Here is a 288,358-nt window from a genome sequence, read left to right as displayed (position 1 = left end):
TCTTGCTTTTGTAAATAACTCAAGAGGAGCCAATTGGAAAAATTCACACATGGATCTCGGCAGCGATCATTACATCATACACATAACCATACGCATACCGAGACATGAAACTAAAATTTTCAAATTCACTGATTGGGATCAGTTCAGGAAAATCGGGGCGAACAGAAGGAAATTGAGGTCATTAGATTCCGAGCAGGAGCCCCTTCAGACATAGGTCATCCAGCTCGGAGAGAACGTCAAGGAGGCCACTAAAGAAATCAGGACAGAGGAAAATATTGAGGTTATGGACAGCAGGCTGGCGCGTCTGATTGAGGCCAAACAGCCTATGTTACAGAGATGGAAAACGCAAAGACTTAACAGAAAGCTAAGGAAAAAAATAGCGCAATTAAACGGAGAAATCGATGATCACTCGAAGACCTCGTGAAGCAACAGTGGGATGAGATTTGTAACTCGGCTGTTGGTAGACTCAAACAAGCAGGTAGCTGGAACTTCCTCAAGCACTTGCTCAACGAGAATGAAACAAGGACAAGCAAGAGAACAGCTACAGCTAAGTTGGCTTATCAGGAAAGCCAAGATAAATTACAGAGGGATATCATGGATAGTCTCACAGCCAAATATCTCTCACTTAAACAACCAAACGAAGGAGACGAGAGTCCCGAATATACGGGAGGCATATATGAAGAACTTGACCGGGACTTCACTGATAGTGAAGTGAGGGCGGCTCTTCACAGTCTTAATGGTCCTGGACCTGACGGAATAACTAACAAGATATTAAGAAATCTAGATTATGAATCAATTTCTTATCTAACTGAACATTTCAATGAATGTTGGAGAAAAGGGCCAGAGGGCCCACGATGGCGCTGAAGGGCTTGGCCTGACAGTGCCAACGTGGGAGCCTCCGGACCTCATTACAATAAAAGTTTTCACACACACACACCGAGTTTTCGTGACACCGGTCCCACAATTCACACGCATACGCAATAGCGGGCGCACAAGCATCTCATAAACTGTCAGTTACGTGGCCGGAGAGGTGAGTTTAAGGGCATGTCGGATATATGCCAATCGCGGATTGGTTTTCTTACTATTCTTTGATGTGCTGTGTTCAATCGACGCCTGGCGTAACGGTAACTCCGAGGTATTTGTACTCAGTTACTCGACGCAGTGGTTGATCTTGTAATGTGTATGTGAATGAATGTCGTTCATGCTTATGTGTGATGGTCATACATACCGTCTTTTTCAGGTTTAGAGACATCTGCCACGTGCCACACCATTCGTTTAATTTTCGTAGAAAACTGTTTAGAAGTGTTTGATCTTAACTCATTTGGATTCCGTATAGATCACGCATTTTTTTTAATGTAGGTAGGACATTAGGCAAAATACCAAGATCCTGGTTACGCAACCCACCACCCCGTTTCAAAGGGGACGCTCATAGCATCCATCCATTCATCTGCGGCAGCGGCGGCACCGGCCGTGCCGGGGAGCGACAAAAAAGAACCAGAAAGTTCTCCTTTGCGCATAGCGTTCGCCGCATGCGTTTCCCGGTAAATATTATGGTTGCGTAAGCTGCAGTTGTCGGGAAGCAGCAACTGTGTGGCCGGTCGCCGTGCGCCGCGGCTGGGCCAGTCGATGCCGTTATCGTTGCGATGCCCCAATTTATAGCTAAATGAAAACACGCATGCAGCTGTGCTCAAATTTCGCATTAGGGAGTATCGTAATCGCCGATAATTTTTTACATACTTTTCCAACTAAACGTCTTCACAATTCCTAGAGCGTGAAGCTTAGAGAGATCAAGTTGTAGCCATATTAAAGGTGTTTAAATTATAGCTTGACACAAGCCTAGCTGCTTCTAGCCTGCTCAAGCTGCACCAAGCTGGCTAGTAGCCAACGTGTGTTTCCTGGGATGTCACACCATTACGTACTTTGCTTTGAACCAAACTAATGAAGGAATTGTTTTCCTTATTTCATTTACGGTACTGGCGTTTCCCAGCACGATGGTAGCCCGATTCCTTGCTCAGAATAGCTCTGCTCAGCAAATATCGAGCTAATGATGACAGTTTTTGTGAACATTTCGAAAGAGAATTGGTACATCAAGGTGCAGATGGCATTCGCTCGTTATGTAAAAAAAGTTTAATTACGAAAGTTATTAATTACTCTATTCAGCATTATGTACCAGCAAGAACGGTAGAAAAGATATCATGACCCTTGGGCAAGCAGGAAAATTATTTGCACCGAACAAAAATTAAAAAGAAAACTGCAAGGCATAATAAGAGAGCAACGACAACTTTTCGTGAACTATAAAATTATCTAGCCGCTAGGTTTAGTCACGCAAAGCTTCGTTATTTTATTACCACGCTTTAATATTATATTAACAAACGGATGCACAAAAGATAGGTCGTTTCTTTTTAGCCGTAACATTGGCATGAAAGAAATTAAGCTTCAAGGGATATCAACGAAGAATGAGAGATTACGGAATGCCTCAATTAGTTTCTTCATTTTTCATTCTTTTATTGCAACCTAAACACAATATTTCGCCAGCCCGCCATAGTATTGATGTTTTTACAGCGAGACTATAAGCAGTACGTTGACTTGAATGACACAGCTTAGTTTTCCATTCATAAGGAACAAAAGAAAAGAATACGATAAATAGAAACAATATGTCCACGCAAGCGTCATTGCTTTTTTGCACACTGATACATTCACTCCCTCAACTCGACACAGTTAAATCCCAGGTTTTCTCTTTCTTTGATTGCGATACTATTTATATGGGCACTCCAGGCGCATTTCTAGCGTTGGCGTCGCCGCGAAGTTTCCTATAAAGTCAACGGACAATAATATCGTCGCCGCCCGCCGTGTGCTGTATGTGCGAGTGAAAGCGTGCAAGGGTGAGCCGGCGATCGTCGCTTAATCTCGCGCACGCAAACGAGGGAAGTGGGGAGGAAGCGTGCCATCTTCCCTTGTGCGCAAGGATCCGGAGGAAGGTAGGGAGGGGAGCGCGTTCTACTCCGGGCGGCGCCCGCCCGGGACGCTATATCTTGGAAAGTCATCTGCAACGGGGACATAGTCCGGCCGCGCGCTGTTTTCGCGTTGATGCGAGACCTAGCACGAAGTTTAATTCGCTCGCTGCCGCTGCCGCGCTTCCTCCCTCCAGCATTCCGACAGCGAGTTTCCGCGGTCATCGATTAACATGTGTTCTTGTTTTCTTGTGCGCGCGTGACACTATGCTTGTTAACTTAGTTGGTATGCCTATGTTTATAAGTTTATACAGCCGGTAAAACTACTATCCTTACTTCGTGTCGCTAGTTGTCCACTAATTTGCTATTGCACTCGATGCTTCGCCTTTTGGACGAAACTGCGACATCTTTAAATATAAAATTAGCACTCCTTGGGAACAGCGCCCACCTTTAGGGGGGCTTCGTGCCTATCTTTCCGTCGAGATGGGTCTATAAGGGTTTTCCCATCAACATGGGTCACTACGTAGTCTATGGTCTAATGCAGGGGTCTCCAAACGTTTTGACCGGAAGACCGGATTGACGACCAGTGGCGGTGTTGAAGGGCGGAGAATAAGTGAGCATCGGAAAAAATAAATTCGTAATCGTAAGTAACGGTACTGTGCGTGGACGAAAAGCTTTATTCCAGGTAATCAACCTGCTTTTAAGTAATTACTTATTTTAATTTGCTGTGCACACCTTTTGGCATAACGTCCATAAAAGGAGCGTAAACATTAGGATGAGCATTTCGCTTTTAACGCCTAGTCTCCATGGGTATATGATCTGAAATCGTAGTGGTGAGCAAGCTTGTTCCCATTGCTCGCTAGCAATCACCTTTTTTCTTTCTTGTTCACAACGATTCTTTCTGTACCAAGCAGATCTGGAAGGCGGTTCCTGTCCGGACTTCTTGGAATAAAGTAATTTTGGTACAACTTTAACACAACACATGAACTTTTAAGCTGTGATCAAAACGGGATGACATCCGTGTATGGATGACTTGAATGAATATGACACTTGGCAAAAGACACTTGTGCTGTTCTTACAAGCCAAGCATGACGTTTTACCGCTTTGTGACCGATTCCTAGAAATCTGGAGTCATTGATTTTATTAAACCTAATGATGACAAATGCCTGCAGTTTTGTTTTATTTACATTAAAGATTTGTTTTATAGTCTACCTCATGGCGAATCATTGTACTGCATTGAACAAGCCATTGGCAACTATGGTGCCATTGGTTTCCACAATGAGACTGGTCGTTCATGCAATTATTTCATGGAGCTACTCATGTTTTATCTAACATCTACCTTTATTTTATGGGAGGATAGCCTTCACGAGCAAGCGGTATTCGGATCGGCTCTTGCATTTCCTGCCGGCTAAGTGAACTGTTTTTTGCCCATCTGGGTGCGACGCTGTCCGAAAGATTACAAGAGACGAAGTTGGTAGAAGCTTTTAAATATCCTGATATTTTTTTTTATTAATTGCTGCTCTGACCAGTTAGAGGCTGGGGTTCACGCTTCCTTGCCGAAAATTCTAGTGTATCAAACTGCTGAATGTGGCACATGAGCTACCGCAGAATGGTAACATCTTCGCTTGTCGCCTAACATGATCGCTTTTGTTGGCATTACGAGCCAGGAGCAGACGAACCCCCACTCTCATACCACTTGGAAAATTCTAAATTAGTGTGATTGTAAATAATAGTTTCAAGAATGCCCTAAAGATGTCGCGCCACCACCTGGTTGCCTCCAGTTCTGACGAACAAAGAATGAGGCGCTGGTTGACGCAGGATATCCCCCACTATTGCTGGTTGCTGCGGCTGAGCGAATATTGAGAGGCAGCCATAATGGTGGTCAATCCGCGGCCAGAGCCAATGAGTGCGGGAGTCGCATAATTATGCTGCTGTGTACGTACACCGACTCCCATAAGTTGAAGAAACAAATTTTTCTCCAGGCGAAAATGTGCGTGCGGTTTTCTCCGCACCTAACAAGCTGGATTAGCTGTGCAAGTTCACGAATCCAAAGACACAAAAAATCGTGGCAGCGAGAAGGACCAGAACAACAAGTTTATGGATTGTTATGAGTGTGTTTGTAATCGCATGCCCCTGCCATATGTGGTCGTAGTTATGTTGGGCAAACCGGCCATAGTCTGAACGATAGGTTGCGACAGCATTCTTACAATGTAAGAAAAACTTAGCCCGTGGTTTTCTTGCTATGCAAGACATGTAGCTGTCATCCGTTTGACAGCCACAGAGTTGTTGGCTAAAGCAATAATGAACAAGGGAAATTATCGAAGCAGAAGAGATCGAAAAGCTGCATGAAACGTGTGTAAGCATGTCATCTATGGCTCTAAAACCAAAAGAATCTTACATTCTGGGTGTGCCAACACATATTACTTAAGACTTATAGGTTGTTCAGCCTTTGTGTATCTTTTTCGGTTGTACGCACTGATTTACTCACATTACAATGATGTCGTTTGTATATAAAGTAGCAACAGGATCACAAGAATGAATTGTTGGTAGTAGCGTCTGTGTGTATGTACATGTGTCTTTTTCGTCCGTGACCAATTCGTGCTTTTTAACGTTCTTATGGATTACCAACGTACCCAAACCGCGGCCCTGGCGGTCTCTCTCCCTGCCTGCTGCTTTTCAAGAACGTAAGCGGGCAAACAGACTCAATGAGACTGGCTATTACCGTTACGCCAGCAGTAATAAATTGTTTTACGGATTAAATGTGGCACCTCTTAGAGTCAATGTGTGCTCTTGTGTGAAGCTGAAAAATACGTAATTTGCTCCCGTCGTGTTACTTCACCCTTTGTTCCTGATCAAAACAGTGCTTTAACGCAGCACCAATGTTACGACTAAGTGACACATGTTGTTAGAAGGAAGTACCATCTCGTGCCGTAAATACATATGTTATTAGAAGGAAGTACCTTCTCAGCATTGTTAGTTGAAACTTGTTGAAACCCTGCCAATATTTTGACATATAATTTCTTAAAAATTATGCCCATTCAGTTACGCTGGTGCGTTGCCATGAAGTTCCACATAAAGCCGAAGGGGCAATGTCCAAAATGTGAATGTGAACCGATAACTTTATTTTCCCGCCATCTTGGAACCGAACCTCAATTCGAACGTTATGAGAGATCCGTTCCAAACTGATCAAACAAACGAATCAGAAGGAACTGTGCACACTCCCTGATAAGGGCCGCCGTGGTACGCTCGTGATAAAAGGAGGACATATTTTTATTCTGAATTCCAGCAAATTTAAAATAAATTCTGGGGTATTACGTACCAAAAGCAAGATCTGATTATGAGGCATGCCGTAGTGGAGGGGCTCCGGAGTAATTTTGATCACCAGCGGTCCTTTAGCGTGCACCCAATGCACGGTACACGGGCGTTCATGCATTTCGCCCCCCCCCCCTTGAAATGCGGTTGCCGCGGCAGAGATTTCATCCCGCGACCTCATGCTCGCATAGCACAACGTAACCACAGCCAATGGCAAAATTTCTATCGGCTTGAACATTAAATATACAATAGCCTGCAAAATCTATAAACTATGTCTGCAATACAATGGACAGCCGAACGTCGTTATCGTTGCATTTTATTACTACGCCATATAGCTACTTCTTGTAATGTCAGCATCCAACGTGTAAATGCCTTTATTATATCCGATGTTCTTTAAAAGCATATATTCGTTACACGCTTTCAGCAAGAAATATTGTTTCCCTCTTGATATCCCATACTTCGTTATATCCCTATTACATCTAGTTAGATTATACACCCTATTACTGTTACATGGTTTCTAAATAAATCGAAGGACTAATGAGCCTCAAAGTGCTTGAGTGCTGATGCGGCATTTGTGCAATTTTTTTTTCACGGCGCACGCTGCTCTTTATGTTCTAGCGCACAGAACCCCATTATTTTTTACATCAATTTAAAAGACGATTTTGTGGCTACTGCTGCTTCGTTGTAACTGAACTTTCACACCCAAACTGCTTTTCTTTGCCTCGTCCACTAAAATGTTCGATCCCCATGCTTACCAGATTCCTTTGTAAGAAATTCACAAGTACCATCGTATACACACCTCGTGAGAAAATTGAGCTCCTGCCGAGATGTGGACTGATATTGCCACATGCTCGCATCTTGAAGTCTGCGCAACCAGCCCGATGCCAATAGTTTTATTCACTGATGACTAGGAAAGGAGGGCTTTATGTCAGACCTGATGAGAATAAAGTATCAGTGCAAGTGGCCATCATTGTACGTAAAGAGCATAATAAATAAACAAGCTTATGCAGCATACTGCACTGTAATTTGACACATTTTTAGCACCACAGGAGGGCACTCCGATAAAGTAAAGAAACTTCCGGACTCCCCATTGCGGTCTCCCCAAACGTGGGCTCCCCAAATGTGGTCCTCGGCAGACCACATTTCAGTGATTGGCAAAAATAATGTAACACTGCAGGACAGTAATTTGGCAATTGCATTTAATTACTTTTCTTTCTTTCTGCCTCTTCTACATCCTCTACAGATGATAGCCTAACTTTCACGAATTTCCACAACGAGCATACAATGTTCCTAAGCCTATGTCAGAAGTAATAGCTTCATTCACAAGGTTGAACAACATCGAAAGTCATGGTGGAATGGGCATCCAAGACACCAGTTAAACATGTTATTCATGCAATTTCCCATGTACTTACAAACATATTTTCAACATGTGCTTCTTGGTTTTCCCACGTGGCCATCATAATACACAACAAAGGGTGACTAATAACTTCTCTAACTATTAACTAATATCCATCTTCAGAAATCTTTGTTTTTATTTCTAACAAACTTTGCTGAGGTCCTCCAGACAAGAAGCTGCGATATACAGCTTGAATGTGCCTGAAGGCCCTCACATGGCAGCAGTAAGTCTCCTATCGGCAAACATACAACACATGAAACACTCATCTATTAGGATATACAATTACAATGTAGCAAATTGCAATCTTGGCCACATTTCTCCAATGGATGTGAGAAAATTAGTCTGACATACTTAATTTCTTTTACCAAGTACTGCAATATCATCAGCATCACAAACTTGCTTTTGTAAAAACAAATCTACCGAGCTGGTGCTTTCTGCACAAAGGCTTTTACTTCTGGAATTAGAGGAAAAAAATTTAGTACTGGGCTTATTGCTGCATTGCTCTAAAGCATTCTACTTCATAAATCATCAATTTCTTTGCAAGTTCAATCATTTTGATGATATTCGTGCAAATCTGTGTTGTTAATATCTTCACACCTGCAATGTAGCAAAGAATTTGTTAATGTTGCAAAACATTTATTATGCACTCAATTTTTTAGAATAGGTGTCTTATAGGAAAGCTGTTATAGCCATTCATACTTATTCTGTACATTAACAATAACATTTTTATTATTCATAGTTCTGCCAAATACATCTAAGCCGACAACACCAGCTTGTTTTTCTCTGGTCACGCGAGTACCGACTTGAATAGGGCAGTCGAGCAAACAAATATATGGCAGCATTCACATATGGACACTCAATAATCGTCTAAAAGCAAACGAGGAAAAGCAAAGGCTGCTTTATTTCACACGCTCAGTAAAGCTGTAGAACACCTGGTTGTCGAGAATGAAGGAGGACATGTAGAATTGCCGCAGTCTTTCCGGTTTTTATGGAATTTATTTCTCAATAAACAATCTCCTGTGATAAACACTTAGACTACTTCGCACAGAAGCTATTTAACACAACAGGTTGTATGCGCTGCCATTGCACGTCCTTTCACGTGCCCATAAATGATTTGCTTTATACCACCATTTTCCTCCACATTAAATTACCGCGCGCTCATTTGGGTTACAACGGCAGGCAACTTAAGAAAACTACATTTACAAAAAATTCTCGATGCAAATAGGCAACATGCTATATGGCTGCCGTACAGATCCACTGCTTAAAAAGTAAAATATAGTTAAATGTCAGCCGCTCCTCAGTTACAGGCTATGCATAACAATAAAATTTCAAGAAAACAAGAAAAATGTGTCTCGCTAACTGCGCTGGCTGAACTTATCGGAAATGTCACTCACTACCACACCCGAAATCCAGAGCCCTGGAACGTCGATGGATGCTGAACGAAATATGGCAAATAGTTGCTGTAAGATTACATTGCCAACATAAGCTGAATGTTATGTTTTTTTCAAACAAGGTATTGTCCATGTGGATACTGTTTCCCACAAGGAGATACATGCTTTCTTTCTATGAAAACCCACACTGTGAATTTTTTATTTAACATCATGTAATAAAAAAAATTTGACAGCACCGGCTTTTGTACAAAGATCTTACTAGATTTTGTTAAATTTTGTTACTACACTGTATAGCTGCTTCTTGTAATGTCATTCATTCCTTCACAACTTGTGATATTAATGTGAATGCACTTGGCTAATTTGAAGTTACATGTATGTTAATGTTAAAAATAATGCATTTTTCTGTAACAGTTTCTGCAACATTCTATCCCACTAAATTTCATCAATGAATGATGTACCTTGACTACTGCAATGAGCACTTATATATATATATATATATATATATATATACATATATATATATACGGCTATGTATAAATGAAAACGACGAAGTATGTTAATATTGTTTACACTAATAATAATATTATTATTATTATTATTTTCTTATACCCGGTTTTCATCTGATTATTTTTTTTTCTCCACACACAAAACGTTTACTTTTAAACTCACACGCCCAAATTGTTAACTCCCTTGTTATCATTATTATTTTTAGGCACCTAATTAAACCGCCCGATTCTTGGCCAACCCCCATTGTGGGTATGTGCCACGGCCACTCAGGACAACAACAACTTCCCCCCGTTATGGAAGTGGCCAGCCTGGCCGCAGATTAGAGATTATCTAAACGGGGAGTGAAGGGCTTCATCCGCGACACATGAACAATTTCGGCATTCCGGCGGCGCCGGTCAGTGACGGAGTGTACTGGGCGGACGAGATAGTTCACTGCAGATGTTTGCTGCACAACGGTGTATGGGCCAATGTAGCGTTGAAGGAACTTCTCACAGAGGCCTGGAGTGCGGACTGGAGTCCAAAGCAGGACTTGGTCTCCAGGGTGAAAACGTACGTCACGGTGTTTGTTGCTGCAGTGACGTTTGCGCTCAGCTTGGGTAGCTTCTGTGCTTTCCCACGCGATTTGACGGCAATGTGCAACTTAGGAGCTTGAAAAGCCGACTCGCAGTCGCTAGTCCATGTGAAAGAGGCACCGGTAACCGGTAGCTTGTGTAGAGGAGCTGATACTGCAGCGATGTTGCGTATAAATCGATGAAAATATGACGCCAAGCTGACGAAACTACGTAGATCTTTCTGTTGCTGGGGCGAGGAAACTGGAGAACACCACTAATCTTTTCGGGATCTGGCTGAATGCCATCTTTTGAGATGACGTGGCCCAATACTTTTATGCTCTTGCTTGCAAATTTGCATATTTTTGTATTGATCTGGAGACCAGCATTTGCAAGGCACTTGAGACCTTCGTCTAATCGATGAAGATGTTGGCTGAAGTCAGACGAAAAGATGACAATATCGTCCAGATAACAGAGGCAGGTCTTCCATTTTAAACCACAAAGTACGTTGTCTATCATGCGCTCAAATGTGGCAGGAGCGTTTCAAAGGTCAAAAGGCATCACGTTAAATTCATAAAGTCCGTCTGGTGTAGTGAATGCGGTCTTTTCTTTGTCAGTCTCGTTCATCGGAATTTGCCAATATCCTGATCGAAGATCAATGCTGGAGAAATACTCCGCCCTTTGTAGTGTGTCCAAAGCGTCGTTAATTCGATGTATTGGATATACGTCCTTGCGTGTGATCTTATTGAGAGCTCGATAATCGGCGCAAAAGCGAACGGAGCCATCTTTTTTCGTTGCCAGAACCACGGGAGAAGCCCGTGGGCTAGATGAAGGTCGTATTATCTACCGCGCAAGCATGTCAGCAACCTGTTGTTCAATGATCTTGCGTTCGGACGGCGATACACGATAGGCGCGTCGTCGTATTATAGCAGAACCATCTGTTTTGATGCGGTGTGTAGCCGCAGAGGTTTGGCTCAACACAGGAGAACACCTATCGAAACAAGCTTTGTGCTTTGCCAAGACCACCAGTAAGGCTTCGGACTGCGCGGCTGTTAGGTCAGAACCAAGAACGGCTGGAGGAGGGAAAGAATCATGCAAACCTGAAGTTGGTGCTGGCTATGAAGAAGGGCAAAGCGTGACTATAGAGATAGGTTGAGTGTCAGCGAGTGTTGCCACAGTCATCCCTTTGGGCAGCATTACTGGATCTGGGGTCGTGTTGCAAGCAGACAGAAGGGCACGGCCACGTGAAAACCGGACGAGACAGGAGGCAATGAGAATTCCGCGAGAAGTACAGCGGGAAGAAGGGGCGACTAGGGCGTCTCCGTCGGCGATCTGACTGTATGTTACGGCTACAACGTCTTCGTGACCAGGATGCAGGACGAAGTCTGCAGCGATGGCCAAGTTCACGCATGAAAGTGAAGAGTCTGTAGCAGGTGCAAGCGCTGTATCCGTGATATGGACAACTTCCTCTCTACATGAAATGACGGCTGAAGCAGAATGTAGGAAGTCCCAACCCAGTATAAGTTCATGGATACACGTTGGAAGGATGATAAACTCAATGTGGTGGTGTATGCCGTCGATGAGAACACGAGCAGTACACTGTCTGTCGGGGTGAATGAATGCATTATTAGCACCACGCAAAATAGGTTCAAGATAAGGCATTCTTACTTTGTGGAGCCGGGAACATAGATCACTACGAAGAACAGAAACGACGCCACCGGTATCGATGAGAGCTGACGCGGGAACACCTTCGACAGTTACAGAAAGCATATTGGCCGGGCGAACAGGAGGAATTTTTCAAGACCGATTAGAAGCAGTTTCCCCTCCAAAAACTGCAAGAGTTAGTTTTCCGAGTGCTGGTCGACAAGATGGGAAGTAGAGCGAAGCGGTGATGTAGAGCGCCGGTAAGGCAAAGAAGAACGACGTCTAGCCGAACGCCAAGAAGCACTGAACACTAGCACTGAGCACTATGGGGCAGATTGGGAGCAGCTGGAGGAGAACACTGTTGCGGGAATGAGTACGATCCGGGATAGTAGGCGTCTGGACGGCAAGTGTGGTCTCTCTCGTGCTTAGCATAGCCTCGTCTTTCATCCTGCTGGCGACGGCGGCAGAAGCGAGATATATGGCCGCGTATACCACAGTAAAAACAAACCGGAGGTGGACGCCACTGAGGGTAGGATAGTGCAGCAAGTGCTCTGGTTCCCATCGAAGCCAAATGGTCATAGGAAATGTCAATAGGCACGGAGGTCACGGTAGGGGTGGGTAGCGAAGCAACATCCAGGTAGGTAGGTGTGGGGCGCGCTACCAAAGCAAGAGGCGTCGTGAGTGTAGTCATCGCTGTCAACTCTTGCTTGACAACCTCGCGCAAGTTGAAGGTGGGGGTTGGGGCGCAGGCAGCAAATGGACGCCTTAGGTCTTGTATTTGAAGTTCTTCGCGGATGATGGTGCGGATAAGAGCACACAGATCTGGAGAATGGGGAACCTGAGGATCGCTGCTGTCATGTGGAAGACGAATAGACTGCAGCTCATCTAGGCGTTGACACGTGGAAGTGATGTCTTGGACAGAAGCCGGATTTTGCACGATTAAGGCGTTGAACGCGACAGACCCAATGCCTTTTAATATCTGGCGAACGCGTTCGGCTTCTGTCATGCTAGGGTTCGCACGGCGGCACAGAGCCAAGACATCCTCTATGTATGAGGTGTAAGACTCCTGTGGAAGTTAGAGGCGCGTGCCCAGCTTCTGTTTCGCGACTTCTGCTAGCCAGACCAGGAAGCGAAGATTTGCCGCAGCTTTGAGGTAAACGTGGACCAATCCGCGATGTCAGATTCGTGGTTGAAATAACACGACTTTGCAACACCGGTCAAGTAGAATGCGACGTGCCTCAATTTCTGGGTGTCCGTTCCACTTATTGCAAGAACTCACGCGGTCGTATTGGTCGATCCAATCGTCGACGTCATCACCGCGGAGTCCCGCAAAGACAGGGGGATCGCGCTGAGGGCTCGTCACAGTCCAAGAGGGCGCCACAAGCGGGTCGTCTGTGTGGTAGGGTTAGAGGTGCCGGAAAAGCCTGGGTTGGAAGTGTCCATCGTTGTAGGGGCAGCTGGGCACAGGCGGCGACCGGAACGTAGCTCCAGGGAGGACGGGAACGCGAGAGGATGTCGGGGTCTTGACGTACCTCCACTTTATTATACCGAGACCGACCAAGTTGTCCGGCGCTGTTTATTCCCAAAAAAGGCAAAGCCCCAGCTCATGCGCGAAGTAGAACAGGAAGATGATGATGGCTATGTACAAATGAAAACGACGAAGTACGTTAATAGTGCTTACAATATACACATATGAAAGCATTTATACTGACAGTTACACCATCACTGCGATGCCTTAATTGTGCTTACATTAGCAGTTTGCATAGAGAAAATTCGCATGGATGATAAGGTTGTAGCCTGCTGTACGCCACCAGGGACACACTTCAAGGCATTCATCAAAACAATTTTTTTTTCGTGCTCCTGATATCATGTAACAATGCTGAATAAACAAAATTGAAAATAAATCCACAACTTCTATGTGTTTTATTTACTGCATATCAAAGAAAGGAAGTAACTGCTGACAGCTGAACTGTGGTCAGCAGTGGAAAGATGGGGTTAGGGGGTACAATGTAACAGGGAGAGAAGTTAAGGGATGTTTACTAATATTGCACGAGCACTGACCACAAGCATCTCAATACATTGTAACAGCATGTGAGGAGCAGCGAGAACAATGACAGTATACGTGACCGCACAAAGCACACTCCAGGCATGTAAAGAAATGTCATCTGCTGCATTGTTCACATCTTAAGTATGCATACCCTACATACCAGTTATCTGTTCCCCAGTCCTGTTTACAAAAAGCCAGCATGAAGAAGAACACGTGGACGTTTTACCTGCGATGCGTTTTCCATTTTTGTTCAATATGTGCACATTTGCTAAGGAACTAAGATATGAACAACGGGGAGTATCAGCATGGTATCACCAAAATGCATGTCACTGATGTGACCTCAAAGAAAACGAAGGGAGGGCGTGTGCATTCCTGAAAGCAAAAGCATAGCAGATGATCCTCTCGCTGGCTAGGGTTTCGTGCACATGCACTGACATGCCATGCAGTCAATGCTTGTCGAATATTATTAAAAGCCTGCGAGGCTTAAATACATGTGTCACATAACCCTAAACAGCCTGACTGAGTGCGCCGCAGAAAGCACTCTTTTCAATTTGTCGTTCAGGCGATCAGGCTGCGACCAGCTGAGTAAATGGCATTGCCTGCCCGAGTCTTCTGCGCGTGATCACACATGTGCTTTATCAGCATACTCTCGTTCACACACGTGAAGAAGCAAATCTTGCATGAAAGTGACCTGGAGCGCGTGTGGGTTGCACGATGGTAGGACAAGGACTGGCTCTGTGCCGTTGTGAATGGGCAGATGTCACACTTGAACGGCTTTTCACCTGTGTGCAAACGCAGGTGACGATTGTAGGTTCCCACTTGAGTGAAAGCCGCGGAGCAGACGCTGCATTTGAAGGGCTTCTCTCCACTGTGCTTCCGTAGGTGAATGTTCAGCACACTTATGTAATGCGCAACATGTGGGCAGTAGGGGCACTGGTACACTCCTCTCTTCGAAGGTTTGTCCTTTCCGTCAGCAACATTTCGGTCACTCACAGGTAAGCTTGGCATGAATTGCATGGTTCCGTTACCGTTCGTTCCTGCCTCGCTGTCATCCTCCGAACTTGAATGAACAGGTGCTTTGCCGTGGTTCAGTCCACTATTTGTTTCTGAAACAGCGGTGTTTTATAATGAGAAATGCACCCCGCACCGTGGCCACACAAAAACCAATCCAAGGTTTAGCATCGCAACTTCTTAAACAAAGACAAAGCAAACAAGAGATTTGCGCCGGCATTCCATGGCTTTTCAGGAAAAATAATGAATGCCCTTATCTGTTGTTCGGTTTTGTACTTGTTCAAGAGGTTGCACTGTTATACCTTGAACCTTGCCCTAGAACCAACTAGCTCAATCTTTGAAAATGCAAAAAGAGAATTGCAGAAGTATTGCTCCCACTTTGCTGGCCCTTAATGCATGTTACTACATTATGGGTCAGTGTCCCCTCAGCCGGGGTTGGCTTCATCAATGCAAATATAAGGGGCCAATGGCGCAGAACCTATAGCTCAGCATGGCCATTGATACCTGCAGTTTTACTATCACTCTGAGCTTTTATAACTTATTTTAATTACTCATTGTTGACTTTAAGCAATTAAGAGTAACCAAACAAGGGATGTCTGCGGCTGGAGCTATAACGTTTCAACAAAGGGACTTGTATTTGTGGGAAAAACACATTTTGCTCGACAATGACAATGAAAATGCATTCGTAAAAGCAATGCCTATTCCTAGGCACAGTAAACGTGAACATTTATCATCATTGCACTGGATGAAGCAATGCACACTGTAGACATTGGCAATTTTCTCAATATACACACAGCTTTATTTGTGCAATATAAGACAACATCTTATATATTATCACTTCTTTTCACAGTTGATCAGAGACATGCAAGAATTAAACACTTGTGCTGATTGCACCAACAAAATGACAAGGGGAAAAAAAGACATGGGTGATTATTAAGATGCTGCAGTAGCAGTAGCAGCCTTGTAATTTATAAAGAATAACAACTTACGACATATACAAGGCTTTCAAAAAAAATATCTGCTAACGTTTAAATTTACAAGTACTTAGGTGTGAGCTCACAATATTTCTCAATGAGGAACAACAGCTTGGCATAACGTATTGGCAAAATGTGCTCTGTATGAGCACTATCAAACATTTGCAATTTGTCATCTGCACTTCATTGACTTGCACTAATTACAGCTTGGTATTTGACAAACGAACATTTGCTTTGGTAAAATTAGCAACATGCAGCAAGAATAACATAGCCAAAATAAAGGGATGCTCTCAAAAATATGTGACCAATTTGAGAAGCTATTAAGACTTCAAAAGTAGTGCAATAAAACGAATGACTGAACATGAAGTGGGAACTGCATTATAACAGCACAATAACATGATCAGAATAAATAATCACCATACATCTGCTAGGGTAAAAAAATTTTTTAGAACATGTTGCCTACATATTTTGGTGTTTATCTAAAGCAAATTATTTTCTTTTTCTATGATCACATTTTTCTAATTAATAGCTCACCTTTTTTGGGGGGTCCTACAAGTTAACTCATTTACTACAGTCAAATGCATCCAACCCAAAAATACCTTCACTAATCCGTTATCTATTACAAGCACATATTCGCTAGACATCTGATACAGGCGAGAAACAGCTACACTGTCATATCTGTGTCCATTATGTTGTGTAAAATTTGACTTTAGAGTTCTCTGCCTCCTTGAACTGTGTTTCTTTTTTTTCACTGCATCACCTTCACAACTAGACTTTTTCATCCTCCTTTGCTAACACACGCTACCATCTTTCCATCTGTCATAAAGGAGAACTTATCATTCTACAACTCATCGTCCAGTCGTTACTCGAGTCACAAGTTTCTTTGTTATCCTTCAGGTTGGCCCTATAGGTTAGTACTCGTATAAATACACTCATTCTATGCCCTCTTTCCCAAGGATATCGGTAAGCTGTCATGCATCATCTGAATTTGTCTGCTGTGACCTCCATTTATTCATCCGCAGGTCTTCTACTCATGATCTGGACTCCTCATGACTACTGGGCCTTCCTTGTTGCTTCAAGAGGCTGATTACGAATCTTAAATGCCTGTTCCCCTGTCAGGCTATTAATAAAAAATGCTTGGCATGTGCAAATATTCGAAACTTTCACATAACAAATCGAATAGTGACCTATTTGATATGGTTTTCGGATGGAATAGTGACTATTTGTGAATGCAAATATGTTTAAAATACTTTTCTAATATGTATTTCAAAATGTCAACTGCACCAAATTAAACTTAAGATTAAATAAAAGTACGGTAAAATTTCACCCCTGTAGGCACAGTATAGACATAAAACATGAGAAACTGCATAGTGGAGCAGATAACGTCGCTTAGGTAGCCATACTTTACATGCTATACAGCGACCATTCACACTCTCTCCAGAGTCCTGCGCACGTGAAGCAACCAGTTTTTTGTTCTGCATGCTCCATTTGTGCTTTTATTCAACGCTTCATAGACAGAAACTTGCCCAGTTTAAATATACTAGGATGTGAACATCGTTTTATATGAATTGTGATAAAATGACTGTTTATTATTCAAAAACTATTCGATTTTGCTTTTGGCACTATTCGATTCGTATTCAATTTGGTCTGAAAAATCACTATTCGCACACCTTTAAAAGATGCTAAACTCTATAGCTAGCGAATGTCGATGGTTCTATTGGTTCACACACTACACGGTTGTATCATAATGCAACCTGCAAATCCATATATTTATGACTGCAATAGAAAGTACAGTGTAACCTTTTTAAACAAAGTTGTATCCAATAAGCAAATACCTTCTTGTCAAACAGTGCAAAATGAGACAAAGGATGGCAAACAAGCTGGGACAAAGACAAGCACTATCGGCTTAGAATGAATTCCCAGGACGGCACCGGTTTCGAGATACACGCAGTCAAACTTGCACAAAGTTACGCTGTTGTTTCATTTACTTCTTTAGGGAAACGCTGTTTTATGCATTGAAGCACAAAGGTAACTGTAATGCCAATGCATTTTGTCGGACACTTTCTGAAAATTCATTCTAATTTGATATGCCCTGCATAACTCGCTAGCTACACTTAGCAGATTGAAATAAGTGCTGTAAAGTAATTAAAAAGTTCATCATAATTATGTGATTTATTCAATTAATCATTTTGATAGATGGGCTGCTTTATCGAGTAACTTTCATTAAGGGTCAAACTCATGCTTTCTGCCACAGGCAACTTTTAAATTTTTGGTGCAACTAAAATAACATCCTGTATGTTAGTATACAGACCTACATTTTGATTTGAGATAAACTTAAAAGAGGATTTTGTACTCATGGCTGCTTTAACTCAAATTTCGTAGCATGATTGTGTTTTTCTGCATTATCCACTTCCACATCATCCTCCATGCTTGGTACCTTGGCTCACCATTAATGCAAATTTCACCATCAGAGAAGCGAGCTGCTGCCAAGATTTCGACTGGTTTTTCCACTTGTCACTGTCTTGAATTTAGGACAAACCAGCCTAACCTATGACTCCAATTAAGTGACTGATGTGGTCCAGGATATGCGCCCTTGTCGCAAAATCTGATGAGAACGATGCAGCAGTGAATGCAAAATGTTGTCTTAATGGAATAATGCAGGTCACTGTGCAGCCCTTCAACATTTTATATATAATATACATATATATATAACCGCATGATAGCATCGGCGGACACTATGGTTTGCGGTGTGCCATGGTGCCCACATGCCAAAGTAGTGAGTAGGCGCATGCACACAGAGCATCCTCTTCAAACATGATCTGCTATGCTACACTGGCTTGTCCATTAAGCTGAAGCACTGAGCCGTGCTCCCACAAGAGTATCAGAAAACAGTGTGTATTTCCTTTCTTCTGAATGACTGTATATTCAGTTCGATATATCCCATGCTGCTTCTCCGCTTCCAATGCAAGTGTAACAAATCTGCACGTGCTTATGAACAAGTTTCGTATAGCTCCCATCTTGGCCTAACTCCCAGCTTGACCATCATCACGCACACAGTGGTTACAAAAAGCAGTTACAATGATAGATGCCCCTACTTTCGCAGGTGCGCTTTATGACATTAAAGTCCCTCCATGACGAGAGAGTGGTTTACAGCCAGACGGGGGCTTAAAGTGATTAGCAGTACTCAAACAAGGAATGTTGTTGAAGCCATCAATTCGAGAAGAGGTCTTGTTTTTGGTTGAGCAATACCTCTTGTCGAAACATTGGCATAAGTGACATTTTTTATTCTACCACTGTTAAATCACTTAAAAGTCCCTCCATGAAGTTTGCTGCCAGCCTGCTGTTGGAGGCGCATCAATCAAGGGCTTTTATGTGAGACAACTCTAATTGCTGTGTTGGTCAACGCTCACCCGAAATTAAGAGGGGCGGTATTCTCGAGTAATACCTTTAGAAGATAGTTTCGCCTTCACATGAAAAGGCAACTCTTTGCCAAGATAGCGAGCTTGGCACAGCACCATAAATGCTGACAGCTATATACGCAAACGCGTCTGGCGCCAAATCTCAAGAAAAGGAATCTACGTCCAAAAGTAATCGCCCCAGGTACTTCAAGAGTTGTACATAAAGAGCATAAGAAGGAAGCGAATTAATGCACTGTATTGCAACATAACATATCTTAAATATACAAAGTGCCCAAGCAGTCTGACTGAGTGTGATAGAAAAAGAAGGCGCTCCTTTGATTAGTCATTCAGGCTGCCGCCCCGTGACTGGGCGGCAGCGCCTTCCTCGGTCTTCTTCTCCACATGGGTGCGCATGTGCTTCAGCAACATGCCCTTGTTCACACACGCGGAAAAGCAAATCTCGCATGTAAATGGTTTGCAACGCGCGTGGGTCGCCCGATGGTAGGTCAATGCCTGGCTGTGCGCCGTCGAAAAGGGGCAGACATCACACTTGAATGGCTTTTCACCGGTGTGTGTGCGCACATGACGGTTGTAGGTTCCCGCTTGAGCGAAAGCCGCAGAGCAGAAGCTGCACTTGAAAGGCTTCTCTCCGCTGTGTTTACGCAGGTGAATGTTCAAAGCGCTCAGGTAATGTGAAATGTGTGGGCAGAGTGGACACTGGAACACCCCCCTTTTCGAAGGTTTTCCCTTTCCACCGGCAACATTTTGTTCGCTCACGGGGATGCTTGGCATGAATTGCTGGCTTTGGCTCCCATCTGTTGCCAGCTCGCTGTCGTCCTCCGAACTCGAATGAGCCTTGTCGTAACTCGGTCCACTTTTCGTTTCTGCAATAGCAGCGTTTTATCATGAGAAATGTGCACCACACTGTTTCAGAAAGAGATACAACAGAAGAAGCTTCGTCTTTGAAAACAACTGATTCTGGCTAGGTCTTAAATGTATGCCACTAAATTCTGGACCGATCTTGAAAATTCATGGGGATGAACCTCGATGTCACCAATACTATTAGCAATAATGACAACATTTACTGATGCTCTGTGTTACAAAAACAGTAGCTTGTAAAGCAAGAGTGGCAGCTGCCTACTAATTAAACTTTTCCAGCTTGCTTTTATGCCCTCTTGCAGCCCAGAAGGCGAAGCAAGGCATGCAATGTTTTAGCAAACTATCCATCAGTTTATCATCAAAAGAAAGATCATTCTTGGTGGAACGCTGGCATGTGGTACATGTTAGTACGGTAGCACATGCAGAAACTCTAGTATAGGCGATAGCAAGTCATGTTTTATTGGTATGTTAACCTTCGTTGTTTGCATGAACTCTGCAAGATGCATATACCTCTCATTTGGAATAAAGTACGCTAGCTGAAACTCCGCACTCGTCTTTGTCTAGCTGCTGTTCGCCTTTGTCCTCCTTCAAGGAGTTGCTCTGGAGAACCAACTAGCCCAATCATTGACTTCAGTAAGTTATGTCTACAATGCCTACTCTGGTGCAGTTAATTACTTAACTGTAAAGGAGCATTACATTGAATTCTAAAGGAGCCAATGATTCAACCAGTCTTGTGAACATTTCGTACGGTGAAATGGTGAAAATATAAATGCTTAAAAATCCATGACATCACACGTGACAACACAATAGCAGAGATTTTGGCGCAATGTTCAGAAAATGAATGAGTAGCACTCATTTCTGTGAGTTATACTCAACCTTGTTTCTGCGAAATCAATAAAAACCTAGTTCATAAGAAACACTCTAGCAGTCTAATATAAGACTTGTTGATAAAACTTCATAAATAAGACTTCATGCCACTTTGTCGTATTAATTCTAGTCATCTTGTCGCGATGAGCATTCAAACACACCATCGCAGGGCATAAAATCCACGTGCTATCAGCATAAATTAAAATGCAAATAAGCCAAAAAGCAATTACAATGCATCGCTGCACTGAAGGTATGCCTGTAGTGGTGGCACAATCCAGGCCATAGAGCATATGTTCGAGACTACAGCATGCTTACAAACCAACTACACAGTAACTGCATGTCACACTCTTATATAAATTGTAAGTAGCCAGTCATTTTCTCGCTAGTTTCTTTCTGTCTGTGTTTAAATTTATGTGGATGGTGCAACCAATAATTCAGCTTTTCCAATTTCATTTGCTGTTTGTTGTAAAAATATATACATATGTCTACATATATACATATGTGGGTAAAAGTCAAGCACATATGTGCTTGGCTTTTATCCACTGAAGTCGTGGGTACAGCACCTATCTTTTTGTCATCCCAATTGTTGCTGTTATGAATTCCTCACTGACAAACAACTTCCAAGACTGTTCTTGAGCTGTCGGTACAACAAAGCCTCTGCCACAAATAGAATATACAAAATATAGCCAAATATAGGGCCAAATATAGCCTGAGGGAAGCCAAATATAGCCTGAGGGAACAAATCATTAGGTGTAATGAGGTGAAACTGAAATAGACAATTTAGCAGTTCATACCTAAGTGAATCTTCATTTACTGGTAGCTCAACTACAAAAGCTAGCATAAAAAAGTAATTGTTTGAAAAACGCCACCCATAATTTAACTCTTTTGTACACACTTGATTCAATGCACAAAAATCATCATCTTGCACAATATGCAACTGACACAACAAAGCAGGCAATTATATTCATATGCAATCAAGCAAAATTAAGTGCCACATTGTTCATTAAATAAGGTGCATTCGAATCTGTGCAGGCAAGATGACCATTTTGCACAGTGCAAAAAGTCAGCCTATAGCGCTGCAATGCAAACCACCTCACAAGCCTGAAAAAAAGGAGAAACAAATAAAATGCTGTACCTAGGAGATGGACGTTAAGCAAGCAATAATAGAACAAAATGTTCACATACAATATATATCAATGTGTCACAGCTGTGAAGAAACAACAGATGCTCTATTTGACTACTTTTACTTCGCTGCCCAACACACGGCCCATCCTAAGTTTATGAAATTTGACCATGCTAAACCATGGCAAGATTCACCACACACACACACAAAAACTTATTGTATATGTTCCTAGGCCAACCCCAGTGCTTCCAACAGTAATTGTACAATTAAATTGCTTTGCTAGCCATTGGAAGGGCCCAGAAAGCTTTCTGAAGATATTAAAGAAGTCATTACAAGTCACCAGATAGCACAAGTAGTTGTGAGCATACCAGCCAAATATTAATCCACATGTGTAAACGCAAGACCAAGCACAATCTATGTTTGCCCCATTAAAATGTGCTATGTGCCTAGTCCCCACTGCTTCATTTACATATGAAATGGCATATACAAGCCAATTTAAATGAACAAGAGCAGCAGTGAGAAAAGCTAAGCAAGCATAAAGTACAAAGAATGTCGTCCTTCAAGTAAAGACGGTTGGCCAATCTTCAGTACAATATGCAACAATATTCTGGGCACTCCTTTGAACAGTGACCTGGAAAAGGAAAAATAAAATGCAATGTTATGCTATATTTATCAGCACTAACTGGCAGAGAAGGATACTACAAAACACTACCAGATCCTAAAAAAACATCAAAATTACAGAAAGAAAGAAAAGTATTTTCAGTCAACCTAAGATGCTTGGAAATACCTAGAATTCTACCTCAGCTAAAAAAAAAAAAAGTTTCAGTGCTTAATTCACCAACTTGTCTAATCTAACAAACCAATACAATTCTTAAACAGTGCAAAATTTCTGGACATCTTTAAGTGTCAAATGAGAGCAAGAGTGCCGCAGTATGTGTAATTTGATCCCCAGCTGAATCAAAGCATCCACACATGATTTCTTCAAGTGCAAAGCTATTGAATATTTTATTAACACCTTACAGAAGTCGAAGTATTGTTTGATCAGTATAACTAGTAATAATAAGTATATATGTACTGTATATTATTTAGTTTTTTCTGCTGTAACTGATACTAATCCCAACTGCTGGTAGCACAAGTTACCACCCAGTTTTTTCTGGACATTGCGTTTTTCCAATTATTGCTGATGAACACACCTGTCGTATGATACGTGAGCCTATACTGTTTGCCACAATCATACTAGAGCCCCATTTATTTCCTGTTACGAAGTCCCTCCGGCAGTTCTTTGAGTCCTCTGATTGTATATTTATACCCTACCTGTGATTTATTCATTGCACTGAAGAAATAAATGAAATTAAATGCAAGTTAATACAACACCTGCAACTGGACAGACACAGTCAGCATTTCAAATGTTTTGGCCAGGAAAAAAATATTCAGCAAACAGCTTCTCCCTCAAAATATGCACAGCAACCCTCCTAGCAACTTTTGTGTCACTGTAGAGTAGATAATCAGATGACAGATGAACCAGCTTTAGAGACAGGTAATACCAACTGTCACAGAACTGCCTACCATTAGGCAAAAACAGCCACTGGCTTCGCACAGAAAAATAATCACGATTTTAGTGAAGGCTTCCTTTGTGTTTTTACACAACTACTCAATGGTCCAAAAATAGCGGCTCCGGTTGTACATGACTTTTCTGGCTAATTCACTATCTTGTTTGCACTCAAGTTTCGCACCAAGGTGACACTAAGGCAACATGAGGGTAACTTAGAGCCACAAGCATGTCGAAAGAGAAGGCCACATGCTGGAATTACAAATTATTTTTTTTTAGGAATAAAGCACAAGAAATGAGGTCAAAAGAACACATAACAACAGGACGTATACCGACTGCCAGTTTTATTCCAAGAAACAGGAACCACTTATAACTGCATTCTCACATGATATCACATAGCAACAGCAATATTTTTTCTTCTAAACTCTCCAAGTCCCACTTGAAAACATTCCACTTAAGCACAAAGTAACAAAGTGATGATGGTGATGACTTGCTCAGAATTTTGTCTTTATTTTATATTTGTCTTCATAGACGTCCACTTTGTTACCTTCTAAACTACAGCCTTAAATAACCTTCTGCAATGGTGGAAGGTGAAAAAAGAATACAAGCCCTGATTTTTTAAAACAGCATCAGATCTCAATATAATCCTTCGCCCAGAAATGTAACTTTGATGCAGAAGGTAATGAATCATTATTAAGCTTTTCGGTATGTCTTCAGAAACTGCAAAAAACAGAAGCACATAAAACATGGACGAGGCATTGAAGTTAGCCAGAGCCCATTGAGGAATTTTACCAGGCCAATTAACTGGTTTTATTCGGTCACTAAAAAGATGCCAAGGCTCCAATATGCCAACGCTGTCATTGAGCCGACTAAATACTCTCTAAATGTGGCGAATTTTTCTCTAAGTTACCAACAATGCCCCGACAGCAGGAGCCACCAATCAAAAACAATTAAAGCCTTAGCACGCATCAATTACCGTTTCAGTATGTGACCTTCCCGAAAAAGATATTAATTTATCTAGGAGAGACTGTGATGCCTTACTGACCTGTCAGCCCAACGATTAGCAATGTCTTAAAGATTTTCCTTTCAGTCCCGGCCTTGCTTGTTGTGATGGGCTGTTATGTGTTCTCTATTCCTCATTTTCTTTTTACTTATTCATCTAAAGATGTCCAAGCAGCTCACTCAAGTTCTGTTACACTGATGGCTAACTAGAGTTTGTAGAGTGAAAAGTCTCTACAGTGGCACACGTACCTGACAGATTAGCACAAGTGGGTGCATGCACATAATGTTCACACCACCATGCAAAAAAAGCAAGCTCCCTGTCAGCAAGCAAGACACTAACACAATGTTTAGAACCAAAGCTTTCTCATTAGGCATGCTCCAAAAAGTTATTGTCTTCTTTTGTTCCATCAACCACGTGTGAATAATAGCAAGTGCGCAACTGCACTCTCAACAATGATAAAGTAGCCAATGATAATGCAAGTATCATATTAGGCTGCTCATGCTGCCAATCAACACACAAGAAAAGTTATTATTGCTTGCCCTGTGTTCTCTAATGCTCACAATTTTTGTGCTGTAAGCAATACGCACCTCCTCATGGCTATCAGTTGCAATACCATGCTTCAAATGTTTTCTACTACTAATTATTGACTGGTTCCACCTGTCATTCCACATACAAGTGTCCAATTCAGCATATCAGTTGCCAGAGGCACCACATTATGAATCACTCTACATAAATAAATTTACATCCCCGCAGCTTACAAAAGTGTTACTGCTCCTACTGGGAGGTACTCTCATCACACCCAAGTCAGACGAGCAAATTTAGTGACACTTCGAGCGAGCACACTTCTCCACGCTGAGTGTTACTTCAGCGACATAGTGCTAGTCGGCAAAGCGAAGCGTCATTCAGTATTCATGACAATGACGGTCTGTGAAGCCATAGGGGATGATATTTTTCTCTGCATTTTGAGTTTTAGAAATGGTTACCCTCTTATTATGACAAAAAATGCCTGTGTATAAGAACCTCTGCCATCAAACATATAAATACTGTAATTCCATTAACATGCCGATTTGTTCTGTGTCAATACAAGCAAGGTACATATACAAAATCCACAGGGTCAAAATGGTGGAATCCGTTGAAAATGAATATGTCAACCTTTTTTGGCTTCAATGATGTGACAAAGGCACTCATAACACTTGAAATCACGAGATAGTGGTCTTAGAGTTAGTGCAGACTCTGCTGTGCTAATTTATTCTGTAATTTATTCTAGAAGCACTGCTATCGAGGCTACGCACTTCAACGCAGCGACGAGAGTTCCTCGAACGCACTCGCTGGCAAGTGCACTCGCCAACAAGTGTCACTAAACATTTCCGCCAGACTGCCTGCGAGTGACACTAAACGGCGAAGTGCACTCACTCGAAGTATCAACTCACCCTCAGAAAATTAGGTCATCCGGTTCTGCTCAACCAGTGACATCCGAAAATGACCGTCCGAGAATGCATGCCTTGAAGTTTACAAATGGAAATCGTATCCACTACAGACAATGAAACGCCGACGTCAGAAGCGTGGACTGTATCACCGTGGCATCCAATCTGTCACACAAGCGCACCGGTGCTGTGATCTCTACAACACATACACACACGACAGAAGCAGCACTTCACTGCACGATCGCCTGATTTCTCGGTCGCCATGCTTGAAGCGAAGTGCGCCAGCACACTCCAAGTTCTGGGTAGCTACGCACGTAGAAGCACGCCTCGTGCACACAAATTTCAGAACTCATCACTGGTTCGTAGCATGAGCTATTGTCGACCGCAATGAAGAACATGTGCCCGAGAAGCAAACGTCGCATAATTGGTGGCAAATTGCAGGGTCTTCAAAGCCGTGCCTGAACAGAAGCCAGCAGCAAGAAGGGGATGCACTCGCGCGCAAACTATGCAAAGGTACGAAACAACATGGGTTCCGAAACAGCATTGAAGCAGTACACAGGTGTTTAGATAATACAGATGCAACGAACTACCGAACATTTAATGTGACACTGACGCAAGCGGCAGTATGTTTGACTTCACACTTAACGCATGCTTCCTCTCCAACGGTGCTTCAAGTCAATGCCGCTGTATGGCAGCAGCATTTAGAGGCGGTAAATTTGAACGAATAACTTGAACGATATGTAAGCAATAAATTGAACGATATGTAAGCATTTATTTATTTGCATGGTAGGGGCCAGAGCAAGTACAATTATAGTAGGAAACTCTATCGCAGAGCATGATTTGCGGATGTAGAAGAGCACTGCATCATTTGCTACCACGCTGCTTGGCCAAGGGTGCCGTGCGCAGTTAAAACCCATAAACGCGCCCATAAACAATATAAAAGTAGCGACATCTCTCTCCTCCTCCTACGCCGGCGCTCCTTCTCTCGGCTCCTCCCGGGCACCGACGGTGGCGGCACCTCGACCGGATACAGCTAGCAGACGCTCCCAACGTTCGCCCCTTTGCGCGTAGTGCGCTGCGCGCCTGAAGGATTTGGCTTTTGCGGTTATGACAGGAGAGGTTCATAAATGAGTTACTCCAATAACTGCAGGATCCACGTTGCACTGCTTCATCGAAGCTCCTTCCACTGCGATCACTTCGACTGTGGTGTCAACGGTGGAGGTGGTGTGCTCAAGCGAGCTAACGGAGTGTTTTTTCTCGAACGGCGCCTTTTGATCAGCTTCATTTGAACTTCAACGCCGTCAAGAGAAATCGGAACAACATACGCTTTGTATGTGGATATTTACCTTCTACTTTTTTAAAACACAAGCGTGGGGTCTAAGCTCGAACCGATTGTGGTGTACTACTTCCATCTGTCAAAGGCGCGTTTTCTCGTACTACAAAAAGGCTTGGTAATACATCGGGCCTTAATTTCTTGATGCCGTAATTCCGAAGGATTTGGCTTTCAAATTGGTCTTCGGTGAAGTGGTCTTAAGATGAATAAACTGAGATTTAGTATGGTACAAGGTATTGAGAAATGATACCAGGCGCAGAAGAAAAATATGACAGTTCACAAATAATTTGAAAAAGAACTGTTGATATGTCAGCCCGCCGTGTGCGTGGCCATAACAATTTTATCAACGTCGAACGTTGAAAATGGTCTGGGTGATTGCGCGCCCCTTCATTAGAGGTTTCTTTTACGAGATTTATCCGCATTAAAAATGTTTCAACCAGCTTAGATTTGTACAACTTTGAACCCAATATATTTTCGGCTGAGTTTAGCAGATGTCTGCATTCTGATTTATTATGCGCGCAGATATGGCGTACTCAAGATATTCGGGGCGAGCTCCACCACTGCAAAAGTTGGCACCATTGTCGGCGTGACGTGGCATGAGGGATCACGTGGACATAGCGGCCGCGTCGGCTGCTTCGGAAGCGCCGAAGCGAGCTGAAAACGAAAGTTTAAAGTCCCAGCTCCGCTGCAGTTCTGATTAAGTGGTGAGGCTTTACCGCCAATTGGGTGTCTGCTTGACAACATTTGAAAGTACTATAATAGGTTGGCTGTTTTTGGAGGCGTGCAGCATGGTAGGCTACTGTTCGGTGCCGCAGTGCCGGACGTACGCAACGGAGCCTGGTGTCAGGCTTATTCACACGTAGCCGTAGGACAAGGAGCTGCGTGAAGCTTGGCTCGCGAAACTTAGGACCGGCAGACAGCCATCGGCTACAACTCGGGTATGCAGCAAGCACAGACGTGAGGAAGATTTCTGCTACGGCGCCGGGACTGCGCGCTGTTCGGTGAGTAGCAGAAAACGCGCACTGAGACGCTCGCCTGCGCCCAGCTAATGTCATGACGGTTCGGTCTATGAACTTGTTGACGCTAAATACTGGCAAGTTCACTGGAACGGAAAGGGAGCGGTAAGACGCACATTAAAAGAAGGCATGACATATGGTCATGATTGTGTTATGAATTAATGCTCTGGATTACGAAAAAGAAGCAAAGGGAAATCGCGCGCTGAGAAGACCGATAAACATACAGTGCGACGCAACTTGAGAAATAATATTGATATGTTCAAGAATTTAGAAGACATAAAAAGATTGAATCGTCGCGACGGCACATCACATATGTCACCGTAGGCGTCGAAGTCTCTGTAACGAAATTATTTTTGAGCAGTTCTGATAGCGTTCACGCAGCAATAGTTGCTAGTGTACTGTTAAATTCTCACATGCTGTGGCCTAAAGCTCACAGCACAGTGCGAAAACGCGCTCACAGCGAAAGCAAAGCATTGTGCGCGGACATATGCATGCAGACGCGCAGTCGGTTGCCGCGAACACGTGCGATCGCTGCATTGAGGCTTCATTCTGTTATGCCCCATTTGGTTATACAGACAGCCCACTATAAGAACATATTTCACGTAGTTTACTCAGCGTCTGCCTACCTTTCACACAAGAAGCCGGTTCGGAAGACTCCATCGCGGCGACCGCGCGCAGTCGCGTTCACAGTACGTATTCGGTAAAGAGATAGCGTCTGTAAACGATTCTGTGCCTTCAGTTTGCACAAGATTATTATATCGACAGTCGAAGACTTCCCTCGTTATGAGAGTACTTACATAAATGTCCAGGAAAGCTACCGCGTGGTGTTTTTTATTGAGCACCGTAAGCGAAACCTATGAGGAGCGCGCCGCCTGATCCCTAGCACAACCCCACAAATACAATTACGCGCAGCAATGCGCGCTACTAAAAGCTAGACCTGCACCGCGAGTAGCACGAACAGCGGGGGCTGAAACGACGACAACCGTCGTTTTAGTCTAGAGTTCGTCAGCAGACTCCAACTAAAAAAAAAAAAAAAGAATACGTCTAGCATTTAGTAGCAATACGCGTCACCTGCACAGCAAGCAGCGTGGCCGAATTAACATATGAAGCGCAACTTAAGTGTCTGAGCCCAGCAACGGTTTCAACTACAGCGAAAGTGCGCCAAGCAATTTGCGTGACATCAATAAAGCCTGCCACCCGCCGTGGTTGTGCTCAGTGGCTATGGTGTTAGGCTGCTGAGCACGAGGTCGCGGGATCGCATCCCGGCCACGGCGGCCGCATTTCGATGGGGGCGAAATGCGAAAACACCCGTGTACAGACTTAGGTGCACATTGAAGAACCCCAGGTGGTCTAAATTTCCGGAGTCCTCCACTATGGCGTGCCTCATAACCAGAAAGTGGTTTTGGCACGTAAAACCCCATATATTAAAAAAAAAAATAAAGCCTGCCGAACCATAAGCGTAAACGGCGAGGCTCAGACAACATGAAGTACGGCTTTCGTGGCAGCAAGTGAACGTTTTCAACTACAACCATGCCGAACGTTATTTAGTACGAAGAAAGGCTGCAGACGCTCGCGCTTCTCGCCAAATCTTCCGAAAGAATACAAGTGACTTCTGATGAACGGCTATTTCCCTCACAAAAGCGCGGGTCCCGCGCATTTTCAAAGTTTGCCCGGCCGATCCTGTGCAGCCACATCTTTCGGCGAGCAGCGTTGCTTCTTCCGGATGGAACGACGAATCTTTCCCCCTTGCCTCCTCGGTTGTTGCACCCATAAGCACAACACAGGATAGGCATAGGCGTAAACGGCGCCAGCGCTAGCGAAACACCCTCCGCCAAAACTCCGCCGCCAGTTGATATCCGGTAATGGCGCCGACGACTGCTGCGGACCAAAAAAGCGCGCGCTATTACGTGACCACGGCGCCTCGACCAATAGGAGGGTCGACCAGGTCGACTCTCCAGAGGCGCCCCACGCCAACACCCGCCCCCACGCCACTCCGGCTGCGTTGCCGCATCTCTCCCTTCCTCTCCCCTCTTTTCATTCCCATTTCCCCCCTGTGCAGCTCGGTTGAGGTGTCCTCTACGGAGAGGCAGTTACTGCGCTGCACTTCATCCCATATTTTCAACCCCCTGCCATTATTAAGAATCTCCTCTCGGAGGCGCGGCAGGCGAGAGAGACAGCAGCAAAGTTCAGAGGAAGTCGCTACCTTATGCGCAGTAGGTCGTGGCCGTGCGCTTGGCGCTGGTGGAAGGAGGGAGGCGATGAGTGGGCGGGAGGAAATTATTAAAGCGGCCCTGGTGACGAACACTCTTGCGGATAGCAACGCGAAACCGCAAAATGCCATGTGTTCGTCCACTGAATGTTAAAGCAGCGCTTGTTACATGCGCAACTATTTAGAAACAATTAATGTATTAATAAAAAGAAAGTGGACGTACCCGTCGGGGGTGTAGCTCAGATGGTAGAGCGCTCGCTTAGCATGCGAGAGGTACGGGGATCGATACCCCGCACCTCCACTTTTTTTTTTTTTTTTTTTTTTTAAATCTTTGGGGTGTCAACAGTTTACAATTTAGTTACGTGTGGAACGCTAGGAGGATATCCTCCTAGGTCGGAAGAACGGGTTCAAAATTTTGCAAGTCCGAAGTGCAAGATTTTTGCTGCCATGATTAGCCACATATTACACCCACTGAACCTGACTGAAGCATGCTCTTGAAAACAAAACATTTATTTAATCGCTCAGTAGCATCTCTGCCACCCATAGGAGAGACTGAAAATAACTTTATTCAGCATGGCCCCTGTTCGGGGCGCCAGCTCCCTAAGGATCTTGTGATAGACGATTGGAGACCGTAGCTTGTTAGGTTCACTTTTATTCTTGGTGGCAAAGCGTCAAATGGCCCATTAGGCGAAAAAGCCATCATCTGTCGTCTGTAGCAGAGAAACGGCAGGTAAATTCCCATTGACTATAACGCTACGTCACGAGTGCACCTTGTGACGTAGCGACATATGTCGACCTATGTCATAAAAGCCGAGAACACCTATAAGCACATCTTATGAGTTGTGAATGTGAAAGCGTTAATATTCTGAAGTGTCTTCATAAAATAAATCTTATACTTTGGCTGATGGAAAATTGCTACCCAACTCATGCAATTAAGGGACCATTTGTATGAAATGATGCAAATGTAATGTGCTTTTATGCCAACATGTAAAAAAATGTTCCGTAGCAGACATGATCTCTCGTTTGTGACTCAATGCTCCTTGCTTTGTATGCGCTCAAGCAGTACAAGAGGCAAGAATAACCAACTTGGTGGGTCATGCACACAGAATGCACTGTGGTCTAGAGGCACAGAGCTGCAGGTGTATCTAGAGTTTATACGGTTCCCGCAGAGAGTTACGCGTTTCCACCATGCAATGCCACCATCCACCACCTCTGCGTACCGAAACCGGTTTGTAAAAAGCGTTGAATTAAATTATTTCGGAGGTGCCAACGCTTTCCAGTATTTATTTAGAGTTGGGAGTGTTTGTGCCTTCACTTGCTGAAAAAACAAAAATGAAATGACATTTCTTGTCAGTATTTGCTGAAAGGAGCGACGCGTTAAATGTGTAGGTGATGCAATGTAACAAGACCAAACAGATTGATTGATTGAAAACTTCATTATTCCACTGAGCTGGGGTGACCACCTCTTACCCTACATGCAGGTAGGTGGGGAGGATGAAGCAGTCAGCGTGCGTTGAGGACGGTGAGTCTTCACGGCCTCAATGGCCAGGCGGATTGCTCGACGCTGGTCGTCTTCGGCCTCACTCTGGAGCAAGGCCTCCCAGGCTTCTCTACTGTCAATTTTTTCCTTGGCCCCTGGGGAGCTAGCACACTCCCATATTACATGATCTAGCATGCCTTTCTCCTTACAAATTTTGCAAAGGGCATCATTATAGTCCCTCGTTTAAGTAGATCCAATATCGTGATCTATAATTGTTTCCCTGGAGGTGCCGCCTAATGCGAGTGTCCTCCGGAGAGAGAGACCGATGCAAAAGTGGAAAGATTCTTCCTTCGGCTTTGTAATGATCTACGATTACCCTGTACGTGACAATGTTATCTTTGATCCATGGAACTGGCTGCTCTAGAGTTGCCCAATGGTAGAGTACACGAGTGAGCACGTGAGTGGCTTCGTTGCCTGGGACTTCTTCCCAAATAAATGTTCTGTCCCTCCTAGGAGGGTTTTTGAGTAGAATTTGGAGGGCCTCTTCCCAAATTCTCCCTTTGCTAAAATTTCGGACAGCTAATTTGCTATTGCATATGACTCCCGCTTTTGTACCCGCACAAGCAAGCACTACTGCAACATCCTCGTCTGTACAGGCGTCCCTCGTGCATGCTATCTAAACACACCCATCGCCATCAACCACCGTCGATACTGCAGCCCTGTCTCTCCCGCAAGCGGCGTCCACGTATGCTACTTTATGTGCCGGTGTGTTTTTAAGTTTATTTACTAGAGCCTTAGCCCTGTCAGCTCTCCTCTCTTTGTTGTAGATAGGATGCATATTTTTAGGTAGGGGGGCAATTTGGAAGCATTTACGCACGTCCAACGGAATGTCCTTCTTGCCAATCGGGACACCCCCGTCGCACGGATTTCTACCCATTCCATGATTTTTCTCCCTGTTTTGGACTGGCCCAATCTTTCCAACTGAGACATTCATACAGCAGTGAGCTCAACTAGCATGTTGTGAACCCCCATTTCACGAAGGAAGTCTGTCGAGGTCGAGTCTGGAAGCCCTAGGGCTCTCTTAACGCTCTTCCTAATGATTGCATCTACTTTCTCCTTTTCTTGTTTAAACATAAGATACGATGTGGTATACACTTTTCAGCTGGTAATAATGGCAGGGGCCTCAAAGAGAAGGCTAAACCCCATGAGAGCGATTTTGTGTGCGACGGCGACGAGCGACAGCTTCAAGCGACGGATCGGGCCGTCGCTTGAACAGATCGCTCGGTTCTGTAAAAATTTGACGCTCATTGCCCGGAAATGCCACGAGTGACTATCCAATAGCGCGAAGCCGGAACTGGATGTATGTCAAATGCTACCGATTGTCGCACAGAATGAGCAAACAAGTGAATATTTATATGTGTAAGAATAAGAACCTAGTGCAAGACCATCAGAAATATTTTATGCTGCTTTTTACAGTAAAATAAATCAACTGAAATTAATAAAGCACGTGTTACACTAGTTTGGACGCATATTTGCTGCCCTCAAATATCGCCAACAACGGGGAGACGTCGCTCGCATGGGGTACAACTCAAGGTTTATAGATAGTATAAATGTTGGTAGGAGGTACCTGAAGCATAACTGCGAGTCGGCCTAGTTGGAACAGATTCATTTTTAAAAAACTTTTTGTGCGCGAACAAACAGGCACGAAGAAGAGGAGCGACACAAGGACAAGCACTTCTTTGTGCTGCTCCTCTTCTTCGTCCCTGTTTGCTTGCGCACAAGAAGTTTTTTAAAAAAGAGGGACCTGTATTGCGTTAGGCAGCGATCGAAAGTGGCCGTGTGACAGCAGTATTATATATCATAATATATGAATATGACTATTCTGAATATATGAATATTCAGAAAATATAGATATTAATTTATAAATATTCACTCATATCATATATATATATATATATAGTCACTCATATCATATATTCATACCCCTCTCACACGTCATTTTCGATCGCGATCGCTCACAATAGCATACATAGTCACACGTGTGGGTCTATCACGAGTGAGCCTGATCGGAATAGAAAATGCCCGCGTTTTGTTCCATATATTGAATAGATGACGAATATGAATGAATTCCTTTTCGAAAGTTGTGCTTCTTTTTCTTTGACTAAATGAACTGCTTTTCGTGTTTTTGGACACTTTTTGTTAAAGTTGTGCCTGTGTACTTGTTGCTCACTACTGTAAAGGGTCACAGAATGAAATAATTACCATTTGCAAAATCATACTTAATTTTTGCACAATAAAAGTGAATCAGCTTTCCACTCTCCTGTCCACAGATAATAATAGCAAACTGTTCAATACTCGCCCTGGCTATCTGTTAATAATACAGCGTCAGCTGCATACACTGGTAGCCATTGCTCAACCACTACTCAATTCTGTTAAGGCGAGAGGTTAAGCCGTAGTTTACTGCCAACTTCCTGTCCATTCCCCTTATAAAGACCAGAGAAAGTAGTTGCGACAATGGAAACTCCTGTTGCATTCCTTTCTTATGCCTTGCCTTCAATTTGAACTTTATCCTCCTTATAGATTACCTTTAGTAGTCCTATATTCACACCCTTGCCTCTAGGAGCATTCCACAAATTTTTTCTATTCACATTGTCACATGCAGCACTTATGCACCACATTTTTTCACGCAATGAGCACTGGCTCAATGTTGGCATGCATTAATTTCATCAATCCATTGTCGCATCATGTTCAGTTAAGAGAAGTAGTTTTATTAAGCCTTCTAATTACACTGCCTAACAAACAGTTTCTTACTACACAGCTCATCGATGCAGTCATGCATGTCAGATTGTGACCAAGAAAAGGAACTAAGGGAGTCTATCTTTTTTAGTTACAACCACATGAAGCCATGGAAAGCAGGCAAATGTGGGTCATTTATAGGGTAAACTAGCTGCCAGAAACAGCTCCAAGTAAACCAGCTTTGCCTGTGAGATGCTGAACAACTGGACATTCTGCGCACAAGGCAAAAACAAGTTCACATTCTCAAGTTAAATCTAGGGGCAGCCATACGCAGTCAATATGATAGTTGAACAGAGACGTTCACTAACCAGTGGGCGAGGACAACTTGGTGAACTACTGTAAACAGTCATGTCGCATTTACTGCAGCACATTTACCATCTACAACCTGCAGCTAGAGCTTTTGGTTAAAGCATGGTTTTCTTCAGAATTTGCCAGCAGAAGACTTCTCATACATACCGTCGTATTCGGCAGAATTTTCATGCTGTCGCAAGAACTGAGGTGGCACGAAACAAAAGGGATTGAGAAAGTGCTGTTTCTCATGTGCAGCCATGTCTCAATATTGGACTTTTCTGCTCTTCTACTAGGGTGTCAGCGCACAAGAGTGAGTGAGTGAATAAACTTTATTGTAGGTCTGGCGAGGACGCGAACTCGTCGCGCACCCGGCTAGTCCCACGTCAGGACCGGCAGGTCTAGCCCACCGGCCCGGTCGCGGGCACGCCGGACGGCCAGGATTTGCTTTTCTAGAGCGGGGCTACGCAAAAGCGAGTCCCACTCCTCCTTGATGAACTTGGGGTATGTCGACCCGCACTCCCAGAGCATGTGAGGTAGAGTGGAGGTCTGGCCGCAGGACGGGCAGGCGGCCAGACCTCCACACAAGACGGCGCACAAGATGGCGCACAAGACGGCGCCGTTCTTTCCAATATTGAGCAAAATGCAACACATTTATGCATTATTTACAGAGTAGCGCTAAAGCATAGTACCTCGGTATCCACATCTTTTCGACCACTTCTTCACATTTTGCACTTTGCCACCTAGCCAAAACTTTCCCTCGACGACCTCTCAGACAAGGCTTGACAATTTTGAATTGTGAAATATGACACGGCTAAAAGGACACACTTTAATATCTTTGCTTTATTTCTCAGTCTTCTTTCATCAGTTCTGAGAATGTTTCAGTGAAACTCTTTCAATATGCTTTCAACCATTTCCTCACAGCAGCACAGCGTGCTTTCTATCAGTGTTGGCAAGCCAATAGTAAACACTTTGGCTTTGACAGGCATCCATTTTGATCTCTTGTGCATGTGTACACAGAACTTTATAAGTGGTGCAATTCAAAATTGACATCAATGCCACCACATGGCAAAACACAATCTTCCCACAAACGTAAGTTCCAAACAGCCACAACATAAGTGACATCTGTGTCAGTGCATCTAAACACTAATGAGTGTAATGGACTCATTAAATTACAGAAACAGTGACCATTTCCTACTTTATAACTGCCTGGCACAGTAAAATATTGCACTACAATCGAAGGTGTCCTCACAGCACAGCTTCAAGTACCACACTTCTTCACATAAGCGGTTTTCTAGTATGTTTTCCAATAAACATTTTTTTGGTTAGCGGTCTCTAAAGGTACTTTTTGAAATCTTATGCAAATACACAACCACCCCACAAAAATGCTTGTTCTAAACTTGTGCCTTCTTTGCTATCCACACACACACGCAGTTGATGACTGTGGGAGTATGCCTTGCTGCCACCAAATACAGTCCCCCTTGTTTCAAGGAGTTGCAACACATCAAGCTATTCACTTCTTGTGCATCAGATGCATGTGGTTAAATAGAAAGCTCTTCTGTATGAAGGATCACAAGCACATTGGACACAGGCAGGGTAGAACACCCAAGTGTATGGAGGAGTGGTTATGAATTGCAAAAGTTCATGAAAACGGTCATGAAGATGCTGCTTGGTTTCGAACTGCTAATTGCAGATAGATAATGGAAATTTCCCACATGGTTGAGCCCTCAAGTGCCGTGAAAGGTTTGATTTCGTGGTGAAGCATGCTAAACAGACGTTGCACCTGAACGGTCTCTCACCAGTATGGACACGCATGTGTGTAGTCAAGTGTGAACTTCGTGCAACATAAGGGCAATATGGACAAGAATATGTGCATCTGTTACGGCGCAAGCGCTCGCTGGCTTCGCTTGTACTGGCACCCTCATCGGGCAGCGCAGCTGGCACTAAGTCCACAGATATGCCGTTGTCGTTCGCCTCTGCCATAGAGTCTCGGGAATTGTTGCACTCAATTTGAATGTCCGAGCGGAACAGTTGGTCCAGCAACTGGGGCAGCGGTGATGCTGTAGAAAACAAAATTAGAAACAAAATTAAGATCAGTATTGGTTGCTTCTTTAGATCATAATGCTATGACAATGTTTAGCTTTTTTTTATTTATCCAGGGATAAGCATCTAAGATGAGGGTCAGCTGCTTTAAGGTTATTACATGTACCATGCAATCACAAGAAAAAAAAAATAAGATACCTAAGCACTTCTACGAGTTGCGAATGCGAAAGCATTAATGTCTAATTGAACGTCGCTGAGCGGTCCTTCGAGTTATGAACTCCTTGCAGGCAATCAAGCGCATTGAGGTTTGGCCTTACTGAGGCCAAATCCTTTTCATTTCATTTCATTTTCAAATCATTTGCTTATGCTGTTTGCACTCGTTTCAGTTAGAATGCAGGCGAAAGTCTGTGCAGACAAGGAATGGATGAATAATGCAGGCTTCCAAGAGCGAGGGTGACCTGGTGTCGTGGTGATGTCCTCTCCCCTCATGCAACACCTGGTGCGCTATGGCAGCAGAAGGTGTACCCTTTCGTCCGCTTTGCTCCCTCGAGGCACACTCATTACGTGGCATCACAAGCAATGGCAATGGAAGCTTAGGTGCCATCTCGCCACTACAGATTGACAGATGCAAGGCTTTTTCACTCGACGAACCATCCGACACTTTCGCATCAAAAAGAAATGTTATGAAAAGCAAAACAGAAAGTCAGCACCATGTTAATTTTACTCCCTTCCGCAGAAAACCTAGGAAACAAGACATTTCTTTCAACATATGCTAAATAATAATTAAAACCTGTCAAAAAGTTAGCCCTTCACACAAGACTGATTTTGGTAGCATTTGTAGTACCAGTAGCACTTATAAATGGCGCTGCAATATAACAATCGTAAGAGCTCCATAAAGCAAGCTTGATTTTCATCATCCGTAATGTTGAACTCAGTACTAACAAGTGGTAAGTCGTCCTGTTTATGTAGAAGTTTGCAGTACTCCCAGTGCACATTTACGTAATCTAGGCAGATCCACATGTTGTTTGTCTTAGGCATTCATTTGCTTATATTATTGATCACGAACGAGTCGACTTTAGGTATTAAGTACTCAAAACTTCCCACTGCACTTTTAAGTAGAACAGCAGAGGAATTAACATAGTGCCTACAAGGAACTACAACATCAAGAAAAAGATCAGGAAATTGGTTTTTTTGTAATGAAGTCATTTATGTTATACCACAGGATATGGAGTGAGGAGTAGAGAGAACTACATCGCTCTGAACCAAAACAAATACTGCTCCCAGTCTGAGATTGCACCAAAACTGTTAAAAGATTGTAATAAGCATGGAAAAGGTTACACAGCTATGCTAGGTGCACTGCGACAATCAGTAATCAAGAAGATAGGCAGGTTAAGTACAGATGTGGTCCATCAGTCCAGGGTGCCATTTGCAAGAGAGAGAGAGATAAAACGAAGGCTGGGATGTTAACCAGTCAAGAGTCAAGTTGGCTACCCTGACTAGTTGGCCACCACTAATAATATCAGCACTGTTGTGAGCATAAGGTGCCTGTAACTGAAACATTTCACAATGCACAGAACACTACCAATGCATACTTTACAACAGAGCACCACAGCTGCATCAGTAAGATCACACTGACAAAGGTTGCAAAGATTGTGCAGGTCACCATGAACTGAATGAGCTTCAGTACAAAGAGACAATAACACAAGCTGCATGTACAACAGACTAGCAGGAACGGCACTCAATAAGGCCACATGAAACAAAACCAAAGCAAGCATCAATATATTAAACTGGACACTACAGCATTAAGTTTCCACATACCAAGGTTAGGCATTGCAATATTAGGCATAACATAATAAAGAAGGAGCAAATACGCATGGTTATACAAAGAGAAAGATATTCCTTTTTAAGTAACTGAGACTGCTAGAATGCTGCTAAGTGTCAATGAAAACAAGCACAACCAGATTCAAAAAGCCACATGACCACTTCGTCATTATTATTTGTTTGTTTGCACTTATTTCATACTTATTTAGGTCATGCTTTTGTTTTTGAACAGCCGGGGACCAGAGGTGGTGCTCAGCGATTGAAACTTCATACTCGGAGCGAGTGGCTGCTGGCACTTCTTTTGCACCGTGGGTGAGTGCCGAGGACAACGAGCCGATGCATTTTTGTATTACATGAAAACAACAGGATTTTCTTATGCATTCTGGCTGCATTTGGCTCACCAGCAGTCAGCCCAGTGCTCACCAGTGGTGAAAAAAGCATTGACTACCATGTGCTCCGAGTATCGAGTTTCAATTGCACAGCGCTGTACATTTACAGTACACTGCAAAAATAATTTTAGTCGTACGCTATTATTATGCTATGGAAAACAAGCACAAGTCAGTAAACAATTTTTCATTTTTTTTTAGATGCAGATACAAGGAAGGCAAGCTTCTATTGGGTGAAATTGCTATTTGCACTCTATGTGTCGACACTGTGACCTCTAGATGTCCACATGGTGCAGTCAATTCACCATGTTTAAAAGAACATTATAGAACAACACTGGTTCAGCTTAGACAGATGAAGCAATTTCAAAACTACATTTTCATTAAAGTAACTGGCAAGGGGTTGATCACTGGACAAAAAAAAAAAAAAAAAAAAAAAAAAACGATGGTCCACAAACTTTTTTTTAAACTTGCACTGAAACCTTTCTGCTTCGTTATTGATTTCAAAGTACTTTCTATTAGTTGGGTTGTTGTGGCACAGCAATAAATGTTCTTGGAACCTGCCAAATTCAGTATTCGCCTTTTTTAGGATACAATGCAGTCCTTTTTTAACGATGAATAACCAGACCCTAGCAGACGTCAAAACCTGTGCTATCACAGTGACGTAGTGCTGAAACTTCAATGCTGTGATGCCAGCTGACTTTCTTTTCGTGCACCTTTCTTTGTCTTACCGAGGATCTTTCTCATGGTAAGAGTAGTGTTTTTGGTACTGTAAAAGCATAATTTACACTAATACACATCAAATGACCTTTCTCTTTAGTTTCCCTTTTAAGGTAGAGCTGTCAAGCAGCAGCATGGTTTTTAGAAAAGTGGAGCGATTCCAGCCATCCCTTGAAAGAGTCCCAAGATCAACTTCATCATTGGTCCCCACCTGTCAAAGAAAACAAGAATACCTCAAGTGAAAAGTGATGCTTTGTTTATTATCAGCTTGAATGCCCAAAGGCATTTTTTTATATTGCATCGGATCACATTTCAGAATTTATTGCTTCAACAAGTGGTTGCAAGTTTTGATAAATATGAAATACAAAAGAAGGTCCTATAGTCAAAGACTGTTTTGGGACCTCCGGTCAACGTTAGATGATGAGAGGAATGACGATATGGCAGAAAAATAAAGCAAAACCATGGTATTAATGTACTACTCATATAAGAATAGGGCAAGTATAAGAGAGAACAACTTAAATGGAAATACACATAGAAATGAAAAAAAGAAGTAAAAAAAGAACATGTATCTACAGATGTATATCAAAAATGCACTACACACAAATAAGCACAAGAAAAATGCACTCGGATATATTCCAATACAAAGACACATTAAATGCTAAAATAATAATTGAACAAGAAATGCAAAAGGTATATAAAAGCTATGAGCAATATACGTGAGAATAAGCTAAGGTGCCAACTTAGAAGTTTTAAGAACAATGGTACAAAGTGAACAAAAAAAAAAAAACAAGAAATGGTACAGAAATCACAATCAAGAACATTTCATGATAACCTTTTATTTGTATGTGGTCTTACACTTCTTTTATAACTAAAGGCAAGCAGTTCCGCACTGAAATGTAAGAAAAATTAAATGTGAACTTACCATGACTAGGGTTCACTTTGGGCAGGAAAAACATTTTGTTAGATGCAAATCTTGTAATGTTAGCATTCAGTAAAGATGGTTCTGAAATTAGGTATAATGGGAGCCGATTGCCAATTAGCTTACAGGATGCCCAAATTATAGTCAATTATCTCAGGTACAGTGAGCATGCTAGTAGTTCTGAGTAGTTCTCTCGCAGGGCTGGGATGGCGAGTCAATTTTTTATTGCACCATTCTTGAACGTTTGGAATATCATAATATTGGAGTTCAGTTGAGACCCTAATGATTAAATGCAATTGGCAGAATTCAATGTCATCGATTCACCGGTATATAATATAAACTGTGAGTAATTAAGAGTTAGGCACATGGCTTATATAAATTAAAAAGAGGTCTAAGAATAGACCCTTCAGGCACACTAAATGAGAGGTTCTCATACATGAGACAGCATCGCACATGCTGACAATTTGAATTCGGCTAACTTACTCTCGAAAAGCAGAGGAGGAGGGCCACTAATTATGATTAACTAAAGCTTTCTTAAAGTGCATGAAATGGTCAGTTGTGTCCATTGCTTTAGTGACATCAAGAAATACTGAGTAAGCAAAATTACCCTCACCAATGATTTTCTTCAAAATATCAGTAAGGACACTAGAGCTAGGTCAGTTGAATATTTCTGCCAGAGTCCAATCTGATAAAAAGAAAAAACATTACATTTTGAAAGGTATAAACATATAACCACTAATTATTCTATTACATTACTGAAGGGAAAATGCAAATGACCAGGTTGTTCTTTAGTTATTAATGAACGGTCACCTTTTTTGAAAATCACAATAACCTTTCTGTTTTAGCTCAATAGGGAAAATGCCTGATTTCTTTTTTAATAAAAACAAAAAGAACACGTGAATTCACATGAGCTGTCATTTTTAAGTGGTAAGACTGCACGCCTTCAAGCCCCGCACCCATGGTTTTCAAAATTTGTATGACAAAACACTTCGTCAGGTGTCATTGCCAATATGAAAAATAAACAAGGAAGGCAAATAAAAGAAGCTGCAACATCGTGTGGTGGGGTTACGGACTGACTGAAAAAGAAATTCCTGAAGGCATCAGCAGTTTCTTTTGGATGACTAAAAAGCTTATCGTCATGTCTGATAAAAAGTATATGATGAACCTTTACATTTCTGTTTAAAAAGCAATTCACAATTTTCTGTTCTTTACTATATCTAATCCACATTCAATAATCCTATGTTCATAATACTGTTGTTTAGCTTTCAATTAAGCATTGAGAGCAAAACATTTTTACCTACACAGCAGGTGGTTCACGATTATATTGTGCTTAGTGTTACACTGACGAACGTGAGGACAGGACGCGGACATACGTAGCGCAAACTACCAAGTGTTCAATACTGTTAAAGAACGTGCTTATATACAAGGAGATATGGTGCGGGGGGGGGGGAGATATAAAATTATGTGACAAGGTGATGACATGTGATCATAGTTTGGGCCAGAAATACAACGTTCACTTGCACCCATTCGCCCTGGCAAACTCAACCTCAGCTTCGATAAGCATGATGAACGGCATGCTTATGCACATCTCGTCTTCTTTAGCTATCACAAGTGCCTCCCATATTTCTTGCTCCGTTTTTGTTTTTGATGTGCCAATGACTGTGGTGCTTTCTAGTAGCGGAGGGCATTTGCATTGTTTGCAGTGTGCAGCCAAGTTGCTAGGTGCTGTCAGAAGCTGGCATGTGCATTTGTGCTCCTGTAACCTATCATTTAGACAGTGTCCAGTTTGCCCAATGTACATGTTCCCGCAATCTAGTTGGATTTGGCAAACCACTGATGTAGCACATTCCACCTACTTTTTCACGTGCTTGGTCTGACAGACTATAGCACTTGCATTGCCCTCTTTGGATCCTACGTTCACCCTCTTGCACATGCCTTTTAGTTTTTGCGGAGCAGAGAACAGTACTTGAACATCATGGCATTGGGCTGTCTTTTTTATTCTATGTGACAACCCATGCATGTAAGGCAACACCGTGCGCTTTTTCAATTCGTCCATTGCGCTTATCGAAGCTGAGGTCGAGTTTGCCAGGGCGAACGGGTGCAAGTGAATGATGCATTTCTGGCCCAAAGTACGATCACATGTCGTCACCTTGTCACATCTTTTTATATCTCCCCCCCCTTCCCTGCGCCATATCTCCTTGTATGTAAGCACATTCTTCAACAGTATTAAACAGTTGGTAGTTTGCGCTATGTACGTCCGCATCCTGTCCCTCACATTCATCAGTGTAACACTAAGCACAATATAATCATGGACGTCCACCAGCTAGCCCCGTTCATTGCTTTAGTAAAAGCAGGTGAACATTAGAAAGTCCTCTTTAAAAAAAATTTTTTTTCCATGCACACATCAGACTCAATAATCCAGTAATCAGCCAGGGGATTTCAGAGGAAGCTATTACTTTTTGGATTTCCTTCTGTGCGATTCAAAGTGTGTGCATAGCTTCTTTTTTTTTGCAAGTGCTAGTATTACTCTCATATTCCTTTATTGTAGCAAAATAATAAAACTACACAGAAAATATGTAACAGCACTGGTAATCTGCAAATCCCCTTTGGATACCACATGCATAATTGTATATACCAAAATATCGCCTCGAAATCTGAATCACTAATCAAAATAATGATGCTTTAAGGGCTTCACATGCATAATCAAACCTTTTGCGCAATGCAACGGGGCTGAAGCAAGAAAACGAAACACGACACCTGATTACTAACTATCAGATGTTTTATTTTTCATGAAAGGTAGCATACATATAGCTGACTTGCATGCACAGTGATGCCTTTCCCAGTCTACCTGTGCCCTCGATTGTCAGCTATATTAAGCTAATCTCTTTTTTGCTGAGTGATATAGACAGTGTGCTGACACCTGAGCTGTTAGGGTAGAGGCTTGCGTGAGGTGGTCGTGGGTCATAACAGCGGTGTTTGCATAGCGCATGAAAGTAGGAAAGGAAGGACAGAGACGAGTAAAGAGTGCTAACTTCCAACTGATCTTTATTTGCAGACGAGCATAATATATATGTGCGACAAACAGGAAAACACACAGAAAAAAGGTCGCAGTTAACCCGAGAAATAATAGAAGCGGAGTACATTCACAATCTAGGTGAGCGCTGTGTAAGCACCCATTCCATTGCTCTGTCACGACCTGAGCGAGATTACCTGGCCAAGCACAGGGCAATCGTGGCCACATGAAGAGATCTGGCTTATCAATGATGTGCTGGTTCTGCATATCCCCACTTTTTCTGTGTGTTTTCCTGTTTCCAGCAGATATATGTTATGGTTGCCCGCAAATAAAGAGCAGTTGGAAGTTAGCACTCTTTACTCGTCTCTGTCCTTCCTTTCCTACTTTCGTGCGCTATGCAAGTACCGCCGTTACGACATGGGCCATGTGGGGCTATCTTGATGTTGCAGGCTTCAACGACCTCTCTTTTTCTTCGGTTTCAACATTTGAGCAGAATCACAGTCCCGTGGAAGATAGACTTGCACTTGCATGAGGCGCAATGTGTATTGAGGTGCCCCAGTGCTTGTATCTTTCCAGTGTAATAAGGGGAATCCCACGTGGCTAATGTGTCAATGCGCCGTCTATATCACTCAGCAAAAAAAGAGATTAGCTTAATCACTGACAATATAGGGCACAGGTAAACTTGGAAGGGCATCTCTGCACATGTGAATAGGCTGTATGTATGCCTCATTTTCTGAAAAATAAGACAGTCGATAATTTGCGCTCGTGTGTCGTGTTTTATTTTCTCGCTTCAGTCCTGTCCCTTCGTCACTCTGCGCAACAGTTTGAATTATGTCTAACTGACTAGCCCACTGCGAAATTTTCCTTCAGATGCATTTTAAATAGAAGTGGGGAAATATCAATGTTTATTAATATGAATAGCATCAAATATTGAAGAGTCAGACGTAGAGTCATATATTTACAGTAGAAATATTTGTTTTGGTATAATGTGGTACTACGCCCGTACTGAGCAGTACAAAAAAGACAGCGAGCAGGAACAAAGGATCACTTTTTTACAGAAGACCATCAATTGTCATTCAAAAGCTGCACAAACAGTCTCTCAACATTAACAGTGTGGTTGTAAGCAAACTTCCCAAGAGTGAATGGCTGCTGTATGAATAGCTTTCCTAAAGCATTAAATAAATGGTTGTGAAAAAAGAAAAGCTGCTGAAGGACTTGTGTGCCGTAAACATGTGTAAATGACCCACTGCGAAGAAAATATCACTGTTTGTAATGTAAAAGATAAAACTGCTACTTCCAAAAACACTAAATGATAGGCTACAAGCACAAATCATGGGTGTCATGTAGGTTTCTGCCACGAAGTCAAAAACAAAGCTTGCATTATCCATTTTGTATCTGCAGCGCTTCAAAAACTTTTGTCGTAGTTTCCCTTCTGATAATTTGCAATACTTTGTTTACCAGACAAAAAACAGTAGCAAGACGTTAGCAGTAGGTTGTTACAAAACATCTGGTTAGTTTCCAGTATTCGAAAATACCAAATAGTGCTTTCTCGAGCACGAATACGAGTAGTTTGTGTGTTACACGCCTGTAACACTGGATGTTTTAATGCCATTCGAATCAAACGGCATTAGTGTTGAATCACATTACTCGGCTGCTATGTAGAAATATTTAATACCATTAGAATTGAATGATTTCCACAGACAAATGAGTTCGAGAAATTTATTCGGCTTCACACTCGAAGCGAATGTATACTCTCCACCCAAGAGAGAAGGTAAAATCTGACATTGAGCATTCGTAATTTGAGAAGCGTTCATCTAAAAACATAATTAATTTTGCATGTTTTAAGGCCTCTGTCATTTTAACGAAGGAAAAGCTGTATGGCAGGCTGTCACGAAATGTTTTTTACTCTCCCTTCAGTGGCGTCTTGGCGCTGTCGCTTTACTAGTCGGCCATAATTTAAAAAGTCGGGCAGCTGTGTGCACGTGTTTCCGGTGTCTCGAATGGCATTAACAGGACGAGAGCACTGGGGCCAGGTGCAGTGGAGCTCGCAGTGCAAAATACACAGCAACTAACTGCTTCACCTGCTGCTACTGAGCATTGTTGCTCTACGCTGCCTTGTCAATCATATTTGTTGTGTTAAATTTATCGGCTATGCCTACTAAGCTGGCTAAGCCTTGTCATGGCATATGGTGGCCAGACAAACACAACCATGTTTATTGTGACTAGATCTGCGATCCTTACGATTTGGGGCTGGATCTGAAAAAACTATATAAGAAATAGGTTTTATATGCATGTTATTTGCTTGAAGTGATGCCCAATACTTATTTTACAATAAATAAATTGCCTTTATAGACACTTTACACATACCTCCTACTTTTCTCTTTTTTTTTAATGATCGTCACTGATATCATGACTAAATGACTAACTTTTCTTGCATAGCACCACAACGGGTCGAGTGGTATTAGGTGCACTAGATCTCATTCGAATCTAATGATATTAAAAAATCCAGCGTGACAGGGGTATAATCAATTAGTGTTTGAAACTTCAGAATATGCTGCACCAAAACACATCAAATACAAAGACTATTCCAGAAGTCACGTCCTGTTATCATCTATGCAATTTTAACTGTATTTCAGTGTTATAGCACATGATGACATGATTCATAAGTTTGTACATGTTTCAAGATGACTGACAAGTGAGCGAATTGGCATGGTTTGATTTCTTGGGAATGCACACTACGAGAGCAAAACACACAACGAAGAGAGGAAGATGCCGAAGACAAGAACATGTTTATTGTGACTAGAACTGTGATCCTTACGATTTGGGGCTGGATCTAAAAAAAACTAGGACTAAATACCGCCGCAGTGACCAGCGGATGTGTAATTGATCACATACTCACAAGACGCTAATAAATTCTGAAACTGAAAGATTGCATTGCGTATGCATACATTGTTCTTTAGTTGTCATCGCAGGCAGCAAAATATCTACAAAGCATCACAAGCACCACAACCTTTGCCTTAGGTCTAGTCACAATTAACATATGCAAACTTATAAATCTTGTAGTAATGCACTGTAATGATGAATTGCTATCGCATTGCCATAGATAATCACCAGAAATTAGGTGAAGCCACTGTAGCGCAAATAAGATAAACACAAAGAACAGAGGACAGGAGGCTATGCCGATGGTGTGCAGTCCTCTGTTCTTTAGATTTGTCTTATTTGCACTACAATGGCTTTAACAAATATCAACAAAATTTCACAAGTAATTAGAGATGCATTCTGCAATTTATTTTCTTTGTGTGCTTAGCGATTTCCTGTCATTTTGCTTCTTACTTCTGTTGTAGTCAGCGCTACTTTTGTATGGCTGCTGACTTGCAGACATTAATCATTGATTTCTTGTGGCAAGGTCATCAGGTCGGAGCCCAAAACACTGCAGCAATGAATACTCTGCGTCGCCTCCTGAGCAAATGACGATTGGCTGATGCCATGCTCTGCAGTTCATCTATAAATCAGCACCAAGTCGAAAGGATATAAACAAAGCCAGTAGTAAGAAGCGAAAGGCTGGAAAGTAAAGAGGGGGAAGAAATGGTTGCGTCACTCCGCGGCGTCACTCCGCGCCGCCACTCGGGTGGGCCACCTACACAAATGACAATGTGTACTAGAGCCGACATTTAAGAACATTTTCTTTACCTCCTCAAAAGGAAAGAGGGAGGATTTATTATAAGAGAAATGCCTGGTGTTCTAACTTACTGCTTATCCTCGTGTTCAGATAGGTGCCTTAACTTGAAGCCCATGCTTGACTTGATCTAGGCGAGCCTGACGTGAACACGCCAGGCGTCATCTAGTACAAGTCAAGCATAATATTGCAACAGCTAATGCATCACTGCTTCAAATTATGGTCAAAGCTCCAAACTTTTACCGAAAAGTTCATGAGCAATGATGATAGCTTCCTCAGAAGCTTGTCTTATCTATTTTGTTGCTGGAAGTATTTAATAATTTTGAACTAAATATCTTCATTACTTCCTGCGGTGCCAAGTCAATGGTCAGAATGCAAAGAGAAAACAACCCCAGATTTTCTAAAGCGGTTTCTAATCTCAAAAGTGCGTTTTGCCTAGAAAAGCAGTTTTGATGTTTCCAGATAGCTCACTACTAAGCTCTTTGATATGTCTTTAGAAGTAGCAACAAAACAGAAATGCATACATTCCCATTGGGATGAAATGGGTATGACGCAGCCAAACTCCCTTGAGCAATTTTACGAGGGCAATTTACTGGCTATATATCTCTAAAAAAGTAATCTAGACTCCAAAAGGGCAAAGTAGTTGTTATGGTGACCACAATATTACTAAATTTATCGAATTTCTCACTGAATTGCCAACACTGTTGCAGACATTCTACCTATAGCTTTTCCTGCCATCTGAGATCCCGTTTGTGGTTGTTAGGATAACATCTCTAAAGCCGTAGGAATGAGCGAGTTAAGCAAAAGCAAAGAACAGTTGGCTGAAAATTCACGCATGCCGAAGGCCATAATACAAAAAGGAGAAACAAATCTTATTCATACACGTGCACTGAAAGAAAGTGAAATCTGCTTGACCTTAGCTTCAATGTCTTCAGGTGACTTTTCGAACTTGATATTCCCATTGTAATGATGTCAATCGCCTTCTACCGTGATGGTTAGCAGTGTCCGGCCTCAGTTAAAGATTCTGATTGTGCTAAAGCTAAATGGCTGAAACTTTCCGCCAGGCTTTACAGAACCTAGGTCTTGAAACTGGTGCCACGATGACTGCCATGTGAACCAACTAATAAAGGAACAGTGGCACGGCTTGGTTGCTTCATCTGGCGAATTCGTGTAGCTCCACGATGGCAATGGTAAATTAAACAAGCCTATCATCGGTGCCCGAGTACATGAGAAATTGCATCATTTAGTGACACTCTCAAAATAAAATACCTACGATCGTTTCCTGATAGACAGTGTCCATGGGATCACTCCGATACGGAGTTTGTTACTTCGAATGTTCGAAAGCCACTCCCAACATCAGTTTTTAAGGAATTCAAGGAGCAAACTTATTTTTAAGGAGTTTTAAGGGCCCTTCGATCTCGTTTTCTAAATTAAACTGTTATTAAGGGTTTCAAAGAGATGCACGAACCCTACAATCGAGTGTAGGTTCGCATGTTCATGGAAGCGCCGTCCACAGATGCGTTGAGAATGTATTGTGGTCTCGCGTTTTTTCACTGAAACCACCGTGCATTATCGAGCTCACACGAAGCGATATTACTCTTCACACGCCATGGGCACAGTGTGCTGCAATCTGACATCTGCAGGCGCTACAGTGATGGATGGTACTGCCTGCTTACCTCGCAGACGAAGGGATGACAAGTTTTTCTGCCATTTAGGAATATCACCCGCGGAACATAGTCGATGCCGTTCTTATGCTTCTGCCATAGCTTTGCCTCAATCAACTGTACCCATACACTACGATTGTAGGACGACAAGGACGCAGGCGAGCTTCTCTGTTGTCCTGCTTCGTCCGTGGTCTATGCGTAAATGTACGAAAACTGCTAGCTGCGGCCGACCCGCTCACCTCTGCGCGAAATCGCCCCGGGTCCCTCGACGGCAGTATGCTACCAAGCTCAGCCATACAGTGGCTAGAACTGCGCTAGCGCTCCAGCTGTAGCCACTGTACCGGTGCGTACAACCCTAGAATTTCCTCAAAGGTTTCCCCAAGCGCCGTGGCTTCTCGTTCACGTTTTAGCTGCTTTCCGACAGCGACATATTTGAGTCCTACGATGTTGATGTTCATCGGGCTATCCCATTTAGAACGAATCGCTTTCCAAAACACAGGCGCGCGCACGCGCGCGCACACACACACACACACAAATAAGGCAGCGTTCGCCTCGCGTCATGCCTCGTGCAGAGGGTGGGTATGGGTTGGTTGTAATAAAGGCGCGACAGCGACAAGCGATGCGATGGCTTTCGCGTTCGCTCGTCGCCTGCAAGTCGTACACGTTGCCTCCTACAGCTTGCGCAAAAATGCCAATCGCGACCGAGAAATCCGATCCCGATTGGGCTCGATCGCGATTGAAAGTGCGCCCATACTAGGCCCACTTCCATAAAACAAACGCAACAATAGTATTTCAACTTTCTTATTAATTTACTTTTGTTTTGTGCACATTTGCGTGTGATTTGGCTATGCCGCGCTTAGCGACCTGTTCCGAGTGGGACAGCCCGATCGACATCCCAGCAGTATCTCTCAAATTCAAATCGCTGTCTGTGGAGGACGGTGTGCTAGGCAGAGGTGCTTGTGATGCTAGTGCTGGCTGCCCCTGACAGGCTGATTAGTTTTATGCGTTTATATAGTGACCGAGAAAGAAAACTAAGACAAGCTTTGATCCTGCTTCACATTAGCTACCTGCGCCCATGAGGTGTTCTGTGCGGCGCCCTTGGGTGCTCGCTGCACCGGGAACAGTTGCTCGAGGCAGGCGATGTGGTCATGTAATATGCAAAACCATAGCCGCCTGTGTGTGCTGTGGCAAAAACTTCAGAATAGCACCTAACGGGGTACTGTTCCGAACTGAAAAGAAAAGCTGTCCTTGTCACGCGTCATCTATGAGGTAAGGCAGCTTCACCGTAGCATTTGCAGACTCATTGCATTCCTCCCGTGACACCACAATACGCCCATGGAGCGTAAAGCTCGATAGTAATGGCGGTTTGAGTGAAAAGCAGATTATTGTTGGGGGACAAGATAGGCCTCAAAGGGTGTAAACTTTCTAAAGAGTGTTTAAATCTCCTCCACCAATCTTCAAATCGCTGCTTACTAATCTGCTGCGGACATGTTTACTTTCCCCCCGCTCTCCCTAACCCGAGGGCTACAAGGAGGCCAAATCAGGATGCCTAAATCGACCGCTCGGCAGATGTCTTCACAGTCTAATAAAACATACTAGCTTTGCCGCAGCAAGCACATGCTTCTTCTTCCTTCTTATATTTCGCTTTATAAGTGTGTGTTCTAAGGCATTTCTATTTTGCTTAGAACAGTAATGAGCTTCCTTTTGAGTTGTCATAAATTGTTTCTTTCCTGATTTCGTTTTTTCCTCTTAAGTAGTTACTCATAGTAGGTTTCTTTTCAATTGCCGCCACCCATATGATTATCTCAGCCTCTCTGAATTTCCGCTTGACATTCTTTGTTGCCATGTTGTTCACCATACAGATCGCATACTTGCTGGTAAGCTTCCTAGTTCTTTTCCTCCACTGTAAATCAATGTTTTTCGTATACAAATACCTGAAAACACACCCAGCCCATTTACTTTCTTCCATATTCCTCAGTCGCTCTTCATAATAAATTTTACTGTGAGCTTCTCTCACTTCAAAGCTTGTCCAGCCCATATCACCCTGCGCAGCTTCACTTGTAGTCTTCCTGTGAGCGCCCAATGCTAGGCATCCCACTGACCTTTGGTTGCCATCGAGTCCTGATTGTGGCCCTGATTTCAAGCAAACTCCATTTCCAAATGTAAGTCCTGGAACCGTTACACCTTGTCACATACCACGGAACACTTAGTACCTATTGTATCCCCATAGCACACTCCATTTCATTATGGCCGCATTTCTGTTCCCCTTTGCTGTTGTTTTTTCCTGCATTTCCCTATTTCTATTGTCTTCATTTATCCATATACCAAGGTATTTATACTCCTTTACCCGAGGTATTTCCTGGCCCTGAATTGACAGTGTCTGTTCACTCTTTTAATTGAATACCACAGCACCTGATGTTTTAATGCTAAATTTGAGGCCTCAATTCTTGCCTTCCTGTCCACAGATATTAGCCAGACGTTGCATATCACTTTGCTTGTTAGCTAGCAACACAATGTCGTTCGTATAAAATAAACCTGGAAGCTGCTGCTCTACTACTGTACCGACCTGTTTGTATGTGAAATTAAACCCGATATTACTTCCAGCGCCCTCTTTATCCTCACCATGTACATCATAAACAACAGTGAGGATAAAGGGCACCCCCTACCTCAGTCCCTTGTTGATATCAACTTTCTCCTTGCTCCTCATCCCTTTCCATTCAATGCAAACAATATTTTTAGATAAATATCTCTCAAAAGCTGTATACAATCATTGCCCAAGCCTTCGCTTTCCAGAATATCCCACAAAATGTTGCAGTCTATGTTGTCATATGCTCCTGTAATGTCTAAAAAGGCCACATATAACGGTCTCCTTTTTACTCTTGATATTTCAATACACTGAGTAAGGACAAATATGTTATCATCCTGACACCTACCTAATCTGAAGCCATCCTGAAGTCCTCCCTAACATGCCATTATTCTCTGCCCATGATAGCAGTTTTAATTTACTTGCTTGCATCGCTAACCTGTATATTACCGATGTAATGGTCAACAGTCTATATCAGTGAACTGGCGCCCCCTCGTGCAGGCAGTGGTTACTCAAAGCTCTAGAGCAATCTAAAGCACAAAAAATTCGGCAGACAGCACTACTTATTTTCTATGCAATGACAGTGACGGTAATGACTTTAGTGATGGCAGCAACCTGTCTTGCAGTGATGATGCGCTGTGTCCTAGGTCAGGTAAGGTGATGTCTCCTTTTGAGAATTTTGTCAGTGCCAACGATAGCGTTGAGCTCTGCAGGTCGCTGAGCGGCAACAACTGGTACAGTTATTGCAATGCTGAAGTAGCCTGTCAATTCCGACATACTTCAAGCATCACAAAATATTTGGATCCATTCATTTTGCTGCCGTTTATTATTTCGGCTCAGCGTTTTGGATAATTGGACCAAAACTAGTGCTCCCGCCAGGTTTGAATAAAGCGTCGACTAGTAAACTGTTTAGGGTGCTCCGAGGCTAGTAAATTTTTCTAATATTTTTGAGCATTTTATTATATCGTAATATTGTTTTTCTATATTTGAGGTGTCGTGAGTTTCAATATATCAGATATAACAATGTAAATAAAAATTTGTGGTGACTATTTCACTAATGTTGCCACGTGTGCTTTTGAGGTGTCATGAGTTTCAATATATCAGATATAACAATGTAAATAAAAATTTGTGGAGACTATTTCACTAATGTTGCCACGTGTGCTTAAGATGATTATCAGATATGACTAAGGTATTTTCTTGCCAAATGTGACTTCATCTTGAAGTTAGACTGTACTGTAATTGATTATTTTGTTGTTGTTTTTTCTTTATTTCCTCTTGTGTGTTCTATGGCATACCGTGATAAATTTGTTGCTTTACTCGGAATTGTGCCCCATGTCACTCGCACTGTATAAGTGAATTTTTTTTTAAATAATCTTACATTACCCAGCAAGTTGGTGTTGGTCATGAATGCAAGACAAGTGAATGAACTGCGCTTCTACAACTGCAAGGGCATGTAAACATCAGCATGACTACATGTAAATATACAAATTAACCTTTTCCTACTTGCATTCCCATATACAGTGACAAAATAAAAAGAAAAAGAAGCTAGAAAGCTTTCTTCACACATTAACACTCCTTTCCTTTACACCGTAATAATTGTAAACTGCTTCACTGGCAGAAATGCTGTTTATCCCATTCAGGCAGCAACTTTGAGTGTTCAAAATTGAGTTTTGATGGAGTTATTGCGTCTTCAGCAATACAAACATGCAGCAGCACAACTGATTAAGAATTGTTAATTTCCTGTGAGTTTTGTTCAGTATACAAAAATGGACTCCATGCCTAAACTTGCAATAATACTTGGGTGCTGGAGCAGTACAGACTATTTCACATGCAATTTTACTTTAAGAACAGGTGAATTATATCAGAAATTGCAGCAATGAAAATTGTTTCAGCCAAAAGCAAAAAAATAATAGAATCCAGTACACACTGACTTGGCTGTTGTAGCAAAGTGCATGTGTTGAAAACATTTTCTCTGACATGCTTTTGTTTGTCTGACATGCCTAGTGCCTATTGATAAAATTTGAAGCACAGTTCCATTCACAACTGTCAGTGTCTTAAGATGCATATGAAGCGTTTTGAACATCGTTATTTTCACTGGTGCTTTGTCTTTTGAGGTGTCATCTTGGCATGTACAATTGTGCAAGAAGCACCCAAACGAGATTTGCAGGGTACCACTGCTTCAGCAATCCTTTCTTTTCAGTTTTATTGTTTTGGTGCAATGAAGTAATAAATTGTTTGATGGGAGCTGTTAAAGAGAACAATGTGCTAGAAATGTGATCTCATAGCTTTTCAGTTAAGATGTACTTGTTTTCGATCGCAGGTCGGGACCGATGACATAGCTTGTTTGGGCTGTTGCCAGCAGTGGCTGGAATCGCCCCACTAAAAAATCAAGGTGTAAAATCAAACTGCATGGCAGCCATATTACTATGCGTCGTTTTATTTTTGCTGGTGTCTCTATTTGTACTCGATTATCAGTGTTATCGAGTTGCTCAATGCAAAATGCACCTACTGTATTGACATCGTACAAACATTGCCACCAGAGAAGACCTGTTTATTCAAATTAAGCATGCTGTGCAAACAACGTTCTAGATTCTCAGTTATACACAAGCATCAGGGATTACTTGGGAATGTGTGATGACTTAAGGGCGCACGAAAACTAACTTTCTAGACCTACTAATCGAATATAAATCAAACGGTATCAGAAGCAAATCAAGGTGAATTGAATACCAATTACTTGTCAAATAGTCTTTTTTTAATAATGGTCAAATGTTTTTGCATTTAATAGAAACTAATGTTCACATCTGAATTCATATTCATAATGCTGGCAAGTGTCTGTCATTTTATTTCACGTTATGAAGCATTGTTCATCCAAAACACAAATTAAGCATTAGGAACAAATAAATAGTTTGCATACACAGAATTCTTCGGAGATAGCGAATTATCACTGAATACTCTGTAAAGTCTGCCTCCTTGAGCAATGTAGCCTGCTCCACTATAGTACTTTTGCTACAATTTTATGTTTAATTGCATATAGTTGACATTTTGAAATATTAGAAAGCTATTTGAAAGATAACTGTTTTTTTTAACGAATAGTAACCATTTCATTTGAAGACTGAATTAAATAGGACACTATTTGATTTGTTATTCGAAACTTTCAAATATTTACACAGCCCTTACGATAAGTGATGTATAAATAGCCGATCAACTTCATATGTGATATCAGACTCGACGACCATGCTTGCTGCTGCTGTTGCATTTCGAGTGTTGCTTTCTTTTCTAGGCACAAGCTCATTCTATGAAGAGTGAGATTCATAACTTACCCTTTTGGTGGTTGTTCAGTTCTTTGCCATTGGTACAATGTCACCTCTGGGCAATTGACCAAGTATGGCAACATAAGTGTTACAGCATTGTATGCAGGACACCTAATTTAGCATTTCTATGCAACAGAAATCAAGTCGAGAGAGTTTATTATTATTGTTTAGAAAGTAACACATGTAGGTATATATAGGCGCATCCTCATAACTCATGTAAGAGTTGTGACGGATGATCTTGTAGTAAACATCAAAAATAAATATGCAATGAGCAAACTTATGGCAAGAAAAACAAACAAAAGGAGGAGAACTACATTATTTGTGGATGCATTAGCTGAACATGTACTATATACAGCACCTTGTCTTCCGTGTAGCTGCATTAAAAAAAAATGTGTTTATTGTCTTTTGTTTCTTTTAAATCGAATGTTGTGATGGATTACTCAAATTCTGTTTGCAGTAAATGTATTTGTGGAGTGTGAGTGTTCATCAATACATGACCTAAGTGAGTATGTGATAATTGCAAATGGCACAAACAAGTGACAATTACCAAGTAACCATGTGTTGTTTTTAATGCAGATGTTCTTGCTTTGACATTTTGGCAGTGCCCTAGCAGTCCCAGTCACCTTGGATAGCTCTTCAGAATAGTGGCTAGCCAGGCTTGTTGGTACGAACACATTCTTTTGCAAACAGCGCGAATAACGGGACACAGAAAGAGGCACACGACACAGGCCCTGCACCATTATTCAGATGAAATGCAAAGTTAAACGATTAAAAAAACGACAGGCACCGGCAGATTTGATATATGATGTGCAGAACAATCTCCCTCAAGCTGTGCCCAGCTCGAGAGAGTATTACTTTAGGACTTCCTTGCCTAACTTTATCAAAAGTGACCCCAGTAAATTCTGGAATTGTATCAGCGAAAAGAAAAGACTGGTATCACGCATGTCAGTCGATAGAATCAACATAACGGATCAGAGAGCCATTGCCGAGCATTTCAATGAATATTTCCAGAGCGTGTTTAACACTCCCGTTTCAAACTGTGCATGTAACACAACAGTCTTTTCACATGCAGATGCGCCCTTCATTTCTTGTCCTGCTGTGGTATCTATGTTACTAAACTTGAAAACCAAAACTTCATGCGGTCCTGACAATATCTCAAACGTATTTCTACGACGATATGCTTTACATCTTGCTAAATTTTTGGTTATTATTCTTTGCACTTCTCTGCTGACTTCACAACTACCCAGTGATTGGAGGACAGCTTGAATTGTACCCATCTTTAAAAAGGGAGACTGCCTGACACTAGAAAATTACCGTCCTATTTCACTAACTTCGCCATGCTGTAAAATGTAAAATTATTGAACATATCATAGCTACTAGTATAACAAACTTCCTCGAGGAACGCTGCATATTGACCAAATATCAGCATGGATTTTGGAAAGGATTATCAACCGTAACTCAACTTGTCACATTATTTCATTCCCTGGCACTGACCCTCAATAGACACTGTAGGATAGATATGCTTTTCTTGGATTTTTGCAAAGCTTTCGATAAAGTTCCTCATAGTAAACTCATTTTCAAACTTCAAGCAATAGGCATTCCACATATACTTGTTTGGATTTCAGCCTACTTGAATAATCGCAAACAATGTGTTGACGTAGTGGGTCAACACTCGGGCTGTCTTCTGGTCACATCCAGTGTACCTCAGGGCAGCGTGTTAGGCCCTTTGCTCTTTATATTGTATATTAATAATATTGTTGATGTTGTTTGCCCTGCTGTAGAGATAAGATTGTTTGCTTGATCATTGTGTTTTGTTTAAAAAGATTAGTTCCACTAACGATTACAACGATCTCAACACTAGTCTGGAAAATATACATCAGTGTTGTGTAAAATGGGGAATGACCCTTAACACAAGCAAATGTGTCTGCCTTCCAGTGACTTGCCAAAAAAATCCGCTGTCATATACCTACATATTAGGGTCTGCATCACTACAAGAAGTAAGTTGCTATATATATCTCGGTGTAACACTCACTTCAAACCTGTCTTGGAACCTTCATATTGATAATGTTTGTTCATCTGCCTTCCGTAAGCTTTGTGTCCTTAAACGTAAACTTAAAACTGCTCCTACTAATGTTAAGCTCCTCTGCTATACTGCTCTGGTACAGCCAAGACTGGAATATGCATGCATTATATGAGATCCTCATACTAAGCAAAACATTGATTGTCTTGAACGTATTCAGAGAAAGGCCGTTAGGTTTATCTTTAATAACTTTTCAGCATTACACTCGCCTTCCGATTTGATGCGAGCAAATGGCATTCCCCTATTACAGGCACGGAGGCAAAAATTTAGATTAGAATTTCTTTACCAACTCTTGGAAAACAAACTAGCGCTAGGTGCATCAACATATTTGTCACCCTTAACTCACAGGCCCACCCGACACCACAATGAAAACGCTCTAACCCCATATTTTGCTCGCACAGACCTATTTTAAGTTTTCCTATTTCCCAAGAACCATTAGTGAATGGAACTGCCTTATCAAAGCAAGTGATCAAACTGTGAAATAACCTTTCTTAGCCTGTATTATTGTTGCTTTTTTTTTCGTTGCTGTTTCTTTTGTATTTATTTTGTATTTGTGTCGACCACCCTGCTTGGACCATGAGTCTGCAGTATTGTATAAAAAAAAAATAAGAATAAATAAGTTGAGTCTGCAGTATTGTATAAATAAAAAAATAAGAATAAATAAGTTGGTCTTTGTTTTCTTTGTTCTTTCTGAAAACCACACACATTAAACCCCACTGTATTATGCATTGCCTATTTTTGTGTTAAGCTACGCTGTAATATTTAGAAATTAATATGTCGATACTTTGTTTGATACTATTTCATGCGGCCCATAATCATACGGTCTGTGTATGCATATCCATTCTATATGCTGGCTGTTATTGTGCATTTTTGTATGGAGGCTTGGTCTGTTTATGGTGACTTGCTCAAGCTGTGTGACCCTTTGTCAGTGTGATTTCATTCATACAGCTAAGGATTGCATAACACAAGCTTATGGTGCTTTGTTGTGAAATATGCATTATTAGTGTTCTGTACGTTGTGAAATGTTTCAGTTATGGGCTCCTTTATGTTCACAGCAGTGCTGACTTTATTACTAGTTCCCTCAGCAATGCTGGAAAGTTTACAATGGCACCCTGTGGGCCACAGCTGTAATTAACCTGGCTCTAACAACTTATTGTCACAGTGCACCAAGCATAGATGTGTACTCTGTCTGCTTATGACATTCTCTGACTGAACAGTTCTCTTAAAATCAGATTGTGAATATTTTTATTATGAGCAATGCATTTTCGTGTTTTCACCTTACATTTTTTGCCAAGGTGGAACCATGAACAACTTTAGCTTAGCTACAAGGCGACAAACTATTTTTACTTAAAGGGCCCCTCACTAGGCCCCAAAGCAAATTTTGATTATATACTGGAAATTGTTACGTGTCCTCTAGGGAGTATTTTGCCACAAAAATTTTTCAAGTTGGCTCATTAATAACCGAGGTAGAAATATTTCAGTGCCGCGAACCCATGATTTCAGCAGGCGGGCTCCACTGCATAGCGAGACTCCTTCCCTACTCGCCCCGTCTAGCCTTCGCAAGCAAAATTCTGTCCCTGTGTCCTCCCATGCCGGACCTCGAGGATCGCGTGACATCACAAGCCCCGCCTTAACTTTATTTTTTCTCCTCGCTTTTTTTTTTCAGCGATGCGCTCTTCCACTGGCGGCGTTGCGCGCGAGCTGTTGTTTCGCGCAGTGCACGATTTTGCGCACTGTGCACAAGGAAACATGACCAGCGGTATAATTCAGTGCTACACGAATGCTGAGGCAAAACAAGCAGATCTCAGAGCATGATCACACGCTGGAACACGGTAGAAAATGGCATAGTTTTGGTTCATGTGCTGTGACTGCATGATCATGGGAACAAGCAGATGAAGCAGAAGTACATCTCTCTTGCTTCGGTGCGAAGTAAAGCAAAAAACATGCAGACATTCCGTTTTATTATTTCTCTAAATTTCAATTCGTGTGTCTAAGCAATAGATCATACAAATAACAGATGGAGCCTTGAATACTTCTCGAAGTCATGTGTCGCCACGAGCAACGTCACATTGCAGACTTGAGTACGTAGGTGCAGGGATGCGAGTATGTCATCCTCCGGCTTGGAACGCGGCGGCCGCGAGGAGAAGGAAAAACGGCGTTCGGTTTGAAATATTTGCTTGTGGAAAGAGGCGGTTAGGTAAGGCCTAGGTGTACTGGTGGCGGTGCCACAAGCATTTGGCACATCTTCAAAAGTGACCGATTCAAGCTGAAGAGATGTTGACACGAAATGAAGCTCAGAATGCTTTGCTTGTTCTGTAGCTAATTCTTGGAGGTTAAAAGGAAGTGATGTTGACGTAGAGCTCTTGGAGCAACTGCACGTGATGGTATCCATGCTACTAAGAGTGTCAGCTGGAGAGTTGTCAATGCCGCTGACATGGCGTATGTCACTTGAAAACTATATAATGGAGAGCTGGCACACCTCATTCGCATTGTAAATATAGTGATTCAGAGTGGTCAATTGAGTAGGTGAGAGGCTTGTAATCAGTGAAGACTGTGAACGAGCAGCCTTCAAGTAGGTTTCGGAAATGCCGCACGGTGAGAAATATGGCAAGCAACTCACAGTTGAAAACACTGTAGTGTGTTTGAGCGAGAGTGATGCGTTTTGAGGAAAAGGCAAGGGGCTGCCACCCCCTGTTCACCTTACAGCTCCGGCCACACAGCTGAAAGCATCAATAAAAAGCGACAACGGGTAGCTTGGGTTGGGATGAGACAGCATTATGGCATCGGCGAAAGCATGTCTGATGGAATTTAAAGCTTCACCTGCCGGGGTGTCCCAGAGTAGTGCAGTTGACGAGTGTTTGCCGCAGAGCAAATGCTAGAGGGGTGCCCGCAGCATATTTCTAGTTTAGTTTCTAATTAATCGGCACTAAGACTTTACCAAGGCTAGAAACTGACGTAGCTTAGTGATTGAAGGTGGCTTGGGGAATTTGACGACGGCTTGCACTTTGTGAGGACGAGGGCAGGTGCCATTGTTATCCAAACGGAAGCTGAGAAAATGAAGTGATGGTGTTCAGAACTCTCTCTTGATAGGGTAGATAATGATGCCATCTGCTGATAGGGACTCGAAAAGCTGATGGAGGTGCTGGAGATGCTCTATCATGGGATGAACTTGCCACAAGCAGATTGTCAACATAGGTGAACACAAACGGCAAACTATATGCGACCGAGTCGATGAGCCGCAGCGATGCCTGTGCAGTTTTTCGGAGACTGAATGGCATTCTCAAAAATTCAGAGGCCAAGTGGGGTGGTAATTGCTGTTTGCTGTTTTTGGAATGTCTTCTTCTGCGACAGGAACTTAGTGAAAGGCTCGCACCAGATCAATTTTGGAAAATTTTGTTTTGCCATCCAGTGATGACATGAAACCTTTGATGTTAGGCAGTGCACAACTGTCAGGAATCGTTTTTGCATTCAGGGATCGGTAGTGCCTGCATGGCCCCCAGTCGCCTGATTTGTTAGAGAACAGGTGGATGGAATGGAGACTGATGATGGCCATATGATTTCAAGTTCCAACACGTGTTCGAACTCTGCTCAGGCAATATTAAGTTTGTCCGAGGCAAGTCGTCATGGGCAAGCAAAAACAGGTGGGCCAGTTGTTAGCATGTGATGACGAACATCATGTTGCACTGGTTTTGTTCAATCAGATGGTGACATGAGGTTTGGGAACTTTTGAAGGAGACAAGCAAAAGGATTTCCAGCAACTGTTGTGGTTGGGGCGAATATAGGTGGGTCAGGAGAAACGGTGCCATGAAGAGAGAGCTACGTAGCAGTGTGTCCATGGTAGCTCACGAAGTCGGTGCCAACGAGAGTGCGGTGAACACCAGCGACGAGGAAAACCAAACGGAACACACAACACAGGCCAAGGTTCAGGGTGAGGGGCCACGATTTGTAAACAGGGATCCTGCTACCATTAACAGCTTGAAGGTAAGAGGTCAGCGGTGTCATTCAAGTCAGAATGTTGTGTAGGAATGATGCTGACTTTCATTCTGGTATCCACTAGGTACTGCTGGCCTCTGGTTCTGTCCATTATATGAAATAGGTGACTTCTGCTTTGGCCCTGACTGGTCGTCAGCATTAAAGGTCAGCTGGCTGGTTTCCCTTCCTGTGCAAGGGCAGTCTGAAGCAATGGTCATAAAAGCATACCTGTGGTGGCGCCTGAGACTAGGAGTGTTCTTCTCATGTACACCGTGATCTACTCGAGCTGTGGTACCTTCGGTGACAGGGTGGAATGTGATGATGCTTCGCAGCACAAACTAATTGTTCAAGGCCATTACAGAGGGCACCGATGGGAGAAGCCTTGTCACTGCTGATGAGTAGAAGCAAAAGAAATTCCACTTGAGTAAGTGAAGACGTAACACCTTGTCGCAGGCCAGTCTTGCTGCAGCTGACCTTGTTCATCCATTGCATGCTTGAGAGCAGCACAATAGCAGTGCACAATCGCCCCACCGCATGGTATTTTTTCATACTTCACAGGTTTTCTTTGGAACGTGGAAGGATGGACCACGTGAGATATATCATGTTGGAAACAATTTATTGAAAGGTTACTCAAGGTGCTCTACAACTTTGCATATCACACTTGGGGTCTGCAGCCAATACTTAAAAAGCTGGATAATTAAACATAACAATCCGTTAGTTAAGGGGAGAATAAAAAATAGCCAGAGTAACTATAGGCCAGTGCCAACATTATGTATTCAGTTCAGTTCGCGTCCGGAGTGCCTTTCATTTCTAAAATTTTGGCTCAAGTTATGTGGGACAACCTGTATATATACACTAAGTACGCGCGTCATGTCAGAGTTACTGCTTTATGTGTCAAGGCACATAAAGCAATATCCCTTTAGCGGGATATTGTTGCGGTGAAGTTTTTTTTTTTTAATTTATCATGGAAGCATAGAAATTGACAAGGAAGACTACTTGAAGCCACCATATCAGTATTCTAGTAGACAACCACGACAAGTGCATTTGACCGTTTATCGCACAGTGTAACACTTTTGGGAATTATTTCTTTCCCAAAGCAATAAAATTGTGGAAGAGACTACCAAATACTATTGTGAATTCCTCTAATGCTGATGTGTTTGTCTGCAAAGTTGAAATATTTTTTTAATTATGACTTGATCGATGATATTTGGAAGGCGGGACCCATGATGTATGTATCGCGCTATCCTCGGGCTCTGGCATGGGAGAACACAGGGAAAGAACTTCACCTGTGGAGGCTAGACGGGGCAAGTGGAGAGGGTGTCATGTGGGCAGTGATGCTCGCCTCGTGAAATCATGGGTTCGCAACACTGAAATATTTCCATCTTTGCTATTATTGAACCAATCTGAAAAATTGTTGCAGTAGAATTCTTGCACTAGAGGGCACGTAACAAATTCCTGCACATAACTGAAATTTTCTTGCAGTCAGAGAGGCGTTTTTTTTGGTATTGTAGAAGTGCAATTTACTAACGCAGCTAGAAACATCCTTCTGTTTATTGTCCATGTTAGTGCATCTGTTCAGCGTCCATTTCATGGTCATTGGGATTCTTAAAACATAATTTACACATGGCTCTGAAACATGTGAAGCTACTTGCCTAGAAAACGCTTATCAGACCAAAACTAGAATATGCATCACCCATCTGGAACCCATATCAAGGATATATATATATATATGTATATATATATATATAAAAACCTCGAACAACTTCCAAACTGTACAGCCAGATTCACTAACTTTTCCTATTAACACACCAAAGCCAAAAGCAACTTCTCAGTTTTTTTTTTCTTATCGTCGCATTGCAAGCCTGTTTTTCCCACAAGTTTTCCTACAGCTCACTGCATCAGACCCCTCACATTGTACGCTGCATGCATATACATCACAGCACACTGGCCATTCAGCCAAGACTTAAGCTAAAGTTTAGAAGTACGGAAGCACGGGCGAGTTTAGTGCCGACGTTCCCAAAGTACTACTTTTTAAGTGAAGCTTTCTTTGCCTCTTCCCTCAACTTTCCATTGCTGCTGCTGTCACTGTCTTGTACGCCACGTCAGGAGGTGGTTGAGAATGTGTATAATGTACACGGTAGGGATGGCAGGAGAGGTGTCTGGAGCCCTTTCGGGTGCGAATTTCGTGGACGTCACTACAATGCCCTCTCGAATTCCCCTGCCATCAACACAATGCCCTCTGGATGGTTGTAATTATGTGTTAGCCCCTTCCAAAAGCATTGCAGAAGTTTCAGTGCTTACTTTCACACTCATGTACAACAGCCCAGAGGGGAGATAGTATAGCAGAAAGAGGATAGAGAGAAAGCGTAAAGCCAATGCCCTGACAAAGCAAGTGAATAATATTTACTCTTTGCTCATGGCAGCTTGCATATCTGGGGTGATCGCGGGAGATGGGAACGGCACTGTAAGAAAGCATGCTTCACTTGGGGTCTCTTCAATAAAAGAAACGCTGCTACTAGACATGGCAAAAGTTTTGGACAAACTAAAAATTTTAGTAAGGTATGATGTGTCACATTTCTGCCATTTCTGAAAAACAAACACTGTGCAAGTTTGTAAATGCGGACAACTGATGCAGTGTGTGCAGATGAAAAGCTGCACTAAAGCGTTAGGACGACAACATGCAAGCGGCTTTCCAGCAAATCAGCACTTCAACCACGATGCGGTGCACCGATGCGAGGGAACGACAGTGTCAACTTTCTTGCAGGCTACGAACAATGGCGCACCATGGCATCTCGAGCAAACACACCTTGCTGTGCATTCTGTCTACTGTGTAGACAAACACGAGTGGTGCATGCAAGGTAACATTTAACATCGCATCATGACTGTCGTAGCCCACCAACATCACCGCCAAATATTGTCAGTGAATGCAAACAGCACAGAAAGCTTTGCTTACATTGATTTTCACAGTGCATAAGATCTGCGCAATTTCTTATACTTTAGTTTCTTTCGGTTTAACTTGGGCTGGTGACAGAATACAAAAGGGTTAGTATACAGTGCACCTAGCGTAACATACTACACAGTGCACGCACCTCCTTGAGTGTACCGTGCAGTACATGAGCCGAGACAATTTGTAAAAGGGTCGGCATACATAGTGAATCTACCATAGTCCAGTACATTTAGCGTAGACAGATTATGGGGCAATGAACAGATGCTGTATGATGTGTATGCCACATAATTTCTGTACTTATGCGTTTTGTTTCTTCATATATTTCCTTGTTCTCTTGAATTTTCACTATCCCCTCTCTTTAACACTATGTGATTGGTCAAAGAGCGCTAAAACCTCTGGAGTGTGTCGCCGGTCCAGAGTGCATATGTACAACCCGTCAATCTATCATAAAAATTACTCACTTATTTGAACTGCTTTGTGCTTTTGTTAGTAACATACTGTACTGACTATAGAAACTCAGTTAAGTTTAATAGCAATGTTCTGATTTCTAGGAGAGCTTGATGCTACTGAGTGCTGCTGTTATCGCTCAAGCGAGGAAATTGTAATTTGTTGTTGCGGCCGCAGCACCCTTTCTATAGTCAGTTTTCTTCCTGCCAGCATCAGACTGGAATGGTGTTCTCCACCAAGTTGCATCTGTAAGCTGTCTATCAATGTTTTTGTAAGGGCTAACAGAACTTGTATTTCAATAAGACAGCAATGTCACCCCATCCCTTATGTAACACCCCTAACATAGGGGTATTTAGGGAAATAAGCTAAACTGAACTGAACATCTCATATGCACTTTGACAACAGCAAAACAGAATGAGGTGTCTGCCTTCCTGGGAGCCTCTGAAGTCGGAAACACCTGGCGGCAAGCTGGTTGACGTCTTGACATCTGTGCGCACATACGTCACGGCAGACCTTGCACACTCATTTATCAAATATCTCCTGTAAACTTGTGATTTTGTGCGCACTGCTACGTGCTCATGTATGCTCAACACAACTCTAGTTTTCTGTCACTAAAGTGGGTAAAATCCGCCTACAGAGATATGTGTGACCGCTGGTGATATTGAACCTTTATCTTCCAGGACAGCAGCCCATGCTTCTCTCTTGCCAAAGTCACATGCCAGTTTCTCGCATTCTCCCTTCATGACTGCTATCGCTTTGAGACACCGTGTTAGACTGCACTGTCTTTCAGATCGGCCCATATTTTTCGTCAGGCAGATACCAACAAGAGAGAGAGAGAAGTTTAATGATACGAAATGCTGAGAGGTCGGCCTGAGGTGTATTCCTCTAGCCAGCTACTCGGCATTAGGGGAGGGGGAAGAGGGAAAGAAAGAGGTGCATGATGGGTGACGATGACTATGGGCACGTTGCAAGTGCTAGGCGGCGCCCCGTCTTTCCGACCCCTAGCGCCATCTGACGAATAGTTGCGCGAATGTGGTAGGATTACTCACGGCATCAGCAGCTCGCGCTGCGTGTTTGGCGCCCTGTCAAACGGTAGCGATGGCGCGAAACAGCGTGCCGATAATAATTTTAACCGGGTTTCGGGAATTACAAGATCTTCATAGCTTTTTTCGTGAAAAGAATTTAGAGAAAGGAAGTCGTCTATTTGAAGTGGGGCACGTCTACGACGTGAGGGAAGTGTTGAACTCGCACTGATCGGATGTGATTGCTAGGTTTATTCCGCAAACGAAAAATAACGCACCAGCGAGATGCGTGTAGCTCAGCGTGAGTTACTTCGTTATTTACGGACGGACGCATGAAATTATAGGCGACATTGATTCTTGAAGATCGGCGACAGCAGACCAATTCTAGCGGGGAGCTGCGATTACAGTGCTGGCATCGCAGGGAAGTGCAAGAACGCGGCGGTAGTTTCCCTGTACATACAGGACGCCAAATACGAATCCAATACATCTCATCCAAGAACGTGGGGCGTACGAACGACTCGTAAGACCTACCAGAGGTATTCTAACGTTGCTCTCCCCAAACAAAAAGAAGGGGATGAACTTACCAGTTGTGTTAGACTACCCTGGGAAAATATTTTCGCCCAAGTTACTGGAAGTGCGATACTTTTATGTTGCGATTTTTCAGTGCGTGCAAAGGAGGTTCCAATAAACCACGTTGTCAATAATTTTGGTGATCTCAACTGCCCCTTAGTTGATATGCTGGGCGCAGAAGTGAATGCCAGCTCAGCCGGCTTCACGCCCTAGCGCTGTTTGAATGGGAGAGGATTGGGAAATAGTTCCACAGCTTTACTGCGGTACAGTGTGGGAACAAACTACTTTGTTTGCTGCATATCCTGGTACGCACTGCAGGCAGTGGCGTAGCAACGGGGCCAGTGGGGGGGGGGGGGGCATATACGTCTGAAGACACACGGAAATTGTTGATATCCTCGCCTTCCTCGAATAAACCCGGCGGGGGGGGGGGGTGACAGAAGACCTATGGGCCCCGGGTGCCAGACGACCTAGCTACGCCATTGACTGCAGGTGTCCCGTTGCTGCCATCATTGCTGTAAAAGCAAAGAATTCAGCGTTATAACGCACTTGGCATAACGCCGGAACATCAAACAGCTTATGCCGTCGGACGAGTGCTATCCAGTGTTGACGCCGTTCTACTTCATAGGGTCGGCTTGGAAACCTGTAAAACTTTGTTCCTCGCGAGTTGGTGTACGTGCCTTGCAGCCCACTACTCAACGGCTCGGGTTGCACTTCGGCATTGCCCAAAAAAGGCAACAGCTACGCGCTAACAGTGCACAGACAGGCATTCCGAACGCAAGCGGGCCGGTCGTATCCTGCCGGTTCCGCGCTCGCCGCCGCGAGGGGCGCCCTAGTTGGCGCGGGAACTACGTTCGCAACCTGCCTATAGAAGGAAGATGTAGAACATATGGCAAGCAATTTGGCATGCTCAAAGTCTGCAATCCAGGCCCGTAATTTTTAAAAAGTTCAGTAATGCCTGGATGGCCTTGAAACTCGATTGAGCATCTGGCCAAGGGCATAAAATAACATCCTCCGACAACGGCGCGCTGTCGAGACGCGTAAGGTCGTTGTCCAACCTTTCACGCTCTTCCACGTACTTAGGGCAGTCACAAAGCACATGACCTATAGTCTCAGTCACATTGCACACCTCACAGTGTGGAGACTCGGTGCGTCGCATGAGGTGCACGTATCCGCGCGTAAACGCTACCCCCAGCCTTAGTCTGTGCAGAAAGATACCAACAAAGTGGGTACAGAGGCAGGCCCGTGACACAAATGTGATCTAAGCTGCGGTACGGAACACAGAGAGAGTGCCTATGCTGGCAGTGTAGCTTGCCTAATTTGGCAGCATGCTGACACAATGTTTCACGTTTATTTTTTCTGTCACCTCTAATAACGAACTAATCTGAAAAATCCAGTGCATAACTAAATATCCTATGGGGCCCTATAACGTCAGAAACGCGTGGGCTCACTTTCTACCAACCAGGTTGCTATGCCACCCTGAACACTGTACACGTACGAGTGTTTAATGCATTGGAATGCGGCTACCTCAGCTGCGTATCTGATGCTCGCTACCTCAGTCGTGCTTGGCAGAACGCCACAGTCCCCGTACATTTAAGGAGAATGCATGAATTTTTATTTTCAAACCACATGCTCAATTGAAGCGTCCGTCCTGCTTGTCGCTGTCCATTCGCTAAAGTCGAAGCTTATTCCGTGACTAAAAGGGGGGGGGGGGGGTAAGGAAGTTGCTTACACGAAGGGACGAGCTAGTTAACCTCTTCAAGCAACAACAACCCCTTCAGGCCTGCGTGCGCACAGATTTGAACCGCTTCCGTTCGACAGAGCAGGATCCGGAGTCGGCTAGCGGGCCAACAACTGGTAAAATTTCAGTTGAGCTAAGAGATCACCGCCAAATATGCCGTCAAACAACCCAGTTTCTGTCGTCTTCACGGCTTGCTTTAGTGTTAGTGTTACAACAGAACACCTAAAACCTAGCGCAACATAAATCAGAGCCTTGCGCGACTAGAACAACCAAGGCCAAACTGACCATTCGAAATCTCGCGCCGATACAGTAGTCGGCACGGAGGAAGGAAACTAAGGAGAGGCCCTGACGTCACTCTTTGTGAAGCAAAAGTGAAGCCGGAATTTGGCGTTGCTCATGGCGATGCTCCGCCTTTTGGGCCACCCTCCTCTCTTGTTTACATCTTTCGCGAAACCACGCCGCGCTGCGCGTGGTGTCGCGCGCGCTCGCGCAACATCTGGCAGAGCACGGTGCAGGTAACACAGCGCAACAAGACACGCTGACTAACGCAAACCCGCCCACTCAGCGCCTTTGCCACGGCCCGAAACCTACCAGAGCAACACGTGTGAGCGCTCAAAACCATAACAACGCCGCCATTGTGGCCCAAAAGGCGTGGCCATACAACAAAAAAAATAAAAAAGCAGCAAAAAAATGAGAACCTACTACGTCATTTCCGCCACACTTTTCTCCTAGCGCGCGGAGGGGGTAGGGCCTCTCCTTAGTTTCCTTCCTCCGTGGTAGTCGGTGTCCTATTTCACCATCACCATCATCCCTACGTAATAAACTTACGGAAAGCTCTTGGCACCGTTGTCAAAGAGAAATTTCTCTATACCGTAGCTGAAACATTTAAATGCTCCGCAATACACGCGCTTCGTACAGTTGAGAAGATAATTACTGATGATGGTAGGGACATAAAATAAAGGGGCAATAGGGGTGTTGACGCCGCGCCAACAGGGATGTACATTGCCTCCGAGATTTGGCGACGCGAAGTGCGCGCCACCAAATTTCAAAGGCTATAAGCCATTACTCCAACTGAAACAGAAGTTTCTGTAGGATTTTGTTTCTTCTTTGTTTATTCCTTTGTTTGATTTTTTAATCATCATTATTCAACAGTTAGGGTGCTCTATCAGAGCCCGCACTCTGATAGGGCACACAGCAAAGTCGCAGATCATAATTATCTATCATCAGCAGCGACTATCACGCAAGTGGCGCGAGGGCCGCGAGAAGCGGGTGTGTTAGGGAACATTTAAACGGCCGTAACAACGGCTACTACGGCAGTTCTTTATGACAACGGTGCGTGGCGCTTTCCGTGTGCGTTTGCCTCGGCAAGGTGTTGTCACCGCCGTGAGTGGAGCTTTCAAGCACTGAACAGCATTCCCAAGGCGTGTAAGTGTGGACTGTCAAACCCAGCAGTGATGTTTTCACAGCTGTCGCCGCGCGAGATTCGGAATGGTCGAGCTGTTTTTGTCGTCGCGCGAGGCTAAAACGTGTGCCTTATGTTGCCTCAGGTTGTAGGTATTCTGTACGAACACTGCAAGAAAAAAGGTGGCCCAATTAATTATCCATATTTCCTTTTTGTACATAGTACAAGAGCAGGGCACAAAGACGAGCAGAACTGGTCGTTCAGCGGCGACTGCTTAGCTCAATTGTAAATATTTGTGTACCATTTATCGGCCTGCTTCGGGTGTCGCGAACGTCTGGTATTAGCCCCCTGTATACCCTGGTATCTTCTCTGTCCAACGGAAATAAATCAACGCTCGACGTTCGCAGGCCTCGCGAAATTCACTGTAGTATGCGATGGTAAGAGGCGTGTTGTGTGGATATTACTTGCCTATAAAGCTGATATGAGTAGCTAGGCGTGCTGTTCCAACTGGCGAATAAGTTCAAAGGAAAGCTCGGTGGTATACGCTAGCTTTTACTTGTGTGGCACAAGCTGAAATACCGTTTATGACAGGGCAGGAACAGCTGATAAACGCATGGGCACCCCACAATGAAGTTGGATGGATGGATGTTATCAGCGTCCCCTTTGGAACGCGGTGGTGGGTTGCGCCACCAAGCTCACTGTTATACTGCCTAATGTCCTACCTAGGTTAAAAGAAAAAGAAAACCACGACGAACTCCCACAACCAAATTTTCTGGCGCCTTCGTTTTTTGTCGTATCTCTACTTCTCTTCCACCAATCTTCCAGTCGCCTCTTACTAATCTCTATTTGGACATGTTTACTTTTCCCCTGCTCTCGCTGAACCGAAGCGCTTCAAGGATGTGTTGCCTGTACATGCTGTGCCACCTAGCAGCAGCGGTGAGCACCTGCGAGTAGGCCCTCGCTGTCATTTCATCATTGTCCGTGGTGCGCTCAGGCCCTCCTGAAAGCCTGCTTTACCAATGGATTCATCGTGGCCGCTTGGCAGCTCCTTCGTGAGAAGTGTGAACAAAAAGAACAAGCGCAAATACTGCTGTGTGAAGGATTGTCACAACCACGAAGGGGATGTCTGCATGAAATTGCACTGCTTGCCTTCAAAACTGCGGGAGCAACCCGGTAGCTGAACTGGATCGTCGTGGTTCGTGTGGGTCTTGCGAATTTCTGTTAAACGAACTAAGATGTAAATGGAAAACAAGAAAAAAAAAAAAGCAGCGGCATCTGTAAAAAGCTTGTAATATTTATTTAGTTTCAGAGCCCGGAGGCACTACAGAAAGGAGTAGGGTAAACATAACAATTTGTGCAAACATTGGATTTAAGCAAAGGCATGTTGAATGGCGTTCTTGAAGTTAGTAGTGTCTGTGATGGCGGCGGTGGGAAGATGGTTCCATTCCGTGCTTGTTCGAGGAATGAAAGAATCGCTGTAAAGATTAGTCTTGCATGACTGCACACCTACTTTAAAGCAAAGGTCTGATCGAGATGAAACAGAAAACGACTGTGTGAGAAGCTGCTCTTTTAATACAGGGTTAAAGTGGAAAACATTATGAAATAGCGAAAGGCGAGCGCATTTTCTACGGGATGAAAGATCTGGCAAGTTTAGAGTATTTTTCATTGCTCTAATGCTGGAATGACGCACGTAATTTGATAAAATGAATCTAGCTGCACGGTTTTGGATTGATTCGAGGGCAAGTGTTAGAGTGGTTTCAATGGGATCCCACATGGCGCATGCGTATTCGAGCTTTGATTGTACCAATGTTCGGTAAAGAATTACTTTAAGGGATGAAGGCGCAGATGAAGAATTGACGCAGGTATCCAAGCATGCCGTTAGCATTATTACAGACGTACTCAATGTAGGTGTGCCATGAGAAGTTATTTGTGATATGAAGACAGAGTTACTTGTATGAGTCAACAGGTGTTAGCTGATTACTATTAAGAAAGTATAGGCGCGTGTCACTGCATTTTGAACGGCGGGAAATTTGCATAGCTTTACATTTGGTTGCGTTAAGTTGCATTAGCCATTTATTGCACCAGTGTGACACATTATTCATCTAGTTTGCAAGTTTGCTTGCATCAGCTGGATTAGTAATTTTGTGGTAAAGTACACAGTCGGCGAAGAGCTTAATAGAGGAAGAAGTAATGTAGTCGGGGAGGTCATTAATATAAACGAGGAAAAGCAATGGACTCAGCACTGATCCTTGCGGCACTCCCGATGTTACAGCAGAGGAACGAGAAGAGTAATCATTAGCTGTTACACACTGTGTTCTGTTAGTTAGGAAGCCTCTAATCCAAGATAAGACGTTATGATCAGTATTAAGTTAGCTGAGCTTAAGGATTAGTAAATTATGTGGGACCGTATCAAATGCCTTGGCAAAATCTAGGAAAATGCAGTCAGTATCAAAACCTAGGTCAGCATTAATGAACAGGTCATTGGTAAGCGATAATAGCTGCGTTTCACATGAAAAGTGCTTCCTAAAGCCGTCCTGACAAAGGTTAAAAAATGAATTGGTTTCTATGAAATTAACTAGGTGGGAATCTATGATATGTTCTAAGATTTTGCACGGAATACTGGTTAATAAGAGAGGGCAATAGTTCTTGGGTGAATGCGCAATACCTGACTTGTGAACAGGAACCACCTTCCCATCTTTCCAATCTTCGGGTAGAGTTGAGCACTGTAAGGGACTGTTCAAAAATTTTAGAGAGAATGATAGATGAATACACGGCAGTACATTTTAGAATTTTCATCATGCGATTTCATCAGGTCCTGCAGATGAAGATATTTTTAAGCCGTTAATTAGATTGGTTACACCGTCCCAATCTATTAAAATGGGATTCATAGGTGGGAAATTCCGAACCGCAATCAAAGTGTTACAAATAGGCGAGACTTTATGAAAAACTTATGTGAAAGCATTATTCAGCACAATGCAGCATTCAGACAGGAACAGCAATGTTGGAATGTTCTAAATATATTTGCCTGTTAGTTTTCCCGCCAACAATGCTCCAAAATTTACTAGGGTTATTGTGCAAGTACGAAGGAAGCGTAACAGTAAAGAAAACCTGCTTTGCTTCAGCAACCACCCGAACATAAGCAACGTTAGCAGCTTGATAATCTGACCAACGTATAACGAGGTTCAAACATTTTGCACATCGAAACAAGCGCTTCTTTTTGTTGCATAGGCGGCGTAATGTTGTATTGAACCACGGGGAACATTGGTCAGATTTAACAATTTTGGGTACGTAACGATCAATAAGCTACAGTAATTTGCTTTTATAAATCAACCAGTTTTCATTGACTCAGCGCTGATCAAACCCCACAATAAATTAATCAACAAAGCGTTCCATTTCTACTGAAATAGCCTGAACATCGGATCTAGAAAAATCACGGATATGCTTTACTTTTTTTTTATACAAACATGAGCTTGGATATCAAACTGCAACACTAAGTGATGACTTATTCCTGGCTGATAACTTATTGCAGAAACAAGGTCAGGTGAGGTAGTGAGGATCAAGCGTCAACTACATAAAAACGTGAGAACAGATCTCCGCTGTTTTAAATTAGTTTAAATAGATGTTTATCTCGTCTTGCTCCGAAACAAATGCGTGACTTTATCCTGCCATCTGCTAGCCGCCTGGTTAGCTCAGATGGTAGAGCGGCTGCCCCGGAAAGGCGGTTGTCCCGGGTTCAAGTCCCGAGCAAGGACGAATTTTCCTTCAACTACGAGGTTTCTCTTTCGAGGAACCCATATGGGTTTCCTTTGTAGCAAATGCTACGATTGGGTGGATGTCTCATTTTCCCTTGATTAAACACGCAGTGTTTGTGCCAAATCTAGCTTTGTAAGTGCTCCGTGCTGGCGCTTTGTACGCACTGTGCTTCCTGCTGCTGAGAAGCAACTGCTGGAACCGGGCTCATTCGTGCCGATGTTTTGTCGTGCTTAGAAAAACAAAACTAAGGTTGGAGCACACCGCAGCACACATCGAATATTCGAAAATTAGCATTTCTCTCGTGCACGCTAGCGCATATTTGTTTAGTCTCAACTGATTGCTCTCTAGTATGCTTCAGCAGCAATGCCCTCTCACATTCGAGTCCGAACGACAATACTAGAATATGCTCGGGGCACTTTGTCAATGGAGAAAAAAAGCATTTACTTGCTATTTCGCCAAAACCTCTACAATTGCGAGGTGCAGAGCACGCTCCAAGTAACGAAGCTACAAATGATCATTGAAAAACGTCCACGGCCGTATTTACTCACTTAAGTGGAATAAAATGATTTTTACCTTACTTTGAGTTTGACATCGTAAGCATGCTCGATTTGTCGTGAGAAGCACTTCGCGACCTGCAGTGGTTTCTTGTGGCTATGGTGTTGGGCTGCTAAGCACGAGGTCACAGGATCAAATCCCGGCCTCGGCAGCCGAATTTCAATGGGGGCGAAATGCAAATACATGTATGTACTTAGATTTAGGTCCATGTTAAAAAAACCCGAGGTGGTCCAAATTATTCTGGAGTCCCCCCACCACAGCGTGCCTCATAATCAGATCATACTTCTGGCACTTAAAACCCCATAATTTATTTTAAGCACCTCGCTGCAATATCCGTGCTGTTTACTTCTTTGACACGATATACATGGTTGTAGTCGTAAATTTGGCGTCCTTTCTCAAGCATCGGTGGTCCAAAATGGGCCTCGATATTTTCGATTGCCTTAAAACCACAATTTAAAATGACCGATGCGTTTCAAACTAGCCTCCGTAGCAGTGGCCGCCTCAGTGTTTGCGGAACTGACACAGTGGCGCTGATGGCTGAGCCGATTGCTGCGCCGCCTGACCATTGAAGGTGGCCCATTACGTGCAACCGCACTGTAAAAGGTACTGACACCTGCGCCAGCTAACTTAGGCATGCATCTGTAGGTATGATGTTGAAGCTGATAGGTACATGCCCCGCATTGGAACAGTGCTGCCCGAGTGCAAGAACACCATTTCTGTCATGCACTCTGCGGCTCTCGACTGGACCTTCGAGGTGACGTTTGTCAGCCGCGTGTCTCGCACACTTCAAGTAACACCCCTCCGTCGTATGGCTGTGGTGTACTTAATATGCAGCCCAGATGCATGTCACATAGGCGCACACAGTTGTCTGGCGCTGTTGCATAGTGGCTGCCTTGTTCGCTCGCATGTAGCGAGCCTTTCGCTGCGTGCTTCCTGCGCTTTCTTCACGAAACTTGTCACCCAGGGCCGCTCAACCATTACTATTTGCAGGCATGTTAAGATATACTCCAATGTACAAAACACTTGTTTTCGAGAAGTATCAGAGTACGAAATACTTAGAAAAGTATGTGTTCGACATGCTTTCAAAATAAAAGACACTGCACAAATGAAAGAATAGTCTACATGATTGCAGCACTTGCAAAGTGAAGGGCCAACTTAACAGCAACATTTGCTCTCCCTCGAAAAAGCTGCTTTTATGAGTTTGCATTAGACCTCCTGCCCTCTTTTTGAATATACTACTGCCTACACTGAAAGGTGCCTGATGGCGTAGCAGCATTTCGAATGGGGAAAGAAAATGCTGAAGGGAAGAGTACTTCAATATTGATATCACACCTAAGTACTCCCTGTTTCACTCAAATTAAGAGTGTAGTTGTGCTGCTACACTTTTCAGTGTTGTCCGCTGGCAGAAAAGTTGTGGAAGGAAAGTTACTGTTGTGTGCTTGACTTTTTTTTTTAATACGAGGGTAAATGCCTCGGGGCAATCAGGGGTATGGGATGCGGCCAAATAACGAAGAATAAACGAACGAAAAAAGATTTACGGATCTACTGAAGTCCACGAGGGATCGATAATGTGGTCCCTGCGTCCAAGCAGTGTAATCGCTGGGATTATGCGGCGAAACTCCCACTGCTGTGAGGGGCCATAGCCTCGTCGGTTTCACTGCAGGGCAAACCCACAGCAGGTGGTGGATGTTGGCTGCAGCATTTCGCAACTTGCAGACTGGACACCCAGGACGAGGATATAACTGGCGAAAGTGCGGCCACTTCCGAGTCGCAGCAGGAGTGAGGGCAACCCCGTCCCAGATCTTCCGAAGCGCAACCTCCTCTGCATGGGTCAGACCGCGGCAGGAGGGTTACTGCACATGGAGGTATGAGAGCATGTTTGTGGCGCCGGAGGTGCTCCTTTCTTATTGAAAGGAGGGTGGCATCATCTCGGTGAAGGACCTGAAGCAGTGCCGATGTATAGGTCGCTAGATGGGTCACAGAATCCGCACAGTTTTGGAAGCTCAGAAGGTCGTGTGGGATCCACTCGATAGATATTGGCTGCAGGATGCGTGCCGCCAGAAGGTGGATCTGTTGACATATTTCAGGGCTGCGAATGGTGCATCGCAGAAGCCATGCCACCTGGAGGGCATTAGTGCGGATGATGATGCGGGCCGTGAGGACCATGGGAAAAGCAGCCACAGAGCACAATGCTTCTCGAACAGCAAGGAGCTCGGCACAAAAGGAGGAAGGAGGCTCTTCAAGTTGAAACCGGGACATCTTGTTAAGGGCAGGTGCGCAAGGGCAGTAAAGTGCAGTGGTTGTTTCACAGTCCTGAATGCTTGTCCTGAATGCTTGCTGAAAGCACGATGAACCTAAGCGGCAGGTGGGCTTCTTGAGCTACAATTCGGTCATGAAGGGACGCTGCCACATGAGTTGATGTCGGGCAACGTATATCGGTTGGCTTGTTATCGCTCAGCTGTACAAAACTCCAGGGAGGCATAACTGGTGGTGGTAGAAGGGAGTAGAAGAAAGCGTAAGCCCCGAGAGCACACATTCTGTGTGAAAGGCTGGCCTTAAGCCTGCGAGCATCACGTCACTGCTGCACCAGCTCATCTAGTGTGTCCAGCTGTGCATTCTCTTGGAGAGCCACGATCGGGGTGATGCAGGGAAGGCAAGTGATGACCCTCATTGCCTCGCGATTAACAGCTTCAAGGCAATCCCATTGTGCCCTCGTGAAATGCTGGAATTGGGCACTACCGCCTTCAACTGTTGCGCAACATATGAGCGGGCGCCGCCCGTTTTAGGAGCAATGCACCTAATCAGACCCCACATCTGAATCGCCTGCTTTTTAGCACTGGAGAGCCAGGCATTTCTGGCTCCCGACTTGTGGACCGTCAGACCCAGAATTTTTGTAGATGACCATTGTTGAAGTGGGGTTCCAGATAGATGAAGAATGGGTGTTGCAGAGAGTTTACGCTGGCCCCAGCGATTGGCGACTGACATGCAATCAGATTTGCTGACAGAAAGCTTAAAGCCGACCGAAGAAGTGTAGTCGACGTAATATCTAAAGTTGATTGAAGGGCATGGCTTGAGTCTGCAGGTCACGATGCGTGCTCCAAACCGCGATTTCATTAGCGTACAAAAAGAACTTTATGTCGGGTACATCGTGTAAGCGCTGTGCAAGTGGGATGAAAGTAATGTTGAATAATGTGGGTGAGAATAACGATCGCTGGGGTACGCCGTGAAGAGGGACAAATGAGCCGATGGCATTGTCACTGAGGTGGATTGCAAAGTGTCGGTCTTCAAGGAAAGATTTGACAAAATTCCATACTCTAGCGGGAAAATGCAGCATGTCAATTGAAGCCAAGATGGCAGCATGACTGATGTTGTTATATGCCTTTTTCACGTCCATAGCGAGGACAGTATGGACAGTGTGGCTGCCAGTTGACGATAAAACTGGGGATGCGAAGATGGCCAGCCCATCTTCAGTACCTATGAATGGACGGAAGCCAATTTCAGCAGAGTGGTAGAAACCATGGTGCTTTAGCCGCCACGACAGTCGTGTAGCTAGCATTTTCTCTGCAAGCTTGCACAACGTTGACGTTGGGGAAATGGGTCGGAAGTTGCCAAGGTTGGTCGGCGGCTTACCTGGTTTTGGAATTGGGATCATAATAGCCGGTTTCCATCCTGAAGACAAGAAAAGAAAGAAGACAAGAAAAGAAAGGACCTACGCATTGAGGAATGAAGGAGAAAGGAAGCGTGCCGCCGCCGCTTTGAAGGAGCTTGAGCTCAAAAAACGGTGAGAGTGTGTCAAAATTCTCGGGACAGTTGAGGTTTCCTTACCAGCTGTTTAGAATCTCGCTTGCAACAAATTTCGGGCCTCATACCAATGAGCTTGCTATCAGTTCATAGAAATAGCTCATATTCAAAAATATTTGCTTCTGTATGTCATTTTTATTCGTATTTGAGAATGTTCGACTTGATCTGTAATGGGTCTTACTATATTTTTTCGAAGATGTTTTATTCGCTGTGCATTTTACTAACCCCTCCCTTCTGTTCTTTTTGAATAAAATGAATGCTACTCCTTACTATTGAAACTGCATTAAGTAGTTTTTTTTTTTTACTTGCTTACTAGAGACTGACAGCATCGGGTGACACGGTGTCAAGCCCGTCTTGACATAAAACAAAGTTCTGTCACTCGGAGAATTTTGCAACGAAACTCGGGGAGAAACTGGAAAACTCTGGGAATTTGGAAATGTCAACTTGGTAGACACCCTGTTCCAGTTTGTATTCATGCTGACATGCAATAAAAAATTGTTGGCCTCCCCCCCCTCCCTCTCGTCAGCGTTCTGTTTCAAGTGCTGTTTCCCTGAAGTTCAGTAAGGTACAGGTGCAAACAAAGGTAACTGGAACATGGGAGCTCTGGTAGAACTGCATCCCAATGCCCTCTAGTGGCTCATAGAAGCAAGGAATTGCGCATGCATGCCTGCCTGTGATAATACTTCAATCCAAGTGCCATCCAGCAGCCTTGAGGCTGCTAAAGGGTGTCAAGATGCAGTTCGGCCACAGCTCCCATGTTCCGATTACTTTTGTGTGCACCTGTATCAGCCAGTCCAAACGAACTAACTACTGCAACCGTCCTCGTGATGTGTGAATTGTACGTTTAGCTTCCAGTGCCCTGTATTCCCATCGCAGGAGGCACCTGGCTTCTCGTGCGCACCTCCTGGGAATATGCTGGCCACGCCCGAGTCTCCGCCCATGAGCAGCTCGATGGTGTTGCGGGAAGCCCAGCGCATCGTGCAGAATTTGGAGGAGCTGGCCACTACGCCATTGGTCGACACGCGCCAGATCACTCTTGTCAACTTCACCCTGCAGAGCCCCGAGCTCGAGACTAGTGGCGCACTTCGCTGCAAGCTGTTTCAGGAAGAGGAGGCTCGTGAGCATGCAGACACATCGTAAGTGACCCTTATGCCTCTCGTTTTGCTGCTGTTTGGGCGACTTTAAATAGGCACGAAACAAGCAACTAAATTATGACAGTAGGCTTTTGCAAAAACTAGGGTTCGGAGGCAGGAGGCTATACAAACACGAGTACAATCTTTTAACTCGATTTGATTAGCGAAAAGGGGGAAATATGATACACAGACGAGGTATGACATGCACCTGGTTGGTGCTTGGCAGCCACTGTAGCGACGACAGCTTTGTCTAATTTTCCACTTCTTCATAACAGACTTCAATTTTCTATTACTGAAATACTTTAGTGCTCCATCAATAGGATTATCACAGAAAGAGCTAGATCTATTGCGAGGTCCATGGCTGAAAACCTAGCCTTTGTTGGCTTGTGTTGGGCATAGATTGCGTAGATTTGGTCTTCAGTACATGTCACGGCTCTTACAATTCACATGCTAAGATTCTTCTTTGTGTGTTTTGATATTGTTGTGGCTAGGGTGGCATTCAGGGCATGGAATCCACCATGCCCATTCAACTGCTACTTCAGGTTGTAGAAAATGAAGGAAAAAAGGTTTATTTAGCTTAGATACACGGCTCCAGTCACACAGGAGCAAGTTAAACATCTTGGTTCACATCAGGACCCTCAGTCTTCACTCTCGAAAAGTCTCTGCTCTTAATCCCGTCGTCTTCCCTAGGCAAACAGACTAGGGAATCTGAAGACTGTCCAGCAGCAAATCACCATCGTTAACTCCGCTGCGATACCATGCCCGTGCTTCCCATAACGTGCATTAACTCCGCCTCGAAGAAAATTGTTTGGAATCTGTGGAAAGAAATCATTCGGCGACACCTGATTCGTTTGTCGTTGCCCCCTCGTTCTTCGCTCAGTCTGCAGGTGAAGGGTGGCCGAGTTCTTTTCATGGAACCCTGCAACAACCGGTTTACATGCTGTCTTGACCGTTGGAGTTGGAGAAGTATGGGAGAGGCCTTTGCCCTGCAGTGGGCGTAACCAGGCTGATGATATGATCCATTCGTTGCCGTGGTTCCCCCTCGTTCGTCCTTTTCTCGGGTTTCCAGGTAATGGTGGGGTGACCGCTTTTAGTCGTTGTCCACGTGGCATTGACATCTGTACAGGAGGTGCAGTGGTTTGACACGTGGCAAACATTCAGTAAACACCCTCGGTGGGGTTGAGATGTAACCATGTATATATATGTATGTGTATATGTGTATATATGTGTGTGTATATGTATATATATGTGTGTGTATATGTATATATATGTGTGTGTATATGTATATGTATGTGTGTGTATATGTATATATATGTGTGTGTATATGTATATATATGTGTGTGTATATGTATATATATGTGTGTGTATATGTATATATATGTGTGTGTATATGTATATATATGTGTGTGTATATGTATATATATGTGTGTGTATATGTATATATATGTGTGTGTATATGTATATATATATGTGTGTGTGTGTATATGTATATATATATGTGTGTGTGTGTATATATATATGTGTGTGTGTGTGTGTGTATATATATATGTGTGTGTGTGTGTGTGTATATATATATGTGTGTGTGTGTGTGTGTATATATATATGTGTGTGTGTATACGTATAGTGTATATACATGTAAATACCGTATTTATTCGAATCTAGGCCGATAGTTTTTTCCGAATAATCATATACAAAACTCTAGGGTCGGCTTAGATTCCAGGATTATAAAAAATCCCCCGTTTGTAACTGAAAATGATAAATATGGTCTATGGCTAGCGCCATAGCAGCCGCTACTAGCCGGGCCAGTAGCCAACTGAAGCAGACAAGTGATGTCATCGCTTTGACTTGTGTCATATTGGAGCTGGTTCTACGATATCAGTGTGCAGCGTGGCGTTATCGTAATGGCACACTATAGTGCTGCTTTCAACCGAAAAGTTGTGCTAGCTGCAGAGGCATAGTAAGCCAGGCGGAATCCGTCATTTTCATGTCGCGCCCGCAAGGATTGTGCATGGACAACATGCATAGCAGGCTTCCTACAGCACCTTCATCACCTCGTAATCGCTGTTGTCCGAGCTCTCATCGCTAAACACGAGCTCTACCGCAGCACCGAATGCAGCCATCTTGCAATGCAGCACAATGTTGTGCGTACCGACTGGATACCGATTTTGCTTGAAAATGGAAGTGATGCAAGCTATTTCTGCCCGAATCTGCGCCTCGGTGGCGGAGCAAGTGAGAACGATCCGGCATGGAGCGAGTTGATCCGAAACAACCAGCGGAAAGTGCGAACCCGCTCCAGATCGACCAGTGGCCAGGTATTCTTTCAACCTTGTAGCGTCCCCTTGTTGGGCTTGGTGATGGGTGGCCACCATTGCCACCGAACTTCCCAAGGATTGGATAGCAAACTCTTTTCCCCTCCTTCAAGATCACCCTTCGAAAAGAGGGTGCACTGAAGCAACATTTCAGTTTTCTTTAAAAACAAAACGACGAGACCTTCCCAAAGTACCACGTCCTTCACAGTGAAGGCGACACGACTGTTCGAAAATTGTCACCGTTTCTAGTATCAAAATGCCTTGTTAATACGATTCGACCCAACTACAAAGCCTTGACAGTGGCAAGCAGATACCTCCTCCTCGAGCTGACAGAGAAAGATCAACTTGGAAAACTCGCTGTATTCACCACTATCGCTGACATTAACGTGACAATTGCTGCACACCACTCATTCAACCGAGCAGGGGAGTAATATCGAAAGATTTCCTGAACATTAGTGATGAAGAGCTTCTTGAAGGATTCTAAGAACAAAACGTCATTAAGGTACAAATAGCACCCTGGCAAAATGACTAAGATCCCAACAGCACACGTGATACTTGCTATTGGTACGAGTATTGTGCGTAGTTCACTTGAAGCAGGTTATATGAAAATTAACACGAGACCATACATACCAAACCCGAGGCGGTGCTTCAAGTGCCAGAGGTTCGGCCACGCATCACTGTCATGTGGAGGCAAAGAATATGCGCGAAGTGCTGTGTCTACGACCATCCGTCTGAAAACTGTAATACTCCCCCACGCTGTGTAAACTGCAAAGGGGATCATCCAGCATTTTCACGATTATGTCCCAGTTTGATGAAGGTGATTGCCCTCGCAGTAAAATGATTTCATTTTTTTGAAGCAAGGAAGAGGCTTTCACTCTTGCCTAAAATAAGTTATGCCAATGTGGCATGGCAGGGGGCAGCACCACATCGGTCTCTGGAATCTACAGGGGTCACAGTAGGTGCTCACTTCGCAGCTCCAACCGCCCCCTTGGTGGCAGCACTAGCGGCTGTCACCATCATCCAAGACAGCTCTGCAGGCTACTGTTCCGTGGGCCCCAAGACTAAACCGAACGCCAAGGCCGGAGATGAGTGTCTCGGCGCCTGGTTCTCTACCATTCAGCGCCTCAGAGAAGGTGATGGAGGTTGACTCCAAAACCTTGGTGTCATCGATGCCAAAGGAATAGTGTTCTTCTGAGCGTTCTAAGAAGGACAAGCTTTTTGTAACTGCACCGAAAAAGGGACAGGTAACCTGAACGGTTGCAGTCCATCAAATGTGTATTGTTCCCTACTGTATGTCTCCTGTTTCCATGTTCACACACATCAGTACATTTTTCATTTCGCTACCATGGCTCTCATTGTACAGTGGAATTGTAAAGGTCTCGTACACAATATAGGTGACATCAGACATTATCAACATCTTTTTACCAGTTCCAATGTGTCTTCAGGAAACAAATCTTGGTCCAAAAATAGTCAAGTTCTCAAAGGTTTCACTTTTGTTCGAAGGGACTGCGAATATTCAGGCTATTTGTCAGGAGGAGTCTCTATAGTTGTGCAGGGTGGCACTCCTACCTGAAATGTCCAATTGAATGTATCCTTAGAGGCCGCAGCCGTCACCATTTTGTCTCTCAAAACCATCGCCATTTACTCACTGTATATTCCACCCCCCATCCATTTTACTAAACAATTGGAAAATTTAACAAATCACTTACCGGAGCCATTTGTTTTAGTAGGGGATTTTAATGCTCATTGTACTCTTTGGGGCAGCGTCAAAACTGACCAAAGAGGGCAGCCGGTTGAAGATTTTATTTTGTCCAATGATATCTGCCTTTTAAGTTCAGGTACACCGACCAACTTTTTACCAACCTCCCGCACTTTTAGTTGTTTAGATTTAGCTTTTTGCTCACCATCTCTTCTTTTTAATGATCTTAAATGGGAAGCCCTCGGTACTTCATATGGCAGTGATCATTTACCTGCACTCATCGCTCTTATCTCCACCAACCTTAGGCACTAGGTCACGCTGGTGGAAATTACAGCTTGCTGACTGGCCGGTTTTTATGGAGAATGCGAAACTGGAAGTGTCTTTTCACCAGAACTAAGCGTTCACAAGCTCAACAAAAGATTCACTGAGGTCATAATATCAGCGGCAGAAAATGCAACACTCCAGTAATCTGATATTGTGCACAAAAAGCTAAATCCCTGGTGGACAAACAAGTGTAATAAAGCTAAAAAACAAAATAAGGCCTGGGGAATCCTATGGAGGTACCCCACCTATAGCAACCTTTTAAACTTTGAACAGGCCAAAACACAATTTATTCAGACAGGCAGAGAAATCATCATGGCAAAAATACATACCTTCAGTTAATAGTACAGTCATATCAAAACAAATGTGAGACCAGGTGAGAAAATTTAAAGGAGAGTACTCATCATACACAATACCACTACTTACATGTCCAAGCACACAAACAGCACTACAAGACCAGGCCAACTTGTTAGGCGCACACTTTTACGTCTCCAGCTCGGCAAACTATTCAAATACATTCTTAAAATATAAAGCTTGGTGGAGAAACGGACTGCCCACCACTGGGGCTTCAAATGAATTGAACAATACCGTATTTATTTGAATCTAGGCCAATTTTTTTTTTTTTTTAAATAATCGTATTTAAAACTCTTGGGTCGGCTTAGATTCGAGGATTTTAATAAAACACGCCAGTTTTTAGTTGAAACTGCTAAATATAGTGCATAGCTAGCGCCATCTAGAAAAGTCTGTATCTCGGCCACTACTGGCCGTGCCAGTAACCAACCATACACAAGCGAGGTTGCCATTTTGACCTGTGTCCTGTCAGCCGTATAGGTGTGCAGCGTGGTGTTATCGCGATGGCACCAAGCAGGAGGTGCAGGCTACGAGAAGCACCGCGCAACTGTGATGCTGCGCTGCACAGCTGATGAACATAAACTCCCTCCTTATATGATATTTAAAAGGAAGACACTGCCTGCTCGAGAAACTTTCCCAAGAAATGTCATTGTGCGGGCAAATGAGAACGGATGGATGACGGGTGCGATGGTGGAAGAGTGGGTTAAGATTGTGTGGCGACGGCGTCCATTAGCCCTTTTGACAAAGAACTCTCTCCTTGTCGTCGACTCTTACCGTGGGCACTTGACTGACAACATGAAGGCTGCACTTGCCCAAGTGAACACGGACCTCGCTGTCATACCGGGCGGCATGACGGGCCAGTTGCAGCCACTTGATGTCTGCATCAACAAACCTTTCAAGGATCGTCTGCGGAAATTTTCTACCATGTAGCTAACAATTTAAAATATGAAATCTTCACAAGCACTTTTCCAGCGACGTGTTCACCCAGCATTCGTGTGCAACCCACTCATGGTTACAGTGTTTGTTTCTAGTTATGACGCATTCATGGGAGTGGCATGTTAGGTGATTTAGTACATCATGACGTTATGTAGTGGTAAGGCTCAACAGGAAAGAAAGATAATAGAAGCCTTTCATATTTACATGCTAGGTCTAGACAAGTGTAGGCTTGCGCTCTTGATAAAGAGGTTTGCTTTCTAGTGTAATCGTGTGTACGAAGTGTGATTACCTTGATTTGCGGTGCTACCACACATGCTTTTTGGTTGCCTGTCTAGCATCCTTCCTGTTCCCTTGTCTGTTTCTTCTTCACTTTTGTCTGGTTTCCTTCCTGTCTGCTGGCATTCCACTACATAATGGTTACGATGAGAAGGGTAAAACGCATTATTTCTCAAATTCCAGGACTGAAAACCTGCTGTCCTTTGCGGAAGAGCATCTGGGAGCCATTTCCTTGGGAACGAGCACGCCACTGGTGTTATCCCCAAGTGCCCCTGCCTTTGGGGCAAGTTTCACTGTTGACACGGTAGATGGAACAGGGCACGCAGTGTGTGCCATCCCAGCGAAGTCTCCTTGCCCGTCGCCATGTCCTGCAGATGTCCCTCCAACTGAGTGCGAAATGGCCGGTCCTGGGACACTCATCCCTGGTGGGTTGCCCAGTGGTTCGGGGGGCATGCCTTCAAGCCCAGGCCTTGTGACCCATGATGAAGCACTTGACCTCTGTAGGGCTGGGAAGGGTGCAGCTGAGGTATTGGCCGACGACGCACCGCACAAGACCTGTTCCTCTGCCACGAACAACGAAACCCACGTCTGGGCTTCAGACTGCGAGGCCGACAGTTCCTGCCACCACGTTGATGTGAAACTGGACGACGGCGACCTGGACAGTGAGCAGCTGCCTTCTTTCCTGTGGCTCCTTCCTTTCTGCGAGTTAGAACATAGCGAAAAGATCAGAACAAAGATGCACGCGCACACAGGACTAATGCTGCACTACCTGGCAAAATATTTTATTTTGAAAGACCATGCTTTTTAAATGTCATCCTTTCACTTTTGACAAGGTATGCATTTATCATTGAATGGAAGGCAAAACGTGTTCCTGTATCGAATAAATTGTGGGACACTGCTTCGCCACAAACATACTAAACTTAACACAAGGCCTTATCGATAGCAGGGAGCTGTCTCAGGATAACAGTTTTGGCATAGGTACATAAACTACCTATATAGAGCCACACTACATGTGAACCCAGGTATACCTGCCAATGAAATAAAAAAAGACGCTAAAATTACTAAAAGGGAAAGAGACTACATGATCAACGAAGAAGCAGTTGCAATAAATGAACATTCAACAATAAATGCATATGTTGTCAAAAGTGAAGGGATAACATTTATGAAAGCATGGGCTTTCCAAATAAAGTATTTCAATTGGTATTACAGTGCTGGCTCTGTGTGTACATGTCTTTGTCCTCTTTTCACGCTGTTCAAACTTGTAGTATGTCACATCAACTTGCTCTAACAGAAGTACTCTTTCCTTTGTTGGAGTTACCCTAAACTGCGAAAGCTTTCAGAGCACAGAATCTGAGAAATTTTTAATGAATTTACACTTAAGCGCACAGAGCCTGGGTATTGTGTGGGGGGGATGGGGGTTAACTACAGGATGTTAAAACTGAACTCTTATCAGAATAAGTAGTGGGAGGGCATAAATTAGAAATAAGGGAATACTTGACAAGTACTGATGGGCTGATTGGTGATCTGTGATTTTGGTGAAGCAGCACACTTAGACAAAGATGTTCGCACACATATGAATGATGAGGACATGCGCTGACATACGTCGTACTCGGATTCAGACATATATCAGCACCTGTGTATGTCCTCATCATTCATGTTTGTGAGAACGTTTTCTTTTTCAAAGTGTACTACTACACCAAAGAAAAAGGGGGGAGGGGGGAATACAGTGCATCGGTACTACAGGAGCTGTACATAGTATAGTAAAATCTCGTTCATACGCTTTGTGTAAAACCGCAGGAAGAAACTTGCTGGGAAAACGTAATACTGTCTTTAATATGTTCAGCAGACTTGACTGTAATTAATATCTATGTAATGTGAAGCATTGTAGGAAGTTGCAGCATGATACGTCAATGCACACCGACCTAGTGGGGCCCCGGGACTAGCATTGATTTTGTGGCTTCGGCAGGCTTACATTTGCGCTCCTTGAATTGGGTCTGCGTAAGCAGCTTCTTCAAGCGGAACGTTTTGACATGAAGTTTTGATGTGCCCACTCAGCGATAATTGCTGCGGAACGACAAGCTGATGAGCGTCGCGTTCGTGGGGCCCACGTGACCCGAGGTGTGCGTTGACTGCGATGGGAAACCGAAGTGAAATCAACCCGGTGGGCAATGCAGAAATATGATGCCACGATGCCGCCAGAGGGAGACATGATGCTCACTTTGCACTGCCTGCAGCTCGACGCATTTGAGGTGTTGCCTATTAAAAAATGTGCACTCTGCTTCTTATGCTACATGCCATGAAACATAGGTGAAGATGCCTACCGCATTGTTTGGCTGCAGTGGCAACATTTGATGACCCGTGGGATTTGCTGGTACCAAAATGGGAAAACTGAGTGCATGGTGGCATTTTCATGTGAAACGGGCGGTCAAGTATTGCGGCGTAGCTACCGTGGCATGTGCCTACTGCTCCCAAGCGCGCATGCCTCTCACCTTTTCTGGTTCACGTGAGATCTAGTGGCTGGAAAACATATATATTGTAGGATTGTAGCTTGGTCATATACTGAATGTTGGTGCTGAAAGATCATGTAAAAAAAAAAAGCAACACTGCAGCGGGTCATGTTTTGTGTTCTAACTGCAAACGTTGGTGCCAGGAAATCGTGTCAAATGAGATCATATTAACGAGATTCTATTGTATTAATACAAATTTTACTGCTATAATACAATAGTCAAACCAACTTATAACAATACTGGTTTTAACAGTATATCGAATATTACCAAGGAGCAGCTGATGCACCATTAATCTTTGTATCATCATCATCATCAGCCTAGTTACGCCCACTGCAGGGCAAAGGCCTCTCCCATACTTCTCCAACTACCCCGGTCATGTACTAATTGTGGCCATGTTGTCCCTGCAAACGTCCTAATGTCATCCGCCCACCTAACTCTCTGCCGCCCCCTGCTACGCTTCCCTTCCCTTGGAATCCAGTCCGTAACTCTTAGTGACCATCGGTTATCTTCCCTCCTCATTACATGTCCGGCCCATGCCCATTTCTTTTTCTTGATTTCAACTAAGATGTCGTTTACCCGCGTTTGTTGCCTCACCCAATCTGCTCTTTTCTTATCCCTTAACGTTACACCCATTATTCTTCTTTCCATAGCTCGTTGCGTCGTCCTCAATTTCAGCAGAAGCCTTTTCGTAAGCCTCCAGGTTTCTGCCCCATATGTGAGTACTGGTAACACACAGCTGTTGTACACTTTCCTTTTGAGGGATAGTGGCAACCTGCTGTTCATGATTTGAGAATGCCTGCCAAACGCACCCCAACCCATTCTTATTCTTCTGGTTATTTCAGTCTCATGATCCGGATGCGTGGTCACTACCTGCCCTAAGTAGATGTATTCCCTTACCACTTCCAGTGCTTCGCTACCTATCGTAAACTGCTGTTCTCTTCCGAGACTGTTAAACAATACTTTAGTTTTCTGTAGATAAATTTTCAGACCCACCCTTCTGCTTTGCCTCTCCAGGTCAGTGAGCATGCATTGCAATTGGTCTCCTGAGTTACTAAGCAAGGCAATATCATCAGCGAATCTCAAGTTGCTAAGGTATTCTCCATCAACTTTTATCCCCAATTCTTCCCACTCCAGGCCTCTGAATACCTCCTGTAAACATGCTGTGAATAGCATTGGAGATATCGTATCTCCCTGTCTGACGCCTTTCTTTATAGGGATTTTGTTGCTTTCTTTGTGGAGGACTACGGTGGCTGTGGAGCCGCTATAGATATCTTCCAGTATTTTTACATATGGCTCATCTACACCCTGATTCCGTAATGCATCCATGACTGCTGAGGTTTCGACTGAATCAAACGCTTTCTCGTAATCAATGAAAGCTATATATAAGGGTTGGTTATATTCTGTACATTTCTCTATCACTTGATTGATAGTGTGAATATGGTCTATTGTTGAGTAGCCTTTACGGAATCCTGCCTGGTCCTTTGGTTGACAGAAGTCTAAGGTGTTCCTGATTCTATTTGCGATTACCTTAGTAAATACTTTGTAGGCAACGGACAGTAAGCTGATCGGTCTATAATTTTTCAAGTCTTTGGCGTCCCCTTTCTTATGGATTAGGATTATGTTAGCGTTCTTCCAAGATTCCGGTACGCTCGAGGTTATGAGGCATTGCGTATACAGGGTGGCCAGTTTCTCTAGAACAATCTGACCACCATCCTTCAACAAATCTGCTGTTACCTGATCTTCCCCAGCTGCCTTCCCCCTTTGCATAGCTCCTAAGGCTTTCTTTACTTCTGGCGTTACCTGTGGGATTTCGAATTCCTCTAGGCTATTCGCTCTTCCACTATCGTCGTGGGTGCCACTGGTACTCTATAAATCTCTATAGAACTCCTCAGCCACTTGAACTATCTCATCCATATTAGTAACGATATTGCCGGCTTTGTCTCTTAACGCACACATCTGATTCTTGCCTATTCCTAGTTTCTTCTTCACTGTTTTTAGGCTTCCTCCGTTCCTGAGAGCCTGTTCAATTCTATCCATATTATAGTTCCTGATGTCCGCTGTCTTACGCTTGTTGATTAACTTAGAAAGTTCTGCCAGTTCTATTCTAGCTGTAGGATTAGAGGCTTTCATACATTGGCATTTCTTATCCTGTGCTAAAATAGACCATTTACTACATCGTTGCGTTTTCGCATATAACAATTAAATCTCGATACTTGCTGTTCTTGCCGAAAAAATAATGCAAATCCTCGAAGCAGGAAAGAAAAACGCGAGCTGTTGGCCACACCAGCCTTTGTGCCTCTCGCCCCGTGCGGCATGTCTTCGTCACAACGCATCGCATTGCTGGCCTTGCGCATCGCTCTCCCGTCAGTCTTCTACCCTCTTGCCGACGAAGGTGGGGTGCACAACATAAAGGTGGGTGTGGCAAGGCAGCTCGAGATTTCTTTCTACTCCGGGACTCCGCATTCCTTTTCTTTTCAGCGCAGAGGCCCATTAGCAAAATTTTAATTCTTATAGCCAATAATGCCGCATGGGAACATTGAATGTTTGTGTGTGTTCTATAGTAAACCGCTTACTACGCAGTGCAGCGGCTGCTTATTACATTCGAGGTCCTGCCTATGGTTCTTGAATCATAGGACCTCCTACTGTGTGTGAACTTTATAAATAGTTCATGCAATTTGTGCTTTTTTTTTTTTCATGTGACTGTTACAACAATCCAATTTTCTTGTTAGTAGAGTATTGTTACAAATGGGTTTGGCTGTACCATAGTGTTTGTGTCTAAACACGTGACTAAGAAAAAGATGAGCAGGGATGAGGCGAATATGGAAGGCCATAATGGCCGGTTACTTTTGGACTTAACAAATGCTTATAGTATCGTGTGTTGAAATTTGATAAATGATACAAGATAATCCCGTACAAATGTTACGGTACAATATTGCAAAGTAGTAATACAAAGCAGTACTGTATGATGGCACAAATGAAATGAAATCGAAATGAATACAGCAATAACATGAATTGTTCTAAAATATTGAATGAATTGAACATAATTTCATTGCTGCAAATTCATCCTCTGTCTAATTGAAATGAGTAATCGTTGCTTTCCTGTATAACCATCATATCACTTCGCTAAATTTCATGCCGACTGGTGAATTTGTGAGAAAATGTTCTTTTTTTTTTTGCACAGGTGTGTGAATGTTAGAAACTTCAAATATCGAGTTTGAGTATTCGACTCAATTTGAAAGACACTTACTATTCAAAATGTTCAAACCCCCCCAAAATTGCCATTGTCAGTTTTTGAGCTAGCTTTGCCTCAGTACAGCGGTGTTATGCGGTGAGGCATATTGGTCGTGCAGTAAAGCATACTAAAAGTAAGAGGGGATCGCTGTCACGAGACCCTTGCTGCTGCTTATGGCTACTCGATGCTATTAGCTCAAGCACCCACACTGTGTTGCCTCTTCACCAGCTTCCAGGTGAAAATGCCTGTCTGCTACTAATCTGGCTAAGTGCAGTTTCCAAATTACAAATTTGACCAAGTAGCAAGTTTGGCAATGTTTTTTTACCCTTGTTCTAAAGCAATTGAGTACCACCAGGATGCTTCAGTGGCAAACTGGATTAGAAAACCTGGCTTTAGAAGAAGCAAGGAAATTTTGAACACCAAGAAACCCAGATAAGTCCTCAACAACGAAAGTGCCTGATGAGGCTCCTTCTACGTCAGCAGTATGGAAAGATTTTGATAAGCTCATCAATCAGCAGCAATTTTCACTACCACAAGCACAGGTAAAAAGATAGGTGAATGATAAACTTTTGGGTGTTGCTGGCTGTTGGCTTGATTTGCTAAGAGATACCTGCCTATACCAGACATTATTGTGTCCAGTGAGCAGACCTTTTTGGTGTCTGAAGGAATTGTGACATGCAGGTGGGTGTCGCTGCTTTCTGAACATGTTGAGGAGCTTTCTTTTGTTCATATTAAATAACTGCAGTTGTGATGCTGTCTAGCCAAGTGTCGTGCTAGAGAATGTTGTTGACCAGAAAGCATAATTTTCCCGGGTGTTATTTGCTATACAATAGGCTTCATCTTTTTTTCTTTCATGGTTGGTGAAAAAAGTTGCTTTGTTTCAAAACCATATCTGTTATTCAAAAAAATATTCGTTTCAATTCTCGCTTGGTTTTCATTATTCAAATTTGCTTCGAAATTAAAAATTTTGTATTCGTACACCCTTACTTTTTTGACAAATTTCATGCTCTGAAATTTTGGTCATGCATTGGTTGGAAATTTTTTTTGCAAAAACCCTAAAGTCTTTCTTCTCAGTGATGCTCCTCCACAACTGGCCACTGTGAATTTATCTAGGCTAAGAAGTTTCAAGCCGCACTTGCTGTGTTTAATGTAATTCCTGCATTATTCCTGTACACAGTTCTCCCTGCTGAGCTTGTAAGGTAGCTTCTTGGCAAACACACCTAGTATGCAATGGTATGTGCTGGATTGCATGTAATAATTACCAAATTTATTTGATTAGAAGGCGGCTACGATTCAGGTAAGGGTGCAGTTTGGGGACTCGAGAAAAAAGAACTAAGTATGAACTCTAATAAAATAAACAAAGTAAAATAAGACTCCACTATTGGCCTACATAGAGTAGTCAACAGATTATTCGGGATCTGCGGGTATTGCCTGAAATGCCAAATAATAAAACTCCCGGAATAATCAACGTGAGTTATGTGCGAACTTTGCCTTGAGGCGTCACTTCGCAACTTCTAAGCCACATCATAAGGCGAAATTTGCACTGTCATTAAGTTGCATCTCTAAGTGAAATTCGCATGCAACCCACACCCTGCCTTTACCGTAAACTTCTTTTTAAAGTCTTTGTCCGGGATACGCACGCAAAAATATGGTACTGCCTCGCCTGTCAAGGCTTTTTGGTTCCTACAATTTCTGTTGCTACGGAAAATCTGGATCGCCGGAAATGTGGTGCTGGCACCACCATATTAAAATACTGCCTGAGTCTATCAGCCTCGCATAGGAGGTGAAGGGTGACTGCAAGGCTAAGGATTCTGAAAAAGAAAGACCTTGCCTTATATTCAAATAAATGCGGTATACACTAGCACTGCCTTTGTCATGGGCAGTGCTAGTGCATGTTATGTACGAGACGTAGAGAGGTTGACCTAATGGTTTATTAGGTCATAAGTACAACTTGCCTAGCATGGCATTGTGCTGGTTCCGCTAGCACGGGAGGGCGTTTTTCACCAACATGTCAGGCGATTGGTTCTCCCCAGCCACCATTGTGATGTATGCTGTGCCATCTAGCTGTGTTCATGCACACGACAGATTTGACTCATATAGATGTGACAGATCATGAAATGCCATTTGCTGGCTCTTCGTACCTTTGAAAAATGGGGCAACGAAAAGGAGGTAATCAAATGAAAGCAGGGATGTGCGGTTAGGTCAGTTCCCTGCCGTTGCTTCTTGATCCTCGTCCAATGCCTGCTTGCACTTCTGCATTGTCTGCTCACTCTTATGCTTTATGCATATCTTGTTTAGCTCTCATTTTACTGTTTAAAACTTCAGTTAGTGCGTCCTTCAAGCATTAACCCTCAAGATTGAAGTCTAAATGATAACGAAGTAGATAAGGACTGTAAAGTCAGTAATGGAACAGAAAAAAAGATGTTATTATTTCAGAGACAGGGAGACAGTAGTGTAGATTAGAGAGCAAATGGTTGAAGCTGATATTCTAGTTTACATTTAGAGGGAGAAATGGACAAGCAATGCATAGGACAGATAAGTAGTCATCTACTAGTTAAAGAATGGGTGTCGAAGGAAGGAAAGTGGTAGTGGGGTGGACGACAAGGCCTCAGGAAACTAGGTGGTGTGATGACATAAGGAAATTCGCAGGCCTAAGAGAGTGTCAGCTGGCACAAGATGAATATTTGGAGGTTGCTTGGAGAGGCCTTCATTTTCAATGAACAAGAACATAGGACTACATTAACCTTCACATTACTCACTGTACACTGCTTGGTGATAGGCTAGATTCTCCTTTAGTCTTTCCTCGTGGGGAATACAGTTGTATTGCCTGAAACGGTGAACTTAGAACTTCAAGGCAAGATTGAAATACATTTTATGTCCATGTTTTTGTTTCTTGTGACACAGAGCTGACACGAAGTGTTGTATTTGCCCAGGCTCTCCATCCGAGCCATTGGTGGCTCTTGGGGAGTCGTTTGTTGTCGCCAGAGAATCCCCGACGGCCGACACAGCGGCCTTGAATGGGTCGCCTGTTGACGTAGCCGAGACCACCTTTGCCATCCCAGCTGCTCCCCCAGCGGAGTTGGTAAAGAAACAGGCAAGTGTGAGTGCGCTGCTTGTCGACGATTGGAAAGATCCTTGGGGCACAAATAATTTTCTTGCTGGTAAGCTTGCACGCCTGGCATAGTGTGTCAATGGCTATGGTATTCTGCTGCTGATCCCCCAACCTCTTGAGCTGTGCACCGTGGTGAGGGCACAATGGAAAGACACTCATGTGCTGAGGTGCATGTTAAAGAACGCCGGATGGTCAACATCTTTTCTTTTTTTGGCACTCTTCTGCTACAGCGTTCATCATAACCTACTGTGCAGCCATGGCATGTTCAGCCCCGTAATTTAGGTTTTTTGAATATTGCTTGGTGTTGAGTGCAGCCTCGTCTGTGAAGAGAACGCACCGGGAGTGTGCTGTGTTACTGAAGCACTTGAGCTGGTCCTTGTGCGTTCTTACCCTGATCTCCTCTATGTGCTCAGCGAGTGTGTGGGCTCTCTGAAATGTGTAGGGGAACTTGACAATGACATGAAGTTTGTTTGTTCTCATGACCATAACACAGATAAGGACCTTAAAATGAAAAGCCATAGAACAGGGCTTGAAAGCTGTCGAGGCCCAGCAGCAGGCACTGCAAATAGCAGCGCAGCACTGGTGAACCAGCACTTGTTTAATTTCTACTAGATTTTACTTTCCTCTCATTTTTGTTTTTTTTGTTGTACTTGTAGTGGTCAGAATGTCCCCGCACTCCAACAGTGCCCTCTGGGTGGATGTTAAATAATTAGAACAGAATTAAATAGTGCTGATGGACTCTTGTACAACTGACCTTTAGGGCACGTGGGAACTTTTGGCATACCCTGTAAGTACATTAGCATGAGGTGCAAGATGTCTTGCAGGAGAACAAGCACTTTTATGAGGACTTAAAGGATCCCTGAAACACTTCTTGAACATAGTAAAAAAAAAAAAAAAAGATTGCCGATGTGTTTAGAGGCTGTTGTGAACATGTGAGCCAAATATTACTGCACTGCATGCCACAAAGAATTTACAACCTTGTGCCAAAATCGTCACTTACTCTCGCTTCGTGATGCCATCGTGCAGTGTCATCGCAAGCAGCTGAACCCACAAAAGCTATTGGCCGATTTCGTAGTCACGAGAACATTCTCGATAATACAATTACTGCTCATTTGAGTTAAATTCAAAATATTGCTATGAAGAGGAAGCGTGATACATACGTCTGCGATCTAAAAAAAATGGAAATTTCATCTTCTCACTGCTCGACGCTGTGTCAGCCCTGCGTGGTCTTCGAGATGAGTGATGTGCTGCGTTGAGTAGTCTACCGCAGCTGTCACAGGGTGCTGTGACTACAGCCCTTTCATCACCGTGATTTCTGGCTGGGGCTTTGCCCTCTTGGCTTCTCCCCTGTGCAGCTTCCAGCGCGCTAGCGGACGAAAAAGCAAGAAGGCTGGATATCAATACGATACGGCCACTCAGTCTATTATTTTAATTTTTTTTGCACAATATTTGTGCGACGATGTCGTTTAATGGTGAGGCAATCCCGTGATTAGTCATTAAAGCGTTTCAGGGCCCCTTTAAATCTAAGAAAGCTTTATACTTGTGCTGTGCGACCATGTCGTAGTTTAAGTCACATTGCGGGACAAGCTGAACCACCTACATCCCGGCACCCTCGGTTTCACATAGTACGTACACGAGTGGCGGTTCAGGATGTCTCTTAGGGAGTCCAGTCGGAGAACTCTTTACCCTGTTTACCCCAACACATACTCCAACTGGATGCCTCTTTCGTACGTATGTTCTCACTTGCACTGCGTTTTTGAGAGGGAGTCTCTGTAGTGGCTCAACAATCGCAGGCTGCAGCAGAATCGGATGATAAAGCCACGTGTGCACAAACGAACACACTAACGTGCCTGGTCTGATTGGCCGCATCTACCAACTGCTCTCGCAAACTATCGGCGCCATGGCTGGTTGGTTACAATTACTCATGCCTGGGGGGCTTCCTTATCGGGCCGCTTCCAGATGCATCTTTAAGATGCTCGCTTTCACATTTGTGCCAGGTTTCTTTCCAGGGAGTGTAATGGACAAGCTCCATGGCTACATCAGCCGACAATGACTCCTTTTGGGTGTGCAGGCACCCTCTGCCAAGGCAGACACCACCATGGTCATGGCAGCTAGCTGTTCTTTGCACCAGCAGTCTACCAAGGGTACAGCAGTGGTCCGCAAGAGCCTCCCATGTGAGTTGCCTTCCTCCTGCACCCCCAGCTTTACTTGACAGTAAAACGCTTTAGTGAATTGCTGAATTGCTAGAAACTGCTGAATCGGCTTTTTAAAACGCAGCTTTCTTTTGGCCCCCCCTTTCCCCACTTTGCGTGGATAGCTGGCTTGCCGAGCAAATCAGGCCGATGCTTAAAAAAGTAATAGTGAAATTAGCTGATCTCAAGGACCATGTAGCCAAAGCTTCTCTGATCCCATAGACGGTATAATCAAAGGTGTAACACGGCAAACCTACCCTGATATATCGCTGCAGGATATGTATTCTTGCAAAGGCTTTAATGTGGTTTCTAATCTGGGCTGGTCTTTAAGGATGTGCAACCTTACAGCACCCATAGCATTAAGCAAGAGAGCTAACCACTAAGTGTACACAGCAGCGCGGCTTAGGAGGCCTACCAGGAAGCTATTACTGGACTTTGATGGTCATCCTTCGATGCTTCCTGCCCATTTATTCTTCTTTCTTTCTTTTAATGATTAAAACATTGATTGCTTTCTCAGCAGCTAGATGTGTTTAGCTCCTGAGAGTTCTACATTAAATTCTATATTTTGTGTCAAGGCATCCAAAACATCAGTCAATCTGGTACATTACATCTATAGGGCAGGGCTAGTGGTGGCGCCATGAAGATGTCCAGTCATTCAGGCAAGACGATCAGCCAGCAACTTTGATGTGCCTGAACAGGCAGGGTGTCTCGACCTCATATGATACTTGGCGATGACCAGCTGGGCATCTTGCTAAACAGTCCAGTCAGAGAACTCCTTGGTCCGCAGTAAGGAAAGCTGGAGATGCTGCAATTCTCGCCAGAATTAAATATTTTCATATCCTGTGCATAGGATTGAACGCATTTTGTATCACCCGACAATGAAAAGGCTCTAAACTGCAACCTTGAGTCACTGAGGCCTGCCAGAACATTACACCCCAGATTATCTACCTGTGTCACTGGATGTAAATTCACGCAAAGGTGCCATCTTCTCAGTCGATCGCTTTCGAGGCTACGAGATACAATCGCTTTCGTGCTTCACACCGGATGTGTCGGCATCTAGAGTGATAGCGTGCACTGGAGGAACAATATTGCAGTAGTGGAACGCTGTAGCTTCGAGTCTTGTGATGGGTTATGTGAAATTTCGCTAAAGTGGTCATGTTTTCAAAAGTGATAGACTGGGAATACCGCTCCATTGCAGTGGCATCGTCAAAGGGGAATGCATGGGATGCACTTCATGCTTTGTTAAAGCAGGCTAATGGAATTTTGACCGTAAAGCTTCATTTTGCGATGCATTCCTTATCTGTGCTGGGTCATTTTGCAAGAACCCTCTGATTTCATTATTGTGGGGCTCAACTGTACATGCATTGTAAAAGAAATGGTGAGCTAGTAAATTTGGCTGTTGTTTCATTGTGTGGCGCCAGGGCTCCTGGGACAAAGACTGAAGAAAGTAGAAATGGGACATGCGCCTCACTCTCGACTAATATTTATTGGGAAAAAAAAGTTGCGAACTTTTTCATTTATGTATGTGCAGAGTGACATTTTGAAATGAATTGTGATCGTAACTGGACAAACATTCCCTGAGAGCAAATTCACAATCGACCAACAATTTCACATTCTTCACGCAATGGCCATTGTTTCAATGCGAGGGGCCACATTTCATTTTCTTAGGGACAACTGGAAACCCAAGACTACGGTTTGGGATTATTTCACATATACATACAGTATAGGGGCAATACTCTACTAAAACATTAACACAAAGTTGTAAAAATTGGAAATGGTTCCGGAGATCATTGAAATCGCAAAGATATAATCTCGCTGACCACGCACGTACTAAGCAGAGCCCTTAGAGAGTGGGGCCAGCAAGTGCTAACTTCGTGACAAATGCTCGGTATGCTAGGAGCATCCCTTTTGAGGATATTGAGGATGCAATAACTTTCTTGGGGCTTAGTTGGGATAGTCACTTTCACGCTACTCGCAACTGTACACGTTGGTAAGAATGTCCCTGGGACTTTGTCAAGACACTCCCATGTTTGATCCTAATGCAAGGTCAGAATCCCGCCATCTGAGGAGTTTAAAACTGGCTCTAATGTTGGTAGAGATCCTTAGTGAAAATTTACAGTACCACAAAATTCTGCTTTCACTTTTTGGTGATATTACAGCTGCACACAAAGTACGGAAACCTTTCAATAGTGCCTTTTTCCTGGCATGCTTGCAGTTGAGATTTGCAGGTATCGGGAGCCGGTTGCAAAGATATTTCAAAATTATATGAAAAATGTGTGAAGTTAGCATTACAGCAAAATAAAATTGTGACATCTGTTAATTTGAGACTATTGGAGTTCAAATTAATGAGGGTTTGCTTCATTCGCAGAGTAGTTTTTGTGCGTTTCTCTCTAAAACGTCTGCATTTTTGTCATACCTGTGTTATACCGAGACTATTTCCTGTTCATCTTTTCTTGTCTGTTTGCCTGCATGTTCTTAACAGGAGTTCTTTATCTGGTCTTGGACTGCAGTGACATCCTATGTCCTGCCACTTTCACATGGGTTTTTTAGCAAAAGCGATTTCTGTCCTCATCTTGTGCCCTGGTCTCGTAGCACCACGCCCTGCACCAGTGCAGCGTCCTGCAGGGCGGCTGTCGATGGCCACCAAACCCAGGGCAGTCCTCGGGCGACCCAGTGCTGCAACTAGGACAGCGGCAGACACCACGTTTGCCAGGAATGCGCAGGCACCAGCGAGACCATCGCTCGCCCCAAAAGGTGTCGAGCGACCAAAGGTGATTACTAATTGTTACCAACCAGTGGACATGCTGTTTGTCCTTCAGAGGCTTAGAGACCACCGACGGTCTTGGAGTGGGATAAACAAACAGAAAATGGAACTGCGCTTAATGATCCACAAATAATTGCTTAACATTGCCCCCTCACCCCCCTAACGAATAGGACTATGAATAGAACTACTGTATTGGATAAAATCTGGAGAGCAGCTGACAGTCCTGCAGATTTCAGTCGAATGCCCTCATTTTCATGGCGAAAAAGTATGCTGCTTTAAACAACTTTTGCGCATGATGTACCTCTTCACCCTGCACTATTTTCACCAAAGCAATGTTTCCTGTTGAAACTGCTTCAAAATACTTCAAACAACTTTTAGCCAGATAATTTACCATCGGCACCACCATTCTTCTCTGCCCAAGTGAAGATGAATACGAGTAAGATCTGTGCAAACCTTCTCAGCATTTGTTCATTCAAAACCATAGCCCAGATGGGCTTGCAGTAATTATATAATTTTCGCATCTTCTCTTGACAATCTAAAATGCGTCACTGTATTTACTTGAGTGTAACACAACTGTGATTGTAAAACGAGGGGTTTCATTCATCTGAAAAAAATAAAAATAAAACTGAATATAACGCGAGATGCATGGACAGAGAAATAGCACCTCTTACAAAGAATCTCAATTGGGAAGTGTTCTCTTCACTTACAATGTCTTAGGAGGAGGCAAAACTTTCCTTGGATGGTATTCTAGGGCGATCACTTTTGGAAGTAGCTTCACTTTTGCGAAATTTTGTGTAACCCGACAAGTGTCTATGGCATGGTGCCCAGGGTGCCGTTGGCTGTATACTTCGAAGGGTTCGGTGCCAGGATGAGCAAAATCTCTCGAAAGCAAAACTCTCTGAAAGTTATTGTCAGAGAATCAAGTAATCTTCTGTGCGGTTGAGCTCACTTAAGATTATGCACATATTAAAAGACAGCACAACCATTTCAGTCGGGGGCAGTACCAGGTCTCTACTATGTACACAAAGCCCGTTCATCCTGCCTTGCATTTAAAGAGCCTCCCATGGGTCCCGCCATCCACGAATTGCTGACTTGTTGACATCGAATTGCCAAGCCGCGGTGGAGCTTGCCAAGTCCCTGGCCATCAAAAATTGTTCATTTCTCAAAACGGGCATGTGAATGAGCCGAATCACTAACGTCGCATATGAATGGCATTGAAGCATGCAAGGCTGCAGGGTACTGTGCCACCATAACTGTAACGTCAGTCACAGCAAAAATGTTCTTGATTCGAACAACAAAAAAAAAAGTTGTGACTGGTTAACTTGGACCATAAATGGATGGGATCGAGGCTCAAGAGGTGCAGGTTGCCATTGCAACACGAAAAATTATGGGGTTTAGAATAAAGTGGTCAGTTCTGTAAATTATATTTGAGTGTGATCAGTGTACAGTTCAATGAACAAAAAACTTGCATTACGAAAAAAAAAACGTGCATTACAATAGAGTAAATATGGCACAGTAAAACCTCGTTAAACCGTGCCTGCTTAAATAGTAGTTTCGTTTTAAAAGTAGTAAAGTCAAATCTCTGACTCAGCAGCCATTGAACATAATGTGTGTTGTATCTGCATGTACATATCCATTAACACGTAGTGTTTCCACTTTTTATCGCGCAAACACGGCAGTGCGTCGTCTCCATCGGGTGGCCCGGCAGAACAAGCCTCAGAGATCAGGACAGGGGCCTCCAGACGCCATGTGCGTTGCGCATGAAGCCACATCATCATTTTGGCGACATGCCATAGAGCGTTGTGGTGTCATGTAAACAAGGACTTGCGTCATGCCGAAGCTCAGATAAAAAACACATCGGTTGCTCAGCATAGAAGAAAAATTAGACATAGTTTGTGTTATCGAACGTGACATGAAGAAGCTGGCGCTGGCACGCAACAGGGATCTACTGTTGACTACGGCGTGTGGCATTTGGAATGCGAAGAAGTTGCACGGCAACGCTGCTGCGACCGTGAAGAGATGTCTGCTACGAGGTTAGACTTTTCGCCATCATTGCCTCTGTTGCCGAAGTGTCAATTAGCGACAGGGATGAGGACGACACGGAAAGCAACAGCACAGGCGATTCAGGCTCAACAGTGGCAGAAGCTGCACGTTATGTCTGCCTCATGAATGCAGTCGTCGCGACGAGAACAGCACCCTGCAATGAAAAAGGCGCCCCGCGACTTCTGCAGCGCTACCACCTGCGTCAACAACAACAACGCCAACGCCAACAAGGAATCTGCCATGAGAGTGTTTGCCGAGAAGAGGGGGCTGGCTGAAAAGCTGGCTTCGCAGCTTCAGTAAATTTGAAGCCGCTGTTGTCACTGCTAGGCCGCCGCGGCATCGAACGAAAATAACTTTTTTTGCATGAAATGAATAAATACTGCAAGTTTTTTCCCCTTTCATCGCACTCTCTCAGAGTTCCGTTTTTGACAGATAAGTGGGTGGTCTCGTGCTATTTCGGTTAAGCAGTGCTACCGTTTCGTACATACCTTTTCTGAGCTCTGGTCAACTACGGTTTAATGAGGTTTCACTGTACTTGTCCAGTGATCTTATTGTTTTTGTAACGTCAGGGTGTCTACCAACCGGGAAAACCGGGAATTCTCAGGGATTTTGGGTAGTCTGGAAAAAGTCAGGGAAAACTCTGGGAATTTGGGCCTCTATTAGGGAAAATTAGCGGCAATTTTATTGAAAGGGTCCAAAGTCGCGGTAATGCTGGCTCGAGCAACAGACAGGAATCGTAATGAATCGTCTTTGACGCGCTGTCGTCGGCTGGAGGAGTTGCCAGCGTGCAGTCAACGACCGACTTTCCGGATTCCCGATAATTTGGACGGCTTCGCGGCACCGCCACGTAACCCATAGAGTCAACGTATCGGAACGTGTGAAATTTCGGACGCAAGGACTCTTCGCCGTCCGATTTTCCGGACGTTTTGCCGTGACCGCAGGTCCGAAACGGCAATAATCAAAGGCACCACCGCTGCCGTTTTGATTACTTCGCCACCTCGAACCGACACTCTCGCACGCAGATCCGCTGGCAGCCCACTACTGCGGCAACGCTAGGCCTAGCTGCTTCGACGTTCGCTATGAAGCTTCTTGCCGTTGGGTGCAGAGTTTTTTTATTGAAAGAATTAGCTGCTGTCAGCAATGGCATGGACTCCGCATTTGTGGTCCTCGCGATTGGCTTAGGAACTTGGAGAACACGGTGCGTTGCATAATGCCGGTTCCCGAAAGTTAGCTTCGCCTTTGTACAGAAATGTTACATGGTGAAGCATACGCAAAAGTATTGCAGTGAAGCATAACAAGCGTGGGAAGGGGTTATTGCCACGGAACGCAGTATGCATTCCTTAATTATACACGCGTGCACCCGGTATTTTCTGTCGCAGTACGAGCGCCGATATGCCTAATATGTGTACCGACAGGCCTTCAGAGCGTTTTCGAACGTGCCTGTCACGGTTTGAGCCCCTAAGGGCAGTAAATGACACGCATTTATTTTTTTCCAACTGGCCGATTTTTTGAACGTTTTCCCGACCCCTAGGGAGTTCTAAAAATTGGTCGTTGACTGTGCAACTGACCAAGATGCTTCAAATGGTCCTTGGGGCGAACGAATGGCAGGAGGACAAGAACAGAAATGATGTACGCATTGAGGAATAAACGGGAAAGGAAGCTTGCTGCCGCCGTTTTGAAGAAGTTTGAGCTCAAAAAAAATTTTGGCTGATGCTGAGATGCAGGTGTCCCTCATCCAAACCAAAATAAACTCTTTAAAGCAGTGAAACACAACGCTCGGGCGTCGTGCGCGGGCTGAGAGTATGTCAGGACAGTTGAGGTTGACATACGAGCTGTTCAGAGAGAATCTCAATTGTGAGAACATTCGGGCCTCATACCACTGAGCTTGCCATCAGTTGATAGAAATAACTCGTGTTCAAATATATTTGCTTCTATGTGCATCTCCTTTTTATTTGTATTTGTGAATGTCCGACTTCATTTGCATTTTTTTTCGAAGACACTTTATTTGCTATGCATTTTACTAACCCCTGCCTTCTATTCTCTTTTTGAATAATATAAAGACTACTCCTTGGTAGTCAAATTGGATTAAGTCTCTTTTTTTTTTTTCATGTGCTTACTAGAGAGTGACAGCATCAGGCGATATGGTTTCAGCCCGTCTTGACATAAAACATAGTTCTGCATCACTCAGGGAAATGTGCAAAGGCACTCGGGGAAAACCTGGATAACTCGGGGAATTTGGAAATGTCAACTTGGTAGACACCCTGAACATTGTGGGCAGTGTTTGAGCATTTTCATTGCTGGGGTGTGAGGGTCAGTCGTGAGCTGCTGGTGCCAAAGCTGTTGCTGTGCTTGTTTCTCACCTAGTCTATATGGCAATGAATCTTCACATTTTCAGCATTATAATCCCATTGCTTTGCTTTAGTGTACCTTTATACCCTGCTATTCTTGCTTTTATGTCCCTATAGAGCATTTACCGTCGTAAATCAATTATTTTTGTAGCATACCTACCTGTCGCCTCCTTTATAAGGTTGCTGTCATAGCACATTTTGGCTTCGTTAACCCTTGTCCCAGTAAACTTAATCAAGCAATAAAAAGAACACTACATACTATGGCTGCACACATGATGCAGTGCAAAAACTGCTATCTTGGTCATAGCAGCAGCAGTTGAACACTGCAGAGGAAGACTGAGTCAGCTTAAACTGAATCTTTCAAAACTTTGTCAGTTTTGGTATAATTGGTTGATTATTAGAAGAGAATCATCATCATCATCAGCCTATTCATGTCTATTGCAGGACGAAGGCCTTTTCCTGCGATCTCCAATTACCCCTGTCCTGCGCCAAGCGATTCTAAATAGCACCCGCAAATTTCCTAATTTCGTCACTCCATCTAGTCTTCTGCCGTCCTCTACTGCGCTTCCCTTCTCTTGAAGAAGGCAAGAGAATATGAGGTTTAAAGTATAACTTTCGTGGGAGAACTCCAGTTGCAGATCAGCCCAAATACGAGAAACTGCTTCAGAAAACTCCGAGCTCGTTTTTTTGACTCCTTCAAAATCCAGTGCGTTTCATTTTACTGAGATGGGATTAACTAGGCCTGAGCAGACGCTGTAATAATTCTTGTCACAATGAGCTGGCCAGAAAACTTAAAGCACTGGTGCCACCTGTCCTTCATTTTTGCAACTATGTTTTGGTTTACTAAGCCTCCTTTCACAGTATGATCTTTTTGGTACAGCTGAATCTCGATGATTTGAACTCAAAGGAGCCCAAAAAATGTTGGAATTAAAAGGACTTGTTTTTGAAGTATTCATGCACCATAGCTTGGTGCACGAACCGTGCAAGTCTTGAAATGTTGCAGCACGCAAGTACAGAGTGAGCGAGGACCACGAAACTGCCCACACTGGCCAATGCTTGCTTCCCGTTAACGGCAGAAAACGAAACTTCAAGGAGCGGGCTAAGCTGGCGCCGGGCTCTCTGGGCTGATGGCCCCAGGGCTGGTGCGCGCGGAGGCTGTGGAAAACGAGGAAGTTATGGGGGAATTGGCTAGGGGAAGTGGGAGGGAGTTACGGGGGAGTTACTGGGCCACAGAAGCAGCGGAGTTGCCGAGGCCAGGACTGGGCCTCCGCTGTTGCTCCCCTCTGCATGCTCGCACGTTTTTTCCTTTGTCTGCTGACAGATCGGCGCTGTTTACTTTCTTCGTCTTGCATTCTTAACCCGAATCATGTCTCTGCAAGATGACGAAGTCATTGCCACTGATCATAATTATCTTGGTGTGCTCCCTTCTGTTGTGGCGTTCAAAAGACAAGGAGAAAGGCCCTGGCTGTCGTCTTAGTGTCCTTGTATTCAGGGTCTGTCTTGTCATACAGAATTGGATGTGGCACACTTTCTCTAACGACCTTTCCATCGGGACGTCTCAGTTCAGACGCGTAGTTGTAAAAAGCAAGCGCGAACGAGACCAACCAAAGCAAGTGCGAGCGAGAGCTGACGTGAGCAGAGGATCGCGCGCAACAAGTGGTCCGGCTGAATCAGACACAGGTACGAATAGAGCGGTCCGGCGGGCCTGCATGGTGCCAGTTCCCAGCGTGTACGTCACTGTAGAAGCCACTCTTATTGGTCTATTCCGCTCATGGCTGGCTTGCTGCCGCGGCTGGCCATGAACAGTCGGCCCAGGACCGATTTGTCCTGCGGCGCGTGTTTTGCTGCTTGTGTAGCTGGGGCATCATCGCACGATGCAGAAACGGCGACATTGCCGTTTGAGAGAGCATAAAATTTCCGCCACTTTTTTTTCTCTTTCGTGCAAGGCGTTGAGGGCTTTCTCCTAAGCCTTTCCTCTATAGCAGAGTCAAAGCAATGCTGGTCGGAGGTGCGCCGTGTGATTTGGCACGCTGCTGAGAGCATTGCCGAAGCGCACTATGTTCAAATTAACCATCGCAAATGCTTGTGCGTTTGAATTACTGAGTGTTTTTGCCCATTGGAATACACATAACTTTGATGGGACTGCAGCATCAATTCGAATAAACCGAAAATACAAATGAAGCATGTTCGAATTATTGAGATTCAGTTGTATTGTAGGATGCAGCTACATGCAGCTACTAATTTTGGGCTACTAAAGCAGCTTAAGGGGAGACCCTACAGTGAAGTTCTAAAAAATTATTTTTGAGTAGATTTTAGTGAAACTTGAGGAAGTTGTGTATTTCCATGAACTGATAAAATACATAATTGTTTTCTTGCATAGCAAATCTTTTTACAACTAAATACAATGTTAGCCTGCTTGGAGAAGTGCTGTTTACTAAATTATGTATCGCATAATACTGTATATTTTATCTAAAAATGAGTAATCTGAGCATGCAGTGGTACAAGAATGAATGCTCTAGACTGATTTGAATCAGTTAAATTTTTAAATGTGGACCCATTGTAACACCCAGGACAACTTGTTACGTTTCAGATTTGTCATAATGTTCATATATATTATATGCCCACTGCAATCTCTATTTGTCTACCTTTCTGCCAAAAAAAATATTGTGATAGGATATGTAGAATCAGAGATATCATCACTCTGAACAGGCGACACTGCCAGAAATGCAGTTTTGAGAGAACATTCCACAACCTGTTTGTGATAAGAGCAGAGGCCTAATCAATGAAGGATGATACAAATATCCAATCAAGCAAGAGTAAATGCTCTGCACCAGTCTGGCCCAAATATCTTTATGCATCCCATTGCTCCCGTTTTTGGCTCTGAAGAGAAGGGTCTCCCCTTAACTTATTTTTCTTAGTTCTCCTACCTAACACATGGGAATGGAAAAGTCTCTTCATTTGGCATCTACTGAAACAATATTGATGAGGTTTGCTGCACTCTCAAGAAAGCCCGCCACGGTGGCTTGGCAGGTATAGTGTTACGCGGCCAAGCGTGAGGTCGTGGAATCAAATCCAGGCCATGGGGGCACATGAAAGATTCCTTGGGGGTCAAAATGAATCTGGAGTTCCCCACTACGGTGTGCCTTGTAATCAAATTGTGTTTTTGGCACATAAAGCTCCAGAATCGAATTTAATTGCACTCAAAATAAAGTTGTAGACTATCCAGCTGTTGGAATCGGCTTTCGTTGAGTCACCTTTTAAAACGGAAATTGCTGAAAACCAGGTAAAGAAGCACCACCGTTACAACTCCTAACAAGACAAGGCAGGATGTGACAGGCACACACAGGAAGGAAAGGGTGCCCACCTGATTGCATCACCATAGATATATTGTATGCTGAGCAAGAAATGAGTGTGTGTTTAGCTCTTTCTAGCTGCCGGAAACTGTCCCATATCTAGTACACCTATTTCATAAGATCTATCGCAACAAGCAATTAAAACATGATCTTCATATTTCAGACATCAACTTAATCAATCACTCACTCGGTTTGCAGTGGGACTGGGCTACAGGCTCAATTGATGCGCTCAAGAACCTGGAGTGCTTTTATTGTTTCAAGAGAGCAGAGGGAGCACATTGTGTGGAGGCTTCAATATGCGTCCTTAGAAATGTGCTACGAAAATATTGATGTTCCAGCTAGTAGTTTTCCCAAAAGCATTGTTAAGCTGGTGCTCTTGTGGTTGCTTAACGACTATGGTGTTCAGCTGCTAAGCACGAGGTCACGGGATCATATCCCGTCCATGGTGGCTGCATTTCGATGGGGGCGATATGCGAAAGCACCGCTGTGCTTAGATTTGGGTGCATGTTAAAGAACCCCAGGTAGCCCAATTTCCGGAGTCCTTCACTACGGCGTGACTCGCAATCAGATCATGGTTTCGGCATGTAAAACCGCAATTGGTGTTCTAGTTAATCCAATTTGGATTAACTGGAACACTAGTCTATATTTTGGCAGTCTTTCGCCGTGGATATCGTGGATACCAAGTTCTAGTCTTGGTAAGTTGTGTCTACTTAGAAGACGTCCTGTTCTACTTCACTTTCAAACTTCAACATGTTCTAAAGTGAATAACATAAGTTTCTTCTCGGTTAACTGGAAAAATCCTAATGGAAAATTTTCTAGCTGCAGATGTTTCCTGAGCTGTGTAGTTTTCGCGCAAAAATGCAGGGCCCTACTTATGTTTTTACTTGAGTGTTGCATGTAAGCAACAGCACATAATGTACACCTGTGTGTCTGTCACACAGCTGCAGACATTCCCAGGCAAGTTCAGAGCCCGTAGCAGCAGTCACTGTAACATTCTTTTTCTTAATGAGGAAAGCTGCCTTATCCTTGTTACCGTGATAACTGGCATGCACAAAGGAACCTAACTCAATGGTCAGAATGTGAAATGGCATAACTGCCCATTTTTTTTTTAAATTGGTATAACATCTCAAGATTGCGTTTTGCCTATAAAAGCAGCTTCGATGCACCCATATCAATCGCTAAGTAAGGGTGTGCAAATACTCGAATATCACCGAATTTTTCGGATATTCGGTTCAATAATTGGTGTTTTATTTTTTACAATGTTTAGTTAGAAATATACTGTTCGCTATTTGCACATCCCTGCTATTAACTCTTTGAGGGTCGATTGTTTTCGCCACGTGCGACCGCCTAGGGTCGATTTTTTTTTTATTCGCAGATTCCAATTCTTCTTAGGGACTTGTTTTGAAAAAATTTACTGTAATTTTTCTAGGGGACCGTCAAGTGAGAAAAAGATGTTTTGCGTTGGTATATACGTACTCTTCGTTCATGAAAAGCAAACAAAGTTATAAGAATTAAAAATTTGATGCATTGTTATACACATAGTTCAAGGCTTTGAACATGCGCACACGAGAATATTTCGCAACTCTCACCTGTTCCTGCTCTTACACTAATATTTACGTCCATAGCGTAATCGATCTGCGTAGGAGCGCGCACTGAAGAAAACTGTGGGGTTGTGTGCCCGTCAAAAAAAGCAAAATGTGTGACAAACTTCCGCTAATCTTCATCATATCACCAACCAGAGGCAATTAGTTTTTGCGAGTGTCCAAAAAAAAAAAAGCAACAAAAACGCATGCACGACTGCATCCTTCCTATGCGCACCCCTGTGAGCACTAAACGAGCGAGCAACAAGCGGTAGCCCTTTGAGCAATTAGTAACGAGATAGCCATCAGTTTTGCAAGCGAAAGAAGCCGAAACTGCCTGCGGAACAAAACCCAAACCGCCTCCCACCCGCGCGCATGCCAATGCACGAGTGGCAGTATATGGATGCGTGGGAGCGAACTAGTTCTAAAACAAACCATGCAACGAAAACCGACAGAGGGAGGCGCACGAAAGAAATTCGCTGTATTCCCACATAGTGGCAGCACATGATAGAAAAGAAAAAGTTAGGAAATTGGCGCGCTTTTTAAACTTACAGACGGCACCGTAAATATACGGCATCGACCATTTTTTGACTTGTTCACGGTGCCTTATATTTACGTCATTGAGCCTCAAAGAGTTAAGTTAGTCAGTACATCTGTAGAAACAACAAATACAGATATATCCCTCTTTGCATAAAATGTGGGCATGGCATTAAACTCTGCCACAGTTCCTTGAGGAATTTTACCAAGGCAATTTACTGGCTAATTAGTTGCCAGACAAGTCACTAATGAGTCATCAAGACTTCAGAAAGACAAAGTTGTCATTAAGGTGACTGAATGCTCTCTACTTTCTTGTCAAATTACCATTATGAACCTCATGCGATTAAGTTGTTCTCAACCACTTTTTCTAGCCTGGGTCTGCCTCTGGGGTGTCGAAACCTGCTCGAAGGGTGCCAATGCCATCTGCGCCCACCGTGACCCAGCGGCCAAAAGCCCAATTGGGGCCAGCTTTGCCCGAGCCACGTAGGCCACTCGAACCGTCTGCAGGAGCAGCTGCTGCTTCGAGGAGAAGCCTCCAGCCAGGTTGGCACCCAATTGGTCTCTTCATCTTGCGCGACCTCAGTTCAATCAAATATTGTCATGCATGGAAAGGCATGGAAAAAAGTGACTGTATGCGCCGTATTTATGCTGCAGCCAGAGTGGAAAATAGGCACTCGCTTGTGCCAAGTGTTCAGACACTTGATGTTTCTCGTGGTAGCTTGTCTTTTCAGCATCTGTCAATGTTACCATAATACTACTCCCAGCAGCAAAAGCACCATCCCGGTGCTGTTAAATATCTAAAATGTCTGGACAGTTGTAGGGCTTGAGCCATGCGACGTGGACAATGTCGCTGGTTGTCGCAGCGGAGGACGTAGTGGGTGTGGCTAGAATGATTTCATAGGTGACATCGGTCACTTGGCGGAGCACGCAATATTGTTCTATGTAACAGGAGAGTAGTCTTTCACGAACGTGAACTTTACGGGATGGTGACCAAAGCAACACGACGGCGCTGGGCGAAAAATGAACATCGGTGATGGAGGTCATACTGCTGCTTCTGGTTCTCTTGAGATACTTGCAATATATTTTCCTTAAGGACATGCTTTCTGGGATATATTGCGAACCCTTAATGTGTACACTGATAATTCAGACTTGTTTGATTATTTGCACAGCCGCTGACCCCATAGACTTAATTTTTAAGGATGACCGAAATTTTGTATACCTTACAGTGGGCCATGTGATACCTTGAACTCATACTGCAAGACTTGTACTAATTTAGCCACCAAGTCAAGCAGAAATAGCAGTGTATTTTGTTTTTGATATGTCACAGACATGGTTGTCGGCCATGTTGCCAGCACCTTCTCAATACTGAAACTAGCGAAGCCTAGTCAGTCCACTAGTTGCCAATTCTGCCCACACGTCAGGACAAGCCAAGTCGAGCCAATCAGTTGTGAAGGCAGCACTTGCAATTTGTTGCGAAAGTTCTGTGCATGCAACCCACGTTAATTGGGTGTTAAACGGCCACATGTTCCTAGGCAATTTCAAGCAGTGGCAAATTCCGCCAACTGCACCCTTGATGTCGGCACTGATGAGGGCAATGAGGCCGCTTTTGGCTTCCACTTATGGCTACCCGCAGGCTGCCAAAGCCAGCCTGAATGGCTTCGTTTTTCTCGAGTTGCTTCACCCACCGTGCGACGCACTTCCGCTGCGCGTTTGTTTTACTACCCGTGTGCTGCCAGAACCAGCCAGGACAATTTTGGTCTGGCTACTCTCTACAAGTTCTCTGGCTAGCATATGACAAAAAAGGGGTGATGAGTGCTCGCTGGTATCTTTGTGGGGACTTGACTGATTGCAATGCGGGCGCTTGAGGACCTTTACCTTGCTCAGCCAGCTTGCTGCGGTCACCTTCAGTCTTCATTACTTCTAGTGTTGTCACCTAAAGTTCTAACGCACCGTTCCACCTTGCGAGGCGGTCCGATATGAGTGGTGGCCAACCTTTTGAAGCTCTGCATCGTGTGTGTGTGAGTGTGTGTGGGTGTGGGTGTGTGGGTGTGTGGGTGCGTGTGTGCGCGGGTCCACCCATTCATCCCTTGAAACCTTCCTTTTGGTCATGAACAGTGCGCCGTGCTCTCATGCATGCATGCTATATCTGCATTGTGTTCCGTGCAAGTTGTGGACTCTCAGTCCCACACCATTTCAGTGCCACACATCTCCCTTTTCTGTAGTTAGCGAAGGTGTTGCAGCTAGCCAATGTGTGTTCCATCTCGTATATTTGGGTGGCAGCTTGAAACTCTTGTGTTCTAAATAGGCCGTTGTAAAAAGAATGCACTGGTTCAGTAATGGTCACAAGAACATAGCTTATTGCTCTCATGATCAACCAATCCTGTTCTTTGTGTGAAACTTTTGCTGGTAGCAGGCCGGGTGCATTCTTATGCGCCAGCTGCAGCCCCAGCTCCTTCAGCACAGGGCCAGACGAGAAGCACCATCAGTCAAAACAAACTTTCTGAAATCGAAGCACAAGCAGGTCAGCATGAAATTCGATGCGTATAAGACATACCTGGCATCCTGCTTTTTCGTGTCTAGTCATATGATGACAAAATGCCAACTCGTCGATGTTGAGGACGTACAAGCAGGCATCCTCGAGCGATTGCTTTCGGGGTACATGCAATTTGTCGTCTTGGCATTGTATGCATCGGAGGCCTTTTGTTTTGCTGTGCAAAGGAAAGTTGGCCTAGCGCGCCTCCTATGCTGAGACACGTGAAATCTTGTGAAACTGCATCGTATCCCCGAATGCGACTACTCTAACCTCATTATAACGAAGTTAGAGGGGGAGCTGAAATGACCTTTATATCTGTTACTCCGTTATATCCATTATTGCCATTTGCCGCAATATATGCCCGATTGGGTGCACAACTGGAATGGAAATAAGATGGCTTTGAGGCCTGCGAAACCGCTACACAGCCAGGCATGCGAGGAAATTTTAATAAAACAAAAAGATAATTGGTGAATGCAACTATCCACTTAGCAGCTGACGCGACAGTCTTTAAATAGCTGCCTTCATCACCATTGTGATGGCCTTTCGTGTCTGCTTTCCACTTGGCTCGTTGCAGTAGCACATGGCACACAATACACTGTGGCACTGTGCGATTGAGGAGGTGAGTGAACTTTGCCTCATTGGCTTGACTCGGCCAGCTTGTGGCCTCTGAGATTGCACTCAGTGTGATCTCTAAGGTCCCGCCCAGCTGCCAGCCCGTGGAGCGTGGAACAGTCGGGTACTTTTCGGTTTTGGAGACAAATGTAGTTTGTTATATTCATCGGCAACACAATTTCACTTGGTTATAATGATTTTAAATCTCTATTGGGATTTCAAGGGAAATTTCCTTCATTTTGTTACCGATTATTACGTTATATCCCATTTCGTTATAACGAGGTTCGAGTGTATGTATTCTCAACCCGACAACGTATAAATTACGCTAAGCACGTGCTCGGTGTAGTTGGCAATATGGCAGTGGCCTCGCCTGTCGCTGCCATGCTGGTCGCACGTTTATGTTTATCCCATGCCCAGCTGTCCCGGCGTTCGATTTTGCAAACTTTGGGCAGCTTCAGGTTGTGTTGGGATCCCAACTCGCATGACTTCCTATCGGGACTGGAACTAGCTGGCTGCCGTTGCACAAGCTTGCTGTAGCTTGGTGTGGCAGTTAAAAATTCCCACATCGAATACACTGTTGAGCAGTGCTGGTCCTTCTCACCAGAGCTTGGCTGTGCGCAAGCGTTACTTGTTACCTTATAGCATCTCTCTTGCTGCAGCACGTAGCTGGTGAAGCTAGGCGCACCCGTCGAGGTAACAATCTCGGAGGCCATGTCTAACTGCACCATGCCACGTATAAACGATGATGCTTGTACGCAGTGTGCTAAAAACCGATGCCTTCACTTCTCTCACTCACTGCTGCATGCCGCACTGGGTTGATGCAGCCGGACGTGACCTCCAAAATTGTGTGAAACTGGCATAAGCTGGCCAAGCCAAGCCAGTGCGCTCGCACAGTGGAGCTACAGCAGCCACTGGGCCAAGGGAGCAATGGATAGGAGTTTCGCTTTCCCGGGTCAAGCGAGTCTGCGCGCACATTCACATTTCTGACACTGTGCCAATCTCTGCTGGCCATATGCTTTGACAGGTTTGCAAAATCCTATGAAAGTGAAACTGGCTTTGAAAGTCATGGAGGTTACTCATGAATGTCTCTCGAGAATGCCGCCCCAGCTGTGTAGTCAGCGCACAGTGCTGTGTGCCCTGGGCTGCTCGAACATGGCTGACGTCGTTCACATCATAGCATGCTAGCTGTCGCATTCGACTGTGTTGCTGTTTCGCCGGTTTCACGACGGCATGAATGAGCCAAGTGGAAAGTGGAAGCAAGAAATCCCATTGGAACATAAGGACGCTATGGCTGTTGTGTCAAGTGTTGAAAAGTCGTTTGCTCCACATGCCGCAGGCTTTTGCTGTTTTGTTAAATTTTTATTGGATGTACAGCCGCATGGAGTTTCAGCAGGCCACAGAGCCATAGTCTTCGCATGTTTAAGGTTGTGTACACCATTGGGCATGTACTGCAGTAAAGGGAAATACAGTTGAGCCTAGATACATAGAAATTGAAGGGGATCACAAAAAGTTTGATATATAGGCAATTCAATATATACCAGCCCTATACATTTGCATCGTATCCTTGAGGGCATTTTACAGCTGTTCGATATGCGCAATAATTCGTTATATGTGGGTTCGATATATCTGTTTTTGACTGTAGTCGGTATAACGAAGTAATGTATACAGCAAAGTAATTTCAGCTTCCCCTTGAAATTCAGTATAACGAGGTTTGTGTGTACTTGCACACCCCCAATAGAAACACATGGGAATGCAGTGACATAAACATGCCTAAAAAAAAAAAAATGTCTGTATTTAAAATTACCAGCTCTGCTGCTGCTGTTTTACAAGCAGTGTTTACTATATTGCTTTGGGGCAAGCAATCGGAGGGGTTTGGTGTTTTACTCTACGTTGTGTGGTGCAGTGAAGCAACTCTCACGCTTGTTCATGTGGTCACACTTGCTCACACTGCAGTGAGTGGGGCGACCAGCGGGACGGCACGAGGCTCTGCGACCAGGCTTTCCACTGTTCCGGAGAAGGCGGCACGACAGAGTCTCCTCCCTGGTGAGATTTGCCTCTCCATGCTATTGCCACATGAGCGTGAAGAACCAAACACCAGCAAAAGTAGGTTATTTATCTGTTACTACTAGAACTAACCTTGGAAGTGTTAGCCAGCGCCACCACTCGCAAACCTTGGCAGTGGATGTAGAACATCCTTTCTGCCGCAGGCGTCACGAGCACGTGAGTACGTCACAAGTATGTTCTAATACTTTAACTAATTCCCTATCGTGGGAATTAATTGGAATTTTTTCTAGTTTTCTTAAAACACTGATTTTTTACTTCTTGCTGATTTGCGGCAGTGATATCTCTGCCTTCAAGGCAGGTAGAGCCATAATTTTTATTGTGGCTCGTAGCAGAGTGCAAAGCACACAATGGTAGGAACAGATTTTGGAACTTATGCTTTAAAATTTGTCAGTTATGCTTTAGATCAAACAATAGGGTACTCACATTCAGAACAGTGAAGATTGAATTGCTATAGAATTACTAATATTTGTTATAGTATCAAAAAATGTTTTCCTCCCGTTCTGTTCCTTATGCTTTCTAGTGCCTAGGCATGTGCCAATATTTACAGCAGTGTCCCCCCTTAAGGGGAGACGCGAGTCTTGAACCAAATAGTTCTTCTTTTTTATCCTTCTCGGTATGGTACTGAGACCTTTTACATTTGTGCGGTGTCATGTCCTTATCTCTAATTTGAGGTTCACATTTGTTTATATTTTAGGTTTGAATTTCTGTGGACCCAAAATTTCGTTATTTCGAAAATTGGCCTTCGCTGAAAAATTCACACTGGAAGAGTCGACAAGGCAGTTGGCAGGCACTGGCTTTAGTGGCAGTGTCTGTCTTGGCGGAGGTTAGGGGCAAATTATAATAGCCTGTTTTACAAAATTTTGGTCCAAAACTCTAGACAGTCTTGCTGCAAGAAAGACAAAGTGATTTCCTGATGTGTCATCATAAGTGGAGTAATTAGTTCATCTGTTCACTGTGCAGTCAGTGGTAGTCTGCTTTAGCATAAAAATTCAATCTCAGGCTTGAAGCACACGCACAATATAATTATTACCTGCATGCATTATGAGCAAACGAGCATTCTGAGTTTTTAGACATTGCTACTGGAATGCGGCAAGTCGAGTGTCTTGTCAAACATGGTAGCAAGTTCAACCAAGTGGGTAGCTTCTAGCAATATGTGCACATGGTGAGTGAAATGAAGGCATGTTGACCATGCAAGGGGATCAGTTCACCTGAAGCTCAATGTCTGCTGCTTTTTCTTGGCCACAACTCGACAGGACCATTAAACTTGTTAAAAGTAAAATAATGCCTTTGTGCCATTTATTCAGCACTTGGGACATGCAATGCAGGTGCCAGGCGGTCTGTGGCTGCCGTTCCAAGGGCCATGACCACAGCAAGCCAGCCAGTGGCTGCCCAGCCCAAGGCCAAGACTGGACTGCCTGTAGGTCCAGTTGTGCAGCCCTCCCAGTTGCCCCGCTCACGGCTCAGGCCACCCAGCAATCGAGGTAATTTGGAAGCGAGATTCCCGACCAGTTGGGGATAACCGGAATGGACAGTGGGGGTAGTGGCAGTGGCAGCCCCTTTTACTTTTTATTTCATCATCATCATCAGCCTGGCTACGCCCACCGCAGGGCAATGGCCTCTCCCATACTTCTCCAACTACACCGTCATCTGCTAATTGTGGCCATGCTGTGCCTGCAAACTTCTTAATCTCATCCGCCCACCTAACTTTCTGCCGCCCCCTGCTACGCTTCCCTTCCCTTGCAATCCAGTCCGTAACCCTTCATGACCATCGGTTATCTTCCCTCCTCGTTACATGCCCTGCCCATGCCCATTTCTTTTTCTTGATTTCAACTAAGATGTCATTAACTCGCATTTGTTCCCTCGCCCAATCTGCTCTTTTCTTATCCCTTAACGCTACACCTATCATTCTTCTTTCCATAGCTCGTTGCGTCATCCTCAATTTAAGTAGAACCCTTTTCGTAAGCCTCCAGGTCTCCACTTTTATTTATTGGGCGAAAAATCAATAATTGCCTTCTGCGTGTTTTTGTGAAGGCCACAGTTGCCATACTCTGTTTCATTGCACAGACACAATGCAGGGAATCCTCTTTGCCTTTTTTAAAACTGAAGACTCGTATGAAATCCACTGCTTTCATTACTTGTGCTATGGTGCTCACCTGCTGTTTGTCTGTCTTCGCAACTTGCCCCTTTGTCCACAGGCTGATCACCTACTTCTTTGGTAATAATTTCCTCATAAGTTAGGGCACCACACACTGATGCACTGCTGTCGACATTGACGTATTTGCTAAAACTGATATCTCACAGTGCGCCACACACTAATGCAGGAATGAGCTCCTCGGCTCCATTGTCTCTTTCTTGCAAAGCCATAGTGGTAGAAACAGTGTGCAATTCTAGCAGCCGTAACATGATCCCATGTGTGGACCAACATGTGCATTGCATTTAGCAGCATGACTATGTACTAGTTCTTTTTGTTACCCGCGCGCAACATCGTCCTTTTGAGCTTGTGGTGCCCGTAAAAATGCCAAGTTTCTGACGATGCCCTGATCCATTGGCTATAGGGCCGCAGTCATGTTGGCGGGAACGAAAACTAACCTTGCGGCTTTGGGTTCAACGCCAACTTTGGGAGCTGAACGGTTGTCCACGATGAGAACTTGGCTGCTGCTAAGTTCCATTCTTCTGTCGAAATTCAGAAGCCACTTTCTAAATAGCTTTCCCATCGTCCACGCCTTTCTGTTGGCAGCATATTCGGTCGGCAGAGTCGGGATGTTTTTCAAAAACCACGGTTTCTGCATTTTGCTGATGTAGAAAAGTAGGGCTTTTCCATCTGTCATACTTGCGGCAACCAACACAGTGCTCCACTCTTTGCTGCGCTAGCCACCAGCACAGCTGTCCACTTTGTAAATGATAGTCTTCTCTGGCTGCAGCTTGAAGAAGGATGCTGTCTCATCAGCGTTAAAAATATCACTTGGCAAGTAGCTGCCAGGATACTGCTGCAGGGCGCCGCTTCTCCACATCGTGCACATGTCAGCGTCCACATCCCTTGCCTCACTGGATAATGTGCGGAAGGTAAAGGTTATGTCGTTCCCTAAAACGGTGGAAGCAGCTTTCGGAGGGGACCAAGTTTTGGGTGTCCATGCGCTGGGTGAAATTGGTCACCTTTGTCATATGAGACCACTCCGAGTGATGCTTCGGCTCCTCATTTATTTCGCCCACATAATTGCGGCATTCTCAAGCTGTGTGTTCTTCACTGGGCATAGCTTTTTCCAGCTTCTGGCGATCTCTCCAGCTTTGCAAACATCTTCGATAGCCTCCCTATTGTGGATGTATGTAGAAAGCATACTCCCCAATATGCTTATCTTCTTTGCATTCTCAGATTCACAGGCCTTCCCTTCGTTCACTTGTAGCAGAATCTCAACTTTCATCTTGATAGTCTTCATGCAGTACTTGCCCTGCTGAGACATCTTGCACCTTTGAGGCAAGCTCAGAATTGGTGTGCAGAAACCTGGCAAAACACCACCACTAGCGGCACGGAGCTTCAATGCACGAAAGAACCAGTTCGCGCAGGTCCCACCTGCTCTATCACCAATGTCGATGCCCATCAGGCCTTTCCCTTCAGATCGGGCAGCCGGACGCAGTGAGCGCGACTAGCCAAATGCCCTAATGATTATAACGATTTGGCAGTTGTGCCATCGGTCGCTCAGCCACGAAAGCTTCTAGCGAAGGTTTCAAACGATTCTTGGCGGTGCGCGATTCGTATTATTGGTGGAAGCGCTAATTTTAAAATTAATAAGCGGCCTGCATTACACATACTCATATGAACTCTGGACCGGAATGTGATGACTGGTTCGAGTTATCTGAAATTTAGAATTAATGAGTGGGGAATTAACAACCTTTCAGGGTAGTACACTGGAATATAAAGCTAGGAGTTTTAGAAATACCAGTAAAAACTTAACTCTGCCATCTTATTCCCCAATTTAAGGTGAAAACTCTATTGAAATAACTGCATGAAAATATTGATCCTTTGGGACGTTGGCCGGGAAAATAAAAATATTTATTAATCCAAAAAGATGTGTTATGTGGAATTGTATGAACGAGATTAGACTATATTAGAAAAGAAACATTAATGTAAAGGTTGGCCAAATTTTGCACTGACACTGCAATGCTAGTATGTGTGTGTGACGTCGTGAATCTCAAAGTGTGTGCACATTTGGGGTGCGTTGAATCGGTAAAAGTTCCTGAAACGTGCTACGTTCAGTACTTGGCACCTTTCAAACACAACGTAGGTCCTCTCTGCTAATAACTAGGCCCGAGCAGACTCTGTCAAAATCCACGACGTTATGGCGAGCTGGTGTTGGAACTTAAGTTGGTGTTGGCACCCGTGCTTTTTCTTTTTTTTTTTTTTTTCTTTGTGTCTTTTCTGGCCTCTCGAGCCTCGTTTCGCAGTAAGAGGGGTACTTTTAGTGATGTTCGTAGTATATAGGTGAAATAATCCTTCAGATTAGTGTCTTAATGCTGCGGCTGCCTCGTGAAAGGCGTTGGTCGAGGGATGGATTGGTGGAAAAAGATGAATTTTTCTTCAGCTGCGATGCTTTCTTTTTTAGGAACCCGTGTATGGGTTTCCTTCATGCTAGATGCTACATCATGCTACAGTCCAGGTGCCTGACAATTTGTCCCTCTTAGAGGTGTTGCATCACCAGGTTTTTCTCACGTCTGGCTAGCTTATATCACACTGAGAAAATTAAGTTAAGCTGTGTTAGTTAGTTAATGTGGCTCACCAGGACTCCTCACATGGCACAAGTGGCATTCTTGGTATTGCATTATGATAGAAAAACTGAAGATGATTGGCAGCGTCTTCATGAAGTTCCCGCACCAGCTCACCGTGATGTCAAGCATTTTGATGGCGTCTGGTAAGGGCTGGTTATTTTTTATCACTAAAGATCAACTACATTGCATTCTCACTGAGCCAGCCAAAGACTGAACCTGGCAAGTTGTTGGAATTTTCACTGCGCTACAATGGCCAGAATACATAAAAAATGCTACCTTGAAATCTGATGTCGCGCTTACGTGCTGGAGTTCTGACTCGAAGTTCCAGAAACGGAAGCTTGGTTTTCGTCCTTGGCATACAGCTGCGCTAACGCAGATGAGGAAACAGGTTGGTAAAGCAATGAAGGGGGCTAGTTGGTGAACGTTCATGGTTGTGTTGCGCTCAGTTTTACAAACGCGATATTAAGGAAGGACAGGACATGGACGGACGTAGCGCTACGTCCGTCCACGTCCTGTCCTTCCTTAATATCGTGTTTGTAAAACTGAGCGCAACATAACCATGAGGAAACAGGGTTTGCAACAGGAGCATTCTTCGTGCTCGTCTGCGTAACTGCTGCTGAATGCCAAGTGTGGACTTTCACCAAGTGGCCTTTGTCTGCTCTCAAGTTTCATTTTCTATTCTAGTTATAAACCTCATACTGCGAAAATAATTTCTGAATGAATATCTTGCGAATAAAAACTGGTTTAATGTTTCTTCTTAGCGCCCTTTAATGCGTGCAACCAAATGCATATGAACAGGGAATATATTGTGCATAATCATATTGTAGATTAATTAATCAATCCTCGCAGTGTCGGGCAGCGTTTCTCGAGTGCCTAGACGGGCCTTCAGCCCAGCGTCCTGCCTGCTGCCAGTGCCAGAGTCTCCGGTGGCGGCCCGCCTTTCGTCGACTCCTGCCCGGTACGTTTTGAAATTAATCTTTTGGGGTGCGCTTGTTTGTTGACAACTTCATGCAAAGGATGACTGAAATTTCGGATACCTTAAGATATGCCATTCAATGATTCGGACTGTCTCCATGACAGCGTGCTAATTTGACTGCCCAGGTGAAAGGCAATGGCAACATCTGGCTTTGACATGTTACTGCAATATTTATGGACGATCCCTTTCAAGGATACACTTTCTCGATATTTTGTGCAAGTATAGCACCGGGAATAAGAGCAATAAGGGGAATAGAATAAGGGCAACACTGGACTTTAGTCAACCAAGGCAACAGGCTGGCTTCAGGAAGGGATACTCTACAATGGATCACATCCATGTCATTAATAAGGTAATTGAGAAATCTGCAGAGTACAATCGGCCTCTCTATATGGCTTTCATAGATTACGAAAAGGCATTTGATTCAGTAGAGATACCAGCAGTCATAGAGGCATTGCGTAATCAAGGAGTACAGACCGCTGACGTAAATACCCTGGAAGATATCTACAGAGATTCCACAGCACCTTAATGCTACACAAGTAGGAAGATACCTCTAAAGAAAGGGGTCAGACAAAGAGGCAACCTCTCCAATGCTATTTAATGCATGCTTGGAAGAAGTATTCAAGCTACTAAACTGGGAAGGCTTAGGAGTAAGGATCGACGGCGAATATTTCAGCAACCTTTGGTTTGCCGATGACATTCTATTCAGCAACACTGCAGATGAGTTATAACAAATGACTGAGGACCTTAACAGAGGTAGTGCAAGAGTGGGGCCGAAAATTAATATGCAGAAGACAAAGATAATGATCAATAGCCAGGCAAGAGAACAAGAGCCCAGGATCACCAGTCAGCCTCTAGAGTGTGAAGGATTATGTTTACCTAGGTCAATTAATCACAGGGAACCCAGAACATGAGAATTAAATTCACAGAAGAATTAAAAATGAGCTGGAACGCATACGGTAAACATTGTCAGCTTCTGACTGCAAGCTTACCATTACCATTAAAAAGGAAAGTGTATTATCTGTGCATTTTACCGGTGCCGACATATGGGGCAGAGACTTGAGAATGACAAAGAAACTTGATAACAAGTTAAGGGCCACGCAAAGAGTGATCTGCATGTCTGTTTTACTCTGCGACGTACCAAGAGGGTCATACTTCCGTTTCTTCTGCTTGTTCCGAAGTCGTGCAGCCGTGCGCACAGAACGAAACAGATCTTCCACCGCGATCCTGCACCTTAATTCTCTCACGCTTGCTTCAATGCTCACGATTGTGGCACTGACTTATTATGCTAGCTGGTGTTCTTGTTCAGAGCACACAAAATCATTCGCTGCGCGAAATGAGAAATGCAACAGCTCGCGTCCGAGGCCATCACCGGAAGTACACCGGAAGTACACAGCACAGCAAAAATGCAAGAGAAAAAAAAACATAAGGCGAGGCTCGTGACAAGGCATCACGTGATCCTCCTGCTTCGGTGTGGGAAAATGCAGGGAAGGGAGTATGCTTGAGGAGGCAAGATGGGAGCAAGTGGAGGGAAAGATGGCAGTGAAGCTCACCTCCTGAAATCATGGGTTTGCGGAACTTCAATTATTTCCATCTCAGCTATTACTGAACCAATTTCAGATCAACGGCAAATATCTCAGCAACCTTTGGTTTGCAGATGACATTGTCCTGTTCAGCAACACTAGGGAAGAGTTACACCAAATGCTTGAAGACCTTAACAGAAAGAGCGTAACAGTAGGGTTGAAGATTAATATTGTCGCAGTTCACAAAGCACAGGGGCTTATTGCAGCAAGTCGCAGTACCGCATTGTATGTACTCTAAAAGAACGTGCAGGATGCAGGTCAGCGCAAAAGAACATCTTTGTCTTCTCTTTATCGTGCTCGTACTCTCCAGCGGCCCGGTCGTCGTCTTTAACGCCGTCAGGCTGTAGTTGGCACAAACAGGGACGCGGCAATGGGGTATACTCAACAAACAGAGACGCGGTATGAGGTCTTGAGGTATACGAAATTTCAGTCATCCTTTACATAGTTTCTGGGCCACTGATGGTGCTGCAAAATAGTTTGAATAATCGAGGTTGTATGAATTACTAGTGTCTAAATAATTGGTCGGTGTCAGTTGGTAATTAGTTGCTGAGAAGAGGCTTCAGTTTTATCAGGAAAGCAGACTGCTGAAAAGTGGTTCGTGTCATCTAAATCATTGCTTCAGCATTGGCCAGGGCTCAAGGCTGGCCTGGCTCAAAAGAGCATTGACTACATTGAGTCAAGCCAGGTGTTTCTCACTGATAACTCCAGCCTTGCTGAACATGGCTAAGCTGGCATATGTCAGTAAATATTCATGAGATGTTGAAGGTGACAGCACCTTCACTCAAATTAAACATATTGCAGCATGCTGTGTGAACACGTTTGTCTTCACCTAAATTAAAGGTGTACTCGAATTTAGGTTTTCCTTTTTGTACTTAGAGGCAGAGCAGCATTGTTTTACAGCAAGCGCATACTTTCTGGAATAATCCTCATCAATTTTGATTATTCTAAAGTGCCTAGGACATGTCTTGCAATTGGCATTTATTTCCTCCAAAGTTCTGACATCTGTATTTAGGTGCTCCAAACTGCTTCACAAATTGCTTCAAATCTACGTTTGTCAGTGGCACCACCACGATCGTCAGTGCTTGTATGCTTAAAATGGCTGAACCTGGTGAGGGACCCTTTACAGGCAGCTAGCAAGCAAACTATGCAATTACCAGCTCTGCAGCTTTGCCAAGATCGGTGCAGTGGTATTACTACTAGTAACAAATTTAGCCAAAGTGAAATTTTGTTGCCGTTGGCCTTTAAGCTACCTAGGTTTTACTGTGTGGAACTACAGAATGTTTAGAATGTTTGTACTTGTGTCAACAAACTTGTTTTCATTTTGTGCAGGCCTAATGTTCCTCTGGCCAGCGGCAGTCCGGAACTGACACCCATCAGGAAGAAGCCGGATCACCACTGAAGTCAATTGTGCCCGAGCTTTAGAAATTTTTTTTAGATTGTAATTTATTGACAATGACTTTGTCTAGGAGATGATTTTAACTTTTAAAAACTCGCCCGAGCTTCCGTATTTCTAAGTGCATAATAAAGTTGTAACTTTTTGCCAGTGTTATACCGGGCGTTGCTGTGGACATTTCATGAACTGTTTTTTAGGATAAGCTCTGCAGGTAAAAGGGGTGCTTAAGAGATCACTAAGTTAGTCTGATAAAGTATTTTGCGAGGGCTCAAACTGTACTTATTGTGTGAAAAAGGGTTGGTAACTTATTAGTAGTCAAAGCACGGGGCAATAGTTCCCTTCGATTTTCTGCCTGAACAGGCATGATGTATTTGCGCGATCTGTTTTTGCATTTTGGGCAGTTTAATGCGGTTGCCATTCTTGGGGAACTCCTCAGTTTGCTATATATATGTATATATATAATGTGTGTTCCACATAACCGGTGACTCAAGTTTTCCAATAACTTTGGGTATGTGACCAAACGAACATCTTTAGCACTGTGTATGTAATGTTAGTATGTGACCATTCTGGGCCGATACTCTAGAATAGATTTGCTGGTGACACGGCATGCGGCTGTGGCTGCGTGTACGCAGACCGCGCAGATGCGCTGTCTTCGCGTGTGCTTGTTGCCACTGGAGGTCGCCCAAATGCCCGACCACGGGCATCATGAGATGTGCCTCTCACTGAGTGTATGCGTCTCGGGGTCCGTACACATGCGACAAAGGAAAGGCAAGCAGCCACAGAATATGTGCACAAGTGAGCGCTTCTGTGTGCATAGCACAGTGCCGCTAGATGACCTTCAGAGGAAACGTTTGTATTTGGTTTAGAGAAAGTCTATTCTTCACTTGGTGCAAATGAGGCAAATGCGACCAAGAAATCTGTTCCCGAAAGTGTTTTATCGGGATTAAAAGTGCCCCGTATGACACCTGTAGAAAATTCTGAGCGCTTGGCCCACAAGAACCTCATTGCATCCTTATTCTTATGGTGCTCGTGCTTTGTCGGCCAAAGTTCAGGCTGAGTTTCAACATATGCAACTAGCCTTCCATTATTGATAGCATCCATCGCCTGTGTGCAACATGGAACTAGCGGTGACCCTCAGCACCTCAGCCTGTGCATCTTCCTTCAAGATGCATAGGACAAAGCGCACATAGCCTCGCAGAAGAGTGATACATAACCAGGTGCGTATGATTAGCCCTGTGTGGTTGGGCCTTAATCTGTTTCACTCATCATTTCACTCAGCATTACGACCTGTGCATTAAGTGATTAGCCCTGTGTGGTTGGGCCTTAATCTATTTCGCTCATCATTTCACTCGGCATTAAGTCTGCGGTGCAGTTCATTTCACTGCTGAACCAGTTTTACTCACGAAACTTCACTGCCAACTGAAGTGAAACTTCACAACAAATAGTTGTAGCGAAGCAAGCATATTATTTCAGTTCAATAAAGAATTAGGCATTCGCCATTCCACTATAAGTTGGCGAGGGAAAAGGTATAAAATTACAAGCTAATAACTTTATTTTTGTATTTACCGCCTTATTTGGGTAACAGAAAAAGTTTGAAGTACGAATTATTTGCAGCCTCGCGGAGGAACAGTGGCTGGCGGTTATGAGCGCGTGGGTGGGGTTTAAGTTGCAGGCTTAAGTTGTGTCCGACTATAGTAGCGTTTTTTGAATTAGCTCTGGAAGTATTATACAGAAATCTATATTTGCGGAACCATCGCAGTTCTTTTAGACCCCTTGTTTACTGCTCTAACAAGTGCCTCAACAGACTCGTATATTGTTGTTTGAGAAGTTATGTAATGATGCATGGCTGCCAGTCGTGTACAACCACGTATGGTGCAGAAAGCTGCGATTCTACATGTACTGTACCCACCGCGGAAGCTTAGAAAAAGCTAAGTTAGGTGGCTCGAATGATAACTGTAGAAGAGTCATTCAGAACACATGGAATTGTCCTCCACTTCCGGTGGCGTTTCCTGTGCTTCTTATTTAAATAAAACGATGTTGATCCATTAATATTTTCATTTCATAAACAGTTAAATTTGTTAATTTTTACTTTTCCTACCTGTTTGGCTGTTGTCTTGACTCTCTCCCTTAGTAGTTCACTTAATTTCTCAGATCCTTGCGACTCTCGTTTCCAATTGGCAATTTTGCACGAAAAGAGCTGTACAATTAGGGAAAACCTGATGAGTTAACTGGTGACAGTCATATTGCCTACGAGTTCAAGGGTTATTGCAGGGTTTGATGACGGACGCTGTCTCGCATCATTTTATTTCCACCTTATCTAACCCATATCACGGGTATATGGTTACGAGGATCTGTCAGCGTCGCGCCGAGCCATCATTCGAGGAAATAGTGAAACAAAATGAAACGCAATTGGCATTTTCTCTGGCCGCAACTCGTTCCACGTGCAGACAGACCAGCTGACCACGAACTGAATCCCTTTCTTGGTCCCTGGATCTGTCTAAACGAAGAAGGTTGAACAAACAAAGCAACAACGATGCGCGTGACCGTTGAATAGATGGTGACAACTGAATGCCTCTAGAGTTTAACACTCAGGCACCGAATTGATGAGGAGGTGACATCGCGGCGTCAGCCCCATAATCGCGTCTGCCTTCATGGCGCGTCGAGGCCCGGCCGTCCGTGCCGATCATGACGTTTGGCTCGCATAGATACTTTCTCCCTCCGAGACACAGAGTTCTTTGGCTCATTCCGCTTGCTCAGGCGCACGTTTCGTCTTTAGGAGGACTCAAGAGCATGCCAAGCGAATGAGTGGGTGGTGCGAATGGGGTGCGATAACGCTATGGCGTTCCACTCTTGAAGGCGAAGCTTAAGTGTCCTCCAATTTTTTTTATCTTGGCTGTACTTTGTTGCGTATAACTTCGACAATAGCATTGCCTTAACTTGATGAAGTTGTGCTGTATACTTATACATCAAGTAGTAATATTTGTTGTATTATTAAAGTTGTAGCAAATGCCTATATTTAAATGCGCAGTGCTTATGCTACTGTGGGGTCAGGGACTCTTGTCAGGCACTAATTGCCTTTTGTCACTGCACCATCTTGAGATTTTATAATCTCAAGAAAAATATTCAAATAAAATTTTTGGTCGACCATGGCTCATCTTAAGTTGATGATGTATATGCCTGGTAATTATAAAACTAAGACGCACTTCCGGGTCTTCTTTATTAATGCAATATTAATTCACTATATATAATATATATATATATATATATATATATATATATATATATATATATATATATATATATATATATATATATATATATATAGAGAGAGAGAGAGAAAGGTCGGATGGTTCGCCCCCTCTACTCGAGCAATAGTTGGTACGCCACTGCCCTCGTAAGTCCGTAATTTTTATTTTCCTAATTGCGTGTTAAGAAATTCGTTCTCTAGAGGGCTTCTTGGCACACACGGCTAGATGGAACCACTGCATGCTTGCAGCGGTTATACGTGCAGTCATGTTTTCAGTGCGAGAGCATGTCTTGCTGCTGTTTCGTGAAGAAAAAAAAGGGGGGGGGGAGGGGGGACAGCCACCTCTGTTGATCACAACTTTCCGCGTCTGCTTGGTCCATGACAAACAACAGTGAAGAGAACTGGGCCGAAGAAGAGAGCGCCGCCATCAGGGCTTCGGTGGCTCGATTATGGCCTTGGCTGACGGCTCGGGCACATTCTCGTCCGTCATGACCGTCTCGTGCAGTCGGGTGTACGAGGGCCTCTTAAGTCTCAGCGGCGACATGGGCGCAATGGTGATGTTGAGTTCGTTGGCCCCCTTGGCGAGCGCCATCCTCACGCCGTACTGGTCCATGGTGTCCACCGGCACACCGTCCACCATGAGCAGCACGTCACCCGGGTACAGGAACTTGTTAGGCGTCACGACCTGAGCGTTGGTAACCTGCAGAGGAGGAGCAGGCGGTTACCGTTCCCAGGCGGGGACGAAGGAATTACGCTAAAAGAATGTTCTAAATGCGGTGTTATCTGCTGCAAATGCCTGTCAAGGAGTTGGAAATTCCCACTGGAGAATTCGGAGTAGAAAGACGATCGAATGTAGTAAACGGGATTTTCTCAGGCCGAGAAATATAAACTATTTTGGTATTTATGGAGGTCATAGGCGTCGACGGCGAAGTGCTTATTGAATGGTATTTAACAGCTAGTTGGTTCATAACCAGGAAGAGTATAGAACAGCTGAACTGAAAAAAAAAAAACAGAAGAACGTCATAACAGCAATGTCCTTTTCATTCTTAGTTTTCCTTTTTTTTTTTTCAGTTCAGCTATTCAAAACTAGTCTTGCTTATAGAAGGCTTTCTGATAACTGTTCCAGGTCTCACGCACTTTACACACATTACATACACAGAAAATTGTGTTTAAATTATACTGACATGACAATTCCAACTTTTCAAAATTTTTTTGACTGAATGGAAGCTCTGGCTACTAGAAAAGTGCTGGTATCCTAAATTATTTACCGTAACACAGAAGTGTTTGAATAGTGGAGTTTCCGAATTGGAGAGAATGCGGTGGTTCTAGAAAGACTACCTATGTTTATTGAACCGTAAATCGAGTAGGTTTCGCATTTCTAAGCGATGTTAAACTTGAACATTGCACGTAGCGCCTTTGGCGATTCCCCATGCACTACATATTAACTTGATGCATGGCGCTCCACTTCATGTGCTCAGAGACCGAGGTCGTACCTTCTTGCCCAAGGTGATCGACATAATGCGCGTCTGCTCTATGCAGCATCGGCTGGCCACCTCCTACCATCCACAGACTAACGGTCTGGCCGAGTGATGTAACCGAAGAGACATGCTTGCAAAATGCGTGTCAGCCGATCACTGTGCATTAATTCGTCCGGCCTCGACACTGCCGATCATTCCCCGTTCTACCTCTTGCACGGTCGAGCACCCGTGCTACAAATGGAAACGTTGCATCTCGGCTTACGTTGCAGCTCGGCCTCCCCCTTAAAAGCGGAAGCTTTAGCTTGGGTTCTGGTATCCAAGTACATGTAGAAGGAGGATTCGTTTTTCTCGGCAACCCCTGCACCAAATTTGACGAGGTTTGTTGCATTTGAAAGAAAAACTTACATTCTAGGGACTGCTGGTTTTGAATTTTTCATTTAGGCTGTCAATTCTTTATTGGCAAAAATCTCAAATTTTCAGATAACGAAACTATAAAGTTTGAAACTCTAACTCAACAACAAAAAATGATATCACAATTCTGTGAATTCCATCTAATGGGACATCTACAGCGGACAAAATTCATATGGAATACATAAATCTTAAAAGATTTAGTATTATGGAAATACGGCTTTTGCCGTTGTACACAACGTAACCAACTCACGTAATATCCAAACTGACATACCAAATTTGTCCGCTTTGACTGTTATAGTAGATGTCGTTTAAAGAACCGCGATATGTGTTCTTGATGCAGAGCTATTAGTTTGTAAGCATCGTGCTTCTATATTTTTCGAACTTTCTAATTTTTCAAAATATTTTACACAACATTAGACCCCAAATCGAAATTCCGAGAAAGTTGAATTCTAATTCAACTCTCTCTCTCTCTCAAATGCAACATATTTCATTAAAAGCGATCCAGGGGTTATCTCGGAAAAGCGTTTCTGCGTTTTACATGTATCTGAATAGATCGCGCCCGAGCTAAAGCTTCCCCTTAAACAATTTTTCGAGGGATCAAATACATGAATAGTAACTGCATTGTCATTGCCAAAGATGCTGCAAACGAATTCTTGAATGCTACGCACTGTCAAAACAAGTAAAATAATTAGTGTTTTTTTTTATAAGAGAATATACTCTTATGTGCCAAAAATTGTGCCCAAAGTAACTAATATCAATGGTTCCATGTATTTGTCTATTCAATAAAGAAAATATCACACGAGCTTTAAAACTATATCAGTTCAAAACCAGCAAAGCAATGCATGCCGCTGATATGAAAAATGTAAAGGCCATGAAATGAACAGGCCGAGGACAAATATGTTAGTGAAACTTTGTCATTCAAGAACCTTGTTTACATTCTTGCACACACGCAACGGCCAGTGAAAAATCTCAATGCCGCTGTCATTTGCGCCAATTAATTACGCAGGAGCAGCTGTCACTGGTCCTGTATCGTGAGTAATTACACCGAAATTATTGTGGCAACAGAGAGCACGTATAGAAAGCAGGAGCTCTGCAAAATATACGAGTCAAATGAAAGTGAGCCGATGGGAATATATGACAAATGGAGTACTTTATTTAAAAGTAGTCTCCATGAGCAATTAGACATTTGTCCCATTGACTAACGAGTCGCGTGATTCCCGTCTCGTAAAACTCCTTGGTTGTTGCTCCAAAAAGTCTGCAACACGTCATCGTCCGACAAGAATCTGGTTCCCTTGAGCTGTTTTTTTCAGTTGCCCCAAAATGTGGAAGTCGCAAGGCGACAGGTCTGAGTTGTATGGTGGATATTGCGGCGTTTTCTACTTGAACTTCGCCAGTTTTATATTAACCACATCAGCGACGCGGGGACGGGCATTGTCTTGGAACAAGATGACCCCATTCGTCAATTTTTCACGTCGTTTGTTCTTGATTGTGACACGTAGCCGATCCCGCATTTCACAATATCGGAAAGAATTGATAGCCTCTCAATATTTAGCAAATTCTATCAATAATGGCCCCTGAGGATCGAAAAAAGAAAAAAAACGTCAACATCTTTCCGGCGGAAATGACGGCCTTTGCTTTCTTGGGGGTGGCGAATTCGAATGTTTCCACTGTAACCTTTACCGTCGTGTTTCAGGCTCGTAATAGTGGCACCATGGTTCGTCCCCGCAATTCCAAACAAGAAGTCGTCACCCTCATTGTGATACCGGATCAGATAAGTCAAGGCAGCACCGAACTTCTCCGTCTTCTGGCGGTGGTTCAAGATCTTGGGCATACATTGCGCAAACAAAAGCCGATAACCGAGATGTTCATGAATTATGGCGTGAACGGAACCGTGACAGATGTTCACTCGCTGGGCCGGTTCATCGATGCTGATCCTCCGTTCTTGTCTCTTCAGCTCATCAACCTTTGCAATTTTGTTGAGGGTGATTACACGGTGGCTTCGGCCCGGTCTTGGATCGTTTTTGCAACTTTCACGTCCTTCTTTGAACTGTTTGCTCTAACTCTTCACAGTGGCCAATGAAATACAATGTTCAAGGTGCACGGAAGCCATACGGCAACAAATTTTTTTTAGGGAACACCTTCAGCTGTCAAAAATCTCACGGCACCACGCTGCTCAACTTCTGGAGCGTCCATTACGTTACGCAACCATGTTCAACCCAGTGTATGAGAGCATTAAAGGACATTTATCTTCACACCTGCGTGTCACTTTTGTAAATGAGAGATGCCTGTGTGCTACGCGTATGTCTCGCAGATAATGAACCGAACCATTATATCGCGGGGTGGGTAGACTCGCATTCATTTGACTCGCCCTCGTACATTAGAAATGTGAAGATGCAATGGAATATACAAAAGCGAAGATACAGATTGATAAATGGCAAAAAAAGTGTCACTGGAAACAAAGTTCGCTGCACGCATACACAAAACCTCGCAGCAAGATATTTAAATATACGTATAAGTCTCCAGTAAATCTACGTATCTAAGAAAAAGTTACTGTATATAATGCATCAAATAAGGCAAATAAACATGTTGCGTAAATCACAGATTCACGGAACCCTAGATCCCGTCCCCATTCCAACCGCTCCCCCCGATGTATCGCGCGCGACGGAAGGCGACGCACTTCCTCCCCGCTTTTCTCCTTTGCGCACACAAGGCTGAGCCATCGTCGTCGGTCCAACCATGCTACCTCCCCCCCCCCCCCCCCCCCCCCGCTTTCACTCGCACATACAGCATGCGGCGTGCGGTCCCGATGTTATCGCCCTTGCACTTTATACGGAACATGAGGGCGACAGCGACGGCAGGAATGCGCCGGTAGTGTCCGTATAATTGCTATCGCAATAATTACATAAGAGTATCCTGCAACTGAAGTGTGCCATGGCCCATTATTTTCCGCAAAAGAAGTAACAAAATCGAACTTTCACCATGCGACAATTCGCTGCGCCGCAACAATGCCTTTTTTTCTTTTGAGGGGCGGGGGCATGGAAATAATAAAAAAAAAAAACGCAAGGAAAGCATGTTGGTCATAATCGAACGCCTACTTTGGGCACATAATGTGGCTACCGAAGGAATATCGAAGAAAACGTGAGACGCTTGGTCCACAGAGAACCATAGGCATACTGCTCGGTATTCTACACCGGCGAGACAAAATTTTGCTGAGAGGTTGCGCTAGCGAACGCGTTGCAATTCGTCGAGTCCCCGCAGTGGTGGCGGCAAGCGACCACGCAGTGTTTCTTTTTCTCGTCTGGTATCCAGAAAGCGTCGTAAACTATGCCAGGCGAAAACCCGCTCGGCCAGAGGAAAACGAACGCGCATCAATGTGCGCCGCGCGGTGGTCGAGGCAACACGAGAGAAACGCATGCGCTCTGGCTGGCTCTGGCAGCACGCGGGTAGGGTAGCTAGAACAAAAAATTGAAGAGGCTCAATGTGTCCTCGTTAATAAAAGTCAAAGTAGAAAAAATAAATGAGAACGTAACTACCTTTGTTGGCTCTAGTGTCTTGACATGGATGCTTTGGAGCAGGTGGAAAAAGAAATGTTGATATTTTTTGTGTGAGATAGCGGCACAAATGAACCACCACCACGCTTCGCCTCATCGGACCTCGCTGGTGCTTTGTCAACTTGTCTGATAGTGTGTTGATTTGGCCTACATTGTTGTACGTTCCGATGTACGACTTTAGAAAAGTCAATGCACCTTTGGCGTCGTATGTTTATAACAACATTAAACCCACAATGTTCTGCAATTGAAGATCAAAAGCACAACTTTGGAAATGCCAATGCACCTTTTACATCAAAAGTTTATGAGAACTTTATACGCTAAAGTTTCGGAATTGGCATCCATGCACTCCGTAGATACCGCGGCCTCCGCGAGATGCCGCGGCAAGCCCGTTCGCCCTTGAAGCTTTGTGCTCGGATGGGGCTGCTTGCGTTATGTGACTCTCGGTGCATGGTGCTGTGACTTCGGGATGGAGGACGAACGACGGACTCGTTCCGTAGACGAAGAAGAAAGGAAAAACTTTATTCAATATTTACAGATAGTGGATGATAGCGTACAGTAAGAGCGCATCAGACCGACTGGGTGGGTGGAAGCGACTCTCTCTTCTCCCAATGGGCCGGCTCTCCCTCAAATCCCTTCGGCGACCCCTCGTCGGCAGGAACAAGTTTGGGCGAGTTCTCGTCGGCAGGAACCAGGCGGGGCAGAGTGATGACGTCGCCCGCGTCGAATTCTTGATTCGTCGCGGAGATGACTGGGCGCTTCTTGAAGTCATCTCCTGTGTCGAATTCTTGATTCGTCGCGGAGAAGTGGGAGCTCCCGTCGCCTTGTGGTAGTCACGTGGTGCATTTAGTATGGCAGCTCCCGTCGCCTCGTGGTTGTCACGTGGTGCCACGTGGTGCCACGTGGTTGCCACGTGGTGCACAACAATGGACGTTGTCGCGAAATCACGCCCGAGTTCGCTATGTTCGCGGTGAAATGTTTTTTTTTTTTTTGAGCGTGATAAAGACATTGTAGACAAAATTTAGAATGATTGCCGGCACCTGGGGTTGCTTTGGTCGGCGGTGCATGTAGAGTATGAAAATATTTCAGGGTGGGGGGGGGCTGAGCCCCATAAGCACCCCCCCCCCCCTGGCTACGCCCCTATGTGCAGCGGTGGCAAAGAGTAGACAACGAACATTAAGCTTTGAGTATATTGAATATTCTGCTTTCTTAAAGTACACCCATTTCACTTGGGAGCGAAATGTATCGCTTCGGACAGCCGCTTTGGTGAAGGCACTACCGTGTTTAACGGGACGTCAAAATGGGGCGTTTCCGTAGCAATTGCGAAATATTTTTTTCCCTTGTAATGCTTGCACCCAATAATTAACCTGTGCATGTAATTCAAGCGGTGGATTCAATATATGTATTAATAAACGTGACATGAGGGACGGTACAATAAATGAATGTTTAAGTACTATATAGTTATGATGGGTCTCTACAGTGTAAAAATGTTTACACCCTAAAGGGTGTTTACTTGTCACACGGGTTAAGGCCCTACCGTTAAAGCCTTACAAAAATACGTTTAATGAGTAGGATGAAATTGTTGGTGGGAACCAATGATGGCACCTTTTTGCCGAGCTTTTCTTGCAAGTACATGTTGACAGCTGTACCAGGCGACATAAAAAGTGCATTGAATAAAGTTTCATATCTATCCCTGTGAAATTTTCTTTTCGGATATTTCTGCGCGCCCAAGGCTGTCTGAATGATTACATAGTTTTCAACAACGTCTTTTGTCATCGCACGTCTGGTTGGAGCTCCGTTGTCGTCCTCTATAAATTTTTGTAAGGCCCTAACGGTAGTGGTGTTAACTGTGTGACAAGCAAACACCATTAAGGGTGTAAAGATTTTGACAGCGTATAACATGTACAGAGTCATTCACATCCCACCTTTACATGCTTTTTATGTAGCCTCCAGCACGCCGGTAAAAACAATGTCACTTTCTGGCCTTTATCGACAACTGATCGCAATTCGTGACTGAGGGGGCCGTTTTATCTGTGCTTCTGCACGCGCAAGTATATTTGTCTGTAAGTTTCATTACTGAATTCTTAATTCTTAACCAGTTTTCTTCAACGGTTCTTTCCCGAAACTACGGGAAATAAGCACCACAGTGACTTGTAGCTCAATGTTAATCGTTCGAAAATCCTCTCCGTTGTAGTTACGGATATATTTATATTGTTTAGAAGAACACGATGACATGCTGAATTGTGTGATTGAGTGGTGATTTAACATTGATAAAAAAAAGCTAGGCAGTAGATAACATGGAAACATCTAGGTAATACGAGATCGAGCATAGTTGCTGATGGCAATGCGACCCGAGTGGGCTGTTCGCCCATTTGCTTAAGTTTAATTGTAGCACACAAATCGTCAAAGACGGAACAGCGTGAAAAGCCGGTAGCACATCTATATAGAGAACTGGACCATAAAATTCCGGGAAAACTAAATTCGCTCTGAATGCGTAGTGATACATTTGGAACTCGGACAATAATATTCCTGATGCAATTGAGCAAGGCCGCTGTACCGTAAAGGTATTCCAAACTGTTTCTATTCCATTTCTGCAATCAGCCCTCCGCGATTCGTGAAATATTTTTAGGGCCACCCCAACTTCGAGTGTCTGTTACGCGGCGTCACAAAAACCGCGAAAACTTTCCACCTGATTGACTATACACAATGATTACGCATGATTAGACTGAACAAAAGAAAACTAATAATTTCCGATTCTACGCCCTTACCGTACTTAGCCTTGTGCTATTGGTCAAATGGCTACGGGCTACGCCCACTTCGCCTGTCTACCATGCGATGTCACAAAATCGCGAAAGCACACCGCATTGAAGTGACGTGTATGTATTAAAGATGCATTAATATACCGAAAAAAGCAGGGGCGCTATAACGTAAAGCTATTCGTCTTAGGCGACGTCACGAAAACCACGATAGCTCTCAATCTGACAAGACGTGTATACAATGATTATGCATGATTCGACCGAACAAAATACAAATAATAATTTGTGATTCGACTCCTTTTTGCCATTAACCATCTGCTACTGGCCAAAAGCTTTCAGGCTGCACCCAACTTTACGTGTACGTCACTCAACGTCACAAAACCGCGAAAGCTCATTGTGTCAAAGTGATGTGTCTGCGTTAAAGATGCATTATATGGCGAAAAAAACAGGTTTTGTTTTCTGAATTGCCGGAGAGTGCCCCGTTCCGAAAGGAATAAAAGATGGCTGCCGCCGATGGCTCAGACACTGGCTACTCGCACCTGCCGGAGAGCATGGGTTTATCTGCATATAATAAAACCTTTTGCGTGGCCATGTAAGGTTACCGAGCCTTCTCAGCACGTACGCGTATACGACATCGCTCTGCCAACTCTTCTTTGCTGAGGATCAGTTTAAGCGGCATTTTTAACTGTCCTTTGCACGCCGCCGCTATTTTAGACAAGCCACCTTAAGCTGAGTAAAGGAAAGCGGACCAATCACAGACGCCGGCAGCACCCTCTTCACCGGTTATCTATTTTCAGTGCGCTGGCTCGGCCTCATCGAAACCCTCTCCAGTTGAGCATGCTCCTCGCCTCTTTTCAGCCAATTAGATAAGAAAATCCGCTCCATGTACGCAACGTTATTCGTTTCGAAAGCAAACAAAAGTGACCTCCTATAAACGTGGAAAGCGTTTGATTGGGCTGTTCAGGCAACGCTGTGGGTCACCGCCCGATGCTTGCGTCGGCAGTTAAAAGCCGATCCACACGACGGACAAAGTCTGCGGGCCGATCGGTCACGTGATGCGACGTGACGGCCCGCCGCGGTCCGGTCCAGCGCAGAGCACATCCACACGGTGGACCGAGCAGACCAACCAGCTACACTCTCGGCCAGAGTGTTATCATTGTTATCATTCCAGCTCCAGTCCCACAAAGCCGGGAACTGCTCAACGAGGGATACAAAATGAAAAACCTCCTCGTCACTCCGAGAGGACACGGTGTTTAAAAATATATCTGCTGCACGCACGTGTAGGTGGAACGGCGGACATGAAACGACTGGCTTGACTGGCTTTTGCTGAGCCGAAAACTAGATTGGATTTGGCTGAAGACAGGCCGCCATTGGAATATGAACCTGGCAACGTTTAACGCTAGAACGTTATCTAGTGAGGCGAGTCTAGCAGTGCTATTGGAGGAATTAGAGGGCAGTAAATGGGATATAATAGGGCTCAGTGAAGTTAGGAGGCCAAAAGAAGCATATACAGTGCTAAAAAGCGGGCACGTCCTGTGCTACCGGGGCTTAGTGGAGAGACGAGAACTAGGAGTTGCATTCCTGAACAATAAAGATATAGCTGGTAACATACAGAAATTCTACAGCATTAACGAGAAGGTGGCAGGTTTTGTTGTGATACTTAATAAGAGGTACAAGTTGGAGGTCGTTCTACGCGCCTGCATCCAGTCATGATGACTAGCAAGTCGAAAGCGTCTATGAAGACGTGGAATCGGCGATGGGTAAAGTCAAAACAAAATACACTATACTGATGGGTGACTTCAATGCGAGGGAGGTCAAGAAGCAGGCTGGAGACAAGTCAGTGGGGGAATATGGCATAGGCTCTAGGAATAGCAGAGGAGAGTTATTAGTAGAATTTGCAGAACAGAATAATATGCGGATAATGAATACCTTTTTCCGCAAGCGGGTTAGCCGAAAGTGGACGTGGAGGAGCCCGAATGGTGAGACTAGAAATGAAATTGACTTCATACCCTGCGCGAACCCTGGCACCATACAAGATGTAGACGTGCTCGGCAAGGTGCGCTGCAGTGACCATAGGATGGTAAGAACTCGAATTAGCCTTGACTTGAGGAGGGAACGGAAGAAACTGGTACATAAGAAGCCAATCAATGAGTTAGCGGTAAGAGGGAAATTAGAGGAATTCCGGATTAACCTACAGAACAGGTATTCGGCTTTAATTGAAGCAGTGAACGACAATCTTATGGGCATCATTAAGGAGTGCGCAATAGGAGTAGGTGGTAACGCCGTTAAACAGGAAACCAGTAAGATATCGCAGCAGACGAAAGATCTGATCAAGAAACACCAATGTATGAAAGCCTCTAACCCTACAGCTAGAATAGAACTGGCAAAACTTTCTAAGTTAATCAACAAGCGTAAGACAGCGGACATAAGGAACTATAATATGGATAGAATTGAACAGGCTCTCAGGAACGGAGGAAGCCTAAAAGCAGTGAAGAAGAGACTAGGAATAGGCAAGAATCAGATGTGTGCGTTAAGAGACAAAGCCGGCAATATCGTTACTAATATGGATGAGATAGTTCAAGTGGCTGAAGAGTTTTATAGAGATTTATACAGTACCAGTAACACCCACGACGATAAGGTGAGAGAGAATCGTCTACAGGAACTTGAAATCCCACAAGTAACACCGCAAGAGGTAAAGAACGCCTTGGGAGCTATGTAAAGGGGGAAGGCAGCTGGGAAGGATCAGGTAACAGCAGATTTGTTGAAGGATGGTGGGAACACTGTCCTAGAAAGATTGGCCGCCCTATATACACAATGCCTCATGACCTCGAACGTACCGGAATCTTGGAAGAACGCCAACATAATCATAATCCATAAGAAAGGGGACGCCAAAGACTTGAAAAATTATAGACCGATCAGCTTACTGTCCGTTGCCTACAAAGTATTTACTAAGGTAATCGCAAATAGAATCAGGAAAACCTTAGACTTCTGTCAACCAAAGGACCAGGCAGGATTCCGTAAAGGCTACTCATCAATAGACCATCACACTATCAATCAGGTGATAGAGAAATGTGCGGAATATAACCAACCCTTATATATAGCCTTCATTGATTACGAAAAAGCATTTGGTTCAGTCTAAACCTCAGCAGTCATGAAGGCACTACGGAATCAGGGTGTAGATGAGCCATATGTAAAGATACTGGAAGATATCTATAGCGGTTCCACAGCCACCGTAATCCTCCACAAAGAAAGCAACAAAATCCCAATAAAGAAAGGCGTGAGACAGGGAGATACGATATCTCCAATGCTATTCACAGCATGTTTACAGGAGGTATTCAGGGACCTGGAGTGGTAAGAATTGCGGATAAAAGTTGACGGAGAATACCTTAGCAACTTGCGATTCGCTGATGATATTGCCTTGCTTAGTAACTCAGGAGACCAATTGCAATGCATGCTCACTGACCTGGAGAGGCAAAGCAGAAGGGTGGGTCTGAAAATTAATCTACAGAAAACTAAAGTAATGTTTAACAGTCGCGGAAGAGAACAGCAGTTTACGATAGGTAGCGAGGCACTGGAAGTGGTAAGGGAATACATCTACTTAGGGCAGGTAGTGACCACGGATCCGGATCATGAGACTGAAATAACCAGAAGAATAAGAATAGGCTGGGGTGCGTTTGGCAGGCATTCTCAAATCATGAACAGCAGGTTGCCACTATCCCTCAAGAGGAAATTGTATAACAGCTGTGTCTTACCAGTACTCACCTACGGGGCAGAAACCTGGAGGCTTACGAAAAGAGTTCTGCTGAAATTGAGGACGACGCAACCAGCTATGGAAAGAAGAATGATAGGTGTAACGTTAAGGGATAAGAAAAGAGCAGATTGGGTGAGGGAACAAACGCGGGTAAATGACATCTTTGTTGAAATCAAGAAAAAGAAATGGACATGGGCCGGACATGTAATGGGGAGGGAAGATAACCGATGGTCATTAAGGGTTACGGACTGGATTCCAAGGGAAGGGAAGCGTAGCAGGGGGCGGCAGAAAGTTAGGTGGGCGGATGACATTAAGACGTTTGCAGGGACAACATGGCCACAGTTAGTACATGACCGGGGTAGTTGGAGAAGTATGGGAGAGGCCTTTGCCCTGCAGTGGGCGTAACTAGGCTGATGATGACTCTGTTGCCGGACAACATTCTTTGCCTACGCCAAAATCGCTGCGGTTTGCATGCGGTCCGCCGCCAAAACTGAAGCGGGGAAAGCCTCGGCGATTTGTTGGACCGCGAGGGCCGCGGTCTTGCGCGGGCCAACGGCGGTACGCACGAGCTGGTGACGTCTTATCACGTGATGCGCGGACCGCGGTCCAAAAGAACAATTTGAAGTGCTATTCTCGACACACATGACGGCTGCACGGCCGCCATTATCTGCCATGTTGACTTTCTGATTGGTTGTGGAGAGCTCACGTGCCTTGAAATTTGTGCTAGGAAACGGAAGCTTTGCGAAATGTCATTTTGCGTTTTCGTCAAGATGACGAAACGTGACGTGGAGCTGCAAATTTTATGGACTAATACATTCTTTTGGTACTTGGCAGATATATTGTGATGTTAGCGCTTCAAAAAGAATGTGAGCGGTAGCGTGCAGAAGCCAGTGCAATGCATCTGCAATTGCGCGAACATGTGGTGGCGATCCAAGATGTGCGCCATGCCAGCTTGCTGATTGGCTGAAGGAATCTCTCGTGAGGAGCGTCACAGGAAGGGCTGTTTCGTAAACGTCATTTTGACGATGCGTGACGTTGCGCTGGGCCGCCATTGCTGAGATTTTCCGCCGTAATTTTTGGTGCGACGAGCCGCTCGAATTATGCTAATGAGCAGCCATATGCAATGACAGCCGAGAGGAATGCGTACCGCCATATTTTCCCCGTCGTTTGGCGCCACGAAAATCTTTTGTTCATAACGCGTGCTCATAGTATTTGCATCGCTTTCGGGTGGTGTGTGCATTTGTGTTTGGGCCATCATTTTTTAATAGCGTCCTCGATCACCTTGCCCTGGGGTTGCCCCGAAACCAGAATGGTGCGCCTTGCACCGCGGTGGTGGCGCACTGCGGAGGGTCAACATCGAGGACAAAACTGCACCCCGTGCAGGGTGCTCGCATGCAATGCCCCTGGCGCGCAAAACATGCGAACACGCGCGCGCGAACATTTTATTGTTTGCAGGTGCTGAGCATCCGCGGCAAGCGCTTGAACCTTGTCAAACTGCGTGCTCCGACATACCTGGTTGCAAGCAAACACCAATGGATTTTATCATTAATCCTGACGACCCGTTCAACGAACCCGTCCACTTTCGGCCGCTCTTCACCACATTGTTTTTGAACGAGGTCGATCAGCATGTCGTCTTCGCTGTCAGACGAACTTGAAAAAAGCTCATCGATTGCGGCAACTAGCAGCGCTTCCTTTCTCATTGCCGACATCTCCACTAGCTAACTCCGTCAACTCCGTTGCAACTGCAGCTATCGGGCCAGAGCGTCCGCGGTTCTGCAGTCGGCAGTGCGCGCGCGCGTCCCGCATTGCTTGCTGGGATTGCACCCCGGCGCACCGCCGATTTTCTCGGTGCGAGACGGGGCAACGGAAAACCGCTCCAACAGGGTGCGCTTCCGGTGATCGAGGATGGTCGGTGCGCACCGGTGCGGTTGATCGAGGATGAAAGTGCGCACCAAGGCGCCCCGGTGCGCACCGGTGCTGGTGATCGAGGACGCTATAAAAGAACGCGTTTACAGTGGCCTGTAACGCGTTTATACGAAATAATATTGGTTGAACATAGCAAACTTTCGGCACTGTTGTCCACTTTTCACTGCTGCATTTGTATTGTAATCAAGATTAATGCATTTTCGCACAATCAAAAGTTATGACAATGGCCTCTTTCTAATTTATAAGAAGAAATGTACGCAAGGCAGCGCCTTGAAGTTTCCTCCCGCGGTGCGAGTAACCAGCGAAATGAACAAGAGATGGCAGCGCCGGCGCTTGCGTTGCGCTAGTGGATATCTCTGGCGCGCGCAACGCTATCGGTGATATTCGGCCGTTTCTCAGCCAGCCGAGTCGGGCGGAGTCACTTGCGTTTCATGAGATAGCGATAACGTGGCCTAGAACGTGCGCACATCACCACTGGTAGGTCGCGTATGTTGTCTCAAGCAAGAAAACAAGCGCGTTGGCGCCAACATGCGATGAGTCATTCCATTTTCCGGGGACACGCATCCTAGCTATTGAAGCAGACGACGGCTTGTACGCAGCAGATGGCGGAAGCAAGAAGCGTTTTCGACGGAATAATCATACGCTTTGAGATAGCTGCTTTATTTTCACTGCGGAGGAAAACTTTTGCTGTACTGATAACGCTACATTCAGTGCCTTCATTTCAGTTTCTTAGGCGAAACGTCAAGTTGGCGTCACGTTACGTAAGCAAAACTGTTTGTGTTTGTTTGCGTCGCGCCTACGCCACGCACCGAAGAAAATGGCGGAATGTCCAGCAGAATAGCGCCCTTGGTCCGTCGTGCGGATCGGTCTTTACGGAAATTTGACGTCAGGAGATTGGAATAAAAACATATTCGAATAGTTTTACGTTACAGGGCCCCAGATTTTTTTTTTTTTTTTAGGAATTGCAGAAGGCAGCACTGTTCCGAAAAGAATAGTAGATGGTTGTCCGCTGATCTTTTGCCCTGGCTACTCAGAGCGGCTTGGGAGAATAGATTTATTTGCGTATAATACAAATACTTGCGTGGCAGTATAACATTGTCTAACGCTTTCGGAACGATTACGGCATTGCTACGCCGACTCTTTTTCGCTGAGGATCTGTCTTAACGGCATTTTGAACGTTCCGTTGCACGCCGCCGCGATTTTCGACCAGCTACTGCAAGCTAAGCAATGGGAAGCGGTCCAATCGCAGACGACGGCACAACTCTGCTCACTCGGTTGTCTACTTTCCTTGCGTTATGCCGGCTCAACCGAGCACCTCTCCACTTTTGTGTGGTATTCGCCTGTCGTCAGCCAATTAGATAAGAAAAACATGCCAAGTTATATAATGTTATTCGTTTTGAAAGCAAACGAAGGTTAGCTCCTATAAATAACGAATGCGTTTGGTCTAGCTGTTCAAACAACGTTGCGAATCGCTGCGCAGTGCTTACGTCGGCAGGTACGTTAATTTGACGCCAGGACATTAGCATAAAAAGAGATTGCAATAGTTTTACGTTATAGGGCCCCACTCATGGTGAAAAGTAGATGTATTTCGCGGTCGCTAAATAGCTCATCATTCAGGTACGGCCATACGTGATTCCACAGCGCTTCTGTGATGAGTCGAAATTCTGACTTTTTGACGCTGTTATCTCTGTTGGGTATTCTTTTGAGCACATTTAATTATATGTGGTTGCGTTCAGTGCATATCCACATGTCCTCTTTCATTGTGTCCTTAGTAAAGTACAAGAATGCGTGTGCACTCTGCTACGTTTTCTTACTTGGAATACAGACACACACACAAAAAAACCCTACAAAGCTTATTCGAATTACGTCGCTACAGAATAATGTTCTGCCCAGGCGATAAATGACATTTGCTTAAGAAACAAAGGCAATCCATTGATAAATACACTAATCACAAATACTAACTTCTTCGCGACATACTTTACAGTGATTGTTAATAATGAAAAGCTGAAGAAAATTGTCATAAAAGTCTATGGCCGCGTTCTTACATTGCGAAATGGCCGTGCAGCTAAAAATAACTGATGCCAATTGCTTCGCTTAATTTACCTGGTTGCTTACGTGGAACTATAAAGTGCGGCTCGCTGTGCAACCTCCCCCCGCCCCCCCCCCCCTGCGGTGTCGATTGAGGCTTCGCCTGATAAAGCGGTCCGCGCCCCTTCAGTCGCGAGCGTACGCCAATCGCAATTAGATCGTGGGAGAGCATGCTTACGTCCCCTTTCTGCGTCACCGCTAGCCACGCTTTGCAGTGACGCGTGCGTAATCAGCTGTCTGTCCGACGCGTGCGTAATCAGCTGGCGTAGGGCCCAACTCCGACGCGGCCTATTCAAATACATGTAAAACGCAAAAACGTTTTGCTGAGATAACCCTTGGGCCGATTTTAATGAAATTTGTTGCATTTGAGAGAGAAAGTTAAATTCTAGTGACTGTTGGAAGCAGAAATTCGATTCAGGCCCTGAATTTCGTTAGAACGTTTTCAAAAATTCGAAAGCTTGAAAAAAAAAAATAGAAGCACGAAGTTTAGAGATTCATAGCTCTGCATCAAGAACAGATATCGCGGTTCTGTAAACGGCATCCATTAGATCTTTCAAAGCGGACAAATTCGATTAGTCATTTTATATCTTACGTGAATTTGTTACGTTCTTTGCAAGGGCGCTGCAAAAGCTGTATTTGCATATTACTAAATTTTTTGAAATTCATGTGCAACATATTAATTTTGTCCGCTTTTGATCTGCTATTAGATTCAATTCACAGAATTGTATTATCATTTTTGTTGCTGAGTTACAGAGTTGTAAACTTGATAGCTTTGTTTTCTGAATATATTCGATTTCTGTGAATTTTTAATAAAAAATTGACGGCATAAACCGAAAATTTGAAATCAGCACTCTCTAGATATTAAGTTTTTCTTTTAAATGCAACAAACCTCGTCAAATTTGGTGCAGTGGTTGCCGAGAAAAATTAGTTTTCCTTTTACATGATTTTAGATAAGAGCACCCGAGCTAAAGCTTTCTCTTAAATGGGATAGAATAGGGCTCAGTGAGATTAGGAAGACAAATGAAGCATATACAGTGCTAAAAAGCGGGCGCGTCCTGTGCTACCGGGGCTTAGTGGAGAGACGAGAACTAGGAGTTGCATTCTTGATCAATAAATATATAGCTGGTAACATACAGGAATTCTACAGCATTAACGAGAAGGTGGCAGGTCTTGTTGTGAAACTTAATAATTGGTACAAGTTGAAGGTCGTTCTACGCGCCTGCATCCAGTCATGATGACTAGCAAGTCGAAAGCGTCTATGAAAACGTGGAATCGGCGATGGGTAAAGTCAAAACAAAATACACTATACTGATGGGTGACTTCAATGTCACCCATCACCCATCAATGTCACCCAGTGGAAAAATGTAGCATAGGATCTAGGAATAGCAGGGGAGAGTTATTAGTAGACTTTGCAGAACGGAATAACTTGCGGATAATGAATACCTTCTTCCGCAAGCGGGGTAGTCGAAAGTGGACGTGGAGGAGCCCGAATGACGAGACAAGAAATGAAATAGACGTCCTACTCTGCGCTAAACCTGACATCATACAAGGTGTGGACGTGCTCGGTAAGGTGCGCTGCAGTGACCATAGGATGGTAAGAACTTGAATTAGCCTAGACTTGAGGAGAGAACGAAAGAAACTGGTACATAAGCAGCCGATCAATGAGTTAGCGATAAGAGGGAAAATAGAGGAATTCTGGATCAAGCTACAGAACAGGTATTCGGCTTTAACTCAGGAAGAGGACCTTAGTAAAGCAATGAAGGGGGCTAGTTGGTGAACGTTCATGGTTATATTGCGCTCAGTTTTACAAACACGATATTAAAGAAGGACAGGACGTGGACGGACGTAGCGCAAACTACCAACTGACGGCAGTTGACAACTACCAACTGACAGTTGGTATTTTGCGCTACGTCCGTCCACGTCCTGTCCTTTAATATCGTGTTTGTAAAACTGAGCTCAACATAACCATGAAGGACCTTAGTGTTGAAGCAATGAACGACAATCTTATGGGCATTATTAAGGAGTGTGCAATACAAGTCGGTGATAACTCCGTTAGACAGGATACCAGTAAGCTATCGCAGGAGACGAAATATGTGATCAAGAAACGCCAATGTATGAAAGCCTCTAACCCTACAGCTAGAATAGAACTGGCAGAGCTTTCCAATTTAATCAACAAGCGTAAGACAGCTGACATAAGGAAGTATATTATGGATAGAATTGAACATGCTCTCAGGAACGGAGGAAGCCTAAAAGCAGTGAAGAAGAGACTAGGAATAGGCAAGAATCAGATGTACGCGTTAAGAGACAAAGCCGGCAATATCATTACTAATATGGATGAGATCATTCAAGTGGCTGAGGAGTTCTATAGAGATTTATACAGCACCAGTGGCACCCACGACGATAATGGAAGAGAGAATATTCTAGAGTAATTTGACATCCTATAAGTAACGCCGGAAGAAGTAAAGAAAGCCTTGGGAGCTATGCAAAGGGGGAAGTCAGCTGGGCAGTATCAGGTAACAGCAGATTTGTTGAAGGATGGTGGGCAGATTGTTCTCGAAAAACTGGCCACCCTGTATACGCAATGCCTCATGACCTCGAGCGTACTGGAATCTTGGAAGAACGCCTACATAACCCTAATCCTTAAGAAAGGAGACGCCAAAGACTTGAAAAATTATAGACCGATCAGCTTACTGTTCGTTGCCTACAAAGTATTTACTAAGGTAATCGCAAATAGAATCAGAAACGCCTTAGACTTCAGTCAGCCAAAGGACCAGGCAGGATTTCGTAAAGGCTACTCAACAGTAGACCATGTTCATACTATCAATCATGTGATAGAGAAATGTGCGGAATATAACTAACCCTTATATATAGTCCTCATTCATTACGAGAAAGCGTTTGATTCAGTCGAAACCTCAGCAGTCATGGAGGCATTGCGTAATCAGGGTGTAGACGAGCCGTATGTAAAAATACTGAAAGATATCTATAGCGGCTCCACAGCCACCGTAGTCCTCCATAAAGAAAGCAACAAAATCCCTATAAAGAAAGGCGTCAGGCAGGGAGATACGATCTCTCCGATGCTATTCACAGCGTGTTTACAGGAGGTATTCAGAGACCTGGATTGGGAAGAATTGGGGATAAGAGTTAATCGAGAATACCTTAGTAACTTGTGATTCGCTGATGATTTTGCCGTGCTTAGTAACTCAGGGGACCAATTTCAATGCATGCTCACTGACCTGGACAGGCAAAGCAGAAAGGCAGGTCTAAAAATTAATCTGCAGAAAACTAAAGTAATGTTTAACAGTCTCGGAAGAGAACAGCAGTTTACGATAGGTATCGAGGCACTGGAAGTGGTAAGGGAATACATGTACTTAAGGCAGGTAGTGACAGCGGATCCGGATCATGAGACTGAAATAATCAGAAGACTATGAATGGGGCTGGGGTGCGTTCGGCAGGCATTCTCAGATCATGAACAGCAGGTTGCCATTATCCCTCAAGAGAAAAGTGTGTGACAGCTGTTTCTTACCAGTACTCACCTACGGCGCAGAAACCTGGAGGCTTACGAAAAGGGTTTTGCTTAAACTGAGGACGACGCAACGAGCTATGAAAAGAAGAATGATGGGTGTAACATTAAGGGGGGGATAAGAAGAGAGCAGATTGGATGAGGGAACAAACACGAGTTAATGACGTCTTAGTTGAAATCAAGAAAAAAAATGTGCATGGGCAGGGCATGTAATGAGGAGGAAAGATAACCGATGGTTATGAAGAGTTACGGACTGGATTTCAAGAGAAAGGACGCGTAGCAGGGGGCGGCAGAAAGTTAGGTTGACGGATGAGATTAAGAAGTTTGCAGGGACAACATGGCCACAATTAGCACATGACGGGGGTAGTTGGAGAAGTATGGGAGAGACCTTTGCCCTGCCTTGGGCGTAGCCAGGCTGATGTTGATGTTGATGATGATGATGATGATGATGATGATGAAGTGTCATATTTAAAACCATAGATTATGTTTCTGACAAACTTGAGTTGAACATGAATCTAAAATTACTAGGAGAATGGTGTGCTAAGTGGTATGTGAGTATTAATTTAGAAAAAAGAACACTACAAGTCTGCCTTACTAATAAAAAAAAACAATCTGGCGTTTTCCTATGACATAAATAGTAACACGGTCAAACAAGTAGAGGAATATAAGAATTTACGAATTGCGATTACGTCTAGACTTAAATGGGCCGCGCACATTGATAACGTATGCTCTTCAGCTCGTCGACAATTAGGCTTCCTTAAACACAAATTAAGAAGATCATCAAACCAACTAAGAAGCAAGGCGTACAAAGACATAGTAAGACCTGTAGAGTACGCAAGTATTCTGTGGGACCCATACATAACGGCAGATATAATATATAGAAAAAATTCAAAGATTAGCGGCTTGTGTTATATATAACCGCTATAAACGCCGGGACTCTCTGTCTGCTATGTTGCAGGAAGCAAAGCTGGAATGCTTAAAAGAACGCAGAAGAATTGGTAAAATTAAGTTTCTTAACAGCTTATATTTTTCGAAACTAGGCACTGATCCCCAAAAATACATAACTAAGTAATCATTTCAAAAATCTCGTCATAGGCATCAACACTTTATTGAACCTAATTTTGCTCGTGCAAATGTTTATAAGCATTCATTTTTACCCAATACAATCGCAGATTGGAATGCACTGCCACAGGATTCTCTCCTCCTTACCCCTGATGAGTGACTTGGACCGCCAGAACGCAGTGTCTGTGATGTGCTATGTTGTTAACGTTGCGCATTGCTTCTCTTTTATGGCTTTTTCTTACGCGTGCAATATCTCGTTCAGTTTTCTATAAGCGTGCATCGTAATTTTTAGTGTCTTTTTGTAAATACGTGTGCTTTCTTTTTCAAGGTCGCATATTTTTGTAATTCATGTATTCTGCCTCTCCTGCTTGGGCCGCATTCTGTCCGCAGTATGTGATAAATAAAAATAAAATAAGTCATCGTCGACATTTTGCACTCTTGCTCTAACAAGCACAAGCTCACTGCCTCCTACCATCCTCAGGCCTATGGCCTGACTGAGCGACTGAACCGGAGTCTATTAAAGTTGTTTAATAGACTCAGGATTAATGCAACTAAAACGAAGGCGATCATATTCTGTGCAAACAACAAAAAGGTTTCCTCGTCCCATCAGCTTAGTGATGAACACCAGCCTGTTGCCATTGTCAGTGACCACAAAACTCTAGGAATATATTTTTCTTCAACTTTGAAATGGGATACTCACATCGCATTTCTTTGTCGAAAGTTATCGGCAGTTACAGGGGTACTATCGCGCTGTCGTAGTATTCTTCCACTACAAGCAAAGCTTCAAATTTACTACGCTCTGTTTTACTCACACATAAACTACTGCAACCTGGTTTGGGCTACCACAACAAAAACTAATATAAATAAGATTGTCACCATACTAAAAAGAATTATACGGCAAATTTCAAATCTTGAACGCACAGATACCACGAAAGAAGCATTTCTAGAGCATAATTTACTTCGCGCGGATAAAATGTATGAATTTCGGTTATTGCAGTTGTTTAATTTTTCATCAACTAAAATCGTTAATTACCTCTCTTCTCTGGCATCGTTACAACGTTACTCGTCGACTGTTAAAACGCGCTGCACTGATATGTGGGCGATACCACACTTTCGTACGAATTACAAACTTCAGTCACTTGCTCACAATGTTCCCCTAATACTTAACAAGCACCAAAATACTGCTGGATATAGTAGAAGGCAGCTTCGAACATATGTTGTGCAATTGTAACTAAATAAAAGATCCAGCGTATTGTGAGTGACCATTTGGTTTGATATCGTGTTTCTGGCCTATTATGTATTGTTATGTACCGAGTGTTTGCGATTGCTTATGTATCGTGTTGTAAGACATATTGTTTTTTTTTTCATTATGTGTTTTCATGCCTACTGATTGCGTACAGTGCATTTTGAAATTGTTATTTGAGAATGAACTTCAACTTTGTGTCTTTTCGTTACCTGTTCTCAACTTTGTTTCTTTCTTTCAATACTTAATTTGCTGTTCTTTGGCGTATCTTGCAAAACTGATTTCTTAAACTGAAATCGTGTTTGATTCCATTGCTTGCGATTATACCTGTTTTTTTTTTTATGTGACTTGTCCGCTATGCCTTGCAACGGCTTCCTGCGCCTTTTGTCAAGCTGCTCTAGCAGCTTTTAGCCAGGAAGCCGTCCAGATGCTTCTGGGAAATAAAATTGAATTGAATTGAATTGAAAAAATCACCAACAGGCTAAGTACGTCATGTCAGACCACCGCGACTGGGACATTAAGCAGCGCTACGTCACGTTCGCTTACAATTCTTCACGCCACGAAGCAGCCGGTTATTCGATCGTGGCCCTTCATTGCCCTTGGACCGCTTCACTTCCCTCTGCTAGTTCCTCGAGGAGCGAGTGTGCCTGCGACGCCACTGCCCACGCCGATCACGCGAGGCAGCTAGCCCGTACTAGTCTGTCGGCATCAAAAAAAAAAAAAAAAAAGAAAAAGAAATCGAAAGCGCGTTTACAAGCAGCGACACCATGACACATTTTTACCAGGTTCCCTTGTGCTACTTTGGTCCCCTTCTCGTCCAGTGGGGCTCTCGGTAAAACTCTTTCCTTGCTATAAGGGCCCTTACAGCGTCCTGTGTCAAGTAACCGATGTCCCCTATGAGATAGTCCCCGTCAGCTCTACCATGTCATCTGGTCTAAGCTCACCTGATGTTCAGTTCACAAGACTAAAACCTTACTGCGCTCGTCCTGATGATCATGTTTGACGCACTATAGGACGATGCTTTTTCTGCCGGCGCTGATGGTGCTTTTTCTGCGGTGCTGACATGACGCACAAGAGGCAATGTATTTGGCCACCGTTGTGGATAGGCCAGGCCAGAAGCAGCAGGTCTTTATGTGGTCGTAAGTCTTGTGGAAGCCTGAGTGGCCAGCCGACACGTCGTCGTGAAGTGCCTCTAATACCCGCAGGCGAAGGCAGCGAGGTAGAACTGGGAACCACCGGTGACCTGTTGGGTGGTAAACGTAGCGGTGTAGCATGCAACCTTGAAGGCGGAATTGTCGAAGTTGGCGTCGCAAGCGGCTGTTGGCTGGTTCGGCGAACCCACTAAGGCGATCCATGAGAGTTCGACAGTAGGAGTCGGCCCGCTGAAGCGAGACGAAATCAGACTGTGATGAAAGCGTAACTTGGTCCAGGGGCGTTATCGAGAGCTGGTGTGAGGCAGGCGTAGCATCGGAACGACTTGGTGGGGAAGACGACGGCGCGTTACCGAGAGAGAGCGAGAGTGGGCAGCGATACAATGCGTCTGCATCATGATAATTTTTTCTATAGTAGTCATATTTCTGCAAGCGGAGTATACAGCGTCCTAAGCGTCCTGACATGTTTTTCATTGATGACAGCCAAGACAGAGCATGATGGTCGGTGACGATGGTGAAGTGGCGGCCGTAAAGGTAGGGGCGAAATTTCTGAATCGACCAAACGATAGCCAGGTACTCTTGCTCTGTAATGGTATAGTTCCGCTCAGCTGGAGAAAGTGTTCGGCTGGTATGCTATGACTTGCTCTTTAGAGGCTGCATTATGTTGCAGAAGTACTGCGCCAATACCTTGTGCGCTTGCGTCAGTTGGGGTATGGTGGGGGCTCGATTATCGAAGTGGCGAAGCACTGGTCTGGAAGTAAGATGTCGCTTAAGAGCTTGAAAAGCCGACTCGCAGTCGCTAGTCCATGTGAAAGAGGCACCGGTAACCGGTAACTTGTGTAGAGGAGCTGCTATTGCTGCGAAGTTATGTATAAATCGACGAAAATATGACGCCACGCCGAGGAAACTAGGTAGATCTTTCTGTTGCTGGGGGCGAGGAAGCTGGATAACGGCACTAATCTTTTCGGGGTCTGGCTGGATGCCATATTTTGAGATGACGTGACCCAATACTTTTATAGTCTTGCTTGCAAATTTGCATTTTTTGTATTGATCTGGAGGCCAGCATTTGCAAGGCACTTGAGAACTTCGTCAGTGGCGATCGCACTCGCCCACGCGGAGCGTTCGCAAAGGGACTCGGTCGTGGTCACGGACTCCCAGGAGACATGTCGCATGTTTCTCAAGGGGGCACGTGACTGCGGCTAGCCTCGCGATAATTCCCAAATCCTTCAACCACCATCATCGCCTACTCTGGTGCCCGGGCCACGCGGGGGTACAGGGGAACAAAAAGGCTAACGCGTTAGCTCGAGGGTTCACTAACCGAGCGACGGCGTCCTCTTCTAACCCCAACCACCCGCACTATCCCTCACAAAATTCCACCAATTTAAATGCCAAAGACATCCTTGCTCATCAGCGTGGAGTCCGCAGAAAATACCCGCCGCCCCACCCACAATTAACGGGGAAGAGGCCGCCGATTGGCGTAAAATACAGACCGGGGTGTTCCCCCATTTAAAATTGCTAAACGCCATGTATCCCACTCGTTATAGGGCCAACTGTCCTTGGTGCGGTGGCATACCTACCCTAATACACATAGACTGGGAGTGCACTAAGCACCCTCATAGGCCAAATACCAGTAGGACAATGGAGCAGTGGGAGGCACAGCTCGCCCGCTCCGACCTGGCAGGACAAAAGTCTTTAATTAGCCAGGTCAGGCAGGCGGCAGAGGCCAGTGGGGCCCTGAACTGAGAGGCTCCGACCACCCCTCCTTCAAATCTTTACAATTGCAATAAAGTTTCTCTCTCTCTCTCGTCTAATTGATGAAGATGTTGGCTGAAGTCAGACGAAAAGATGACAATATCGTCCAGATAACAGAGGCATGTCTTCCATTTTAAACCACAAAGTACGTTGTCTATCATGCGCTGAAATGTGACAGGAGCGTTACAAAGGCCAAAAGGCATCACGTTAAATTCATAAAGTCCGTCTGGTGTAGCGAATGCAGTCTTTTCTTTGTCAGTCTCGTTCATCAGAATTTGCCAATAGCCTGATCGAAGATCAAGGCTGGAGAAATACTCCGCCCCTTGTAGTGTGTCCAAAGCGTCGTCAATTCGAGGTATTGGATATACGTCCTTGTGTGTGATCTTATTGAGCGCTCGATAATCGACGCAAAAGCGAACGGAGCTATCTTTTTTCTTTACCAGGACCACGGGAGAAGCCCACGGGCTAGATGAAGGTCGTATTATCTTCCGCGCAAGCATGTCAGCAACCTGTTGTTCAATGACCTCTCTTTCGGACAGCGATACACGATAGGGGCGTCGTCGTATTATAGCGGAACCATCGGTTTCGATGCGGTGTGTAGCGCAGGAGTTTGGCTCAACGCAGGGGAACAGCTATCGAAACAGGCTTTGTGCTTTGCCAAGACCACCATTAAGGCTTCGGACTGCGCGGCTGTTAGGTCAGAACCAAGAACGGCTGGAGGAGGGAAAGAATCATCCAAACCTGAAGTTGGTGCTGGCGATGAAGACGGGCAAAGCGTGACTATAGAGATAGGTTGAGTGTCAGCGAGTGTTGCCACAGTCATCCCTTTGGGCAGCATTACTGGATCTGGGGTCGTGTTGCAAGCAGACAGAAGGGCACGGCCACGTGAAAACCGGACAAGACAGGTGGCAATGAGAATTCCGCGAGAAGTACAGCAGGAAAAAGGGGCGACTAGGGCGTCTCTGTCTGCGATCTGACTGGATGTTACGGCTACAACGTCTTCGTGACCAGGACGCAGGACGTAGTCTGCAGCGATGGCCAAATTCACGCATGAGAGTGAAGAGTACGTAACAGGTGCAAGCGCTGTATCCATGATATGGACAACTTTCTCTCTACATGAAATGATGGCTGAAGCAGAATGTAGGAAGTCCCAACCCAGTATAAGTTCATGGATACATGTTGGAAGGATGAGAAACTCAATATGGTGGCGTATGCCGTCGATGAGAACACGAGCAGTACACTGTCTGTCGGGGTGAATGAATGCATTATTAGCACCACGCAAAATAGGTCCAAGATAAGGCGTTTTTACTTTGCGGAGCCGGGAACACAGATCACTGCGAAGAACAGAAACGGCGGCACCGGTATCGATGAGAGCTAACGCGGGATAACCTTCGACAGTTACAGAAAGCATGTTGGCCGGGCGAACAGGAGGAAATTTTGAAGACCGATAAGAAGCAGTTTCCCCTCCAAAAACTGCAAGTTAGTTTTCCGAGTGCTGGTCGACAAGATGGGAAGTGGGGCGAAGCGGTGATGTAGAGCGCCGTTGAGGCGACGGAAAACGACGTCTCGCGGAACGGGAACAATCAGGCAGATTGGGAGCAGCTGGAGGAGACGGAGAATGCTGTTGAGGGAACGAGTACGATTCGGTATAGTAGGCGTCTGACCGGCGAGTGCGGTCTCTCTCGTGCTCAGCATAGCCTCGTCTTTCATCCTGCTGACGACGGCAGCAGAAGCGAGATATATGGCCGCGTATACCACAGTAAAAACAAACCGGACGAGGTGGACGCCACTGAGGGTACGATGGCGCAGCAAGTGCTCTGGTTCCCATCGAAGCCAAATGGTCATAGGAAACGTCAGTAGGCACGGAGGTCACGGTAGGGGTGGGTAGCGAAGCAACGTCCGCGTAGGTAGGTGTGGGGCGCGCTACCAAAGCAAGATGCGTCGTGGGTGTAGTCATCGCTGTCAACTCTTGCTTTACGACCTCGCGCAAGTAGAAGGTGGGGGTTGGGGCGCAGGCAGCAGGTGGACGCCTTAGGTCTTGTATTTGAAGTTCTTCGCGGATGATGGTGCGGATAAGAGCACGCAGATCTGGAGAATGGGGAACCTGAGGATCGCTGCTGTCATGTGGATGACGAATAGACTGCAGCTCGTCTAGGCGTTGACACGTTGAAGTGATGTCTTGGACAGAAGTCGGATTTTGCACGATTAAGGCGTTTAACGCGATAGACCCGATGCCTTTTATGTGGCGAACGCGTTCGGCTTCCGTCATGCTAGGATTCGCACGGCGGCACAGAGCCAAGACATCCTCTATGTATGAGGTGTAAGACTCTTGTGGAAGTTGGCGGCGCGTTCCCAGCTTCTGTTTGGCGACTTCTGCACGGCCAGACGAGGAAGCGAAGATTTGCCGCAGCTTGGAGGTAAACGTAGACCAATCCGCGATGTCGGATTCGTGGCTGAAATTCCACGTCTTTGCAACACCGGTCAAGTAGAAGGGGACGTGCCTCAATTTCTGGGTGTCGTTCCACTTATTGTAAGAACTCACGTGGTCGTAGTGGTCAATCCAATCGTCGACGTCATCATCGCGGAGTCCCGCAAAGACAGGGGGATCGCGCTGAGGGCTTGTCACAGTCCAAGAAGGCGCCGCAGGCGGGTTCGTCTGTGTGGTAGGGTTGGAGGCGCCGGAACGGCCGGGGTTGGAAGTGTCCATTGTTGTAGGGGTAGCTGGGCGCAGGCGGCGACCGGAACGGAGCTCCAGGGAGGACGGGAACGCGAGTGGACGTCGGGGTCTTGACGTACCTCCACCACTTTATAATACCGAGACCGATCAAGTTGTCCAGCGCTGTTTATTCCAAAAAAGGCAACGCCCCAGCTCACGCGCGATGAAGTAGAAGAACAGGGAAGATGATGATGGCAATGTACAAATGAAAACGACGAAGTACGTTAATAGTGCTTACAATACGTCTTGATATGTGACTTATGCAACGTAACAATAACACAACAGCCATATACTGGTGGCAAAGTAATGCTCTATCGCTCTTCTGCGCACTACCTCTATCTCACTCTGAGAGCCCTGTACTTAAAAAAAAAACAAAAACAAAATCTCAGCGTCCCTAAAGGATGTAGGTATATAAAAGTGCTAGGGCCGGCCAACCACTGGCCCAGTGTTAAAAGACTTCTATGGTGGAAAAGTGCTGGTATTTACCTTCTGATCATCATACCTTGCTGGTGAAGCAGCGCACTGACACGGACACAGAGAAGACGCACAAGACGACACAGCAGCAACTGTCGTCTTGTGTGTCTTCTCTGTGTCCGTGTCAGTGCGCTGCTTCACCAGCAAGGTATGATGATCAATCACCAACTAGCCCAACTTTCCACATTACGTACCTTCTGGATGACGTGGCAGTGTACTAGCGCCTTCTTCTGCTCGTTCCACGCCTTGGCCTCGAAGGCCGTGAAGCCGTAGTTTCCGCTGCCTCCGCACGTGGTATGGATGGCCCTGAGCTGGATGGTGTCCTTGCCCGCAGCCTTGAGCACTTGGTCCATGTCACGGCGCGACTCGAGCATCCGGAAGGCACTCGAAGAGAGCACTGTCAGCACCAGCTGGTCGCCGCAGTCCTGCATTCTGCGGCGCACCTCTCCGATGGGCAGCTGGGACACGTCCTGCCCATTGACAGCCACAATGATGTCACCTTCCAGGACGTGTGACACTTGGGCCGGGCTGCCGCTCTTCACTTTCTGCGTGGGAACGATGCCGCCGAGGTGTCGATCGAATAGATTGAGTGAGTGAACACGTAATTGCGACCCGTACTTCAGAATAAAGCCAACCTACGTATCTGTATAATGAAGTTTGCACACCTTTCAACCGTCTGAGGGACCTGTTTTACCAATGCCCGAAATCGACCAAACATATTGCAAGCGCTGCACTGCGTTCGGCGCAATTTCTTTTCTACATCGAAGCACTTGCCTACTCTGTTTTGTCCGACGCATATTCCAGTATGCCACGCCTTCTCTGCCCGATGTGCTTCGCACCACGTGGACACTTCTCAGAAGACTACTCTCTTAGTGGCAGGCAAACCTTATAAGGATGTTTCTTGATTTTTTTCTCAAACACCAATTGCCATCCCCACAATTAAGCTCAAGCCCTTTCTTCCCCGTGGGCATCGCGTACACGACTTGCTGAGAACCTCATGGAGAAGAGCGCCCTATACTATTTTTTTATTATTTCACCCAGCAATCTTATCTTTTTAAAAACGACGAGACGAGCACTTACCTCGACCATGTAGAACCTCCTGTTGTTCTCCCCATCCACCTCGATAATGTTGACGCCAAAGCTCCAGTACTTGCCGAGACTCTTTGTTCGGAACAAAAGGACGTCCATCCTCTCCTTTGCTGTGATGGACTTGTCTGCGGACACGCCGGCTGAAAGAATAGTTGAAAGCCACACGTCTATAGTTGACTGCACTCATCAGTTAGAAGAATGCGGCAAGCAAATTAATATATATCTGTACTAATTAATCGATAATCAGTGAATTCGTTTTTTTTTTTGTTCTTCACAAAAGTGACACATTGTGAAAAGAGCTAAGGAGAAAAAGCCATTACTTGCTGGCGCGTGGTAACTCTTGGCCACGTTTTCGGCACGCACACCAAGGAAGCAACATTCTCGAGAACAAACGCAATGAGCGAGACAGCTCGTTGGCGCGAGAGGAAATGCCCGCAGAAACGTGAGTAGAAAATGTACAAAACTGGCTGACGTGAGTATAAGATGCATACACTTCATAGGACACACAGCGATTCATTGCTATTCACAAGAATTAAGAACAAACAGCTACTAGTTTCATTTTTCTAACAATTGACAAGTGAGTAAGTCCGGGAGGCTTTTCCGCAAGAAAATAGCTGCATGCGAAGGAAGTGCCAGGTGTTGAGAAATTAGGTAGGCAATGAAAGGTGTCTCCGTGCACTTCGAGGTATCGCAAGTGAGTGAAATGCTGTTTCACAGAGCCAGAGCCACTGGATGAAAACAAGCAAGCGATGAGTGCGTAATGAGGCCAAGCTGCCAGGGCTCAGTTAAGAGTTTATAAGAATTTTGTTTTTCATTCCGTAGAACTCACCTTTTTCACGTTACAATTAATCTATGTAGCTGGAAAATAATTTTGCATCTGGTTGGCCGATGCGACGACGTAACAATGTTAGTTTTTATTTCACTTCGCTTTTTCGCTTTGTCAGTGAGGCCATGATGTGAAGCATGCGAAGCCGGCAGCACTATAGCAATCACATATTTAGCTGAATCCGGGACTGTCATGTCTGATGTGTGTCACAAAGAAAGCGCCGTATCATTATGTATGCCCTCCCGGTATATATATATATATATATATATATATATATATATATATATATATATATATATATATATATATATTGACACGTGTACTTATATTTAACGGGCGACCACATTCGCCGGCTAACAAATGTTATCGCACAGCGCTGGACGCGTCTGCATGTATCCGAAGTTTCTGGAAAGTTATCGATGCTTCTATCCGCTGTTTGTTGTCGCCGAACCTTGTGTTATCTGATTTCATCGCGTGACTCGAATGTTGTAGAACTTTGTGGAAGGCATGCGGGTCCCAGCGATTAGTCTGGAACATTCGATGGCTGCTGTATAAAAACCGACGCACTTGACCCACTGAGCAGATTTTCGACGATCGCCGACTGTGTTCACCGCTGTCGTTGTGCTTTAAGTGTAGCCTGTTTTGTGGGCACAGGTTCGCCCAATAAAAGCTAGTTTTGTCTTTCACAGTACTGCTACTGTGTTCTTTGGCGTCACTACCACGTGACAATATATATATATATATATATATATATATATATATATATATAATGTATGAACAAGAATATATATATATATATATATATATATATATATATATATATATATATATATATATAATGTATGAACAAGAAGAAAGGAAACCGAGGGGCCAGATTTTTATTACCCATTTGATATGAAGCCAACAAACAAGGACAGCATAGCGGCAATTATATGCAGTTCCTAATTGAATTAAATAAATAATAAATTCATTGAAATGAGAGTGGATGAAAACACAACTGGCCGCAGGAGGAATACGAACCCACGTCTTCGCATTACACGTGCGATGCCCTTAAGAGTTGAGCTAACCGTTGAGCGACTAGTCGCTATCAGAGTCCGACGACACCTCCTTATCGCTGCCTACCGACCTGATAATCGTCAGTTCCATCTAACGCATTAAATATGTCACGCGTACAGCAAACTGCAAAATGGTGACCGCAAACCAAGGCAGAAAAAAACAAAACAACGTCCGTTCGATGGCAGAGTGGCTAGCTACGTTGCACGAAGCTTTTTTTAGTAAGAATCAGTTTCTCTTTTGATTTCGAGTAGAATTAGTTACGATTGAATCGCGCATGCAAATTTGAATGCACTTTTTATCGAAAAAGAGTGTGCGTTCTCTCTCTCTCTCTCTCTCTCTCTCTCTCTCTCTATATATATATATATATATATATATATATATATATATATATATATATATATATATATATATATATATATATATATATATATATATATATATATATATATATATATATATATATATATATATATATATATATATATAGACGGCGATGAGGTCGCATGCACGTGGGCCGAGTCAGACACCTTCCCTTGCCCCCCTAGCTTTCTTTCTAAATATTATGTAAACATATCCATCGCCCGTATCTTGACTCCGTCACACTTTCATGGAAGTGCTGGATATGTGTCACGCCTCGCAACGGAACTCCACAGTGGCCGTCGTGTTGTACATCTGTCTGCAGTGGCGGAAGACGCCGTGCCTGCATCATCGCCCGCCACTCCAACGGTCGTGCTGTTTCACAACCGTTGTTTAACTGGCGGGCGATGGCGCGGGCTTTGAAGTGGGATCTTGGCACGTTCGGCATTTCCGGTGAAACGGACGTTGAGGACTGGTAGGCGGAACATGAACGCGTGAGCATGCCAACTACTGACGGGACCCTACCCTGATGTTGGCAAATATTATATTCTACCTCGAAGGCACTGCGAAAGTATGGTTCGATAACCACGAAGCTGAGATCGGGCGCTGGGACACCTGCAAATAAAATCTACGAGACTTGTTCGGGAAACCCGGTGGCCGGCAGGTCGCCGCGAAAAAGATGCTCGCGTCACGTGAACAGACGTGTGCAGAATCCTACGTCTCGTACATAGAAGACGTGTTATCGCTATGCCGACAGGCCGATGCCGAGAACCCGGAGGACGACAAGGTTGGGCATATCTTTTTTATTTGTTTACTTATTTATTTCCGTATACTGCAGCCAAATAGAGGGCTATAGCAGGAGTGGGAACATTATACATTACTATACATTACACATTAAAAACACACACATACGCAACAAGATGAATGATCAAAAAGAAGCGCTTTACGTGTTAGATAAGTGCTTACCAGTGGTAGCTATAAAATATTTTAGTGATAGTGAGCTAATGTTACCGGGTAGAGAATTTCAAAGCTCTATTGCACGTGGGCAAAAAACTGTACTTGAATGTGTTAGTACGGGCATAAATAGGTGTTATGTTCAAGGCGTGGGAGCTACGGGTACAACTTGCGTTAGTAAATGTGATACAGTTACAATAAGAAAGACCGTAGGTGGAGTTATTAATTGCATAGAAAAGTTTGTAGGCTTCAATGTGTTAACGGAAAAGTAATGGCTCAATGTTCAAAGATTACTGAGCCTGTGTTGGCGAGAAACTGCGGCTGTAATTTTGGCAAATGAAACGGATAGATTTTTGTTGAACGTTATTGAGCGAGCTTATTTCACTTTATTTGTAGGGGAACCAAACGACAGATGTATATTGTAGAACAAGGCGAATTAATATTTTATATAATAGCAGTTTAGTATCGCGGGTGGTCTTAGCTGAAGTGCGGCGCAAATAACCTCATTTTTTAGTGCTTTCCCGTTTACGTGTTCAATATGTTTGGACAATGAAAGATGTTCTGTTAGAATGACACCCAAGCATTTATATTGAGACACTCTTTTCAGTTGAAGGTCATCCACAGAATAATCGAACAAGAGGGGGCTCTGTCTATTGGCAAATGACATGACGACTGTTTTACTACAGTTGATGTTCATTTTCCACGTTTTGCCCCAAGCGCAGAAAGACTTAAGGGATTGGGCAAGACGGTAGTGGTCATCAATAGAGTTAATAGATTAGTATAATACGCAGCCATCTGCATAAAGTATGATTTTAATCGAGGTGCTACAAGGTAAACCATTGATGTATATTAGAAATAATAAAGGGCTTAATACGGATCCCTGAGGAACGCTTGACGTAACGTCGACAGGAGTTGATTCCACTGTGTTAAAAGAGACAAATTGTGAGCGATAACGAAGAACATTGGGTCTCCAGGAAGCAAAACAGGGAATATTGAATATGGCGTTTAATTTTACCAGTAGTTTAGAATGAATCACGGAGTCAAAATCTTTAGAGAAGTCAATAAAGATGGCAGCCACTTAATTACCTATGTCTAGATTAGAAGCGATATCATGAATAAAATCGACTAATTGTGTTGCAGTACTATAACCACGACGGAAGCCATGCTGGGCACATGTTACAACATCGTTAGTGTTAAGGAATCCGATTATATATTTATTGTAATGGGGTGTACTGAACAGTTCAGATGGTAGCGTCTGTTCGTAACCGAGAAGGCAGGTGACGAAGAGCAGGAATAGCTGGCTGCCCGAACGGCTCACACTCGTGCTAAGCACTGGCGATCCGGCTGGCCCACTGGTTGCACTGCAGGCATGGAAGAGACGATCTGGCTGGCCTTGTTCTTGTGCTCTTCTTCTTCATTACAATTACCCCCGGTGCAAAAGCGGAGCCGTCCTGGCGACTTACGACGTGGAGACGAGCGGGTCATAGAATTGTTTCAGGCGGCGAATGTGAACAACATCCCATCCGCGGCAGCGCTTGTCGGATGTCGGTGTAAGCGGCTCTATGACATAGTTGACCGGAGAGGTGCGTTTGACGATGCGGTATGGTCCATCATACTGCGAGAGAAGTTTTGTCGACAGGTGTGCCGGGACAGGTGTGCCGGGAGCGAAGTTCGAATTCGTAGCGTCGCCATCACGATTGGCTTTTTGTCGTTGTTGGTCGGCGGAGGTAAACTTTCGGGCTAATTGCCGGCATTCCTCGGCGTATCGGGCGACGGCTGAAACGGGAGCACACTCTGACGTGTCTGGCGTATAAGTCAAAACTGTATTGATGGTATGGGAAGGATCGCGACCGTAGAGAAGAAGGTATGGAGAAAATCCTGTAGTACTTTGTGTAGCCGTATTATATGCGTACGTGACAAATGGGAGGATGATGTCTCAGTTTGTATGCTCCGATGAAACGTACATGGCGAGCATATCACCAAGGGTGCTATTGAAACGCTCCGTAAACCCGTTAGATTGAGGATGGTACGCCGTGGTGGTCCGCTGAACTATGCGGCATTGAGCAAGCAGAGCTTCAACCACCTGCGACAGAAACACACGGTCTCTATCACTCAGCAGCTCCCGAGGTGGGCCATGACGAAGAATGAAACGGTGGAGTAGGAAGGATGCGCCGTCACTGGCGGTCGCTGCAGGTAGAGCAGCGGTTTCAGCATAGCGCGTAAGGTGATCAACTGCGACAATAATCCATCGTTTTCCAGATAGCGGTAGCGGCCCGTACAGGTCAATTCCCACATGGTCGAAGGCACGAGCAGGGCACGGAAGTGGCTGTAATAAACCGTGGACCGGATGAGGCGGAGATTTGCGGCGTTGGCATTGCTGGCAGGAGCGGACAAACTTTTGGACAAAAGTAAACATTCCTCGCCAGTAGTAACGTTGCCGCAGGCGCTCATACGGCTCCAAAACACCTCCGTGTGCACATTGTGGGTCAGTATGGAAAGACGCGCACATGTCGGAACGCAAAGTTCAAGGGATAACCAGGAGCCACTTGCGACCATCGGGCTGGTAGTTGCGTCGATACAAGAGGTTATCCGGGACAGCAAAATAGACAGCCTGGCGACGCAGGGAGCGGGAGATGGGAGATGCAGGTGTGCCAGAAAGATCCTTGCGCTGTTCTGATGCGAAGGTGTCAATGTCGACCGATGATACCGCCTTAATGGTGGAGAGGGAGGCCGTGTCGGCTGGCAGCGGAGAGCGGGACAGGGCGTCAGCGTCAGTGTGCTTGCGACCTGAGCGGTATATAACGTGTATGTCGTATTCTTGAATGCGCAGAGCCCAGCAGGCAAGGCGGGTCTTTTAAAGAAGATAACCAACAAAGGGCGTGATGGTCAGTAACCACAGTGAAAGGCCTGCCGTATAAATAAGGGCAAAACTTCCCGAGTGCTCAAACGATGGCCAGGCATTCTTTTTCTGTGACGCTGTAATTGCGTTCCACTTTGGTCAGCGCACGACTGGCGTAAGCAACGACGTACTCGGAGTAGCCAGGCTTGCGCTGCGCAAGGACAGCGCCAAGGCCAATACCACTGGCATCGGTATGCACTTCAGTTGGGCCGGTGGGGTCGTAGTGTCGCAGTATAGGCGGAGACGTCAGGAGACGGCGTAAGGTCACGAACGCGGTATCGCATGCAGGAGACTAGGAGGATAGGTCGTTGGCGCCACTTAAGAGTTGTGTCAGAGGTGATATAATTGAGGCAAAGTTGCGAACAAAGCTTCTGAAGTAAGAACAGAGGCCGATGAAAGTACGGAGTTCTTTGAGTGTCTTAGGTTTCGGAAATTCTGCCACAGCGCGAAGTTTTGATGGGTCGGGGCAAATGCCGTCTTGTGATACGACGTGACCTAGAATCATGAACTTGCGCTCGGCGAGCTGGCACTTTTTCAGGTTCAGTTGCAGGCCTGCGATGGTCAAGGACGTCAACACTTGCCTAAGGCGAAGAAGATGCGTGCTGAAATCAGGGGCGAACACAACGCTGTCCTCGAGGTAGCAAAAACACGTGCTCCATGTTAGGCCGTGCAAGATATTGTCCATCATTCGTTCAAACGTGGCAGGCGCATTGCACAGGCCAAATGGCATCACATTAAATTCGTATGAACCATCTGGAGTAATGAATACAGCTTTAGGGCGATCAACTGCTGACATCGGGACCTGCCAGTAGCCCGAGCGTAAATCCAATGAAGACAAGAATTCAGCGCCTTGCAAGCTGTCCAGAGCGTCGTCAATGCGCGGTAGAGGGTAGACGTCTTTTCGCGTTATCTTATTAAGACGGCGATAATCGACGCAGAACCGAATGGAACCATCTTTTTTTGTGACGAGAACCACCGGTGATGCCCACGGGCTATTGGAAGGTCGAATGACGCCGCGCTGAAGCATGTCGTCCACGTGCTCACTGATCACCTGACGCTCCTTGGCGGATACGCGGTACGGGCGCTGCCGCAATGGCGCGTTGGAGCCAGTGTCGATGTGGTGGCTGACGGTTGACGTGCGAGCCAGAGTAGGCTGAGCGACATCAAAAGAAGAGCGGAACTGGGCAAGCAGGTGAAGAAGCTGGAAGCGCTGCTCGGAAGTAAGGTCATCGGCAATGAAAGGTGTGAATAAGTCAGGTGATGGCGGAGCAGAAGGGGAAAGTGCACAGAAGTCAGTGAGCTCTGCGTACGAAGAATCCGGCACGTCGGTTATAAACATGTCATCAAGAGGCTGAACATGGCCAAGTGCTTCGCCGCAACGAGCCGTCAGGGCTGTAGGAAGCGGATTGCAGACAACGATGGTGCTGAAACCGGTTGAAATGTCAAGCCTGGCGAAAGGGAGGGGAACGTCCTTGCGGGTTATGAAGAGTGCTGAAGGAGTGAAGAGGACAGCGCCTTCAGAGACAGCGCCACAGAAGATGGGAACAATGGCAGACGAGTACAGCGGTATGGCGATGTCTTCCCGAAGAACTAGCTTAGCGGGAGGAGAAGTGGCGCCAACGAGGGGCACGTCACACAGAGGCGATAATTTGACTTCAGCACGTGCACAATTGATGACGGCGTTATTTCGCGAAAGAAAGTCCCGCCCAAGTATCACGTCGTGAGAACAGGACTGCAGAACCACAAATTCCACAATATAGAGAACGCCCTGCATAACAACTCTAGCTGTGCATGATGCTGGAGGCTGAACTGGCTGGGCGCTTGCTGTGTGAAGAGAAAACCCAGAAAGTGCATGGCGTCGTAACTTTTCGTAAAGCGTGAAGGAGGCGTTCGTTTAGGACAGACACGGCTGCTCCAGTATCAATTAGCGCAATGGTAGGGACGCCGTCGACAGTAAGGTCGACAACGTTCGAAGGCGACAATGGAGGACTTGTACAGATCGATGGCGACGCAGTTCCTGCTTCCTGAATTGCGGCGCTTACTTTTCCTCTTGCGTGGGTGAAGGGCGCCAACGCATGGCGGACAACGAGCGGCGACGCGGGGAAGGAGAACGACGTGTAAGGACCGGGCGCTCGGCTGGTGGCCTGTTCGACTGCCGACTAAAAATAAGTGTCGTGGAAAGGCTGCACGTCGGCGTAGGGAGGCGACTGCACAAACCCATCAGAGTGCAGCATGCGGCGGCGGCAGAGTCGTGCAACATGGCCGGGGATACCGCAGGCATAACATATGGGCCTGTTGTCTTGCGTGCGCCAAGGATTAGCAAAGGCAGGAGCAGGTCGATGAACGAGATGATGAACGGGTGGTAGCGGCCGAGGATGTAGCGGAACGAGTGGTTGACAAGGAGTCTGCGCGGCGACGGATGGGTAAGTAAGTGGCGCGGCGACAGGGTACTGCTGATGCTGCATTGGTAGAACCTCAGCAACTTGGTTTTCAAAACCCGCCGGAGCGTAGGGGCGACCGGTGTAGGAGGTTGTTGCGGCAGCGGCTGCTGTTGGGGTAGCTCAGTGAAGGGCAGTAGAGAAAGCTGACGTGCAACTTCCTCCCGCACGAAAACTTGGATTTGTGTGAGCAAAGGGGAGCGATCAGAGAAGGCCTCGTCAGCCACTGAGGGGCGCTTGGTCAACTCGCGCTGCCTCAACTCGTCGTAGCTTTGGCACAAGTTTATGAGCTCTGCTACGGTGCGCGGACTTTTGGCGATCAATATTTGGAAAATGTCATCGGCGATGCCCTTCCAAATGTGCTTCAGCTTGTCATTTTTGAGCATAGAAGCATCCAGACGTTTGCATTGGTCGAGAACCTCTTCGATATAACAGGTGAATGTTTCACCGGGTTGTTGCGCTCGCTCTCGTAACCGCTGCTCGGCGTGCAACTTGTGGATGGCTGGGCGACCGAAAACTGTAGCGAAACTGGTCTTGAACGCGGACCAGGAGTGAAAGTCGGCTTCGTGATTTTTAAACCACAGGTGAGCCACTCCCGCAAGGCAGAAGATGACGGCATTTAACTTGGCGGTATCGTCCCATCGATTGTGCAAGCTCACCCGTTCGTAGGTAGACAACCAGTCATTGACGTCCTGTTCATCCGTACCGCTGAAAACCGCTGGATGGCGTTGCGGGACAGCGCCAGAGCAGGCAACGGAGGGTGGCGGCGACGTCGGCTGGGGAAAGTCAGGCATGACGGGAGGCAGAGTCCGAGACCGGAGTTCCAGGGTGTAGATGTTCTTGAGTACCCAGCACCTTCCACCAATTGTAATCGGGTATACTGAACAGTTCAGATGGTAGCGTCTGTTCGTAACCGAGAAGGCAGGTGACGCAGAAGAGGAACAGCTGGTTGCCCGAACGGCTCATACTCGTGCTAAGCACTGGCGATCAGGCTGGCCCACTGGTTGCCCTGCAGGCATGGAACAGACGATCTGGCTGGCCTTGTTCTTGTGCTCTTCTTCTGCTTTACATTATGAATAATCACCTTGCGTGACTGGCGTGTGAGAGATATCGGCCTGTAGTTAAAGAGAAGTTTTCACCTGGTTTATGCAAAGGCAGGACTTTGGCTATTTTCCATTTAGTTGGTACTTCACCAGAGTCTAAGGATTTCTGGAAGATTGCAGTAAGGGACTGATCTGTCCATAGGGAGTGTCTTAAAAGGAAAGAATTCGGGATACCATCTGAACCGGCACACTTTTTAGTGTCTAGATTCAAGATTAGGTTTAAGACACCATCACAACTTATTACGACATTGCCGGATTTACTAGTTTGTGCATCATAACTAAAATTTGGAACTACATGGTTATCGAGGGTGAAAAATGATTGGAAGTACGAGTTAAAAGCATTCGAAACTACGGTGGGGTAATAGAGTCGTTAACCTTGAAAGAGCTACTGCACGTTACACGAGGTAAAACTGATGTCCAGAACCTGCGACGTTTTGATTTAAGTAGTATAGGGAGCTGTACTCAAAGATAGAAGTCTTTAGCATTTTTAGTACGAGTACGAAGTTCCTCCTTGGCTTTTTCAAAGGGAATGCGAAGCGCAGGATTAAAATGCTTTGATTTACGTAGTCTACCTACACGGCGTGACAGGTGCAAGATATCGTGGTTAATCCAAGAAAGCTTATTATTTTGTTTTTGTTTTGATGGAACGCAATTATTGATGCAAGATTTCACTAACGACTCGAAACAATCAACAAGATTATCAACATGACATAAGGTACTGAGTGACAGTCAATGGTCAAAGTTATCTGACAGAGTATCAGTGACAGACTTATCGTCAGCGTTGTTAAAATTATCAAATGTAGAATAGCTAAAGCGTTCATGTGGGATAGGACAGTTAATGTGTATAGAGAACTGCGTTATGATCCGAGATTCCTTCCAGGATATCATTCTAAAAACCGAAATGAGCAAGACTGTCACTGATAAACACTAAGTCAAGTATCGAGTTCTTCCGCGTATTCTTATCAACTAATTGTATCAAGTTATGGGACAAGAAAAAAAACGAAATAAAGTCTTTACAAATAGATGCACTAGTGGCGGTATATGTAAGGGAAGGCCGGTGAATACCGGGAACGTTAAAGTCACCAAGAACAATTAAGTTAGAACTGTTGAGGCTATGTATGTAGAAAATGGTCATGGTCGTGTATAAATTCCGAAATATCGAACAAGTCATTAAGGCTATCATGGGGGCGATAAAGACCAGAAATTGTTAAGTTCTGGTTATGCACTAGTAACTTCCACCAAACCGATTCTATAATGGGAGGACCTCGTAGAACCTCAAAGTTAAAATCGGAACATAAAAGCAAGGCCACATCACTGCCTTTCTTATTCTGACGGTCATACCGGACAGCAATGTAACCAGGAGGCGTGAATTCTGAGTCATGAATAACTTCACGAAGCCATGTTTCGGTGTTGCATATAACATGAGGAGAAGATGAAGACACTAGTGAAAGAAACTGTGGAAAATTTTTAGTCGTAATTCTGGCATTAACATTCAAAAGCGCAAGATCTGTGGCAGAGTGACGAGATTGTCAACCTAGTCATGATGACACATTTGGAAATCTTGCGCTTGAATCAAAGCCAGGAGCTATTACTAGACTATTTGAGGCACTGTCCCAGTTGTAACGAACGTTATATGTAAATAAATGATCGAAACTCATTTTAATAACCAAGCCGTCATTCCTCTGCTGCGTCATTCCTGTGTCCGATAGCTTTTTACGTAATGAGCGCACTCTCGACGAAAAATATTCGGAAGGTTTCATGCCGGAATTTTCAGCTTATAAGCGTTTTTCAGCATCACTAGCGTATCGCTGAAATCAAGCATTTTTAAAATGATTGGTGAAATGAATATAAATAGGCATATTTAGGTGAAAAGGTATATAAGTAGGTATATAAGTAAAAATATAAATTGGCAAAATGAATGATAAAATGATCTTGAAAGGGATTGCCGACGACGCCTTCAGCCTTTCAAAGTGCAAAAAATTTATCTATATTCGAAGCTATTATAAAGAACTGTGAGCGCTTTGAGCACGCTAAAAGCCGGCGCATTGACCACGCGTTCGCACGGCTTCCCAGCAAGGCGGGAACGTCCTCTTGCGATTACCACACGGCAGCACAGCCGTCAGTGCCACCAGATCAGCTAACACGGATTGTACGCCACGGACTTGAGGTCGTTACCCCTGCCCCAGTTGACGCCGGTGACTCGAGCTCGATTGCGACTTCATTCGTTCAAGCCATTGTCCGGCAGGAGTTTGCCCACATGGGCATTCACTCTGTGTGCACCGTGTCCAGCCCAACACAAACTTCATGGCGTCCACCTTCATCCTATTGATAGCAGCGATTCGCTACGCGATCTCGCGACCCTGCTGCGCGGAGAACCCCTGATGATCGACCGATATGCTTTACATTGTCAGCGTATCGGCCACGCCGCCCGTTACTGCGCTACCCGCTGGTACCCGCCGTCCGGACAGCAACCGCCTCGCACCTTCAACCCAGTCCGTTTTCCCCAACGCCACAAGGATAAATAATCGCTCCCCATCGCCGCGTAGTCACCAGTCGCGCTCGCTCCCAAGCCGTCGCCCATCGTCTCGTTCATTGCAAACTCACCACCCATCGTCCCCTTTTAGCCCTGCACGTGCCTATCAGGAAAACGAAGCAGTGCAGCACCCGGAAGTGACGCTGCATTGGCGACTCCCACCACAAATCCTCATCTGACGATGCCGACGAGACAAAGCTTGTTAGACGTTGATGTTTATGGCGTCACTATTTCTACGCTCATCAACACTGGGGCGCACACTTCTGTATTGAGTGCAGACCTTCGTCGTCGCCTTCATAAAGTGCTCACGCTTGCCGCCTTCCGCATCATCCGCGTCGCTGACGGAGGGACCCCTGCCGTTCTACTGCAGCCCACGTTCTCAGCGCTGGTCATCCCACTTCACTACACTTTGCCGTCATTGAGAAGTGTCGCCATGACCTAATCCTTGGCTTAGATTTTTGTCCAGTCATGCTGCCCTAAATGACTGTGCAAATGGTACTCTTCAGCTTGAAGTGCCCCATCTTCCCGATATTCCAGCCAACATACGTACCACCACGCTTATGCTCTCGCCATCACGTTCGCTTGCCGCCTCAAGCTACTGCATACGTTACTTCGACGTCTTCACACAATATTTCTGATGGCGACTACATCTTGTATCCAATTGTCGAGGTTCTGTTGGCCCGCGATGTCGCCCTTGGTCACACCATTGTTTCCATTGCCGACAATACCGAGGTATTACCCCTTCTCAGCGTCGGCCTGTTGCCTAAGGTTACCCCGCAAGTCCTGTCGTTTGCCGCCATTTCCGTACTTGATCCCTGCAAGATTGCCGCTTTGGATGCAGATGTTGCGCCGCCTTCTTGCTTCGCAAACTTCGCTCTTTCTTCCCTCGACGACATTAACAAGAAGATCGCTCCCGATCTGACCCAGGAGCAAGCTCAAGATCTCTACCGCGTCCTGGCGTCCTATCGCGACATACTTGATTTTGACGATCGCCCTCTAGGTCAAACATGTGTCATGACTCATCGAATCAACACTAGTGACACCAACCCTACACGCCGGCGTCCATATCGCGTATCCCATCGCGAACGTCAAGTCATCCAGAAGGAGGTCAACAAAATTAAAAATTATAGGGTTTTACGAGCCAAAACCACTTTCTGATTATGAGGCACACCGTAGTGGAGGACTCCGGAAATTTCGACCACCTGAGCTTCTTTAACGTGCACACCTAAATCTAAGTAAACGGGTGTTTTCGCATTTCGCCGCCATGAAAATGCGGCCACCGCGGCCGGGAATCGACAAAATGACTACAAAAGGCTTTATCAAACCTTCGTCTAGCCCGGGGGCCTCCCTTGTCGTTCTCGTGAAAAAGAAGGAGGGCAGCTGGAATTTATGCGTTGATTATAGGAATTTGAACAAAGTAACTCATAAAGACGTCTAGCCTTTGCCTCGCATCGATGACGCCCTCGACTGCCCTCATGGAGCCCAATATTTTTCATCCATCGTCCGGCTATTGGCAGATTCCACTCGAACCTATGAACCGCGAAAAAATTGCCTTTATTATGCCAGATGGCCTGTACCAATTCAAGGTTATGCCGTTCGGACTGTGTAGCGCCACAGCAACTTTCGAACGTAAGATGGCCTCTCTGCTGCGGGAGATAGTGGTTCATCTATCTATGCCATTTAGACGATGTCATTGTCTCTCCCGACGACCTCGCCCGTTTATTGGCCGTTCTTGCCGTCTTCCATTGAGCCAATCTTCAGCTGAACTCTGCCAAGTGCCGTTCCGGGCGATGCTAGATAACTATGCTCGGTCACCTTGTCAGTGCTACCGGTGTTCAACCATATCCCGACAAGATGCGAGCAGTGCAACAATTTCCCGTGCCGTACTCAGCCAAAGACGTTCGGAGTTTCGTTGGATTGTGTTCCTACTTTCGTCGCTTTGTCCGGAACTTCGCGGACATCGCCCGCGCTCTTACTGAACTCTTGAAGAAGGACGTTCCTATCGTGTGGGGACTCGAAGAAGCAGCATCGTTTTCTGCCCTCACCCGTCTATTCACTACGCCACCAATACTGGCCCATTTCGACGCCTCATGCCTTCCAGAGCTTCGCACCGATGCCAGGGGTCATAGAATTGGGGCTGTCTTTGGCCGAAAACTGCACGGCAAGGAACGTGTCATCACCTACGCCAGTCACCTTCTTTCATCGCCGGAACGGAACTCTTCCATCACTCAATACGAGTGCCTGGATTTGGTGTGGGTTGTCACCCTATTTAAACCTTATTTGTTTGGCCGAACCTTTTCTACGGCTCCAAGAATACTCGTTTGTTGCGCACTACACGTCTGGGCGATTGCATCAAGACGCAGATTGCTTGTCACCCTGTCGATGCTCCCTACCTCAATGACCCTGACTGAGACGCCTGCGTACTGTCCATTCTTGCTTCGGATGATATCCCTACCCAACAGCGATGAGACAATTCTTTACGGCTCGTCATAACCGTCAAACTTCTCAATCACGAGTCCATTCTGTTCGCATGTTTGAGCTACACGACAATGTTCTGTGTCGCGGTAATGTCAGCTCAGATGAGCCAGAGCTTCTCCTTGTCGTATCTCGCCATATATGCTCCAGCGTTCTTCACCAGCTTCACAACGTACCAACTGCCGGTCAGGTAGGTGTGTCGCGTACTTACGCCCGCATCCGGCGTCAGTGTTTCTGACTTGGCACGTACCGTTCTGTGCTCCGTTACGTCGTTGTTTGTCAACGCTTCCAACGCTACAAGCGCCCTTCATCGCTGCGTGCAGGGCAGCTACAACCTCTTGATATTCCTGCAGAGCCAATCTTCCGCGTCTGCCTTGACCTTCTAGGCGCTTTCCCTACATCCATATCGGAAATAGATGGATTGCGGTCGCGACAGACTACGCCACGGGTTTCGCAACCACCAGAGCATTCCCCCTACAAGCTCTTCTATATACGTCGCCGACTTTCTCCTCCACGACATAATTTACATGATGGCGCCCCTCGGCAGCTCCTCACAGATCGCGGAAGGTACTTCCTTTTAAGAGTGGTAGATGGCATCCTTCGTGCCTGCTCCACTGAACATAAGCTCACCACCGCTTATCATCCACAGGCGAATGGGTTGACTGAGCGCCTGAACCAAACGCTGACATGCTGGCCATGTATGTTTCACCGGATCAATTTCACCCGATACAATTCGTCACAGAATGACACGGCTGGATATTCACCGTTTTATTTACTGTTTGACCGACAACCTGCATTGCCATTTAAGGCTCCCCTTCCGTTGGCTCCCTTCCGTAGGCCCCTCACTCGCCTACTGAATACGCCAGTGACGTCGTTCATCGAGCCCATGCAGCTCGTCAACTTGTCCACGACCTACTATGTGGTTCGCAACAATACCAGAAGTCCCGTTACAACAGCCGACACAGAAGTGTGCACTTCACGCCTGGCTCTCTGGTCCGTCGCCATGTCGCCGCGTTGGAATATCAGAGAAGCTCCTCTCACGTTACACTGCACCCTACAAGGTGCTGCGTCAACTCGGTAACGTCAGTCGCGAGATTGTACCCCAGGGCGCTTCTTCTCTGATACCTGTTCTTCTCGGACCTCCTCACTACCAATTGATGTTGTTCATGTTTCCCGGCTGAAGCCATGTTGCCTTTTAGCTCCTCGGCTTTATAACAAGCGCCAGGACGGCGCTTCAGCTACCAGAGGGTGATATTACGGAGCGACCCATACATTTATGACAGTGGCGTAGCCAGCAATTTCGTTCGGGAGGGGGGGCTCACGATGCAGTTCGGCCTCCTCCTTAAGAGGAAGCTTTAGCTCGGGTACTCCTATCTAAATAAGTGTAGAAGGAGAATTAGTTTTTCTCGGCAACCACTGCACCAAATTTGATGAGCTTTGTTGCATTTAACAAAAAAGCTCAAATTCTGGAGACTGTTTGTTTCGAATTCTTGATTTAGGTTGTCAATTCATTATTGAAAATTGTGCAAAAATTGAAAATTTTCTGGAAACCAAACTATCAAGTTTAGAACTCTAACTCAACAATAAAGAATGATGTCACAATTCTGTGAATTGCCTCTAATAGTGCATCTACGGCGGAAAAAATTGCCATGTTACATATAAATCTCAAAAAATTTAGTATTATGGAAATAGGGCTTTTGCAGAGCCCTTGTACGCAACGTACCCAATTCACGCAAGGTACAAACTGACATAGCAAATTTGTCCGCTTTGACTGTTATGGTAGATGCCGTTTACAGAACGGCGATATCTGTTCTTGATGCAGACCTATTAGTTTGTAAACATCGTGCTTCTATTTTTTTCGAACTTTCGAATTTATCAAAATATTTTAAACAAAATTCAGGCCCTAAATCGAAATTCCGCTTTCAACAGACACTAGAATTCAACTTTCTCTCTCAAATGCAACATATTTCATTAAAAGCGATCCGGGGTTATCTCAGAAAAGCGTTTCTGCGTTTTACATGTATCTGAATAGATCGCGTCGGAGTTGGGCCCGAGCTAACGCTTCCTCTTAAAAAATTTGTCGAGAGATCAAATACATGAATAGTACCTGCATTGCCATTGCAAAGGATGCTGCAAACGAATTCTTGAATGCTACGCACTGTCAAAACAAGTGAAATAATTAGTTTTTTTTAAATAAAAGAATATACTCTTATGTGACAAAAATTGTGCCCAATGTAACTGATATCAATGCTTCCATGTATTTGTCTATTCAATAAGTAAAGAAAATATCACACGAGCTTTAGAACTATATTAGTTCAAAACCAGCAAAGCAATGCATGCCGTTGATATGAAAAATGTAAAGGCCATGAAATGAACAAGTTGAGGACAAATATGTTAGTGAAACTTTGTCATTCAAGAATCTTGTTTACATTCTTGCACACATGACACGGCCAGTAAAAAATCTCAATGACGCTGTCGTTTGCTCCAATGAATTACGCAGGAGCAGCTGTCACCGGTCCTGTATCGTGAGTAATTGCACCGAAATTATAGTCGCAACAGAGAGCACGTATAAAAAGCGGGAGTCCTGCTACACCCCTGATGGATGAACCCAAGGCTTGGAAGAGCGATGAAGACGACGCTTGCACGTGGGCCGGATCAGACATTTTCTCTTGCCCTAGCTTTCTTCGTAAAAGCGTGGCAGTTTGGGCGAGTTGGTATGTAAATATCGTAAATATCCTGTACACATATCCTTCGCCGACATCTCACCTCCATGACTATATATATATGTATATATAGAAAGAAAGGGGGTTAACCGAAGGGCCCAGTTATTATTAATCAAATTATGAGAAGCCCACAAACAAAGACACCAAGGACAGCATAGGGGAAATTACTTGTACTTACTAATTGACTTAAAGAAATGATAAATTAATGAGCAATCAAGACGGATGAACAAACAACTTGCTGCAGGGGGGAAGGATCCCACGTCTTTGCATTACGCGTGTGGTGCTCTAACCAAGTGAGCTACCATGGTCAAGTTGTTTTTTCATCCACCTTCATTGCCATTAACTTATCTTATCATTTCTTGAATTCAATTAGGAAGTACAAGTAATTTCCTGTATGTTGTCCTTGGTGTCATTGTTTGTTGGCTTCTCATAACATGATCACACACACACACACACACACACACACACACACACACACACACACACACACACACACACACACACACACACACACACACACACACACACACACACACACACACACACACACACACACACACACACACACACACACACACACACACACACACACACGCACACACACACACACACACACGCACACACACACACACACACACGCACGCACGCACGCATACGCACACGCACACACGCACGCACATACACACAAACACACACACACACACACACATGCACGCACGCACGCACACACACACACACACACACACGAACACACACACACACACACACACACACACACACACACATATATATATATATATATATATATATATATATATATATATATATATATATATATATATATGACAGGAGAAGTTACTGAAGATGACGCACCACAAAGAACTGAATCTGGTGCATTTTTTGTTCTCTCAGCTACACGACATTAACAACATATTGACATTATTTATCCATTGAATGTTGGTTAGTTCATCATGACCACTTAAATAATTGAGCATAAGATCAGAAGTAAGGAAGGCCTCCTAAGGTCGCGGCTAAGAACACTGTCAGTTTTATCCACGTAGAAGGCTTCTCCCCTTAAAGAAAGCTCTTTGCAGATGTAAGACAATTTGAACAGCTCATACATCAAGACAACGAAGCTGTGTAAGTACGTTATCAGACTGTTCGGAAGTCTTTTCGGGAGTGGCGTTGCCTTTTGATAACGGAGAGTGAGACAAATAAGAATTGCAGTTCAGTGGGTGACGAGGCTTACGTGTTTCCAATAGCGCCCTGGAGAAGACAACGGGTGGCTCACAGTGCCTGGCCCGGGGAGGGGAACCCACCGGCAACGCACCGGCCCGCCGTACCACTAGAGTACTGCGACAGTGCATTGCGCAACACGGCCAGGTTCCCGCTGCAGTTTCGGTCCCGTGCTGTGGCCACGGAGGCCAGCCCAAGCTTCAGCATGAGGCCACTCGCTAAGCCCCGTCCTGTGCTACGGTACCCTATCGTCGGGTCCCGTCTTATGCAGCTGCCTCACGACCTGACCAATCCTATGCCATTGCGGTTGATATGAGGCAGCGATACGTTAGCAAGCAACGCGACTAAACCGTCCGGAATTTTCGAGTAGGATTGTGTTTACTGTGTAGTTTAGTTCTTAACGCGTGTGCAGTGTTCGTTTGTTTAGGGCTGTTTTATACTATTATTCTTTAATTAAAAAATATTTGTCTTGTGTGTGCGACTTGCCCGTTCTTTTTCTAGAGTGACGGAATCTGTAACAGCCGCAGGGTTGTTCTTTGCCATCTGTCCGGAATATGTCCTGGCCTTGCAAACGCTTCACTGATATTTGGTGCAATTCTTTCGCTATAGCCGAGTCCTTTCAAACACTTCACTTTATGCGAGCTTAGTATATATATATTTCCCGTCATGTCAGACATATGTTGCTGCGTGCTGCACCAGCTCTGCCAAGCCAGGCTGCGCGTTCTCGTCGGTGCCCTGATCATACAACGCGGCTTCGGGGTTCCCACGCAGACCCTTCCTCGAGAATCGGTACGGAAACTCCGTACATTGCTTCGCTGCAAAACTCGAGCCACCCTGTATATTGTTTCATATGCCGTTCATAATAATGCACTGTAGTACATCGATATCGCTGTATCGTGCTTTGGGCGAAACTCGAATTGCATCGTCGATCGCTTGTCTGCTTTCACGCTACATTTAACAAGCATTAGAAGACGGCTTGCACGTGACGTCACGGACACAGCTTCTCGCCCTGCTTGTCCTGCCGCTTGTCGGCTAGGATCACATCAGTGCATCGCATTCACGACCGTGAGTTACCTGCATCAATGCAATAGGGACGCGTTGTGTCGCTGTGAGATACACGGTAAAACTGGCATAACCACCGCGCGACAGGGCAACGGACGCCGGTGCTCACTGTGCTGGTCCTCCAACATGGCGGCAGATAATGTCAGTGAGATGATAGGTCTGGGATGAGGTGTGTTAGGAATGGCCTGCCGAGGTGGCAACATTTTCTCAGCTAGCTGCAGCTGCTAGCGTTGCGAGCTTCCCCGAAGAGAACCATGTAAGCCTACCACAATTGCTGCGGTGACTCATTTCGTGGGGACCTCGAGGTGCCGCTTCATCACCCCCTCGGCGCTGTTATGGCTAAACGCGATCAGCGGACCAACTATTGTTTCTGTACCCGCCACCGCCGATCTAGTCTGCTGACACACGTGGTGACTTCAGGAGAAAAGCAGCGCTGGAATTTAGAGGCGCCGGACAAGGGACAACCGGTGGCCACGGTGCCTGGTCAGCTCGGGGAACCAACGCGCCTTTCAAGACTCAAGATAATGGGCAAGCGGCGGGTCAACTGCGTTGACGTTTGACACTGGTAATCGGCAGTGAAAACTGTGCGTACGTGTGTGTGTAAACCGTCCCGCAGAGAGGCGGCTTGTTTACGATGACGTCGAACGTTTTGCCTCACCTAGGGATCTAGGGAACACGAAGTGTTTAAGAACGGCTGTTTGTCGGTTGCTAGGAGTCCTCGTCGTCGTGCTCTGTGCTCGTCGTCGTGCTCTGTGATCGTACTCGTGAGCTGTGTGCTCGTTTGCTGTATGCTTCGTCTTGCGGGCTCCATTTAGGAGTCACGCTAGACTGTGTAACTGTATCCCATGTTTAGAATGTAAATACTGGAAATAAACGCTGCTCGCCTAGTCCTGTCGCCACAAGTTCCCCCGATCGTCTTACAAGCCCGACACCAAATCTTACATTGGATGGCAGCGGTGAGATCGGCCTACGGTGCGTAGATCGGCCTACGACTCGGAGACAGCAATGGCAGCTCGCGCATTTTGGCACATGATGACCGACCGGCATCCTGATCAAGTTGGAGGCGACTTGAGATTGACCGCCTCTTGCAACTGACTGGATACGGCGGAGAAGGACTGGTGATATCGTGCTGCTTCAGTGGGTAAGCGTTTGGTTTTGGCTGTAAGATTTACCAGGCTTCAATTTCTCTGTGTAGATTTGATTCGCTGGGACCTTTTACTTGTATTCTAATTTGCAGGGGTTTCGCAGCAAGTATTGTGGGACAGCAGAGCCGAAGCTTAAAGTAGCGACCATGGTCCTATTGTGCTTAACGAGAGCTGACCTGTTCTGGTTGTGTGAAGAGATCGAGGGAAATGTAGTGGAGGACTTGACGGAAGCAGATATTCGTATGACCATTCTGCAAAGTGGCAATGATGTAAAATTCATAGAACAAATGGGCAAACGAATTCTAAGCAAAAGAAAGGAACGGGAATCAATCAAGCAAGAACGCCAAGAGCGTGAGCAAAAACGGAAAGAGCTTGAAAAAGAAATGGCAGCAATGAAGGAACAGATAGGGGATTTGCAGCAGTTAAACGCACGAAGAGAACAGCGGCTTGCGAAATCTGTAGGCTGGACGCAGCAAAAGTGGGAAGAAGCAGACAGCAGATTTTGCTCGAAAGCCGAGAGAAGTAGTAGTACCTTCGAGAGTAGAGGCACATTCGTAGGTGAGCGGAAAAAGCGAGAAGCTAATGATGCCTTAGTGGTAGCAGAAGCCTTTAAAGGCCGTTGTGAGAGCGACGAGGTGCTGTGCCAACAGAGCACTGTATACTAGGCCAGCTGTGAATGAATTGGCACAGTCACCGCGCGTGTGCGTCGCAGGTAATGTTAACGAGGTTGTTAACGAAGTAGAGAGCACTGCTGAAAAAGCGAGAAGCTAATGATGCCTTAGTGGCAGCAGAGGCCGTTAAAGGCCGTAGTGAGAGCAACGAGGTGCTGTGCCAACAGAGCACTGTAGAGAAAGCTAGGCCAGCTGTGAATGAATTGGCACAGTCACCGCGCGTGTGCGTCGCAGGTAAAGTTAACGAGGTTGTTAACGAAGTAGAGAGCACTGCTGACCCGACAGACGTGAGCACCCATGTCGAGTCAGATCTGCGTGCCGAAGTAAAGTACCAGCTGGACGATGCAGTGTAGGGCAGTTCGCAGGATTGCGAGCTCCGTAGCTCAAGAGAGGACAACTGCATTGTTCAGGGATCGGTGCAGCTCTCCGCCAGTCTACGTAGCCAAGAGAGGGATGATTTAGTTAAGGATCATTCGGACTGTGCGGGTAAGAGACCGATCCGGGCCGACGAGATGTGTACCGGCCAGCACGAGGCGCCAGAAGGCGACATGAAAGCGAGTTCAAAGAGAAAGCGCCGCAGAAAGAAGTGCGGTAAAAATCGGGAAGCCGTAGATAAGGTAGCGCAGCCAAAAAGGGCGAGAGGCGCGAAAACCCAAGGCGCGAGGAGAAGAAAGGTGCGGTCGTCGTTGACGACGTTGGCGCATCAAACACGTTCGAACCACCAGTCAAAAAGAGACCGTGAAGCATGTTCTGCACGGACGCGGACAAATGGCACGGGGCAGTTATGTTCCTTGTCGGTCCGTCGTTCTTTTAGAAGTTCAGCGTGTAGTGCGAAGGAGCGCAAGGTGGCAGGACGAGACGAGGTGATAAGGAGTCGCGACGCGGTCAGTCGAGTTCGTGAGGAAAGCGTGGCGCCAGGACGCAAATTGGCAGGAGACTGTATGGAGGAGCTGATAGTGAGTCAGCCCTTTTGTTGTTCCTCGGTAGCTAGAGCAGCTTTTGAACCGCGACCACCTCGAGTACGGCTCAAAAGTATTAGTCAGTCGAAAACGTTTGAAACGGGAGGCCAGAGAGCTTCCGTAGAAGGAAAACGAGTTTTTTTGTTGTAATTTTGAGCATTTGGAATATTTTCGCGAATTGAGACTAATTTCTTTCAATATGTAAGGTATGAGCTTTGTGTTTTTGTTCGAGAAGCTCCGAGATTGTAAAGATGCGTTTTATGCAAACATTTAGTCTCGCGAGGAGTTAATGAGTACATAGGCTTTCTTTTTTGTGTGTCTGCGAGTAACCTGAAGGTCAATGTTATCGGTGAGAGGCCTATGGTAACGCGCGCGTGTATTAGTTAACTTTCTTTTTTTATGTGTTTCTTTTATTTTCTAAGGTTAAGCGCGCAGGTTTTCAGTAAGTGCGTGATTTGCACTAAGAGTCCGTAGTTCCATTAGCGCATGTCCTGTGTGGACGGAAGGACGGAGATTTATGACTGGGTTGCTCGTGTGTGTTTAGGGCGGCCTTGTTCTGACTTCTCTGGTAAGAACTGCGTGGAATGTCTGCGTGGAGCGAGTTATTAGCAGACGCATTTTTTTAAGGGTTCGGCGGAGTGCATAAGATACGCAAGGGTAGTTGTTCGTTTAAGTTACGTGTCCTGTGTGGACTAAAGGAACAAATGTGAGTAAGCGTGATGAAATGCTTACGTACGACGCAAGTACGCGTTCTGAATAGAGACCACAAAGCTAGTGCGATTGTGATTACGTACCTGTGGAGTTGGCCAGACGGTTCAGTTGCAACCGTACATGCGATAAGTACGCCACTGCGATAGGGTAAGAACAGACTGTTCGTGAAGCTAGGCTGCTTAAGTTATGTTTGGGTATTGGTGGTTGAGAGCCTTCAGTTTAATTCTGCGTAAACCTTTACTCTTGTGCAGCGCGACGGTCAGGTTTGGTCGAACTCAGGGGGAACGTGAACACTCGCTTTGGCGGCACAAAATTTGGGGGGCAAAATTTGGGATTCCCATTTGAGTGGCTTGCATTGAAATTTTGATAGGAAGCCTGGTGGGTTAACACCTGATTCCGGGCGTTTGCACGCTGAGCGGTATTGTGTTGCCGGGATCGACTCTTCTGTGCCGGTTGCTGTGAGATGGTTGCAGACATTCCAAGTGCGCAGGGATTGCCGAGAGCAAAGCCATCTTCTTGCTCGCCAGCCATTCTCTTCCTGCCCAGCGGTTGTCAGCACTGGCCACTCGAGATTTTCCGGGCCATGGAGGAGCTGTTAGGAATGACCTGCCGAGGTGGCAACATTTTCTCAGCTAGATGCAGCTGCGAGCGTTGCGAGCTTCCCCGAAGAGAACCATGGAAGCGTACCACAATTGCTGCGGTGACTCATTTCGTGGTGACCTCGAGGTGCAGCTTTATCACCCCCTCGGTGCCGTTATGGCTAAACGCGATCAGCGGACCAACTATTGTTACTGTACCCGCCACCACCGACCTAGTCTGCTGACACACGTGGCGACTTCAGGAGAAAGGCAGCTCTGGAATTTAGAGGCGCCGGACAAGGGACAACCGGTAACCACGGTGCCTGGTCAGCTCGGGGAACCAACGCGCCTTTCAAGACTCAAGATAATGGGCAAGCGGCGGGTGAACTGCGTTGACGTTTGACACTGGTAATCGGCAGTGAAAACTGTGCGTACGTGTGTGTGTAAACCGTCCCGCAGAGAGGCGGCTTGTTTACGATGACGTCGAACGTTTTGCCTCACCTAGGGATCTAGGGAACACGAAGTGTTTAAGAACGGCTGTTTGTCGGTTGCTAGGAGTCCTCGTCGTCGTGCTCTGTGCTCGTCGTCGTGCTCTGTGATCGTACTCGTGAGCTGTGTGCTCGTTTGCTGTATGCTTCGTCTTGCGGGCTCCATTTAGGAGTCACGCTAGACTGTGTAACTGTATCCCATGTTTAGAATGTAAATACTGGAAATAAAGGCTGCTCCCTTAGTCCTGTCACCCCAAGTTCCTCCGATCGTCCTACGAGCCCGACACCAAATCTTACAGGTGGCGCTAATCTGTCGCCGTCTTTACTGTAAGCTCTGAAGCTCTGCTAGATTCACTAGCTACAAAACGAACCGGTCTTAAAGAGTACAGTGTCGAACACGCATAAACTTATCGCCGCTTCGTTAGATTTTGGCCCTTACTTCCACTGTAGGCGCGTATGCCAGCGGCGACGTCTGTGTCCGAGGCCTTCTTATAGTCCAGTTCTTCGGACTCCACGCCGCTGGTGTCGAAGAACGAGTCCTTTAGCTGCACCGGACCGGTAGATTTCTTGGCCTGCATGTCCGAGAAAGGGTGACCAAACTTGCGCATAAATAAGCTTAAAGCGACAGTGTGCACCGCGAGTGTCGCCGTGCTCTATCCTACACTGTTACGTCGACTCGTGCACAGTTTCAATAGAGAACGACGACTCATCACTTAGGTAACGATTATTCCTGAGATTTTAGTTCGAAGGTGAGATGGAAAATCAATCTGGTTTACGGCGGTGAGGTCTTACATAAAGCTTAGTAGCTCCGCAGCCGGGAAACGCAGCCTTTCATTCAAAGATTCAGCCTGTAGATACGAAAAACGTAGTGTTGCGCGATGTCACCGGATATATTACCAAACTTCACGGAATTTCAACGCTTTCACACATTTCGCAGTCTTTCGTTCGCAAGACCCCCGCGCGACTGGCCGCTTGAGGCACTGTGTGTATTGGTGGGCTTATTTCACTCTAAAAAAAAATCACTTTTATGCAGCACATATTGAACAAAAAAAAGCTCCATAGGGAGTTTTTCAAGTCGCTCAACAATTTTCTCATTGACACTTTTCATCCAATTATAATATTTGAAAAGTTCATTAACTAATTAAGACTAATTATTTAATTACGTGGAATAAAAAAATAACGTGAATATCGCCAAGCGGACGCAAACAACATTACCTTGGTTCTGTCCAGCTACGGGACATTCGCATACTTTTAAACTCTCGCTAAAGTTAGCTGGGACACCCTGTATATGACACATTTACTCTTTCTGGACGAATGCTGCGGTTGAACGTGATCCCTATGTGCCTAGTTTTTATCTCTGCATTTGCTTTTCGGATGGTGATCCTTCGAACAGCGCTGACACCTTGAGTTTGGAGATTTTCCTGAATATGTGCATCTGTTTCGTTCGTGAATTGCTTTTTGGAGATCGCTGTTTCTACATTATGCAGGCTACGGCGAGCTGTAACTGTTACACTCTGCTCAGCAATTTCTTTTTATTTCTGGAGATCTTCGGTTTATTCTTTTGTTTGTACTTGAATCAAGAGATAACCTGATGCAAGGCTTTTCGCCTTGTATTCTTTGCCCATGGCAGTTTCTAAAGGCTTCGCGATCTTTAAGATCGATTGTTACAGGTGCTTTGTCGTCAGGGGAGTGAATAACTAGGAACTTCGGAAAGCTTTCACAAAATTTTTCTCTGCTCAGAATTTTGGTGCGGCCTCTTTCCAGAGACCGATCATTTTTTTTTTTTGAGGATACAAATGCCATACGTCATGTACGAGCTGAGGGTTGTCGGGTGAGGTTCACCCTCATATTCTCAGCTGGGTCCTCCCAGTCTGACAGTCAGGCCCGTCAGCCGGGGCTTGGCCAAGATCCCGACCACCACCGCTTGCGGTTTGTAACCCTTCGCCTTAAAACCTGTAGCCGCGGTACAAATAACAGCGTCGGTATGGGGGCTCGGGGTGCGTGGCGGTGCCAAGCACCAACACCCTGACTGCTCAAGGTGCCCCTACGGGGTCACAATAACAAGTGATGCACGTGACCTTGGCAAAGAAAGACATCAGCAATAATACTTGTTGCAGGAAGGCCAAAGCCAACCAGAGATAACACAGACGAACATGAAGTATGGATAGAGAGATGAAAGCACGAACACAGAGTGCATAAACACATCGCTGAACAGAGGTGGCTCAAATTGGCATAGGAAACGAAAGATTCGCCAGAATGAGGGATATCGTCGTGCCACTGACGCTATACGATAGCAACAGGAAAATAAAAGCAACAGAAAAAACGAGGATGAAGCATTATATGCATAAGAAAAAGAAAGTTATATACACAGTGATTAAGAAAATTATGCTGACCCCACGCACTGTGGGAATCGATGTAAGGGAAGCTTTTGGGTTGTTTGCTTTTATTGACGATAATTAGCGGTGATGTTAACGGCTAAAGCTTACTTCTTCAACGTTTAGGCTAACACGAGAGTGGTGAGTGTTAAACGCTACCTTGCGTGCACTACTGCCGTTTGTCTGCGTAGTACACAGAACACACAGGGAGAGGTGTTTGCTTGAGGCGTTGTTGTGAGCCATATTTTATAACTTATGAGAGGGTTGAGCGTTGTCATTTCCTCACATGGCACATCGCATTGTGGCAGAAGTATTAAACATGAATTGGATTGTGGCACTGTACGTTCCAAGACCACACTCGGATTATGAGGCATGCCGCAGTGGCGGACTCCAGGTTAATTTTGACACCGTGATGTCCTTTAACGTGTCCCACAATCTAAGTGCACGTGCGTTTTCTATTTCGCCCCCCTCTAAATGCGGCTGACGCGATTAGGATCAAATCCACGACCTCTAGCAATGCAATAGCTGCAAACTAATGCGGTGGGCACAGAACGGTCGACCGCTTCCGTAGTATCTCCTGGATCCTGCGGTGGACTTTAATTAATGCGGCTCTGCTTCTGGAAGCCTTGCGTAAGTTGCCCGCTTGACATATTTGCATGGCATTTATTTTTCAGAAATAGCAGCAACGTACTGCACCGTACCTTGAACTTAAGCTTATCCTGTTTCTCCGGAACCGCTCTCGTATAGTGGTGGGGTTTCCTTGCCTTCCCACGTCACGTCCGCCCTTCTCTTGTATAGGAACTGCCTCTTCTCCTCCCTCTCCTTCTTCTCATGTCTACAGTTCTATCTGCGTCCCCTCTGGCCTCGCACGTTAATAGAAAGGGAAGCGCTGCAGTTTCTGCACTGCTTCTGAGGGTAGTCACGGATAATTACAGCTGTCAAGCGGCTAATATGGCGACGGCCATGGAGCTCCAGAGGGCATCGTGCACATTCGACGTGGTGGGGTGAGAACGAATTTCTCCCGTCGCCTTTTCTCTCTAACTTGTGCTGTCATCACGCTCTAAACCAACCTCGACGCGGTGTGCGCGACAGCAGCCCACAGCAGCAGCAGCAGTGGGAAAGTCGAAGGAAGAGCCAAAGAAAGCTTCGCTTTAAATGTTTGAGTGGAGATTTAGCGGTAAATGCGAGATAAATGTGCTAGCATTACGTCGCGCTCCGGGATCCATGAATTGTTAAATCGTGTTCACCATACTGCAAAATGTTGTTTAGGAGCTCACTCGACACACGCCAGTTGCACTTCGAGGAGCGAAGTGCAACTGACGGCGGTACGGAGCAGACGACCGCACGCACGCACACGTACGTACGTACATACATACCTCTACCACGTGACCGGCTGCGGGCACTTCGCACACACGCACTTTTTCCCCACTTTGACACTCATATGCTAGCATTAAAGAGTTAGTTCGAGTGGTGTGCCCAATTCTGCAGAGAACTGATCGTCGGTGACGTGGGCGGACTCACAAAGTTGATCATCTTCTTGAAGCTCGGCGACGTGTAGGTGTAGAGCGCCCGCTGTGTTGCAGGCTCGACGTCCACCATGTCCTCCACCTTGTACAGAGGCTTCTTTTTCGTGTTGGCTGTGGCACTGACGGCTGCACGCGCGTGGACAATCACGTACACGACATTGCGCTTTCGCGCGAGCATCGTATCGTTTTGCGCTTTACAGTACGAAGTTCGGGGCATCGTACTTCAAAAAACATTTTCGTTGTAATGCCGTCACCGATTAGCCACGGTCGCGGCTACAGAGAAACTTGCAACATAACTTATAGAGGAAAATATGGTAGGACCGTTCTCCTGAAATTTCTTGCGATTCGTCGTAGGAATGCCGGTATATTGACGCTTTCAATGAACGCCTCTGACGCTAACTTGGACCACTGGACATACACTGCTGTTCAATGACAAAGAAGTATAGCCTTTGAATCTTATTCGGTGCTGTGTGGTATCCAACTCGCGTCTGGAGGGTATGGGTCTAAATATGATCATAACTTCATTAGAACTGAAAACTGAGCAAGTTGATGCGTCTGCATCATGTGGTTATTGCAGCGCGAAAAAAAAAAAGAAACGAAGAACGGTGCGTATGCTGTCTTCCCTTTGTGCTCGTTCTTTGTGAGCGCTGCAAGAACCACGTGATGATCATAGCTTTCCAATCAAAGTACATTATGACACATTCGTCTGGTTCCTGCTGTGCACTTACTTGGTATGCAACCATGTGTAGCAAACGCATCAATTATGGGGGGCAGGGGTGCTCTCGCCTCTCACACTGAATTTATCCACGAGGCCCCCCCTGGGCCGCAAACTTTAGGCAGCCTCAAGCACCAGCTGTTACAAAAGAGGGTGGTACAAGGAGATCCCTTTTCTACGAAGGAATTTATCATGCTTAAATCAACTTCAAAATCTTTATCCCAATAATGACGAATTTATTCTGTCTGCCTCTTTTAACCGGGAGATGAGCAAAACGAGGAACAAGGTAAAAGCGGGGGGCCAACGTTTCGACAAGTGAACTCCTATTTTTCAAGGCAAGTCCGCTTGTCGAAACGTTGGCCCCCGCTTTTACCTTGTTCCACGTTTTGCTCACCGTCTTGGATTTCCATTTCCCGACTTCCCCGTGCTTTCCCCCTTTCAACTGGGGGCACAGTTACTTCGGTTACCCCAAACATGCGGAGTTTCTACTACTAAATAAAAAAAGTAAGCATCAAAGTGGAATCAACTCGAGGGCGCAGCATCCTTATCTACAAAATGTCCATAAAGAATATGCATGCTGCGCTCTGTACGAGGTTCTCCTAAATGTTTCATTACAGTTTTCTGACGCGGTTTTTTTTTCTTGCAACATTGTGGCGGACCAAATGCAGTTAAATTCCAATACAAATAGCATCTAAGTAATCGAAGAAATAGAAAGGTTTCCGGTTAAACGCGGTGCGCAGTGAGCACAAACTTTCTCGTGTCTGAAATTTTGCGATCCACAGGTATACTGCTCACGTTCGGTAGGGCTGTGAGGACTTACAAAACTTCCTAATAACGAATAGAATAGCGCAATAGGCCATTCAATCTTCGAATGGAATAGTCAGTGTTCGTAAGCACGATAATGTTTTGAATAGCTTTCGAATACTTCAGAATGTATAAAAAGTACAATAACCTAATTCCCGCGGGCGTAGTACACATCAGAGGTGGCCAAAGTGTGGTTCCTTCTCACGGGTCCAGGTGCGGCTCGCAACTCTCTGGCATCGCTATTCCTCTGAGATCTAACACTATTAGGTGCTGATAGGGGCGTTTGGTCATTCGGTACACTTAAAAAAAACAAGAAAATCCTCAACAAGATCTTTTTAATAATACTTCATGTTCTTTGCCTTTTACCCTTAAACTTCATGCCAATGGTGTGTTGCAGTTTTTAGACCTCGCTTTGTATTTTAAATGGGACGACCATGTTTGTTGGGAATATTTACCACGCTCCAAGAAAAGCCTTCTACTTTATGACTCCTCATACACTAAGCTCGTCAAACGACGGATCACCTTGTCGTGCCTGAATTGGACTTTGAGAAAGTTTTGCTTGCACAAGCACAGCTTAAGTTTGCAGGTGTCACGTCTCGAAAGCTCGGCTTTTCCCTCCAGTCTTTTCGTGGCCGTAGGTGGATCGCTCTTAAAGAAGCTCAAAATGGCAACCTCCGCAACCACACAGCAAAAACAGGAACCAAAACAGGTTGTGATGATGCCTTACATACGTGCAATTTCGCACAAGCTGAAGAAAGTAGGACGCAAGCATGAGGCGGACGTAGTTTTCGCAGCCCCACGCTAGCTCGTGAGGTTGTGCTCCCTAACACGCAATGGGAGCGAAAAGAGAAGTGCAAGAAATGCATGTGAGAAGAGACATGTAAACCCCCTGGTGACTTGCGCCACTGAGGTCGTTTATCAGATTCCGCTCCGCTGCGGTAGAGTTTACATGGGCCAAACGTGTAAATGTATAGAGGACCGACTCAGAAAGCCCTCGGTGTCCTTAAAGGCTGTTGCGGGTGGTATGCACCTACCTGCACACATCAAAGATTGCGGTTGCACTCCACTATATTGAAATGCATCCATTTTAAAGAAGTGTAATGACAGACTGACGAGAGAAATTATTGAGGCTGGCCAGATATACGCACAATCTGTCACGCATGTCGGTGTCAGTGTCCCGTCAGTTGCCTTGACGGATAAAGAAGTTAGATATTTCCTTGGGCGTTAGTATTTTTTGCATGTGATTATGCTTGATCGAGCTTTGTATCAGCCTTTTGACTGTGCATGTGCTGCCCTCCGCTCCCTGGAAACCTTTCATTAAACTTCACTTCTAATTGAGCATCTGTCCTGCCCACTCGGTTTTTCCCCGCCCGTATTTCTACTCAACGACAATACATGAGGCATGCTTTCGCGTTCGAACTGAATGAGCTTTCCTTTCATAGCAATTTGTAATCTATAGTCGGAGCTTTCCAGTGCTTTCGAATTAAGCGAAAAGCTGCAATGACCAAGTTATATTTAAGGGAAGTAGACTGAGTATACGAGTTTTAGTGTATCTGAACTACAGAGACGCAGCCACAAGTAGACGTTTCTCACAACTCTTACAAAGCTACATGCTCACAAGATTAAAGTTATAACCACTGGTGATACCCCGAATAAGGAAAAGAGCTATGCAAGGACAACTGCAAACAAAGAGCCAGAGAAACCTGACATGGAAAAGGTAATAGTCGTGCTGGCTGCAATGTTATACCACTGTAGAGTGGGTTCCTAGGGCGGTCACTTTAAGCGTGAACAATGAATTAAAAGTTAGATTACAGCGAAAAGAGAAGCTCCTAGTGGTTGCGGCGGCTCAGGGAAATATTGTTGGTCTGTGCCTGCTGCAACGAACGAATAAGCTTAAAAAAGTTAGAAAAGTCTGAGTTGCTCTCAGATGGATTCTGCAGCAATACAATATCTAAATATTTCGAATTCATTTTATTCATTACGAAGAAAGCTAGTGAGGGAACCTGTTGCGTGCCGCTGCTTTGTAATGAACGGCTCATGGACACAGAGAATCTATTAAATTATCAAAAGACGCACACTATACGAGTGTTCTCGCGCACAGCGATATACCTTCAGCTCCAGGTAATTCCACTACGGCTAATTAAACTTCCCTCTAATTCGATCGCACTGAAAAAATCCCGGTTAGGAAAGAGACAGTGCTACAGAAGGAAAAATATCGTTTAGTTCGAATTCGAAAGCACGTACCTTCGGTTAATTTGTTAACGACTGGCGCCTTCTCACGGACGCAGTGGTTATTAAAAGCTTGAAAACACAAGAAATTCCGCTGATGGCGCCAATAATTCCTGGCCATTGATCGACGACGACTTGTATAGTTTCAATGCTGCATTCAAGTAGCCTGTCGATTGCGAGATTACTTCGAGCGATAGGAAATGTTTGAGTGGATTAATTTTGCTGCCGTTTGTTACCTCAACCATTGGTATAATTAGAGTAAATCTTGCGGTCCCGCAAGGGTCGACATGACAGACGTCCACTGTGGAATGTGGCACGTGCTCGCCACCGTCGCGTCCCCCTCGTTTTGCGACCGTCGGCAGAGAACAAAAACAACACTCACTTAGCCGCTCGGTCCCTTTGCTGGTTTCCTTGCGTCGGATCATGCACTCGCCGATGGCCGGGATGTCGCACAGGTGCTTGGACGTCGCCAGCCACTTCCAGTTGAAGCCAGCGAAGAAAGGGTGTCCCCTTATCTCGGCGTACGTGGTAGAACCCAGCCGCTCGATGGGGTTCTTCTTGAGCATCTTGAAGACCATGTCCTTGGCCTCGGGCGTGGCCGAGTGTGGATGCACCTCGACCTTGGGCCACTTGAGCGGCTCGTTGACGATCTTGTCCTTCAGATTGTCCTTGCCCTCGGCCCGGAACGGCACTCGGCCCGTCATCATCTTGTAGAAGGTGGCGCCAGCCGACCACCAGTCACACGCTCGGCCGTACGGGCGGTGCTTGATGAGCTCCGGCGCCATGTACGGCACCGTGCCGGCGCACTCACCGTCGCGGAACTCCAGCGCCGTCTTGGTGAAGTAGCCCTTGCAGACGCGTTTCGAGTCTGCGAGTCATCGGGGAGACACGGGGGAGGGATATTGGACTGGCATTCACCGTGGAGTTGTCCTACACGACGAAGTCCTCATTGAGACTACAACTGCCGAACGCGTAAACTAAAAACGCTGGAGATAGCGTCATCGAAAGCTCCACATTTGAAAATTAAGGCGCGTATCGGAGGAACCCAAAATTTCATCGCGCATAAAATTTGAAGGGCTGTCTGGGTGAGATGAGGATAATGTGTCGGCATGGATTGTTAAAGTTCGAGGCTGATTAGGTGCGTTGTAGCGAATCACTGGATGTTTAACTGATTGTACGAGTTTTCGCCCTGCGATATATAAGAATGCCGGATGGGAGAGGGGGCATGGTGGAGAAGAGGGGCTAGTTGCCCTAATGGCTTCGCTAGAAACTGAGTTGTGATTGCGCAAGCTTGGACAAGAACGTTGAAACTAATTCTATATAGAGATTGGACCCACGTGGCGAAGGACCTGCGCAATGTATTAAATGGATCACCTTTCGCAGGCAGATTGCATAGCGAAGTGTCTGGATAGTGAATAATAGTCAGGATACCCCGCGCATTTTCCTCGGGACAGATTCAGGAGGACGTAGCCAGTCACAAGCCCTCAGTCATATATCCATCGGTGGTCTTCCCTCAACGGCCAGCGCACACGCGTTTAACAGAAGAAAGTCGCAGTTTCTATAGAAAGGCGAAGCATCACTTGCGACAGAAAATTATTAGGCAGCTATACGAAGCTAGGATAGTAGCTCTATCAGCCGTGTAAACTTGGAAACATGCTCTCACTGACTGAATTAACAAGCAAGGTGTCAGCGCGCACAAGGAAACATGAAGACATCACACTCGGTGAACGCGGACACTCGCTGTAAAAACGCTGGTGTGGGCAAGCACGGCAGCAACAGCGAGCGAAGTGACCTTCGTGCGGGATATGGATTCAACGCAAGAGCGGCAAGAATACAGAACGCACAAAGGTATGAGCCGTCTGCACATCCCTCTTAAAGATGCCACCGCGCGCGGCCGACACTTGATGTTGGCAGAGTCGAAGCCCAGACCCCCCCCCCCCCCTCCTCCGTCCCGCGCTGCCTCCCCGCTTTCCTCCATATATCGCGCTCGAGGTTGAGCCGCGATCGTCACTTCCTCTTGCGCCCGGTCGCGAAATGCGCAGTTAGTGCAGGGGTACAACGCCGCCCCCCTCCCTCATTCGCCCATCACATCCCCCCACGACTTTTGGCGCGACGGATGACGGCACGTTTCTTCTCCGCTTTCTTCCTTTGCGCGCGCCAGATTAAGTCGCGATCGTCGGCTTCCCTCGTGTGCTTTCACTCGCACATACAGCGTACGACGCGCGACGACGGCGTTCGCGCCCTGCGACTTTATACGGAACATCACGACGACGGCAGAAATGTGCCTGAAGTGTCAGCATAATTGGTGTTGCAATAAAAGAAAGTATCTAAACACTTGCATCGATAACTCCGTGCAGACCGGGCTTCCGGCCGATCTTTCCCGCCGCGAGGAGGTTGCTATAAGAAGGATGTGTGTTGATGCTTCATTGGTGGCCAGCTGCAACCTGCTTATGGGCCGCAAGACAGCCTTCGGCACAGCCTGTCCAGTGGCGTAGCTAGAAATTTCGTTGGAGGAGGGCTCGGGTGCTCCTATGTAAATTCATGTAGAAAATGAATTCGTTTTTCTCGGCACCCACTGCACCAAATTTGATGAGGTTTGTTGCATTAAAGAAGAAAAACTTGAATTCTACTGATTTCCGGTCTCGAAGTTTTCATTTAGGTTGTCAATTCTTTATTAAAAATTGGCAAAAATCGCAAATTTCCAGGAAACGAAACTGTCACGTTTAATACTCTGTAACTCAAGAATGAAAAATAATATCACAATTCTGTGATTCGCATCTAATAGTACATTTACAGCGGACAAAGCTGACTTGTCACACATGAATCTAAAAAAAATTAGTATTATAGAAATACTGCTTTTGCAGAACCCCTGTACACCACGTAACCAAGTTGCGTAAGATACAAATTGACATACCAAATTTGTCCGGTTTGACTCTTATAATAGATGCCGTTTGCAGAACCGCGATATCTGTTCTTGATGCAAAGCTATTGGTTTGTAAACGTCGTGCTTCTATATTTTTAGCACTTTCGAATTTTTCAAAATATTTAAAACAAAATTCAGGCCATAAATCAATATTCAGCTTCCAACAGATACTAGAATTTACTTTCGCTCTCAAATGCAACAAATTTCATTAAAAGCGAACTAGGGGTTATCTCAGAAAAGCATTTCTGCGTTTTACATGTATTTGAATAGGCCGCGTCGGAGTTGGGCCCGAGCCAGAAGAGCTTCTTCTTAAACAGTTTGCCAAGGGAACAAATACACGAATAATAACTGCATTGCCATTGCCAAAGATGCTGCAAATGAATTCTTGAACGCTACGCACTGTCAAAACAAGTAAAATATGTATTTTTTCATTAGAAGATATACTCGCATGTGCCAAAAATTGCGCCCAAAATAACTGATATCAATGCTCCCGTGTTTTTGTCTATTTAATAAGTAAAGAAAATATCACATCAACTTTAGATCTATATTAATTTGAAACCAGCAAAGCAGTGCATGCCACTGATATGAAAAATGTAAAGGCCATGAAGTGAACATGTTGAGGACAAATATGTTAATGAAACTTTGTCAGTCAGGAACCTTGTTTACATTTTTGTACACATGCAACAACCAGTGAAAAACCACAATGACGCTGTCATTTATTCCAATGTATTGTGCAGGAGCAGCTGTCACCGGTCATGTATCGGGAGTAATTGCCCCAAAATTGTACCAACAGAGAGCACGTATAAAAAGCCGCTCTGCAATATATACGAGGGCGGGTGAAATGAAAGTGAGCCAATGCGCATATATGACAAACGAGGTACTTTATTTAAAAGTATTCTCCATGAGCATTTAAACATTTCTCCCATTGACTAACGAGTCACGTGATTTCCGTCTCATAAAACGCCTTGGGTTGCTGCTTCAAAAAGCCTGCAACTGACTCTTTCACGTAATCGTCCTACACGAATCTGTTTCCCTTGAGCTGTTTTTTCATTTGTCTAAAAATGTGGAAGTCGCAAGGCGACAGTTCTCAGCTGTGTAGCGGATGCTGCAGAGTTTACCATTTGAAGTTTGCCAGTTTTGTATTAGCTACATCAACTACGTGGGGACGGGAATTGTCGTGGAACAATTAAAAAATAAATTATGGGGTTTTACGTGCCAAAACCACTTTCTGATTATGAGGCATGCCGTAGTGGAAGACTCCGGAAATTCGGACCACCTTTGGTTCTTTAACGTGCACCTAAATCTATGTACACGGGTGTTTTCGTATTTCGCCCCCATCGAAATACGGCCTCCGTGGCCGGGATTCGATCCCGCGACCTTGTGCTCAGCAGCCCAACACCATAGCCAAGTCGTGGAACAAGATGACCCGATTCGTCAATTTTCCACGTAATTTGTTCTTGATTGCGACACGCAGCCGATCCGGCGTTTCACAATATCGGAAAAGATTGATATATTCTCACCGCGTTTAGCAAATTCTATAAGTAATCGCCCCTTACGATCGAGAAAGAAAAGCCAAAACACCTTTCCGCCGCAAACGACGGCCTTTGCTTTCTTAGCGGGTGGTGAACTCGAATGTTTCCACTGTAAGCTTTACCTTCGTGTTTTAGGGTCTTAGTAGTGGCACCATGGTTCGTCCCCGATCACTGTTGCAGACAAGAAGTCGTCTCCTTCATTGTGATACCGGATGAGATGAGTCAAGGCAGCGCAGAACCGCTCCGCCTTCTGGCGGTGGTTAAAAATCTTATCCATCCATTGCGCACACAAGAGCCGATAACCGAGATGTTCATGAATTATGGCATGAACCGAACCGTGACTGATGTTCATGTGCTCTGCCAGTTCAACGATGCTTATCCTTCATTCTTGTCTCATCAGCTCATCAACTTTTGCAATTTTGGTGGGGGTGATTGCACGATGGCTTTGGTCCGGTCTTGGATCCTCTTTGGAACTTTCACGTCCTTCTTTCAACCGTTTACTCCAACGCTTCACAGTGGCCAATGAAAGGCAATGTTGAACGTACATGGAAGCCATACGGCGACTAACTTATTTTTGGGAAACACGTTCAGCTCTAAAAAATCTCATGGCACCACGCTGATGAACTTCTGAAGAGTCCATTGCGTCACACAACCATGTTCAACCTAGTGTATGAGAGCATTAAAGAACATTTACCCTCACGCCGGCGTGTCACTTTTGTAAATGAGAGATGCTTGTGTGCTACGCGCATGCCTTGCATGTGAGGAACCGAACCATTATTGCGCGAGATGGGTAGGCTCACTTTCACTTGACTCACCCTCGTTCATTAGAAATGCGAAGATATAATGGAATATACAAATGCTTGATAAAAGGCAAAAAAGTGTCACTAGAAAGAAAGTTCAGTGCACGTATACAGAAAACCTCGCAACGAGATATTTAAGTGTACATGTAAGCACCATAAGACCCCCCCCCCCCCCCCCCCCCCCCTGGCTACCCCCCTGAGCCTGTCCCTTCTGGCCTCGCCCAGCTGCCCTACACATCTACGGCCAAGCAGCTCTCCAGGACTGCGCTCGCTGAAGTGCCACTACACCTGCCGAAAGTGCGCCTGCACGAAAGCCACCCGCCTGACTACCACATGCCGATTTATGGTCCACACCACTGATTCCTCCATTGAAGAGAACAAACTGTGCGTGTAGATATACCATAAGATGTTTTACCCATTTCATGCCGCAGGACAAACTCGAACTATATGCGGGATTGCACACTGAATGAATGGAAAGAGGTTAGAGAATAGGGCGCAACAAGATCGAGCTTCGGATCAAATTCTAATTGACCACAACGCGAAACATAGCAGCTGTGGAGAATGTAACACGTGAACACGCACAGCGTTGTTCGTTGTTGCTTTTCTCTTCTGTGAGCGCTTTCACTGCCTTTCCTCGCGGAAATGTTTTTTTCTGTTTGCCACTGCCTGTCCTCGTGGAAAAATTTTTTTCTCTTTGCCATAAATCAGTTTGCCACTGGTTGTGCAGTGGTCCTGTAAAACTGCAGTGAGAGCTCAAATATAATGTGGGATTGTCTGTTTCATGATTTGTCACCTAAATTTTTATTTCCACTTTGCTTGGAAACAGTGCAGGTCAATATCTGCGAAATAATGCAGAACATTAAAGTATAGATTATTTCCGAAAACAGGCTTTTGATACTGGATACTGTTAGGATCGGCCTGCAAGTCTACTGCTTTGCAAAACTATCTCAGCCCGCTGCACGTGCTTCGATCGACCCGCGGTGGTGGCGCCCTTCAGAGAACCAGCGAGGACGAGAGCGTTAATCCACCATGCGCCTCGTTCGGAGAATCGGCGACGGCAGCAGGGCTGGCCACGTTTGGCGCCCAACGTATTGTTAGTTGGTTTTCCGGGTCTTCATGGTCTCTCTGCAGCAAGAAGAGCTACCCTAACAAAAGGATGCCTAGCGGTACGGGGGCCCCAGGATTTGTCACAGTCTGCTGACACTCGTGGCGACTACAGGAGAAAGGCAGCTCTGGAATTTAGAGACGCAAGACAATGGAGAACCGGGAGCCACACGGCGGGGGTCAGCTCGGGGAACCAACGCGCCTTTGAAGACGTAAGCCCCGAGTTCTGCGAAGCCCGTCTCACCTCGGAGGGGACAGTGAAACCTGTGCGGAATGTGTGCGTTTAAGCCCCCTTCCCCCTTCCCTCAACGGCTACGAGGACTTTCTACGCTGACTGGTCGAACGTTTCCCTCACCTAGGGATCTAGGGAACACGGAGTGTTTATAAGCAGCTGTTTATCGCTGCTAAGAGGTGCTTGTCATCGTGCTCTGTGATCGTGCTCGTGAGCTGCGTGCTCGTCAGTGTGTTTGGAGCTTCGTGCTCGTATGCTGTATATTTCGTCTTGCGTGCTGCATTTGGGAGTCACGCTAGACTGTCGAATGTCTCTCTTGTTTAAAATGTAAATACTGTAAATAAACCCTGTACGCCTACTTCTCCCCAAGTTCCTCTCTACGACCTTCAACCCTTACAAATGGTGGCAGCGGTGGGATCGCCCGACAACTCTAATAATACCAACGAACAAACAGGACAAGGTGTTAGAAAAATGAGGTGGGTGCTTTTTTGTTTTTTGAACTGCGCATTCGTGCACCCAACTATTGTGATTGGACCATAAGTGCTACCAAAATAAACGGTCCTTAAGACTCAGAACGCAGCAATTGTATATGAGCTCGAACGCGATCGGCACCACAAAGATAGCGGTCATGGTCAAAAGTAGCGCATAATAACAAAGACGGTTGCTGCTCAAAAACAAAAAAAGTTCGGGAGCGTGTTACACTCCTGTAACACCTGAAGGCGAATGCCTGCAGCACACGCAATAATGCATTAAGTTATACGACCGGAGAGGTCAGACTTTTCGCAAGATATAACGAGCCGCAATGTGAAGTAAACGTATGGCGCTGTAGGTCCACCTCCTCAACTACACATACAAGCGTCTAATGCACTACCTGTAGGTTCTTTCGTTCTTTCTTTCTTTTGTTTCTTCATTTATATTCAACCATTGCATCTTTGCTTGCTTACGGGGGTGCGGGCCATTTCTGATGATGATATTTTTTGCTTCATCGGACTAGACGCGGCTTTTTTTCGGGTATGAACCACCGTAACGAGCCATTTAAGGCTTTCGCCTTAATTGATAATTCTGATTTACCGCATCTGTAATGTTTTCCTGCTTTCACTATAGTCGAGCAACTGATTCATCTAGAATTTAGGGAACACGAAAGACGGAGGACGAAGAAAAGAACGAAAACAACCACACGCAGCGCTGTCCTTGTTCTTTAGCGCTTTTCCATAATACAAGATGTTCATCCAGCTAGAGGACACGTTCACTTTATTTAACGGATACAAATAGTACGAGTATGCGACCCTCAGACTTCCTGGTTACTCTTGCCCTAATTTATGTGTAATCATAGTTTCATCAGCAATACGGGAAAAAACGATCCGGTTAAAAGAAGAAAGAAAAGAAACACGACCCGGTTAGCGCTCGTCCTGTCGTGTTTCTCACCTTGGCATACCATTTCCTTTTCTTATTCACAAACATGTATACTCGCACAACACACTTCGTCAGGAAATAGGTAAGGAGACCTCTCCAGCCACAGCGCACTGTCAATTGCCAAATTTGAGTCCCCGGACGCTTGTCAAAAGATTCTTCAAATGGTGAGCACTAAGCTTCAGAAGAACTCCACTTTGGCCTAGGTGGTGTTTACTGCATATCACACTGACCGCAATAAAGACGTCTTTATTTGCGGTCAGTATGATATGCGGTGAGCACTAAACGTCGGAAACGGCCTCATAAACCAATCGGGAGCGAAAGCTGCATTCAGATAAATTGTTTTTAAATAAGCAATCGACATATTGGAGCAACCTTAGCAAAGTTTCAGAGCTGGCAATAGTCCAACTATTCTTACCGGAAGTTTACAAACAGCACCTAAGCAGACGGTGCGTGCGCCTGTTGGTTAGTGGACGTGATGCCACCCTCGGCACATTGCCAGCGCGCCACGGGCGGTCGCGGTTGGCGCCTCATCTCGGAGGCCATGCCGAGGAGCTGCGCCTTCTGGGTAACTTCCGGCGAGCGGTAGTCGGGATCTAACGGGGCGAGTGGTAATAGGGCAATTTCTTTTTTTTTTTCGTTTAAAAACTACTTTTGCGAGCTTGTCATGATATATCTAGGCCATTGGCATTTCAAAGATAAATCTTTGCACGGAGGCTGAAATATCTGAAGCTAGGATTCTTACGCGGCGCAATATATTGTTGCAGTTGGTCTTTGAAATTCGTTCTTTATGGCGTAACCTGAAAAATTTTTCTACGGCGTGTGGACAGTTTGCGAGCTTGGCAACATATTATACGGATGGGTTCCTCCCGAATTTTTATTCTCTCAAACAAGATTCGACTGCGAAAAAGGCACATACTTCGCAGCTACATTTGCTTATATTTCTGGTTGTACAGAGCTTCTTAATTTTCTACAAACGGTTATTACCAGGGGGCTCATCACGTGGCCTTACTTACAGTGCCCGATGCACACCTTGTTGGTGTCGAAGTCGATAACCTTTACTCTTCCACCCGGAATAATGAGCATGCTGCAGAAAAATTGAGAAAGCAGAAATAATTTAGGGCTAATTTATTGCTCAGCCACAGTAAGCGAATATTAAATCATATCACACTTTTAATTGTGTTTCAATCGAATACTAAAGCTGTCATTGCTAGCAGCTTGCGTCGCTGTGGCATGCTAGCTATCTATAAACTTGCTTTCGCGGTTTTCCCAGCAAGCGTCGTTGAATATATAACGTGTCTTGCGTACCTGTATTACTTTTGAGTTTTACCAGGAAAAAATAAAGAGGAAGAAGCCATTTATTATTGTACTTGAACTGTTTGCACGCATTTGTTCCTTACAAATATTATTTATAGCTTTTGCCGACGTTTACGGCATTTGTTGCCTCATGCACTGAATAAATTATTCTCCCGCAAAATTATAAAGACGTTCTTTCTCAAGAACGGTAAGTCATGAAAGGCACAACAGTGTCAACTAGGTTCTCACGCAATGACTGTTTGTGTATTCGTCTGTTTTTTTTTTTATTTGCACGCGTTTCTACTTTGAAGAGAGGGATGAATTGGGCGAGTTGGCGTATGTTCATTGCGCTTCTTCGGGTCAGTCGTCTTTGCTGCTAGCCAGCATTTATTTTGTGTCCGTTAATGTGTGCCGAACATAGGGTAATAACAATGAAGACTGTTCACTTGCACCATCCCTATAGCGTATCTATTCCGCTGCATGAACTTTAGCTGTTCCCGTGCTTTCTTTAAGTATATTGTCGCAGGACATACTCTCGCAGTACACACTTTAAAGCATCCTTCTGTGACATTCTTCTGCGTCATTGCATTTGGTAGAAAAAGTTGTGCAGGGACCATCGACAATCATTGTCAATGCAGGTGAATAACCGAACGCTTCTAGAAAGGTATTTGCTTTATTAAAGCAATCATGTGCTTGAAGGCGTATATTTGTTGTATTGAGAATATTTTGGCAGCGTTTGTTGTTTCATTGCGCAGCACCTTTGAGCAGCACATCTGCAGCGATAATATTGGGTATACATATCAGCGGACAGCGAATTAGCATAAGTGAATTGTCTCCAGCGTCACCGTGAAGGGCGACTGCCATCCACCTCTCTCGCCGCAACCACAAGGAGGGAGGGTGGCGGGAGAACAAGAGAGCTGTCCTTGCCGAGCTCTGTACCAAACCACGTAAATATTTAGCCACCCAAGATTTCTCGTGTGCCAGCATGCGCATCTCAAAGAGTTGTAAAACAGTTTGCTTTTGGCGACAAACGTGCCCCGTGACTACATTTGCATCGGCTCCTTCGTCCAACCAGCGACCACCACAAAAATAGGCGAAAGAGCCAAAAAATCTATCAGATATAAAAAAAGTTGAATAAGCCTGACGAACTTTTAAGAATGCCTAAGCTTCATTCAAGCGCAGCCGCAATCAAATGCCGCGGTTATTATTACCGTGAAACCGCTTGCTTCTTATATACTAAACCTCTTGTGGGCGACCCTTGTGCTCTTACTCGCTATTTGAATTTTTCCTCGAGAAGCTGTACAGAATTAACGGGCTGGTTATCAGACAGAATCATGTTGTCTGAGCAGTTGACATAGGTGGTACAGCTGGAATTGCCTTTTACAGTGAAGCTGTATATGAATAGCTTATTCTTCCAACCGTCCGTCTGTTGCCTGTACGCCGAAAACGCCTCCGGCGCAACTCCATGCGCATGCGCGAAAAAAAAAAGTGAAAGAGAGGCGCGCGATTGGCTGTGCCAGTAGTGACGTCGTTGCTCTCCGTCGAAGCCGAGCGCGCGCGCAGCAGTTTCTCTCCAGCTTCGATATGAGTAGGCCACGCGTCATGCGTACTCCTGAGGAGCAGGCAGCTTTCGATCAACAACGCCGCGAGCAGAACCGGGAACGAGCTCGTCTACGCCGTGCCGATGCTGCAGCCCGGGCGCAAGAACAGGCTCGTGCAGCCGAGTGCAAGCAGCAGCTGTGTAGCGAGAATCCGGTAGCCTACCAAGCCATCGTTTAATGAACCGTCGGGATTAACCCAGTGATAAACACCGGGGCCGCACTTTTCAGCTTCGGTGGCTAAGCATCTGTACGGAGTGCTGAGGCGGTGTTTTTTAAAGCGAAGCTTCCGCACTGAATCCTCCCGGGTTTTCTGACCCTGACTGTTGCGGCATTGCTAGTACCTTTCCAAGTAGCTCACAGGGGGCTGCACTTTTATAAGATAGCGGCTTATATGCAGCGCCATCAGCACTATTTCTACACATATGTCGGTTGCTGGCTCTGTGATCTAGAAACGCGTTCTTTTCGAGGAATAAATATACGATGCAGAACAGACGCAGATGGAGGAACATGGGCAAAAGGGCGGGGGGGGGGGGGGGGGGGGGACGTATGTGTGTGGCTGTCCGCGTCTGTTCTGCACCGTTTATTTTTATGAAGTATAGGGCACACAAACTAGCTCAAATAAAAATGCTGCTACCAATGCGGGAACGCGTCAACTGTTATGGAGAAGGCGACAACAAAGGCGATAATAGGGCAAGAGTGTTACTTTAGCAGGGCTTCATGAATGCCGGCACATACATTAGCGATGCTTCCAAGGTTACTTGAGCATTCCCAGCATGCTTAAGGGTGCGGGTAAGCGAAACAACGGAATAATGTCAGTAGCATGCAGAGACAAAAACAAAATTCTGTCTTGGCCATTATTTCAGTAACGCGAAACCTTTTAGTCATATTGCTCTGGGCGAGATCTGTCAACCGTTGGAGTAATGCACACGTTAATTGTAGTCAGGTGATCTTCTCGCGTCGTATACGCCTCGTTATTCCACCGGTTGAGCTGTTTAGTAGCGGTCGTTGGAACCTTGTGGCTCTTCAGCAGGGACGGATTTCTCTAAGCTTTGCGTTCGTAAGGGATATTTGCCGTTGGCCAGCCACCTCCGCTAACGATATGTCCAGCATCAGGATTGGCTGAAATTTTCTCTTGCGAACAACTCTGGCGCAAGAGGTTTTGTGATAAAGGCCTAGGTGCGGGCTTTCCCGGGAGGCGTCGCCATAGCGGAGGCGACGAAGTGATTCCACACAGCCAGCTAAAGGAGTTTCATAACTCGCGAGCAGGGACATATCAGGCACTCACTTGGAGACTTTGATGTCCCGGTGCAGCAGGCCCCTCAGGTGCATGTGCTCGATGGCGAGGATGAGCTGGGCCATCACGATACGGCACTCATTGGTCGGCAAGTACACTGCTTTCTCCACAACTCGGAACAGATCCGCGCCACAGATGTACTCCATCACGGTGAGGTAAGCGTCCTGCAAGAAGTAGCACACATCTCCGACTGCGTTAGGCACGTATCGATGCCTCGTTAAAGGCCAACTGCAACTAAATATTAGACCGCGTAAAAAATCTAGTTTAAGACACTTAAGATAGGGTAGATATACAGAAGCCCCCATGCAATATTTCACGTTCGAAATACGAGCAAAATTTTTACAAAGAGGTCGCAAAAAGAGCTGTTTTTGACACTGAAAAAAAACGAATGAAAAAAATTAACTGACGATTGCGGTACTCCCTAATGCAATATTTGAGCGTAGCTCTATAAGTGTCTTCGTTTCGCAATATCTTGTCTGGCGTGGCGAATCTGTCTCGTGCGGCACGTTGCAAACGAAGCGAGGTGTGGTGTGACTGCCTCGCTAATCGGGAGATCACGAAAGGCAGCGCGTGGCTGACCCGTGGGTGAGATTCACAGCAGCCGCCGCAGACAGACCTCCGCTCATGCAGCGCTTTGTTTCCATACAGACGGCGCGCTATTTTTCTCAGGCTTTCGCCATGCCCTCCTCCTCCCCTTTCCGCCTCCTGGTTCCGCTGCACCCTCCTTCTCCGCCTTCCTCCTCGCGCTATCTTCGCTACCGACGTCTTTCATCACCCACTGCGCTTCGCGTTGGTTCTTTCATTCTTCGCTGTGCTCGTTCGCTCGGTTACGAGGGACAATGCCAACGCAGGAACGGGCCCGCTGCGCGCCCGAAGTGACGCATCAGCACGCGTGGCTCCTCAGCATGACCTCCAAGGTAAGGCGGTGGCTGCCCGAGGTTGCCCACGGCTAGCTGAATTATCACGGGCGCGGCCTGCTGGGACTTAACGCATAGTGACAGCCACTAGGTGCACATGTGGTCTGCTTAGGTGTTGCTTAAAGGATGATGGCAAAAGGACTACGCAATTACCAGCCCTGTGGTAATTGCTTCAGCGGTATATGCTAATCATATATAACAAATTCAGCGAAAGTGAAATTTTGTTGAATTTGGGCTTAAAACGTTGTTTTGACCCTTCGTTGAAGGTATGCTGCTAATCGAATTTCCAAGACCGCCAGTGCGAAAAAATTTTTTCTTCCCCATCAGTGAACTCTGTTCACAGACCTGTTTCTGCATACAACGACGTATTCACACATCTGTTGTCAGACATCCGTTCTATAGCAGATGTATGAACGCGTCGCCTGGAAGTACGCAAAATTAGCAGAGTTGAAGTTTAAGTTCCGGCCGGTATGAGTCGCCTTCCTATGCACGGCAAATGAGAGTCTCATTACACTTCGCCGCACGAGCACGTCAAGAAAGGGGAGGCTATTGTCCCACTCGTATTCTGTAGTAAACTGTATGGCTGTGTCTGCTGAGTTGAGAAGACGTAGGAGGCGTGAAGCGTCCTGCCTTCGCACAATGCAGAAGCAGTCGTCTACGTAGCGGGTGAAAGCCTTTGGCGCGGGAGCGAAGTCAGCGAGTCGCTTAAACTGCAATCCCTTGAACTTCAATTCATGTCACCCGGCTTGCCACAAGCAATCCGTTGTCTCAACTCTCGTGACGCGGGCCACACGCATCTGCTCAAGTGACCACGAAATGCAGGACGAACTGAAGACAATTCGTCACGAATTAAAGAGGTTTATTAACGAAATGGAAGCTCGTGTCCTTCATCCAAAGCCGTCTCAAGGCAAGTCGTTCACGAAACGCGCTGGCGTCCCATATGTGCCTGGCGTCAGCGAAGCTCTTAGCCGCGTATTCTCAAGACACGATCTTAGAATAGCGCACATGCCATTCAACAAGCTGAGAAAGCAGCTCGTTAACGTAAAAGATCGATTTGAAAGCAAGAATTACCTCGGTGCCATCTACAAGGTACCATGCGCAGACTGCGGCTGTAGTTACATCGGCGAAACCGGCAAATTCACGAGAAGATTAAAAGAGCACCAAAGGGACGTCTCCAACAAAAAAAAAAGCCTCGAACGCCCCTGCCGAACACGCCGACAATCGCAGTCACCGCATCGATTGAGAAAACGCTGCTAGGATAGCTTAGGAAAATAATCAGATGACGCGACTCTTATTAGAATCTTAATTTATTCAAACTACGGACAACAATATCAACAGGACTGATGAAAATCTGCCTGCCAACGACACCCGTTCTCTATGTCACATTTTGGCATAAAAACGAATTGCGGCTCTTGCCAGCTTTGAGTGTGATCAAGGAATCTGTACGGGTCCCGAAACGTCTATGTGTTATTTTCACCTTGACTTGGTCAGTGACCGCAATTTATTCATCATCATGTTACCTGACCAGACGAACTTTCGTCGAACTCTTGACTACAGGTCACTATAGAATTCTTCCGCTGCTTTTACTATATCTTCAATATTACTGATGATATTACTCTGTTTATCTTTTAGTGTGCATCGTGGTTTGTCCGATGCTTAGTTTCCTTCTCACTGTTTTCAGGCTGCGTCCATCTTATACTGCTTCGTCAGTCTTTCTCACGTTATAATTTCGAATATCCCTTATTTTCTCCTTGTAAATTAGTTTTGACGATTTCGTGAATTCTATCTGATTTCTTGAGTTGGACATCTTCATTCTTTGTCGTTTCTTTATTAGGTCTTTTGTTACTTGGGAAAGCTTACCTACTTGTTGCTTTGATGCCTTACCTCCCACTTCAACTGCTGCTTCTGAAGCCAGCCTAGTTACTATTTCATTCATTGCCTCCCATGTCATCATCTCTCTGTTCTAAGGCTGCATATTTGTTTGCAAGTGCCAACCTGAATTGGTCTTCTTTTATCCTTACTACGTCTAGGTTGGCCTATTTCTTCTTGACCGATTTTACTCTTTCTCTCTTCAACGTGATGTGAATCCTAGCCCTCACTAATCTATGATCACTGCAGTTTACCCTACCTAACACTTCTACTTCCTGCACTATGCTGGGATCGGCAGAAAGTATGAAATCAATTTCATTTCTTGTTTCACCATTACGGCTTTTCCAGGTCCACTTTTTCTACCAACGCGGAAGGAAGAAGTGTCGAAGCGAGCGGACGCACGTCGCATGGGCTCAGCAAATTTTCGAAGTTTTCGACACGACAATTTTATTAGGCCACCAAATTTTTTGCCAACATCAACGCAGCTCATCGTCAGGACCACGAGGATACCACCTTCGAGCCGGTAGGCCCATTTTTGGACTTTTTATCGGGCTTCGAAGACCTCCGACGTGGCCGGGGAGCTAAGTCTGGCGTTAGGCTTAGCCACACCCGACACCCGGGCGGGCACCAAGTAGGTCGGAGCGACAAGGCATCGAGCGAAATGGATCCCCGGGGTGCTACCAACCCTGTGACAAGCAATATTATGGCCGGGCCAGCCCAAAACCCGGCAGAATTCTAAGATATGGAGGAAGCACCCGCCACCACGCACTCGAGCACGGAGGAAGCGGGCACCGGAGCCGCAGAAGAGCACCTCATGCAGCAGGACGCCACGGGCGAGGCGAACCGGCAGCAAGACGAGGAAAAAAACTGCCAAATCTACCATTCCAGGCGCCCGAAAAAGAATCCCAAGGGCGCTACAGAGAGCGACGTCATCTTGAAGACGAGAGGATCCCAAGCCACGGTGAACAATAACAAGATGACGCCGGCAGCTACAGCTGGCAGCGGCATCACGCAAGACGGCGCGATGGGAGCGCCGCCGCAACAACAACAGCAAAAGGTGGGAGCGCCGCGGCAGCCGAGGCAAAGGCTGCCACCGCTACGGACGGACGACGCGAAGATCATCATCCGGCCCAGAGGGGGGCTGAAAATCTAGGACATGAAACCATACCAAGCAACGCAAGCCATCATAGAGGCCTGCGGGATGAAATTCAAGGAAGAAGACTTTCTGGTCAGGTTCCGACCAGGGTCCAACATCGTCATCGCAAGTGCTTCCAAGGAAGAAGTTGCGGACGTCATCAGGAAGATCAAGTACCTCCCATACAGCGGCATCAATTACGAATTAAACGCTTACGTGGCCATGCCTGGGGACGTAAAGCGGGCGGTAATCCACGGGCTACCGATAGGACTACCATCTGAAATACTGGAATCTAAGCTGCGACTACGTACTCAAGGGGTGGAGATCCTGGCGCCAAGGATGCTGGGCAAGTCGGAGACGGCGCTAATAACCTTCGACGGCCCCATCATTCCCAAGTGGCTCATCTTCAGCGCAGTAGAATACAAGACATACCCCTACAGACCAACCAGACAGTATTGCTACGTATGCGGCACGCAAGGACACCGCTCGGACGTCTGCCCAACGCCGGGAGCGAGAACCTGCAGGCAGTGCGGAGCAAACAACCCAGTTGAAGGACATCAGTGCCAACCAAAGTGCCTGGTATGTGGAGGCGAACACGCCGCCGGTACCCGGGACTGCCGGATGCGCCTCAAGAACGTCGACGAGCTGCGAGGACAAGCCCCGCAGAAAAGCCGAGGGCGGAGCCGGAGCCGGAGCCGTAGGCGCCGTCCCAGGTGGCTGAGCTCGGAAGGAGAGCAGAGCCGCTCGCGGAGCCGCGGCCGCAGCCAAACGCGGAGCCGGGACCGGAGCCAGTCCAGGGACAGTTCCTTCCCACCGCTGGGGCCACCACCCGCATCCAAAGGGCAGTGGAAACAGCAGCCAAAACCACAAAAGCAAAAGAAGGGCGGAGTTAACGGAAGCTGGGGGGAGGCCCTCCCAAATCACTGTTTCCGCACTCGGATAATAACAATAACGACAACGAACCTAAACAACTAAGGGAAAAAAACAAGGCTCTAAGGCGAGAAATAGAGCAGAGTAGGAAGAAAACAGAACAACTAGAGGAGAGAATCAAAGAACTAATCAGGAAACTGCGAGAGCAAAGGGTGGGTAGCCTGCCGCGACAGCAGACTCCACATCCAGCTATGGAGCAACAGCCACAGCAGCCGGAAAAGGGAACCATAGAAATGCAAATGCAATCCTTTATGCAAAAAATGCAGGAGCAAATGAATTTGATGCAACAAAAGATCGCAACGCACGATCAAAGTTTTCGCAACTACATAAAAAAATCAAAATACGCAAAAGATAACAAAAAAAGATTCACGAAAAAAAGATTCGGCACCGAAAACCAAAGTATAACAACAACCAACGATAAACCAACATGGCTAGACACAACATATTAGATATATGGCAGTGGAACTGCAGAGGCTACCGCAAAAAGCAAGGCCCGCTACAGCAATTCATAAGTTCACAGTTAAGTCCTCCTGGCATAATCGCGCTGCAGGAGACAAACACCGTGCCAACACTCAAGGGCTACACGTGCCAAGAAAAAGATCGCACGGCCACGTTAATTAGTAAAACACTAGTCGCCATAGCACACGATTAAATTCCGGACACGCGGATAGAACACATCGTGACAGAGATGATTCCAAAGAAAAAGGGATCGGATCGGATCGGAAAACATTTATTGGGCTCTAGAAAAGAGGTCTTCGCGGCTTCAGACGGCCTCTTCCATCTTCTGATGGATTCTTCTGTCTGCAATCACAGGGTTGGTGCCCTAGCCCAAGGCTCCACTGAGTATGGCCAACCAGCGAGCTCGCTCTACTAGGCGCTTTTGGCCGTTCAAGCGTACGCTGGAAAGCATACTCTCCCACTGTTCCGCACTCGGATTTTTAATCTTATATATAGTTGGGGACTCAATATTTTGACAGGCCCAAGATATGTGGTACAGATCTGGTTTCTCTCCGCACCATGGGCACTTAGCCTCATATTGTGTAGGGAAAATTTTATTCAGAAGGTTTAGATTCGGGAAAGTACCCGTCTGCAGTTGTCGCCATGCAACAGCATCCTCTCTGCTTAGATCTTTATCCGGGGGTGGGTACTTCAGTCTGACCCCTTTATAATAATTTAGGATATCTGAGTAGCCCATGGGTACTGGCTCGGGTTCCTCAAGGCTGGATGTGTCGGACGCCCGGTTGGTATGCCCTCGAGCTATCCTATCCGCCTCTTGGTTCCCTGTTATGCCAGTGTGCCCTGGTACCCAGATTATGGTATGCTGAACTTTGTTTCCCGGGTCGCATGAGCAGAGTATGTGGCGTGCTCTGCGTCCAATTCTGCCGTTTGTATGATTACGGCATGCTGCTTGAGAGTCTGTTATTATTGTTAGGGACCTGCCAGATCGATAGCCCTCCAGTGCTGCCAGAGCCACAGCTGCCTCTTCGGCCTCGACTACCGTGCAGTCCTGTAGTGATGCGCTGGTGATCTCCTTGAGGTCCGAATTAACCACCGACGCCACTGCTCTGCTGTTGTGTCTTCCGTCTTTGACGAACGTTGCCGCGTCCGTATACCTTGTGTTGTCCTTGTTCGCCAATGTTCTCTGCACGTACTCCGCTCTTGCTTCTCTACGTGCCTTGTGCAGGTTCCGGTCCATATTCTTGGGTATCGGTGCGACTCGCAGTGTACTGCGATACTTGTCCCGAATGGCCTCGGTACGCTCGATCTCTTGGATCATGTTGCCAAAACAAAAAAGCACTTTTATCATAAACTTATACAGTCCACCGCGACAAAATGACGGGGATTCTCAGAAACTTTTCATAGGAGCCAGCAAGCTAGCGAAATCCAACACCCTGCTTATAATGGGTGACTTTAATGCCAGGGGGCAGAGCTGGGGATATCAAAAAGACACTAAGAAGGGAACGCAAGTTAGCGACGCAGCAGAAATCACAAGCTGCACCCTCTTAACGAACGCAAACCAACCAACGCGCCTAGTCCCGACACATGCCCAGACCTGACATAGGTCAGGGGAGCTAGGCAAGCTACGTGGGAGAAACCTGCTGGAGAACCTGGGTAGCCACCATTACATTATAAGAACGCAAGTGTCAGCAGAGAACATCAAGCGCAAGATAGGAACAGCCAAAATAACGGACTGGAACGCTTTTCGCAAAGAATGCAAGCACATGGAGGGGGCGATAACCTCCATAGAGGAATGGTGCAAACAACTTAAGAAAATACAACAACAATACACCCAGGAGGTCGAAAGGTCAGAGCAAACACCGGAGGTGGACTCGCGACTCCTCAGGCTATGGGAGGCAAGACGTGGACTGACAAAAAGGTGGAAAAAACAACGACTAAATAAGAAGCTAAAGAAGAAGATAGCAGAGGTTATCAAGGAGGCAGAGGAATACGCAGCCCAACTCACACGACAAAGTTGGCAAAAGTTTAGCGACTCGCTCAATAGAACCCTCAGCACTGCAAAGACCTGGCGTATCCTCAAGGCTCTAATGAACCCAACCAAGACCAAGTCAGAAAGTAACAAGGCCATTCAAAGACTAATACACCAACTTGAAGGGACAGAAGAAGAGCTACTGGAAAAAGTCCATGTAAAGTGCTACGGGCAAGATAAACCCGAAGCGTACACGGAGAGATACCGAGGCGAAGAAAACCCCGACCTAGACAGACCCATCACCAGGGAGGAAGTTTTCGCAGCAGTTAAGGCATCGACCCGGAACACAGCAGCAGGTGCGGACAAGATTAGGAACGCACTAATCCGTAACCTAAGTGATGAGGCGGTCACACAGCTGACGAACTTCCTCAACACACATTGGGAAGCGGGACACTGCCAGAGAAATGGAAACATGCGGAAGTAGTTATGATCCGCAAGCCAGGGAAAAAGCTACTAGTAGAAAACTTACGGCCGATATCGCTCACTTCGTGCCTTGGCAAGTTGTACGAGCGAATCGTGACAAGGAGGCTACAACAATACATGGAAGACGAAGATCTGTATCCCCACAGTATGTTCGCACCAAATTATCAACCCAGGACGTCCTACTACAAATTAAAGAGGGGTTTCTAAGCGACATCCCCTACAACGGAGAAAACATAATAATGGCACTCGATGTCAAAGGAGCATTCGACACCGTCAGCCACGCAGCCATCCTCAAGGGACTGGACGATCTCAACAGCGGACGAAGAATCCACGGCTACGTGACAGCGTTCCTATCAAACAGAACAGCCACGGTGGGGTTAGGAGACCTGCGGACAGACAAGTTCCACACACCTAACAAAGGAACCCCGCAGGGATCCGTGATCTTACCGATCCTTTTCAACATTGCAATGATTGGGATAGCCCGGAAGCTGGAAGAGATCGACGGTATACATCACGCCATTTATGCCGACGATATCACCATCTGGACTAACCAAGGCTCCCTCAGCCAAAAAGAAGAACGACTACAAGCCGCAGCAACATGCGTGTAAGAATGTGTTAGGGAAAGAGGCCTCGCCTGATCGACGAAGAAGTCAGAGCTCCTGCGAGTCAGAAGGGGAAAACGCTCGGAAGAACAAATCAGCGTCACAGTAGAAGCACAAAAGATACCAGAAAAAGAAGCCGTCAGGATTCTGGGAATGTGGGTGCATAGCAATCAACGCTGCACACACACCATAAACCTACTCAAGCAAGCGACGGCACAGGTGGCACTTATGATCACCCGCGTCTCGCAAAAAAGAAGCGGCATGAAGGAGGAAGATACAGTCAAGTTGGTTAAGAGCCTCATAATCAGCCAGATTACGTACGCCTTCCCATATTGCAACACAAACAAAGGCGAACGGGACCAGGCCGACGCTATCATAAGGAAAGCATTCAAAACAGCGCTTCACCTGCCGGCCAACACTTCGACAGAGAAACTGCTGGCCCTCGGACTCCACAACACTTTCGAGGAGCTCAATGAAGCACAATTAGGGTGGCAGCTACTCAGACTCTAGCAGACTACCACGGGCAGAAAGCTCCTAAAAATTGGGGCAGAAAGAAATTGAAAGGGAAGACCAAAGAACGGCAAACCTACCCGATGAGTATCGCAGTACCACCAAGGTAGGGTCCCTGCCAAGAAACATGGACCCGAATTTATACACGGCCAGGCGGAACGCTAGGGCAAAATATGTAGAAAAATACCTAGCAACCAAGGCGAACACGGTGTACACGGATGCCGCAGTATATCCTCGAGGGCGAAGGGAAACAGAACAAAGAGTTGTCGCGGCAGTAATAGACTCGGACTATAGGGAAATCGCTTGCGCGTCGGCACGGGTTTGTACGGTAACCGAGGGAGAGGAAATGGCTGTTGCTCTAGCTGCTGTGGAGGGCTACCGCACAAATAGATCCCTTATAATTCTAACAGACTCCAAGGAAGCATGCCGAAACTACATTAACGGCAGAATCGGTCAAAAAGCGCTCCAAGTCTTCCTTCGCGCTGGCCAACAGAATAAACGCATTAGACACACCATCTTTTGGGTACCAGGGCACACTGAGATTGAGGAGAACCAAAGGGTTGATAGGATCGCTCGCGAGCATACAAACCGAGCGGACCTAAACAGAGATCCTGAGGACTTCATGACAGTGATTCCAACGTACTCTGACATACTAAATTACCATAGAGGGACGAGGATCAAATATCCCCCGCCTCACAATACACTCACTCAACAACAGGCAGTTTATTGGCGAAAGCTGCAGACAGGAACTTTCCCAAATTTACATATACTATGCAAAATGTTCCCAAGTCAATACAAGAACACATGCCCGTGGTGTGGCGCAATACCCACACTTTATCACATCACATGGGAGTGCAATACGAATAAGGCATTCCACAAAATAGAAAATCCGAGTGCGGAGCCGTGGGAGAGCGTGCTCTCCAGCGGCGACCCTAGCCTCCAACGGAGGCTGGTGGATCATGCCCGACAAGCAGCCATGCTCAGTGGTGCCCTGGAATAGGGGCGCCAACCATGCAGGCCGGAGATCGTCATCAACCAATAGAAGATGAAGACATCCGGCCCGACCGCTGAATTACTCTTTCTAGAGCAATAAAGTTTACTTCCTCCTCCTCCTCCTCTACCAACGCTTCCTGAAGAAGGTGTTCATTATTCGCATCTCGTTCCTTTCCGCGAATTCTACCAACATATCTCCTCGAGTGTTCCTAGAATCCACGCCGTAGTTGCCAATTGCTTGTTCACCAGCCTGCTTTTCCCCCACTTTTGCATTGAATCGCCCATGACTACAGCATACTGAGTTTGCACATTTTACATCACTAATTCAACCTCTGCATTAAACTGTTCTATTTCTTCATCATCGCGACTGGAGGTTGGAGCGTAGGTTTGTACTACCTTTATTCTATATTTCCTTTTCAGCTTTATTACGACTACTGGTACCCTCTCATTAATGCTATATATATATATATATATAGTAGAAGAGATGGTCAGATGGTTTTCGGTTGGCCTCCCCTTTCCTAATCAAGAAATAATTGGTACGCCTCTGCAGCATGAGTAAATTTGATTTTGGCTCTTGTAGCTGAGTGGCTGCTCACTTCGCTGCTTGAATGGGACACAGACTACAATGAAGAAGATGGTCCAGACGTCCCCAGAATTAATAGTTAACTTGCTCCCAAGTACAAAAGCCCGAACTATGAAAGCATTAAATGTTTTCGCATAAAATATGACATCAAGAACGCTGCACAATGCCGTAACCTTGGCTACTGCATGAATACTCAACACTTACATATATTGTAAAATGCACCTCGCTATCGAGGTTGATCGCAGTTGCTTCCTCCAATTTCACTTGAAATAAGCCCAAGTTCCAGCTTGAAATTTGTTTTAGCTAAAGTAACAAAAGAGGAAACATATTGCGAGCAACTGTGGGAAGGAACGCAATGTGCGGGCAGTAAAACTTAAATATTTGTTTTAATGTGTCACAACTTTAGAGTTCCAGTGACTACATAGTGAACATTTGTTTCTGTATGAACTACTAGCAAGCAAAAAATATAGATTCGTGAACGGCCTACCTAAGCCCATTGAACGAATTTAAGAGCGTTAATTGAATACTACTACAGCAGGATCTTTCTCGAGGCTTACGTGATTAACGACGTGCCATGTACGTAATGACTCGAGAAGCGTATTGAGAAATTGTGATCGAACATGGGTCGTCTCTAACGCCATCGTGTTCTTGTTGAAACGTTGGCTCCAGAGACATGCCCTGTTTTGCCCGCGGTTGACTACTTCAACTCTTCACATCCGTGTGACCTTCTGTCTGTTTTTTTACGAGAAGCGCACTGAACTATTGGGGCCGCATGTCTGTCGATATTTCGGTACGAAGGGAGGCGTCTCACACTCACCTTAGTGCAGTAGCAGGCGTAGTACTTCACTAGAAAGGGGTTCCTGATGATGGAGGCGGTCACTTTGTCGACGCAGGCTTGCTTGTGGCGCTGGAATTTGTCGCACGGCACGAGCTTGATAGTGCAGACCAGGCCCGTTGGCTTGTATAGGGCCTTGTATACGGCTCTGTAATCAAGGACATCGGTGTAGATGGACATGTGCCGCGAAACGGTAGACGATCGTTCATTGCTTCAATTATGGACAAGAACGGCACCGAGAGCGGCGCTGCTGCGCCGGCGTGGAGAGCGCCGCATGCGAAGCTAGCGGGTGGTACCCCTCTCCACCTCTCGTTCGCACCGCCTTGATCGTCTCCTGCACTGCGCGTGTTTGGGCACATCTTGTGCCGCGCGCGGTGTGTGCCTACGTGTGTGCGCGTGGACATTTCAATCGAAGGGCGATGTACAGTCTGTTTCACATTTAGGGGAAAACTCGGAGCGCATTGCATCGCGATGCGGCGAGCGCTTGAGTCAGGCGGCGGCAGCAGCTCGCGCAGGTGCTCGAGGGGCGGGATATTGAACGGCGTCGTCTGCTACGGCGGCGCGAGCTGGCCGCATTGTCGGGAAACGTTCTACTGTCAGTTGCAGGGCGCCCATCTCATCGTTACTACGTGAAATGAGCCGGTATTCTTTGCTAAGCGTTGTGCGACGCCCACTGGTACGCTTCGAAGGTAAGTTCATCGCTGCAGGGCAATCATAGACGACGTACTGATTCCATACATTCTTGACGGCCCGTTTCTGGAAGGCGACTATATATTCTAACGCGATAGGTCGCCGATCCACACTGCTCGTGTTGTGCAAGAACTGCTGGAAGAGCGCACAGTCACTCTCTTGGAGTGGCCGCCTCAATCCCCGGGCGCCAACATCATTTCAAATGTCTGGAGCTCGTTGAAAGTATTCCTGCCGCACCATCCCCTCTATCAGTCGCCCGAGGATAGGCTTCGATCCACCATCGTCAGCGACTGAGACGTGCTGCGAATGAACACATCCCTGATCAAGTCATTTTACATTTCACTGCCTTCCAGGATGAGCGCGGTCATCGCTGCCGCTGGGGACATGACGAGATATTAACTGAAGTTCCAAGTGTGAATTCCCCGCCGGCTGGCAGGGTCTGTCTGGTGTAGTCAATGACTGTCGAGAAAAATCACTTCCAGCTCATTGTCTTAACCTAAAACATTCCATTAATCGTATCCGTTTGTTTCATCGTGTTCTACCCCCATAGTTATCATTGTTGAGTGCTTTGTTTTCCTTTCGAGTCAAACAAAGACTGATCACGTTGCGCGCACATCTTGGTGCGTCTTGTCGCTGCTTATTACGGTAGCACACACGGTGAAGAAATATACGTGCACGCGCTCAGTACCCGGCCTTTCGAAAGAACAAACGAAGCATGCCGTCAAAATAAGTTTGTGGAACTCCATTATCGCCAATGAAGGCTCAGAGTTTGGCGACGCACAACGTTTAGTAAAGAATATCAGCTCAGTTCCCGCAGTACCGATGAAATCGGTGCACTGCCCCTGACAGTAGCACGCTTCCCGACAATGCGGCCAGCGCGCGCCGGCGTAGCAGACGACGCAGATCACGACTCCGCCCCTCGAGCGTCTGCGCCTGCTCGAGCTGCTGCCTCCGCACGACTCCATTGCTTGCCGCATCGCGATGCAATACGTTCCGAGGTTTACACGAAGTGTGAATCAGCCTCTACACGCTTCTATTTGCCTTTAAAAAGATCGGTATGCTCGACGATTATTTTTATGGCTGCAATGCGGTGAAAGGGCAGCGTGTGCTTAACCATATAAGTGGCGCTGAGCGGGTAAACGACCCGACGGGTAAACGACGAGGGTTGTAAACGACATCGTATGTGCTGACGGAAAAATCGCATACGATGCGGCACATACATACGGCACATACGAGCTAAAGTCATTTTTGCAGTTTCTCACAATATGTTTGCTACAAATCCGTGTTGTTTCTGATGGCGACAACGGACGTCCATCGACACTGTGCGGAAATAAACAAAATATATCGCTGCATAGCACAAGTATGACAAGCGCACACAACTTTAACTAGTATGTCCCCTACAATATGGAATAGAGGCAGCAATGTAGACAGCTTGGCCATTTTTTAACAGTGCTGAAGAGCCGGAAGTTGAAAGTATTAGTAATCATTCCTGCTTTAGCAATGCCGGTGCGACCAAGACACGGGCGTGTATCGTCCAGTAACTCGAGCGATCGGTGCAGCGGTGATGCGGAAATGAACTCCGGTCATGTTCAATGCATCGTGCACATATTCAATTTCTCGGCACGCATGAACTTCGGCCACTGCTAGCGCATACAACAGAATTGGTTTCCATCCTTGGGCAGCGCACACACAAACGAAACACGAGAAAGAAGACAGGACAAGCGCTCGTCGAACAACTGAAAGATTTTATATGAATAAAAGGCTATTGATTAAAGTAATTAATTCATTAAAGTAACTATTCAATCCATGTGGGTTACATATAAAAACCATCATACACTCAGGGGTGATCAATGAACGAGCTCGCTTCTTTTGCCAGTTGTTTACTTCGCTCGGCGCACCGCAGTAATCCATGTCTGTCGTCTGCTTTTTTCGTACCATTTTCTTGTGAATCGGCAGAATTTCACTGGTGGCATCAACCCTTTCGTGTTTACATTGCTGTCGTGACAGTTAACAACACAATAATAATTTCCGGTCATCCGAAGAGGCGCCGTCGCCAACAAGAGACGTTTCGCGCGCAGCGCGAACTGAACGCGGGCGCGATCGTGAAGGGAAGCGGCGGCGGAAACCTACACCCGTTGGAGAGGAGATCGTTCCGCCAGGGGAGAAACGAGCGCTGGAGTCTAGGATGAAACTTGGCGTGCGGTCGTCCATTGGGCTATCCAACTTATTTTGTAAGAGTAAGGGTCGGGCACGTCAAAAAGGGGCAGCTGGCCATGCCGTCGTCCGACTAATGCACGCTAAAGACGTTTTAGAAAGGAGGAACAAGTTCTCCTCGAGAGCGAGTACTGGGTTTATTTATAATATCTACATGAAGTGTGGAGAACGTTACGCCTCATCAGTCTAGCGCGACTGAACTTGAGCGCACTGAGGAGCCGAAAACCTTCGCTTAAACCCCCTCTGTCATCCCTAGATATCTAGGGCAGCGAGAGGTGCCGTCCGACCTTCGTCCAATCAGAGCGTCCAAAGTCGCCGAAGGACCTGTGTTAAGGGCGAGGGTTCACACAATCACTCCCGCAACCTTCGTTCACTGAACACACAGAAAGGAGGGGAGCTTCGCGGATTGGGATGGTCACGCTTGACTCAAGCCGGCGCGTCTTCGTTCCTGGGATGACCCACCAGTTAGCTGGAGCGTCTGTCAAACGACTGTGGCGGTTACTGGTGTCCGTGAGGAAATGCCGTAGAATGCCCTTTTCCAAAAGTTTCTTGCTCCCATTGGTCCGTGACGGTGACATTGAACCAGCAAACACACTCGATCCGCTAGAAGTGTCTCGCCCTACTGGCGCCACAGCTCTGTCCGAGGGGGACGCATTGTTAGCTTCACGAAGCGATTCGTCGCAGTGCGGCAGGAGAGGTTAGAAGGTCACTCTCCTGTTGGTCGGTCGTAACTATGTGTAACGCGAGAAGTTGAGAGTACCATTCTTTTTCTTCAGAAAGTTATGTTGCTCTGTCAGCGGGTTAGACGGATTGTCAAAACGGTGGCAACGAAATACGGTGATTTTATTGCGATTAGCGTTCTTAGCCTAATTCAATCCATTGTCTGTCTTCATTACGCCGCACTACCCAGTGAGCCAATGCAAGTTTAGTTGGTATTCCGTGTTGTAACTTCGTAGCGGGAAAAGAAAGTACGAGGGAAAAGGAAACGACATGCAGTTAGCGCTTGTGTATATTGTCTCCCTTCGTCTGTGTCGTTCTTCGTTTCCGCACTACGAAATTGCATCACTGTACCAAGCTGTGTTACCTTAGGCCACCAGGTAGGTGTTGGCTACTGCCTTGTCGAGCAGGCTGCTGTCTCACCTAGCCTTAGGTCGCCGGGTATGTGCCCAAACAAATAGGACAACTTACGCTGCCTAATAAATAACATACATAAAACAGTTAAAATTTCCCCCCACAATGAATGCGCCGTCAGCAAATGGCTTACGCACTTTTCTTGAATGATGGTTGAAATAACGTAAATGGTCATCCTGCCAAGAAACGTTTTGCCTAATTTTTGCTTTGTTAGGTGAAAGGGAATGGACATTTACTGAAGCCCCACATCTCCTGCCAGTCAAGACAGAAGTTTACAGGAAGACAGAGGCTCAAAGCTATGAGCAGTAGTTGAACAAAAAGTGTCGCTGGATCCAATGTTCCGAAAGGAGACTTATGAACTTCATCAGGGCGACGCAATGTGAAAACAAGGGGCGAAGACAAGTCCCTTTGCCGGAGCATTCGCTTCGGCGACCCTCCTTGTTCAACTACTGCTCACCTCGTACCAGCGCACGCAGCAATGTTGTCATTAGACCAACCGTCTTCTTCAATTCGGAAGGACCACGAATTGTGTTTCTCTATGTTTTTTTGAGGAACGCAGTAAATATAAAAAAAATACGACAGACATTGCGAGAACATTAGCTCCACTGCACACGTATATATATATATATATATATATATATATATATATATATATATACAGGCTACAGGTCCAGGTCATGCGTGGACTCGATACGCTTCTTAGAATTAGCGCGCCGGAAGGAGGCACGAGCATGGAAAGTCCGACTAGTGCTGAACGTCAAAGTTCATCGTGTCATTACTTCACCGTTCTGATTGTACTCTGACGCTGATGTGGATTCACTACATGGATGGGCGCACAGGCGTCGATAAGAACAGCAATAGTGACTTCATCTACACGAACGTCTAACATGCTTCACCTCGTCGGCACCATTTGTGGTGGAAGTCGTCAATGCAGCGTTTCCCCCTGACGCTGCGCTGTTAAGTTTTCCAGAAAAGCACGTGCGGTGCTAAATGGGGGGCAACATACACCAGCCTGACGGTGAACGCGACTGATGACTACGTGACAAACATTTTGCGGAAGTTTGGGCGTTGGGGAAAGGCAACTCGTTTGCAACCGGGAAACCGATGCTGTCGTGGCGGGCCAGCCTCGCAGCAGCCTACCTTATTCATCCATCGCACGCTTGAGAGCGGTACAAAAACAGTGCGCAAGCGCCCGGTTACGTGTTATTTTTTCATATTTCGCGGGCTTTCTTTGGAACGCGGAAAAAAGGACCACGTGAGATACATCATGTTGGAAACAATTTATTGAGAGGTTTCTCAAGGTGCTCTACAACTCTGCGTATCACACTTGGCGTCTGCAGCGAATACTTAAAAAAATATTAAATAAGCACAACTTATCCGTTAATTAAGGGGAAAATAAAAAAAATTGCCAGAGTAACTCTAGGTCAGTGCCAACATTATGCATTTGGTTCAACTCCCATCTGGAGTGCCTTTCATTTTTAAAGCTTTGGCTCAAGTTATGCGGGACAACCTGTATACGCACAGCAAGGGATGACTACTTTTCTAACGACCTTCCACAATTACTCAAAAACAATCCATCAAAGCTTTGGAAAACAATGAGCCATAGGAAAGAGAGTAACCGCATTCTATAACACGATAATAACGCAATCGCTCTTCCGGAGAGTGAGTGTGCAACGGTTTTCAATTCCTTTTTCACATCCGTGTTCACAAGTTAGGATAGCTCAAATGTACCCTTCGTACCTGATTTCGATTATGGCTACATGACACCGATAAACATCACGGTCGAGGGCATTGCTTCGCTAATAAATAACCTTCTTGTGGCATTGATGGAATAAATTCGACCGATAAATATCACGATCGAGGGCATTGCTTCGCTAATAAATAACCTTCTTATGGCATTGATGAAATCAAATCTAAGATATTAAAAAAAATATCGCTACTGTTTCAAGTGTCCTCCTGGTTCATATTGACGCAGTACAACGCGGACAGAAGACAGGGAGACGTTATTCAAGGAAAGCAGGACAACCTGTTCAAAAATAAACAGGACAGAGACACGTCTTCTTCGTCCTCGCCGAATCTCACTGACCCACTAGACGAAGTCCGTTAATGTCCCTATCGTCGTTGTCGTCTGCATAGAATACACGCGTCATTTGTCATTTCCTAAGAGAGTATCACCCCGATGCTAGACCAGAAGTGTCCCTTGCGGAAGTAAGGGTCTCTCGCATAGTTATTCGCTCACATACGGCTTCATGCGAACAACGTGCACAAGTTCAGGACGGTGCATGCGGCGCCGCGTACAACTGAGACTATCCGGAATGACCTCCTATGTGAGGCGGCGCAATACTCGATATGGTCTGAAGTATCGCCTTAACAGCTTCTCGGAAAGGCCTCGTTTCTGTATGGGTGTCCAAACCCACACTCTGTCACCGACTTCATAGGTTACTATTCTACGGTGAAGATAATAGCGGCCCGCGCCGTAGTCTTGCTGCTGGCAGATCCACAAGCACGCGAGCTGCCGAGCCTCTTCTGCGCGTTGCGTAAACACATCGGCGTCCATGTCAGTGTCGTCAAAGTCGTGTGGAAGCATTGCATCCAACATCGTTCGTACATCCCGTCCGTGAACAAGGGTGAACGGTGTCATGCGCGTCGTCTCTTGTTTCGCCGAGTTATGTGCAAAGGTGATATAAGGTAGGATGTCATCCCAATTTTTATGTTTAACATCCACATACATTGAGAGCATGTCTTCAATTGTTTTGTTTAGGCGCTCTGTTAATCTGTTGGTTTGTGGATGGTAGGCGGTTGATTTCCGATGAGCCATTTCACTTAGCAGCAAGACGTGATCTAAAGGTGCAGCCGTAAATGCGGTTCCTTGATCTGTTATTACGACGGTGGGTGCGCCGTGTCGCAACACAACATGCTCAACGAAAAAGCACGCCACCTCTGCTGCTGTGCTTCTCTGGATTACCTTTGTTTCAGCGCTTCTCTGGATCGCCTTTGTTTCAGGGTAACATCTAACATAGTCGATTGAGACGATAACAAAGCGATTCCCTGCAGTAGAAGTAGGAAGTGGCCAAATATATCCATTCCGATTTGATGAAATGGTCTTCTAGAAACCTGGACGGGTTGTAGGAGGCCGGCTGGTTTCGAGGGAGGCGACTTGTGCCTCTGGCAGTCAAGGCAACTGCGAACGTGATGTTTCACGGTGGTGGTAAGTCTCGGTCAAAAGTACCTCTGCTGCACTCTGGCCAACGTTCTTGTGTATCATAAGTAACCAAAAGTCACCTCGGTGTGACGGGCTTGAAGTACTTCCGTAGGAAGAGTTGCAGGAATGACGAGCAGATAGGGGGACCCGGTCAAAGAAAAGTTTCTTTGGTGCATAACTTTGGCACGCAGACAAAACCATAACAGTGCTCTTGCGAAAACTCTAGGCAGTTTCGCAGATCTGCCCTCTAAGTAACTGACCAGTTCAAGCAACTCAGGGCTGTCCCGTTATTGTAGCGTGATGGTGGATGTGTCTAGAACACAAAGAAAGGCTGAGTCGTCTTCTTATGGTGGAGCAGGCGACTCTATCGGCGATCGAGACAGGCAGGTCAGCATCCGTATGTCATTTCCCCGACTTGTGCATGACAGTCATGCCAAACTTCTGCACCCGTAAGCTCCAACTCGCCAATCGTCCCGAAGGATCTTTAAGGTTTGTCAACCAACACAGTGAATGGTGGTCGCAGATAACTATGAAGTGGCGGCCATACAAATATGGGCGAAATTTCATACCCGCCCATACTACGGCGAGGCATTCTTTCTGAGTTGTGGAGTAATTAGCCTCTGTGCGTGAGTGTTCTACTTGCATAGGCAAGCACTCTTTCTGTGCCCTCCTGCCGCTGCACAAAAACAGATCCCAAGCCAACATTGCTGGTATCAATGTGGAGCAATGTAGGAGCGGTCTCATCAAAGTGGGTAAGCACTGGAGGTGTCTGGAGATGTTCTCGCAAGTCGTTGAATGCAACTTGCTCTTCGTCGCCCCATACAAAAGCAACGTCTTCTCTCGTCAAGCGAGTTAACGGTGAATCAATGCGAGCGAAGTACATACGGTCCGCCGGCCTGACCCGAAAGCCGGAGAAGTGCCACTTTGGCTTTGTGGAGCTACAGTTCCTCGGCCTCTGTGGGGTAGCAAGCACAGACGCCGAGAAAGCGCCTGACAGCCCTTTTATCGAATGGTACAGGAAACTGTGCTACGGCGGCGATTTTCTCAGGATCCGGGTGAACACTTGCGTGGTTGACGACCTGACCAAGAAACTGTAGTTCCACAAAACCGAAGTGGCACTTCTCTAGCTTCAGGGTGAGGCCGGCGGACCGTATGTATTGCAGAACCGCTTCAAGCCGTTCGAGGTGTTTTTCGAACGTTGCGGAGAACACGATAATGTCGTCGAGGTACACTAAGCAGGTTTTCCACTTCAGACCCGAAAACACAGTATCCATGAGGCGTTGGAACGTAGCAGGGGCAGAGCACAAGCCGAAAGGCAGGACTAAGTTTGTACAGGCCATCTGGCGTCACAAAAAGAGGTTTTTTCATGGCCTCTCGGGTCCACCTTGATTTGCCAGTATCCGCTTTTTAAGTCCATTGAAGAGAAGTAACGTGTGGGACGAAGCCTGTCGAGTGAATAGTCTACATGGAAAAGCGGGTACACGTCTTTCTTTGTCACCTGATTTAGGTTTCCACACAGAAACGCAAGCTGCCATATTTTATCTCGTCTAGAACTACAGGAGATGCCCAAGGACTCGTAGATGGTTGGATCACGTCGTCTTCCAGCATTTTTCTCACTCGTTCTATGGCTTCACGTTCTCTGGGAGCCACACAATAAGGATTTTGGTGAATTGGTCTTGCCGTATCCTCTGTAATGATTCGTTGCTTCGTTAGAGGCGTCCGAGCTACGGTGGACGTCGACTCAAAGCAATCGTTAAACTTGGAGAATAGCGTAAGAAGCCGTTCTTCTTCGTGCTGCGACAAAGCAGTGCTGACGTCAAGTGCAGGAGCTGGGTCTTGCGTAGGCGCCTCTTCGAGTAGTGAAGAGCAGCCGCAAACATCCGCAACACCATCAAATTAAGCCACAGCCGTGCCCTTCGGAAGGTACCACGGCTCTGTGCTAAAATTAGATAGCAACAGGTTCGTGCACCCGTCGGTGACATTTACGATTCCTCGTGCGACCGAGACGCAATGTGGTTATTTGGTCGGGAACTCCCTCGCAATGAAACGGTGCGTCATATGCTACGGAAACAAGGGTACGTGATCGAGGTGGGATGACGACGTTCTCTTCTGCTAGACGAAAGGAGTTGCGTTGCGGTGATCAGCAATGGACTAAACCCGGTCTCTTATAAAACGTCACAATGTAGTCTGAGATGTTAATTACGGCACCATACTCTTTCATGAAATTCATTCCAATAATCAAATCTTCACAGCGCACAGGAAGAACGATGAAAGCGGCCACGAAAGAAGAATCCCGGATGTTAATTCTGGCAGTACATCTTCCAGTAGGCATCAGTAATTGCCCGCCTGCCGTCCTTATGGGAGGAGGTCCCTTCATGGCGTCTTTACTTCCTTCAGGCGGAAGACGAGTTCCTGACTCATTATACAGAAGTGTAGACTAACGCTATCAATGGCAGCCATCCACAGAAACGTCGGTTCTCACAATTTCTTCGGTGTCGGTGTTTATCGGCTTCACTTCGTTCTGTGACGAGACTGTTGGGGGCTTTTCATTGTCTTGAGGCGGGCTTGTAACCTTACCCCCAGAGGTCGCCACCTTCAGTTTCCCCGGCGTAGGCTGGGTGGTCTTCGTCCTCGGAGGTCAGCAAAAGTATGTCCAGTAGGGGAAGGCATCCGACGTGGAAGGGTTGGAGAGCGCGACTGACTGCCGAAAAGGGACTGATCATGTGGCACGGATTCGTCATTCGGGTACGCTATTGGAGGTCCCTGAAAAGCAGTGACGTCGCGGCGTAGCATGGAGTCGTCATTTGCACGTCGACCATAGGACCACGAACGAAGAGGTCGAAACGATGTGTCTCGATGCCAGCAATGACGTGAAATATGGCCGGCACCTCCGCAGTGAAAACAGAGCGGGCGCCTATTGACGGTGCGCTGTACGTCGGTTCTCTGAAATTGCGGCCGTCCCGTAATGTCGTTTTGCGGCGTTGACCAAGGCGCGGTGAACGGCGGCTGATGGTATGACTGCAGCGGCATAACTGGTGCGCGCCTCGAAACCTGCTCTTGCGGAGGCGTCCAAGGAGCGACTGTCGGAGGCTGGTGGCACGGCGGTGTCGTTGTAACGGGTGGTGGACATCGGACAGCGGCGGTGTTAGTCATGGGACGCTGGTGATCTTGAAGGTCGGCTGCCGGGAACGCCTGCATGATTTTGTCGCGCACCACTCCGGCGATTGACGTCACGGGTCTATTCACTGTCGGTGGCAGCATCTGTTGACTTTCCTCTCTTACGAGTTCTCGCCAGTCACTGTGGCGGCATTGATTGTGGTGCTGGTGGACAGTAAATCGTACTGCCTGCATCTCTGACGAAGGGCCCGCTCAATAGCCGTAGCCTCTTTGATAAAGCCAGCGACAGTGACTGGTGAATTCCGCACAAGTCCCGCGAACAATTGATCTTTTACACATCGCATGAGGCAGCGCAACTTTCTTTCTTCCGTCATGTTTGGGCCCGCTCTACGAAAGAGGTGGGCCATGACCTCGGCGAACATTGTAACCCACTCATTAGGTTGTTGTACCCGTAGCTCCACCATCTGCTGGGCGCTGTCGCGTCGGTCGGCACTCGCAAAAGTATCCGTGATTTTCTGACGAAAGTCGTTCCATGTCGTTAGGTTAGCTTCGCGGTTCTCGTACCAAGTACGGCCGCTGTCGTCAACGGCGAAATATACTGGGAGAGCTTTTGCTGCTCAGTCCACTGGTTAATCTGTGCGACGCGTTCATACTTGTCAAACCAGTCTTCAATGTCTTCGAAGACTGCACCGCGATAGCGATCGGGAACCAGAGGATGCAGAACGGTTACTTGTTGTGGACTGGAAAACGGCTGCCTTGGGGTGCTTGCGGTGGGCTGGTTTCGGCCATTGCGAGATGTGTGGAGCCCCTGGAGAGAGGTGGATGAAAAGGGGAGACCTCCGGGGCAAGGCCTAGCGGTCGACGACTAAAGCGATGCAAGGGTGTCGTAACTGGTGATAACGGGTCGGGGCTACATGAACGACTCCCAGAAGGATTCCGGAGCATCAGGCGTGGTCAGTACCCAGCACTTCCGCCAGTGTCGCAGTACAACGCGGACAGAAGACAGGCAGACGTTATTCAAGAACAGCAGGACAACCTGTTCAAAAACAAACAGGACAGAGACACGTCTTCTTCGTCCTCGCCGAATCTTACGGACCCACTAGACGAACTCCGTTAATGTACCTATCGTCGTTGTCGTCTGCATACAATACACGCATCAATATATTCAGTTGGTTAGTTAGTTAAATGTGATGTAGTGGCGCAAAAGCGGCTAAGGCTATTCTGCGCCAAACACGAGGTGTTTGGAAATCCAATTTAGGAAGAAAAAGCATGTTTAATTATCTATATTGTATGTAAAAATGCAGTGTCGTCTAGAAATTTACGCACGTCGGGTAATGGGACTAGCGGATCATCTCCTAAAATGAAAGAGCGGTGTAAAGGCATGTGTAGTTGATAAAAGTTGTGCAAAAGGTTTCGTCTGTGTGTTTCAATATGCGTACATGTCAGTAAAATGTGCACAACTATTACTGGTTCTTGGTATTTCTCACATGTTGGTGTCTTGTTTCGTAAGTAAATAATTGTGCGTGATGTGTGTGTGCCCAATGCGTAGTCGGCATAAATTACTTCAAAGAACCACTCCTGGTGTTAACATGACTTTCACTCACTAAGTATGGGTGTAGTAAGATGTAGCTTGTCTGCACAACGGTCCCATTCATGTTGCCATTTTGACGTTAAATCTTTCCTAATCGCACGGATACTATCTTTATATGGAAGTTTTGCGCTTGTTTTGTCTTTGTACGATGGCATCGATGCAAATTTATCAGCTGCTTCGTTACCCGGTATCCCAACATGGCTTGGAACCCAGCAGAAACGAATTGACCTCCCGTTATTTCGTAAGGGCCACCATGTTTACAATGTCCCCTACCAGGGGTTCACACTGAGATTTAAGATGTAGAGTCTTTAGTGCACTTAAGGGATCAGTGTATATGACTGCATTGTTGTGTTTGTCAGTAATAATCTCTTTAAGTACAACCCATACAGCGTAAACTTCAGCCGTGAGAACAGAGGCATGTTTCGGTAATCGAATACTTGTTACCCAATTTTCCGGTTTGGCCCCCCCGCCCACGTGTTTGGTTTTAGAGCCATCAGTGTAATATTTCATGCTATTTTGAACTTTGTCCTGAAGAGCACGGAATTCTTGTATAATGTGTTTGTGTGGGGTGTCTCTTTTCTTTAGATGTGTCAATGTCCAGTCACATAACTGTGTGAAATTGTACCACGGGGGCAACCATTTTGGTTTTTTGGCAATCTGTAGGACTTCATGAGGAATTTCATAATAACGACAATATTCCCCATACCGTAGGACAAGCGGCCTAATCATGTTCGGTTTATTTGTATATTGTACGCGTGAGTTGCATTGTGTGAGGATGTGTAGCATATGTGTTGCGGTAATGACTGAGTACGTAGGAAAAAGTGAGTAACGCTCTGCGTTGCTGTAAGGAGGGTTCATTAAACTCAGTGTATAAACTTGGAACAGGGGACGTTCTATAGGCCCCACTTGCTAGTCGCAGTCCAAGGTTTGCACCGGATCAAGTCGTTGGATGCATGACTGCCTGGCTGAGCCGTAAGCCATGGAGCCGTAGTCTAAAAGGCTGCGCACAAGAGATCGGTAAATACGTAAAAGACACTTTCGGTCGGAACCCCAGTGTTTATGAGATAAAACTTTTAGGATATTCAACGCTTTATTTTCATTAATCTTTAGTGTTTTAATGTGGGCTAGGAAGTTTAGTTTTCTGTCAAAGATTACTCCCAAGAATTTATATTCTTGTTTTACCAGCAGCGAGACATTATTCAATTTTAAAGCTGTGTCTAAGTACAATCCTCGTTTTTGCGAGAATAGCAGTGTAACAGTTGTTTGAGTAGAGAAGCGGGAGCCATTTTTCTCAGCCCATTCTATTAGTTTCTTTATTGTGATCTGGAGCTGCCTTTCACATGTTGGTAAGGTTGAGGCGCGGCACGCTATCTGCGGATCATTGACGTATATATGGAGTGCATAAAAGAGGGGGGGGAGAATGAGTGTTAAAAGTGTTCGTTTCTACCATAAATAGTGTTGTGCTAAGTATGCAACCTTGTGGCACACCGTTTTCTTGGGTGAATATGCGCTAGAGCACAGTGCCTAGATGGATTTGGATTGTTCTGTTGGACATAAAATCAGCAAGACAGTTTAGCATTTTGCCACGGATTTCTAAAGCAGCGAAGTCACGTAAGAATCCAAATCTCCAAGTGGTGTCATAAGCTTTTTCTAGATCGAAGAACACTGCCAGACAATGCTGTTTGTGTAAGAATGCTTCACGTATTTCGTGTTCAAGTCGGACAAGGTGGTCAGTCGTTGAGCACCCTTTTTTATTCCCGCACTGATCAAAATCAATCAACTTCCGCATGTCAAGAATGAATGTTAATCTCGCATTTACGGCACTTTCACACGATTAGCCAAACAGCTCGTCAGGGCAATGGGTCGAAAACTGCTTGGGGATGTGGCGGATTTGCCTGTGTTTAAAAAAGCACAACTATTGAGTTTTTCCAATCTTTTGGCATGATTCCAGACTGAAATACTTTATTGAAACGTTTAAGGCGAGCATCTACGGATGCTTATTACAGGTATGCAAGCATGAAATAATGAATCCGGTCAGGACTTACTGACCGCAGTTTTTTTTGCCAGCAATGGAGCATTGTATTCTTCCTTTGATGTACAAGCATTTGGTAATTTATCCTTTTCTGCTGACAGTTTTGCATATTGAGAACATGCCTGAATTGATTGCCGAGCTAGAGGCGTTATAGAAATGTTCCCCCATTATATTCGCTTGTTCTTGTAGTTTTGTGTGAGTGTTTGAAGGTGTAGGTATGGGTATCGTGTATGATGAGTAGTCCCCCTTAAACTTCCTGACCTGTTCCCACATCCTTTTGGATGTGGTGGTGCTATTAATTGTAGATACGTATTTCTGCCAAGACAATTTTTCGGCCTTTCTCTGGATATATCGTGCTTCCGCTTTGGCTTGTTTGAAATTCATAAAGGCATATATTGGTTATGTACGCAAGGTTCCCCAGGCCTTATTTTGCTGCTTTTTTGCTTCAGTGCATTCATGTGTCCACCAAAGATTCAGCTCTTTCCGAACAATACCAGAAGATTGACGACTAGCTTTTTCAGCTGCGACAATTATACAGTTAGTATTTTTTTCATTAATTTCATCAATGGTGCCGTCTGTCAAATTGATCTCCTCCAGCTTGGCACTTTCTGTGAGAACAGAGCAGTCTGCCATTTGTAATTTCCAACGGTGCGGTTTATAGGATATAATGGGTAGGGTTGATGTGAGATTGATTACAGCAGGTAGATGATCGCTGCCATAGGAGGCGTTTAGGACTTCCCATTTAAAATAAGTAAAAACACATGGTGAGCATAAGGCTAAATCCATGCAACTAAAATTCCGTGATGTAGGCGAGAAATAGGTTGGCGCACCTGAATTTAAGATACAAATGCTATTTAATAAAACAAGATCTTCGATAAGCTGTCCTCTTTGGTTAGTTTTATCGCTGCCCCAAAGAGTGCAATGAGCATTAAAATTTCAAACTAGGTCCAGGTCTCGAGTAGTGAATTTGGTATGGGGAGGAGTGTACAATAAACGGATGCTGACAGTCTTAAAGGATAAAATGGTGACAGCTACAGCCTCATACGGAGTGTTTAATAAAACGCTCCGTGTGGGTATGCCGCCATGAACAACAATAGCAACACCTCCTGATAGATGGCTGGAGCGTTCGCGGTCCTTTCGTACGACCGTAAAACCTTTAAGAAAATGTGTATTTTGAGGGCCTACATCATTTCCTGAAGGCACAATGTCAGTGGCGATAACTTATATATAATGTATTTGATGTCACCTAGATTGTGGATTAGGCCTCTGCAATTCCAATCAATGATGAAAGCCATTTAATTGGAATTGAAAAAAAAATTTACTTATGTGTATGAGCTTACAAGTCGTAGGTGACATCTGTTAGAAAGTTAATTAATCTCATTAAAGACGCTAACCATCCAGGTTACCTGTCCCTTTCTCGGTGCAGTTGCAAGAAGTTTGTCCTTCTTGGCACGCTCCACGGAGCGCGCGTCTTTCGGCCTCAATGATGCCGGGGTTTTCGGGTCGACCTCAATCACCTTCTCCGAGGCGCGATATGATCGAGAGCCAGGCGCCAAGATGTGCGTCTCGGGCCGTGGAGTTCGCTTCAACTTTCGACCCTACAGCACTCCGGTCTTTTGATGATGATGGAGCAGCACTGGCTGCCGCCACCAAGGGGGCGGATGGAGTTACAACAAGGATAACGGACGTAGACCCTGTAGACTCTTGAAACCGGTGTGGCGCTGCTCGCTGCCGCGTCACACTGGCATAGCTCACTTGAGGTAACTGCCCTAACCTTTTCCTCGCTTCACAGAAAGAAATCTTTTCCTTTACAGTGATTTCGCTTATTTTTTTTTTCTCCAGCAAGGGCAGCTCCGTGAGTAAGCTGGATGATCACCCTTGCAATGGACACATTGTGCGGGAGCATTGCAGTTATCAGATGGATGGCCATTGGCACTACACTTCGTGCATATTTCTTTGCCTCTGCACAATTGTGATGCATTCCCGAACCTCTGGAACTTGAAGCTACGCCTCAGGTTCGGTATGTACGGTCTGATGTTGATCTTGAAGCATCCTGCGTCAAGTGAACTGGGTACAGTGCTGGTTCCAAATGTCAATATCACATGCTTTGTGGGGATCTGTTGGTGATTTCGTCGTAGTGTGATTCTTTCTAGCTTAATTACGTTTCGCCCCTGAAATCCTTCAAGGAGCTCTTCGTAACTGAGGTTTAGGAAGTCTTGTTCTGATATAACTCTCCTGCTAGTATTAAGCGAGTGATGTGGAGAGATTGTTACTTTAATGTCACCGATATTGGCGAGTTCAGCGATGTTTTCAAGTATATATTTCTTGGCCAATTCGAGGAGGAGGTCTCCACTAGCCATTTTTGAGGCTTTGTAGTTAGGTTCAATCTTGTTTTCTAGGCATTTGGATACTAGGAAAGGTTACACTTTTCTTACGGTTGTGTTGCCTTCAGTGTGAAGAGCATCGTATATTGGAAATGTGTTTTCGTTTAGTTTGTGAAAGAACTGGAAAGTTGCTTCGATGCGCCCTCTTTTTGGAGGGCGATCTTGAAGGGAGGGTCCAACGAGGGAGGGTCCAACCCTCGTGTACTCGGGTACGCGGTGTCGCAACACAACGCCTGCTGACGCAGTAGTCCCCGCGGGGGTTCATATATTCACGCAGTCCTTAACGCCTTGTATGCTTCCTTCCTACTGGAAGACAGCAAAGGTTGTACCGATTTACAAAAAATGGAAGTAAAAACTCCAGTGAAAATTACAGGCCCATCTCGCTTACCTGCATTCGCTGCAAAATGCTCGAACATGTCATCGCTTCGCATATTTAGACCTATCTCGAATCTAACAGTTTCTTTTTCAGCAATCAACACGGTTTCAGAAAAGGCTTTTTGTGCGAGACGCAGTTACTCGAATTTACAACAGATATCTACCTTAACATGAATCACTACTTACAGACCGATTGCTTATTCCTCGGCTTTTCAAAGCGTTTGATCGCGTTGCACATTGTCGCCCTATATCGAAATTACCTGCGTTAAAATTACACTTCTGTACATTGTCAGGGCTACGTAACTTTCTATCTAATCGTGAGTAATTTAGCTCTGCTAATGTCTTCAATTCTCCCAAATCTAACGTTGCTTCTGGAGTGCCACAAGGAAGCGTCGCTGGGCCTCTGTTCTTTCTAATCTATATAAAGGATCTGCGTAACAACATATCGTCTTGCATACGAATATTCGCCGATGATTGCATAACCTACCGTCCAGTAACTAACAGTGATGATCATATAGCGCTCCATCGAGACCTAGAGATATTGAACCAGTCGTGTACTACATGGCTCATGACACTAAACGTGTCAAAGTGTAAAACAATCCCTTTCACCCGTATATCTGTTAATTTGCAGTTTATCTACCACATTAACAATAGTATTATATCCCCGGCTGCACAATGCGCACCTTACACCTAACCTATCATGGTCTGAGCACATTACGTGTGTCTCTGCCAATGCATCCAAATCATAAGGCATCTTGCGCCGGAACTTGCGCAGTGTTCCATCTGCCTTGCGTAAGATGGTTTACGTAACGTCCGTGCGACCCCAGCGTGAGTACGCGTCTCCCATTTGGTCTCCACGCCAGCAATACTTAATTGAAGCGTTGGGAATTATTCAGAATAGGGCAAGTCGTTTCATTACTGATAATTAGAGCACCCAGTTTTACACAAGAAAACCAGGAAGATACCTAAAAAGAAAGGAGCCAGACAGGGAGACACAATCTCTCCAATGCTATTCATTGCGTGCTTAGAAGAAGTATTCAAGCTATTAAACTGGGAAGGCTTAGGAGTAAGGATCGACGGCGAATATATCAGAAACCTTCAGTTTGCCGATGACATTGTTCTATTCAGCAACAATGCAGACGAGTTACAACAAATGATTGAGGACCTTAACAGAGAGAGTGTAAGAGTGAGGTTGAAGATTAATATGCAGAAGACAAAGATAATGATAAATAGCCGGGCAAAGGAACAAGAGTTCAGGATCGCCAGTCGGCCTCTAGAGTCTATGCAGGAGTACGTTTACCTAGGTCAATTAATCACAGGGAACCCTGATCATGAGAAGGGAATTCACAGAAGAATAAAAATGGGTTGGATCGCATACGGCAGACATTGCGAGCTCCTGACTGGAAGCTTACCATTATCATTGAAAAGGAAGGTGTACAATCAGTGCATATCACTAGTGCTGACATATGGGGCAGAAACTTGGAGTCTGACAAAGAAGCTTGAGAACAAGTTATGGACCACGCAAAGAGCGATGGAACGAAGATCGCTAGGCATAACGTTAAGAGACAGAAAGAGAGTGGTTTGTATCAGAGAGCAAATGGGCATATGCAATATTCTAATTGCCATCAAGAGGGGAAAATGGAGGTGGGCAGGTCATGTAATGCGCCGGTCAGATAACCGTTGGACCATTAGGGTTACAGAATGGGTACCAAGAGAAGGAAAACGCAATCGTGGACGACAACAGACTAGGTGGAGCGATGAAATTAGGAAATTCGCGGGCACTTGTTGGAATCGGTTGGCGCATGACAGAGGCAATTGGAGATCGTAGGGAGAGGCCTTCGTCCTGCAGTGGACATAAAACAGGCTATGATGATGATGATTACGATGATGACAGCATCCAGTCTAGCATAATGCAGATCAAAGCCGAACTGTTGCTGCAGTGGTTGAGTATACTCGCCATTGAGTTGCATTGCTGTCATTATTCCATAAATTCATTGACTCTGGCGGATTATCCCTACCATGCTTGAAACACCACGTCTTCACATCGCGCAGGTTGCACAACAATTTCAGCTATGTCCGCGTATATGGAGCGACACAAGCATATAACTTTTCACAGCTGCCTCGCGCTATCCGTCTCTGGAACAGCCTTCCGGATAGCATTGCTTCACTCAGAAATGATGATGCCTGTTGCAGTAATTTGGTGAAACATTTTTCTCCACACTGTGTGTAGGGTTGAGTTAGTACACGGGCAATTATCAATCTCATTACTCTTGCGTTTTCAATGCATTGTCACACGTTATGCCATGGGCTTGTTTCTTTGTCTTTTTTTAAAGATCACGCAGTGTATAACGTCTCAACGCAAAGTACGCTGCTGCTTTTATGTAATAGTTCTTGCTCTTTTTGCTGCTTTTATGCAATGCTTATCTGTTTATTCCTGTTCTTTTTTTCTTTCTTTTTGACGTCTTTCTGTAAGTATACAAATGTCATCATTTTGTCCCAATATTTGAATTCCTTTATGCATCGATATCTTTTTAGCGATTGTATCTTGTGATAAACTGTGCTATATGCCCCCATCACCCTATGCCTCTTCGTAGGCCTGTGAAGATTTTCTAAAAAAAAATCTAAGGCATTCCCTGCCTGTCTGAAACAGTAAGAAGCATTGCATGATTAGCATCACCGAAAATGTTCTTCTTACTGTTGAAAGGACATCTGGCGTTGAACTAATGTGTTCTTCTCTCTATGTGATTGAGAGAAAGCACTGCATCTTTAGCATCATCGGAAGGTACGTTTGTAGAGGGTAAAGTAAATAGGGATTGATTGACTACTGACCCGAATCCACCAGCTCCGAGAAGCTTCACGCAATGAAAGTCCTTCATCTTGGGTATGTAGGTCCAGAAGGGCGCGATTTCGGCCATGTTGAGCTTCTCCGTTTTGGCGACGACAGTGTCGCCAACGCCCATCCAGTCGGTGGGGGGAACGTCGGACACCTTCTCCAGTGACGTGGCCAGCTCACCGATGATGACGATCATCTTGCGGATGCTGTCACCCAGCTCCTTGGCGATGTCCGGGGCCTTCTTGAACACCAAGTTGTGCAGCCCTAGCTGGGCGAAACGTTACATCGATTCACGCGTGCATTGGTACCAAAGATATCTTGAGTGAACCACAACCGAGCAATACGCTAAAGGAGTATTCACACGGCGGAGAAACCACGGCTGTGGCCGCGGGGAGTGTGCATCACGTGACACCGACGTCGAAGCTTTGCGAGTCGGTGTGCCGCCGCCACGTATCCTGCGGAAGAGGGGTCCTTTTATTCGGACGGAACAAACGATCCCGCTGGCGAGGGAGGAAGCGGAAAATCGTGCATGTGTCTGGGAGCCTTGACCAAAGTGCTGCTCCAGAGGGCGGAAACCACATCGCAATCGCTTCGTTGTTGTGGTTGACGGCCCTGTCGAATTTTCAAAGGTGTGCTGCATGTGCGCCATAGTATGCGATGGCCAAATTAGGTGACTATGCCACTTCATTCATTTCTTTTGCCTGGTCTGACATTTCCCCGGGCCTTTCGAACACTAGATCTGAAGCGAACGAGAAGGTGAATTTGATGAAATTAAGAGTCGTCTCGAAAGTAGGAAGCTCCGGAGCAGTCTGCTAACACTGGTGTTCCGCGGTTGCCTCGCCTGTTTGAGCGGATGATGATGTCTACGGGGAATTTTTTGCGATGGTCGACGCCACCCATAAGCCCCGCGAAAACATCCTTCGTGTGAACACCCCTTAAATAGATCCATTTTATATTACCGGAATATTTTTAGCTGCTCATGATAGAGCAATTTCATGCGCGCAATAACAGCATTGAGCACGCGGCGCCAAATACTTCCGGTTATGTGCCTTAACAGTCGACTAGACAGGAACAAGAAGCGTGTTTTTGTGCTGTTTCAAAGTACGGAAAGTCACTGTTTTGCATGCTCAAGTAATGGAAAGCCACATAATGCCTCAATATTGATACTTCTCATTTTATCTATGACTTACAGCAAACCTGACTGGTTGTGCACAGGGGAAAAGTGCAGAGAATCTGCGAGCTCCTGTTTTAACGCACTCCTGCTACTCGCCATTGCGTATCGCGCCCGCTAAATCCAGGGAGTTGCGTCAGCGGGGCAAAACCGGAAGCTGCCCATAAGCATGTTTATCAACAGCGAAATTGTCTATAGCACGGAAATATTGCTTACTAGGGTAGCAAAATGAATGCCGCACTTTGTCTTATGAAATTCACATGCCAAACGCTGTTTTGAGAACGTCGGTGTGGCAGCATGAATTTCACATATATTCTTGCTGATCTGAAGTATTTTTGAGCAGCAATAGCTGCCACATGCCACATAGCAATGTGACTATTCTCTGCGAATAATCACAACTGCCTGTCCAATAGCAGAGTCTGTTAAAACCTGCGACATCACAGAGAGATAGCTGACGTGGGTCATTCAGCGGGGTATTGCCACTCGCCTTTTGTACACAGCCAGACGGGTTTTCTAAACAGTGCAGATTCTGTTAACAAGTTCCATATTCCCCATTTTCTATTGCACACATGTTGACTAAGCGTGCATAAACATACGTGTAGGAACTGCATGTGCACAATATTGTCAGCGTTCATGTCCAGAGGTGCTCCAGTGGTGTGAAGAACTTTCTGTGTGTGTCCCTTTATTGTGTTTACTTTCTTGAAATTCAGAAAGTTACTGTCAATGCAATCGTCAAAAAAGCTCGTGTATCGTGGAATGTGTAAGCCTAAACAGCCCAAGTAATAAAAATAAATGGAGTTTGTCACTACGGCGTGCCTTACAAATCAAATGAAGGGTCTGGCTCGTAAAACCCCGGAGTTTAATACTCTGGGTAATACTCCGTTACCACGCGTGTTAAGTCGAAGTGACAGCCACAAAGACCTCTTTGCGAATAGGTCGGGCAATATGTTCATACTCAATCGTCCCACCGAGTGCTGTTCGCCAGCAAAGTTCATAATATGAAACAATGGCGGAAACCCTCTCACGATGATTGTCGACGGTAATGCGTCTAGCATTGAATCAGTACACAATCAGCGACACAGTGTATTGCCACTGTCAAAACCAGTTAATTATGAAGCGTGTACTGCAGCGGGATTCCTATTTCGCGCTTCCCTTGAACACCTGCCTCCATCAAGCGGTACCGCCGCGAAGCCTGCGCGTGGCCTCGAAATACATGTCACACCGGGGTGTGCGAATGCTGTGAAACAAGTTATGCGGCCACCGGACTCCACACTCGTGTTTTTCTCTTACGGCGTTTTTCATTGGCCGATTCGGAGCAGGATTTCTAGCTCCGTGGCAACGAGTCCGAATTTCACTGGTCGACCTGGAGCGTGATCGCGCTTTCCGCTGGTCGTTTCGGATGAACTCGATCAGTGCCGGATCGTTCTCACTTGCTCCGCCGCCGAGGCGCGGATTCGGGCGAAGCTAGCTCGTGTCACTTCGGCCTTCAGGCTAAATCAGTGCCCAGTCGGTACGCACAACATTGTTTTGCATCTCAAGATGGCTGCGTTCGGTGCTGCTGTAGAGCTCGAGTTTAGCGATGAGAGCTCTGACGACAGCAATTTCGAGGTGACGCAGCTGCTGTACGAAGCCTTTTATGTACGTTGTCCATGCACAATCCCTGCGGGCGCGACATGGAAATGACGGACTCTGCGACTGCCGCGGTCAAATTACGCACGGGGGACGGAGACTTTGGGTACGTTCGATTCGCCTGCACCACTTGAACCAGTTCGCGAGGTGCTGCACCCTGCCATTCGTTTCAGCGGCGCAGCAATGGCGCCCGCAGAACCACGACGTTCGTTTCAAAAGGTGCAGGAATGGTGCAGGGCTGGTTCATGATTTTGCTGCACCCGCTCCACTGTCGGTGACGACTTGGTGCAGGCATACAGGTGCGAAGCAGCGGCGCAGCAGACGACGCAGCACACGGGCGCGAGCACCGTTAGAACCCCGCTTACGCACGTCTGATGTGTCTACGCAACTGGTAGTGTGTATTTACGCCCCAGAAACCAATCATACCTACAATTCAGGACCTCTCAAACTTACTCACTCCGTGCACATTAGTCTGACAGCATAACGCCTGCACCGCGTCTGCACCTTTGCATTTGTTTCGAGTGTTTCGCTGGGCCTGCACCTCCGGACTCAAGCTGCACAGTTTCTGAACTTCTCGTGCACCGCCGTGAACTGGTTTACAGTGGTGCAGGCGAATCGAACAGACCCTTTTGGTTGCGGAAGTCGGGCATAGTTTCCGGAACCGGTTTGTGTGATGATGTTCGATGAAGCGTTCTTGGTATGAGCATGACTTCCGTTATTTTATGACAGGTTTTACTAGGTGTAATTTACTGGTTACTTCATTTTTCCGTATAGTCTGCCATTTATTTCTCAGTTTATGGTGCACTAAGTTCATGCAATCTTTGCTAGAAATTCTTGCTTTGATGATTTATTTATGTCGAGGTTTCGCTGCACATTCATCTGCTTTCTCATTCCCACCGATTCCGACGTGGCTCGGCAGCCAGTAAAATTTTATGTTGTGTCCTTGTCTTGTGGCTCTTGTTATGTTATGCAGGATGTCGCCGATTAATGATGTAATTGCATTTCCAGAGTCAAGTGCTGTTAGTTTGCTTAGTGAATCTGTGTAAATAATGCTGTTTCCAATGTTCTGTGTGATTCCCTGCGGAGCGTTCTTGGTCTCCGCTGGCACTTCGGATTTATGAAACCCGAGCGCTCGCTCGAGGATTTCGGCAGCCGTCCCACACCGACCAGTGAAAAGCGCGATTAGTCCTATTGCATACGCTCCTTTTAGGGCGCCAGAGTTGCGCCAAGGTAAGCTATCTTGGCTCGGTAGTTATGCGGGAATGCGACTCCCCGTGTGCTTAGGAGGCGGGCTCGTGCGGCACTGCCGGCAGAGCTTTTTCTTACTTGGTTATAATTTTTTATTATTTTGCGAGTACAAGTAGATCTCTCACCTCATTATTATGATCGTGGATGGCAATGTATGTGAGCCTTTCCAATTTCTCTACAAAGCGTCGAATATAAGGATTAGTTATAATTCTTATTAGGCATGGATGTGACTACGGCTTGCGATACCTGAAAAACTGAATGCGCGTATTCAAGAAACAGCGCTGTCGCGTCTAACGTTCCTCGTGTGTAAGGTAAGAAAGCTAAATACGATGGATGGATGGAAACAACTTTATTTTAAATCCGGCAAAGTTTAACGACCCGGGCTCAGGTCTCCCATGAGGGGACTTCGAGGCCTTGCCTCGTCGCCGCCTCTCGGGCCTGCTGGACAGTGGGCTTCTTGAGGTTGGAGCTGCGCAGAGCGGCGGCTCGCTTTGACGCAAGAGCTTCCGGAGCTTGCATTGTAGCTGATATAACACGACACTCCCACAACGTGTGTGAGAGCGTCGCTCTAGTTTCCCGACATAACTTGCAAAGAGCACTCGGGTATTGCGCGGGGAACATGTGCCGCAATCGCACTGGACTGGGGAAGGTTTGTGTCTGTAGTTGTCCCCAGACTGCTTGACCAGTACACGGTTTAATCGGGCATTTCTGCGTTTCGCCCCCATCGATATGCGGCCGTATTGGCCCGGTATTTGCCTCTCAGATTAAATGCTTCTGGTACTACATAGTGCGTCAAGCGCAATAGATTGGAACGTTAAAAACCCGTCATAACACAACCGCGCTAAAAAGTAAAAGTGGAAAAATACTTCAAAACAAAGTCCCCCGACCGTACACAGCGTCGCACATGGCCTGTAAATGTATCGACTGCCTCTCGATATTAACGCGCTGATCGTTTTCTTCTGGTACTCGGCAACCAGACACAGATACCCGTAACGGGTCTACATGTTGCCTACATAACGCCTTTCCATAAATGGTCTACATATTCAATGGTAGCACACTGCTCGACGGTGAGCCACAAATCGGTTTTCCGACGGTGATAGTTCGGCGGCACCTCTCCATGGAGCCAAGCAGTGGCGTGCGCACGTCGAAGAGACGGCATTGTTTGCGCTGACGTCAGGTCGGAAGAGTCGGCGGAGGTGACGATATCATCGACTCTGTTTGTAGCGTAAGAGAAGTTATATAGTTGTGGGCGTCAACGGCCTACAAGTTGCGTTGATGGGACGGCGAACAGCCTCGACAAAAGTAAGGCGCCGCGGCACGTTACTCGAGGCCGTTCCCGTGCCTTGTGTGAAGCCGTACTATGAAGACAGACAAGACCGCGCAGTTTTTTATCGCTGTTTTCCAAGCCTCTTCATCGGGACGATGATTTTTTTTCTAAAAGGGGGAGCAAATGGCACAACTATATAGCCGCAGGTATGTGCCAGTGGGGACGAGGTTGAAGTAGCGCGGGTTTTTAGGTTAAGCGTGGAGACGAAGACGTTGATCGTTTGTCTTTGAAGACTGATAGCGTGTATTTGTTAGTGCTGCTGCCCCGCGTCCTCGTCGATCCCACGTCGTTACAATTTAATAATCAACTGTTTCGGTAGCGTTCCGAGACAGCTTATAACGTTGTGGGCTATAGGTGCGGACTTATTAGCTTGTCTTTTGGTGACGCGCTGATCGTGCCGTTGGCATAAGCTCACAGTCACAACGTCGTAAAAGCCTAATGTGTTGTGTTGTGTTGGGTTTAATGGCGCATAAGCAACTCAGGCTATGATGTGCCAAAGACAAGGCAAAATTTATTTTAAAAGTTGGGTCACCTCAGCGACGGTCCTTGCATGGCAAGGACTCCGAGCATCTGCATGGCAAGGACTCCGAGGATCTCAACAAACTAATTACCTCAATCTTCTTTTCAAATATGAGAAGATGGGTGAGGTGTATCATCATATGAAGCAGATGGTAAGATCAGAATTAAGAGTTTTTCAAGGATACCTGCTTCTCTTGAAAAGCTAATAGCATGTATGATATCGACAAGTGTATTTTTGCCTAAAATCAATGCTGCCTGAAAAGCAATATGTTCACTGTAAAACTGTAAAGGTTTGCTGTAAAGTGGTTTTTTCTCAGTGTTTCGAATTGCATGCATGATCATAAGATGTGGTTTATGGTAAGTTCATTTCCGCATTTCTCACAACCAGGCTTGTCTTGTTTTGTCAGAAGGAAGTTGTGTGTAAGGTGCGTGGGTCCAATGAGCAAGCGACATAAAATGACTTCGATGAAGCGTTCTTGGTGTTAGCATGACTTCCGTTATTTTAGGACAGGTTTTACTAGGTGTAATTTACTGGTTACTTCATTTTTCCATATAGTCTGCCCCTTATTTCTCAGTTTATGGTGCAATATATTCATGCAATCTTTGCTAGAAATTCTTGCTTTGATGATTTATTTATGTCGAGCTTTCGCTGCACATTCATCTGCTTTCTTATTCCCACCTATTCCGACGTGGCTCGGCACCCAGTAAAATTTTATGTTGTGTCCTTGTCTTGTGGCTCTTGTTATGTTATGCAGGATGTCGCCGATTAATGATGTAATTGCATTTCTTGAGTCAAGTGCTGTTAGTTTGCTTAGTGAATCTGTGTAAATGATGCTGTTTCCAATGTTCTCATTTATTATTTTTTGTACAACTAAAGAGATTGCGTAGCACTCTGCAGTAAAAATGTATGCACACTGAGGTAGGCGTACCGTTTTTTTTCAATTGTTTTGTATCGCGGCAATTCCAACGTAGCCTGCTGATTTAGAGCCATCAGTATAAAACACTGCGTATTCCGCGTATTTTTCGTTGAGTGCTATGTATTCTTGGGATATGTGTTCATGTGGTGTTAGTTTTTTCTAAAGATGAGTTAATGTGAAGTCGCACACTCAAGGCTCGCAATATCAAGGTGGGAGTGGATCAGGTTTCCGGGCTATTTGAGGCAATGTGTCGGTTATGCCTGATTTATTGCATCTCTGCTCAAATCGGAGGAAGAATGGTCTTATTGCTTGGGGTTTGTTGGTAAACAGTGTTCACTACGGGAACTTTGTAACTATTGGGTAACAGATATGTATCGGCACTGAACTAATATTTAGGATGTATGAGCATGTAAGCATGGTTCTTCTGTCTGAAAGGGGTGGTTCATTGGTTTCTACATATAAATTGTGTATAGGCGACGTCCTGTATGTGCCAGTTGAAAGACGTAAACCTAGTTTATGTACCGGGTCCAGGCGGCTCAAATACGACTTCCTTGCTGAACCATACACTATGGACCCATAGTCTAAGCAGGAACGTATAACAGAACGGTAATTGTGTAGGAGGCATACCCTATGGGAACCCCAGTGTTTGCGTGAAAGGATTTTTCAGAGATCGAGATGCTTTCTTTTTCAGCGCGTGATGTGCGGTAGGAAGGTGAGTTTCTTGTGAAAAATTATACCTAGAAATTTCGGCTCGTTTTGAACAGGTAATACGGTTTCATTTAGGTGTAGGGTGGGGTCTGTCTGTGCGCCTCGTTTGAGTGAGAATGGCCACTGTTTTCTGTGGAGAAAAACGGAAACCATTTCTGTCTGCCCATGTTGCTAGTTTATTTATTGCTGTACTTGTCTTTCGCATGTTGATATATTGGATGCCGTGCAGGCTGTCTTAAGATTGTCGACGTAGAATGAATACGTAATAAACTTTCGGATTATTTTACTAATAGAATTCATTTTTATAACAAAGAATGTTGTGCTTAAAATACATCCCAGACCTATTACATTTTTCTGAACGAAATTCTTGAAAAGAGTTGAGCCTAGGCTACATGGAGCGAACGGTTAGACAAGAAGTGTTTTAGGCAGTTCAACACCCTGCCGTGTATGCCAAGCTCGGCCAGGTATTTAAGAATACCCAACCTCCAGTTTGTGTCATCTGCCTTCTCTAACACGAGAAAGACAGCAAAAAAACTTTGTTTGTGTATAAATGCTTCTCGGACCGTATTTTCAAGACGAACTAGACGGTAATTAGTGGAGGATGCCTTTTTAAAACCACTTTGATGAATATCAGGAAGCTCACGGGCTTCTAGCCCAAAGGTTAATGTAAAATTCAAGACATTTTCAAAGAACTTCGCGAGAAAACTGGTGAGGGCTATAGGACTATAGCTACTGGGGGAGGTTGGTGGTTTTTCGGGTTTCAAAACTGGAACAATAATAGCTTTCTTCCAGGCTTCGGATATTTTCCCCGATACCCTAACTTTGTTCAAAAACTTAAAAAGGCTTTTATGGCAGGTTCAGAGAGATGCCCTAGCATTCGATAATGTATTTTATCGGGGCCAGGTGCAGTCTGTTTACCAGCGGACAGTACTCTGTGGATTTCTTGAACTGTAATTAAAGTGTTGTATGGTTCATTTCTACTGCCGTTTCTCGGTAGTCTTTGTTCTCAGCTGTACTTTTGAATTTTAGAAATGATTCTATATAGTGTGATGAACTGGAAGCTACCGAAAAATATCCAACTAGTATGTCTGCCTGTTCTTCTATACTTGTCTCTATACGGGGGGCTGTGAGAAGGGGAACTGTGAATGGGGAGTAGGCTGTTATTTAGCTTTCGTACCTTCTCCCACATTTGTTTTGATGTGGTTGAGCTGTATCTAGAGGACACGTAACTTTGCCATGAAGACATTTCAGCACTGCGGCGGATATATCGAGCATTCGCTCTCGCTTTTCTAAAATGTATAAAATTTTCTACCGTTGGGATTCGGCGAAAAGTCCCCCAGGCTTTGTTTTGTTCTTTTTTCGCTTCACTACATTCTTGTGTATATCATATTTTGTGACATTCTTTTACTACTCCAGAGGACTGAGGTATAGCTAGGTGTGCAGCGTCAATAATACAGTTTGTGAGAGCTTCATTTAGTTCGTCTACGCTGAGATTATTTGAGACAATTTTTTAGGCTGGCCTTTTCTTGAAACAGTGCCGAGTCGGCTAAATGGAGCTTACAGCGTCGTGGTTTTGTTGGGATTACTTCTGCTGAGGATTTTAAGCTGAGCAGCACAGGTCGGTGATCGCTTCCATATGGGTTGTCTAGGACATCCAATTTTATGTCAGTAAAAATAGAGCGTGAACTAAAGGACAGATCAATACAGCTCATTTTTTTAGCTAGGTGAACAATAGGTTGGTTTTCCGGTGTTCAGTAGACAGAGGTTATTAATCAGTATAAGATCCTCGATAACTTGGCCTCTTGTGTGAGTTTTGTCACTGCCCCAAAAGCTGGAGCGCGCGTTAAGATCTCTGATTATTAAATACGGCTCTGGTAACTGTTCTATACGGTCTTCCAATTCATGTATAGCTACTCCGAAGTAGTATCCAGGTATATGCAACCTAATGTAATTGTTTTAAATGTGTGCGGGGTGGCTGCCACAGCTTCTAATTTAGTTTTAAGGTGCTATTCTTTAGCTCCGACCCCATTTTTAACTATAATACCAAAGGCAGCTGAAAGCGTGCTCGCGTGCTTTCGATCGCGGCGGAAGACTTCATACTTTTTCAGTATGTTTTCATGTTTAGGGCCTAAGTTTGTTTCTTGTAAACGCAGGGCCACTGGTGAGAGTGTGGCTAGTATGTCTTTTATGTCATTTAACTTATGTAAAAATCCCCCGCAATTTTAGTGTAGGAAAGCCATTTTCTATTATATGTGTGGAGTCAGGGAAGATCTAGGTTATATTTTCAGGCCCCTTGATTCGAGGCCTCTTTTTGTGGCGATCCAAGGAGCCCCTCCGTTCACCCGACGTCGAGGGCACGGGGCTGCCTTGACTTGTGTCCATCGTAATGTCAGATACACTGGACGTCCACGCTGGACGCGCGGGCACGTTCAAGTTGGATCTCGCCGTGTGGGGAGAGGCCTTGTGGCCTACTGACCTGTGGGTCCGCACGGCCTGCTTTCGAGGGAGTGGCGCAATGCTAGCTGCGTCCACTGTCGGTGCGGGAGGCTCTGCTCGAGCCTTACTGTGTGACCTGGGCAGGCTCTGAAAGCCGCTGTGTTGCCGCGCCCTGTTGCAGCACATCGGAATAGTTCTTGTTTTGCGCCAACGAAAGTTGCTTCCGCGCTTCGCTGAAAGTGATATTTACCTTTACTTTGAGTGTGGTAATGCCTTTTTCTTGTTTCCATGTTGTTCAGGCACCGAGTAAACAGGATGACTGCCCTCGACGCTTATACAGCGGTGTAATTCAGCTTCGAAGTTGTCTGAAGGGTGGTCATGGGAAGCACACTTAGCGCATGTACTTTGGCTCCGGCAGTTCTGTGAGCCGTGGCCCTACCTTTGGCATTCGAACCAGCGTCGCGGGTTGGGTATGTACGGTCGAAGTTTCAGTTTCGTGAAGCCTGCCTCCACAGAGTCAGGCAGTATGCTCAATGCGAACGTTAGAACGAAGTGCTTCATTTGGATTTCCTTGTTTTCCCATCTGATTCTTATTCTGTACACATTTGTGACATTTTATTCTTTTAGTCCGTTTAGGAGTTCTTCGGTCACATACTTTAGGTCATCGTCAGAAATGACGCCACGAACGGTATTCAGTGATCGGTGAGGGCTGATAACTATGGGAATGTCACAAAAGGTTGTTACTCCTGAAGGTTTCTCGTACTGACGTTGGTACAACCATTTCAAACGAAGGTCCCGATTTGCTAGTTTTTTAATTTCAGATACTTGTCCAATGGCGTCGGTTAGGATCCTTGTAACATTGAACGGACAGGCGTGTCGTGCTGTAATTTCTGAGTGCTCACTATGCGCCACATGAAATCTAGGGAAGTTGCTTTTGTTCTTCACAAACATCTGAGCAGTGACATCGGTGTCATCATCATCATCAGCCTGGTTACGCCCACTGCAGGGAAAAGGCCTCTCCCATACTTCAACAACCCCGGTCATGTACTAATTGTGGCCATGTCGTCCCTGCAAACTTCTTAATCTCATCCACCCACCTAACTTTCTGCCGCCCCCTGCTACGCTTCCCTTCCCTTCGAATGCAGTCGGTAAGCCTTAATGACCATCGGTGAACTTCCCTCCTCATTACATGTCCTGCCCATGCCCATTTCTTTTTCTTGATTTCAACTAATATGTCATTAACTCGCGTTTGTTCCCTCACCCAATCTGCTCTTTTATTATCCCTTAACGTTACACCCATCATTCTTCTTTCCATAGCTCGTTGCGTCGTCCTCAATTTAAGTAGAACCCTTTTCGTAAGCCTCCAGGTTTCTGCCCCGTAGGTGAGTACTGGTAAGACACAGCTATTATACACTTTTCTCTTGAGCGATAATGGCAACCTGCTGTTCATGATCTGAGAATGCCTGCCGAACGCACCCCAGCCCATTCTTATTCTTCTTATTATTTCCGTCTCATGATCCGGATCCGCCGTCACCACCTGCCCTAAGTAGATGTATTCCCTTACCACTTCCAGTGCCTCGCTACCTATTGTAAACTGCTGTTCTCTTCCAAGACTGTTAAACATTACTTTACTTTTCTGCAGAATAATTTTTAGACCTACTCTTCTGCTTTGCCTCTCCAGGTCAGTGAGCATGCATTGCAATTGGTCCCCTGAGTTACTAAGCAATGCAATGTCGTCAGCGAATCGCAAGTTACTAAGGTATTCTCCCTTAACTTTTATCCCCAATTCTTCCCAATCCAGGCCTCTGAATACCTCCTGTATATACGCTGTGAATAGCATTGGAGAGATCGTATCTCGTTGCCTGACGCCTTTCTTTATTGGGATTTTGTTGCTTTTTTTATGGAGGACTACGGTGGCTGCGGAGCCGCTATAGATATCTTTCAGTAGTTTTACATACGCCTCGTCTACACCCTGATTCCGTAATGCCTCCATGGCTGCTGAGGTTTCGACTGAATCAAACGCTTTCTCGTAATCAGCGAAAGCTATATATAAAGGTTGGTTATATTCCGCACATTTTTCTATCACCTGATTGATAGTGTGAATATGGTCTATTGTTGAGTAGCCTTTACGGAATCCTGCCTGGTCCTTTGGTTGACGGAAGTCTAAGGTGTTCCTGATTCTATTTGCAATTACCTTAGTAAATACTTTGTAGGCAACGGACAGTAAACTGATCGGTCTGTAATTTTTCAAGTCTTTGGCGTCCCCTTTCTTATGGATTAGGATTATGTTAGCGCTCTTCCAAGATTCCGGTACGTTCGAGGTCAAGAGGCATTGCGTATACAGGGTGGCCAGTTTCTCTAGAACAATCTGCCCACCATCCTTCAACAAATCTGCTGTTACCTGATCCTGCCCAGCTGCCTTCCCCCTTTGCATAGTTCGCAAGGCTTTCCTTACTTCTTCCGGCGTTACCTGTGGGATCTCGAATTCCTCTAGACTATTCTCTCTTGCATTATCGTCGTGGGTGCCACTGGTACTGTATAGAACTGTAGAACTCCTCAGCCACTTGAACTATCTCATCCATATTAGAATGATATTGCTGGCTTTGTCTCTTGACGCATACATGTGATTCTTGCCTATTCCTAGTTTCTTCTTCACTGCTTTTAGGCTTCCTCCGTTCCTGAGAGCATGTTCAATTCTATCTATATTATACTTCCTTATGTCAGCTGTCTTACGCTTGTTGATTAACTTCGAAAGTTTTGCCAGTTCTATTCTAGCTGAAGGGTTAGAGGCTTTCATACATTGGCGTTTCTTGATCAGATCTTTCGCCTCCTGCTATAGCTTACTGGCATCCTGTCTAACGGAGTTACCACCGACTTCTATTGTACACTCCTTAATGATGCCCACAAGATTGTCGTTCATTGCTTCAATACTAAGGTCCTCTTCCTGAGTTAAACACGCATACGTGTTCTGTAGCTTCATCTGGAATTCCTCTATTTTCCCTCTTACCACTAACTCACTGATCGGCTTCTTATGTACCAGTTTCTTCCGTTCCCTCCTCAGGTCTAGGCTAATTCGAGTTCTTACCATCCTATGGTCCCTGCAGCGCACCTTGCTGAGCACGTCCACATCTTGTATGATGCCAGGGTTAGCGCAGAGTATGAAGTCTATTTAATTTCTAGTCTCGCCGTTCGGGCTCCTCCACGTCCACTTTCGGCTATCCCGCTTGCCTAAAAAGGTATTCATTATCCGCACATTATTCTGTTCCGCAAACTACTAATAACTCTCCTCTGCTATTCCTAGTGCCTATGCCATATTCCCCCACTGCCTTGTCTCCAGCCAGCTTCTTGCCTACCTTGGCGTTGAAGTCGCCCATCAGTATAGTGTATATTGTTTTCACTCTACCCATCGCCGATTCCAAGTCTTCATAGAAACTTTCGACTTCCAGGTCATCATGACTGGATGTAGGCGCGTAGAGCTGTACAACCTTCATTTTGTACCTCTTATTAGGTTTCACATGACCTGCCACCCTCTCGTTAATGCTATAGAATTCCTCTATGTTACCAGCTATATTCTTATTAATCAGGAATCCGACTCCTAGTTCTCGTCTCTCCGCTAAGCCCCGGTAGCACAGGACGTGCCCGCTTTTTAGCACTGTATATGCTTCTTTTGGCCTCCTAACTTCACTGAGCCCTATTATATGCCATTTACTGCCCTCTAATTCCTCCAATAGCACTGCTAGACTCGCCTCACTAGATAGCCTTCTAGCGTTAAACGTTGCCGGGTGCATATTCCAATGTCGGCCTGTCCGGAGCCAGGGATTCTTAGCACCCTCTGCTACGTCGCAGGTCTGACCGCCGCCGTGGTCAGTTGCTTCGCAGCTGCTGGGGACTGAGGGCCGGGGTTTGAATGTTGTGCTCATATAGGAGGTGTATAGGACATCGGTGTACTCCCTCTTGTTTGGAGGGTGATCGGTTGAAGCAGATGAAGCAGCCATAAACGTTGTCTTTTTCAGCCACGGTACCAGCTGGCCACCGCGGAGCCCAACGAGAGGACTTGCAAGCAAGACCTGTACACGCCAGCTGTACACCGCGGCTATAACCCACTATGGCATAACTAAGGGTAGTTAGCCAGACAAGATTAAGCCTAGCCACCAGGTAAGAAAGGAACAAGAAGAGAGGAGGGGACAGGAGAGTAGAAAAAAAGTGAAAGATCGAGAAGAGGATCGGAATAGGTGACTGCAGATACCCCCGGTCAGGTCAGGCCGGAGGCGCCGTCTGTGTGAAGCAGAGGCCAAAAAGGTGCGTTGACTCCGCCGAGGGGCCTAAAAGGTACGAACACCCGGCATCGGCTCAACCCCCAGAATACCCCTTAACCCCAACACGGCTGAGCCACGCACGGCTACACGCGGGAGGGTCCAGCCCTCGTTTGCTCGGGTACGTGGCGTCGCAACACACCAAACACCTGCTGAAGCAGACACCCCTGTTCATTATTCATTCACACGAATTTGTGCAAACCTGCAAATTTTATTGCTTCTTTTTCTTTTGACCCCCCCTCCCCCTGTAATGCCTGAATGGGTGCTGTGGGTACTAAATAAATAAATAAGTAAATAAATAAGCAAATAAATAAATAAATGCACGTAAGTGACAACGGCAGTGTGGCACTTTGGAGCATTTGCTGAAGACATTTTTTTTTACAAACACAGTATTTGATTAACCCGCGTTTAACTTGGCACAAGGTTATGCGACTGCATTCCCTCAAAGATCGTTGAACATGTCTTTGGTGGTATTTGTAATTACGCCAGGGCAGTTGACTAAATTTGGCGCCGATTGTAAAACGTACTCATAAGGCTCGGGAGCGCTTGGATTCGGATTTTTTTTTTTTTGAGGTAGTGATTATTGCGCACACTGTGAACTTTGCGTGCACATGCCCGTAACCTGTTCCATATGTTTTTAGACTATAAACATAGTCACTTGTATAGTTCACCTAATAAATCGCTACATAGACTTAATATTCATTATAATATAGCATGGAAAATGGAAAATTAAAACGAAAGTGCTGCGATTGTACACCACTTACACTGCAATAAGAAACTGCAGTAACAGGACACTCTTTGAAATGTCATGTGAGCGGAATACATGCTTCAAACGTCTTGAAGGGACACAAAAGGTTAATATTAAGTCAATGTGGACTGTTGAAATACCATCCCAGAAATTTTGAAACGCTTGTTTCATGCGAAGAAGAGACCTACTTTAAGGGAAAATGCATTCTGAAGCCTCCGCGTACCTCAAGCGCAGTTCAAATCGCCCGCCCTCCGATCGAGGAGTGATGACGTCAGTGTCTGATAGTGACGTTGCGCCGTCGCTGAGTAAAACGGTGCCCGCAGACGGCGCTACGACTTTTCTGCGCAAAACGCAAACGCGCGGCCAGAAACAGAGCCAAGACAGAGCCGACTGCAGCGCGAAAGCGGAACTATGGTGGCTAGCGGAAGGGAAAGCGCGCGACGATAAGTTAGTTCTTTATTTTATGACGCCAACTTTGACGCTCGTTGCAATGGACGACCCTGACAACGATACATTGGCTCGCGATGCTGGCCTCGACTTCAGTGATTTAAGCACTGATGAACGTGACCTGCTGCTGAGGGCTCGCGCTGCCGGCGTCGTTGCGTACTACTACAACGGCAACTGTATGTTATGGCTGTACATATTCGCAGATTTGTAGCTTTTCCTTCGTGAAAACCAAATGCCGCACTCGCCGCCCCGTCTTCGACCTGTAATTGTCCTTGCGCTTCGGAGAATGCAGGCAAGACCGACGGAACAGCGCTACGGGAAAGCATTGCTTTGAAATGCACTCCACACGACTTCAGTAAGTCGGCGTTGAACTCGTAATCCTCCAGATGAAAGTGCAGCGAGCACACTATGCGATTTTTCGGCTCTTTGCCAACGAGCTGTGGTAGAGGTACGGCCCTTAATCACTTCGAACGGAGAGGTTCACTCGTTGGCACTGAGTGATAAGTAACGTTGCATTCGCCGCCGCAACTGCCCTTGGCCAAGTTCCGCGGACCGTTCGCGCATCCCACGACATCACGTGGAAGTGGCATTCTCGCTGCTTGTTCCAAATGCAAGTTTCGCGAGCCAGCAGAACCAGCGCAGTACGACGCAATGACGAAGCAACTCCAACTCCAAAGCGCGCGCGGCGCAGAGTCGAGCGCGTAGAGTCGAGCGAAAACGAAACCTTTCGACCATCCTTATTACTGAAGGGTAACGTCAAAATGTTATTTTTTCTTAGAATAAGACGGAACTAGACAAGTAGCATTTTCTTCCGTCTTATAACCTAATGAAATAATCTTTTTAATACGAGTTGTTGAGTACTAGTTACATAAATTATGATGAGGAGTGCCTTCGTCATCGGGCTAGTACCGGAATGTCGCTAGGGGGGTCTCAAATCAAGTCATGCATTTACCTCAATTTCTCGGTTACTAAAGCTCTGTTCGCGATTATATTGACGCCTTAGACGTTCTAGAGCATTGTTTTATCACTTTAACTTGACTTCATAGTAACCTTTAGTGCCCCTCTAAATGATAAACAGTGCTACCATACGTTGCAGACACAGAGAGTATAGAGTACAAAAACTGATACACTGTTAACGACACATAATTGGAGGACTATTACCAAAACTGAAAGAAGAGAAAAAACCGCGCGCAGAATAAATGGAGATGAGATACATGCGAACACTATTTTTTCAAATTAATTATCATCATGTACAACTTAATTCATCAGCCTTCTTTGCACAAACACACATATCTGTTTTGTTCTCATAGCGCTCAATGGGGGGGGGGGCGATTATTTCTTTCCGAACAGAGACATCAGAGCATTGTGCAAGCAAACGCCAGAAAATAAGGAGATAATGGTGAAGCGGAAAGAAGTGGCGCAATATAAATAGAAGAATTGTATATTTCGGATTTCCTACAGAATGCTCTGAAGATCTGCAAGTTTCGAAAAACATGTAAAGCACGGAGTTTATGATTATGTTACATTGGACGTAAACCAAACCAACTTTTTCTGTTTTCTAAAGTGCGTACGTTAGATTATCTAAAGTGATAAAATCTGATATTAATTTACAGTTTACGCGATATTATTACAATGCTTACGAGGGTTTCAAAAGTTTGGGGGCTCACGTAAGAGCTCGGGATTGGAGACATGTTTTTCTCGACAAACAATGGAGTGAATGATAACGTAATTGGTCCAGATGTCGACATCTTTTTTCATGTTTTTGTGAATATTTTTTTGCTGCCCCTTACATTTGTATTGAGTACGTCTATAGCTACTGTATGCCAAATTTCTTTTGCTAACGTTCTTCTATTGGACAGATCTGCATTTTTTCATCGTGGTCAAAACTCATCAAGCCGACTAGCCTTTAGCTTCGCTTCGATTTTCTGTATATAGATGTGTGCAGAAATAAAGACCGATTAGTTAAACAAAGTTTGTTGCAGTTTCAAAAGTTGAAATCTAGGCACTGATTAGTCGCGTTCTTTATCTCAGCCATCACTCTTTTCACAAAAATTGTCAACAAATTGTGAAATAGAAAACTCAAATACAAACCGCACATTTATACTTCAGCAATGAAAATTTATATCATAATTTGGTAAACTGCACGTAATAATGCATCAAAATCGGATGAAATTGATCTATTTTACAAACGTCTGGAATATACAACTAATTTGCGAGAAGGACCTTTGAGAAACCCTTGTAAGCTTTGTAACCATTTCATGTAAGCTGTAAATTAATATATGAAATACGTCTGATTTAGTTGAGCAATGGTGGCAGTGTATAAAACAGCGATGTTTGTTTTTACCGTAGCGTTACGAATTCGTAAGCTTCGTGCTTCAGCTTTTTTACAACTTGAGAACTTACAGCGATCTTGTAAATAAAAATTCAGGACACAGATCAAAGTTTGCTGCGGTCACTAGAATAACGTTTATCTTTAAAATTAAACAAATTTCATTTCAATTGCTAATTGGTCCAGAAGTGTCATAAGAGCTTTCTTGTATTTGAATTGGTGGCAATGGTGTTGTCCCCGAACTAAAGGTTCCTCTTAAATCGTGTAAGCGGATTCTCACCTATGAGATTTTCGGCCGTGTCCCGGACGTCCTGGTAAGTGATGACCTGCCGGCTGAGCTTGTCCAGTATGTCTTGCGCGGCCAACACGACTTCTTCCTGGCAGAAGTGCGACAGCGGCTCCCGGGTTAGTACCACGTTGTTCTCTCGCTTGATGAAGAAATCCAGCAGCAAAGTGGTGACCTTGGGGATGCGCGGGAACAGCGTGGTGACAACCTTGGACGCCGCCCGCTTTTTCTCTTCCATCACAGCCGCTGCGCAGCGTAGGGATTTCCCGTGTCAAACTACGTGCTTCCAAAGGGGGCAGAATTGCCCAAAAGTCCACCATAATGTTCCAAAGCTATGCGGTAAAGCCACTCCTCGCGTGCGCCGAGCCAAATTTAGCATGGTGGAAGACACGTACAGACCATTTTTGTGGAGCACGCTCTAGAGAAGCGAAATGGCGCTACCGGCGGCGCGATCCTGCAGGCGAATGCGCGCGAATGGGAAACCATTACCGATGCTGCCCTGCTGCTATACGATCAGTTGTCGGAAATGTAACTGGGTGGTTGCTGACAAACGGTGCTTCATTCATGCTGCGAAACGTACAGCAGAAGAGAGAAGACCAGTGCAGTAGTTGGCTGCTATAATGGTGACTGCAAAATAAAGAAGAAAGGAATGAATCTGTGTGACCCTGTCTACGGACCACGGCTACACAAGAAGTGCCTGCGTTGCCGGCCCTTCGCGATGCACGGCTTTCCTGGAGGATAAAAAAAATGTATTGTAAGAATTTTAACGTTGTATCGCTAACCTCAATAGAAAGGAGTTCAATTCCGGAACGCCGGCATGAGAGAGTACAGCTCGTAACACATTGACGAAGGAGAAGAGTCAATTCCTGGCATAGTAAGTTCCTCGCACGTTATCTGCACGCATCCCATCCAACACAAAATCACACTTGCGCCTTCTATATCGCTCACGTATCAAGAATTGATGAATGGAAACAATGCGCTGAAGCGTGGGGGACGACCACCCCGACAGCACATGAATGTTCGAAGCCGAGCGTCTCGTGGCGGTCCGAAGAGAAAACGAATGACTAGCGATAATACGCCTTGTTGCAAGCTACTGCGAAGCAGAGAACATTAGCGTTCCAAGCCTCAGTTGTGCGCGGCAAGAGCAAATCTACCGAAACTGACCAAACCCACAAGCGATTCGGCAGAAAATAAACTAGCAGATAGCGACCGCATTGAGGAATGTTACTGACTGAGGTACATAAAAAGCCGCTGCTTCAAATGAATTGCTAAATAAGAAAATGAATAGGAACAGATACTATTATCCTGATTTGATTGAGAAATGAAAATTTTGGACAGATTCTAGTAATAGCACCGTATTCGCTGCTCGCAATGCTTCGACAACGCGTAACGAGCTGAGAAGCGCTCACCGGTCCTCTAAGGGTGCGGCAGAGGCTGCGTGTCGTTCACCAAAACAGCGGTTTACTAAGCCGCACTGAGTGTCATGCCCATCCACTGTGAACCTGGAGGCAATGGAGGCAGCTGCGGCAACCAATGGACGTCGAGTGACCACGGGATCAAATATGGCAGTGCCAATGGGAGTGCTGGGGAAAAAGGTCTATAGACGTTGCTAAAATTTTAATAATACTATTACGTAATTTCATGCATCAGCTTAAGTCTTACACTAGGTACGCGCTTGTGGTCGTGCATGTCATTCATATCGTGACAGCAATTCATTCTTGTCGTATACATGTTATGTCAGTCATGTCATGACGTAATCTGTCATGCATACATCTCACTACATTCATGTAATGTAATGACATGCCATTCGTTTCATGCATGTATGTCATGCGGGCCATGCGATGTGAGTATATGTCATGTTATGCATGTCGAATCCTGACATGCTGTCGCTCATCTCATGCATACATGTCATTCACCTCCTGTAATTCATGTTCATGTCATGTGTGGCATTCATGTCATGACATCTCTTTCATGTCATATCATTAATTCACGTCAGGTCGTGCGTGTTAAGGGAGCGGTGGATTCCGATGTTGATGGCACTGTAGGCAAGGAAATGTTGGCGTTGAATTCTTGAAGTTGGTTTCTCGGCAGCGGATACTTTGACGTCATATTAGACCACGTGACGGCCCTCGCCGAGTAGCGGCGAAAGCGGGGAAGGGAAAAGTAAGGCGCAACTCGGCTGCCTTTGGAAGCATATATAGGGGCACTAGGAATTTCGGGCACGTAACACCACCTGTTGCACTAACTAATGCTCTAACGGAATTTTAACGGTGCCGCTTTACTGACGATGACATTATGAAAGAAGCCCACACTGAGTGAAGTGAGAGTGTTCCAGCCCAAATCGGCAGTGCGCTTTCTTTCGCCGCTCCCTACGAGGCAGCTCCTTCTTCAGCGCCCGCCTAGACGGTGACGGGGCCCGAAACCGACTGTGTGGGGTAAAAAATGAAGCACTTTTCGAGGCGACAGGAATGGTCGCCTTACGTGGAAGCGGCAACGACGATGAAGACCAGTCTCATAACCCTGACAAGCTGAGAGCACCGAACCGGAGAGCAAGGAACTAGTGTCTACGACTTTCGCAGAAATTGCGTGAACCCCTGTTTCCGATCGCCTAGTCATTGCTTCGGAGGCGGTTTCAAAGGTTGGACACCATGGGCGGAGTTCTGTGAAAAGCACGACCGCCCTGATTCGTCTTGGTGTTGATGACTTCTAAAGGTCATCAACGAGGCGTTGATGACCTTTAGCATCAACACCTGGTTGAGTCACGACGTGTGTGTATGTGACTCCTCCGTCTAGCTGGCTCGATCTTCCTTCCTGGCGACAACAGTTTGCGCAATAGTAATCTTTACCGGGACACGTATGCAGGGTGCTGCGTGCCTCGCATTGTTATCAGGAGCGCCTTATCATCAATTATGTGGTTTGGATGCTTGTTTTGAGCTTGTTCTTTATTGGTGCGCATGCTATTCTCTATGCTGTACGTGTGATTCCAAAGAATATATGCACTGTTCGCTTCAGTTTGCTTAGTGCTTGTAGCCTCTATTTTACGGGGATATGAGCCATTACATTTTGTGGGTGTGAGCCATAGATGATTGTTTTCTGTCCACGTTACACCACGAAGGAATCCCGGGACCCTAGCCATAGACATCTCCGCTCTAATGTCGCGCACCCAAACTTGACGTGCGCGGCGGAAGTGTGGGCGTGTGGGAACATCCGGGATGTCCGACGCGCGTTTGTAAGTTAGCGCATACTCGGTAGACGGCGCTAGCAGTAAAATATTGCGCACTGTTAAGCGCCGAATCTATACAGATTTACACTCCTTTTTGATAGACACGTTTTAGTTAACGGCGAAGAACGACACAGCGTCAAAACTGTGACTTACAATGTTTACCTCTTGATTGAGGGAGATTCCGCCCCCCTCCCCCCCAAAAAAAAGTAACAGTCAAGGGCAACAATAGCTGGATGCAAAGTAGGCGATCATCGAGAATATGATCTGTAACTGAGACGCGTTGGCTCTCATACTTGGCTCATCGAACGTTGCAGCATAATCGCTTGCACTCACACGAGTTCTAGAGTGTAGAACACTATGCGCGTCGTGCACGAAATCTGATTAGAATAGATTATGGTTGCAACAAAGACAACAGTTATAATTGTCTACAAGAACTGAGAATGTTCTGCTACATGCAGGCGCGTCTTGTGCCGAGCGATAACATTTAACATTTGTTAGCCGGGGGAAAAGCGGTCATGATTATTGCGACGTGTTTTCGACGAAGAGAGGTATCATGTGGTACCATCTTCATGTCCCTGATACAGCCAGCAGCCGCCTAATCAATCGCGTTTTCCTGGAACTGGTCACGAGATACAGATCCCAGATACGCGAAATCCTCGCGAAGTCAGCTAAGAAAACTTAGCCTTATAAAGAGGTGCTAAAGATATAAGAGCAAATTATTTAAGGCGAGGTGATGCTTCCCAATATTTTGCTCAAGAATTACATGATTCACGACCTTTACATAATTCAATTCGTAGATTTCAAGTGCCAGAACCACGATATGGTTATGAGGCAAGATTATTTAAAGCAATAACTGAAAAAATACAAAAAAGTCATGTCGGTAGAACTTTTGGTTGACTGACCCCTTTCAAGCATTACGTAGTTCATGTAGTGAGACATAAGTGAAGGTCTGTTCTATTTATTATTAGGTAAAAATAAAATCGTACGAATGCCCCGAAAGTGAAGGTAAACACCCGTACTGAACATACTACTGTATATGAAAAAGAAAGACAACGAAGCGAGAGAAAGCGCCATACGTGTAATGCGGAAGTTGTGAGTTCGGCTCCCACCGAAGGCAAGTTGTCCTTCCAATAATTTTCACTTCCATTTCTTTATTATTTCTACTTTTCGATCAACATTGTGGCAGCCCCCCTGTTACCAGTTCCAAGCAGAACGCGAGGAATGCGACTGAGAAATAAGCCTGCTCCAGAACGGTGCGTCGGCAACCAGGTATCGGACGCCACCTGCCTCGAAAGCCCTCAATAAGCTGGAGACAGTGCAAATAACCTCACTGTCCTTCTATTGGTGAGCACTGACGTCGAAAGCATGGTGCTCCTGTTTGAGGGCTCACAGGGAAGCTCCATCCTCGTGCCACTGCCATTCCTGGAGTTCTGTCCGGGAAGCCCGGCCATCTGGCCACTGAAGCTTGAGGCCGGATTCTAGCTCCGTGCCATTACGTCGGAGCAGGACTGGCACCACATCACAGTGGCTACGCTTTCTCCTGCTCTGCTTCGTGATGTCCCGCCTCCAGGACTATGTACTTACGACGCGCTGCGGGCTTTCGTGCTAGCTCTACCAGAACCAGCAGTGGAATTCGGCTTGCCCCTATCGAAACTAGTGCTTTAGTCTCATGCAATGATTTGCTCTGCCAGCCCCGTCAAGTCCTCCCGGTACGGCACTCAATACCCATGGTTCGCCATTTCAATTGATTTCGGCTCCAGCCCGTCGTCTTGCATCCGGCTTTCTCACAGCTCCCGTCCGTTCCCTGGTCGCACCCTTCCCCGAGAGGTGCTTTAACTCTGCACCTATAGCATCCACTGATGCCAAACCAAATAGGCAGCGCCGCGAAGAATTTGCACCAACTGAAGCGCCCCCTTTTATCCCGAGAGCCTCCGACATCCAAGACAAGGTGACCATCCAACAGGGCAATCGAAATGCAGCTTCCGAAGCGTGCTATTCCACTACTATTGCTGACAGTGATTTGACAACTATACACACAACGGCAGTTCCTTCTGCACGGTCGATAACTCCTTGTGTGGTCCCCACTGAGCGTGTTCTGGAGCCCTCAGCGGACGCGACATACCATCAGGCGAGCTACCAAAACGCGCACGTGCGAGTCGCAATGCCACCGATACCAAGACATGTCTGACCGCGTCCACCGCAAGCAACACTCCGGCGACGGCACCACCATACCCGGTGCCATGCCGTGGCACATAAACGACCATAAAACATGTGCCAGCTAGGCTCCATGCGCCCACGTATGCAGCCACGACTCAAGTGACGCGACGGCGTCCCGTTGCCTGTCGGCGGCTGGTACAGCTGCGCTTCGATCCTGCCGACGAGACCCACTACTCAACGCGGGCTTCAGCGGCCCCGTGTATTAGCATCGGACGCCTTCTCAAGACCGCATTCTACATCATGTTGTATAGCCTGACACGCGCGCGTTGGTGTGCGCCGAAGAACGCCACTGAAAACAGTGCGCGTACACCAATGTGGACGGAAAAACCGTACGTCACCTCGAGCATGAGCGTGTCTCCTTCGCGCACACAGTGCCACAATCCCTTGCAAGAGCCACCAACAAAGCCACTCAGCCACGGCCAGCACAAAACATTGGTCGGCCCTGTCGCCCCTACACGAACTTCACGCACATGGACTGTCTAATGGACACACAGAACTGCCGACAATGCCGTATTCTCTAACTATTCGTTTAACAAACTTCGTATGTAGGCATTGTCAGGATACTATTTTTTGCGCCTTTTTACTTTTTACTTTTTATATTCCCGCGTTTTACATCCTTCTTTTAGTTTCGTTTTTCTCCACATGTTTCCTTGTGCTCATGAATACTCGTAAGTTTGCGCTGGGCGGGGAAGGTCTCCACTGCCACCAGCTCAAGGCAGAACGCGAGGCACGCGGCAGACAACGAAGCCTGCTTGGAAACGGCACGGACCCCGACCAGCCACCACCTTCTTTCATTTCTGCCCGGACGCCATGTCCTGCCTCTGAAGCCCTCAATAAATAGGAGAGGGTCTAAGCGACCTCGCCGTCTCCACAACATCATTAATTTCCTCTGCTTTCTCTGGTTTCATCATTTTTTTTCGTATGGATTGTAACAACAATCAAGCCCCTCTAATGTTGTTATTCTTCTCGCTATGCTTTTAAAAATGCAATTTCTTTTGACCAATGTGGCGACCTACCTATTCTAATTAACCCTGGTCTTCCTTCCATGGAACCAATCATTATTAATGAATTAGGGCTTTTTACTCGTGTACTAAACATAAAAATATCAGCAGCTCGCACGGACGCAATTCCTCCTCAATTTCTAAAACAGACTACCATTCATGGCTTAGTAATCTTTTCGCAGCTCTTTAACAAGTCATTGGATCGTGCAACAATGCTCAGCGATTGGAAGGCGAGGAAGGTGGTACGTGTTCCTAAACAAGGTGATGCGTCCAATCCATCGAACTACAGTCCAATCACTTTATTCGAATTCCGTGCAAGCTTTGTTGGACACATTATCTACTCCAACCTAATTTGTTTTCACGAGTAGAACTTTCCTGCACAACAGTCAACATGAATTTAGAAAACATTACTCGTGCGAAGCTCAGCTCCTCCTTTTTATTAGACTTGCTTTCGGCATGTGACTGAGCCTCTATTATTAACTGGACTTCTTTTTCATGACTTACAGAAAGCTTTCGAAACCATTGCTCACCGCCTGCTTCTTCTAAAACTTAGATTGGCAAACACTGACCCTAATTTATTGCACTGGATTAAATGCTTTCTATCTAACGGGACCCAGCTGTCAATTCCCAACGATTGTCTCCACTCGCACATCTGTTCCGTTGCTTTCGGCGTACAACAAGGTTCCGTCATCAGAGCCTTATTATTCCTTATCTACATTAATGACATTACCGCCTGCGTTTTCTCAACAATCCGATTATTCGACGATTATTGTGTCCTCTACCGATCAAATAACTAACCCGCATGATTGTACAAGACTTCAATATGATATTGACAGCATTACATTGTGTTCTCTGTGTTCCACGAAACAAATATTAACAAACGCAAGATAATGATCTCGAGTAGCATTTTTCAATCTGGGATACTCTTTTCTACACTTGTATCCTCACTCGTAGACACCGAGAACCGTTCAGCTCGGATCATTGCTGCCAACTATTCTCGTACAGTCAGCATTACTGCAATGAAATCTTCTCTTGACTTCCCTATTCTTTGTGACAGGGGAAAAATAGCCCCTTAACTTTTTTACCAATCCGGAAAAAAAAAACGCACCTTGTTCTCCTCCCATTGTTGCGTTTCATCTCGTGTCGGCGTCAGCTTAAAAGTTCAAGTACAATTTGGCCATACCAACACGCACTTCCGTTCGTGGGTGCCGAAGACGTCATCTGAATGGAATCACCTCTCCACCTCTATCGCCAGCAACCCGGGGTATACCTCATTCAAGATTACCATTTTGAACATGCTCTATTTGCATAGTCAGTAAATTGTACTAGCGGAATCGTTCGCCGTGTCTCGTTGATGTTGTAAGAGAAAAATATAACAATGAAAAGTTTTTTTATGCAAAACTACTCGTTCTGATGATCTCTTTGCTTTCATGCACAATGGAGTTGTTTATGGAAGTAAATAAACTAAAGAGGACACGTGACTACGAGGTCTGTTAGAAAAGTATCCGACGTATGGCCGAAGAAAAAATTGGCATAACTAGAGCGTTGGAAACCTAATCACCTGCAAAGTAGTCTCCTTGGGACTCCACACACTTCTCCCAGTGATGCTGCCATTGTTGGAAGCAACCTTAGAAGGCCTCTTTCGGAATGGAGTTTAGCTCAGCTGTCGTTGCGGCCATAATGTCCTCTCTTGTCTGAAATCGCGCTCCTTTCAAGGGCCTCTTGATTTTGGGAAACAGCCACAAGTCGCAGGGGGCCACATCAGTAGAATAAGGAGCCTGTTGAACTACAGGAGTCTAGTTTTTTGTCAAAAAAGTCTGAATCAAGTTCGAGGAATGTGCAGGAGCATTGCCGTGATGGATGCGCCAATTTCCTGTTGGTCACAACTCCGGTCTCTTGCGCCGCACAGCATCACGTAGGCGACGGAGGACATCCCTGTAGTACTCTTTGGTGATTGTTTGACCCTGTGGTGCCTACTCGTGGTGTACCACACCGCGGGAGTCAAAGAAAGCAGTCAGCAATACTTGGACGTTGATGCGCACTTGGCTGGCCTTCTTTGGTCTTGGTGTCGTGGAAGGCTTCAACTGTGACGACTGGGATTTGGTTACTGCGTCGTACTTGTACACCCAAGACTCGTCACCAGTGATTATGATGTTCATGTAGTCCGGGTCACTGTTTCTGGAATCCAGCACGTCCTGTGAGACTTCAACACGAAGTTGCTTTTGCTCCACCGTGAGCAACTTCGGCACGAATTTCGCCACAGCTCTCGTGATGGCCAAATCTTTGGTCATAATGGAATGTGCAGAAAAAGTGCTGATGCCCACCTCTTCCGCAATTTGTCGGATAATCACACGATGGTCCCGCATCACCACAGCATTCACTTCGGCAATGACCTGGTCAGTTCGGCATGTTGATGGCCGAACGGAGCGTGGCTCGCTCTCCACCGACGTGCGGCCGTCTTTAAACCGGTTGCACCACTCCTTAATCTGTGTGCTGCTCATAGCATCGTCACCGAAAGCCGTCTGAATCTTCCGAATGCTTACTACTTGGCTGTCACCCAGTTTCTGGCAAAACTTGATGCAGTAGCGCTGCTCCAGTCGCACCGCCATTTTCCTTGCAATAAAAAACCGACGAGAGCACTGCGCACTACCTCACTCAAACGCTGCATGCCAGCGACTGACGCTATTGGCAAGCGGGAAAAACTTCGCGCTTGCGCACGAAAGTTCAAGGTCAGCTGACGCAAATGCGCTTGTTTCATATCCATCAGGTGTTCGCAAAAAGCAAATAATGAAGGTCGGATACTTTTCTAACAGACCTTGTACGCGGCACTGCGTGAAAAACATGTTCTTACAATGTAGCCCTGCACGAAGGCTGTAAGTACTGAATTGCAAAGTTGGCAACGAAAGACAAGGAATGTAAAAAAGAAAAAGAAAAATGTGGGTGGAATACAGAGGAAAAGGTTGAACAATATAAGCTTCGTTTAATAACCTTAACAAAAACGGTTCGCGTCACAAGACCAGCGGACGAAACTTGACTCGATGGAATTTAGGTCCCACCCGCCGTGGTTGCTCAGTGGCTATGGTGTTGGGCTGCTGAGCACGAGGTCGCGGGATCGAATCCCGCCCACGGCGGCTGCATTTAGATGGGGGCGAAATGCGAAAACACCCGTGTATTTAGATTTAGGTGCACATAAGAACCGCAGGTGGTCGAAATTTGCGGATTCCTCGACTACGGCGTGCCTCATAATCAGAAAGTGGTTTTGGCACGTAAAACCCCATAATTTAATTTAGATCCCGCTGCGGTCTGGCTATGGCGTTGAGCTGCTCGTCGAGCTCGAGGTTGCTCGCTCGATCGCGGCCACCGCAGCATTCCGTCAGGAGTGGAATTTAAATATATATACAATGATAAAAAAGTCACCGTCCAAGCACTTCGTACAGATGATTAACCGGCGAAACTGAAACGTGAGGCCCCGGTGTTAGCACCTGGGTTAATCCCCACGGTTCATTTAACGACGGTTTCGTAGGCTGCCGGATCCTCGGCACGCAGTTGCTGCTTGCGCTCGGCTGCAGGGGCCTGTTCTTGTGCCCGGGCTGCAGTATCGGAATGGTGTAGACGAGCCCGTTCCCGGCTCTGCTCGCTGCGTTGCTGATCGAAAGCTGTCCGCTCCTTAAGAGCACGTATGACGCGTGGCCTACTCATTTCAGTGTCGGAGAGAAACTGCTACGCACGCGCTCAGCTGCGACGGAGAGCAACAACGTCGGTACTGGAGCAGCCAATCGCGCGCCTCTCTTTCTCCATTTTTATCGCACATGCGCATGGGGCTGCGCCGGAGGAGTTTTCGACGCACAGGCGGCTGACAGACGGACGGGCGAATCGGCTAGCCATATACAGTTTCGCTGTAATAATAATAATAATAAAAAAAAAAAACGCGCGTCCACCGAGTACTGGGTGCAAGTTAAAGGACCCAATGTGGTCAAAATTGTTCCGGAGCCATTCACTGTATGGCTTGGCTCATATTCACATCGTTGTTCTGGCACGTGAAAACCCCGAGCTTCATTTTTTAATCAAATAACCCAAGGGCACCACGACGTTCACCTTTGTCTCTAGAATGGCGTCAGTGTACGACATTCAGCACCGCGGGAAACCACGGAGGAAGGAAAACGTAGGAGAGATTCCTTGCGCTACCGGCTATGTCGGAAAGTGTTGGCGCCGCGCGAGACTCCAATGGACGCAGCTATTCCTCGTGCTTGTCCACCAACATGGCGTCTAGGATAACGTCAGTGCAATAAATCTATACCACTTTACCGACAAGCCAAACAAGCCACTCTTATGAAGAAGGCACCGACGCATGGAGTCAACCGACGCATTGCAGATGGTTTAAAAGAACTCGTCTATAGACGCTCGCTCGGCCCAATCCGCTACCTTTACACAATCCCAAAGACCGATTTTCGGGCCGACAAGCCAACTCAATTGGATTTGATATGGCTCATGCAAACATAACCTATGAAATGCAATTGAGAGAAGCAGATGTGTGTCGCGTGAGATGGGCAAGCGGAGGTAGCAGCAAACCACCCGGAAACGCTTGTAGCAACCAAGGGTAAGCTTACGCGCGATTTTCTTACAAATAACGCTGTTTGCGCGCGTGCGATAAATTTTTCCGCCATCGTAGATCCCTGTCGCGGGATCCTGGTCTAATAGTTGGCAAACACTATCACATTGTTGTAACGCTTTGAGTGATACCAGCCTGCTTCATTCGCGCAAGCTGTGGGCAACACTGCGTACTTTTGTCTCAATCTTTTACCCCGGAGCATTGGATAAATGCGCTGTTTTGTAAAGGAACAGTTTCAAATTAAGACACAACACAAAGTACACTGGGCGAGACGATACAAAACACCGAGCACGGAGCATTCCGGAGCATACTAGCGCCTTTATCCAAAAAGATGTAAAAATCACTGGTCCCAATGCGTGCCCGCTCCAGAGGAGCTCATCGCGAGTCCGAGGCATTAAGCGACGCCGACAGCTCTCTCACCATTGGCTCCATGTGTCTCTGGTGATGTCGGGGAGGTCGGCGCAGAAGCAGCAGCAGCAGCAGCCATCTTGGGCACTAAGTCTGCGACCGCGCACAATTTTCTGCCAGAGTGCTAGCCCACGGGACGCGGCTGCTGACGTGTAGAGAGAGGTGGGGTCCACTGAGAGAACTCGGGGCCGGCGGCGAAGGCTGCTGACGATGCACAGCGACGACACCCGGCCTTGACGACGACGGCCCCTCTGCCGCGCCGGCTCACCTGCGCCCAGCCCAGACCTCGCGCAGCGACACCTTTCGGGGCACTCGAGAGCCCGCCGACCATGGGCCGCTCGACTTCAAGCGCGCGCGAGGCTCTGGAGGCCGGCCTGGCCTGGCGAGCCGCGGCTGAGGCAGAGCCGACGACGATGGCGATGTTGATGATGACGTGAAAAGGCCAACGTTGAAGCCGTTGAGAAATTTCTGTTTCAATCAGCATGATTCCCTCACTGAATGCTTAAACGTGATCTTATTTTACTTTTTGTTTTGATCTTACCAAAACTTCTAATTTACGTGTAATTTCCCACTTGGTCTTTACTACTCGTCGGATTCTTGGTCAACTCCCCACAGTGGGTATGGACCATGTATAGATGCAAACCAACCGGCCAACCGAATTAACCGATAAAAGCGAGCAGATAGAACAAAATAAAACATGGTCAATCATGCTGGTGCGAAATATAGATGAAACTTTTTGTATTTCATCATTTCAGAATAAGCTAACTTGCCTATTAAATGGATGCCATATGTAACCAATTTTCGAACAGTCCTTCTTGTTTTCAACAAAGCGAATATTGAAACTATCATGTTACCGCCATAATTGAAGTCCTGTCTTTTTTTTTTCGTTGGAAGGCTGGCGGATCAAGTACGCTATATCATTTTTACTAACATATCGCTATAATTCAGGTTCACCTATGCACAACGCCCCCATCTTTGGCTACAGCAATTGGGTGTACGCGGTAATGCGAAGATAGAATGGCAGAATGTTCGATAAGGTAGTTGTCGCAGCAATGCAGTCCTTTGGGTTAGGCCCTCTAGCGCAACTTCAACAAGACGAGACAGCCCGAGAAGAGGTGTCGGAGATCAGGTGTGGAGTTTTAGCTTTTATTCGGGGCAGAGTTCTTCATTTTGGGGTTCCGCTGTAGAGACGGTTTTCTCTTTGCTGGCAGCGGGGTTTCTATTTCGCATGCTCGCCAAGTGTTGAAATTAGTAGGGAGCCCCGTCCTAACACCGATCTTGTCAGCCCAACCTACTGCATATTCAAGGGAAGTACGGTAGCGCGATTAAAAGACGGGACAAAAGAAGACACATAGGGACACACAGCGCTGTGTGTGTCCCTATGTGTCTTCTTTTGTCCCGTCTTTTATTCGCGCTACCGTACTCCCCTTGAACTAGCATTACCAACAAGCCCACATTGCAACCCTACTGCATATGCTCAGTTTAGGCAATGTGCGCACGTATGCGCGTCCCATTGCGATATAGGCCAAGAAGCATACAGAAAACACAGGCAGAAACGATACGCGTACGCACAGAAAGTACAATTGTTTCACCTATGGGTATGGCGTAAGAAAGGAGCACCAACAATGATATGTGTAATGTGTTTGGCATTACTCTGCCATACGTGCTTCTCTGCTTCCGCTCACCTACTCTCTTTATCGCGGCATTCTAAGCCACTCTCCTCCTTTGCTTTCTTCCCCAGCCGTTGAAGATGATAATGATTATTTGGCATGCGCTTTCAAACGGGGCGGTGACAAATTATTACCTAGCTTGCCTAAGTTATTCAAGGATGCTATATATGCTTATCATTTTAGTGCTTCTGTTTACCTCTCTTTCATATTTTTTTTTCTCTTCTGGATAACTTTTGTATCAACCCTGCACCGCTACCTATGACTGCAACTGATCCGGTCGTATCAATCTCCTGCCTGCTTATATATGCGTAAGCATTTCTATGCCTACCCAACGAGACATTGATGACGATGATGATAGCAACTTTATTGTACCGCCGGCTTAGGAGGCCCCTACTCCCCGTCCCCGGCACACAGGCCTCGGGGACGGGGGCCGCGGCCTCCGCGATTAGGAACAAGCAAAGAGGTCTTGACTCTTCGCGGCTTCTTCCGCCAGGCGGATGGCATGTTGCTGTGGAGTAGGTTCCTCGCCCGCAGCAGAGCTTCCCAGGCCTCTCTAAATGTAGAGAGGCCAACGAGAAGGAAGGAAGGAAGGAAATCAACTTTATTCGAGGTCCTGCAGGCCACGAGAGCTTTGGGCTTTCATGGAGTGGGCGTCTCCCACAACGGAACCGGGAGGTTGAAATTTGTCCATCTGTGACGTAATACAATGAATGGCTCATACCCCCGTAACAAATGGCATGTACCCCTCGCAAGCAGGCAAAGAATGAAATGGTTCGTACCCACGTAAGGCGCAGGCTACGAGCCCTCAGTATAGTGAAGCGAACAGTGCGTATATTGATTGAAATCCCCCATACAACACACATAACAGCATACGTTTCAATAAGGAACAAGCTCAAAAGAAGCATCCGAACCATCATTAAAGCACTGAATACCCCCTCAGCAAGTGCTGTGGTGGTTTTGCAACAGCTACTCTAAGTTAACCTTCTACATCATCATCATCATCATCCTGGCTAAGCGCGCTGCAGGGCAAAGGCCTCTCCCATACTTCTCGTCAGTCGGGGGCACCCCTGTCCCATTGGATTCCTATCCATTCCATTGACAGTAGGGACGCTTGTGAGGTGTGAGGCCTTGCTCCAGAGCGAGGCTGAAGACGACCAGTGTCGAGCAATCCGCCTGGCCGTTGAGGCCGTGAAGACTCACCGTCCTCAACGCGCGTGGACTGCTTCGTCCTCCCCCCCCCTACCTACGTGTAGGTTAAGAGGCGGGCACCCCAGCTCGGTGGAATATTAAAGTTTTCAATCAATCAATCAATCAATCAATCAATCAATCAATCAATCAATCAATCAATCAATCAATCAATCAATCAATCAATCAATCAATCAATCCCATACTTCTCCAACTACACCGGTCATGTGCTAATTGTGGCCATGTTGTCCCTGCAAACTTCTTAATCTCATCCGCCCATCTAACTTTCTGCCGCCCCCTGCTACGCATCTCTTCTCTTGGAATCCCGTCCCTAACCCTTAATGACCATCGCTTATCTTCCCTCCTCATTACATTTATTTATTTATTTATTTAATACAGACTGCAGACCAATTTGGTCCAAGCAGGACGGGAAATACAATTTACAGATATCTGTTTTACACAAAAGGAGAACAACAACAAGAGAAGAAACATGACAGTACCAGCGGAAAGAACACAAAGAAAGACATAACCATCTAGTCATATGGTGCGTCATAGGGTTCTGTTAGGTTATTCTAGTCGGGCACAGAACGCGGAAAAAAGTAAAAATTATGAATGTCTGTTCTTGCAAAGTAAGGGGTAAGAAAGTGTGTTTGGTAATGTCGCGTAGGTCTTGTGGCCAAAGGGGAAAGAAACTGTGTCTGATCAATAGCCATTTTACCGTTAAGAAATAAGTTTAAAAAATTCAAACGACATTTTTTTCTTCTCAATTCAAGTAGATCAATGTTGTTAGCTTTCATGTGCTCAGAAGGAGAATCGGTATACTTGAATTTGGAATAGATAAACCTGACAGCTTTTCGCTGAATCCTTTCTAACTTCTTAATGTTAAGCTTAGTATAAGGATCCCAAACAATAGAACAATATTCAAGCTTAGGTCGAATGAATGTGAAATAGCTAAGAAGTTTGACATTAGGAGGAGAATTACGAAGTTTATGTCTTAAGTAACAAAGTTTGCGGAAAGCTGAAGAGCAAATGTTATCAATGTGCAGATTCCAAGAGAGGTTATTAGTGATTGTAACTCCTAGGTACTTGTAACTGGTAACCTGTTTCAAAGGAAGAGGTGTCAGGTTATAAATATATTTTAGAGGAGTTTTCTTAAGCGTTACACAAATATAAACAATTTTATCGGTGTTAACAGTCCTGCTAAAATCTGTGCACCCCTTAGATACATTAATAAAATTAGAATTCAACTCAACCTGATAATGTATACCTCTGATTTCACGTAATAAGACATCATCTGTAAATAACCTAATTTGAGTTCCAGGAGTAATTACGGAGACAATGTCATTTATATATAAAAGAAATACCAAGGGTACCAGAACACTTCCTTCAAGCACACCCGATGTTACAGGAAGACTGCAGGAATCAAAACCGTCAACTGAAACAAACTGTGTTCGGTTATGTAAGCAATCAGAAACCCAAGAAACCAAAATGTCGGGAAGGTTAATATTTACGAGTTTGTTGAGCAATTTATCATGAATAACTCTGTCAAATGCTTTACTAAAATCTAAGAATATCGCGTAAATTTGTCCACAATTATCTATGCATGCTGCAAATGAATGTACTACCGTGACCAATTGTGTTGCAGTATAGAAATTTTCTAAACCCGTGTTGAAAGCCATGCCCATGCCCATTTCTTTTTCTTGATTTCAACTAAGATGTCATTAACTCGCGTTTGTTCTCTCACCCAATCTGCTCTCTTATCCCCTTAACGTTACACCCGTCATTCTTCTTTCCATAGCTCGTTGCGTCGTCCTCAATTTAAGTAGAACCCTTTTCGTAAGCCTCCAGGTTTCTGCCCCGTACGTGAGTACTGGTAAGACACAGCTGTTATACACTTTTCTCTTGAGGTATAATGGCAACCTGCTGTTCATGATTTGAGAATGCCTGCCAAACGTTCCCCAGCCCATTCTTATTCTTCTGATTATTTCAGTCTCATGATCAGGATCCGCAGTCACTACCTGTCCTAAGTAGATGCATTCTCTTACCACTTCCAGTGCCCCGCTACCTATCGTAAACTGCTGTTCTCTTCCGAAACTGTTAAACATAACTTTAGTTTCCGAAGATTATTTTTAGACCCACCCTTCTGTTTTGCCTGTCCAGGTCAGTGAGCATGCATTGCAATTGGTCCCTTGAGTTACTAAGCAAGGCAATATCATCAGCCAATCGCAAGTTACTAAGGTATTCTCCATTAATTCTTCCCAATCCAGGTTTCTTAATACCTCCTGTAAACACGCTGTGAATTGCATCGGAGAGATCGTGTCTCCCTGCCTGGCGCCTTTCTTTATTGGAATTTCGTTGCTTTCTTCATGGAGGATTGCGGTGGCTGTGGAGCCGCTATATATATCTTTCAGTACTTTAACGTACGGCTCGTCTACACCCTGATTCCGTAATGCCTGCTTGACTGCTAAGGTTTCGACTGAATCAAACAATTTCCCGTAATCAATGAAAGCTATATATAAGGGTTGGTTATATTCCGCACATTTCTCTATCACCTGGTTGGTAGTGTGAATATAGTCTATTGTTGAGTAGCCTTTTCGAAATCCTGCCAGGTCCTTTGGTTGACAGAAGTCTAAGGCGTTTCTGATTCTATTTGCGGTTACCTTAGTCAATACTTTGTAGGCAACGGACAGTAAGCTGATTGGTCTATAATTTTTGAAGTCTTTGGTGTCTCCTTTCTTATGAATTAGGGTTATGTTGGCGTTCTTCCAAGATTCCAGTACGCTCGAGGTCATGAGGCATTGCGTATACAGGGTGGCCAGTTTTTCTAGAACAATCTGCCCACCGTCCTTCAAGAAATCTGCTGTAACCTGATCCTCCCCAGCTGCCTTCCCCCTTTGCATAGCTCCGAAGGCTTTCTTTACTTCTTCCGGCGTTACTTGTGGGATGCCAAATTCGTCTAGACTATTCTCTCTTCTATGATCGTTGTGGGTGCCACTGGTACTGTATAAATCTCTATAGAACTCCTCAGTCACTTTAACTATATCATCCATATTAGTAATGATATTGCCGGCTTTGTCTCTTGACGCATACATCTGATTCTTGCCTATTCCTAGTTTCTTCTTCACTGCTTTTAGGCTTCCTCCGTTCCTGAGAGCATGTTCAATTCTATCTATATTATACGTCCTTATGTCAGCTGTCTTACGCTTGTTGATTAACTTGGAAAGTTCTGCCAGTTCTAGTCTAGCTGTAGGGCTACACGCTTTCATAATTGGCGTTTCTTAACCAGATCTTTCGTCTCCTGCGATAGCTTACCGGTATGCTGTCTAACGAAGTTACCACCGACTTCTATTTTACACTCCTTAATGATGCCCATAAGGTTGTCGTTCATTGCTTCAACACTAAGGTCCTCTTCCTGAGTTAAAGCTGAATACCTGTTAAAAAAAATTAAATTATGGGGTTTTACGTGCCAAAACCACTTTCTGATTATGAGGCACGCCGTAGTGGAGGACTCCAGAAATTTCGACCACCTGGGGATCTTTAAATTGCACCTAAATCTAAGTACACGGGTGTTTTTGCATTTCGCCTCCATCGAAATGCGGCCGCCATGGCCGGGCCGAATACCTGTTTTGTAGCTTGATCCGGAATTCCTCTATTTTCCCTCTTACCGCTGTTAGGAATGGCGGGACGGGGTGGCAACGTGCCAGCTTTCAGCCCGCTGCACGTATTCCTATCCAACCGGACGGGGCACCCTTCAGAGAACTGCGAATGACCGGCAGCCACGTGGCGCGGGGTCAGCTCAGGAATGTGCTACCCGCCAGCGCCACCCGGGACGGAGCAGACTTCTACGAAGCCCTCTGACGTCGGCACCGAAAGCTTTGCGGCACTGAAAGCTTTGAGGCACTGAAAGCTGGGCGGTACCGAGAACTGTGCGGCACTGAATCCTGTGTGTATGTGCGGCACGTGTATGTCAGCCCTCATCCTCCTCCAAGTCGACAGCCCTCATGCTCCAAAAAGGCGGGTCATCTTGAATGACGTCGAACTATGACGTCGAGCAGAGAGCTTATAAGCAGCGATTGTCGGCTGCTAGGGTGTGCTCGTTGTTGTGCTCGAAATGTTCTAGTGAGCTGTGTGCTCGTAAGCTGTTTGCTGTATGTTAGTCTTGCGGGCTCCATATGGTAGTCACGCTAGACTGCCAATGTATCTTGCTTAAAATGTTAATATGTAAATAAATCCTGTTCACCGAGTTCCTCTCTACGGCCTTCAACTCCTTCAAATGGTGGCAGCGGCAAGGTCGTCCGACGACTCCTACATCTGGTCGACAACGGTAAGATCGTCCGACGAATCTAATAACTGAATGACAGCGGTGAGATCGGCCTACGGCCCCTAAATCGGCCTACGACTCGGAGACAGCAACGGCAGCTGAAGGACGTTGGCACATGGTGACCGACAGGCATCCTGATCAAGTTGGAGGTGACTTGGGATTGACCACCTCTTGCAACTGACTGGATACGGCGGGAAGGACTGGTGATATGGTGCGGCTTCAGTGGGTAAGCGTTTGGTTTTGGCTGTAAGATTTACCAGGCTTCAATTTCTCTGTGTTTTTGATTTGATTCGTTGGGGATCTTTTTACTTGTATTTTGATTTGCGTGGGTATCGCAGCAAGTATTGTGTGACAGCAGAGCCAAAGCTTAAAGTAGCGACCATGGTCCTAATGTGTTTGACGGGAGCTGGCCTGTTGTGGTTGTGTGAAGAGCTCGAGGTAGACGTAGAGAAAGACTTGACGGAAGCAGAAATTCGGAAAACCATTCTCGCAAGTAGCAATGATTTGAAAGTAACCGAAAACCTAAGTAACCGAATTACAAGAAGAAGACAGGAACAGGAATCAATTAAGCAAGAATGCCAAGAGCGCGAGCGAAAACGCCAAGAGCGTGAGCAAAAACGGCAGGAGGTTGAAAAACAAATTGCAGCAGTAAAGAAACAGATACAGGATTTGCAGCAGCTAAACGCAGGAAGTCAACAGCGGCTTGAGAAATCTGTACGCTGGATGCAGCGAAAGTGTGAGGAAGTAGATTGCAGATTTTCGTCGAAAGCCGAGAAAAGTAGTAGTACCTGTGAGAGTAGCAGCACGTTCACAGGTGAACTCGAAGTGCTAGCAGCTAACGATGCCTTAGTGGCAACAGAGGCCGTTAAAGGCCAGAGTGAGAGCGACGAGGTGCTGTGCGAACAGAGTACTGTAGAGACAGCTAGGCCAGCTGCGAACAAATTGGCACAGTTACCGCGCGTGTGCGTCGCGTCTCATGGTAGCGAGGTCGTTAGCGAGGTACAGAATACTACGGACTTGACAGGCACGAGCACCCATGTCAGGTCAGATCTGCGTGCAGAAGTGAAGTGCGAACTGGACGATGCAGTTGAGAGTAGTTCTCGGGATGGCGAGCTCCGTAGTTCACGAGAGAACAACTGCATTGTTCAGGGATCGGTGCAGCTCTCTGCCAGTCTAGATAGCCCAGATAGGGATGATTCAGTTGTTAATCATTCGGACTGTGCCCGTGAGACAGCGATCGATACCGACGGGCTGTGTTTCGATGCAGTGAGTTGGGCAATATAGTAGAGGGCAGTTCGCAAGAATGCGAGTTGCATAACTCGAGTAAAGCCTGCTGCATAGTGCCAGAGTCGGTTGAGCTGTCCGCCAGTCGAGGCAAAGATAGAGTCGATTTAAATGATAATCACGCAGACTGTGCGGGTAAGAGACCGATCCGGGCCGATGAGATGTGTAACGGCCAGCACGAGGCGCCAGAAGGCGACATGCAAGAGAATGCAAAGAGAAAGCGCCGCCGAAAGAAGCGCCCTAAAGATAGGAATGCGGTGACTAATGTAGCGCCGCCGAAGGCGGCGAGAGACCCAAAAGGGCAGGGCGCGAGGAAAAGAAAGGTGCGGTCGTCAATGACAATTTTGACGCATCAAACACGTTCGAGCCACCGGTCAAAGGGGGACCGCGAAGCATGTTCTGCACGGACGCGGACAAAGGGCCCGGGGCAGTTAAATTTCTCGTCGTTCCGTCGTTCTCCTCGAAGCTCAGCGTACAGTACGAAGAAGCGCAAGGTGGCAAGACGAGACCAGGTGGGGAGTAGCGACGCGGTCAATCGAGGTCATGATGAAAGCGGGGCGCCAGGACGCAAATGGGCAGGAGACTCTAACGTCTTGGGGGAGCTGATAGTGAGTCAGCCCTTTTGTTCTTCCTCGGTAGCAAGAGTAGCTTTCGGACCGCGACCACCTCGGGTGCGGCTCCAAAGTGAGTCAGTTGTAACCGTTTGAAACGGGGGGGGGGGAGCCAAGAGGGCTTCCGTAGAAGTGAAACTTGTTTTGTTTTATTTTTTGAGCATCGGATAATTTTCGCGATTTAAGTTTCTTTCAACATGTAAAAGTATGAGCTTTGTTTGTGTTTTGTTAGAGAAGCTCCGAGGTTTGAAAAAGGTGTTTTATGTAAACATATAGTTTCGCGAGGTGTTCATTAATGAATAGATGGGCTTTCTTTTTGTGTGCGTGAGTAACCTGAAGGTCAAGGTTATCGTTGAGAGGCCTATCGTAACGCGCGTGTGTGTTATTTCCTCTTCTTTCTTTTTAAGTGTTTTCTTGAATTTTCTAAGGTTAAGCGCGTAGATTTTCAGTAAGTGCGTGATTTGCACTGAGAAGAGCTCTTAGGTTCATTAGCGCGTGTCCTGTGCGGACGGAAGGAAGCAGAGCGTTTATGACTGGGTTGCTCGTGTGTGTCGAGGGCAGCCGTATTCTGACTTCTCTAGTACGCGTGAGTAGAGCTAGTTATTAGAAGACACATTTGTTCGAAGGTTCCTCTGTGTTGCGTAAGTCACGCCAGTTTGGTTGTTTGTTTAAGGAACGTGTCCTGTGTGGATTAAAGGAACAAATGTGCGTCAGCGTGATGAAAACTTTGTATGATGCAAGCACGTGTTCGGAATAGAGACCACAAAGCTAGCGCGATTGTATTTATGTACCTGTGGAGTTGGCGAGACGGTTCAGTGGCAGCAGTACATGAGATAAGTACGCCACTGTGATAGGATAAGAACAGGCTGTTCATGAAGCTAGGCTGCTTAAGATATGTTTGGGTATTGGTATTTGAGAGTACCTTCGGTTTAATTCTACGTAAACCTTTGCTCTTGTGCAGCGCGACGGTCGGGTTTGGTCGACCTCAAGAGGAACGTGAACGCTCGCTTTGGCGGCAGAAAATTTTGGCGCAAAATTTGGGGTTCCCAGTTCAGTGACTTGCATTGAAATTTTGACAGGAAGCCTGGCAGGTTAACAGCTAATTCCGGGCGTTTGAACGCTGAACGGTATTGTGTTGCCGGGTAGACTCTTCTGTGCCAGTTGTTGTAAAATGGTTGAAGGCATTCCAAGTACGCAGGGGTTGCAGAGAGCAAAGCCATCGTCTTGCTCGCCAGCCATTCTCTTCCTGCGCACCGGTTGCCAGCACTGGCCAGGCGAGATTTTCCGGGACATGGAGGTGCTGTTAGGAATGGCCGGACGGGGTGGCAACGTGCCAGTTTTTAGCCCGCTGCACGTATTCCTATCCAACCGGACGGGGCACCCTTCAGAGAACTGCGAATGACCGGCAGCCACGTGGCGCGGGGTCAGCTCAGGAATGTGCTACCCGCCAGCGCCACCCGGGACGGAGCAGACTTCTACGAAGCCCTCTGACGTCGGCACCGAAAGCTTTGCGGCACTGAAAGCTTTGAGGCACTGAAAGCTGGGCGGTACCGAGAACTGTGCGGCACTGAATCCTGTGTGTATGTGCGGCACGTGTATGTCAGCCCTCATCCTCCTCCAAGTCGACAGCCCTCATGCTCCAAAAAGGCGGGTCATCTTGAATGACGTCGAACTATGACGTCGAGCAGAGAGCTTCTAAGCAGCGATTGTTGGCTGCTAGGGTGTGCTCGTTGTTCTGCTCGAAATGTTCTAGTGAGCTGTGTGCTCGTAAGCTGTTTGCTGTATGTTAGTCTTGCGGGCTCCATATGGGAGGCGCGCTAGACTGCCAATGTATCTTGCTTAAAATGTTAATATGTAAATAAATCCTGTTCACCGAGTTCGTCTCTACGACCTTCAATTCCTTCAAATGATGGCAGCGGCAAGGTCGTCCGACGACTCCTACATCTGGTTGACAGCGGTAGGATCGTCCGACGAATCTAATACCGCTAACTCATTTATCGGCTTCTTATGTGCCAGTTTCTTCCGTTCCCTCCTGAAGGCTAGGCGAATTCCAGTTTATGACTGGATGTAGGCGCGTAGACCTGTACGACCTTCAATTGGTACCTCTTCTTAAGTTTCACAACAATACCTGGCACCCTCTCGTTAATGCCATAAAATTCCTGTATGTTACGAGCTATATCCTTATTAATCAGGAATCCGACTCCTAGTTCTCGTCTCTCCACTAAGGCCTGGTAGCACAGGACGTGCCCGCTTTTTAGCACTGTATATGGTTCATTTGTCCTAACCTCACTGAGCCCTATTATGTCCCATTTAATGCCCGCTAATTCCTCCAATAGCACTGCTAGGCTCGTCTCACTAGATAGCGTTCAAGCGCTAAACTTTGCAAGGTTCACATTCCAATGGCAGCCTGTTCGGATCCAGAGATTCTTTGCAGCCTCTGCTGCGTCACAGGTCTGACTGCCGCCGTGGTGAGTTGCTTCGCAGCTGCTGGGGACTGAGGGCCGCGGCTTGATTGTTGTATTCATATAGGAGGTTGGGGCCAAGTACTGCACCAGGGTGGCCAATCCTGCTCTCGTGAGGGAGTGCGTCATTGGTTCTGGTCACCGGGATCAGGCCGCACACTAGGCCTGTTTCGCAATTTTATGAACACGTGGATTTCCTTTTTTTCTTTTTTTCATCCTGTGGAAAATTGCGCGGCACCGGGATTCGAACCACGGTGCTCTTACACGCGAGGCGGTTGCTCTACCTCTACGCCATCGCTGTTGACCTTAACCTTAATTAACTCCAAAGGTCGTGGCTTCGGCTCCGACCAAAGGTCGAGGGTTCACGCGCCTTAATCAAGTGTGGCTAATTAACTTCACTTGAAAAGCCCCAAAGGCCGTGGGTTCGGCTACCACCAATGGTTGGGGGTTCGAGTGTCGGGCTGAACTGAATCTTATTGAAGCTGTTTTATCATGTCCGCTATCGAACATAATAAGCGATCGAAGCTTATCATGTTAGCTAAGCTTATCATGCTCCATAAGGTTGATAACGACCGATGTGTGTTGAGAAGGGGTTATACGGACACTTCGGATCAAGTTTCATAACATCTATAATGACACGAGGCTGCATGGAGATGAGCAAGTGGCACAATGTCCGTACGCACACTTAGGCAACTAAACGTCTCTCTAAACGTCTCTTGCTCTAAACGTCTCTTGCTTAACCCCACCACTGACCGGTTGATGCTTCCGTCCACATTAAATCCATGTGCTTCAGGAAGGTGTGCGTTACTTACGCGTCTCGCTTGGCAAATACTTTCGCATTCGTTTAGGATGTGCTGAGCGGCCTCCGGAATTTTGCTATAGCGGACACATGCTTCATCTTGTCGCGAATATTTCATCCGGTGTGTTTTACAGCGAAGCTGTACATGGCTAGAGTTCCATGCATTTTTCTTCTTCGTCAACAAAAATGCCATCATGAGTGGCTCATACCCCCGTATCATGAGAAGCCAACAAACAAGGACACGAAGAAACTCATAGTGGAAATTACTTGTACTTGCTAATTGAATTAAAGAAACGATATTTTAATGGCAATGAAAGTGGATGAAAAAGCAACTTGCCGCAGGTGGGAAACGATCCCACGTCTTCGCATTACACTTGCAATGCTCTAAGCAATTGAGCTACCATGGCGCTGTTTGCCCATCCACTTTCTTGGGTACTGATGTGTTACCCCTAAAACGAAACTTGGGAGTGTTAGCCAGCGCCACCGCTCACAAACCTTGGAGGTGGATGTGAAACGTACCTTCTGCCACAGGCGTCACGAGTACGTGATCTTTCTGGGTGAAGGCAACTGGTCAATAAACCCGCACATGCTATCTGAAGGCATCTATCTTGCCGGATTCGAGACCCTCGTTATGTAACAACGAGAAGAAAGGGGGTTAACCGATGGACCCGATTTTTATTAATCCTATCGTGAGAAGCCAACAAACAAGGACACCAAGGAAACCATAGAGGAAATTTTATTTATTTTATTTATTTATAGAAGTACCTGCAGCACCACAAGGGCATTATTGCAGGGGGGGTGACGAATTGAAGAAAAATGAACATGTAACAGCATGTAAACTTGAAACAGCTAAGCAGAGGTGGTAAATGTAACAAAATACGTAACATCGATGAGTCATCTCGACGGCAAAACGGCCTTCAGTGAAAATGCGGTACAAAACTGCAAGACAGAAATGGAAAGGGCACACTATCGCATAAAGTGCAATGCCAGCCAAATGATATAAAGAAAACGGGATGATATACTACGACAGACTGCGTGACAATAAAGACAGAAACTCTGAACACGTTTTACATTCACTAATGCTCCTGAGAAGCCTATTCCAGTATGCGGAAGCATGCGGAAAAAATGAATTACGGTAGACATCAGTACGACAGCGCATTTCAAGAACTTTCAGCTCGTGATCACATAGTTTAGAGATGAAGTGGGGAGGGAAAATATACAAGTTCTTATTTATTCCTGTGAGATCAGAGTAAATCCGAAAAAAAAGTTCTAATTTTGCAGTTAATCGGCGGTGTGCTAGTGTTTTACAACCAAGGTCCTCTTTAACTAATGTAATACTGCTACGGAAGTTATAATTACCACAAACAAATCTTGCAGCGAGGTTTTGGACGCGTTCAAGCTTTTCTATAAGTTTAGAGCTTTGAGGGTCCCATACCTGGCAAGAGTGTTCGAGTACCGGACGAACATTTGTTATGTAAAGCAGTTCTTTTACTTTCTGGGGGGCCTTATAAAAATTACGTCTAACAAGGTTTAGCATACGAGATGATCTTAAGGTTAAGTATTCAATATGTCTGTTACATGTTAAATTTTCTGAAAAATAGACCCCGAGGTACTTGTAGTGTTGAACCTTTTGAAGAAGTAGTCCGTCCAATTTATACACTGATCTCACAGGAAAGCGTTTACGGGTGAATGACACAAGTTGGCACTTAGCACTGTTTAAAGACATGCCCCACTTAATGCACCAAGCATGAATTTTGTTTAGATCATTCTGCAAACTACTAACATCACAATCATTTTCTACATTCTTGCATATGGCACAATCATCAGCATATAACCTCACTTTGCATTCTAGATTGTGGACAATGTCATTTATAAAGACTAAAAATAACAAAGGCCCCGAAACAGACCCTTGGGGCACGCCAGAGGTTACGGTGACAGGTGTTGATTTAGTGCCGTTTATTAAAACATGCTGTGTTCGTCCAGACAGGTAATTTCCAATCCAATGTACTATTGCAGGGTGTATACCGAGACAAGATAATTTATGTAAAAGCAATGCATGAGAAACGGTGTCAAAAGCTTTCCGGAAATCCAAAAATATGCAGTCTACCTGAAATCCAAGGTCAAAAGAGTAAAAGAGATCATGGGAGAACTCTACCAGTTGAGTCGTACATGACAAGCCAGGCCTGAATCCATGTTGAAAATTCGAAAAGAAATTATTGCTTTGAAGGTGTTTCACCACAGCACTGTATATAATGTGTTCTATTGTTTTGCAACATACACATGTTAGAGAAATAGGCCTGTAGTTTTCAAGTACATTTTTGGGACCGTTTTTATGAACGCGAACGACGTGGGCTACCTTCCACTCTGCAGGTAATGAAATGGTATTTAGTGATTTATTAAACAGAGCTACTAAAAAATGCACAATTTCTTGAAAGCAGGATTTCAATACCTGCGACGGAATACCATCAAGACCGCCAGCCGATTTGTTGTTCAGATTGAAAATAAGCTTCAGAACACCGTTATATGTGACAGTAACCATAGGCATATTCTCGTAGACTATTTCTTGTATTTCAGGCAATTCACCAGTAGACGTCTCAGAAAAAACACTTTTAAAATAGGAATTCAGACAGCAAGCCTTCTCATTATCATCAAGCACTGTTTTCGCGCCAACTGACAAAATAGGGACAGTGGTGGCCACTTTACCATTTATTTTAACAAATTTCCAAAATTCTTTAGCATTATCCCTCAACTTTGTATCAAGCGATGAGATATACGTTTGTTTATTTACCTTTATTTCTTGCTTAATCTTGTAGTTCTCGTGACGCATTTCATCGAAAACAGACTGGCTGCGAGTCTTCAAATACGAAGCACACAGGCGGCGTTTTTTGTTAATTAGCGAGCGAATTTTCTTATCTACCCAAGGTTTATCTTTCCGGCGTCTAGTTGTCAAAAGTTTGGAAGGTATGTATTTTTCAATTAAAGCCTTTAATTTCTCTCTAAAAAGAACCTAAGCTTCATCTATGTCCACTGACTGGCTGACCTCATAAAGAATAGGGAAGAAATTTGAAAGCTCTCGTGATAAAGACATGTAATCCCCTCGGTCGTAGAAAAAAACCTTTCTAGGATATTTATGGGCTGGTCTAACTGAAGCGGCACTAGACGTGGCAACAACGCAATCATGATCACTGATACTAGAGATGACAGCTACATTTTGGATCAACGACTCAGAGCTAGCAAAAAACAAATCTAAAGTGCTGGCAGAAAAATGATCTCGTCGTGTGCATTCGGAGACGAATTGGGTTAGGTCATTAGTTATAAGAAACTCTGAAAAGGCAAGAGATAGGGCAGTCGAGTCTGTGAACACAGGTTTGCCATCTTCGCAGACAACAGCAGGCATGTTAAAGTCACCCCCAAGTATATACTCAGTATTTACGGTAGTTAAAAAGTTTGATAGCTCGGTAAATGATTCCGGATTACAAGAACTAGGAGGCTGGTAAAAAGACCCAACAGCAAGGTAATTGCCATTGCTCATTCTAACCCTGCACCATATGGATTCAGAGTGATTGAAAGAAGTAGGGAGTTCAGTACTGTGAAGGCACTCATTAATGAGAAGAAAAACGCCGCCACTATGTGGGTTTCTGTCACACCGGTAAACACCATAACCACACGGCAATACCTGGTTATTGGCGATGGATTCATGAAGCCAGGATTCAGTTTCGATCACTATGTGCGGTCGAACAGCGGAAAGTAAAGCTGCAAACTCATCGACGTTATTTTTCAAGCTTCGGCAGTTAAAGGGCCCCTGAAATGGTTCGGACAAATTTTGTAGACGCGTAGGGTACAGCTTAAGTAGAACATTCACACCACAATTTAAGTGAAGCGTTACGTATTAATGGAGCTACAAGCGATTAGAAGTTACCCTCCTCCCTAGTCATGCTTTTCCTCCTCAACTCGTTCGCCGAACGATCGGGGCTAAGCTCCGCCTTCACTGGTTTCGCGTCACGATGCGACGTCACATCGTCCACTTCCGGTTGTTTTGGAGCCCGCCCCCGCCCGCGTGAAACCTCTCCGCTAGCCGCTTCGCCGTCGACCCCAAGCGAGAGCTATCGAAGCAGCGTGCGTTGCGAGCATTCTGTCGTAGCGCCGAACGTGTCTGGTATTCCGGTAACCACAGGCAAGCTGGTCATTTCGGCAAATGACTGGAGGCATAAACTCAAGCTGATGAAGGAACTTTAGCGTAGACGTACGTGCGGCCTGATCGGTCTGCACGGTCCAGCCACTTGCTGGCGCAGCGCTTAACCAGCCAAACAAAGCGCTAATATTGCTCTAACCAAGTGTAAAACATTTTAAACATTTATAAAAACAAAGTGTTGATGATTACACTCCTGCGAAAAATACACACCAGCAGCAAAGAAGAATACACTTCGTTACTGCTACTCTGTATGGTTGAGCTCTGTGCCACCAGGTGGCTGCACCGTGCAGACCATTCGCATATGCGATTCTGCTCATCCCATGGCTCATCCCGCTACGGCACAGTCAAGCGGCCAGACCCTGTCCCCTTGCGCTTGCATTTGGCCTAATACCGGACTCGCGAAACACTATTGCGTTAGTAATCTTCCGGTGTAAAGTGACGGCCACAAACGCGCAAACCCTGGCGCCGATCAGATAGCGGCAGTCCGATGCGCAGCAGCCAGCTCGCTCGTATGCTGCCTTGCAGAGGGACACGATGTCGCAGCTTGACATATTGCCAGTCGCTACGTTTGCAGTCCACAAAGCAACAAAGTCGAATCATAGTGCTCGCGAAAAGACTGAGACCGACTCTGACCGCGGAGCTCTCGTCAAAATGGAGTACGTTGTAACACAAGCAGACGACATTTGCTGTGTGCCGGAAGTGCTTAATTGTATTGAAAAATCGTTCTTGTGCATTCTCTTTACGTTACTTTCTGTTTATAAAAACAAATGAACTAACATTCCAACTATTACGAAGATCATTTGTTTACCATAAAGTTGGAAAAATTATTGATCACGCGCCCTGGTCAGCCAATCGGATAGCTCGCCCCACTGACGTCATATGGGTGATTTTCGTCATATGGGTATGGGTGGCTTAAAATTCCGCCGAGCAGCGTGCTCCGATCGGCAGCGATGTGCATTTTTAAAACCTCATAATAAATTACACGCTTTACGCGGAGCACTTAGATGTGTCAATTAATGATCAGAAGGACCTACTCTAACGACTCAGTACGTTTGTAGAAAATCGTCAAAATTGTTTCAGGGTCCCTTTAACTAACAGAAGATTAAGTGTAAGATAACAAGAAGTGTTATTTTTCGCCCCAGTACACAAGGTTTTAGGTTCTGCACAATGCTTGACCTTTAGCTATCTTATTTCGGTTACCACCTTTTTTCCGCTATCATAGCCAAAGATTTTGTTGCCCATGTGCAATTTATCGAAACATAGTTTAAATGATAGATTTGTGGCTAAAGCATATTCCACCAGTTTTGATCGTGCATATCTGATAGCAGGACTGAAATCCTGTCGAATTGCGTATTCCTTATCTTTCCGCCTGGATCCGCACAACAAAAGTTGTTCCTTAACTTTAAATCTACAGAAATTGACAATAATTGGCCAGTTCTTTCCCTCGCGAAACTTTCCCAGCCTATGAGCAGGTTCAATATCCTCTGTTGTAATAGTCTGTTCGAGCTCAGTTTCAAAAAACGCGAGTTTCAAGAACGCGGAAATTACTTGTACTTACTAATTGAATTAAAGAAATGATAAATCAGTGGCAATGAAAGTGGATGAAAAACAACTTGCGGCACGTGGGGAACGATCCCACGTCATCGCATCGCAGGCGTACCTCCGTAAGCAAGCAAAAAATGCAATGGCTCATAGCCCCGTAAGGGAGAGGCTGCAAGCACTCAGCAAATGGTACTGAAAGGAGCTTACATTCTTTCTAATCACGCATACAACATAAAGAACAGCATGAGAAAAACTGTCACCATCAATGGCTCTCACCCCCGTGCTCATACACCCGCAAGCAAGCAAGCAAGCAAGCAAGCAAGCAAGCAAGCAAGCAAGCAAGCAAGCAAGCAAGCAAGCAAGCAACGCAGTGGCTCACAGGCCTGTAAGGTTCATGACTATACTCACTTTGCGTAGGTTAGCTGCGGTAACACAGCCCGTGTGATCATTGTCGGCGATTTCAATGTGGATGTGTCGGGACCGTAAATGTAGTGGTTTAGGCGTTTCGTGCTGCAGACATATCGATTGCGATGCCATACCGGTCTGGCCCAACCGACAACCCAGTGGCGTACGTGAATCGATTGGACATTATCAAAGACTGTGTTTGCAGGTGCGACTATGCCGATCAATGTACGTCATAGCGACCACAAAGCCATTGTGACAGTCGTTACTAAGTGATAATGTGTGACGCAATAAAGCTTTATTGCAAATTTTCTCACCACGATGTGTACAGCTTCACTGGTCATCCACCTTCAATGAGCGGAATGGCTCAGATTTTTTGCAGCGAAGCGGGGGTATGAGCCATTGCATTCGTCTTACCTGACGGACGGTGAAATTTCTCGCTGAGTATTATTGCGAGGAAGGGACGCAAAAGGGGACAGAGTTAAGACAATATCATGATGACATAATTAACGAAATACTTTTACAGCCAAGCTGTATATGCCTAGGTGAAACGCTTGCGGTCCGACCACAGAAACCCTCAGACGGAAGGTGCGGCGCGCCATTGGCTACGCCGATAGTGACATCGTTTCTCACTCGCAGCAGAGCACGCGCGCAGCAATCTCTCTCTGACTTCGCGATAGGTTCAAAAATGTGCTCCTGTCTTTATTTAAATGAAACGTGCGGCCCGATGTGTCCCTCGGTAACTACAGTACACAACCAAGTCATTAACACTGTGAATAAGGTATTACGAAACACAAATGTGCAACATAATTCAGAAAATACAGAACCCGCTGAATTAACCCAATGAACCGCTCATTGCAGCCCTCCATGATGATGATTATGCGAAGCCCAATATGTGGCATTGCAAATAAACACTGTGATATAAACCCAAGCCAAACGTGTGCGTAACCTCAATATGAAACACAAAGACGTAACCAATAATTGATAAAGAGTTTCATAAATCGTCGGAATTAAACCAGCGATAAACACCGGGACCTCACTTTTCAGCTTTGCTGGTTTGCCATCTGTACGGGGTGCATGGGCGGTTTTTTTCTTTGTTCTAAGGAAACTAGCTAGAGCCTCAAACAGCAAAGCGCTGTCCTTTGTGTTATCATACAGATTTACCCTCATAATTTCTTTCGTCACAGTCTTGCAAACCTCCACAGTCTTCTGGCGCGCACATTTGACGCTTGCTGGCACCAAAAGTGTGCGCCACACGACGGTCCACTCAGAGATGAGTGTGTCCAAAAGCCTTTCAGATCTCAAAGAATGAAAAAGTGGGATGACGGGCTTCTGATGTTGTAACTGCCTGATACGGAATATCGCTGCCGCGTGGTTCGGTCGAATGAGAAAGACTTGTGTCGCAAAGTGACCCGGCACAGTTCCACTAGCGCAGACGAAAGGATAACTATGGGCCGTCCGAGTAGAGCAGACGCGTACATTCGGATAATATATTAATAGAGCGTGTTGGCAGTCAACATCATCATCGTCATCATCAGCAGCAGCAGCCTGTTTATGTCGATTGCCAGGACGAAAGCCTCTTCCAGTGATCTCCAATTACCCCTGTCTCGCGCTAGGCGATTCCAACTCGTCCCCGCAAATTTCCTAATTTATCACTCCACCTAATTTTCTGTCGTCGTCGACTGCGCCTCCCTTCCATTGGCACTCATTCTGTAACTCTAATGGTCCACCGTTTATATAATCTACGCATTACATTGTCTGCCCAGTTGCATTTTTTCCCCTAATGTCAACTGGAATATCGGCTATCCCTGTTTACTCTCTGATCCACACCAGTCTCTCCTTGTCTATTAATGTTGCACCTAAAATTTTTTGGTTTCATCGCTCTTCATAACTCTTTAACTTGTGCTGAATCTGTTTGTTAACCTCCAAGATTATGCCCTATATGTAAGCACTTGTAGAATGCAATGATTGTAAAGTTTGCCTTTCAACGACGGCGGTAAGCTTCCAGTCAGGAATTATGGCTGCAGTACGTACTCTAATTCATTTTCATTCTGTGAATTTCCTACTCGTGATATGGGTCTCCTGCGAGCAACTCACTTAAACATACTCCCGCACAGACTCTTGAGGCTGACTGGCGAACATGAATGCTTGTTCCCTCTTTGGCTCTTCAACATTACATATGCCTTCTGCATATTAATCTTCAACCCTACTGAGGCCTCAATGATTTGTTACATTTCACAGTCACTGTAGCTTAACCGGACAATGACCTACCAAATGTTTATATATTTGCCGTTAATCCTCACTCCCAGCCTTCCCTGTCTAACAGCTTAAACGCTTTTTCTAAGTATATAGTGAATATCATTGCAGAGATTGTGTATGCCTGCGTGACCCCTTTCTTGATAATTTTATACGATTCTTGTGGAAAACCAAGCTGACTGCGGAATCTGCTGATTTTTGCCAAGATATTCACGTATGCCTCCTGCAGTCCTTGATTGCGCAACGCCTCCATGACTACCGGTACCTCTACAGATGGAATGCATTTTCGTAATATATCAAAGTCACATATACAGGAAAAACACGGGGAATGCGGGAGATGGAAATTCAAGACGATGAGCAAAACGTGAACAAGGTGAAAGCACGAGCCAATGTTTCGACAAGTGGACTTTTCTTCAAGGCGACGTATGCTTTCCTCGCCACAGTATATATAGGTGGGGTTCTTCAAAAGGGGAGAGGGTGTAAGGCAGGAGGGTGCGGCAACGAGGGAACGTGTGTTAGCGTGTCGAATTGAGAGTAAAGGAATGCTGTGAACAAGGCCAAGGCCAGTGACACCCCCCCCCTCCCCCCGTTCTGTCAACACACGCGTGTTAGCCAGCATGTCAAGTGCGTCTGACACGCCGGCTGAAAAAATAAGGAGAAAAAAGGGGAGAAAAAGGGGGGGGGGATACGCCAAGAAATCAAACGAAGTGTTGTTGCCTATAGCTTGAAATTAAGCATAGCGAATAGATTATAAAGCTCCCTTTGAAACGTTTATGCCTGTTGGTTGCAATGTCTTGAACTTATGGATAAGGTATGATTCTCTGTATTTTCTTTCTCGTTCAGAACGGAAATTTGACTGTAAGTTGTAGAGTTTAAGTTCATCAAAGTTACGATCCATTGTATGACATAAGGTAACATGGTTACCCTATGATTCAGCTCACTCTAAATATCACCGACAGGTCCATTGCTAAACAGATTATTGAGCAATCTCTGAAAAAGTAATGTACGCATGCCATGCAGGCCAGCTTCGACATGCAAATTGCTAGGCTGAAAGAGGCTGGCTTCTCTGATTTGGTTGTGCTGGCAGTGGTTGAAACGCTCGAAAAGATGCTAAAAGCGCCTCAAAAAGTGAACTCTGATGTTGCCATCAAGGCTGCAAAGCCAGTCGTAATTCCATATGTTCATAGAACTGCGCACAATCTGAAGAAGATAGCAACCAAGCACGGTGTCCCACTCGTTTTCTCGGCTCCCTGCAAGCTGAGTCACCTTTGCGCTCGCATTGGGAGACTTCACGCCAGAAAGAAGCAAGGTGGCTGCGGCGTGAAACACAAGAACCCCCATGTAGATTGTCAAGTTGGCGTTATTTATCAGATTCCCCTGACATGCGGCAAAACTTACATAGGCCAGACGGGCCGTTGTTTGAACGTGCGAATCCGAGAACACGAAAGGTCAATTAAAAAGCGGGAGCAACGTCATTTACCCATGCATTGCCTAAATCATAAATGCAGGCCTCTGCTCAACCAGGTTAAGATCCTGCACAAGTGCCGTAACGAAAAAGGACGAGAACTTCTAGAGGCATATTATATAAGAAAGAATGGACAAGCATGCATCAGTGACAGATCGGTCCTGCTTTACAATAGGGAGGCACGTTTCCTAGATAATATGATTAGCTGAGCCACGCCAGTGGTTTTTTCTGACTTTGTGTGTTTTTTTTCTTCTTCTCTGCTGCTGATACCCTGATGCGCCTGCGCTGGCATGATTTGATATTTAAGCGTTTCCCTCGAATAAACCTCAGTTGTTAGTATGCGCCTGTCCTGTCTTCTTCCCTGTGATTGTCTACAAAGCGCATCCAATCTTTCCAAATATACATACTGTGGCGAGGAAATCATACGTCGCCTCGAAGATGGCAAGTCCACTTGTCGAAACGTTGGCTCCTGCTTTCACCTTGTTCATGTTTTGCTCATCGTCACATATATCGGGTGTTTCATGTAACTTGAGCAAAGATTTAAAAATGTGCGAATCCCACGCACATGGATCGAACCAAGATAATGTTGTATGCCTTCGCTTGGGGACGCTCAGATTACTTTTATTGTGAAAGCAATACTGCACGCACTTTCGGCCCATCGGTGGTCGTGGCGCCTCCTTACACAGCTGCGCGTCACGTGACCATGTGACGTCACGCCAGACCGAGAGACGGGGCCCCAGCTCGCGGCATCGATGGTGGAGGCGAAGCCTTGCGCGCCGCTGCTGCGGCGCTACCGAGAGAGGGCGCTCGCTGGTGTGACGTCACGCCAGACCGAGAGACGGGGCCCCAGCCAGCGCCATCTAGAATTTTCAAGGCCTCCGCACTCCCGTTACAGTGGCTAGAAAGGGGAAGTGTGATTATCCCCGAGCGGCCACTATGGGAGTCGCTGACACTGCCTAGCGATGCCACCACCAGATGGCGCTCGATCCTGTTTACACGTCGTCGTCGAGTTGAGCGCTTTTACAGCGGATGACTGCGAGTTTCCTACACGTGTTTTCGGAGTTCTTTCAGTCCGCTTGCTAAGATTTTCGTCGAAGTTTGTGCGAATGACGCACAATGAGCCGCCGTCAAAGCCATTGTTTTGTGCCCGGATGCACGACTGGTTACAAGTCATGCAAGAACAAGTTTTCATTGTTCGGAGTCCCGAAGGAAGACGCCGTGTTTCAGAAGTGGCAAAGGAACATACCGAGAGCAGACAAGCCACTTGAATGCAACGCAGCCGTATGTGAGCTGCATTTCGATCAGCAGTTCATCTCACGACACTTTGAACACTCAATTGACGGCCGAATCTGACAAAACACTCCCTTGCGACCACGGATTAGTGGTAATGTTTCAGCCGCTGTCAGGTTCGTGGCACCAGATTCTCAGTGTGTTTGCCTCTAAGGGCAATGTCAAGGCGCCACTACTCTCCAAGATCGTCTTAGAAGCGGTGATGCTAACTGAGAATGCTGGGCTGAGAGTGGATTATGTGACATGCGACGGAGCATCATGGAATCGGGCAATATGGCATCAGTTTGGAATATCGGGTAAAGGAACAGCTATCAAACCATCAACAGCCCACCCCACTGATGATGACCGACGACTATTTTTCCTGTCAGACTTTCCACACTTAGTGAAGTGTGTGAGAAACGGCTTTGTTAAAGCTGGTTACTAGACACCAGCAGGGCATGTGGACGTGAAGCCACTAAAGATAGCATATGAACTGGATAAATGTGCCACAACGCTCAAAGTTATGCCAAAGATAAGCGAAGTCCACCTGAACCCTAATAATTTTGAAAGAATGAAAGTTAATTATGCCTTTCATCTTTTCAGCTCTGAAGTTCTACGTGGCCTCTTCTTCTATAAGAGCCAAATTGACAAAGCCTTGGCACATCGGAAGCAGACAGAACATTTCATTGGATTTATGCAGAAGTTAATTGCCATCATGACATCAAGACTTCCATCCAGTGCCCTCAGACCGAATTCACCAGAAGAACAGGTGCTGAGTGATTCCCTACTTTACATCAATGAATGGGAAGCCAAAACAGGCCACTCAAAAGCAGGTTTTTTGTCTTCAAGCACAGCATAGGGTTTAAGAGTGACCCTGCAAGGAACGTTGGAGCTTTTAAGATACCTAACCGAGCAAGTAGGTTACAAATATTTGCTAACTTCCCGCCTGAGCCAGGATCCCATAGAGAAGTTGTTTGGCATAATTCGCCAGTTTTCGGGATGTAATGATCATCCAAACTCAGCACAGTTCCTTACTGCTGTTAACTGTCTGAGCTTCAATAATTTAGTAAAAGCTCTAGACACAGGCAACTGCTCAGGTGGCGCAATCGTGTCATTTGTCGGACCAGCTGAGGCAGCCGACCAAGTGGACAACTTGATTGGTGCAGGAAGAATTGACGAAGCCTCCAGCGTGCTTGAAACATCATCCTTGTGCACTGATCATCCTTATCCGGAGAAGCATAGTGATGCAAGGCTGGTATTTTATTTGGCTGGCTATGTGGCCCGAAGGAAAATACTAACAACGAAATGTCGGGACTGCTTTGAGCAGCTGCAGACATCGGTTGAGAATTCACATGAAGCTCTTTCATCTTTCACCCAGTTTTGTGATAAAAGAGGGCTTCTGTATCCCTCAAGACAACTTTTTTCATTCGTGGAAGCTTTGGAGGATAGCTTCACAATGTGGTTCAGTTGGAAGAAAGTCCAAAGAGATAGCGTCACCGATATTTTGCATTGTATGCAACACGTGGCTTCCATTGGTTGTGATGCCCACAAAGAAGCACTGTCAAACAATATAGTGAAGTTTTTTATCTTGACACGACTTCACTTTTACATCAAGTCTTTGAACAAAGAAAGAATATCAACGCGAGAAAAAAAGAAACATCTGAAGATGCGCCGCACTAGATAACCAACATAACAATGCGGATGCTCACTTTGCCTAATCTTAACTTGCTGAATAAAACTGATAAAAATTAAGAAGCTTGTGTGGATCTCAGTTATTTTTTATTTTCGTACACAGTGCTATGGTGCCTGTTAGGAATTAGTAGTCAACACCAGCATGCCAGCAATTTTGAATCTCCAGTAATGCAGGTCATCTCACAAGGTGAACCGATTAACTAAGTCAGACCTCACGGGTTAATGAGGAGCAAGATCGGCAGGAGGGCACGAAGGCAGTTACAATAAGGTCATTTTCGCAGTATTATTTAGGAGCTAATGCCACGGTCGTGATAAATTAGTTTCGGATATAGGTCAAACATGGCGCCGTTCAACAGATCAGCGTCGCTTGTCGAATGAATAAACGCAGATCTCGGCACTAATACGCTCTGTGTTTAGTGTAGTAAACATGTGAAACTGCGATCGCGTGGCCTCCGCTGTAGAATCAACGCCACCAGACGCATGTACGGAATAGGCAGCTGTAGATGCATTTTGGACCGGCTTTTGCAACAGCGCAAAGCGAAGTGCGGAGGCCATGCGATCGTAGCTGCCTCAGATATGGCTTCATTATGACTGCAGCTAATCTAAAAAAAGGAGTGTAGAACAACAAGCTGCCTCAGTGCCGCGGCTGGAATGCCACAGTGCCTACAGCAGACCGCCGCCTCCGAGCGACGTGTAAGCGAATGCGAGCGCCACCTGAGCGGAACATCCGAGAAGCCCACGCGAGAGGCGGCGCCTTGCGCACACTTCCTCTATTCTAGCCACTGTACTCCCATCTTTCGTGGCTGTGACGTCACTACACTTGGCCCTAGCCCAAGCGGGCCTAGCTTTCTCGGCTTTCCGACAGGTGGCACTGACGGTCAACAGCGCGTTTTTTTTTTCTTTCTACTTTTGTTGACCGGCCCATGTGCACGCTTACGCTTGGATGTTGTATTTCTTGAACTGTTTTGTGATCATAGTGCAGCACATCGCGTGCAGACTGCACGAATAGTCTTTTAAGTGAAGTGGTGGTGTGGGGAAGTTTCCAAACAACGTTGACACTGCTCGTAAAGCCGACGACCAGGCTGGAATCAGTGCGTTAGGCCTAAGCTTGCGGTGTGGTACGAAGCTCTGCAAGGTTTCTGCATGCGTCGAGAGCAGCGATGGGTCGGTGCTGCGTACCCAGCTGCCGCGGAAATTACGATAAGGGTCCTAAAGTTAGACTGTTTTCGTTGCCGCGTGAAGCTGCCCGCAGAAAGCAGTGGGTGAGAGCCATCCGTCATGACGACGTCGACATCGGCACCTTACGCGATCCCAAGGTATGCAGCACATTCACATGTTCTCTTCCGTAGGCGCCAAGTTTTCAAGCAATGTCTATCGTTTCTTGAATCAATGCATTTTTTTTACGGAGACATGTTGTTTACTGTGTAAAAATGGTGAAAAATATTTCCTTTGGTTCCTGTGCTGCCTGCTAGCTTCGTGCTGAAATCGAGTTGAGCTAGTGGCATATTAATGAAATAGAGTTGGCTTCTGTTTGCATTTCTGGTAAAAATATTGGAATATCGTATTTAATGTTTTGGCGAGTCACTTGTGCCTTCTGTACTCGTCTGGAGTGCTTCTTGATGCTGAACCTTTGATCTTACACTTGACACGGCCCTTCTTGACTACTATTTGCTGACGAATCTATACGGCGTGTTATATATGAAAACAAAAATGACGGTGGAGATGGTGAACGAACCCAAATCTTAATAATTCATCTTTTCTTTTGCTGTGAAGTTAGCTACATAGCGAGCTACATTTCAAGCCAGAGTTTCTCAAGGCCACCTCTAGCTATACAGCTTCTGATGGGAGGACAGTGGAAGCACCAATGAGACTTACACGTCTGACACAAGAGGCTGTGCCAACCATTTTCCCCAATAGCCCTGCCTACCTATGACACTTTGCTCCAGTGCGTGATGCACCGGAAGACAAACGAAGGCGCCTTGAAGCATCCCATCTGGATGAAGCCGTGCAGTTATCACTGGCAGCACATGCTGAAGAAGAGCACAGGAACAAGCTGGCGTCGTATAATGATCTGCTTTCACGGCTTCCAGATGTTCAGGTGTGCGATTTCTGGATGGTGAAGACTGTTCAAAACGCTGTGTTTTTCGTGCACATTGCAGGTTACTCAGGAGAACTAGAGGTGGAGCGCTCTGTTATAGTGAGTGACCTTATGAAGGTTACGGCCTTCTGGAGGAAGGCAAAACTCTCTTCTGATGATGTAACTATGCCTAGCAAGCTAGATGATATGCGCACTCTTGAGTCTGTATTAGAAAGTGTAAAAATGTTCAAAGCGCCATCTGTATGTCACGCAGATGAAAAAGTGTAAGCGTCTTTTCAGCTAGTGTGCTCACTTCTCGATGACATTGCGAACGTCGATCTTTTGCCACAAGAACAGTTAGAGACAGTTAAATTTTTAACGGAACAGTTGCGCTTGCTCCTTAAGGATAAAAGTGCTTTAAGGTATCCAGCAGAGCTTACGATATTTTCAAGCATCCTTTATACCATTTCCCCACATGCCTATAGGTTCGTCCGCAGTACTAGCAAAATAACTTTGCCACACCCTTCTACAGTGATGAGGATTTGTGGAGAGTATCGTGCTAGTCCTGCGCACGAACAGGCAGATGAACATTTCTTGAACTACATCAAAAGAAGGACAAATCATCTAAAGCAACATGAAAAAGTCGTCATTCTCATGATGGACGAAATTCACTTGACGCAGTACTTTAATTACAAAGGTGGCTCATTGACTGGCACAGCAGCAAACTGTTCTGATGCAGCAAAAACTGCTCATGTTTTCATGATTCAGAGTTTGCTATCAGGGCACAAGGATGTTGCACATATCTTGCCTGTTTTTAGTATCGAAGCAAGGCAGTTGCACGATGTCCTCAAAAAAGTTATCTTGGAGCTTGAGAAGGCAGGACTCACAGTTATTGCTGTCATAGCAGACAACAATGCAATAAACAGAAAAGTGATGTCCATGTTTTCGCCCCATAACAGGTTGGATATTGTTTACCCTCACCCTGCTGACAAATCTAGGCCCCTATTTTATGTAGTGGATCCTGTTCATTTATTAAAATGTGTGAGGAACAATTGGCTTAATCAGAAAAATCCTGGAACATGCATTTTCTATCCGGAGTTTTCAAGTGCATCATCATTAGTTCGCATTAATGGAGCTTCTTTTAAGGCACTCCGTGACATACATGAATTTGAAAGAAAAAGTCTATCAAAGTTTGGCTATGGGCTTACATACAAAGCTCTCCACCCATCCAACATAGAAAGACAGAACGTAAAACTAGCACTGAAAGTTTTCAATCCATTCGTTATTGAAGCACTGAAGTCACTTGGAGCAAAACTTGGCCTGTCCTATGCTGAAGGAACGGCAGACTTTATCAGTGTGATACTAAAGTCGTGGCACATTGTCAACGTAAAAACGCCTAAGAAAGGCCGTCGGCTAAGATGTCCCTATCAAGAACCAGTGACGAGCTCGTATGGTGTGCAAGTGCAGTTCCTGAGTTCTTTTGTCAGCTGGTTAGATGTATGGAAAGAGGTGAAAATGGACACCGGTGCTCTGACAACTGATACGCATGCTGCACTCAGGCTCACAGCTTATTCCCTAATTGAGGTCTGCCGCTATTGCATTGACGAGCTTCACTTGGAGTATGTCTTGCTTGGCAAATTCCAAACTGACAGCCTCGAAGAAAGGTTTGGAAGATACCGTCGCCTTTGTGGGACAAACTATCATGTCACCATACAGCAAATATATGAGGCGGAAGCGAAGCTAAGGCTGCAAGACTCGCTTATCTTCCCTGAAATGAGAGACATGTGGAAATCTAGCAGCAAAACATTAGATGCCAGCCGCCTCATAGAAGACTACAAGATAAAAATAACAGGATAACAGGAAAAATAACAGGAGATACATAGCAGGATTTTGTGCACATGCAGCTCTAAAAAAGATTCCTTGCACAGCTTGTGCAGAAAACCTTACTGCACAGGAAAGAGAAATGGAGCTGGATCGCAACGTAATAATTGAGAACCTCTCCCGGGGTGGTTTGAAGTTCCCGAGGCCTGTAGTCATAGAGCCGTGCTGCGAATGCAACTAGTTCTTCAGAAATTGACTACACAAGAAAATGTTGTGCAGTTTCATGCTTCCAGACATCAAAGGGAATTGCTGATTAGTTTGACACAAGTAATAGACGATGAAGGATTCGATATCTGTTCTCAAGGTGATCATCCTGATGATGTCTATCAAAATATACTGCGGGCAGCAGCGAACACATTGCTTAAAAATTATGTCCAAATGAAGACAGACCTCTTAAACACTGAACTGTCAAAA

At 45.6% G+C, this 288,358-nt stretch overlaps 3 protein-coding genes, 2 long non-coding RNA genes, 1 other non-coding gene and 1 pseudogene across 10 annotated transcripts; 3 read left to right on the top strand and 4 right to left on the bottom strand.

Moving 5' to 3' along the window:
• Window positions 1–13,651: 13,651 nt before the first annotated feature.
• Window positions 13,652–27,031, bottom strand: LOC126529656 (uncharacterized). The gene is made up of 2 exons (XR_011890094.1): window positions 19,957–27,031; window positions 13,652–14,902 (listed from the first exon to the last, which is right to left on the bottom strand). It is a non-coding gene; the product is annotated as an uncharacterized lncRNA (long non-coding RNA).
• Window positions 27,032–30,810: 3,779 nt separating this feature from the next.
• TRNAA-AGC (transfer RNA alanine (anticodon AGC)) lies at window positions 30,811–30,883 on the top strand. The gene has a single exon. It is a non-coding gene; the product is annotated as a tRNA-Ala (tRNA).
• Window positions 30,884–35,969: 5,086 nt separating this feature from the next.
• LOC126529658 (uncharacterized) lies at window positions 35,970–49,863 on the bottom strand. 4 transcript variants are annotated; one of them, XR_008612188.2, is made up of 5 exons: window positions 49,625–49,863; window positions 41,646–41,717; window positions 41,036–41,116; window positions 40,202–40,324; window positions 35,970–37,206 (listed from the first exon to the last, which is right to left on the bottom strand). It is a non-coding gene; the product is annotated as an uncharacterized lncRNA (long non-coding RNA). The 4 variants fall into 4 exon arrangements; XR_007599282.3 differs by lacking the exons at window positions 41,036–41,116; window positions 41,646–41,717 and having other exon boundaries at window positions 49,625–49,842; XR_011890093.1 differs by lacking the exons at window positions 41,036–41,116; window positions 41,646–41,717; window positions 49,625–49,863 and adding an exon at window positions 49,398–49,618.
• A 25,654-nt stretch (window positions 49,864–75,517) lies between these two features.
• Window positions 75,518–122,335, top strand: LOC126529653 (uncharacterized). Its single transcript, XM_055069931.2, has 11 exons — window positions 75,518–75,631; window positions 78,444–78,703; window positions 84,776–85,254; window positions 93,265–93,425; window positions 95,515–95,617; window positions 98,228–98,406; window positions 108,632–108,803; window positions 113,359–113,448; window positions 114,795–114,950; window positions 119,080–119,188; window positions 122,116–122,335. Exons 1-11 carry the CDS (start codon window positions 75,593–75,595, stop codon window positions 122,183–122,185), a joined length of 1,818 nt encoding a protein of 605 aa, XP_054925906.1. The 5' UTR covers window positions 75,518–75,592; the 3' UTR covers window positions 122,186–122,335.
• Window positions 122,336–125,571: 3,236 nt separating this feature from the next.
• Window positions 125,572–259,238, bottom strand: LOC126529579 (ribosomal protein S6 kinase beta-2-like). 2 transcript variants are annotated; one of them, XM_055069929.2, is made up of 12 exons: window positions 258,849–259,238; window positions 247,373–247,624; window positions 229,297–229,564; window positions 209,714–209,879; window positions 198,438–198,610; window positions 195,272–195,342; window positions 186,637–187,122; window positions 182,502–182,632; window positions 179,045–179,177; window positions 154,383–154,531; window positions 153,497–153,847; window positions 125,572–126,126 (listed from the first exon to the last, which is right to left on the bottom strand). In XM_055069929.2, the coding sequence occupies exons 1-12, from the start codon at window positions 258,913–258,915 to the stop codon at window positions 125,854–125,856; spliced, it is 2,520 nt and encodes an 839-aa protein (XP_054925904.1). In that variant the 5' UTR covers window positions 258,916–259,238; the 3' UTR covers window positions 125,572–125,853. The 2 variants fall into 2 exon arrangements, with proteins under 2 accessions (XP_054925904.1, XP_054925905.1); XM_055069930.1 differs by lacking the exon at window positions 258,849–259,238 and having other exon boundaries at window positions 229,297–229,568; window positions 247,373–247,463.
• Window positions 248,177–256,588, bottom strand: LOC140213181 (protein GVQW3-like). The gene is made up of 2 exons (XM_072284346.1): window positions 255,844–256,588; window positions 248,177–248,272 (listed from the first exon to the last, which is right to left on the bottom strand). The coding sequence occupies exons 1-2, from the start codon at window positions 256,426–256,428 to the stop codon at window positions 248,177–248,179; spliced, it is 681 nt and encodes a 226-aa protein (XP_072140447.1). The 5' UTR covers window positions 256,429–256,588.
• Window positions 259,239–287,836: 28,598 nt separating the features above from the next.
• Window positions 287,837–288,358, top strand: part of LOC126529803 (uncharacterized) — a 563-nt pseudogene continuing 41 nt past the window's right edge.

Source organism: Dermacentor andersoni, chromosome 9 (assembly GCF_023375885.2).
Source record: "Dermacentor andersoni chromosome 9, qqDerAnde1_hic_scaffold, whole genome shotgun sequence".
In the NCBI taxonomy this organism is placed as follows: domain Eukaryota; kingdom Metazoa; phylum Arthropoda; class Arachnida; order Ixodida; family Ixodidae; genus Dermacentor; species Dermacentor andersoni.
Note: the sequence above shows the minus strand (reverse complement) of the source record. Positions and strands in the feature narration are given on the sequence as shown.

What these genes read in the sequence shown, in the direction of transcription:
- LOC126529653 (XM_055069931.2), top strand. Translation starts at nt 75,593, where the DNA reads ATGGGTCAGACCGCGGCAGGAGGGTTACTGCACATGGAG. An exon ending in GGTCCGCAAGAGCCTCCCAT is followed by an intron (nt 95,618 to 98,227) that starts GTGAGTTGCCTT and finishes CTGGTCTCGTAG; the next exon opens with CACCACGCCCTGCACCAGTG. An exon ending in GAGGAGAAGCCTCCAGCCAG is followed by an intron (nt 108,804 to 113,358) that starts GTTGGCACCCAA and finishes CTCACACTGCAG; the next exon opens with TGAGTGGGGCGACCAGCGGG.
- LOC140213181 (XM_072284346.1), bottom strand. Translation starts at nt 256,428, where the DNA reads ATGGCGGTGCGACTGGAGCAGCGCTACTGCATCAAGTTTTGCCAGAAA. An exon ending in AAGTGCGCATCAACGTCCAA is followed by an intron (nt 248,273 to 255,843) that starts GTATTGCTGACT and finishes GGATGCGTGCAG; the next exon opens with ATAACGTGCGAGGAACTTAC.
- LOC126529579 (XM_055069929.2), bottom strand. Translation starts at nt 258,915, where the DNA reads ATGGCTGCTGCTGCTGCTGCTTCTGCGCCGACCTCCCCGACATCACCA. An exon ending in CAAAGGGACCGAGCGGCTAA is followed by an intron (nt 182,633 to 186,636) that starts GTGAGTGTTGTT and finishes ACGCGCGTGCAG; the next exon opens with CCGTCAGTGCCACAGCCAAC. An exon ending in TCAAGAAGATGATCAACTTT is followed by an intron (nt 179,178 to 182,501) that starts GTGAGTCCGCCC and finishes TCGGACATGCAG; the next exon opens with GCCAAGAAATCTACCGGTCC.